The sequence below is a fragment of the Salmo salar genome, chromosome ssa13 (assembly GCF_905237065.1).
Source record: "Salmo salar chromosome ssa13, Ssal_v3.1, whole genome shotgun sequence".
Classification (NCBI taxonomy): Eukaryota; Metazoa; Chordata; class Actinopteri; order Salmoniformes; family Salmonidae; genus Salmo; species Salmo salar.
In genome coordinates this window covers 32,450,909-32,704,758 of record NC_059454.1, presented here as the reverse complement: position 1 = coordinate 32,704,758, position 253,850 = coordinate 32,450,909, and the positions used below count along the sequence as shown (strand labels likewise).

Sequence of the window (253,850 nt, the reverse complement as noted above, 5' to 3'; positions counted from 1 at the left end):
CGATTCAACCCGGGCCAGCGTAATAGATCTCCCTCAGTTACTGTATGTTGATGACTAACCTATGTTATGAGAAAATGTTATCTCTAATAAAATGTTCTTGTTCCCACGAGAAAGGCTTGACTGATATAAACAGTGTTGGAATGTGAAGCATCATCATACTGTACATGAGGGAAACTATGCTGCATGTAACTTAAAATAATACACAAAGGCAATAGAAATGCCGTAATCAACAAATCATGTTGGCTTAAGCTTTGGACATGCTGATCTACAGAAAAAATGTCATTTTTGGGATCCTTCAAGGATCTGAGATAATCTGTCATTGTCCTCAATCATATCCTATGTTTTGTATAAGATGATAACATATTTTACAACATTGTAGACCAATACAAACTGAACCAATAAAGCCAGGCAAAGGAAGGGAGAGCTTCAAGAGAAGAGAGATAATGTATAGTTAATTAGGAATACTAACCAATCCATGTTTGGCAGTGCATTGTTTATTTAGGGGAGAGACAGAACAGAATGCCCTTGTTTGGAATGGAGTGACCTAGGTTCAGAAACATAATCTTTTTGGAGAAAAAATTGCAACATTCTGAACCACTGAATTCCCACACTCATATCCTGTTCCATTAATAACTTAAACTCACTCACGCTATGCACGTTACCATGACTATAAGCATTTTCAGTTATATTTGAAAAGCTGTAAATTCAGCAGAAGGACACCAGTCACATTCAACAGCTGTATGTTTCAACAGGTCAGCTCTAGTACGATGATGATCTCACAAAACCGTTCCACGCACCTCGAAAAAGACGTTGGAGACACCATGGCACCAGACGGGTGGGCACCAATCGTGACCTGAACAACAGGGCCTGTCAGCCAATCATAATTGAAGAGCCTCGATGACCTTCCACACTTGCTACTGTGACTGCAAGCATTCCCGCGGCGCAGATGGAGACACACAGGCCTACGTCGGGTCTGTAGCCTACTGAGCAGCAGCAGAGATGTGTCTACCTGTCGATTAGGTTGCAGCAAGGTTTTCTTCCAAATCAAGCCTCTGGGATTGGTTATTAGTCTGTCGACCGCTCATGGAACTTGATGAATATGAAATGAAGAGCAACATAGACACGTTAAGGGCTGGTAAGAGTTTCACTCTAACATTTTGCTCACACAATTTTCTTCAGAATTGATCATGCATTCATTCAAAACGTTAGTCAGATCAATAAAAGCATATATCAGTGTAGGGTTTATATATACTGTACTAATGTGCTATTATAGGCCTAAATTACTCAAACCTATTGCAGGCTACTGGTCCAGAAAAGGTTTTGTATGTGGTTGTATTTTGTTTGGCAAAGTTTTTGTGAGAATGAAGATCAGTTGCAAGCAGGAGCTGTAGGATATAGCCTACTCAGGACAGAGTCTGCTGCTCAAACTTCAATGTTTACTGTTTGAGATTCGCACAGCGGTAAATAAAGGCATGTTTGCTTGTCACGTAAAGGAGTTACATTGAACACAAGGGGCCTTATTTAATTTTCTCAGGTTTAAAATTGACTCCTGTACAAACTGTCTACTCTACAAATCCCATGTCTCCTTTGTAAAAGGGTACAGAAATGGCCATCAATTCATTTTCTAGACACGTTCAGCATCACATCCATGTCTCAAGACTGAAGCATATTAATGATCATCACCTTTACATTGGCCTATAGAGGGCTATGGTACATAGAGTATTGTGTTAGTCCATCCCATGTGTCTTGGTCAGGTGGGATTTTAACTGGGAGAAATATGACTGTCACTGATGATGAAATGTTGAATAAATCATGATGACCATTGCCGCACACTTTTCATTATGCACTGTAAAAAAGTCTAGATGTTGCAACTAACTATTGTTAAGTAACTGGTTCCACTGCTTTTTTTTGTTTACTCAACTGTTTGGTCAAAGTGTTACCTTAATTTCATATTTTTAGTTGGCCCAAACTTAGCTCCAACATGAGAAAATGTAGGAAAAAATGCAGTCAATAAAAAATTCAACTACAAATTATTATTTTACACACAAAAAAAGGCGTTAGAACTAGTTACCTAATGCTTTTAACATACAATGTTTTCAATTAACATATTTCACAAACATGATTACATTGTGCATGCGTACAGTAATTAGTATTCAACATGTCCTCACCTGAGATTTGACCTCACAACCGCTTCGTTCACAGCATTCCAATCTTCCTGCTATGCCACTATTGCTACACTTTGTACATCAAAGTAAATCTCGTCTCTGTTAGAAGTGCACTCAAGAAAAACTATTTTATTGATCATAGTGATTAAGGAATAACATTAAAACAGAGTAATATGCCCCACCAACATAAGACAACTATACAGAAACCCCCCAAATTACTGAAAAAAGTCAATCAAATCAATGATGAGAGAATAGTCAGATGAACTGATAATTGATACAGACATGGTGGCATAGCAGGATGATTGGAATGCCATTACTAAAGAGGTTGTGAGTTCACATTTCAGGTTAGGACATGTTTAATAATGATTACTGTATAAATGAACAGACACAATTGAATTATGTTTGTCAGCGTGTGTCAAATATGTAAGTTGAGAAAATGTTAAAAGCGCTGTGTATATAACTAGTTCCACACCCTTTTTTTAGGTAAGATGCCAAAAATAATCATTTCTAGTTGACTGATCATATGAGACAAATTGAGCAAACACATCATTTTAAGTTGACAGAATTTTTGCCTACATTTTCTCATGTTGGAGCTGAGCTTGGGCCAACTAAAAACGTCCCTGGCTAAGGAAACAGTGCTGAGCAATTCCACAAAACTCTCCCATCATCCCACCCTCTGAGCTTACAGTAAATATGTTTCCTACATTTCTGATATCAAGCCAACTTGGCTGGATCAGTTGAAGAAGTTACATGCTAACTTTGAATGCTTGGATTCCATCTCTGGGAAATGACACGATAATGGAATTGTGCTCAGACTCAGATTTTTCACTTAAAATGTATGCCAAACAAAAAAGATTGATTTCAAAGTTAAACAAACCATCCAACTCTATGCACAAGGACTACTTTTAACAATTTACACAAAAACAAAAACATTTACTGGAAGAACTGTGCAGATGTAAAGTTTGGTTACAGAATGTCTGTAAAATCTCCCTCAGTTTTTGTGTGTCCACGTTTTCCAAAAACATAGTTAAATATCTGCTCCCAATGAAGATTCAACTATGTCTGCAGAAACAATGGAATGTGTCAGCTATTGATCTTTTGGTTATTGAACTACAGTAAGTGAAGTGGATTTACGGAATTGTAGTAACGGAAATTCATCATGGGTCCCTGATCTGTACTACACAGAAATGCCTAATTATGCATATGAATGTCATTCTCTTCATGGTGATGTATCCTAAATAGGTACACAAAGGTAGTAATATGCAATATGCCTTAATATCAAAAAAATATAGACTCTTAGCTTTTATTTGACACCCAATTTGACATGCTCCTATGAACTTAACATGTTGGTGCTCTACGTCAACGTCTATTCCACGTTGGTTTAACGTAATTTCATTGAAATGACAACCTTGATTCAACCAGTGTGTGCCCAGTGGGGACCCTCTGGCGGTGGTATTTAACACTATACTATTCACACCATTTGTTGGTCACCAGATAATTTGTAATCATTATTTACATAAATCATTTATAATTTAATCTCTTGCTATCCCCCACCAGAATACAGAGTAATACTAGGTCTTATATTCATCAGAAGCCCAGTAGAGGGAGCTACAATTTCCCTATAATCCATTACAACTAACACCAGAACTTTCCAGGTATGACAAAATTCGTGAGTTGCTTCACAAGCTCAGATGAAATATGATGATTCAATTCTTCCTTTCCATTTTCTTTCTATGTCTTACTTCTCTCCAGTGTTTCCCAATATCCCACTATACCACTTTCTCTGTTCCTTGCCAGCTGTTGCTGTCTGTATCTCTCCACTAGGACTGCCCCTGTGCAGCCGGTTATAAATAAGGACCCAAGGAGTGCATCCCAGCAGCAGAAAGACATTCAGCCGTTGTGTTGTTTAAGCAGCTGCACACTGTCAGTCCAATCGTTCTATTAGAGAAGGAGAAGAACAGCTAGGGGGGAGCTGGGGTGGAAAGGAGGAGGAGTGGAGGAGGTGGAGGGGCCAGTGTGAGTCAGGGAATAGACTTGTCCCTGGCAGGCTCCAGGAAGAACATGCTGGGAGAGCCAGACTGAATGTGTGAGGGGAAGAGACAACCAGTAGGCTTGGCAGTCTATATTATCCATGAAAAGGGTCATATTAGATTTAGTTTCAGGGTATGAGGTGGGTTGGGGTCAAAGTGATGGCTTATCACCAACAGATTCTCCAGTTAAAATGAGATTGGCTTGTCTATGGTGATTAATAGTAGAGAGGGCATCTTTAGAGATACTCTGGAGGACATGTATGAGTCAAAGACAAGGCTCCATGTGAATTAGCCTGAAGGACAGACACTGACGACTCAAGGTTACCCTGAGGTGAATTGTCCCCTAATGCAACATGGAGTCTTCATCCACCAGTAACCCCTGCTTAGATAAAGGGATGTTATATTAGGCATTTCAGCTGGATGTTGTGAGTGAAAATTGCCTAATGCCTCCCTTTCCCTCAGTACTGACCACATCTAAACTTTCTTGTAACTCACTATCGTTACATTCCTACTCATCAGTTTTGTAATTTATTGTCATCTAGAGATCTGTTGTGGTCTCTGAGTTTTTTTCCCCCGGCGGTTTACTCTTGATGCTTAAAAAAAAAAGAAAGTTCATGCACAGCTATGCGAGAACTTAAAAATGGGATGCAGCTGCTTTTAAGGCCAGACCGTTTGAAACAAATACAAACAGGAGGGTGATTTACGATGACAGGGTCAGGGTTCAGCCTAGGATCTCGGGTCAGAGGCTCACACAGCCTTTTAGATGAGTGCTAAAATAGACCTCTCCCACTGAGTCTATTTTTCTCACTCATCATATCTGTCATAGTGAAACAAGTGTTAATGTTAAAGTGCTTTGAGTTTCCTTATTAGGCCTCCATTGTAATTATTTAGCCACTGATTGCTTATTCAAGGCATTTTGTCTCCTATGTTAACTGCTTTATAGAATGATAATGAGGTGTTGGTTGCTTTAGATAAGTGTTTGGTTCTTACATGCCATTCATTCAATGGATTTTCAAGTCAAAAATAGTGAGGAGGTGCGAGGTCAGTTTGTTTCCATGTGACCAGCATTAACAACATTGCAACTGTAAACAGTCCATTCCACAGCCACTGAAGCTACTGTTGCAGAGACCTGCAGACTACTGACAGTGTTCTTTTTGTGGACTGTCTGTGACTGTTGACTCTACTTTTGCGTCACAGTGGAACTGTGGTCACCCGTGGGCTATCAGGTCAATGATACAAGGTCAACCAAGCCTTGGCCAACTAATGCATAAAGCCAGGGACAACTCCCCTGGCCATAACATGCTAACTCTGGTAAGTCCATATGCCAGAGATGTGGCATGACATTTTTCGTGTTGGCCAGGGGCCTAGCAGAGGATGATGTAGGGAGAGAGTTGTACAAGGACAGAGGACCATGCAGCAGTGTACTTTTCATCCTCACTTCCCCAGGGTTATGTGTTATAGTCAGAGCAATGCACTGCCCACCAGTACGAGCAACTAAGCAAAGAAGGCCAAGGGAAAGTGACTAACATGTGCTTATTACACACATATTACAGGCAACAGGAAAGCCTTGTGTAGATAGGACACATTGGCTGGTGACCGTCACAAGGTTGCTAGGTGAAATGCAACCATATGGGAGTATAATCATCACATGCTCATCCTCACTATAGATTAGGATGCTCTCTCTGAGGGTCAATTGACTTCATTGCCCCTTGGCCAGTCTGTGGGTTGTTTGATGGGATAATGGAGAATTACTATATGCTTTATGCCTGCAGGTACATTTAATAACGGCTCATTTCATTTTTGTGGAAGAATGGTTTACCAGGCCCTGGTAAGCACTTACATGTTGTCCACAAGGGAGAAGCTGTATCCTTTATTGAGTAGAAATGCTATCGTATGATAAGACCTGTGGAATGAACCTGCAAACTGGGAAGCATGTACTGCCCTACTAAGCAAAAAGGCAGTAACTGCTCATAGCGTGGAACTGAGAAAAATGGCTTTTATTTACCTTGGTTTCACAGTAACTTTATGCAGTTACTGCTAACATGACCCCAATTTTCTCTAAAACACAATACAATGGAGGCAGGATACTTGTCCACATGATTAAGCATGTATTTTATGTTGCAAAAATGACATTAACTCATTTTTGAACAAATGAGCAGTTACTGCCTTTTTGCATGGTAGGGCAGTGTAGATATATCCATCTCTTACATATACTGTAACCACATACACACATACGTCTTGTCCTTTGAATGTAATCTGTGTAGAGGAATGTGCTGGTTGGGGTCCTCTCTCCAATAGTCAGGGTTAGTATGAGCCTTCACTCTCCCCTCCCAGGTTTGCTTACTCAGCCAAACAGAACAGACATACTTTTCACTTTTTTAAGAAGTTACTCTCAGTGGCTGTGTGTTTTAAGGCTTTTCATCACACACCGCTGTCTCTTTGAACAGCTCCACCCCTCAGACCACAGTTAGGGCAAGGAAATGACCTGATATGTCTCCGTTTCTCTCCTATCTTCTCCTTTTCTCTCCTATCTTCTCTCTTCTCTTTTCTCCTTTTCTCTCCTCTCTTCTCTCTTCTCTTTTCTCCGTTTCTCTCCTATCTTCTATCTTCTCTTCTCTCCTTTTCTCTCCTATCTTCTCTCTTTTCTTTTCTCCTTTTCTCTCCTCTCTTCTCTCTTCTCTTTTCTCTCCTATCTTCTCTCTTCTCTTTTCTCCTTTTCTCTCCTATCTTCTCTCTTCTCTTTTCTCCTTTTCTCTCCTATCTTCTCTCTTCTCTTTTCTCCTTTTCTCTCCTATCTTCTCTCTTCTCCTCCCTAGTGTGGCTTCCTGTCTGAGGTTTTGGTACATATTGTGACTGACTGTGTAACGGATTGGCCTGATAATGCGCCTGGTAGTCTAAACAAGATCTATCCACACAACAAACATTCCAATTTAAGGCAGGGGAAAATGGTCCAGTTAGTGCACACTAAGAAGGGGCTGAGGGAGGGAACGTCTGTCAGGCTGTAGTTTTAGATGGTTATCTAGTTAATATGTTTCTTCAAAGAACTACTATTTATCTCTCAACACACTGCTATTAAGTACAGGATGTATGGGCATACATTTGAGATATCTGTCTCTGTGTGCTCTGCAAATAGAGATATCTAAGAGCTGGTCCATGGGAGAGTGTGTTTGCACACAGATCTTTATACCGAGATAGTAGGGTAGCTGGGAGGGCAACAGCGACTGTCCAAGTCCACATACTGTAGATGTCATGTATCATTTTGGTCTTTGTCTGGACCTGCAAGTGCTCATCACCAGTAAGGATCCCCAGTCCGTTAGCAGTGGATCAATTACAGCAAATTCCTCAGCAGCGTAACTCTTTCACTCTTAAATGTCTCATAGGCTATCAGACATAGAATGAAAGACAATCTTAGTGATGAAAATAGAATAGTTTCTACTGGTATCTATCTCTCACAGCTGTGATCAGAAATCCTGTTCAGATATTGTCCATTAGTTAATGTGCCAGGACTGGAGGGAAGCAAAAGTAATGAGGATATTAGTGGTCGATATTGCCACTCCTTTTTGCCATGTCTTCAATTTAGCCTACTAGAAAGTGTGTGCCCTCAGGCCGGAAGGGAAGCAAAAGTTATTCCACTACCTAAGAACAGTCTTTGCTCCAGAGTGGCGCAGTGGTCTAAGGCACTGCATCTCAGTGGTAGAGGTGTCACTACAGACGCTGGTTCGATTCCAGGCTGTATCACAACCGGCCAGTGATTGGGAGTCCCATAGGGCGGCACACAATTGGCCCTGCGTCGTTAGGGTTTGGCCGGGGTAGGCCGTCATTGTAAATACAAATTTGTTCTTAACTGACTTGCCTAGTTAAATAAATAAAATAAAAAATAATAGTAAAGCCCCCTTTACTGGCTCAAATAGCAGACCAATCAGCCTGTTACCAACCCTTAGTAAACTTTTGGAAAAAATTGTGTTTGACGAGATACAATGCTATTTTACAGTAAACAAATTGACAACAGACTTTCAGCACACTAAAAGGGAAGGACAATCAACAAGCACAGCACTTACACAAATTACTGATGATTGGCTGAGAGATATTGATGATGAAAAGATTGTGGAGGCAGTTTTTGACATTATTGATCATAGTCTGCTGCAGGAAAAACGTATGAGTTTTGGCTTTACACCCCCTGCTATGTTGTCGATAAAGAGTTGCCTGTCTAACAGAACACATAGGGTGTTCTTGGAAGCCTCTCCAACATCCAGGTAGAATCAGGAATTCCCCAGGGCAGCTGTTTAGGCCCCTTAATATTTTCAATCTTTACTAACGACATGCACTTGCTTGCGTAAAGCCAGTGTGTCTATGTATGCGGAGGACTCAACACTATACATGTCAGCTACTACAATGACAAAAATTACTGCAACACTTAACAAAGAGCTGCAGTTAGTTTCAGAATGGGTGGCAAGGAATAAGTTAGTCTAAAATATTTCAAAAATTAAAAGCATTGTATTTGGGACAAATCATTCACTAAACTCTAAACCTCAACTAAATCTTGTAATGAATAATGTGGAAATTGAGCAAGTTGAAGAGACTAAACTGCATGGAGCAACCGTGGATTGTAAACTGTCATGGTCAAAATATGTTGATACAACAGTAGCTAAAATGGGGAGAAGTCTGTCCTTAGTAAAGCGTTACTCTACTTTTTTTTAAACACTGTCAACAAGGCAGGTCCTACAGCCCCTAGTTTTGTCGCACCTGGACTACTGTTCAGTCGTGTGGTCAGGTGCCATAAAGAGGGACCTGACCATAAAGAGGGACCTGACCAAAGAGAACAAGGCAGCGCGGCTGGCCCTTAAATGTACATGGAGAGCTAACATTAATGATATGCATGTCAATCTCTCATGGCTCAAAGTGGAGGAGAGGGCCTCCCGAGTGGCACAGTGGTCTGTGTCACTAGAGATTCTGGGTTCGAGTCCAGGCTCTGTCACAACTGGCCGCGCCCGGGAGATCCATGGGGCGGCGCACAATTGGCCCAGCGTCGTCCAGTTTAGGGGAGGGTTTGGCCAGCAGGGATGTCCTTGTCCCATCACGCAATAGCGACTCCTGTGGCGGACTGGACACAGTCCACAGTCGCCAGGTGTATGGTGTTTTCTCCGACACACTGGCTTCCAGGTTAAGTGGGCATTGTGTCAAGAAGCAGTGCGGCTTGGTTGGGTTGTGTTTCGGAGGACGCACGGCTCTCGACCTTCGCCTCTCCCGAGTCCGTACGGGAGTTGCAGCGATGAGACAAGACTGTTATTACCAATTGGATACCATGAAATTGTGGAGAAAAAGAGGAGAGATTGACTTCATCACTACTTGTTTTTGTTAGAGGTGTTGACAAGCTGAATGCACCGAGGTGTCTGTTTAAACTACTAGCACACAGCTCAGACACTCCCGCAAGACATGCCACCAGAGGTCTTTTTACAATCCCCAAGTCCAGAACAGACCATGGGAGGTGCACAGTACTACATAGAGCCATGACTACATGGAACTCTATTCCACATCAGGTAACTGATGCAAGCAGTAGAATCCGATAAAAAAAAAAACAGATATAAAAACACCTTATGGAACAGCGGGGACTGCGAAGAGACACACAAACAGGTATAGACACATGCATACACACACGGGCGCTAGCACACGCACTCTACACGCACGTACAATGTAATATTGCTGTATAGTGGTATCATACATTTTTTGTTGTGGATATGTGGTGGTGTGACAGTGTTATATGATGTACTGTTTTATATTTTGTTTTATGTGTAATATAAGTGTCTTAATGTGTTTGGACCCCAGGAAGAGTATTTGCTGCCTTGGCAGAAGATAATGGGGATCCCTAATAAAATACAAATACAAATGTGAGGTCAAGTTATCTGGTCAGAATGGAATTACCGATATTGAAGAAACCACAGCTTGTCCTCCTGAATGAAATTCTCTGTATCTATATCCACCATCTTCACATTCTCTCTGCTCACAGTGCCATAATAACAAGCATATTTAGTTCATTTGCAGGACAAAAGAGGACAGGAATGTGGAATGGAAGCCAAAGGAATGGAAAAGTGGGAAAGGTGCATGTGTGAGAGAGAAAGAGGAAGAGAGAAGGGGATGGGGAGCGAGAAAGAAAGAGGGAGGGAGAGGTGAGATGGAAGTTGAGAGTAACCCCGAAGAAAAGTAAGAAAGAATCTTGAAGGGATTTCCTTCTGAGAGGGAAAACTTCTCCCCTCCCCTCTAACTCCCTCTCTCTCGTTCTCCCTCTCCCTTGCTCTTACATGATTGCATGAGTTGCTTGTGTCATGCTGCCCCCTCTCAAACTGTGGGCAGACAAACATAACACCAGAAGAGAGAAAGCAGACAGGGAGAGTTATTAGCAGCAGCAGAAGAACATTCGGGAGCTCCAAGATTTAAAAAAGATATATATATTTTATTCAAGTTTTCCTGTTTCTATAAGTATTGTCCTCTTCACTAAGCAATGAGAGACCATGTGGATACATTGGAGAATACTGTGGTCAGTTTGTCACCTTGTGAGACCCATCTGTCTAAGGATTATCCTCTTGACTGGACTCTGTACATCCCTGCTTAACTGGATAACCAACACACTGTAGGAAACATGGTACTGTAACTGCTGCTCAAAATGGCTTAATTTGACTGTATTTCATTCAATTTCATATGTGTGTAGTTTTTGTATTTTCTTTTTTGATAGGATTTTCATCATATTGGAAATCATTTAAAATATATATTTTTTAAATGGACATGCTTCAAATGTCTAAATTGGCCCCATAATCTCTGTCATTACAAACACACATGTAGGTCTTCCTGTTTGCACACCTAGCTAGCTACACAGCAAAATGCTTTGACTCAATGTGAGGGTTTCAGGTTACTGTGGATTCGCAATTTCCCAGTGATTTCACAAAACACTCACTGAATCTGTTGCCCTGCGTCTCCTCTTAGAGTCCAGCACATAGAATTGCACAAAGGATCCCTTTGGGAAAAAATAACTGAATTAATGTTTTGCTGTTTCAAGTGCTACTCAGGCTCTGGAGAGGGGATGGCTATATGTTTATATTCTTTATAGCTCAGGATGAGAGTACATTGGAGAGGTAGACTTAGGAACTGAAGTGACCATTATACCGGTATGTTTCCGTTGAATCACAACCTGAAAACAAGAGTTATTTCTTTAGCATTAAAAATGATGTACTGTCTTGCCTGGTTACCTCAGTAAGTTCTTAAACATTGAGGTCACTCATGGAACACTATACAATTCAAGCTCTCTATGTACTTGTTATCTCTGTGATCATGCGGGGGAGGGAAAACTGCCAGTTAGAATAAAACTATGTTCAGCTGTGACATAATTACAGGTAGGAGGATGAGTAAAGATGATGAAACTGATCCCCCACTTTTAATTAAATGTTTTTAAGCTCACTACTAATGCCAGACTACTGGTCTGCCACCAACTTCAAACCATTCTGCTAGACAAGGCATCATAATTAGTATTTGCATGCAATAAATGCCCCATTTGCTGAGCTTGTGAAACAACTAAATATAACGTCTGCTTCTCAGTGGCTCAGTGATGGTTGACAGTAGATCCACACAGATTAGGCCTGTGTTTATTTTCTCTCACTGTAATTTGGCATGTTCTCATGGAGGGCGTTAGCACGTTCTGATCTGAGGTGGTGAGTCAAGATGTTGAGATATTCTCTCAGAATAGATCTACTGGTGTGTAATTGAATGCCTGTCTGTAAATTCTGCTGTGTAATGCAGGATATTTGCCCTCAGCATTTTGTGGGTCCCCGGTCCATTTACGTCAGGGAACATGTATCATGACTTTGTTCAGGTGTTATCAAGGAGAGGTTATATTTCAATTCTGCCCTCTGTTTAATTACACTGGGTATACCAAACATTAGGAATTACATTCCTAATATTGAGTTGCACCCCAACCTCATTTTATCGTCAAAACAGCCTCAGTCAGGGCATGGACTCTACAAGGTGTCAAAAGCGTTCCACAGAGATGCTGGCCCGTGTTGACGCCAATGCTTCCCACATTTGTGTCAAGTTGGCAGGATGTCCTTTGGGTGGTGGACCATTCTTGATACACACGGGAAACTGTTAAACGGGAAAAAAGCAGCAGTGTTGCAGTTCTTGATACAAACCGGTGTGCCTGGCACCTAATAGCATATCCTGTTCACAGGCACTTAAATATTTTGTCTTGCACATTCACCCTCTGAATGGTACACATACACAATCCATACACAACTAATATTATTCTGTTTGTCCTGTGGGTATCATTGCCACTGTTCCACCCCTTGTGTTGCGCTGTCATGGTGTATTTGTTTATTTATTATATGCCAACTATAAGCCAAATGCCCAAAAAAGCCTTATTATTAATTAAATAATTATGAATAGATCCACCATTGAGCACAAAAACAACACTTGTTACAGAATATTTTACATAAAAATAACATCTGTCAGACAAACCATGCCTGACAACATGATCCAATAAGACAGAAAAATAGAAGAACATTTAAAGGTTGTGGACATTGTGAACTGCAGTCAAGGGTGTGTGAAAGACAAACCATGCCCCATGTCTCAATGGTCTCAAGGCTTAAAAGCCATCTTTAACCTGTCTCCTCCCCTTCATCTACACTGATTGAAGTGGATTTAACAAGTGACATCAATAAGGATTTATAGCTTTCACCTGGATTCACCTGTCTATGTCATGGAAAGGGCAGGTGTTCTTAATGTTTTGTATACTCACTGTACATAGCTTGCTTATCAGTTTAGTTCCATGATTATGGACACAAGCACCGTTTTTAAAGAGCCAATGTCAAAAAATACATTTATGGACATTTACCTGAACAGTTGAATTAGCATGTAAATGTGCAGCAGTCAGTCTCCTACACTCAGGGCAACCATTTATGGAACCCAAAAGGGACTAAACTGAGACAGATACTGATTAAGTATCTGTAGTGATACGACAGTGAGACCCTTCTATTAACTGGCCTGTAAATGAAAACAATGTTACAGTGACATTGATTTATTTAGATCACAGATATGAATCTCATTTCTGCAACACCACACTGGTACATTTACAGTAAGTAGTCTACATCTGGGCACAAAGCCCAGAAACCTCAGCTGATTGAGGTTACAAAGGAGAAAACTTGCTGGGTTTATCTTCACAGTTGGCTGTGTTAGTTTGCAGTTGGCTGTGTTAGTTTGCATTGTTTGCCATCTCTATAAGACTAAATGCTCACTATCACAGGGACTGTATAATGACCAACACTGTACTTTTCTTAATTATTCACATATTTTATTGAAGGAGTTGCCTTCTAAATACAACTACACTCTTAGAAAAAAGGGTTCCAAACGGGTTATTTGGCTGTCCTCGTAGGATAACCCTTCCCACTGGGCACATATGTCAATTCAACGTCTATTCCACATTGGTTAAATGTAATTTTATTGAAATGACGTGGAAACAACATTGATTCAACCATTGTGTGCTAAGTGAGTTTTTGGTTCCAGGTAGAACCCTTTTTGGTTCCAGGTACAACTCTTTTGGGTTCCATTTAGAACCTTCTGTGGAAAGGGTTTTACATGGAACCCAAAAGGGTTCTACCTGGAACCAAAGAGGGTTCTTCAAATGGTTGTCCTATGGGGACAGCCAAAGAACCGTTTTAGGTTCTAGATAGCACCTTTTTTTCTAAGAGTATACTGTGGCTTGATGTTGAAATCTCATCCTTTGGATGCATGGTAGGGACTTAGCTTCTCAACTGAACAGACTCATAGCATCTTGGTTGGTTACTGACAGGCAGCTCATCCCAACTAAACAATACACACTTTTGTCCTAATCTCCATTTTGGGGCATTCCTAAAAAGTCAGTATGTGTTTGTTGTTTAGTGGATGCCAGATCAAGATATAATTAAGGCTAACCAAAGCTGTCACACAGAACTAACACACCTAATAAAATGTTCAATAGAAACATGTGAAAAATGTACCAGACGTAGGATACGAAAGATTCACGGGATAGGATGCTACAACAACCCTCTATTGGTCCAGCTGCAAAAGGATGTCCAGTGTGCCATTCCTTTTAGGTATTTGTGATCTCTTAGATTCTGACTGTAATTGGCTAGTTTGGTAAACTGTGCCTGCCTGTCCTGGGGGACCACTGAGAATGATGTGTGTTGTTTGGACAGTCATCCTGGGGGTGGCTTACAGGTCAGTGTTATCTCCTGATGCCCAACAGAAAGCTGCCCCTCAGACATTACAAAGATAGTCTGGTCTAGGAGAGTCTAAACATTATCTCCACCCAATTTGTTGAACGTTAAAAATAAAAACTGACGCAAACACAGGAAATTGAGCTTTTGCCTATCTGAAGTTAAATTTGTGTCAGAAATTGCTCAGATGCTCTGCCAAATAACATTATCCATGAACGTATTACAGAGACATTTTGTATACAAGATAATTCATACTGAAATACTTTAGGATACTTAAAAGGCGTCTTGGCCACTGGCTTAGAAGGAGTTGTTTGGGTTGGCTGTTTAGTGAAGAGAAATGTTCAACTCTGAAATATAAGAATGTACTCTACCTCCACTGGGATATCCTAATGCAATAAACTGCAATTTGAAACGACCCATTTATTTTAGAAATGGGATGTGTATTTATTTAGTGCCCAGTGTTAGACCTACCTCAGCAGAATGTCAGCACTCAGTAGTAGACCGTTAGGCAGGCTTGCTGTTTATACCTTCGGGTGTTCTCTTGTTGCTCAGACATAACAGTTACAATGAATCATGGCAGTGCTAGCCCTGCTAATGCCACTTTCCCACATTGCAGACCCTCGGCTGCTCTTCTCTTTTTTAAAATTTCCAACGACCAATGAATGACCTGTCATGCTTTCCTTAGGGCTTGTTATCATGCCTTGATAAGTAACCTGCCCTGCAGTGCTATTTTAAGTGTGGAGATCAACTCATTCAACCATAGTATGACGTAACACAAGGGCTTTATTCAGAGGCCCGTAAAGGTGCTTGAAAAATGTTTTCAGGTCAGGTCAGCCACAGACCCGGTTTTCTATTGACCCAACATCAGGCCCTGCATCTCATACAGTTGAAGTCGGAAGTTTACACACACCTGAGCCAAATACATTTAAACTCAGTTTTTCACATTTCCTGACATTTAATCCTAGTAAAAATTCCCTGTCTTAGGCCAGTTAGGATCAATCAATCAATCAATTGTATTTATAAAGCCCTTCTTACATCAGCTGATGTCACAAAGTGCTGTACAGAAACACAGCCTAAAACCCCAAAGAGCATCACCACTTTATTTTAAGAATGTGAAATGCCAGAATAATAGTAGAAAATTATTTATTTCAGCTTTTATTTCTTTCATCACATTCCCAGTGGGTCAGACGTTTACATACACTCAATTAGTATTTGGTAGCATTGCCTATAAATGGCTTAACTTAGGTCAAACATTTCGGGTGGCCTTCCATAAGCTTCCCAAAATAAATTGGGTGAATTTTGTCCCATTCCTCCTGACAGAGCTAGTGTAACTGAGTCAGGTTTGTAGGCCTCCTTGCTCGCACATGCTTTTTCTGTTCTGTCCAAACATTTTCTATGGGAATGAGGTCAGGGCTTTGTGATGGCCACTCCAATATCTTGACTTTGTTGTCCTTAACCATTTTGCCACAACTTTAAAGGTATGCTTGGGGTCATTGTCCATTTGGAAGACCCATTTGCGACCAAGCTTTAACTTCCTGACTGATGTCTTGAGATGTTGCTTAAATATATCCACATAATTTTCCTACCTCATGATGCCATCTATTTTGTGAAGTGCACCAGTCCCTCCTGCAGCAAAGCACCCCCACAACATGATGCTGCCACCCCCGTGCTTCACGGTTGGGATGGTGTTCTTCGGCTTGCAAGCATCCTCATTTTTCCTCCAAACATAACGATGGTCATTATGGCCAATCAGTTCTATTTTTGTTTCATCAGACCAGAGGACATTTCTCCAAGAAGTGCAATCTTTGTCCCCATGTGCAGTTGCAAACCGTAGTCTGGCTTTTTTATGCCGATTTTGGAGCAGTGGCTTCTTCCTTGCTGAGCGGCCTTTCAGGTTATGTCGATATCGTTTTACTGTGGATATAGATACTTTTGTACCCTTTTCCTCCAGCATCTTCATAAGGTCCTTTGCTGTTGTTCTGGGATTGATTTACACTTTTCTCACCAAAGTACGTTAATCTCTAGGAGACAGAACGCATCTTGCGTGGTCCCATGGTGTTTATACTTGCGTACTATTGTTTGTACAGATGAACGTGGTACCTTCAGGCGTTTGGAAATGCTCCCAAGGATGAACCAGACTTGTGGAGGTCTAAAAAAAAAATCTGAGGTCTTGGCTGATTTCTTTTAATTTTCCCAAGATGTCAAGCAAAGAGGCACTGAGTTTGAAGGTAGGCCTTGAAATACAACCACAGGTACACCTCCAATTGACTCAAATGATGTCAATTAGCATATCAGAAGCTTCTAAAGCCGTGATATCATTTTCTGGAATTTTCCAAGCTGTTTAAAGGCACAGTCAACTTATGTAAACTTCTGACCAACTGGAATTGTGATGCAGTGAATTATAAGTGAAATAATATGTCTGTAAACAATTGTTGGAAAAATGACTTGTGTCATGCACACAGTTGAGGTCTTAACCGACTTGCCAAAACTATAGTTTGTTAACAAGAAATTTGTGGAGTGGTTGAAAAACGAGTTTTAATGACTCCAACCAAAGTGTATGTAAACTTCCAACTTCAACGGTATGAAAAATTCAGACTATGAAGAACAAAACACATCTTTCATAGAAACTCCCTAGATCATGTAGCAGGTGTTTCTATCTTCTTCAGGGGCAACAGAGCTTTTCCAAGACAATGATCCAACATTCATAAGATGAATATCCCAAGTGTTTCCCAGCTAAAGTACATCATCAATTGTAAATAATCATGAGCCCACCGCTGTTGGCTCATTGATGTGTACCCAAAGGGTGTGTGTCTAAGGCTCTGAGCTGTGGCCCAGTCATGCGAGAAGTGTAATGACCGTTGTCTTTGGAGAGATCAAGAGGGAGTGTCCATGTTATATGCAGAACTTGTCCCTAAAGCCTTTTCAGAGACTTGGGAGAGGCTTTTAGAGGAGGTCTAGTATCTTGTGTCAGACTTAGGGTTGCAAAGCTAATGGTACTTTACCAAAGTTACTGGAAAATCTTCAGTAATTTCGGTACTTAACAGAAGATCTATTGCAATCTATCGCAACTTTGGTAATTTATACTTGAATAACTTTTTTAAAGTATTAATATATACAGTAGTATACATTTTTTTATACCTGTGTCCATATTGTCCATGAGTTTCTAGTAGAAAGACCATATGGTTCTCTTCCAACTTTTTACTTTTTTCAAAACTTCCATCAGTTTGATGCCAAAACATTGACAACAAATACATACTGACATAGTAAAATAAATAAAGGTGTGTAAATAAATATATAAAGAGTATTTCATGCTAAAACCCTCATATTAAACACCAACGGTATTCACTAAGTTGATATTTAGGATAATATTTTACAGCTTTGTCAATTACATGTTTTAAATCATCGTAATTAGTTATTTCATATATTTTACATGTGATAAGGCCACGCAGAGGGCCAAAGATAATTACAGACACCTGTAAAAAAGGTCCGCTAGATGTTTTGTGATTACAAAAAATCCTTGAAAGATACCAAAATTCTGGTAGTTTACAGGTAAACTTTGAAGGTTTCCAGTAATATGTCCTGCCTTTGCAACCCTAGTCAGACTGTTACATAAAAGTGTACAAATCGAGCAGTCAGAGTACAGATTGGGTTGCTGGGTGCAGAGGTTAGTGAAAGGGTAGGTTTTTCTCCTGACCACCTGTCACGTCCTGACCAGCAGAGGGCGTAATTGTATTAGTTTTGGTCAGGACGTGGCAGAGTTTTGTGTTATGTGTTAGTTAATTGGGGTTGGACTCCCAATTGAAGGCAGGTGTGTTGAGTTGCCTTTGATTGGGAGTCCTATATAGTAGTGTGTGTTTTTCCTTGGGGTTGTGGGTATTTGTTTCTGTTCAGTGTGTTATGCTGTCAGTACTGTTTGGCTGTCGGTTGTTTCTTGTTTTGTAAATTGTATAGTGTTCGCTCTTTATTAAATGATGATGAACACTAACTCCGCTGCACCTTGGTCCATTCCTGAAGACAGCCCTCACACCACCATAGACTAGCAGATGTTCTAACTGAGAGCTGGATGGGAAGTAGTCTAGTTAGCCAGATGAGGTCTGAGGGGATTGGTCTGGTCACATCCTGATACGCCCAGACTTTCTCTCCACCTCCACACCACAGCTGGGATACATTGAGTTATGTGGAGTGATCTGTGGAATGATCACAGTGGTATTTCTCTATTCAAAACAAACTGAACAGAGATGCAAGCAGGCAACATATTTTCCCATTGAGGAAACAGATGTAGCCTATTGTTGATAACATCGCTTCATCTTTACATTTTGCATATTTATTGAAATGCCTACTCTTTGTGGAAATATAATTGAACAATCAAGAGGGTGGTGTCTAGTAACATTTGCCAGTCATTATATCCCTGCAATTATATTGAAACCAGGCTATGTAACTTGGCAAGGCATTGTAACCACATTGCACCAGAAACCATATAACAATGTTTTCTCCTACAGAGGCTATCTATTGAGATTAGAAACACGCACATGTACATTTACCTCCCACAGCCGACACATGGCCTTCACAAAGCTAAATTAAGCAGGGCCTAAAAGTGGGTGATGGGCCAGTCTGATGAGATCAGAGAGAATGTGAAACCATAAACCAGGCCTCTTTTCTAGTTGAGACCCCCGGTCTGTTTATGGATAATTGGTATCTGCCTATATGATTCTTAGGCTGCTTAATGTCTCCTGTGATACTGTAGCCACCCTGACATCCACAGCAACTTTGCCCTCGTGTTGTCAACATCTGTCTCTGGTGAACGGTTATTGGCTTGTGCTGTATGAAGGAAGAAAAAAAAGGTGGGGTCTGACATCTTATTGGAAAAATACTGAAGGATGCCAGGATCAAAGGATAGCAGACAATGGTGACTGTGTATTTTATGACCTTAAGGGATGCAGTGCTGCTTTTAGATGTTCAAATCAGCGATATATGACACCATAGCCATCAGAAAGTATTCACACCTGTCACAGTATCTAACAAAGGTGGCGCCCCTCCTCGGTCGGGCGGCACTCGGCGGTCGTCGTCGCCGGCCTATTAGCTGCCACCGATCGTTGTTTCTGTGTCTTTTGGTTTTGTCTGTCTATCTCGCACCTGTTTTGTGTTTGTCATTAGTGGGGGGTTATTTAGTGTGTATTTTCAGTTGGGGTTCTCGTGCGGGATTGTTTATTGTCCACTCAGGACAGTTGTGATTGTAAATTGTTATTGTCTATTATTATTGCCGGGCTGCGCCCCGTGCGCTTTTTTTTCCAGTGCGCTTATTTTGGGAAGGTGTTTTTCCCCTGGCAGACTTCGCCACGCGCCTGGTGCCCTACGGCTATTGCGTGTTACTAATATTATTAAAACACCGTTGCTCCGGCCCTCTGTCTCCTGCTCCTGATTCCACATCTCCACTGGTCCTAGACAGCCGTGACAACACCCCTTGACTTTTTCCACATTTTGTTATGTTACAGCCTGAATTTAAAATTGATTCAATTGAGATGATTTGTCACTGGCCTACACACAATACCCCATAATGTCAAAGTAGAATTGTGTTTTTACCCCATTTTTACAAATTAATAAAAAATGAAAAGCTGAAATGTGTTGAGTCTATAAGTATTCAAACTATTTGTTATGGCAAGCCTAAATAAGTTCACAAGTAAAAATGTGCTTAACACGTCACATAATAAATTGCATGGACTCACTCTGTGTGCAATAATAGTGTTTAACAGGATTTTTGAATGACTACCTGATTTCTGTACCACACACATACAATTATCTAAAGGTCCCTCAGTTGAGCAGAGAATTCCAAACACAGATTCAACCACAAAGACTAGGGAGGTCTTCCAATGCCTAGCAAAGAAGGGCACCTATTGGTAGATGGGTAAAAAAAGCAGACAAATCCCTTTGAGCACGGTGAAGTTATTAATTACACTTTAGATGGTGTATCAATGCACCCAGTCACTACAAAGACACAGGCGTCCTTCCTAACTCAGTTGTCAGAGAGGAAGGAAACCACTCAGAGATTTCACCATGAGGCCAATAGTGACTTTAAAACAGTTAAAACAGAGTTTAATGGCTGTGATATGAGAAAACTGAGGATGGATCAACAACATTGTAGTTACTCTACAATACTAACCTAATTGACATAGTGAAAAGAAGGAAGCCTGTACAGAATTTAATATTCCAAAACATCCATCCTGTTTGCAATAAGGCACTAAAGTAATACTGAAGAAAATGCGGCAAAGCAATTCAATTTTTGTCCATAATATAAAGTGCTATGTTTGGGGCAAATCCAATACAACACATTACTGCGTGCCACTCTCCATATTTTCAAGCATAGTGGTGACTGCATCATGTTATGGCATGCTTGGAATCATTAAGGAATGGGGAATTTTTCAGGATAAAAAAGAAACAGAATGGAGCTAAGTACAGGCAAAATCCTAGAGGAAAACCTGGTTCAGTCTGCTTTCCACCAGACATTGGCAGATGAATTCACATTTCAGCATGACAATAACCTAAAACACGATGCCAAATCTACACTGGAGTTGCTTACCAAGAAGACAGTGAATGTTCCTGAGTGGCCGAGTTACAGTTTTAACTTAAATCTACTGGAAAATCTATGACAAGACCTAAAAATGGTCTACAACCCATTTGACAGAGCTTGAAGATTTTTGAAAAGAATAATGGGCAAATGTTTCACAATCCAGGTGTGGAAAGAGACTCGCAGCTTTAATCGCTGCCAAAGGTGCGTCTACAAAGTATTGACCCAGGGGTGTGAATACTAAATGAGACATTGCAAAATTGTATGAAAACAGGTTTCCACTTTGTCATTATGGTGTATTGTGTGTAGATGGGTTAGAGAAAAAAATTAATGTAATCATTTTTTAATTCAGGCTGTAACACAACAAAATGTGGAATAAGTCAAGGGCTATGAATACTTTCTGAATGTACTGTATGTGGGAGAAAAAAAACTCCTGCCTGTATCTAATCTTTATCTTTAGCTTTTCCTGGTCATTTTCTTTGTTATTGTTGAATATTTACATTTTTGTTTGTGCTGACCTTTATTTGTGCTATCTCTTATGTTAATAGAACACTGAGTCTCTGGACAGGTCCATCCAGAACACTCTCTCAGCCCTCTTTCCCCCCTTTGAGGCCACAGCCCCCACCGTCCTGAGCCAGCTCTTCCAGGTAATAGAGGAACGTTTCCGTGGAGACGCCCTCCAGTGTCTACTGGACTTCCTCATCCCGGCCAAACACATCCTTGAGAGTGTTCAGCAGGCTGCCTGTGTGAGTCAACAACCTCAGAGCTATACTTATCAGCACAGATGCACAGCTATACAAAAAAATACATACCGTGACAGTTTACCATACACACCTACAGGCTCAAATAACGACCACCTATGCAAAACAAAGTTAGCTCAATTACAAAGTTTGCAACTGCCTTCAACTCCTCTCTGTCTTGTACTGCTAATTGAAAAGACAAATTAAATGGTAAAAAAATGTCTGTCATTTTCTCCCGTTAGGCCCAGTACTCTGATGTGGTGTTCTGCTGTGAGGGCTGGCCTCTGTGCCTGCATGAGAAAGTGGTGATTCAGCTGGCCCCGATCAACCCCCTATTTCTGTGCCCAGGGGACTTCTACTTGCAGGTTGCTCCCTTCTCTGAGCAGGCCGCCCGCATCGTGGTCCGGAGCCTGCTGGAGGACGGACAGGGTCAGGTGGTGGAGGTGGAGGTGGAGGAGACACCCATCCCTGAGACCTCCTACCCCTGCATCTTCTCTGAGGACTGGCTAGGGGAGCTCAACCAAGGCCGCCACGGTACTCCACTTAGCCACTGTGTCCTCTCCACAGACCAGGGCACGGTGAAGGTGCCATGGGCGCAGGTCACTCTCCCTGAGTTTGTGGATAAACCCAGAACTATGGCCTCATCATCTCTTTCCCCGGCTGCTGTTCAACAGGAGGTAGTGGCAGGGCCCAGGCCCTCATTGGTCCTGCCTCACCCTGCACCTGCGTACTCTGTGGAGACTAGGATCTCTCCTGCTAAACATGGCATTGCGGTGTCGCTGCGTCTGGTGGACAGTAATTGCTCCCGGCTGGTTAAGGTGGATCAGGATGGGCCTATGGCTAAGCCCATAGGCTGGGTGTCTCCCAACACATGGGACAGCCGCAGCAACAACACCTCTGAGGTTGAGGGGGAATACGTGGACTTGGTGGAGTTCACAAACAAGAAAGAAGCATTGCTCCTCAGTGGGGCCCACAGTCACAAACACCCCAGAGCGCTCATGTCTAGGCCTGTTCCACTTAACAGTCCTGGTGTCCCTCTGGCTCCAGCCCTGCCCCTGTCCTTGGCCCAAGCCCTGGCCCCCAACCAGCCCCTCAAGGAACCCTTACCCTGCGGCCGGACCATCCGGTCCTCCGAGGAGCCCCCCTGCACCCCTTGCATGAGGAGGAGAATGGGCCAGGTGTCCAAAGCACAGGAGCTCAGGTGCCGGTACAGGGAGTCTTACCATTCAGCACTTCAGAACCCTGTTACCTTTGAGAGAGACAATACACTGAATACACTGGCGGTTCTGGAGGAGGCTGGTCCATGTGAGGGGAGGCTGGGACTAGAGGGTAAAGAACTATGTCCTGGTGTCTCCCAGCAGTGCTGCCATCCAGACCCAGGACATCATGACCAGATTCCTCCTGTTAGCACTGTTACCTGTAGGGAGTCGGGAGAAAGTAACACTATATCCAGTGGAATTTTACAAGGCCTGAGTGACACTATAGAGAACAATGGGAGATGTCCCTCTTCTCTGTCGACTACTGTTGTGGACACATCAGAGAAGTGTGAAGTAGTGATACAAGGAAGAAAAATTAGGAGGGATATTGTCTCGTCTGCAGAGAAGATTCCCAGCTTACATGTAGTGCAATGTAAAAACGCCACAGCTTTTGGACTGGTTTCCCCAAAGATGAACAGGCGGAGACTGCCCAAAGGTAAGAGATCTACAGCATGAAATTTGTTTCTTATTCTGTAATATATAAAGGTGATTTTTTTTAAACACAATTGTTTAAAAAATAAATGGCGCTGGAGGAGATGGCTGCCGTTTTACGGGCTCTTAAGTGCTATTGTGTGTGTTTTTTCGCGTTATTTGTAACTTATTTTGTACATAATGTTGCTGCTACCGTCTCTTATGAATCAAAAGAGCTTCTGGAAATCAGAACAGTGATTACTCACATCGTACTGGATGAAGATTTTTTCTTTAAAACCTCTTAAGGATCCGCCCCTTTTTTTCAATTTTCACCTAAAATGACATACCCAAATCTAACTGCCTGTAGTTCAGGCCCTGAAGCAGGGATATGCATATCTTGGTACCATTTGAAAGGAAACACTTTGAAATTTGTGGAAATGTGAAAGGAATGTAGGAGAATATAACACAATAGATGTGCAAAAGAGCAGAAAAACAAAAACAAATATGGGGATGAGGTAGGTAGTTGGTTGGATGGATGGGCTATTTACAGATGGGCTGTGTACAGTGATTGGTAAGCTTGTAAGGATCATACGGCGAGTGGGTAATCTGCCTTTACCATCAGTCCTATTAGCCAATGTACAATGTTTGGATAACAAAATAGATGAGCTACGATCACGAATATCCTACCAACGGGACATTAGAAACTGTAATATCTTGTGTTTCACCGAGTCATGGCTGAACGACGAAATGGATGAAATACAGCTGCCAGGGTTTACGCAGCATCCGCAAGATAGACCAGCTGCCTCCTGTAAGTCAAGGGGTGGCAGCCTGTGTATATTTGTAAACAACAGCTGGTGCACGAAATCTAATACTAAGGAAGTCTCAAGGTTTTGCTCACCTGAGGTAGAGTATCTCATGACAAGCTGTAGACCACACTATTTACCGAGACAGTTTTCATCTATAATTTTCGTAGCTGTCTATTTACCACCACAAATCGATGCTGACACTGTCCACACTCAATGAGCTGTATAAGGCCATAAGCAAACAGGAAAACGCTCATTCAGAGGGGGCGCTCCTAGTGGCCGCAGACTTTAATGGGAAACTTAACCGTTTTACCTCATTTCTACCAGCATGTTAAATGTGCAACTAGAGGGAAAGAACTCTGGACCACCTTTACTCCACACAAAGAGACGCTTTCAAAGCTCTCCTTCACCCTCCATTTGGCAAATCTGACCACAATTCTATCCTCCTGATTCCTGCTTACAAGCAAAAACTAAAAGCTGGAAGCACCAATGACTCGGTCAATAAAGAAGTAGTCAGATGACGCAGATGCTAAGCTACAGGACTGTTTTGCTAGCACAGACTGGAATACGTTTCGGGATTCTTCCAATGGCATTGAGAAGTACACCACATCAGTCACTGGCTTCATCAATAAGTGCATCGATGACATCGTCCCCACAGTGACCGTACCTACCCCAACCAGAAGCCATGGATTACAGGCAACATCCGCTCTGAGTTAAAGGGTAGAGCTGCCGCTTTCAAGGAGTGGGACTCTAACCTGGACGATTATAACAAATCCCTCTACGCTCTCAGATGAACCATCAAACAGGCAAAGCATCAATACAGGACTAAGATTGAAATGTACTACACCGGCTTCAACACTCGTCGGATGTGACAGGGCTTGCAAACTATAACAGACTACAAAGGGAAGCACAGCTGCGAGCTGCCCATTGACACGAGCTTACCAGCCGAGCTAAATCACGTCTATGCTCGCTTCGAGGCAAGCAACACTGAAGCATGCATGAGAGCATCAGTTGTTCCAGATGACTGTGTGATCACGCTCTCCGTAGCCGATGTGAGTAAGGCTTTTAAACAGGTCACATTCACAAGGCCGCGGGATCAGACAGATTACAAGGACGTGTACTCCGAGCTTGCGCTGACCAACTGGCAAGTGTCTTCGCTGACATTTTCAACCTGTAGCACTCACGTCTGTAGTCATGAAGTGCTTTGAAATGCTTGTCATGGCTCATATCAACACCATTATCCCAGAAACCCTAAACCCACTGCAATTTGTATACCGCCCAAACAGATCCACAGATGATGCCAACTCTATTGCACTCCACACTGCCCTTTCCCACCTGGACAAAAGGAACACCTATGTGAGAATGCTATTCATTGACTACAGCTCAGCGTTCAACACCCTAGTGCCCTCAAAGCTAATCTCTTAACTACGGACCCTAGGATCCTGGACTTCCTGACAGGTCGCTCCTAGGTGGTAAGGGTAGGTAACAACACATTTGCCCTGCTGATCCTCAACATGGGGGCCCCTCAGGGGTGTGTGCTCAGTCCCCTCCTGTACTCTGTGTTCACCCATGACTGGCACGACTCCAACACCATCATTAAGTTTGCCGACGACACAACAGTGGTAGGCCTGATCACCGACAACGATGAGACAGCCTATAGGGAGGAGGTCAGAGACCTGGCCGTGAGGTGCCAGGAAAACAACCTCTCCCTCAACGTGATCAAGACACAAGAGATGATTGTGGACTATAGGAAAAGGAGGACCGAGCACGCCCCCATTCTCATTGACGGGGCTGTAATGGAGCAGGTTGAGAGATTCATGTTTCTTGGTGTCCATATCACCAACAAACTATCATGGTCCAAACACACCAAGACAGTCGTGAAGAGGACACGACAAAGCCTATTCCCCCTCAGGAGACTGAAAAGATTTGGCATGGGTCCTCAGATCCTCAAAAAGTTATACAGATTCACCATCGAGAACATCCTGACTGGTTGCATCACTGCCTGGTATGGCAACTGCTCGACCTCCGACTGCAAGGCACTACAGAGGGCAGTGCGAACGGCCCAGCACATCACTGGGGCCAAGCTTCCTGCCATCCAAGACCTCTATACCAGGCGGTGTCAGAGGAAGGCCCTAAAAATTGTGAAAGACTCCAGCCACTCTCGTCATAGACTGTTCTTACATTTACATTTACATTTAAGTCATTTAGCAGACGCTCTTATCCAGAGTGACTTACAAATTGGTGCATTCACCTTATGATATCCAGTGGAACAGTTCTCTCTGCTACCGCATGGCAAGCGGTATCGGAGCACCAAGTCTAGGTCCAAAAGGCTTCTTAACAGCTTCTACCCCCAAGCCATAAGACTCCTGAACAGCTAATCGAATGGCTACCCGGACTATTTGCATGGTCCCCCCCCCCCCACCCCCTCTTTTACGCTGCTGCTACTCTCTGGTTATTATCTATGCATAGTCACTTTAACTATACCTACATGTACATATTACCTCAATTATTTTTGACTCATCTATTTTTTACTGAACACTTATTTTTCTTAAAACTGCATTGTTGGTTAAGGGCTTGTAAGTAAGCATTTCACTGTAAGCTTTTCACCTGTTGTATACGGCGCATGTGACAAATCAAATTTGATTTGATTTATTACATCCCTCTGTACCATTCTTCCTCTCTAAAGATGTCTCCCAGGCTTGCCAACCCTCCATGTCTGTTAGAAACGGACAACAGACCACTCCACCGGCCCCTCTCCCTGAGACAACCCAGCAGCCCCCGGGTCACTATGCTGTGCCCAGGTCTAAGGTCCAGGCACCAGACTCAGCAGAACCTAACACTCACCCCCTCCAGATGGGAATAGCATGTCTTACTGGTATGGAACCCTTACATAGTTTGCCTTAGAGACAGAGATGGATGACATCTCTGTTCAGTGAAAGATCCTCATGTTCCCCTCTCCCATATTTAGGAGGCAGAGACAGGACAGGTCGGTTGGTGGTTGAGGTGTACGGAGACCAGGAAGGATGGAGATCTCCTTCAGTGTCTAGTCTAGAACTCTGCAAACTGCTGCTCTACCTCCACTCTGTAATCAGGTATATTGTGCATTGTGCATTGTGGTTCAGGCTACAGAGGTTTTTAACCTCAATGGGTTTTACCTGGTTAAAAAAAGGTTAAATAAAATATAAAATAAAAAATAATTCATTGTTTTCATCTTCATATTTTCTAGGAGAGAACTAAGAGAACTTGGACTGACACTAGTTATTGATGCTCGGCAGAATCCACCTCCATCACAGTTCAATAAGGCCTTGCTGATGCTTCAGGTATGAAAGCCTTGTCATCTTCCAGGTCATATTGGGATCTGCACTACACAAAATCACATCAAGAGGATAGCAACTGGCTAAAAATGATACTGAACTCAACTAAACTTTTCCCTCTGTTTATTATTTTCCTCACTCCCCTGACTTGTGCTCAGCTTTACCTGCAGGTCACAGGAGGTTGGTGGCACCTTAATTGGGGAGGACAGGCTCGTAGTAATGGCTGGAGCGGAATAGGTGGAATGGTATCAAATACATCAAACACATGGTTTGATGCCATTCCATTCCCTCTGTTCCACCCATTATTATGAGCCATCCTCCCTTCAGCAGCCTCCACTGCTGCAGGTATAGGCTAATGCATTTACTGATAACTATTTATTGCTGTGAGGTCTCATATTTTGAGTATGTTACAGGAGCAGATTCCCCATGCAGTACACAGTGTCCTTATCCTGGTGGAGAAAGAGGGCTGCCATCGCCCAGAGAAATGTCCTGGACAACAGGTCAGATCTGATCCAAGGGTTTCCTCTAATGATTTCCATCAAGCTTATCATTTCATGAACAGTTACTGTATTTATTCTGGGAGAATTGCTGTCTGATATCACTGACTGTCACTGACAGATTGATGTAGTGACATCACTGAAGGCGTTGCACAAGCTGGTGGAGGGGAGCCAGTTGACCTACGGCCTAGAGGGCACCCTGCCCTACAGCCACCAGGACTGGCTGCAGCTCCATCAGGTAAACGCCTAGAGGACACCCTGCCCTACAGCCACCAGGACTGGCTGCAGCTCCATCAGGTAAACCCCTAGTGGACACCCTGCCCTACATTCACCAGGACTGGCTGCAGCTCCATCAGTTAGACCCCTAGAGGGCACCCTGCCCTACAGCCACCAGGACTGGCTGCAGCTCCATCAGGTAAACGCCTAGAGGACACCCTGCCCTACAGCCACCAGGACTGGCTGCAGCTCCATCAGGTAAATGCCTAGAGGACACCCTGCCTTACAGCCACCAGGACTGGCTGCAGCTCCGTCAGGTAAACCCCTAGTGGACACCCTGCCCTACAGCCACCAGGACTGGCTGCAGCTCCGTCAGGTAAACCCCTAGACGACACCCTGCCCTACATTCACCAGGTCTGGCTGCAGCTCCATCAGTTAGACCCCTAGAGGGCACCCTGCCCTACATTCACAAGGACTGGTTGCAGCTCCATCATGTGGGACAGTTAGAGCAATAGACAGACACTAGAGAACTCTTGTTTGTTGTTGTGCTTTGATGTCTGATGAACAGTGCATTTGTCTTTCAGAAACTTCATCCCTTCATGTCAGATCTCCAGGAGGCTTCAGGTTTGCTACTGAAGGCCATCAGAAAACTAGAGGGAGGTTGTAAGATTGACAAAGTGCAGGTAATGAGTTTAACCTTGACTTTGACGACACTGTATTACTGAAAACATGTTGGATTGGACTGAGGTTCTTATTATGCTGAAACCCTTCTCTCCATGTGTGGCAGGATGTACAGAGGTGTATTCTAGAACAGAGAACGCTGATGAAGGATGTTCTGGAGGACAGCCGGTTGGTCGCTCTGCAAAGGGAGGGCGGAGCCATGCTGGCCAGGCTGAGGAGGGAGAGTGACCTCAGATACTCTCACTGTGAGGATTACAGGTATACTTAAAATATAGATATATTTTACCGTTATTTAACTGGGCAAGTCAGTTAAAACTAATTCTTATTTACAATGATGGCCTACCCCGGCCAAACCCGGATGACGCTGGGCCAATTGTGTGCCGCCCTATGGTACTCCCAAATACAGCCGGATGTGATACAGCCTGGATTCGAACCAGGGACTGCAGTGACACCTCCTGCACTGAGATGCAGTGCCTTAGAATGGTGTGCCACTCGGGAGACCACTACCTGTCACTGTTTAGTATGGCTGGGCCAATTGAGAGGCTCCTTCACAAAATTAATATCAATGTATTATTTCCTTGACCTCTGACCTCTCTGTACAGTGATGCTGTAGACTCTGTGACCTGTATGTACAACCATGTAGAGGAGCAAGCCCATATGCTGGTGCAAAGATCCAACATGTCCCTGGAGCACCTTGAATACCTGCTCCAAATCAGAGAAATGGAGGGCCACTTCTCTAAGGTACATTCAGAGGCTCCTCATATACATACTGTATACCCGTTATGTAAGGTTCATCCAGGGGCTGTTCTTGTAAGAACGATTGCATGATGATAACTAACTGACTATATGACTACGCCATGTTTTGGGGGTATAACATTTTTATAATCCTCCTCATGTAGATCAGGGAATGGTTTGATGCCGAAGGGGAACGGCAGTTGCTGGAGGCAGAATCTGTGGAGGACTCCAGAGAAAAGGTTGCACATACTCTCCAGAGTTTCAGAGCATTCCTCTCTGAAGCCAATGTAAGTTGGACTTTCTCCATTCATTCTCTCTCCACCACACCACGGCAAAGTGTTGACACTGTTTCATACTTGTTTCATTGGAATCTACTTGGACAAGGGGGAATGGAAGTGCCCATGAAAGTCATTTTTTGTTGTTTAATTTGTCTGTTACTATCTTTTAGGAGCAGAAGCACCAGGCTATGGTCCTGGTGAAAGAGGCAGCGAAGATCCAGGGCCCATCTCCATACCCTGAGACTGAGGTGTTCAGGACCATGGTGTGCACTTTCAAGTCTGGCCTGGCTGACTCCCTCTCACGGGCAGAGAGGTGCTCCAGTGAGCTGGAGACTATGGTCTCTGTGTGCAGCTTCTGTGAACAGGTTGGTGGGATGGGTTTTTCCACAATTGCTGTTTACATCTCATATACTGTATAGCATATCATATTGATGTTGTCATGTTGTAGGAATATAGGAAAAAGTAATGAAGCTTGAATGACTATCGCCTCTCAATGCCTCTTTCAGGTTTTTGAATAGGTATTCTGTCTCTTTCTTCCAGGCTACTGAACTGGCCAAAGACTGCAGACAATACCTGGGCCAGGAGCAGGTTGGCAGACACCCAGAGACGGATGATATCTCTACACTCCAGATGTACCAGGAGAGCTTTGTCCAGTTCTCCCCAGATCGCTTCCAGGAGGTGAAGGCCCAGGCGTGTGCTCTGAGGGGCTCCAGGGGCATGCGGGTGTGGAACGTAGCCTGGCTCAAGTGTCAGGAGGTTAGGCAGCAACTGGAGGAGAGACTACAGGATGTGGAGAGGGCCTTGTGGAACACAGGCTCCTGGTATGAACAACGTAGACATGGTGAGGATCAGGCCACAGCTCAGACAGTGACTCATCATGATAGAGCTCTGTTACTGCCCAGACCTGGTCCACCACACTGGTACAATCCCCCAACAGGCTCTATGGTGGAAAGGTATCATGGGAACTTGGAGAGCAGGAACAACTCTGTGACCTGCTGTAATATCAACTTCAAGCCTCAGAATAGCAGACCTTGTAAAGGGTCAAAGGCCACCACCGTGCAGGCCTCTCCCCGTATCAAATCCATTAGGAGAGCGGAGAGGGAGCCCAGCAGGAGAGAGGCTTGTCGAGGGAGGAGAAGAGAGGCCGCCACCCTTGCAGACTCACAGACGGTGGGCTGTGAGTGGTTCCCATGGAAACGTGGGGGCCTGGGCCGGTCCATGAGCGAGGACTCGTGTGCGACCACCATGTCCAGTCAGTCTGAGGCTCGGGTCCAGACACCGTCCTGCTCCCACGGGCAACCCTCCTGCCGGATCCTGCAGGCTGCTCAGAAGTTCCAGATCTCACGGCATGGCAGCTTCTGCTCAGCAGAGTCCTGTAGTGGCCAAGAGGGGGCAGAGAAGGCCTCTTCAAGGAATACTAGCTCATCAGTGAGAAGGTGTGAGGGAACAACATCTCTGGCAAGTCCAGAGGAGAACGCTGGCAGTGTTATGTGAGTTACTAATTGAGCAAGACCTTCACCTTAGAACGACTCAATGTATTTTTATCCTTCTGTGCTTTTTCTGTCTCTAAGCTTGCACTGAAGTGGCACAGGTACATTACAGACATGCATTATTTTTTCAGAGGACTGAACATGAGAGCTTGTGTTTGGCTGTGTTGTTGGTGTAACTTTATACAGTGAGGAGAACAAGTATTTGATACACTGCCGATTTTGCAGGTTTTCCTACTTACAGAGCATGTAGAGGTCTGTAATTTTTATCATAGGTACACTTCAACTGTGAGAGATGGAATCTAAAACAAATCCAGAAAATCACATTGTATGATTTTTAAGTAATTCATTTGCATTTTATTGCATGACATAAGTATTTGATACATCAGAAAAGCAGAACTTAATATTTGGTACAGAAACCTTTGTTTGCAATTACAGAGATCATACGTTTCCTGTAGTTCTTGACCAGGTTTGCACACACTGCAGCAGGGATTTTGGCCCACTCCTCCATACAGACCTTCTCCAGATCCTTCAGGTTTCGGGGCTGTCGCTGGGCAATACGGACTTTCAGCTCCCTCCAAAGATTTTCTATTGGGTTCAGGTCTGGAGACTGGCTAGGCCACTCCAGGACCTTGAGATGCTTCTTACAGAGCCACTCCTTAGTTGCCCTGGCTGTGTGTTTCGGATCATTGTCATGCTGGAAGACCCAGCCACGACCCATCTTCAATGCTCTTACTGAGTGAAGGAGGTTGTTGGCCAAGATCTCGCGATACATGGCCCCATCCATCCTCCCCTCAATACGGTGCAGTTGTCCTGTCCCCTTTGCAGAAAAGCATCCCCAAAGAATAATGTTTCCACCTCCATACTTCATGGTTGGGATGGTGTTCTTGGGGTTGTACTCATCCTTCTTCTTCCTCCAAACACGGCGAGAGGAGTTTAGACCAAAAAGCTCTGTTTTTGTCTCATCAGACCACATGACCTTCTCCCATTCCTCCTCTGGATCATCCAGATGGTCATTGGCAAACTTCAGACGGGCCTGGACATGCGCTGGCTTGAGCAGGGGGACCTTGCGTGCGTTGCAGGATTTTAATCCATGACGGCGTAGTGTGTTACTAATGGTTTTCTTTGAGACTGTGGTCCCAGCTCTCTTCAGGTCATTGACCAGGTCCTGCTGTGTAGTTCTGGGCTGATCCCTCACCTTCCTCATGATCATTGATGCCCCACGAGGTGAGATCTTGCATGGAGCACCAGACCGAGGGTGATTGACCGTCATCTTGAACTTCTTCCATTTTCTAATAATTGCGCCACCAGTTGTTGCCTTCTCACCAAGCTGCTTGCCTATTGTCCTGTAGCCCATCCCAGCCTTGTGCAGGTCTACAATTTTACCCCTGATGTCCTTACACAGCTCTCTGGTCTTGGCCATTGTGGAGAGGTTGGAGTCTGTTTGATTGAGTGTGTGGACAGGTGTCTTTTATACAGGTAAGGAGTTCAAACAGGTGCAGTTAATACAAGTAATGAGTGGAGAACAGGAGGGCTTCTTAAAGAAAAACAAACAGGTCTGTGAGAGCCGGAATTCTTAATGGTTGGTAGGTGATCAAATACTTATGTCATGCAATAAAATGCAAATGAATTACTTAAAAATCATACAATGTGATTTTCTGGATTTTTGTTGTAGATTCCGTCTCTCACAGTTGAAGTGTACCTATGATAAAAATTACAGACCTCTACATGCTTTGTAAGTAGGAAAACCTGCAAAATCGGCAGTGTATCAAATACTTGTTCTCCCCACTGTATCTCTGAAGGAAGCTGCAGAGGATCATGGAGGAGCTGCTGTTAACAGAGAGGGAGTATGTGCGTTCCCTGGGCTACATCCTGATGCATTACCTCCCCCTACTGGAGAGGACTGACGTGCCCCAGGACCTGCGGGGCAAACGTGGAGTGATATTTGGAAACCTGGAGAAGCTGTATGACTTCCACGGCCATTTCTTCCTCAGGGAGCTGGAGGCCTGTCAGACAGAACCCTTAGGAGTGGCTCGTTGCTTCCTAAGACACGTGAGTTACAGTTCACCTGCTCATGTCTCTTAATTCACATTTTCTACATGTTAAGCTTGAGTTCTATAACTCTGTTGATTTGTTGAATTTGCTACTGAAGTTGATACCTTGAATATTCCTGTTGTGACTGTAAACTCTCCCCCCTATATGCAGAGAGAAAGTTTAGGCCTTTATGCTCTCTACAGTAAGAACAAGCCTCAGTCAGATGCCTTAATCCTTCACCATCGCCATGACATCTTTAAGGTGAGGCACTCCCATCAATGCTCAATGTCAAAGATCAATGGTCAATTCCTATCAATGCTCTCTCCATCCCTCCTGTGACCAATTTTCTGTGCCATCTCCTCCCACTCCAGAGGAAGCAGCAGGAGCTGGGGGACCACATGGACCTGTCCTCCTACCTGCTGAGGCCCATCCAGAGGATCAGTAAGTACAGCCTGCTGCTGCAGGACATGCTGGGGGTATGTGGGCCTCAGAGAGACAGGGACAGGGAAGAGCTCCAGGCTGCAGCCGATGTGATCCGCTTCCAGATGCGTCATGGCAATGACCTCCTCACCATGGACGCCATCCAGGACTGTGACGTAAGTTTACCAACGAAATCATAACAATCTCCAAAATAATGTGTAACTTATGAACAGCTGTCTAAATGTGAGGGAAATGTGGGCGTATAAGGGGAAAATGATCGCCTATTACTGTATAAACAGTATCAAGGATTTTCAGGAAAAACATGGATGTCTTTTTCTCCATTCCTACCCCTCCAGGTGAACCTGAAGGAGCAGGGCCAGCTGATTCGCCAGGATGAGTTTATCGTGTTCTTCAGGAAGAAGAAGTGCTTCCGTCATATCTTCCTCTTCCAGGATCTCATTCTCTTCAGCAAAACCAAGAAGACAGACGTGGGCAATGATGTGTACATCTACAAACAGTCTTTCAAAGTGTGTATACAATATAAATAACTTTTTTACATGAACAACCGTAAAGGACCCCATTTTCAGAATAAATATTTTTTATTGTTTTCATTGTTCAACATAAATAATGCAATCTTACCGGCCTTTATGTTTGCGAAACAAAGACCAAATCATCCAGCCCTTATGTTGAAATTGCTAACAGAAATCAGTATTTATTTAGTCTTTCTTTCTTTAGTCTTTCTTTCACTTCTGTTTTTGTCTAGACGTCTGATATCGGGATGACACATAACTCTGGAGAGAGTGGTCTGTGTTTTGAGATCTGGATCCGTAGGAGGAAGTCCCAGGACACGTACACTCTGAAGGCTGACAGGGCAGAGGTGAAAAGGTCTTGGACCAGAGACCTGGAGCAGATTCTCTGGGAACAAGCTGCCTACAGCAGAGGTTAATCCTCCATTCTGTATATGCCCTGTCAATCGCTATTCATTGGCTTTTATCAACTGTCTACTTGAAATGGGATTTTTAAGTCATAGACTTTATTTGTTTGTTCCTCTAGCCGACCTCTGTCTGTAATTATTGATCTATGTTCTTTGGGGGGTGCAATTGTGAACAAATACATCTTACTGATGTTTTGGTAAAATGTGTTAGAGTGTGTTTGGTGTGTTGTAGACCTGCGGATGCAGGAGAGGGTGTTCAATGGGATGGGGAGGAAACCTTTCATGGACATCCAGCCTAGTGAGGCAGCAATCTGTGACAGGGCTGTCAACTGTGTCCTGGTAGGAAGAGGTACTGTATAAAGTCCACAGGCAAGTCCCAAGTCCCATACTCATGAACTAACAACACAATGCGTAATGTACTCACTGACTGAATTGTCTCTTTCCTTTGTCAGCCCCGGTGCCGTCTTGTCTACAAACAGATCTTGAATATCTCCGGCCCAACTCCATTGGTTCAGGCAGTAGTGCCTCTACCTCCTGCAGCCACTCATCTTCCTCCTCTGGACGAGGTTCTTTACCTCCGGTTGGTTACCCTGGCAACCAGACACAAGGTGGGGAGGCCAATCATATTGTTTATTCTTTCCCGGCGACTGTGACGGAAGAGGACCTCAGTAATCATCATAATCACCAGAAACAAAACCTTCATCTCAGTGAGTTTTCTTGTTCTTGGATGGTACATGATGACTACAGACTAAAACTAACAGACATACAGTACTTTACTCTTGATACAGTGGCTTGCGAAAGTATTCACCCACCTTGGAATTTTTCCTATTTTGTTGCCTTATAACCTGGAATTAAAATAGATTTTTTGGGGGGTTTGTATCATTTCATTTACACAACATGCCTACCACTTTGAAGATGCAAAATATTTTTTCTTGTACAACAAGAAATAACACAAAAAATGTGAAAACTTGAGAGTGCATAACTATTCACCCCTCCAAAGTCAATACTTTGTAGAGCCACCTTTTGCAGCAATTATAGTTGCAAGTCTCTTGGGGTATGTCTCTATAAGCTTGGCACATCTAGCCACTGGGATTTTTGCCCATTCTTCAAGGCAACACTACTCCAGCTCCTTCAAGTTGGATGGGTTATGCTGGTGTACAGCAATCTTTAAGTCATACCACATATTCTCAATTGGATTGAGGTCTGGGCTTTGACTAGGTCATTCCAATACATTTAAATGTTTCCCCTTAAACCACTCGAGTGCTGCTTTAGCAGTATGCTTAGGGTCATTGTCCTGCTGGAAGGTGAACCTCTGTCCCAGTCTCAAATCTCTGGAAGACTGAAACAGGTTTCCCTCAAGAATTTCCCTGTATTTAGCACAATCCATCATTCCTTCAATTCTGACCAGTTTCCAAGTCCCTGTCGATGAAAAACATCCCCACAGCATGATGCTGCTACCACCATGCTTCACTGTGGGGATGATGTTATCGGGGTGATGAGAAGTGTTGGGTTTGCGCCAGACATAGCATCTTCCTTGATGGCCAAAAAGCTCAATTTTAGTCTCATCAGACCAGAGTACCTTCTTCTATATGTTTGGGGAGTCTCCTACATGCCTTTTGGCGAACACCAAACATGTTTGCTTATTTTTTTTCTTTAAGCAATGGCTTTATCTTCTGTCCACTCTTCCGTAAAGCCCATCTCTGTGGAGTGTACGGCTAAAAGTGGTCCTATGTACAGATACTCCAATCTCCACTGTGGAGCTTTGCAGCTCTTTCAGGGTTATCTTTGGTCTCTTTGTTGCCTCTCTGATTAATGTCTTCCTTGCCTGGTCTGTTAGTTTTGGTGGGCGGCCCTCTCTTGGCAGGTTTGTTGTGGTGCCATATTCTTTCCATTTTTTAATAATGGATTTAATGATGCTCCGTGGGATGTTCAAAGTTTCAGATATTTTTTTTATAACCCAACCCTGATCTGTTCTTCTCCACAACTTTGTCCCTGACCTGTTTGGAAAGCTCCTTGGTCTTCATGGTGCCCGCTTGCTTGGTGGTGCTCCTTACTTAGTGGTGTTGCAGACCCTGGGGCTTTTCAGAACAGGTGTATATATACTGAAATCATGTGACAGATCATGTGACACTTAGATTGCACACAGGGGGAATTTATTTAACAAATGATGTGACTTCTGAAGGTAATTGGTTGCACCAGATCTTATTCAGGGGCTTCGTAGCAACTGGGATGAATACATATGCACGCACCACTTTTCCGTTTTTATTTTAATTATATTTTAATTTTTTAAGTAATTCATTTCATTTCACTTCATCAATTTGGACTATTTTGTGTATGTCCGTTACATGAAATCCAAATAAAAATCTATTTAAATTACAGGTTGTTATACAACAAAATAGGAAAAACACCAAGGGGATGAATACTTTTGCAAGGCACTATATGTGCAAGCATGTGTCAAACCTGAGTGATGCCATATCTACATACCTTTCTGTTGATATTCCAGTGGGCTGCACAGATTCGTCAGGTGAGAGTACCAGTGTGTTCATAAGCTTGGAACGCAGCTGCCTCTCTGCTATTGGTGGAGAGGTGGAGGACTCGTCATCTGTCACGTCCCAGAGTTCCCAGTCCCATGTCAGCCAGAGAACAGCAGCACCCAGCCTCAGAAAGAACAGCTCACCTGCTACCATCAGGAAGAAGCCCTCCATCTCTCCCAAACCACCAGTGCTGGCTGCTCCTCAGAGCCTACAAAAGGTGTGGTGAAATGATGTGATCAAGCCAGTAATTGGATCTAATTGTAAACCTTCATATAAATTACACTGCACATTTTCAAATGTATGAATTTAGTTACATTATGTATATTCCATCTCTATGAAGATCAAAGAAAACCGACGGCCAGTACTTTCTTCACAGGGCAAAGAAATGGTTGCTATAGGAAAATCAACAGAAGTTTAACCTGTGGATTCAACGGGTGAGTTGAAACCAAATACAGTACTTTTCATTGCCATATACGGGGCATAGCTGTGCAATGTAGTCATTTAACTTATTATGGGATTGATTTTCTTCCTGATAGTTTCATCCAGTCAGATTGATGGTGCAGCCTACTGAGAACGTCCTGTGGATCTCTGAGGAGTGATGATGGAGTGCTGTCAAGCTGACCATCCTGGCACGAAGAAGGTTCGAATTAAAAACGCTTTTGATAACAGATACAGTAGACCTCTAGTTGACAAGCACTGGAGAGAAAGTCACTTTTGTTTTTAAAGAGCTACCGTATCTGGAATAGTCTAGCTGAAATATCCTGAAAATGAACACCTGATGGACTGTGATTAAAGGGTGTCCACTCATCTGATAAAACTACTTGAACAACCTTTATCAGCTACTGCTTTAACTGAATGACTATGCGTTTGACATCATTGGCTCATAGAACTGACTTCCTTTTTTCTTGTAATATGATTGAAATCTCAGCTATGAATTTCAATGTTGCAAATTTCTTTGGAGCTGATCACATCCTTCCCATGTGATGTTGACTCTCTTGATTACCACATTTTTACACACATTTAACACTGTTTATAATAACAATGTAGACATTGTCAAACTCAAACAACTGGCGAAAGAAACAACAGTCTTGTCCCCATCAGTTTTCTCTGCAGGTTCAGGGCAACTTGTCAGTGGCATGCTTAGACATGATTTGCTGTCCAGACAGGTAAATAGATTTGGGATCAATTATCCAGGGTCAAAATAAGCCCACTGACAGGTGGGAAAGCAGAGAAGCAGCAATATACATAGGCCGGGATTCAATCCAAAAGGCGGATTTGGACAATGCACCATTTAAGGGAATTTCGGATTGAGCCAACATATGCAGCGTTTACCGTGAATGTGGTCTCTGTGAACACGGGAATATTGCTTTTCAAACATGCATTGCGGAGAAATTGCGATCAGATTAAACCCCGGCCTTAATCTATTTTTTCCATTTGGACAGAAAGCTCTGTGAATATAATCTCTGGAAAGTGCAAACACCACTAACTGGCAATTATGTGAGGGTCCGTCTGGCATCATCAGAAGCCACCAACTTCTGACTGACTATTATCCGGTTCAGTCAACATTTTATTTTACAATACTGTCATTATAAAATATGTACATTATTGACTTCTTTCTTTTCTTTTATTAGAAAAATGAATGAGCAACTTTGCTTCCTTTTTAAATGTTAATATGGTGTGACATTCTTTGAAACCACTGTTACCAATGTTAGTTTTGTTCATTGTCCACATTTCCCTTTTTCTTTCTTTTTTCTTTTTTTTTAATGTTTTTTTATATCCTGCTCAATGCAATGATTCTCACTGCAAAGCTATTTTTTATAGGATCAATGCCATTTTTTGTAGACAATTGAGGACTTTGCCTGTATTTCTCCAGCAGCTAGTTTGAACTGCAACTCACCCTTATGTTGTGCAATTAGAAGAAATGGGAACAACTTCGTTCACTGGAAAATGAAACTTGCCACCTCAAAAGGTCATAGGTCATGACTAAACCTTGTGACCTGACTGACCGAGCATAGTCCTTTTGGTCAGCACATAGCTATCGGTTAAACTGTCTGTATCAGATAATTAACAACACTGTTGTGTAGGCAAGTGATTCCCAACTCCGGTCCTCCAGTACCTCCAACTACAGACATTTTTTTAGCACACCTGATTTAGCTTGTCAACTAATGATCAGACCCTCAATGAGTTGAATCAGTTACTGTATGTTTGTCCGGGGCTACAACACAAATGTGTGCTGTTGGTGGTATTCCAGGACCAGAGTTGGGAACCAGTGGTGTAGGCTACCCTGCTGAACTGAACGCTCCTCTACCAGCTCCCCTCCACTGTCCTGAAAAGTCAAACATGGGTCAACTGCAATGTCAGTGCACATAACATGAGTATAAAAATGACGCATTGAGATATTATTTATTTAAATGTGGGTTGTCATTTAATTATAACCTCTGTCTATGATATTAATATATGTTACAAAAAACAATAATGACATAAAAGGTTTATGCAAAAATGTGTTTGTTGTTATTTTATCTGAAGATAAGTAGAAAACTATTGTAAAGTATTTATAGACCACCATGCAAGTGTCAGGTCTGTGTGAGTCATTGTTACATATAGCACGCTATACCATAGGCTGAATTTACAAACCTACAGTTTACAATTCCATCTTTATGTAATGCAAGCCACATTTAATAATTTGGGGGAAGGAACAACGTGACTATAACAGCTTTAAGGGGGATGTGGCCTGACAGACAACGTGGTCATGTTACACATGCTACAAATATCCCTGAGCTGACATTACAGCCATCATAAAGCATGCGTTCTAACGGCCCGACCAGGAACACCCGGCATTATCTAAAGTAATGGATCAAGGTAAAATAACAATGTTTCTTTAGTGTGTATCTATGTTGTATAGATAAATCAAAATGTACTGTGGTTCTTCAACGTCTTTGTCTGTGTTTTACTCATGGAAGCCCTCCAAGTTTGACAGGTTGGTGGACAGGTTGTTAAACAATTGAAATGACATATTTTGGCTAAGAAATACTATCAGCAGAAAATAAGCTTGACATTTGGGAACCTGTTGCTGATTAACATAGATGAATAAGTAATATAAGAGTTTGAAAGGGATACAAATCACTGCTTGTTAGTAATCCACATTTTTACCTGTTATACTATACATTATTACTTAGGAAAATGGTCTTGATGAGATTGAAATGTGTTTTTAATTGACTTATTTCACAGCCTTGGATATAGAGCGATGCGATTTGGAGAGTAGGATCAACAATACTACCCACCACACTGACCAGAATGGGCTTGACCGGCTGATAGTTAGAAGGGGCCTGCCCTTTACCATCACTTTGCACCTCAGATCTGGGAGTCAGTTCCAAGCAGGCGTCAGCACCTTCAGGCTCATAGTAGAGAATGGTACAGTACTGTGGACACAATACAAAGACCTCATTAGGATTGGAACATTCAGTATATTGTCAGCAAAGCTGTATGTATATGAATTTATATTCATGTATATGAATTTACATTTACAGTGGGGTCTGAAATTATTGACACCCTTGATAAAGACGAGCAAAAATGATATAATAAATCTTTCTAATATTTCAAGTTGCCCATTTTAATTTATAGGATTCATATTAAAATTAGCAATGGCCATCTCAGTCTCCGGACTCTCCGAACCCATTGAACACCTTTGGTTTGAATTGAAGAGGGCAGTCCATAAGAGCAGACGAAGGATATCAAGGATCTGGAAAGATTCTGTAATAAAGTCTTAAAGGATTCAGTTGATAAAGTCCTCAAACCTTCCCAATGTGTTCTCCAACTCATAAAACAATTTAGAAACAGGCTCAGTGCCATTATCCCCGCAAGGTGAGGTATTGAAAGGGATTGAAAACTAGGGTGTCAATAATTTTTACACCGACCTTTTTGAGAAAAAAAGTATTTATTGTTAAACAAAATCTCTTTCTCTCAGCAATTCTCTCAGCAGTCTTAGTATAAAATCATATAATTTCCCAATTTATTTTAGCATACAATACAGCTCAGTATTTGTATGATTTATTATATCATTTTTGCTCGTCTTTATCAAGGGTGTCAATCATTTCGGACCCCACTGTAAATGTAAATTCATATACATTAATGTAAATTCACATACATACAGTTTTGCTGACAAAATACTGAATTTTCAAGCAAGGATTCTCCAACTATCTGTCAAATCCTCTTTCTTGTGCTTTTTGAGGTGAAATGACACAAGTGTCAATAATTTCAGACCCTACTGAATGTCTACGGCATCGAGGGGAATCATCTCTTCGGTTTCTTATTTTCCTCAGTGTCTACAGGTGACTTGTCCTAAAGGCATAATTCTAATTTATGTCTTTCAACAGGGCCGTTACCTAAAGAGCAATCAGGCACCAAGTCTACCTTCAGCCTGACTGACTCCGCATCAAAGACAGCCTGGAGTGCGTCCACTACTAGTCCTCCTGGGAATGTAGTCTCTCTGTCTGTGTCCTCCCCTCCTGATGTCCCCATTGGACTGTACTCCTTGACCTTGGACCAGGGCCAGAAAGTCAAACTGGGGGAGTTTGTACTGCTGTTCAATCCCTGGTGTGCCAGTAAGTCAGAGTGTTTCTTTGCACTATCATTAGACCAGGGAGCTCTGTAACAGATCTCGTCTGTAATCTGCTTGTCTATTTTTCTTGGCTACAGAGGATGCAGTATACATGGAGGAAGAGAGAGATAGGCAGGAGTATGTGTTATCCCAGGCTGGTCTCATCTACAAAGGCACAACAAAACGAATCAAAGCTTCCCCATGGACATTTGGCCAGGTATGTTGTGGTGCTTCCACAGAATAATACATTATATAATGTACATGTAGCATGCATAATTGGAATCTGAATTAGTTGAACTATGTACAGTATGACAAGCCAGGATGAATGTATATTTATCCCTGTCTTCCGGTTCTCCCTCTGTAGTTTGAGCCTGGGATGCTGGACATCTGTCTGAAACTTCTGGATGAGAATCCTAAATACTCGTCAGATGCCGATGCAGACTGTTCTGGAAGGAGAAACCCAGTTTATGTGACTAGGGTGATCAGTGCCATGGTAAGTGTGAGCACTGAAGTACCAGGATATGGCTGTGCTCAGACTAAACATCAGGCACTATTGACTGCAATACATCAATATAAGAAAGTTATGATTTTATCCTTGTGTGTCAGATCAACAGTAATGATGACAAAGGTGTGCTAGTGGGGAACTGGTCAGGTGACTATGATGATGGCGTGAGACCCTCTCACTGGACAGACAGTGTTGCCATACTACATCAGTGGGCTGATAACTGCTGCCAGAGGGTTCGCTATGGCCAGTGTTGGGTGTTTGCTGCAGTAGCATGCACAGGTAAAAGAAAAATAACTTTGTTCAGTTCCATTGTTTATGGGATTTTTTCAATGGCGAAGCAACAAATTCAGTACCAGTCAAAAATAGGGCTATATTCTGTATACCACCACTACCTTGTCACAACACAACCGATTGGCTCAAATGCATTAACCTCTATGGGCTAGGCGGGACGAATTCGTCCCACCTACGTAACAGCCACTTGAAGCCTGTGGCGCGATTTTCAAAACCTTAAAAATCCTATTACTTCAATTTCTCAAACATATGACTATTTTACAGCTATTTAAAGACAAGACTCTCGTTAATCTAACCACACTGTCCGATTTCAAAAAGGCTTTCCAACGAAAGCAAAACATTAGATTATGTCAGCAGAGTACCAAGCCAGAAATAATCAGACACCCATTTTTCAAGCTAGCATATAATGTCACAAAAACCCAGAAGACAGCTAAATGCAGCACTCACCTTTGATGATCTTCATCAGATGACAACCCTAGGACATTATGTTATACAATACAGGCATGTTTTGTTCAATCAAGTTCATATTTATATCAAAAACCAGCTTTTTACATTAGCATGTGACGTTCAGAACTAGCATACCCCCCGCAAACTTCCGGGGAATTCGCTAACATTTTACTAAATTACTCACGATAAACGTTCACAAAAAGCATAACAATTATTTTAAGAATTACAGATACAGACCTCCTCTATGCACTCGATATGTCCGATTTTAAAATAGCTTTTTGGTGAAAGCACATTTTGCAATATTCTAAGTACATAGCCCAGGCATCACGGGCTAGCTATTTAGACACCCGGCAAGTTTAGCACTCACCATAATCATATTTACTATTATAAAAGTTTGATTACCTTTTGTTGTCTTCGTCAGAATGCACTCCCAGGACTGCTACTTCAATAACAAATGTTGGTTTGGTCCAAAATAATCCATCGTTATATCCGAATAGCGGCGTTTTGTTCGTGCGTTCCAGACACTATCCGAAATGGTAAAGAAGGGTCGCGTGCATGGCGCAATTCGTGACAAAAAAATTCTAAATATTCCATTACCGTACTTCGAAGCATGTCAACCGCTGTTTAAAATCAATTTTTACGCCATTTTTCTCGTAGAAAAGCGATAATATTCCGACAGGGAATCTCCTTTTCGGCAAACAGAGGAAAAAAGGCGGGGACGGTCGGGTCATGCGCCTAAGCCCAGAGTCCCTTGATCGGCCACTTGAGAAAGGCGATAATGTGTTTCAGCCTGGGGCTGGGATGACGACATTCAGGTTTTTCCCGGGCTCTGAGCGCCTATGGACGACGTAGGAAGTGTCACGTTAGAGCAGAGATCCTTAGTAAAAGATAGAGATGGAAAAGAAGTTCAAGAAATGGTCAGACAGGCCACTTCCTGTAAAGGAATCTCTCAGGTTTTGACCTGCCATTTGAGTTCTGTTATACTCACAGACACCATTCAAACAGTTTTAGAAACTTTAGGGTGTTTTCTATCCATATGTAATAAGTATATGCATATTCTAGTTACTGGGTAGGAGTGGTAACCAGATTAAATCGGGTATGTTTTTTATCCAGCCGTGTCAATACTGCCCCCTAGCCCTAACAGGTTTTAAGAAGGAAAGAAATTCCACAAATGAACTTTTAACAAGGCACACTTTTTAATTGAAATGCATTCCAGGTCAACTACCTCATGAAGTTGGTTGAGAGAATGCCAAGAGTGTGCAAAGCTGTCATCAAGGTAAAGGGTAGCTACTTTGAAGAATCTAAAATCTAAAATCTATTTTGATTTGTTTAACACTTTTTTGGTTACTACATAATTCCGTATGTGTTATTTCATAGTTTTGATGTCTTCACTATTATTCTACAATGTAGAAAATAGCAAAAATAAAGAAAAACCCTTGAATGAGTAGGTGTGTCCAAACTTTTGACTGGTACTGTACATAAAATAGTGAATGTATATATTTGTCTTGAAGCTGCAAGTACTAGAATACATATTTTGTCTGGTTATGAGGCAAGCCCTTTAACAAGATTATTTATAGTGCATGGCTTCAATGGAAACTGTCAGGACTGTAATCTGCAGCTACTTGTAATATCTTCAATGCCTTTCTTTAAGTGCCAAGTGATAGGAAGGTGCTGATGTGTGACTTCTTCTGTCCACAAGTTTCTCGTGCTCTGGGTATCCCGTGTCGAGTGGTTACTAACTTTGGATCCGCTCATGACACGAACAGCAACCTACTGATTGAGTTCCTGTATGATGAGGATGGAAATGATATATCTGATGATTCAGTATGGTGAGAATAATACTATAAGCGCTACTGAAACAAAAATGCTCTATATGATTGTGAAACAATGTTACAATGTACCTGTATTATACACTTTGTCTCAGGAACTTCCACGTGTGGGTAGATAATTGGATGGCTCGTCCTGATCTTGATGCAGGCTATGATGGCTGGCAAGCAAGTGACCCCACACCACAAGAAAAGAGTGAAGGTGATCCTGCAAATGTTAATGCACAAAAGTTATATTTCAAGTCAGACATCACTGTGTGTATGAAAATGCTTCATAGATTAAGCTAGTACTATTATCACGGCCAAAGCAAGTAATGAATTAATTCACACTCTAAGCACAGGCCTCTTAGGTGTCTTAGAATGCGATACTATCTGTGTGATATGCCTGTTACTAGGTATTAATCCACTCAGCTGGGAGTATCTAGGTCACTTGTTACACTATCTACATCAACTCATTTAATGTAAGGTGCAACCAGTTAAGATGCATGGTAGTCTGATGTAGGCCTATCTTCACAGATATCCAGAGACAATTGTTGAAAGGGAAACGTTTTATGATGTGTTACTTTGTCTGGCATGTACTCTCACAGCAATTTTCAATGCGCGGTAACATGATCACATTTTAAGTTTGAACTCAGTTGACAGCTTGTCAAGGAGGCAGTGCAGTACAACAACCCACTCCATGTCCTTGGTTATTCTATCTGACAGGAGTGTTCTGCTGTGGCCCTGTCCCTCTGAAAGCCATTAAAGAGGGGGAACTAAACCTGAAGTACGACGCCCCGTTTGTGTTTGCTGAGGTCAACGCTGACGTGGTTGAGTATGTGAAGCTGACCAATGGCAGGATGGTAAAGATGGGGGGATCGTCCATGGAGGTGGGGCACTTTATTAGCACCAAGGCTGTGGGCAGTGACGAGAGGCACGACATCACACACCTATACAAGCACCCTGAAGGTAGGCCACATGTCTGCAGGACACATAACATCAGACTAGTCTTTGTAAATCTGTGCTAGAGCTGCATTATAACTTCTGGTGGCTTTCAGGTTCTTTGCAAGAGAGAGAGGTCTATGAGAGAGCCAAGCATCACAATGAGCTCCAGCAGAAAGGACAGGAACCAGGCCTGAAGGTGAAGATCAAGGTGTCCCCTGACATGGACATTGGGGCGGATTTTGATGTGTTTGCAGTCATCGCAAACAACACAGAGGCTGACAAGACGTGTCGTGTTATGTTTTATGCCCGAATTGTGTCCTATGATGGCAAACCAGGTGCCAATTGTGGATTTATTGAAGACTTAACCATGGAGGTTCCCACTGGAAAAGGTCAGGTTTCATTCGTTTTACTTCGTGCCATCTACAGTATTAGCCAGAAACATGGAATGTATGTTTTCCTGACCCTGCTGTCTTCTGATCTGTAGAGAAGCGCCTTCCCTTAAGACTGGAGTATGTTGACTATGGTGACACCATAACGTCAGATAGGCTGATTCAATTGGTTCTTATTGTCATCGAATCAAGTCCCAGGGAATTCCACAAGGCAAAGAGGACCATTGTGCTGGAGAACCCAGATATAGCCATTAAGGTATTGGTTATTTTCTTTACCAATTCTTTGTAGAAATTGGGATGTTAAATCAAATCATTCAAAATGTTTCCTTTCCTCAGATAAAGTTGATTACTTTTAGTGTAATATTTACATTACCGTTCAAAAGTTTGGGGTCACTTAGAAATGTCCTTCTTTTTGAAAAAAAAGCAAAAAAAGTGTCAATTAAAATAACATCAAATTGATCAGAAATACAGTGTAGACATTGTTAATGTTGTAAATGACTATTGTAGCTGGAAACAGCAGATTTTTTATGGAATATCTACATAGGCGCAGAGGCCCATTATCAGCAACCATCACTCCTGTGTTTCAATGGCACGTTGTGTTACCTAATCCAAGTTTATAATTTTAAAAGGCTAATTGATCATTAGAAAAACCTTTCGCAATTATGTTAGCACAGCTGAAAACTGTTGTTCTAATTAAAGAAGCAATAAAACTGGCCATTAGACTAGCTGAGCATCTGAAGCATCAGCATTTGTGGGTTCAATTACAGGCTCAAAATGCCCAGGAACAAAGAACTATCTTCTGAAACTCATCAGTCTATTCTTGTTCTGAGAAATGAAGGCTATTCCATGCGAGAAATTGCCAAGAAACTGAAGATATCGTACAACGCTGTGTACTACTCCCTTCACAGAACAGCACACACTGGCTCTAACCAGAATAGAAAGAGGAGTGGGAGGCCCTGGTGCACAACTGAGCAAGAGGACAATTACATTAGAGTGTCTAGTTTGAGAAGCAGACGCCTCACAAGTCTTCAACTGGCAATTTCATTAAATAATACCAACAAAACACCAGTCTCAACGTCAACAGTGAAGAGGCGACTCCGGGATCCTGGCCTTCTAGGCTGAGTTGCGAAGAAAAAGCCATATCTCAGACTGGCCAATAAAAATAAAAGATTAAGATGGGCAAAAGAACGGACACTGGACAGAGGAACTATGCCTAGAAGGCCAGCATCTGTACGCCTATGTAGATATTCCATAAAAAAATCTGCCGTTTCCAGCTACATTAGTCATTTACAACATTAACAATGTCTACACTGTATTTCTGATCACTTTGATGTTATTTTAATGAACAAAAATGTGCTTTTCTTTCAAAAACAAGGACATTTCTAAGTGACCCCAAACTTTTGAACGGTAGTGTAGGTATTCAGAGAGGGTATAATCAGCATGTCTAACATGTTCTCCTGCAGCTCTTGGGAGAACCCAGAGTAAACCAGAAGCTGTCTGCACAAATCTCACTAGAGAACCCTCTACCAGAACCCCTGCAGAACTGCTTCTTCAGTGTGATGGGAGCCGGCCTCACAGATGGAAAAATCCTCATACAGAAGTATACAAACAGTGCTGACACACTGGATCTGTTCAATATTAGCTTGATAGCTTTTTTAACCACTAGTCAGCAAACAATCTCCAAATATGGAAGTACAGTACAGTTGTAGTACGCATGATTGTAAACTCACTTCAAGGTCACATATCCTTCTCACATTGAAAAATACTAGAGCTCCTCTCATATAGCCTACGAGTAAACTCGGCTCTCTGCCTACGTCACTGTATCCATTCCCTCTCATGACCTTCCTGTTCTCTCCATTCTCCCTGCAGTGTTGGAACGGTGGGTCCAAAACAAGAGGCCAAGTACACAGTGGAATTCTCACCTACTAGCATCGGGTCCAGGACCCTAACGGTAGACTTCGACAGTGACAAGCTGAGCAACATCAAGGGATACTTGAACATTGAGATAAAGGAATGAATAATATAACAGCCAATGACACTAATGCCATGATTTGTTTTTAAAAGAGATTTGCCACATTTCAATTGCACTGCCTTGCGGTATTTGATGACATTTGTACATTTGCATGCTGGAGCACTTAGATGAGCATTTGTAATTATTCACGAAATACAAATATTTGATTTGTTTCACAGAAATGTGAATGACCTTTTTACATCATTTGTAAATGCTGTGAAACTCCATTGTTTTACATCAGATAGCAACAAATCTGTCTGAACTGAATCAGAGACAAGTGTTGTGTAAAGCCACCTGTCGGAAGACACTGGTAAAAATATAAACAGACTCAGTGTATCAATGTCACATTATAAACCAGTCTGGACAGCTTTTTTTCCAATTGTTCAATTTTATTTGTATCCATGGATTTGTTTTATTACTGAAAAACTACCGCTTTAATACATCATCTGCAAAACATCATTAGTTGGGGCAGATGTCCTATTACATTCTGTAACATTGGCAAGCACTTATCTCCCAGGATCCATAATCCAAACTAAAGAGATCACAGAAATCAGATTGTCAACCATTGTCAACCATTGTAAAACTGAGTTAACGATTGACACCTGAGGAAGGAAGGACTGCAGCAGTGACAGAATTAACCATGAAGCAGTTCAGATTCTGCTACTCTGTCAAGTCTGAATAATTGGAGGCCAAGCATAGTCCTGAAAAGCATCAGTCTGCTAGTTAGTTTGACACTTGTACCAAGTGATGCAATCATCTGGGAAAGAGCAGAACTCATCAAAGACCATTTTATGGACACGTGTAAGTCAGTGTCTCCATCTGCCCCAAGTTTGCTCTAATAACTTCTATCAACCACATGTCTGAGGGCTAAAATATTTCACATTGGATTGAGAAAAACTACCGCATGGTTGTAATGGTATGGACTGACGATTGGTATGCATGACAATTCAAAACATGTTTGATGACAGACCTGAAAAGAAGGATACTGTTCGGTGTTGAGCTGGAATTATGGAAGATGAAAATAATGTCACAACCAAAATATAACCTACATAGAAAAACACCCCCCCCAACATTACAAAATCAACCAACTTTAAAGCCATTAAAATAAATGAGATGCATCTCTTCACAAAGATCTAGTGGGTGTGTGAGCCACCATCCCACCATACGAGCACAAAAACAACGCAGAAAAATGGGGATTGGCTGATGGCCAACACTTCTCTTCTTTCCAACGCAGAATCAGTTAGCTGGCGTTCGACTGGCATTCAGAATAAAAACAAACAGGAGATATTTGTCCAAGCTGGTGGAACGGAATCGTCAACAACCATTGTCTCTCCCACCAGGGATGTCCCCAAGCTTCCACTGTCCCTCTGAGTCTCTCCCTAGGGTTCAGTAGGTTCAACAGTGTGTGCCCTGGCAAGAGGTAGAGTGTGGCAGGGAGCTCAGTCGGTGGAGAACAGGTCTCCAGCAGAGGGTAGAGGGGCCAGACCTCCCGTCACATTGGGCAGCAGAGAGAGGTCAGGCAGGCTCTGGATGTGGGACTTGAGGTCCTTGCGCACCTGGGTGACCCGTGCCAGCTTCTGTTTGAACTCCTGCAATACAAAGAATGCTACTGATGTCAAATGGTACACAGTTCAGATGGGTTCACTGCATACTTCTTCTAAAGAAGCCAAGTAAATTACAAAGCTGCTGTAATTTGATAATGGGAACATAAATATTTCCACATTCTAATTGCTTGTTTGTAACAAGAGAAAAGTAAAACAGTGATTTAGATGGTTTAGACATGCCTCCAGTTTCTTCTCCCTCTCGGTGAGGGCTTCCTTCTGGCTACCGATGTACTCTGTCAGCATGCGCGCCAGCTGCCTCCTGTCCTCCAGCTCAGCAGCCAGACGTCCGTTATACTCAGCCAGCAGTAGACAGGCCTCGTCCACCGTCTTGGACAGTTTATCAGCTGCCTCCTTATCTATAGGGACAGGGTGAGTCAAGTCAAACAGGGTGGAATGTTGCCTTAAGGACAATATCGAAAACTATTTAATTCACCAAATTTAAGTTTGAAAAAAAATAATCCCTAGGCCTACAATACACATTGAGTTTGGAGATAGGCGGGGACAAAAGTTCACCTGTGCTCCAGATAGCATGAAGACTCCCTCAGGACTTACCAGTGATCTTCTCCAGCAGGGACACATCCTGCACCTCCTGTGGCAGAGAGGCGATCTTCTGGCGCACAGCAGCATCACCCGAGGCAGCATTCTCTAGGTCCTGCAGGGCTTTGACCAGCTCCTCCGTCTGAGGGGAGAATGGGGGAAGAAGTGAAGGGTGTGTGAATACCAAAACTCTGGGTATCAATCTCCAATTTTCAATCTGGAGAATGTTTCTAAAACACAATTCACAACCAAAGTACAAAAACGAGAATTTTCCAAATCATGAGTCCATTGGACATCTATGGATCACTGACACCTAGTGGAGAGTTGGGAGATAATTACAACTAGTGTGAAAAGCTGTCACATTGCAGTGTAATAAGCAAAGCACTAGTGAATGGGCTAAAGACATATGGCGTTGTGTTAGTTCTGTCTACCAGCTGTGGCCCTGAGATGTCTGAATCCTGTGGGGACATGTGGCCCCTGTAGTCATCATCTTCTTCCTCTTCTTCCAGCTCCTGGATTTTCTGATAGGTCCGTTTAGGGGCCTTCTTCTCTTCTGTAAGAAATACCACAGATTTATACAAAAACAACCAATTGGAAGTTGATGTTGCGTGGGAATTCTGACATCCAAATACACACATATACACACACACATATATATAGGAAACATGCTGTCACCAGTAAGTAATTTAGTAAAGCTGAACTGCTACATCAGTGATAACCTAGGGGACTGACTGTACCTGTGGGTTGGTGTTGGGGGCTGTTAGAGTCTTCGATGGCGAGCTTCAGCTGCTGGATGAACTCTACCTTGTAGAGGCTGCGCTCCTGCCAGATAGTGAGCAGCCTGTCCATGGGCCTTCTACAGCCATCATCAGCCTCTCTGAGGGAGAGAGAGAGAAAAAGAGTGATTCATCATGATATTCAACTCTCCCTAGCCAAGCAACTCAATAACTTATTTGATTCTCTTGGTTATGGTCTTGTTATACTGCTGTAGCAGTAGCAGTGTACTCCACTTACCAATGTTTAGAAGTAGGTTAATGTCTTACTGATGTAGCTAGGCCAACCCTCCAATGCAAACATGGTATACTAAAACATAGGCCTGCAGCACAAGTCTCTTTACGGTACATTTCAGTGCAAGAGAAAAGTTTAGCTCTGAAACTGTATCATCCCAGACCACATACCTTGCAACATGAGAGCAAGCATCAACAAGGACCGTCTCAAAGTCTTTGGCGAACTCTGGACCTTTCTTCTTGCTGTTTTGAATCACGTCATTGGCAAGATAAAGGAAAGTCAACTTCCTGCTGCTTTTTGCTGATAGACAAATACAGAAAGTAGACAAACTAAATAAGTGTTTGGCATACTTCAAGTGACATTAACGTTTCCGTGTGTAACTAGCTGTGGTAGACAATATTGTCGAGGTGGCAACATTCATAAGTTCTCTCACCTTTCTTCAGTTCTCTGTGCCATACTTTGACGATGAGCGACGAGTGTTTGCGATGATGAATGATCCACAGAGACAGCGTCTGAACGCTCTGCTGAGAGTTGCTGAGCTCCGAAAGCTTCTTCTCCAACGCAGACTCAGAAAATGATGACATGATGTGCCCAGAGGTCTCTCTTTGATATGCCTCACCCCACAACTGTTTCTTGGACGTTAACTAAGGAAACTAGCAATGTCATCAAAAACAAAGTTCCAGCCAGTTAGCCATGCAACCTGCTAATGTTATGCATGAAACACCCTAACGTTAACTACCCAAACGTCTGTTTGTCCATGCTTCTCGAGTCTTCCTTAATTTAACTACCTACAAAAACGTGTTAAATTATGCAATCGCCTTTACATTAATGAGTTCGCAATCTAGTAAACGTGTTTACCTCGCTATCTAACGTTAACGTTATAGTATCTATTTACAAATAGCCATCTAGAAAGTCCTAGCTAGATAGCGTTAGCCTAGCGAGTTAGCTAACCTATTCACTGGCTTTGTTTTCTCTCTAGCTACTCTAGGATACTAGTTGCAAGTTCATTACCAATACATCCATTCACAGTCTAGTAAACGTGCCGTTTCAATACACATACATGTCGCTATACCGTCACTCCGTCAGCCAGCTGTCTTTCTAAAAGTCTCTGGATCTCTTCAAAGATGGCCGCTTGACCTTTCACCCGACACAGTCACACGGTACAAAATCTGTTCAAAAAACGTTGCAGAGCAACTGATGAAATTAGATCATTACTTGAAATATTATAAAATTATTGTCACGTGTAGCTATATTAAACGACATACAATTGCATGCAAATTAGCTAGCTAAATCAACCGCTGTCGGTCAAGTATCATCCTGCTTAGCTGGGGGGGAAACGACAAAGATACAATCGTACCGTTTCCTTTAGCCAGTTTTGCAGGTAAAAAAATTGAAGTGCAGCGAAGTAAACTTTGACCCCAAAATATGTTTAAATATAATTAATTTACAAGTATTAACTGCACCAAAGCAAGCAAGCTAGCTAACAAGCATGGTAAACACAGCTTTGCGACGCAGGATAATGACGTAGCTACAGGGAAAAGTGACGCTTGTGTGACAGCCAGCTAGGACAGTCTTCATTCAGTTTCAGTGCTGTATCTCGAAAGGAATTCGTCTCAGATGTCCGTCACAAAATATTTACTAACAAAGGTAAGCTAATTTGAAGCTTACTTTGTTAGGTTACTCTTGCTTTGGCATTTAAGCATTCCATTAGATAGCTATCTTTCTGTCTATCTAACGTTAACGTTACCTTTAGCAAGGATGGCCAGGCAAAGTTCTGTTTTGGGGTGACTAGCAAAGGACCAAAGTTAGGCCTATAAGATGAACATTTAGGTAACTGAAAGATATACCTCTAAGCTATTATTCTGATAGTCAAAATAATTTTAATGCATTGAGCATGCCTACTGCTAAACAGCATCCCACTACTGCATCCCAAAACAGTTTATGATCAGATGACCAATATCATCATTCTCTCTTTCAGTGAGTGACATCTATCTTCAAAGAATGGACCATCAGATTGACGACCCAAAGCTTGCTTTTGCTTACCTCCGTCCAGCCTGTGTGCTCCTGACTCGTGAGCCCACGGTGGGCAATGTGGAAACCCTGAGCACACAGCTGAGGCATGTAAATCATGGAACTCTGCAGCAGCTGCAGGACTATGTCCTTTTTCCTCTCCGCTTCATCCTGAAAATCCCTGGCCCCACGCGGGATGGCTTGATCCAAGCTGTGGCCGAGGCCATGGGATATGTCCTGGAGAACACCTGTGTACGGAGCTGGGAGACGCTGAGGGACCTTCTCTCAGAGCTCTGCCTCTGCCTCTGCTCCCCCACGGACCCAGGGAAGCCAGCACCTACCTCAGAGGAGCTGAGAGCTGCAGTACTGAGGTGCCTGGACGCTCTGCTCCATGCAGCCTATGGTGACGTGGTCTTCAAGCTGTTTGAGCCCATCATGCTGCCTGGCCTTGGGGCTGCTATCTCCCTGCTGCTGGCACTGGGAGAGCAGGAGAAGTCCCGCACCGTGCAGGCTGCTGCTCTGAAATGCCTGCAGGCCCTGACCCTCCAGTGTGACTGTTCTATGGACCATGTGTTGGTGGGTCAGAAGGAGAGGCGTATCCTAGGCAGCACCATGGCTTCTTTCTTACCTGGGATCACCATCGCTGTGAGCCGTGTGATCACTGGCGATATGAGACATGGACATGCTGTCACAGTTAGGGCCATTAAGGTGTGGTTCAAGACAGTGGGATTGGTGATGGCTGACGACCAGCTTCAGAACACAGGGACTGGGGAGAGACAGCTGTGGGAACTGGGGAGAGTATGGGAGCTGGTAGTGCAGAGAACTCCGGACTGGGTGCGAAACACATCTGGGAGGCTGGCCTTACTTTTAAAAAAGATAATCTCCTGCACCTCAGCTCATCAGCACTGGAGAGTGAGGCTTGAGATGGTGAACTTCTCAGACCACCTCCTGGCCAACTGTAACTCCTCCCTGGGTGAGTGTGTGGGCCCCCTCCTGGAGGCTCTGGTGGGGGCTGTGAACGATGAGGAGCCCACTGTGAGGGAGAGGTGTGAGGCTGCCCTGAGGGAGGTGGCAGAGAGGCATCAGAGCTCAGATAGTAACAACCAAGCCTTTACTGACGTGCTGTCAGAGAACCTCCACTCCCTGGCCACCTCGCTGCCGCGCCTCATGAGGACGTCTGATGACCAGCGTAAGGTGTTTGTCCTCAATGTGTTCCTGGGCTACCTCAAAATCCTGGGCCCCAAGGTGATAGTGGTACTCAACTCGGCGGCCCACCTCCAGCGGGTGTCCAAGGCCCTGATGCAGGTGTTGGAGTTAGACGTGATGGACGTACGCATCGTGGAGGAGCGGAGCTCTGCCGTAACTGTGGAGACGGGGCCCAGACCACATGGGGCACATGCTCAGAGGAAGCACTTCCTCTACTTCACAGACGAAAGAATCTTCTCCCTGCTCAAGGAGATCTGCAGGGTGTTAGGTTACTATGGGAACGTCTATCTCCTAGTAGATCACTTCATGGATCTGTACAAGGAGTCGTCGGTCTACAGGAAGCAAGCTGCAATGGTGCTGAATGAGGTGATCACAGGGGCAGCAGGCATCGGTGTGGCAGGAGGCCAGGAGAGGCAGGGAGTGCCCAATCAGGAGGACCTGAAAGCAGTAGTAGAATCCATCATAGAGGAGTACATCTGCCTGAGCCACTGGCACCTGCCAACCCTTATTGGTGAGGAGTCAGACAAAGGGGAACAGGAGCAGCAAACTCAGTTTAGTCTCTTCTCCATATCTAATGAGGTTGAAGGGAAAGGGAATCCCCTCCAGTTGGTCCAAGCAGTCCACAAGAGCTCCACAATCCACGAGCTGAACAGCAACATCTGGCAGATCTGCATTCAATTGGAGGGGATAGGCTGCTTCGCCCAGGCCTTGGGGATGGACTTCCATCTCATTCTGATGACATCACTGTACCCGGTTCTGGAGAAGGCCGGGGATGAAACCCTGTTGATCAGCCAGGCAGCGCTGGATGCCATGTGGGACATCAGCCTGGCCTGTGGATACGCCTCCCTGAAGGAGCTGATCAATGAGAACTCAGATTACCTGCTGAACGACGTGTCTTTGAACCTCCAGAGGCTGGGCGTCCACCCCCACGCCCCCAGGGTCCTCACCGTCATGTTCAGTCACTCCGACCCCAGCCTGCTGCCTCTGGTGGGGGACATAGTCCAGGACGTGCTGCTGGCTCTGGACATGAGCTACGACGAGACGTCCCCTCTGTTCTGCACTGTGCTGCACTCACTTATGAAGGCTCTAGGTAAAGTTTCCACATCGACTTAAATGTTTTCCCTAGTTTATAACATTGTTATCACCATGTCATGGCATGCTTTTGAATTGGAGAACTCAGAGGAAATTGAAACGCAGGACACAAAATGACAACCTTTAGCTAACACAGCCTAAGTAACACAATTTTAATCATGTTGCTTTTCCACTACAGCGAGGTGGTTCCCCTCTAGTGTTGCGGGAACAAGTGACGCTTTGGGAACCAAGAAGGTGTGGCGTGAGCAGGACCAGCTGAATGTGCGGCAGTTTCTCCTGGACTACCACAAACAGAAGGAGCTGGCAGTGGGCATCGGGGCAGAGGAGGAGGGCACAGAGCACCCAGGTTAGTTAGGGCTCTCTCTCTGACTGCCACACTATTCCCCTGAAAACAACATTCTCACATTAATGATGCACAACATTAGCGCTGTGCTTGGTGAAGGTTCTCAACACTACTGTGCCGTGTCAGACCTGAATAAGTTTGACTCGTGCTGTTTTCCTCATAGCTGGGTCTGAGTCATTGCACTGCTTTTTAGGCATCGGGACGATTTTGTGTGGTGTGCTGCTGTGACAGTTAGCCATGTTTAAAAAATGTCAATTGAAAACTGTGCAGCAGAAATCAGAACCCATCAGTGTTATGAGTCACTGGGTTTCTAGCACTGAATTGAAACGTGTATTATTATCATTTTAATTCAGAGCTACCGCCAAGCATGGACTGTGAAGAGGATATGGATGGTCCTGATGTGAAAGTTGAGCTTCCAGCCCACATCACCATAGCTAAAGACGTCATGGAGCGCTGCATTCACCTGCTCTCAGACCCCAGCCTGAGACTCAGACTCAAGGTAGTCCTCTAGATTGTTTTGAATTCTAAGATGCGTAGCTTGAAAACTAAAGACCAGAGAGTTCAATAAAATACAAGCCTCTGCCACATGTTGCTGTCACGTGTGCTCACTATCGCCAATTCTGTGAGTCCTGACCCAGGTTTTTGGTTTGGTTTTTTGCAGGTCCTGGATGTGTTGGAGCTGTGTGTGTGTGTGCTAAGTCAGAAGGAGAATGAGCTACTGCCCATGGCCCACCGCTGCTGGCCTGCCCTGCTGCTCAGACTTACCGCTGATGACCCATTAGCTGTCCTCCGAGCCTTCAGGGTGTCTATTTCACTACTGCTCCCACCTTCACTCAGTTAAATAATAATAATTTCCTGTTTACATAATACATAGTTGATTACATAATTAGGAAAAAGTACACATGGGAATTAATTTGTCAGTCAGGTCCATAAGTATTTGGACAGTGACACAATTTGAATCATTTTGGCTCTGTACGCCACCACAATGGATTTGAAAGGAAACACCCAAGATGTGCTTTAAGTGTAGACTTTCATCTTTAATTTAAGGTTTTGTCAAAATTATTGTATGAACTGTGTAGGAATTACAGCCATTTTTATACATAGCACCCCCCCCAAACTAACATAATCATAAATTAAATTGTGAGCTTTAATATTTGGTTGCAAATCCTTTGCAGTCAATGACTGCCTGAAGTCTGGAACCCATAGACATCACCAGATGCTGGTTTCTTCCCTGGTGAAGCTCTGCCAGGCCTTTACTGCAGCTGTCTTCACTTCCTGCTTGTTCTTGGGGCGTTTTGCCTTCAGTTTCAGGTCAGGTGATTGACTTGGCCGTTGCAGAACATTCCACTTCTTCGTCTTAAAAAATGATTGCGTTGCTTTCGCAGTATGTTCGGGTCATTGTCAATCTGCACTGTGAAGTGCCGTCCAATGAGTTTTGTAGCATTTGGCTGAATCTGAGCAGATAAAATAGCCCTAAACATTTCAGAATTCATCCTGCTGCCTTTGTCACCGTGCTTCACAGATGAGGTGGTATGCTTCGGATCATGTGCAGTTCCTTCCCTTTTCCATTCTCTTCTCTTCCCATCATTCTGGTACAAGTTGATCTTTGTCTCATCTGTCCATAGGATGTTGTTCCTGAACTGTACAGGCTTTTTTAGATGTTTTTTGGCAAACTAATCTGGTCTTCCTGTTTTTGAGGCTTACCAATGGTTTACATTTTGTGGTAAACCCTCTGTATTTACTCTGGTGAAGTGTTATCTTGATTGTTGACTTTGACACAGATAGGCCTACCTCCTGGAGGGTGTCCTTGATCTGGCCAACTGTTGTGAAGGGGTTTTTCTTCACCAGGGAAAGAATTGTTTTCCGTGGTCTTCCGGGACTTTTGGTGTTCCTGAGCTCACCAGTGCGTTCTTTCTTTTTAAGAATGTCCCAAATAGTTGATTTGGCCACACCTAATGTTTTTGCTATCTCTCTGATGGATTTGTTTTGATTTGTCAGCCTAATGATGGCTTGCTTCACTGGCAGTGACAGCTCTTTGGACTTCATATTGAGGGTTAACAGCAACAGATTCCAAATGCCACTCTTGAAATCAACTCTAGGCCTTTTATCTGCTTCCTTTTTTTATTTAAACCAGACAAGTCAGTTAAGAACAAATTCTTATTTACAGTGACGGCCTACACCGGCCAAACCCAGACGACGCTGGGTCAATTGTGCGCCACCCTATGGGACTCCCAATCACGGCCGGTTGTGATACAGCCTGGAGTCGAACCAGGGTGTCTGTAGTGACGCCTCCAGCACTGAGATGCAGTGCCTTAGACCACTGCGCCACTCGGGAACCGCGAGTGTAAATGAACTAATGAGGGAAGAACACAGACCTGCTCATGGAACAGCTGAGAAGCCAATTGTCCAGTTACTTTTGGTCCCTTAAAAAGAGGGCGACCACATATAAAAAGTGCTGTAATTCCTACACCGTTCACCCGATTTGTAATACTCAAATTAAAGCTGAAAGTCTGCACTTTCAGCTCATATTCATTATTTAATTTCAACTCCAATATGCTGTGGTAGACAGCTAAAATAATTAGAACTTGGTCAATGTTCAAATATTTATGGACCTGACTGTATACATATGATTCACCTAGAACAGTTGGTATTTATAATGATGTATTTTCTCTTTAGGTTCTGTGCACATTGGGGGAAACCTGCAGAGATTTCCTGAGGAAGAGGGTGTCTAAAGAGGTGATCCCCAAGCTGACTGCCTGGCTGTCCAAACAGGCGCCAGTTAGTGCCAGGGCTGGCCCAGTCTACAGCCACACCCTGGCCTACAAGTTACAGCTGGCTGTGCTGCAGGGCCTGGGGGCTCTCTGCCTTCATCTGGACCTAGGTAGGCAGGCCACCAACACCCTCCCTTCTTTAGTCTAGGTGACACAGCTTTATTTTCATAATTCTTTAGGGAATGTTAAATCGGTAACGCTTTTTGGCCACTAGGTGTCACTATTGCACTGTTTTGGAATTACACTGGTGTATCTGTAGACTGCATTAAAAGGTGTATGTTCATGTACATTTCCCCAACCAAGCTCCCAAGGGAGACAGACATTGCTGCTGCCTTAGTCAAGGGATATCGAGACACACAAGGCAGGGCCAGCATGACACCCACCATTTGGATACACCTCACCTAGCTGAGCCGATTCATGGTCTTCTCTGTCCTTGGTCTGTGAAGACGCTACCTCCCTTTACATCAGCCCCAGAGGAATACAGCTGAGTCGGTTTAAGTTGAGACACAGAGAGACAGAGGCTGCAGCAGCAGAAATAGTCGAACACACTGGTAAACATCAGCTCCACCTCACCGCTGGGGCATCTCCAGAAAGGCAATTATTGGCCATAGAGAAATTCTCCCAATGTGATACGCTTTTAAGTTTATTTACCCCAATAGAGAAACACCTGGGCTGGCCTCTCCCTCAGTATTTATTTTCTGTGTTCACCTCTTGATTCCACAGAAAAGAGGGGGATAGGTATACTGGGTAAAATAATTCTGAAATAATCCCATTTATCTTTTCAAATATGCACCAATGTTTTCTGACACAACGAGCAGGCTGGTTTTTCACCCGTCTGGGTTGAATTGCCAAATAAGAAAAGCTTTAGCAAGAAGCGAGAAAGCTTATTTTGAAATGAGGTTTGAATGGCGGCCCAGTTAGGAGCTTAGGGAATACGTGTCTGGGGTCGGGGGAATGGGGAGGGGACTACTACAAAGTGATGGAGTTGCCATGGTTATGAAAGGTACTGAGAGTGGGGAGTGGATGTGTGAAATCCGGAGATGGAGGCAGGCTGCTGTGAAATTCCCAGGTCATTTGAGTTTTTTTTTTCCCTCAACACTATCTCTATTTCCTTTTTTCTTTTCCCATTTTTTTCTTTTCCTTCTGGTATATCTGAGTTGTATTTGCAGGGGACTCAGATATGGATGCTGTAACTGAATCCTGCCTGCCCTACCTCAGCTGCAGACAGCCACCCAAACTGCAAGAGGCCTGTCTGAGGTATATTTGTATTGCAATAATAAATCTAGCAGTACAATTAAAAACCCGTTTTTATCTGGTACCATCTCCTTATCATATCTGTATATTGTGATTTATCCCGTATAATTTATGACCTTATGTTTTAGAGTTAGCTTTCTATTATCATTTTATTCAGTTGAATGTGCTATCTCTATTCTGTGCAGTGTCTTCCTCCGCCTAATAGAAGTGGATCCTGATGCCTTCTGGTTGACTCTGAACGAGCTGTACTGTCCCTGCTCCTACAACCCGCCCCACCCTGACCTGAAACCTGTGGAGCTGAGTGGGATGGGCCTCCCGAGGAATGAATACACAGATAATGTCTTGAAACTCCTGGAGGACTTTGGCTTGCCTGAGGACACACAGCCAGCAGGGATCCATATCCAGTGAGCTGCACTGATGAACAGTACCCCAGTCATCCACCCGTCTGTCCCCAAGCAGAGAAAGGAACACTACACTGACGACAGCCTCAGGAGAGCATAGCTTGACCTAGTCTTCCCCGAACCTCTTTTTTTGCAGACTTCTTCCTCTATTTTAACAGTGACTTTGAAACACCAAAATGTTAAGTGCTGATTCTGTTCTGTTGTGTTCGGTAAGGGTGTACATATTCCAATGTGCTCCAAAGGGATGGACAAAAGACCAGTATTTTGAATGTAAAGAAAAAAAGAAGTAATTAATAGTCCTCTTTTTAATAAACAATTATATATTTTTTTTTTATTATAACAGAAATGTATTTTTCCTGACCTCTTTGTTGTAACTGCTTAGCCTTTCATCCAAGTAGCTGTAGCAATCTATGCCATAATTGAACTTTTCTACCGTAAGTAGAATTTCATTTGCCTGCAATCCCGTCTTTTTAAAAATGTAATTAAATTATTTTTTTTATTTCACCTTTATTTAACCAGGTAGGCCAGTTGAGAACAAGTTCTCATTTACAGCTGCGACCTGGCCAAGATAAAGCAAAGCAGTGCGACAAAAACAACAACACAGTTACACATGGGATAAAGAAAAGTACAGTCGTTAACACAATAGAAAAATCTATATACAGTGTGTGCAAATGGAGTAAATAGGCAATAAATAGGCAGTAGTAGCGAAGTAATTACAATTTAGCAAAAAAACACAAGTGATAGATGTGCAGATGATGATGTGCATGTAGAAATACTGGTGTGCAAAAAAAAGTTAATAAAAACAATATGGGGATGGGCTATTTACAGATGGGTTATGTACAACTGCAGCGATTGGTAAGCTGCTCAGGTAGCTGATGCTTAAAGTTAGTGAGGGAGATATAAGTCTCCAACTTCAGCGATTTTTGCAATTCGTTCCAGTCATTGGCAGCAGAGAACTGGAAGGAAAGGCGGCCAATGAAGTGTTGGCTTTGGGGATGACCAGTGAGATATACCTGCTGGAGCGCGTGCTATGGGTGGGTGTTGCTATGGTGACCAGTGAGCTGAGATAAGACGGAGCTTTACCTAGCAAACACTTATAGATGACCTGAGCCAGTGGGTTTGGCGATTAATATCTAGCGAGGTCAAGCCGACGAGAGCATACAGGTCGCAGTGGTGGGTGGTATATGGGGCTTTGGTGACAAAACGGATGGCACTGTGATAGACTGCATCCAGTTTGCTGAGTAGAGTGTTGGAGGCTATTTTGTAAATGACATCTCCGAAGTCGAGGATTGGTAGGATGGTCAGTTTTACGAGGGTATGTTTGGCAGCATGAGTGAAGGAGGCTTTGTTGAGAAATAGGAAGCTGATTCTAGATTTAATTTTGGAATGGAGATGCTTAATGTGAGTCTGGAAGGATAGTTTACAGTCTAGCCAGACATTTGTAGTTGTCCACATATTCTAAGTCAGAACCGTCCAGAGTAGTGATGCTAGTCGGGCGGGCGGGTGCGGGCAGCGATCGTTTGAAAAGCATGCATTTAGTTTTACTAGCGTTTAAGAGCAGTTAGAGGCCATGGAAGGAGTGTTGTATGGCATTGAAGCTCGTTTGGAGGTTTGTTAACACAGTGTCCAAAGAAGGGCCAGATGTATACAGAATGGTGTCGTCTGCGTAGAGGCGGATCAAGGAAACACCCGCAGAAAGAGCGACATCGTTGATGTATACAGAGAAAAGAGTCGGCCCTAGAATTGAGCCCTGTGGTACCCCCATAGAGACTGCCAGAGGTCCGGACAACAGGCCCACCGATTTGACACACTGAACTCTATCTAAGAAGTAGTTGGTGAACCTGGCGAGGCAGTCATTTGAGAAACCAAGGCTGTTGAGTATGCCAATAAGAATACTGTGATTGACAGAGTCGAAAGCCTTGGCCAGGTCGATGAAGACGGCTGCACAGTACTGTCTTTTATCGATGGCGGTTATGATATCGTTTAGTACCTTGAGCGTGGCTGAGGTGCACCCGTGACCAGCTCGGAAACCGGATTGCACAGCGGAGAAGGTACGGTGGGATTCGAAATGGTCAGTGATCTGTTTGTTAACTTGGCGTTCGAAGACTTTAGAATGGCAGGGCAGGATGGATATAGGTCTGTAACAGTTTGCGTCTAGAGTGTCACCCCCCTTGACAGTGATGCGGGGTGGTCGTTTGACCGCGGACCCATAACGAATGCAGGCAATGAGGCAGTGATCAATGAGATCCTGATTTGAAAACAGCAGAGGTGTATTTGGAGGGCAAGTTGGTCAGGATAATATCTATGAGGGTGCCCATGTTTGCGGATTTAGGGTTGTACCTTGTGGGTTCCTTGATAATTTGTATGAGATTGAGGGCATCTAGCTTAGATTGTAGGTCGTTCGGGGTGTTAAGCATATCCCAGTTTAGGTCACCTAACAGAACGACTTCAGCTTCACATCTTGGTTCCATTTTTCCTTTGATAACCAGAGGTCATGGTCATTCCACACAAACCTCCCGTTGATTCACACAAAACAGATCCGCTACTTGCTGCACAAACGCCTGATTGAAAGTCCTAGCGTGATTTTGATTACAACTTGAAGTCCACTGAGGGTTGAAGTGTAGGTTAGAGCCCTGGCTTGTTTGTCAGGTCTTGTTAAGACTGAGGGGTCTGGAAGCCTCTCCGTGACATAATGAATGTGCGTGCCGGGGAGACAGGAACAGGTTTGCCACATGTGCTTTGCGTTGGCGAGGGAGTGCTTTATCTCCACCATACTTTGCTATTTATCCAGCTGCCAACGCTGACAATAGCGCCATTACTCATCAGCCATGGAGGCCCTGCCTGGCAGCCCATACAGACACAGCCAGGGACGGGATGAAGCGATTTCCCTACAACCAGTCTTGATAATTTCATGCAGCAAGGGTTCATATTCTGTTAATCATCAAATCATCTGACAGTCTGATTAGGCAGGTACTGTTTGGCACACCTTAGAGTAATGCAGTTCAGAGATTACATACTGTAAGACTCAATTTGTTGATTACTCAGGATGCATGGGTGTGAGGAAGGAGACTGGCAAGAGGAAATTTATGACTGCCTTATGAGTTGACTGTGATGGAGTATTCTGGCTTTGAATAATAATGTCTCTACAATGGCAGCATACAAATCAGTGTGTGTTAGCATATAAATAATTGCAAGGTCAGATGCTGACTTTTCATGATGAATGTAATACAAACATATTTTCCATCATCAACGTCTCAAGCCCATACATACTAGAGGTCCTAAATAATGAAGTTACTCTGAAGGCAGTTTGCATTCAAGTCACAATAAATAGGTAAATAAGTTCATGTACAATTTATTTAATTTGATAAAGGCATACATTTAGTGCGAGACCAACAACCTAGAAGAAATTCTAAAATATACATTTTTATAATGATTTCTTACAAAACATTAAAGCAAAGTTAAGAGCTAGAAACAGTTCCTTTATCCATATCTTTCACAATGCCACATTCAGTCTGTAGGGTAAGCACAAAACACCATAAACAGGTTTTATTTGATAAACATTGGTTTAGCTCTGGTTGACTGGAAATCATACTTAAGAGGAAATTCTTCCACAAACAAAGCAGCTTTAGTGACCAAATTATATTTCTCCATGAAGTTACCCATAGAGAGACAGCAAATGAACTGCTCAGAAAAATAAACAAATGTTCTCTATCTTACTTTGGCTAGATCAAATGCAACATAGAAACGAAGAGTAACTTAAGATATTAACAAACCAAAATGAATTAACAAAGCAACAAGTTAACTGTCCAACTTAAAACTATTTCCTCATGGATGGTTGAAAAACATTCTAAGAAAACATGATGAACATGCACTCACATTGTCATTTTATACAGTAATCTATAGAGTGTGGACCATCTAGAGTAGGGGTGTCAAACATACAGCCCGGATCCGGCCCGCAAGGTGGTCCAGTCCGGCCTGCGGTGGTTTTAAAGATCTTACTTTTTTTGGGGGGGGGGGACAAACTCAATATACTTTAAAATGACTAAAACCAAATCAAACTGTGTAGAAATTATAATGGATCTACATTCATACAGTTTCTTGACTGGGTCCAGCTCGCTGATAACCACAGAAATAAAAGCTAGAGAGTCAGGGAGCGTTGTAAATTCCCAAAACTATGGATAGAGGTCTGTTTTTAGCTAATTTTGACGGCGAGGAAATATAACCAATTTTCAGTGCTGCCCTCTGGACCTCGTTGAAAATGGAATGCGGTCCCCGGGGAAAAATGACTTTGACACCCCTGATCTAGAGGGTTGTGATATAGAAAGAGGGGGCTGGGACTGGGAGTGGAGCTGAGGTGTTTTTGGTGGGACATTGTTGTGTTAGGGCAGTGTAAGGGGAGATGAGAGAGGCCAAGGTATAGGACTAGGGTGGCACCAGAGTCCATTTGGTGTGTGCATGTTGGGCAGGGGTATGCAGCAGGGGAAGCGGTGTGTACAGAGACTTTAGTTTAATCATGTATGTTACAGCTGGGGTGGTTGAATCAAAAGTCTCTACACACTGTGGTCCTCCAGGACTTGACTTGCCCATCTGGGGTGTAGGACAAGGTTGGAGCTTGGAGCTGAGGCCCGGAGCAGGTTAGGGAGGTTATGGGTGAGCTGTGAGGCCTAGAGGACAGCTGTCAGTGCAGTCAGTAGCGCTGTCATCCTCAACAGACCTCTTCCTCAGCTCCCTGCCAGTGCCTGTTGGTTTGTGGTGGCTGTGGTGGGCTGCTGGCGAGTGCTTGCCATGCTCCGGCTGGTGGCCGCTGCCTGCCAGAACCTTGGTGTCCTTGGTTTGGAAGTTGGCCCCGTGGTGGCGCAGTGCCGGGTTATGGTTGCTCTCTGGCTCCACCTGCAGATAGGCCCTCACCTTGTGGTGGCGGGCATTGCTATCAGTGTCGCTGAAGTCAATCACGCGGCACTCGTACGTGCCCTCGTCAGACGGCTTCACGTTGGACAGACGCAACTTGTGGGAGATGTTGCTCCCAGCAACCTTTACCACCTGCAATAGACAAAGAAAATATATTGGTCTATTATTTCCAAGAGTGAAATGATACATTTGGATTACTGACAGGAAATTACATTTACATTTTAGTAATTTAGCAGACACTCTTATCCAGAGCAACTTACAGTAGTGAATGCATACATTTCATACATTTTTTCTTTATTTTTATTTTTTTATATTTTTTTGTACTGGCCCCCTGTGGGAATCGAACCCACCACCCTGGCGTTGCACACACCATGCTTTACCAACTGAGCCACAGGGAAGGCCAATATGCTCACTTCAACCCTAATTTGCCAGCCAGATACATTTCTCCTTCCACTCTGAAGATTCTAAGTGTCTATATCTGTTGTTAATAATTTTCCTAGAAAACAAACATCCTTGTGCATCCCCACCACTTCCCCCTCTGTCCCTGCATCGTGTGTGTGTGTGTGTGTGTGTGTGTGAGAGAGAGAGAGAGAGAGAGACAGCCAAGCTGTCTGATCCGAATGAGGCTGGCAGCCGGCTCTGTAATGAGATGCTAGCTGCGTTGCCACAGATGCACCACAGTACACACTTACAGAGCAGATGCCCCTCCTCCTCCCCAAGCCCTGTACTGCTGGCAGCCCCACCGAGCCCAGTCAGGAGCACAGCCACCCGGCCACTGCACTAAACAAAGCCGCCTGGTAACCAAACAGATTGAGTGGGGATGTGAGGAGGCACACACACAAATTACATGTACACACACAGTCAGACCTTCGTTCCCATGTTGCAGAGAGATCTGTTCCATTTGTTCGCTAAAACAAATGAGGAGTTGCTCTGGGCCTGCATACATACAGAACATGCCTTTACTTGTTAAGGGTCTAATAGTTCAGTGGCTTATAAAACCTGTAGAAAATATATTTTTTGTGTCAGATCTTAGATAACACGAAGTGATCACATACTGTGGGAAAGTCAATGGTTGTGACACACCAGGTTATAAATACAGTTTTCTATATATCAGCTTCCTCCCACACAGGTAGTGTAGCCAAGGCTGATGATTAGTCTGTGGTTGTGTATCTCTGTTATCAGCCCAGAGTCCTCTAAGCTCAGAGAGAAAATCACACAATCACATTCAGCCTTGAGAATAAAACCAATAAAACTGACCAAAATAATTTTGGTGGAGTATAGTTAGTAGGTCTGCATGGTTTAGTATAATCTCAGCATCTTTGATTTTACATCAATAGAATATGAAAATGATCTGGTTGATGCCATCAGCTGTATTTGTGGGGAAACATGAAAGGCTAATATCCATCCATGTCTGCTGGAACCAATGACTCTGGGCTGGAACCCTCCGTACCGTTTTACCGGCTGAGCGACTCCGTACCGTTTTACCGGCTGAGCGACTCCGTACCGTTTTACCGGCTGAGCGACTCCGTACCGTTTTACCGGCTGAGCGACTCCGTACCGTTTTACCAGCTGAGCGACTCCGTACCGGTTTACCGGCTGAGCGACTCCGTACCGTTTTACCGGCTGAGCGACTCCGTACCGTTTTACCGGCTGAGTGATGGCCCAGTGGTGTCCTCCTTTACACCACAGCTGTTGGTTTCATTATGGCTAGTCAGCAGCAGCTAGCCAGCCAACAGGGACATTAACCAGTGAGGAAACCTCAGATCAGAGATAGGCTTCATCTTCTCCTGGAGACAAGAGAGTAGAGGGACACGCACAGCAAGCTGAAGAACCGCTATGCGAGCACAGAACTAGCTGTTAACAAATCATTACCCTCAGCCAGGCTGGTGGCATAAAGGCACTACCAGGGCGGATGAGCTATCAAAAGTTCTACTGACTCCCCAATCATTCTCCAGCAAGGAGCACACAGTCTCTCCTTTTTTAATCCTTGTGTTGTCTTAAGGGTAAAAAATGACCTGCCACTATGTTTAACAGCAGAGAAACCCCCCTAAATTATATATTTTTCAACTTGAAATGTGACGACTTTTCCTAGAGTGACCCCAACATTAGAAAAAGTGAAACATTGCCTTTGTTCATATTTCCATGAAAGCTGTACTTCACCAGGGTACAAGATTGTCTTAGGGTCATTTTTGACCCGGCAGTTATAAAATTATTTACACACCACAAAAACCAGAAAGACACACACACACACGCACACGCACACACGTACGCATGCACGCAGGCACACACACACAAAAAATGATAAATTTAGATTGTGTGTGCTACTGATTGAACTCAGCCAGCAGCTCCTGAAGAGGAAGATCACTATGGTTGGTACAGTTAGAAAGAACAAGCCTGAGCTCCCCCCTGCACTCCTCGCAACAAGGGGGAGAGAGGCCTTCTCATCAAAGTTTGCCTTCACCCCCACCACCCCTCAAGTTTCTTACCTCCCAAAGAGGAACAAGAATGTGGTCCTCCTGAGCACACTGCACAAAACCTCTGAGATCAGTGATCATGAGGACAGGAAGCCAGCCATCATCCTGGACTACAACCACAACAAAGGAGGCGTGGACAACCTGGACAAGGTGATTGGAACTTACAGCTGCAGGAGTATGACTGCCTGCTGGCCCCTGGTCATCTTCCATAACATCATTGATGTGTCCTCATACAATGCCTTCGTGATATGGAACAACATCAACCCTACCTGGATGCCTGATAAGCGGAACAAGAGGAGGGTGTTCCTGGAGCAGCTGGGAAAGGCACTTGTAACCCCACACATTCAAAGAAGGAAGTGCCTCTCCCGCAGAACAGCCTCGGCAGTGCTTGTGAAAGCTGTACAGGGGGCTGAATCTTGTCCTGATCCACATGAGGCTGCAGCTGGGGCAGGCAAGAGGAGACAATGCCAATTCTGCCCCCAAAGAAGCACTGTAAAACAAATACTATGTGCTACACATGTGAGAAATACATCTGCAAAGTCCATGCACACACACTTGCATACTGTCCTACATGTGCTAATTAGAGTTGATTGATTTATGTTCTTCACGTTTTTGTTACGTATCTATTATCTTATTTTATTCTTATTTATTGTTGTTGTTTATACACCTTGTGGGTGGGGGCAATGGTTCAAAAAATGGGAGAAGACTAGTATTTTGTAGTTGAATTCCTCATTGTACAATATAAGAATATATCACTATGTTGCCAAAAAATGTCAAGACTGTTATTGTTTCCCTTCAATAAAATGCATTCCAAACTACTTTCTGCACATTTCTGCTACTTTCTTAGGCTATACAAGTGCTATCTCTTGCTAAAAAATGTATGTTTACACCTATACAGTACCTTTAGCAATAATAATAATAATAATAATAATAAACCTCTACTTTAGTAAAGAAAACAATTATGACAGGTGTGTTGTAATACAAATGAGTGGTGTCACAGATTAAATGCAGTCTTTCTGCATTGTGAAGAGGGAAAACCCAGATATTCACAAAGTTTGTGATGAATGACAGGTTGTTTCTTCATGCAAAATAGATTTGGGGTTTAAAATTAAATTAAGCTGCTTTATTTTAGGGGTTTAGTGAAGGCGGGTCATTGTTTACCCTTAGGACAAGGGGAGTATACAGAATGTTAAGACTACACAAGGGTTAAATTAAGACATCAGAGCGCACTGCAGTCGTGAAGTTGGGCGCAGTCATGCTTTAATGAGAGAAGACAAGAAGACATCACACCATCTTACTGCAGCCTCAGTCTTTCTATAGAACTGAAACACATAACTGTAGCAGAAGTAAGTGAAGAGTTTATTTCCAAAACGCTATAAATACATTTTTAGAAATCTTGGTAAATGAGCTTTTATTGTTTATAGGACTTATGAAAGAGATTGGTGTGTTTTTTCTCTCACAATCTAATCATGGCATTGGGTTTGTTCACTATATAATCATCCATGATTTACCAAATTATATTTTGAAAGGAAGCAACATTTTTTAAGCACGTTTTCTTTTCAGTCTCTTCCATCTCCACTGAATGATGTTAGCTGTAAGGATTTCTTTCCTGATAATAATAATCTAAAATTAAGAAATATACAGAAAGTCCCGTCTGAAGGCCAATTTACAGAGGAGGAATTTCTTGAGGCAATTAAATTCTTTCAGTGTGTAAAAACACCAGGGCTTGACAGTATACCAGTAGAGGTATATCAGACCTTTTTTGATGAACTCAAAGATCCATTATTAGCATGTTTTAACTACTTCTATAAAAATGGTAGACTATCAGGTCTACCATTTTATCAGGCAAGAATGTCTGATTTCAATACTACTGAAACAGGACCCACAAGGTATGTATAAAGATCAAGTCCATTTAAAAAACTGGAGACCTCTTACACCACAATGTTGTGATGCCAAAATCCTGGCGAAATGCATAGCACATAGAATTAAAAAGGTTTTACCAGATATTTCTTACATGGACGATATATTGGAGATAATATACGAAAATATCTTGAAACAATAGAACATTACGAAACATCATAGATACCAGGCCTGGTCTGCATAGCAGATTTTGAAAATGATTTTGATAAAGTACGACTAGAAATTATATATAAATGCCTGGACTATTTTAATTTTGGTGAATCTCTTATACAATGGGTTAAAGTAATGTCCAGGCATCTGCTATGCAGACCAGGCCTGGTATCTATGATGTTTCATAATGTTCTTTTGCCAGACTACGGTTTGCAACTGCACATGGGGACAAAGATCGTACTTTTTGGAGAAATGTCCTCTGGTCTGATGAAACAAAAATAGAACTTTGGCCATCGTTATGTTTGGAGGAAAAGGGGGGACGCTTGCAAGTCGAAGAACACCATCCCAACCATGAAGCACGGGGGTGGCAGCATCATGTTGTGGGGGTGCTTTGCTGCAGGTGCACTTCACAAAATAGATGGCATCATGAGGAAGGAATATTATGTGGATATATTGCGGCAACATCTCAAGACATCAGTCAGGAAGTTAAAGCTTGGTCGCAAATGGGTCTTTCAAATGGACAATGACCCCAAGCATTCTTCCAAAGTTGTGGCAAAATGGCTTAAGGACAACAAAGTCAAGGTGTTGGAGAGGCCATCACAAAGCCCTGACCTCAATCCTATAGAACATTTGTGGGCAGAACTGAAAAAGCATGTGCGAGCAAGGAGGCCTACAAACCTGACTCAGTTACACCAGCTCTGTCAGGAGGAATGGGCCAAAATTCACCCAACTTATTGTGGGAAGCTTGTGGAAGGCTACCCGAAACGTTTGACCCAAGTTTAAAGGCAATGCTACCAAATACTAATTGAGTGTATGTAAACTTCTGACCCACTGGGAATGTGATGAAAGAAATAAAAGCTGAAATAAATCATTCTGTCTATTCTCTGACTTTTCACATTCTTAAAATAAAGTGGTGATCCTAACTGACCTAAGACAGGGAATATTTAATTAATTGAAAATGAAATTCTGTTTAAAGTATCGCCCTTTCTTAAACAAGCCATACAAAGCTGGTTACAATTTACATTTTATCCTCCAGAAAAGAGAACACATATTACAACAAATATTATGGTTAAACTCAAATATACTGATTGATAAAAAAAACATTGTTTATGGAAGAAAATGTAATTTTTTTAATATTATATTTATTAACGATAATATGGTTAGGAATGCTGGAGTTATGTCACATATGCAACTATCAAAAATATACGGGAATGTTTGCTCAATCCAAAATTACAACCAACTGATTGAAACATTACCGCAAAAATGGAGGAGGCAAGTGGAAGAGGGAGAATGTAGGAAACTTGCTTGTCTGCCATATATTAAATATAAAAATGGTCTGAAAAGGATTGGCATAAATAGAAAAATATACAATTTTTATTTGAGGACAAAAATGTTAGCAGCTGTGCCATACAGGTTGCAAAATAGATTTTAGATGTACCGATTCCATGGCACATGGTATATGAACTGATACAAAAACAACAGTTTATTCAACAATTTAACAGAATGCTATATATATACGGGGCATACAACAATCTCAGCTCTGCAGATTTTGCTGCAAAGAGATATAATCATTCAGGGGCGCAACTTTCACTGCGCACTGGGGGAACATTCTGAAATTGCATTTTTGTCCCCTCAGTTGTATAATTGCAATGTGATACAAAACGTGGCACCTGTGTGCTTTAGGACCATGTGGACGCCTCAGAGCGGTCGGGTAGGCTGTTTTCTGGTTTTGGCCGGCTGGATTTAGGACCACATGCGGACAGGTTGTGTGAAGGCAAAGCTTCTGAAAGGCTGATGAATAGGACCAGCACGGGAGAGTTGATCAGAGGCCGCTGCGGTCTGTGTTGCGTTTTTTTCTCCGAGTTGTTTCAACAGAAGTACATTTGATGATGTACCATTGAACCATTAGCTAGAGCTAGCCAAAAGTTGGCTAACGTTATCTAACTAGCTAGCTCACTAACTATAGCTATTATTTTTGCCTCAATCACACTAGACCTGAATCAAACGATGAAACAGCGGAAAAACGATTGAAATTATATTCTGACGTTTTTTCAGAATAATGTGAGTTTTATTAGTCAGTACAGCAATGTAATGTTAATCATTTGTCAGTTTCCCTAGCTAATTCCCTACATTTTACACTGACATGGTATTAACAGCTCTACAGGCTTCACTGTCATGGCGCACAATCAGTACACAACACTATGCTCAACATGTCTTAATTATTATTTATTTTTTTCACCTTTATTTAACCAGGTAGGCCAGTTGAGAACAAGTTCTCATTTTCAACTGCGATCTGGCAAAGATAAGGCAAAGCAGTGCAACAAAAAACAACAACACAGAGTTTACGTGTGGGATAAACAAAAGTACAGTCAATAACACAATAGAAAAATCTATATACAGTGTGTGCAAATGGAGTAAGGAGGTAAGGCAATAAATAGGCCACAGTCGCAAAGTAATTACAATCTAGCAAATTAACACTGGAGTGATAGATGTGCAGGTGATGATATGCAAGTAAAAATACTGGTGTGCAAAAGAGCAAACAAAAGTAAATAAAAACAATATGGGGATGAGATAGGTAGATGGATGGGCTATTTATAGATGGGCTGTGTGTAAGGGCTGTCGTCGCAAGAAAACCAAGATGCAGCGGAGGTTGTGGATTCATTATGAATATTTAATAAAATGAACCACTATAAACAAAACATAAAACAGCAACGATAGCAAACAGTCCTGTCTGGTCAAAAACGAACGAGACAGAAAACAATCACCCACAAAACCCAAAGGAAAAATAGGCTACTTATGTGTGACTCCCAATCAGCAACAACGAACTTCAGCTGTGCCTGATTGGGAGCCACACACGGCCCAAAACAAAGAAATACAAAAACATAGTAAAATGAACATAGAACGCCCACCCAATGTAACACCCTGGCCTAACCAAAAATAAAGAACAAAAACCCCTCTCTATGGCCAGGGCATTACACTGTGTACAGCTGCAGCGATCAGTAAGCTGCTCAGATAGCTGATGCTTGAAGTTAGTGAGGGAGATATAAGTCTCCAACTTCAGTGATTTTGCAATTCGTTCCAGTCATTGGCAGCAGAGAACTGGAGGGAAAGGCGGCCAAAGAGGTGATGGCTTTGGGGAAGACCAGTGAGATATACCTGCTGGAATGCATGCTACAGGTGGGTGTTGCTATGGTGACCAGTGAGCTGAGATTTTGTAAATGACATTGCCGAAGTCGAGGATTGGTAGGATAGTCAGTTTTAGGGTATGTTTGGCAGCGTGAGTGAAGGAGGCTTTATTGCGAAATAGAAAGCCGATTCTAGATTTAATTTTGAATTGGAGATGCTTAATATGAGCCTGGAAGGAGAGTTTACAGTCTAGCCAGACACCTAGGTATGTGTAGTTGTCCACATATTCTAAGTCAGAACCGTCCAGAGTAGGGATGCTAGTCGGGCGGGTGAGTGCGGGCAGCGATCGGTTGAAGAGCAGTTGGAGGCCATGGAAGGAGAGTTGTATGGCATTGAAGCTCGTTTGGAGGTTTGTTAACACAGTGTCCAAAGAAGGGCCAGATGTATACAGAATGGTGTCGTCTGTGTAGAGGTGGATCAAGGAATCACCCACAGCAAGAGCGACATCGTTGATATATACAGAGAAAACAGTAGGTCCGAGAATTGAACCCTGTGGTAACCCCATAGAGACTGCCAGAGGTCCAGACAACAGGCCCTCCGATTTGACACACTGAACTCTATCTGAGAAGTTGTTGGTGAACCAGGCGAGGCAGTCATTTGAGAAACCAAGCCTGTTGATTCTTCCGATAAGAATACTGTGATTGACAGAGTCGAAAGCCTTGGCCAGGTCGATGAATACGGCTGCACAGTACTGTCTTTTATCGATGGCGGTTATGATATAATTTAGTACCTTGAGTGTGGCTGAGGTGCATTTGTGACCAGCTCGGAAACCGGATTGCACAGCAGAGAAGTTACAGTGGGATTCGAAATGGACAGTGATTTGTTTATTAACTTGGCTTTCGAAGACTTTAGAAAGGGCAGGGCAGGATGGATATAGGTCTGTAACAGTTTGGGTCTAGAGTGTCACCCCCTTTTGAAGAGGGGGATGACCGCGGCAGCTTTCCAATCTTTATGAATCTTGGACGATATGAAAGAGAGGTTGAACAGACTAGTAATAGGGGTTGCAACAATGGCGGCCGATCATTTTAGAAAGAGAGGGTCCAGATTGTCTAGCCCAGCTGATTTGTACGGTTCCAGGTTTTGCAGCTCTTTCAGAACATCAGCTATCTGGATTTGGGTGAAGGAAAAGCTGGGGAGGCTTAGGCAAGTAGCTGCGGGAGGTACGGAGCTGTTGGCCGGGGTTGGGGTAGCCAGGAGTAAAGCATGGCCAGCCGTAGAGAAATGTGATTATCGTGAATTTATCGGTGGTGACAGTGTTTCCTAGCCTCAGTGCAGTGGGCAGCTGGGAGGAGGTGCTCTTATTCTCCATGGACTTTACAGTGTCCCAAAACTTTTTGGAGTTAGAGATACAGGATGCAAATTTCTGTTTGACAAAGCTAGCCTTTGCTTTCCTAACTGACTGTGTGTATTGGTTCCTGACTTCCCTGAAGAGTTGCATATTGCGGGGGCTATTCGATGCTAATGCAGTACGCCACAGGATGTTTTTGTGCTGGTCGAGGGCAGTCAGGTCTGGAGTGAACCAAGGGCTATATCTGTTCTTAGTTCTACATTTTTTTAAAGGGGCATGCTTATTTAAGATGGTGAGGACTTTTAAAGAACAACCAGGCATCCTCTACTGACGGGATGAGGTCAATATCCTTCCAGGATACCCGGGCCAGGTTGATTAGAAAGGCCTGCCCGTAGAAGTGTTTAGGGAGCGTTTGACAGTGATGAGGGGTGGTCGTTTGACTGCGGACCCATAACGGATGCAGGCAATGAGGCAGTGATCGCTGAGATCCTGATTGAAAACAGCAGAGGTGTATTTGGAGGGCAAGTTGGTCAGGATAATATCTATGAGGGTGCCCATGTTTACAGATTTAGGGTTGTACCTGGTGGGTACCTTGTTAATTTGTGTGAGATTGAGGGCATCTAGCTTAGATTGTAGGACGGCTGGGGTGTTAAGCATATCCCAGTTTAGGTCACCTAACAGAATGAAATCTGAAGATTGATGGGGGGCAATCAATTCATATATGGTGACCAGGGCACAGCTGGGGGCTGAGGGGGGTCTATAACAGGCGGCAACATTGAGAGACTTACTTCTGGAGAGATTAATTAAAAAAAATTGAAGCTCGAACTATTTGGGAATAGACCTGGAAAGTATGACAGAACTTTGCAGGCTATCTCTGCAGTAGATTGCAACTCCTCCCCCTTTGGCAGTTCTATCTTGACAGAAAATGTTGTAGTTGGGGATGGAAATTTCAGAATTTTTGGTGGCCTTCCTAAGCCAGGATTCAGACATGGCAAGGACATCAGGGTTGGCTGAGTGTGCTAAAGCAGTGAGTAAAACAAACTTAGGGAGGAGGCTTCTGATGTTAACATGCATGAAACCAAGGCTTTTACAGTTACAGAAGTCAACAAATGAGAGCGCCTGGGGACACACAGGGACTGGCTTAACCTCTACATCACCCGAGGAACAGAGGAGGAGTAGGATGAGGGTACGGCTAAAGGCTAGCAAAACTGGTCGTCTAGTATGTTGGGAACAGAGAATAAAAGGAGCAGATTTCCGGGCATGGTAGGATAGATTCAGGGCATAATGTACAGACATGGGTATGGTAGGATGTGAGTACAGTGCAGGTAAACCTAGCCACTGAGCGACGATAAGAGAGGTTTCATCTCTGGAGGCACTAGTTATGCTAGGTGAGGTCGCCGCATGTGTGGGAGGTGGGACAAAAGAGCTGTCTAAGGCATGTTGAGCGGGACTAGGGGCTCCGCAGTAAAATAAAACAATGATAACTACCCTAAACAGCAGTATACAAGGCATATTGACAGAGAGAGACATAAAGCGAGGCATTAAGCAATCACAGGTGTTGATTGGGAGAGCTAGTTAAGACAACAACGGATAAGACAACAACAGCTAATCAGCTAAGACAACAACAACAACAGGTAAAATGGTGATGAATGGGCAGAGAGGGTCAGTTAACTACACACAGGGCCTGAGTTCGAGGCTGGGGCCGACAGATAAACAAAATAAATAAAATGGAGTACCGTGATTAATGAACAGTCCAGCAGGCATCAGCTATGTAGCCAAGTGATCATAGGGTCCAGTGAATAGCAATTGATGAAACAGGGAAGCCGCTAGGTAGTCGTTACTACGCTAGCCGGGAGATGCGCCTGGCTCGAGGCTAACTGGTGCTAGCTTCGGGAAAAGGGCTTAACCGACATCCGGCAAAGGCCGGTTGAGGGCACATCGGACAGAATTACGTTGGCAGACCAGTCGTGATGGATCGGCGGGGCTCCGTGTCGACAAAGGGTCCAGGCCAAATTGGCAAAAGAGGTATTGTAGCTGGAGTAATTTAATTTGCTAGCCGAGAGATGCACCTGGCCCGAGGCTAACTGGTGCTAGCTTCGGGACAAGAGCGTTAGCCACCATAGCCACTCCGGTGTGCCCGGTGCAAAGGTCCAGAGCTTACAGCAGGAATCTGGTGATGTAGTGTCGTCTAGTCGTGTTGGTGAAGAGTCCGGGAGGCATCAGCTGGGTAGCCGAGTGATCATAGGGTCCACTGAGCAGGCTGGGAGATGGGCTTGGCTCAAGGCTAGCTTCGGGGCTGGGCCACTCTGTAGCAGCTAGCAAGCTGCGATGATCCGGAGTAATGGTCCAGAGCTTACGGCAGGAATCCGGTGATGTAGTGGAGAAAAGCAGTCCAATATGCTCAGGGTTGATATCGGGCTGTGCAGACTGGCAGGTATTATCCAGGCTAAAAGCGTCTGGTTTCTGAGCTAAAGGTAAAGGCTGCTAGCAGTGGCTAGCAATTACTAAATAGCTAGTAGCTAATTAGCTGGTTAGCTGCTGATGGCTAGCTGCTGATGGAGGTTCTAGCTATAAGGTCTAAAAATAGCAGATCCGGATCACATTGGGTGAGGCGCGTTGCCGGAAGGTATATTTAATTTAAAAATGGAAAAAGAGATTGAAATATATACAAAAAAATACGAAAAAAATGTAAAACTTACACGGGACAACAACAAACACATCCGCACTGCTACGCCATCTTGGAATTGCAGGATCAGATGGTGACAGGTGTTCCAGCAGGGTCAGACAGCCAGGGAAGACCAGTCTACAGAGCTCAGGTGAATTTTGCACTATATTATAACAACCAGTGAAAGGATACAATGTTCCACCTTGAGTTGATGGGTAGGCTACAGTCTGGGATCTGGGAGTGATGGTCATTTCAATTATTGAACCATTGATTCTATTCTTGGATAATACTAATGTATAAATGTACACCAAGGTAATTCTTTGTCATGCCTCATCTGAGCAGGATCAGATGATGACAGGGGTCTCAGCAGGGTCAGATGGTGACAGGGGTCTCAGCAGGATCAGATGGTAACAGGGGTCTCAGCAGGGTCAGGCAGCCAGGGGAGACCAGTCTGTGACGGAGCTGTGGTGAACTTTTGCAGATACAACCCTTTATTCTTTCTGTGCAGCAAACACTGGACAAGGAAGAAGCTTCAAAGATTGAAACTATTTTAAGGCAGTCTGACAAACCTCTAAAGTTGATTTCCAAACTGTATCAAGGGTTGATGGAGGCTTTTCCCGATGACACAAAACATGTAACACAAAAATATGAGGAAGACCTGCGAGACGCTATTGATGATGATGAATGGATACAGATATGTTAGAATGCCCAGTCATGTTCATATAATCTCAGACATAAATTACTGCAGTTTAAGACCATCCATAGAACGTACTATATATGCCAGTTAAACTGAATATCATGCACACAGAAATGTAATTCCTCTGCTGGAGGTGTAAAACACAAAAGGGGACATATTTGCATATGTTATGGTCTTGTGAAGGCTGGCTGAATTCTGGCAAAGAGTATGTTATATTATCTCAGCATTCTCTCCATTTTTGTTTCCTTGGAAATGTTGATACTGAAGACTGTTATCAGAAGAAACTGTGTAACTTAGCATTTATAGCGGCTAAGAAATGCTTTGCCATTAATTGGAAGGTTGGTTATCCTCCCACAATGTCACAATGGATGGCAAAAATGTCAAGTTAAGTATCACTAGACTTGATTCATTACAAGATTAAAGGTATACTGTGGAACTTTCATAAGGTCTGTATTCTTGAAAAAAAGCTGACATTCAGCTTCCACAGCCCCCAATAAATGTCAATACTTATTGCATTGTTTCTTTGGTAATGAGGCCTCTATTGGACACTAGATTGCCAACAACACAAATACAAAAGTGCAAAAGAGAAGCCAGACAGGCAGGAAATATAACATATAATGCAGCAAGCAAAGACTCACACTTATTTTGGTAGCATCCTTTGACATCTCATCCTGGGGTACAACCTGTAGGAAAGAGATTTCAAAGAATAAGAAACTTTGGAAATACTTGTATTTCTTTATTTTATTCCCCACTGCCTTACATCGATGATGAGTCCACTTACAGGTAATTTAACCAAAGAGCAGAACATAGATAATGGGCCTAATAATGCCTACTTTACAGGTAATTGCATCCAAAATGTACAGCTGTACTCAAAATTCCGTACGGTATGTGGAGATTTTTTATTTATTTATTTCACCTTTATTTTTCCAGGTAGGCTAGTTGAGAACAAGTTCTCATTTGCAACTGCGACCTGGCCAAGATAAAGTGTAGCAATTCGACACATACAACAACACAGAGTTACACATGGAATAAACAAAACATACAGTCAATAATACAGTAGAACAAAAGAAAACAAAAAGTCTATATACAGTGAGTGCAAATGAGGTAAGTTAAGACAATAAATAGGCCATGGTGACGAAGTAATTACAATATAGCAATTAAATACTGGAATGATAGAGGTGCAGAAGATGAATGTGCAAGTAGAGATACTGGGGTGCAAAGGAGCGGGATAAATAAATAAATACAGTATGGGGATGATGTAGGTAGATAGATGGGCTATATACAGATGGGCTATGTACAGGTGCAGTGATCTGTGAGCTACTCTGACAGCTGGTGCTTAAAGCTAGTGAGGGAGATATGAGTCTCCAGCTTCAGAGATTTTTGCAGTTCGTTCCAGTCATTGGCAGCAGAGAACTGGAAGGAAAGACGACTAAAGGAGGAATTGGCGGTGACCAGTGAGATATACCTGCAGGAGCGCGTGTTACGGGTGGGTGCTGCTATCGTGACCAGTGAGCTGAGATAAGGCGGTGCTTTACCTAACAGAGACTTGTAGATAACCTGTAACCAGTGGGTTTGGCGACGAGTATGAAGCGAGGGCCAACCAACGAGAGCGTACAGGTCGCAATGGTGGGTAGTGTATGGGGCTTTGGTGACAAAACGGATGGCACTGTGATAGACTGCATCCAGTTTGTTGAGTAGAGTGTTGGAGGCTATTTTATAGATGACATCACTGAAGTCAAGGATTGGTAGGGTGGTCAGTTTTACGAGGGTGTGTTTGGCACCATGAGTGAAGGATGCTTTGTTGCGATATAGGAAGCCTATTCTAGATGTAATTTTGGATTGAAGATGCTTAATGTGAGCCTGGAAAGAGAGTTTACAGTCTAACCAGACACCCAGGTATTTGTTGTTGTCCACGTATTCTAAGTCAGAGCCGTCCAGAGTAGTGATGCTGGACGGGCGAACAGGTGCGGGTAGTGATCGATTGAAGAGCATGCATTTAGTTTTACCTGCGTTTAAGAGCAGTTGGAGGCCACGGAAGGAGAGTTGTATGGCATTGAAGCTCGTCTGGAGGTTAGTTAACACAGTGTCCAAAGAGGGGCCAGAAGTATACAGAATGGTGTCGTCTGCATAGAGGTGGATCAGAGAATCACCAGCAGCAAGAGCAACATCATTGATGTATACAGAGAAGAGAGTCGGCCTGAGAATTGAACCCTGTGGCACCCCCATAGAGACTGCCAGAGGTCCGGACAACAGGCCCTCCGATTTGACACACTAAACTCTATCAGAGAAGTAGTTGGTAAACCAGGCGGGGCAATCATTTGAGAAACCAAGGCTGTCGAGTCTGCCAATAAGAATGTGGTGATTGACAGAGTCGAAAGCCTTGGCCCGGTCGATGATGACGGCTGCACAGTAATGTCTCTTATCGATGGCGGTTATGATGTCGTTTAGTACCTTGAGCGTGGCTGAGGTGCACCCATAACCAGCTCTGAAATCAGATTGCATAGCGGAGAAGGTACAGTGGGATTCGAAATGGTCGGTAATCTGTTTGTTAACTTGGCTTTCGAAGACCTTAGAAAGACAGGGTAGGATAGATATTGGTCTGTAGCAGTTTGGGTCTAGAGTGTCACCCCCTTTGAAGAGGGGGATGACCGCGGCAACTTTCCAATCTTTGGGAATCTCAGACGATACGAAAGAGAGGTTAAACAGGCTAGTAATAGGGGTTGCAACAATTTAGGCAGATAATTTTAGAAAGAGAGGGTCCAGATTGTCTAGCCTGGCTGATTTGTAGGGGTCCAGATTTTGCAGCTCTTTCAGGACATCAGCTATCTGGATTTGGGTGAAGGAGAAATGGTGGGGGCTTTGGCGGGTTGCTGTGGAGGGTGCCGGGCAGTTGACCGGGGTAGGGGTAGCCAGGTGGAAAGCATGGCCAGCTGTAGAGAAATGCTTATTGAAATTCACAATTATAGTGGATTTATCGGTGGTAACAGTGTTTCCTAGCCTCAGAGCAGTGGGCAGCTGGGAGGAGGTGCTCTTATTCTCCATGGACTTTACAGTGTCCCAGAACTTTTTTGAGTTAGTACTACAGGATGCAAATTTGTGTTTGAAAAAGCTAGCCTTAGCTTTTCTAACTGCCTGTGTATATTTGTTCCTAATTCACCACAATAGAGATTCACCACTCTATTAAGAGGAATAGATTGAGAGGTGAAACCTGGGTCGGGGCATTTTGAGAAGGAATAGTTTCACCATATTAAGACGAGAGTTCAGTTCATGTAATAGGATTGAACTTAAAATGAGGGACAGACATAAATGAATCACTAAACAATAAATAATAATAATCTCCAGAAATGACTTTGTTAAAGCAACAAAATAACTAGGGCTTTACAATGGGGGTGACATTTTTTTGAAATGTTGGGGTTTAGTGGGGTAAAATATACCTAGAAGACACAGAGGGACATGTCAAAATGCTGAATTTAGCACTTCAGCAAGTTTTTATTCATATAAAAACATTTGATTTATTGAATTCTCCATGTAGTCTATATTAAACGGCAACATATTAAATATAACAGTCTTTTAAAATTCCATATTGGTGCACAATTTCTACTTAAAATATCAAAGGGACGCAAAGGGCACTCTTTTCGTGGAACCACCCACCTGTGTTTCCCCCAAGGCACCAATCTCCACAATCTTAGTATTCCCCACAATTGTAATATGAATTCGAAAAACTAAAAAAATATGCTATACATTTCAACCTGTGCCTATATTATCATGTAGGCATGATTCATCAAGAAAATGAGGGTTCACTACAGCACAGCCTGTACAGTATTCTAGGTCAGTAGCACCACCTGCCCTACGCTCCAGCAATGGGATGGAAGCATGGTGTAACACAGCCAGTCCTCAGGGACACTTCATGAATAATGAATCAGAGTGAGAGGAAGTTTCTTTACATTTCTCCCTTTTCCAATTAAAAAGTGTCGGAAAACACAGCAGGAGGACTGGAAAACATTCTGTGTGTCCTCATGGAAAACCTGCTCTGCTTTACCCAGCTCAGGTGCATTTTCCCATGAGATGGTTCCTCACCCTCCTCTTCTGTTCCTGTGCCTCTGGGGCACCTGGGGAACCTGCTGCTATTTCTACCTACTGCAGTGATTAATGTGTGGTTTATTACCTTGCTGCTCACCTCACTCAGTTTATTCCTGTGTACTTTATTAGTTGGTACTGATTCTGACTTGTATAGCTGTGCCTCGATGGCAAACTCTAAGGATTGGGATTTAGTCAGGAGTTTGTGCACTGTATTCTAATGCTATGCTTGCTATTTCCATTTCTGTTTGCAATGTGGGAGAATAAGAAGACTTTGTTCCATCTTCTGCCTCAAACCTTTGATCACTGATCACAGAACACCTCACCAACAACATTCTGTCAGCAGTGACAGAGTGAGCAGTCTAGCTACCTGATTGGAGGTCCAGGGCTGTTTCTCTGTCCAGTCTCTGTGGTTCCTGATATACCACCACTGGATCTCAAGGGAGTAGGAGGGGCCTGCCCCCCGGAAGGAGCATGCCATCTCCACGTCCTGGCCACTCTGTGCTGTGATGTCATGGGGGACCTCTGTGAACACAGCTGTATGGAGAAAAAAGCAAAGTTAACAGTTGGCTTTAAAAACGATGACTCAGTCCTCTCTGAAGACAATACGGGTGGTGTTTGCTCTTACTGCAATTGATTTACAGTGATGATAATACACTGTGATTGTAAATGGTCTCTAATAGAATATTGAGTTAACCCTAGTAATAGTGTGCATAAATCGTTATTTAAAAAAAAATAACACAACACAATCTAGAAATACTTATTTTCTAAGCAACTATGAGGAATACAATCATAAATCCTCATTTACCAGTTGAAACATTTCCATTTTGATGAGTATCATTTGTTGGCCTGATGTAATAAGGAGCATCCAGACACTGCACTTGATTCATTTATGAATTAGCTTTTTCCTATTATTGATAAACATGCACCTGTTAAGAAACTGACTGTTAGAACTGTTAAGGCTCCATGGATTGATGAGGCATTGAAAAACTGTGTGGTTGAAAGACATGGGGCAAAAGGAGTGGCTAATAAGTCTGGCTGCACATCTGACTGGCTGACTTACTACAAATTAAGAAATTATGTGACTGAACTCAACAAAAATAAGAATAATCTGTATTATGAAGCCAATATCAATTATATAAAGAATGATGGAAAAAAGCTTTTGAGTACTTTAAATGAGATTATGGGCAGAAAGACAAATTATTTAATCGAATCAGCTGGCTTAGTCATCACAAAACCATGTGATGTTGCCAATTATTTTAATGCTTACTTCATTTGCAAAGTGGGCAAACAACAAACCTCAGCTGAATCTGGTAATAAATGATGTGGCTGTTGAACAAATTGAGGAGACTAAATTATTTGGCGCTACCTTAGATTGTAAACTGTCAAGGTCAAAACATATAGATTCAATGGTTGTAAAGATGGGGAGAGGTCTGTCCACACTCTAAACAGCAAGTCCTGCAGACTCTAGTTTTTTCTCTCTAGTTTTCCCGTTATGTGGTCAAGTGCTGCAAAGAAAGACCTCGTTAAGCTGCAGCTGGCCCAGAACAGAGCGGCATGCCTTGCTCTTCATTGTAATCAGAGGGCTGATATAAATACTATGCATGACAGTCTGTCTTGGCTAAGAGCTGAGGAGAGACTGACTGCATCACTTCTTCTTTTTATAAGAAACATTAATGTGTTGAAAATTCTAAATTGTTTGCATAGTGAACTTACACACAGCTTTTCACAAGTCCCCAAATACAGAACAAATTCAAGACAGTGTACAGTATTATATAGAGCCATTATTGCATGGAACTCCCTTCCATTTCATTTTGCTCAAATGAACAGCAAACCGGGTTTCAAAAACAGATAAAGCAACAACTCACAATACAATGCCTCTCCCCTATTTGACCTAGATATTTTGTGTGTATGTATTGATAAGTAGGCTACGTGTGCCATTATTAAATGTATGCAGTTCTGTCCTTGAGCTGTTCTTGTCTATGAATGTCATGTTTCATGTTTTGTGTGGGCCCCAGGAAGAGTAGTTTCTGCTTTAGCAGCAGCTAATGGGGATCCTAATAAAATACCTAAAATACCAATCATTGTGCTCACCTGGCTTGCTCTTTAGTTAGCCTACTTATACAAAGTTTGTAATATTTTGTTTTATTAATGTACCACTCTGCTTGTTTACTAAAGAAGGCATTACTGCTAAAACAGCTCCCCTGTTTTTGTTTTTCAGTTAAAATATGTACTGAAGGTTTGAGCTACAACAGACAGCTTGACAGATTTTCTAAAGTAGTTCTGATGAGCAATGTCACAACTGGAGAGTGAAGCCTTGCTGAAGAGCTGGCAAACTAAAGAGGATTGGGTGTATCTCTCTCCAGCATAAAACCACACTCAATAGGTTATGCAAAACTAGTGTTTACTAAACCAACACTCACAAACTAGATGTGAATGTGTTCACAAACACATAGTGTGAATATGCAGTTTAACAAAAATGTATCAAGTTTAGCCTGTCATAATGTAAGCTGGCATTGAATGTTTACTCTTGTCCAAACATGGATATCAGTAACCTAGAGTGAGGGAAAAATGTATTTGATCCCCTGCTGATTTTGTACGTTTGCCCACTGACAAAGAAATGATCAGTCTATAATTTTAATGGTAGGTTTATTTGAACAGTGAGAGACAGAATAACAACAAAAATATCCAGAAAAACGCATGTCAAAAATGTTATAAAATGATTTGCATTTTAATGAGAGAAATACGTTTTTGACCCCTCTGCAAAACATGACTTAGTACTTGGTGGCAAAACCCTTGTTGGCAATCACAGAGGTCAGACGTTTCTTGTAGTTGGCCACCAGGTTTTCACACATCTCAGGAGGGATTTTGTCCCACTCCTCTTTGCAGATCTTCCCCAAGTCATTAAGGTCCCCAAGCCTTCAGCTTCCTCCACAGATTTTCTATGGGATTTAGGTCTGGAGACTGGCTAGGCCACTCCAGGACCTTAATGTGCTTCTTCTTGAGCCACTCCTTTGTTGCCTTGGCCGTGTGTTTTGGGTCATTGTCATGCTGGAATACCCATCCACGACCCATTTTCAATGCCCTGGCTGAGGGAAGGAGGTTCTCATCCAAGATTTGACGGAACATGGCCCCATCCATCGTCCCTTTGATGCGGTGAAGTTGTCCTGTCCCCTTAGCAGAAAAACACCCCCAAAGCATAATGTTTCCACCTCCATGTTTGACGGTGGGGATGGTGTTCTTGGGGTCATAGGCAGCATTCCTCCTCCTCCAAAAACGGCGAGTTGAGTTAATGCCAAAGAGCTCCATTTTGGTCTCATCTGACCACAACACTTTAACCCAGTTGTCCTTTGAATCATTCAGATGTTCATTGGCAAACTTCAGACGGACATGTATATGTGCTTTCTTGAGTAGGGGGACCTTGCGGGCACTGCAGGATTTCAGTCCTTCATGGCGTAGTGTGTTACCAATTGTTTTCTTGGTGACTATGGTCCCAGCTGCCTTGAGATCATTGACAAGATCCTCCTGTGTAGTTCTGGGCTGATTCCTCACCGTTCTCATGATCATTGCAACTCCACGAGGTGAGATCTTGCATGGAGCCCCAGGCCGAGGGAGATTGACAGTTCTTTTGTGTTTCTTCCATTTGCGAATAATCACACCAACTGTTGTCACCTTCTCACCAAGCTGCTTGGCGATGGTCTTGTAGCCCATTCCAGCCTTGTGTAGGTCTACAATCTTGTCCCTGACATCCTTGGAGAGCTCTTTGGTCTTGGCCAGGGTGGAGAGATTGGAATCTGATTGATTGATAGCTTCTGTGGACAGGTGTCTTTTATACAGGTAACAAGCTGAGATTAGGAGCACTCCCTTTAAGAGTGTGCTCCTAATCTCAGCTCGTTACCTGTATAAAAGACACCTGGGAGCCAGAAATCTTTCTGATTAAGAGGGGGTCAAATACTTATTTCCCTCATTAAAATGCAAATCAATTTATAACATTTTTGACATGTGTTTTTCTGAATTTTTTGTTGTTGTTATTCTGTCTCTCACTGTTCAAATAAACCTCCCATTAAAATTATAGACTGATAATTTCTTTGTCAGTTGGCAAACGTACAAAATCAGCAGGGGATCAAATACTTTTTTCCCTCACTGTATGTCTAAATAGTTTAGCACATTCTGAGGTTAGAATATCTTAATTTTCCCACTTTATTCACATGGAAGCAGAGCTAGAGTTGGGCTTCATCCCAGACACCTGCCTGGGTGGGAGGAGAGCAAGGAAGCTGCCTGGGCTGAGCTGGATCCTCTCCATGTATAACACAGGCTGAAATCCCTCACATGGGTAAACTAGCCTCAGTAGAATGAAGACATCAGCTCTTCTGATCCCAGCACATCCGTTTATTAACTGGGCCCAAATCCTCTTAAACGCTCCCTTAAACACATTTTTAATTTGCTTCTAATCCCGTTCATGGCGACGGAAGCTCACAGGGAGCAACCACACGTCCCCACGGGTGTATTGGTGGTGCTCACACCGATGAAGTCTGTCTAAATCTGGTGAGAAGTGTCTTTCTTCAGATTCACAACGAAGTCAGCATGGCAAACCATTGCAGGTTAACCTCCAAGATGTTCTTCCCAAAAAAATACAGGTGATATCACCAAAACCAAACATTTTAGATCAGGGATGTCAAACTCATTCCACGGAGGGCTGAGTGTCTGCAGGTTTTTGGTTTTCCTTTCAATTAAGACCTAGACAACCAGGTGAGGGGAGTTTCTTACTAATTAGTGACTTGAATTAATCAATCAAGGACAAGGGAGGAGCGAAAACCGGCAGTCACTCGGCCTTCTGTGAAATGAGTTTGACACATGTTTTAGATAATTTAAAAAAGTGTGTCTTTCCTGCAATTCCTGACTACTTATTCTTAAAGCAAATATCATTTATATACATTAGAAAACCACTGGGATTTGACGGATCAGAATTGGTGCTTACCAGAAAACACTACCCATAAAAACGTCATCAACCTTGAGAAAATCAACTGGCTGGAGAATGAGAGAGAGAGTGAACAGCATTGTGTGAGCTACAGAGAGAGAGAGAGGTGGCCATGGTGCTGAAAGTCTAGTGCTGCTGCCAGCTTATTACTAGCTCCCAGGTGGTAGGCTTATTCAATCTCCACTAGAATACCGGAGAACATAGAAACAATAAACTAATTCCGTTTCTTCCTAAAATTTCGATCTATCTTTCTTTTTATTCCACCGCTCTCAGGCCTGAGTTTAATAGCCTCTGTAAATCTCTGGGCCAACTGTGCATACTGAGAAAGCAATGTCTCCCGCTCCAAGCCCCAAGTCATATCTCCTTGTAAATCGATCAAATCCCTTTGAATTTAATTTGCCAGACACAAAACACACTTTGTATTGATTCACCTTTATGGTAGGAAGTGGAGCCTACAGCTTTCTTGTATTCAAAGCAGTGATGTAAACTGTCATTAAATGGATAGGCTCTCTGTGTTCTTTTTTGACGTTGATCATGTTTATTTTTGATTTAGTACAGACGTAGGATCTTAAAATAATCCTGCAGCAACAGGAAATGTGAATTATTATGTGAATTATAATTAATGCCCGTTTTTGTAGGATTCATTCATTTTCCATAAGGGAAACTTCCAGAATCTTTTTAAACCTCAAATACACTACAAGTTTTACATTTCCTGCATTGCTGGAAAGTTCTCCTGCAACAGGTTGATCAAATGAAGATCCTACATCTGTATGAATCGTGCCAAGTGGGTTTAGAGGAAATATATGTGGGAATGATTGACAATACAACAGTCTGTGGATATTTATCTTATTAATGCCTACATGACAATATTGACTTACAAACAATGCTAATTCAAAGATGGCCTGTGTAATCACTAGCACCCTGTCTGCACATCTTAATTAGAGGCCTCAAAGGACTTTGGAAGTTGGATATGAAATGTCTGGAGGAATCATAATCTTCACAATAACACAATAGTGTAAATAGACTTAGACAATCACTACAATCAATGCTGACAAAACTGCAACAGAAAGACAGACATGACAGATGAACAAAGGCCCACCCACAATGCAGAGAAATGGATAAGAAAGAAGGAACCTTTGAGGCTCTGGAAAGCCTGGGAGGGCTCTTGTCATCATCTTCCTTTGAAATGTGGAGTTAGTTAATGAAACCCTGATAAAAGCTAGCTGGAGGTGCTTCTTCATGCTATTGTGTTAATCCAGACTACCTTAAAACTTCAGATTATTTTGTAAGATATACTGTAGCTAATGACAGATAAAAATAGAGATTCACCACATATCCTCACTGCATGAGACCTTTTCTTGAATCTCATTGATTTCTTTGTGGAATCTTGAATAAATGGCCAAAAGGAAGGGTGGATTGCAGCCCACACTGTACTGTAAACAGAGAGATGGAGATATATTTGATTGTACAGTATAAAAATGACTGACTGTGGCTGGGATGGGAAATAAACCATATCATATATTCTCTTGAGATCATATGAGCGAGGCAAGCAGTCTGGTAACTTGCTTATTGGAATCTACAGCAGCAGCTTATACTCAGGAGGAGAAATTCCGCTCAAGCCTCCAAATAAAACATTATTCCAAGTTGCAGTCTGATAGTCACACTGCACAGCACAGACAACATCAAGCCATTACACAACATAAACATCATTTGCATTCTCCTTCTCTGATCCATATTCTGGGCTGGAAGTTGCTGTACCGCAATGACTCATCTAGAGTTCCACTCTCACCCCCATGAAATTACACTGCAACAGTCTTCCCCTCTCTCTCGCAGTTTTTAAATATCTCATAACACCGCAACCACAGGAGTCCACCTCTGAATATAAATGCTTCTGTTCTGTAATGTTGAGTTTGAAAGCCTTGAAATCATCCTGCACTAATTTTGGTGGTTAGACACTGTGGTGGGAAAAGTACCCAATTATCATACTTGAGTAAAATTAAAGATACCGTAATAGAAAATGACTCAAGTAAAAGTGAAAGTCACCCAGAAAAATACTACCTAAGTAAAAGTCTAAAAGTATTTGGTTTTAAATATACTTAAATACCGAAAGTAAATGTAATTGCAAAAATATACTTAAGTATCAAAAGTAAAAGTATAAATCATTACACATTCCTTAAAACAAGCAAATCAGAAGGCACAATGTTTTATTTACAGATAGCCAGGGGCAGGCACACTATAACACGCAGACATCATTTACAAATTAAGCATTTCTGTTTAGTGAGCCCTCCAGGTCAGAAGCCCTCCAGGTCAGAAGCAGTAGAGATGACCATGGATGTTCTCTTGATAAGTGTGTGAATTGGACCATTTTCCTGTCCTGTGAAGCATTCAAAATGTAACGAGTACTTTTGGGTGTCAAGGAAAATTATGGAGAATAAAGTACATTATTTTCTTTAGAAATGTAGTGAAGTAAAAGTAAAAGTAGTCAAAAATATAAATAGTAAAGTAAAGTACAGATAATCCCCCAAAAAAGTATTTTTACTTAAGTACTTTACACCACTGGTTAGACAACAGTAGACAAAGGTTGGTAGTTCCCCCTCTTACAATGTAGCTAGCTCTGGGGAACAGCAGTAATCACTGGGAATGAAAGCAGGAACACAAGAAAGAGAGAGAGAAACAGAAAGAGAGAGAAAAGAGAGAGAGAGATAGAAAGAGAGAGAGATAAATAGAGAGTGTGTGAGAGAGAGAGAGAGAGAGAGAGAGAGAGAGAGAGAGAGAGAGAGAGAGAGAAAAAATAAATAAAGCAGTATATCAACAGCTCAAACAATCACTCCAGAAACAAAGGGCTAAGCACAATGGAGCCACACTGGCTTCGAATAACCAACTCCTGCATCAAGAATACTGATGCCAAAACTTCAGCACTGTCTTCCATTTAATCCACCACTACCATTCACAGCCTTGCCTTGGGCATCTCTCCAACTTGATCTCACTAGAGCTCATTTTGTGCAATCCCTGCTGTTTTGGCTCAAAATCAAAGTTCAAAGAATATCCCCTGCCACAGAAAAGAATGTAAAAAGTGACTGAAGTTTCAGCTAAGTTTATCAGAGGTTCTCTAGACAGAGCTCATCGGTTCATATTGTAATGGTAAATAACATTGGGCAATGGACTCAGGACAATGGTGATGCGTATTAGTGATCTCTGTTATGTGTGGTCAATAAATTCCATGCGGTAGCATCCATATAGCTCTTGTTCCAGCCATCATCCACAGGGCTGAGGATTTCAAAATGTTTCATCACTAACAGTGTTAGCTCCATGTAAAGCCCCCCCTTGCAGCCCAAAACCCCAGCTCTCAAAACCATTATGATCCATGCTGGGGGTCTGCCTCTGTCGCTTAGAGCTCCTGCTGCTGTGAGATGATGTATGAGGATATTGTTCCATACAGCACAGCATGTCTGGTATCTGTAAGGCAATCTAGTGATATGAATCATGTTATCATCAGCCTCCTCTTAAGATGTCAGTGGTATGCAGTACAGGGGGAGCTCTAATGAACTACACATCTCTACTGATCTGGAGGCAGATACTCAAGGATTGTACATGGCACTTTTGAAAATAGAATGCAGATGCGGGAAGAGAGGGTGAATAGAGGGAAGGGAAGGTGAGTGGGATGCCAGAGCGTTCACAAAGGGAGAGAGAGACGGAGAGAGAAACACACCAGGGGTGAAGATGGTGTCAGTAGAGAGAGAGAGAGAGGAGAACGAGAGAAGAGAGAAGAAAAGAAAAGGGATAGTCATTTGAAGAGGAACTAAGAGGAACTCGAGATAGTGGAGAATAGTGACATTTAAAAAGAAGACATCTTAAGGGCCCTGGGAATGGAAATACATTTACAAAGAACACAGAATGCACTCTACGCACAAAGTAGTGTATTTATTTTATAGCCTCGTCTTGATTCTTTTAACAAGAAATATCTATTCAAATTTCAGTATCTATAAACACATATGTAGTCACTGCAGCTTTAAACCCCTGGATGAAAAATAGCATGAAAACAAGTTATGAGAGTGATGTGCAATGATGCGCTCTCCTTCCCTAGATGATAGCTGGCCTAGCAGATTCATTAACCTCTGCAGTTGCCCCCACAGACCCAGGCCTTTGATTCCTCACTTATCACTGGCAGGCCAGCCAGCTCCATCCACTCCACTGAAATAATTGCCTCTTCTTACGATGCTCGCTTAATATACTGTAAATAGCAGCGGTCATGTTTCAAAGACACCTATAAGCTTCTTGAAGACACAGTATACAGACAGTGGCTAACTATCCAAAGGTCATCTGGCTGTTGGTTTGTTTATGCTGTGATGTAACGCATATAGCCCATTTTGAAATTAGTCTTTAGTGAACGTCTTTTGCTTTCGTTCTTATGAAGTGAAATTCTCTGTAGATATTTCTGTTGGTAATGAATAGTCTACATGGTTAGGCCTAGTAATTTTCCAGGAAAAGGGTATTGTAAATATTTTGGAGAACAGTGGAAGCTGAGGTAACTGAAATTAAAATATGATTAGCCCTCGTTTGAGTCGATCAATTTTTCCATTAGCAATTTCGACACAAGACAGAGTTCGGATTTATGCAGCTGATTACAAAAAGTCAATAAAGTGACAATCTGAAAAACAGCTGTCAAACATTATCATACATGAACCTTGTGAAGCCTCTGTTCTCAGGACAAAGCTGAAGTCATTGGTGATTTAGGCCTACAGTATATAACACCACAATAAAAGATGTGTAATGTATTTTACAGAGCTTAATAAAGCAGGAATTTGGGTCACAACCAGTAGTTACTATAACAAGCATAAAAGCTCTAAATGATTATGGCCTGGGAGGTTTAACATGATCTAGTGGAAATGCCAAGGCTTTATAATCCAGTCACCTGTATGCTACTTCCAACACATCTAACAGTCAAAATAGCATCATTCAGAATGATCACACAATAATTCCATGACATTGTTCACTTCAGCGATTTACAGAAGGGTGTTTATTGGTTATTGTTGTGCATACAAAGCATTTTTCTTGTTACAGCATTTGGGAGAAATTGGTAAGAATATCATCATTATCTAAATGTCTTAAAAACCAACACTGCAAAAACTCTCCAGTGGGAGAATGTGTTAAACACTCAGTCACTGTTTCATAGAATTTCTGGCTGAGCTAAAAGGTCAGAAAAATATTCAACTAGGTTAAACACTGTACCAAATGAGTGATATTACTGTCGTACAAAAAAGAAAGGTCACATGACAGACAAACACTGAGCCCCATGCTGAGCTGCCTGCATAACAATACACAAGCAGTATCCTGTGAGACAGGGGGCCTTTGAGTCCATTGACGTATGCAACTTGTGTCTCCTCCGTGGCACTGTTTCCACTGTGTTTCATCCGTCACGAAGGAGAGCGATTTAAATAGCCTCCCCCACAACAATCAATGAATTCAGAGGCAAATACCTCACCTCAGAGATGGGACCATCAATAATCACAACAGTACTTCCTAGGGAAAGCATACAGTAGCTATCCAGAAGCTCTATCTGGACTCAGTAAACATGGATTCAAAATGCAGTTATAACAATACAGCCACACACAATAGCCTACACAGCCAGTTAAAGGTGTGAAATCCACTGAAACCCTTTGAACCTTCAAGTAAAAAAAAGAAAGGAACATAGAAAACAAAAAGGAGCATATTTTTGCCTGTCCTCTTTAAATCTCCCCAGCCAGCTAGCTAGCCAGCAGCCATCCAAGCCAGCTCTCTGGGGCCAGATACAAATGGTGTGATGCAGCGCTACGAGAGATATCAGCGTTTGGTATCTAATCTTCTCGCCCTCCTAATGCACCCAGGAGTCTCTCTCTCCAGCAGCTCAGACTGAGAGGAGAGCTCAGAAAGCCAGCCAGGGCCAGGATAGGAGAGCAGGAGAGGAGAGGAGCTGGATGTCTGCCCGACAGTGCTACTGAAATTCACCTCCACTTAAATCGGCTTCTCCTCCTCAGGCGTTCCTAAGGAGAAGCTCATGGGGCAACCTGACACCGAAAATAAGAAATAAACAGGGCCTTTTTGGAGAACATGTAGTCAGGGATTTAACAAAAAGCCATGCTGTCTTTTTTTCATCTCCCTTCACTTGTGGTGACTTTGATGAATGATGTAACTCACTGCTTATGTTTAGCGCTCATCTGAAATAAAGGGAATCTGACAGAAGCAAGCTGGCCGGCCCACTGCGGACTGCAAGTCGGAAGTCCTGTATAGACAGGAAAGACTTGGAACATTCTGTGTAATCTAATACAATAGCAAAAGGTGATTTGCTGTTTCCAAAAGGTAAACACAAGATCGGGAGCGATTTTGTCAAATTGTTACATGTTTGCAACCTGATAATTAACATGATTTATCAATAAAAATTAAAAGTGCACTGAAAACCTGGATTCTTACTTTATCCATTGCAGAGTTGTTCTTATTACTCTGTCCTAGCTTACCATGAACTCCATATTTGTCACGGTTGTCGTAGGAGGGAGCGGACCAAAGTGCAGCGTGTGTGTCGTTCCACATTTTATTTTCACTGTGAAACTATGCAATACATAATAAATAAACTGAATAACAAAACAACAAACCGTGACACAGAGGTGAAACATACACTAACTCAAAGACAATCTCCCACAAACCCAGGTGGGAAAAACACCTACTTAAGAATGATCTCCAATTAGAGACAACGGTGACCAGCTGCCTCTAATTGGAGATCATCCCAAACAAAACCCTAGAACATGAGAACATAGAAAGACTAAACTAGAAAAAAAACCTGTCACACCCTGACCTACTCTACCATTGAAAATAACAGCTTTCTATGGTCAGGACGTGACAATATTTGATGAACTAGCCTATTTAATGGCTGCTACACAGGAGGCTGGCTCAAAATAATCACTGGAATAGAGTGAATGGAGTGGTATCAAAATATTAAGGGGTATTAAATACCATTCTATTCATTCCGTTCCAGCCATTATGAGCCCGTCCTCCCCAATTAAGGTGCCACCAGCCACCTATGGCTGAATACCAGTCAATATCCTTCACATAAGAACAGAAAACCAGATAAATATAATATGCCCGTCCCACTTTCTCATACCACCCATTTCATCCATTTAAAATATAACACTTCTGAGAACTCTGAGACTTTCTCTTTTTCATTGAAAAGTACAGAACACCGGCTTTCAACAGTCTCTCTCAATGCCACATCAGTGGAGCCTTTGACAGCATGACTGTAGAGAGAGAGCAGCAATGACTTTGACGTGCCATATTAAAAAGAAAAACAGCCATGAAAAGTGTCACATTTGATAGGCCGCAACACATCAACCGTCTGCAGAAAAGTCCCCAGATAGGGTAACAACACCCTAAAAAAAAAGAAAAACATAAGCTCATTTCTTTGGCCGCTAATCAAAAGTGGCTCTGTGAATACGATGTCCTGATAATACTTTATCTGCAGTAGAATGTATCATCTCTTGTAGCTAAATGTATTGTCCTTCTAAATGTTATCCTCCAGGCCGTCAACTGAAGTGATGACTTCAATCACATCTAACTGGGGACAAAAGCTTGCTCTTAACTATCCATCACTGTAACCAACACTACTAATACATCAGTGTACTCAGATGGCTTAATGTCATGGTATTGCATAATTGTGTATATGATAGCCAGATGACGATCTAATTAGCAACATCTCTTTTTGCTATATTTGTGAACATATCATTGTAATAGGCCCGCCGTCCTTGGCCAAAGCACCAATCTAACAGCAAAGTAACTGGATAGAGACAGAACCATTGCTGAAGGGAGCATTAGCTCTGAGCAGGAGGTGTGTGCAGTCAAGCAATACAAAACCACAGAAAAATGTAATTTACCATTCTATATTACTGATAGGTGCAAGCTATCCAGCCCACTAGCCTTTTGAAATACCAAGTTGCCCTTAAAATATTACTGGCAGAAATTAGAGGGACGGGTAAAAGACAGAAACATTGAATATGAAAGACAGACAGGAGCTCTGCATTGCTGGCAGGCAGCAGCAAAGATGCTAATGGTTGGGTTGTAAACAATCCTGTGAATAACATGCAACACGCGTGCAGATATCAATTCCCTGTTGTCAAATTGCCTTTCGTACTAAATTTCTCTCAGTTATTCCAACCTTTCTACACTTGCTTATTGTGTAAAACACAACCTTGTAGATCATTAAAACCAAGAAAATACCATGGAACACACTATAAATACAAAGAGAAACAGAGTGAGTCTCCTGTGTATTACCATCACCCCCTCTGGCTGAGCCAGCCCATTCCCAGAATGAGATGATTGAACAGTGCTGCTGGGTCTCCATTCACCCACTGTGTGTGAACCAGCCGCTCCACAGCAGCATAATTAGGGCTGGTCACTGGCGAGAAAGAGAAACGGTATAATGGATGTCCCTGTCTCAACATGGCCCCAGGCCAGCCTTCTAATTGAGCCAGGCCTCTGATATGGTGGAAGGGATCATGATGGCTAGTTAACGTTGTATTTCCACACTGATAACATTGTTTTTCAACACACTGTGTAGGCTACCAGATTGCAGTATTATTCAAACTAGCCCACATGCGTTCAGTAGCAACATACTGTAAGCCTATTGAAAAGCAGTAACATAAATATGTTTTTACTGGTGTGACCAAAATCCATCTCATGTTTACAAAATAATCAAATTAATCTGCCTGATTACAACAACAAAAAAGTATAATCATAACTGGTAAACAAAGTTGTTTTTCTCCAAGCCCTTGAATGTTGTCTAATGCTGATAATGGGAGTAATAATTTGTTGGTGCCCATGTGACACTGATGTCAATCCATATTAGTCATCAAGGTTGAACAAAGTAGTTGCCGTGGTGAAGTTTCTAACTCAGTGCATATGTCTGTTATTAACTGATCACTTCAGACCTAATACTGACAAAAAGTATAATACCTGTTTTCAAGGACAAGCCACATGTAAAGAAAAAACATAAATAGAAAAGGTTTTATTCTTTTTAACATGTGGCCTGTCCTTAAAAACAAAGATGTATTATACTTCAAACATTTACTCAAGCTGCTGTCTTCATTGGTTCGTTTCGGGACACCCATGGGAGCATGCAAGCTATTTGGAGAAGCAAATCTCAGTTCGACTCCACTAAAGCAAATCAACATGACTCCACTACTCACGCTGACTGCCAACATATGAGCCCTGCCAAGTCCTCTCCAGGAGGTCTGCGATAGCCACCACAGCAGTCATGTGTCTAATGTGAGATAAGCTTGCTCACTCTTCCAACCAGAGCCCAGAAGGATCCCTCCATCCAGTCGTCTTATGATCAAGGCTGGAGGAAATATAGAGGAAATATGGTTTGTTCTCTGTGGGGAGAGCCAGGGAGAATTGGTGACTCCCAGAGACACTGGCATGAAAGGGACAGAGACTGTGACTCTGTATTGCCAGTCAAAAGGCACATCTATTCGTCTCCAAAGTGCTCTGGGGATATGTTTGGCCAGAGACATAAGGACATAAAAGGGAAATGACAAGGAAAAGACTGGTTCACTTTGAGGCGCTTATACTCCACAAGAGCCATCAGAACTGAATACACAGAGAGAAAACACATTGCATGACTGCTGGCTGAACCTACAGTTTGTAATGGGCTGCGTTTGTAGAGAGAGGAAAAGGAAATGGAGAGAAAGAGAGAGTGAGAAATGGTAAGGAGGTTGTATCAGGAGGCCTGATAGGAAGAGGCCTGTATCTGAAGCCTAGTGGTTAAGAGCATGGGCCAGTAAACAAAAGGTTGCTGGTTCGAATCTCTGAGCCTACTAAATGAAACATCTGTTGATGTGCTCTTGAGCAGGGCACTTAACCCTAAACGCTCCTGTAAGTTGCTCTGTATAAGAGTGTCTGCTAAATGACAAAAAATCTAATGTAAATGGTACTTTATGCTACTGGAACCTTTTGGTCAACAGGGCTTCCCTGAATTACCCACTGCTAGAAGAAATGTCAGTATATAGAACCAAAAATAGTTAAATGGTTCGCTTCATATATGGCCCTCAAAAAGCTTCTATACAACTGCAAAGCATATTTTTTGTGTAGTGTAGTTACAGGCTCATCTAAACATCTAACATATATTACACCCACTCAACAATAGTATGGGCCGCTATATAACAAACAGCCACCTAACGTCCATGTCCTCTCTCTGCTCTCTGCTCTCTGCTCTAGGCCTACAGTCAGTCCTGCTTCAGCCTTAGCAGTTTCTGTTGACTATTCATTATGCCAGGCTCACGCTGAGCAGGAGAGGCTGACAGGCTGGTCTCTGGCCTGCTCTCAGTGGTGGGAGCCTGGCTGGGCTGGGCTGGCAGCAGCTTCTCTCCCTACCATGCACAGCCAGGAGGAATCATCTTGGGACAGATGTCCCTCTGGTGGGAAGGGTACTAAGGCCTTAACCAGACTAGGTTACCCTGAGACCAGGCAAGATAAGCTGCTCTGAATGGCACACTTCCTCTCCACTCCCTATTTTATGAAAAGGACATTTGAAAAATTTGCCTTGATGTCATATGTTATTCAATAACCTATCGGTTAAATCATATTACCGGTATATTCATAATCTGTACACTGTTGGCTCTCAGTGTCTCAGTCTCTATGTGGGAGTTGCAGGATGTGGTTGTTTTCTCTCCTCTTTAGCACTTAATTGATTAATTAATGTCATTTGATTGGCTAGATACAGTGCATTCGTAAAGTTTTCAGACCCCTTGACTTTTTCCAAACTTTGTTTCGTTATAGCCTTGTTCTAAAATGGAATAAATTGTTTTTTTCCCTCATCAATCTACACACAATAGCCCATAATGACAAAGCAAAAACAGGTTTTTAAGAAATGTTTGCAAATGTATAAAATAAAAATGAAATATCTCATTTACATAAGTATTCAGACCCTTTACTCAGTACTTTGTTGAAGCACCTTTGGCAGGGATTACAGCCTAGTGTCCTCTTGGGTATGACGCTATAAGCTTGGTACATCTGTATTTGGGGAGTTTCTCCCATTCTTCTCTGCAGATCATCTCAAGCTCTGTCAGGTTGGATGGGGAGCGTCGCTGCACAGCTATTTTAAGGTCTCTTCAGAGATGTTCAATCGGGTTCAAGTCCGGCTCTGGCTGGGCCACTCAAGGACATTCAGACTTGTCCCGAAGCCACTCCTGTGTTGTCTTGGCTGTGTGCTTAGGGTTGTTGTCCTGTTGGAAGGTGAACCTTCGCTTCAGTCTGAGGTCCTGAGCAATCTGGAGCAGGTTTTCATCAAGATTTCTCTGTACTTTCCCTCGATCCTGACTAGTCTCCCAGTCCCTGCCACTGAAAAACATCCCCACAGCATGATGCTGCCACCACCATGCTTCACCGTAGGTTTCCTCCAGACATGACACTTGGCATTCAGGCCAAAGAGTTCAATCTTTATTTCATCAGAACAGATAATCTTGTTTCTCATGGTCTGAGAATCCTTTAGGTGCTTTTTGGCAAACTCCATGCTAGCTGTCATGTGCCTTTTACTGAGGAGTGGCTTCTGTCTGGCCACTCTACCATAAAGGCCTGATTTGCTGAGTGCTGCAGAGATTGTTGTCCTACTGGAAGCTTCTTCCATCTCCACAGAGGAACTCTGGAGCTCCCACCGGGTTCTTGGTCTCCTCCCTGAGCAAGGCCCTTCTCCAGCCGATTGCTCAGATTGGCCGGGCGGTGGTTCCAAACTTCTTGCATTTAAGAATAATGGAGGCCATTGTGTTCTTGGGTACCTTCAACGCTGCAGAAATGTTATGGTACCCTTCCCCAGATCTGTGCCTCGACACAATCCTGTCTCGGAGCTCTATGGACTATTCCTTCATCCTCATGGCTTGGTTTTTGCTCTGACATGCACTGTCAACTTTGTGACCTGATAGACAGGTGTGTGCCTTTCCAATCAATTGAATTTGCCACAGGTGGATTCCAATCAAGTTGTAGAAACATCTCAAGGATGATTAATGGAAACAGGATGTACCTGAGTTCAATTTTGAGTCTCATATCAAAGGGTCTGAATACTTATGTAAATAAGGTATTTCTGTTTTTATTAGCAAAAATGTCTAAAAAAAAAAGTTTTTCGCTTTGTCATTATGGGCTATTGTGTGTAGATTGATGAGAATTTTTTTTATTTAATCCATTTTAGAATAAGGCTGTAACGTAACAAAATGTGGAAAACGTGAAGGGCTCTGAATACTTTCTGAACGCACTGTAAAAATCCCTCTGCATAACAGTTGGTGATGCAGACTGCAGCATTCAGAAAATCTGTAGTGAATTACAAATAATGGATCATGTCAACTGACACAATGACTGCAGGGACATTATATTATAATATTTTGCCCACCTTGTAGCCTTTCAGGGCCAGTTTACCTGCTCTATGCTATCCCTGTTGCCACTAATTTAGGTCAGAAGCAGTGGGAGATTCATGCATCTGTAGAGGTGATGGCAAGCGGTGGATGGACAGTCGGCTGTCTGTAACAGTGTGACCTGCATGTAAGCCTGGTCTGTCTGGTTCCAGCCCACTGGCAAGAGGTTTACCCACACACCCTGGAGGAGCAGGTAATGAGGTTTCACACCCTGATACAAATGTAAGCTTTATTTCTGCACATTCATTTTGGACACCAAGGTGCTTCCCATTTTCAAACTGGTTTACTCTGATAGTTTTATCAGGGCAACATATTCCCCGTCTTAAGCTTTTCCATGGTGGACTAACGAGCCCTGGTGAGGCCATGTTCCTCTGCAGTTTTCCTCCTCTGCTTTTCCTTAGATTAAAAGTTAATGAGTCATCAGAGAGATCTCACTTCCGTCACTGATCACACAACCCAACATCACACTCTACTTCACACAACCCAACCACAGAAATGATACCATGCATGTTATCATACCAATATCTGCTAGTAATACCAGTGGGCATAATAGTGATGGTAGAAATAGTGCTGGCAGAAGTAAGAATCTGGTGTTACACTTTGTTCCGGGGTATCATCAGTATCTTGCTCAAGGGCATGGAGGCACTTAGCCTCACACGCAATCTACTCTTCTCGACAGTCCATTTTTCTACCCATGCCAAACTTCTGCCCACACATCTGCTGAGCTGACAACCAAGCAGCTGGAATCTCAAACAGATGATGATGAACCCAGACAATACATGTTTATCTGAATGATGCAACTAACTGTAAAATAGACTGCAGGAAGCCTGAGAGAATGTTGGTGCATCATAAGAGAGGATGTGTCTCTAGTAGAGATGTTTTAGTCCTCCAGTTAGTAACAGAATGTTGACCATTGTAGCCTATTATTGGACTACCCACTGCTTAAATGGCACTTGTTATCCACTAAATTCTGAAAAAGATGAGTATTGTGTCAGAATATAGGCTTGATGTATTCAATTACCACCTGCAGTGGTTCTTTCAACAGTTAATTTTCAGAAGCTGATCATTACATTGTTGTAACTATACAATTATGAGGCCAAAATCAAAGCAACCCAGCTGACATAGCTTAGTTGAAACAAATAGATGGCTTCCACACACATTTCATTTTCAATAACAATGTCATTCAGCAATATGGAGAGTTGCACCAACACGAGGTATTTTCATCATAATATTTCTGCCCCCACTATTGTCCTGCTATGACGTAAATAGGATTGTCAATGTGCTAAGTATTAACTTTTATTTCACAGAAAACGGTATCTACAGATTTGTACATAAACAAATAAAAAAAGTTAAATAACTGTGCATATAGAACATGAATTAGCTGCAGGGCTTGACTACCGGTAATATATTAATCCCTCATCCTTCTACCTCAGGTGTTCCCTTTATAAAGAAAAACACCTTTGCATCAGTTGCCTCCACCCTGATCGTAGGCTACTCTCCCTCTATACCCGCAGTATCTTCGTGATGTTTACTGTCAATTGTTCCTTTCCGCATGTTGCACACTAATATCTTTAGAATTGAACCAAATAAAACATTAGGACAGAAACGTACCGTTCCCGGAGATGTGGTTCTCTACCTCTGCACGTCCAGCTTGCCTTGTGGAGGCACTAAGTTGGATGTAGAGTCCCATGTAATGTAAAGTCCCTACTATTACCCCAAAGGCTCCCATCTCTTTTGTTTGAGATTCCGTATTCTTTGCCTCTCTCTCACATTAGGTGTACTAAGTTTACAAGATAAAATCCAGCCAACGTGTTGTATAGATAGACCCCGATTTGAAACAAAAGCGCAGATCGCAGATATGCAGCGGTTTGATGGTACTGCGACCCTCTAGTGCAAGTCGCTGATACCTCGCTTCAGCTCGGTCGGCTCTGGATGCGGCGGAGGGAGATTTCTCCTTACACAGAAAGGGGAGTGAGTGCCTTGCAATGGGGAATATCAATTAGGCGGAATGATCTGAGCGAGTTATTTATTCATTAAACTTTTACAAGATGGTCCTTCTTAAAGCTGTAGGACCATCCATCTTTGACAAACTATATCTATCTGTCTGCATTTATAGCTTTCAAAAACCAAAACAAATTAAGACAACTGATGCAACACATAAATGAACATGTTCAATTAACCCTGGCAGGATATCAACAGGTGGAGAATTTATGAATGTCTTTGCCTACATCAGTCACATGTTGCTAATCACGATTCCAATAACTGGAGTTTTCTTTATTGGCTAAGTGTCCAAAAAAAATTGCTATCACTGGTGCAACTAGGCTTTGGGTGTCAATCAATTTTGGAAGTCTGCATGCTGTTTGGTTTGGCGCTGATATGATCAACCTAAAGCCATTAGATAGAGTGACATAAACATCTGATCACCACTTCAGCTATAATCACACATTCGATGCGCCTGTAAAAGTCATGCATAGTTAATGTATTCATCTCCACCTGACAGTTAAGATAGAATTTGAGAAAGAGGTATATTGAGGACAATTCATAGCTTTGGGGGGAAATATTTTCCTGATCGTAAAGCCTAACATAGGCTATTGTCTCCGGTTTGGTCGTAAAAGCACACAGACGCATCACAGCCATTTCAGGGACCAAGGACACAGCACTGCACAGCTAGCACAATCAGCCCCATGGACAGTGCCAAACTGACAGGATGCGCTCTTCGCCCTGGATGCACAGTTGCACACAGCACATAGTGGACAGACTGTGGGATATACAGTGGACAGGCTGTGGGATATACAGTGGACAGACTGTGGGATATACAGTGGACAGGCTGTGGGATATACAGTGGACAGACTGTGGGATATACAGTGGACAGACTGTGGGATATACAGTGGACAGACTGTGGGATATACAGTGGACAGACTGTAGGATATACAGTGGACAGACTGTGGGATATACAGTGGACAGACTGTGGGATATACAGTGGACAGACTGTAGGATATACAGTGGACAGACTGTGGGATATAGAGTGCCTTAAGAAAGTATTAATACCCCTCAACTTATTCCACATTTTGTTGTGTTACAGCCCGAATTCAAAATTGATTAAAAATAATGTTTTCCCTCAGCCATCTACACACAATACCCCATAATTACAAAGTGGAAACATGCTTTTTGGATTATTTTCCAAATTGCTTGATAATTAAATACAGAAATATCTCATGTACATAAGTATTCACACCCCTGAGTCAATACTTTGTAGAAGCACCTTTGGCAGCGATTACAGCTGTTTTCCACACCTGTATTGTTCAAAATTTGCCCATTATTCTTTTCAGAATTCTTCAAGCTTTGTCAAATTGGTTGTTGGTCATTGCTAGACAACCATTTTCAGGTCTTGCCATAGATTTTCAAGTAGATTTAAGTCAAACTGTAACTTGGCCACTCAGGAACATTCACTGTCTTCCTGGTAAGCAACTCCAGTGTAGATTTGGCCTTGTGTTTTAGGTTATTGTCCTGCTGAAAGGTGAATTCATCTCCCAGTGTCTGGTGGAAAGCAGACTGAAGCAGGTTTTCCTCTAGGATTTTGCCTGTACTTAGCTCCATTCTGTTTCTTTTTTTATCCTGAAAAACTCCCTATTCCTTAAATGATTACAAGCATAACATGATGCAGCCACCACAATGCCTGAAAATATGGAGAGAGGTACTCAGTAATGTGTTGTATTGGATTTGTCCCAAACATTAGACTTTGTATTCAGGAGAAAAAGCTTATTGCATTGCCACATATTTTGACGTATTAATTTAGTGCCTTGTTGGAAACGGGATGCATGTTTTGGAATATTTTAATTCTGTTCAGGCTTCCTTTAGCGTTGTTTAAGTTTGTTGAATTTTTTTTTGTGTTGTTTAAGTTTTCTATCACAGCCATTAAACTCTAACTGTTTTAAATCACCATTGGCTTCATGGTGAAATCCCTGAGTGGTTTCCTTCCTCTCCGGCAACTGAGTTAGGAAGGACGCCTGTATCTTTATAGTGACTGGATGTATTGATACGGCATCCAAAGTGTAATTAATAACTTCACCATGCTCAAATGGATATTCAATGTCTGTTTTATTTGTTACCCCTCTACCAATAGGTGCTCTTCTTTGCGAGGCAATGGAAAACCTCCCTGGTCTTTGTGGTTGAATCTGTGTTTGAAATTCACTGCTCGACTAAGGTACCTTACAGATAATTGTATGTGTGGGGTACAGAGATGAGGTAGTCATTCAAAAATATTGTTAACCACTATTACTTCACATAGGACTTGTTAAGCACATTTTTACTCTGAACTTATTTAGGCTTGCCTAAACAAAATGATTGAATACTTGACTCAAGACATGTCAGCTTCTATTTTTTTATTACATTTGTAAAATTGTCCAAAAACATAATTCCACTTTGACATTATGGGGTATGGTGTGTAGGCCAGTGACCCAAAAATATATTCAGGGAGTAACGCAACAAAATGTGGAAAAAGTCAAGGGGTGTGAATACTTCCTGAAGGCACTGTAGCACAATCCATTGGGAACGGAATTTGGATGAGGACTTTTATCATAATCACCACAATTATCTTCTTCATAGCATTAATAACCACATAATTAATAATTCACTCTGTTGCAGCCACACATGTACTCTCATATTTATTAACTTAAATGTCTTGTGTTTAGAGATGGATACATGTGATAAGTTACATCTATTTTGTTTTATGAGCTGTTCAAGGAAAACAGGCTAGAACAAACATTTTCAGAATTGAAGAACACTGCTAAAGGAATCCAATTAGGAAGATCATGTGGCTAATAATGGACATTCACAGTGACCACTGCATGAGATATATCATTACAACCTTCATGGTAAAGGAGCTAAGGGCCTGATATTAAATCTTCCACCAGAAACACATTTTTCAATAACATTGAAATTGCAGTTTGTCTTCCCACTTACATCATGTACACTGCAAGGAACCAGGGAGAAGAATCACAGCACACGGTGTTCAATTCAATCACTTGGAAAAGACAATTATTCTACTTCCTCTCAGCTGTGAAATTGCTGTACAACCACTGTTAACATGGTGGTGTCATAATCACTGATAAGAGATGCGTGGGGTACCTTCCTGCCAATACAATATGCAAATGACAATTCTCTCGTTATAAGCGATATTAGAGCGCAGCTTGCAGAGCAGCTGTTACGCTGTTGGAGAACGGCCTCCTTTGCCTCATCCCTGCCGCGACGACGCCACTGCAACGTGAGACATGAGTGATTGGCATGGCAAGATTGCTCCCACATGTTCTAGGATAAGCATTGCTATGGTGATGATGTCATTGAGCCTCTGCTCGAGCCTGGGCCGGTGGCTCGCACTCATTTGCATGTTAAGTTTGATGCTGTGGCAGAGCATCAATAAAAATGCACTCCCTCATGACACCCTTGAAGGCATATGGTCTCTTCTAATGCATCACACATACAAACACAAAAAAATGCAGGATTCATTGAAATTACTTTACGATTCTAGTTACCAAGGAGATCACCATCCGCGGGGACACACATTCCGAACGCTCACCTCCCCACAATTCCCAACCAACTCCGGTACTCCAGTTCTCTATTCATTTGAATGTGTTGACAGTTGGAGAAATTGCTTGAGCTGCGCTGAGAATTCGAAAAGTATGAAAGCCAACGGTCCAATATTCTAGAACACTGCAAGTTTTGGACTATGATAAACTGTTTAGATTGAACGTCTGCGAGCAATATGAAGCATTCCATTTCTAAAACAACTGAATATTAAATTATGTCAACATCTGCAGTGAGCAAAGTGGCAACAGGGCCATGAGGCATAAACATAAACAAGAGTAAACAAAGGTATGGCACAGAAAGCTGCACTATTTAAAGTTCCAAGGCATCTGATTTGATCTCAATATCAAATGATTTCTGGTATACAACTAAGTACCTTACTGTGATTGTTTTCAATTAAAATGGTCAAAAATAAGTAAAAATAGCTTCTTAGCTTAATGCAATTTCGCAAACAAGAATTTTGATAGGACTGGGAGTGGTCTGAGAGGGGTCTAATGGGAGGGATGTGTAACCTGTAAAGAACTGTTATCCCTTACAAAAAAAATGTTTTTTTTCCCCCAACAAACTTCCTGCCAGTTTGTGGCAAATTTGATGCAAACTAAATAGTATACCACATAATGTTCCCAGAAGTTTGCAAATGCTTGTCACTAGTGGTGAAACTGAGGCAAACCTTTGGCAACAATGATATTTATTGCCACTAGCGGCAAACAGTTCACCAGAGGTTAGTGGCCAACAGTTCACAATGCAGATAGCCCGGTTAGCCAATGTGCGGGGACACTGGTTGGTCTGGCCAATTGAGGTAGTATGTACATGAATGTATAGTTAAAGTGACTATGCATATACGATAAACAGAGAGTAGCAGCAGCGTAAAAGAGGGGGGGGCACACAATGCAATAGTCCGGGTAGCCATTTGATTACCTGTTCAGGAGTCTTATGGCTTGGGGGTAAAAACTGTTGAGAAGCCTTTTTGTCCTAGACTTGGCACTCCGGTACCGCTTCCCATGTGGTAGCAGAGAGAACAGTCTATGAATGCGGTGGCTGGGGTGTTTGACCATTTTTAGGGCCTTCCTCTGACACCGCCTGGTGTAGAAGTCCTGGATGGCAGGCAGCTTAGCCCCAGCGATGTACTGGGCCGTGCGCACTACCCTCTGTAGTGCCTTGCGGTCGGAGGCCGAGCAATTGCCGTACCAGGCAGTGATGCAACCAGTCAGGATGCTCTCGATGTTGCAGCTATAGAACCTTTTGAGGATCTCAGGACCCATGCCAAATCTTTTTAGTTTCCTGAGGGGGAATAGGCTTTGTCATGCCCTCTTCACAACTGTCTTGGTGTGTTTGGACCATTCTAGTTTCTTGGTGATGTGGACACCAAGGAACTTGAAGCTCTCAACCTGCTCCACCACAACCCCGTCGATGAGGATGGGGGCGTGCTCGGTCCTCCTTTTCCTGTAGTCCACAATCATCTCCTTAGTCTTGGTTATGTTGAGGGATAGGTTGTTATCCTGGCACCACCCGGCCAGGTCTCTGACCTCCTCCCTGTAGGCTGTCTCATCATTGTCGGTAATCAGGCCTACCACTGTAGTGTCGTCTGCAAACTTAATGGTGTTGGAGTCGTGCCTGGCCATGCAGTCGTGGGTGAACAGGGAGTACAGGAGGGGACTGAGCACGCACCCCTGGGGGGCTCCAGTGTTGAGGATCAGCGTGGCAGATGTGTTGCTACCTACCCTCACCACCTGGGGGCGGCACGTCAGGAAGTCCAGGATTCAGTTGCAGAGGGAGGTGTTTAGTCCCAGGATCCTTGGCATAGTATTGAGCTTAGAGGGTACTATGGTGTTGAACGCTGAGCTTTGGTCAATGAATAGCATTCTCACATAGGTGTTCCTTTTGTCCAGGTGGGACAGGGCAATGTGGAGTGCAATAGAGATTGCATAATCTGTGGATCTGTTTGGGAGGTATGCAAATTGGAGTGGGTCTAGGGTTTCTGGGATAATGGTGTTCATGTGAGCCCTTACCAGCCTTTCAAAACACTTCATTGCTACGGACGTGAGTGCTTTGGGTCTGTAGTCATTTAGGCAGGTTGCCTTCGTGTTCTTGGGCACAGGGATTATGGTGGTCTGCTTGAAACATGTTGGTATTACAGACACAATCAGGGACATGTTGAAAATGTCAGTGAAGACACCTGCCAGTTGGTCAGCACATGCCCGGAGCACACGTCCTCGTAATCCGTCTGGCCCCAAAGCCTTGTGAATGTTGACCTGTTTAAAGGTCTTTCTCACGTCGGCTACGGAGAGCGTGATCACACAGTTGTCCGGAACAGCTGATGCTCTCATACATGCCTCAGTGTTGCTTGCCTCGAAGCGAGCATAGAAGTGATTTAGCTCGTCTGGTAGGCTCGTGTCACTGGGAAGCTTGCGGCTATCCTTCCCTTTGTAGTCTAATAGTTTACAAGCCCTGCCACATAAGACGAGCGTCGGAGCCGGTGTAGTACGATTCAATCTTAGCCCTGTATTGATGCTTTGCCTGTTTGATGGTTCATCAGAGGGCATAGTGGGATTTCTTACAAGCTTCCAGGTTAGAGTCCCGCACCTTGAAGGCGGCAGCTCTACCCTTTAGCTCAGTGCGAGTGTTGCCTGTAATCCATGGCTTCTGGTTGGGCTATGTACGTACATTCACTGTAGGGACGACATCCTCGATGCACTTATTGATAAAGCCAGTGACTGATGTGTACTCCTCAATGTCATCGGAAGAATCCCGGAACATGTTCCTGTCTGTGATAGCAAAACAGTCCTGTAGTTTAGCATCTGCTTCATCTGACCACTTTTTTAAAGACCGAGTCACTGGTGCTTCCCGCTTTAATTTTTGCTTGTAAGCAGGAATCAGGAGGATAGAATTCTGGTCGGATTTACCAAATGGAGGTCAAGGGAGAGCTTTGTACGCGTCTCTGTGTGTGGAGTACAGGTGATCTATAATTTTTTTCTCTCTTGTTGCACATTTAACATGTTGATAGAAAATAGGCAGAACTGATTTAAGTTTCCCTGCATTAAAGTCTCCGGCCACCAGGAGCGCCGCCTCTGGGTGAGCGGTTTCCTGTTTGCTTATTTCCTTATACAGCTGACTGAGTGCGGTCTTCGTGCCAGCATCCATCTGTGGTGGTAAATAAACAGCCACGAAAAGTATAGCTGATAACTCTCTAGGCAAGTAGTGTGGTCTGCAATTTATCACAAGATACTCTACTTCAGGCGAGAAAAATCTAGAGACTTCCTTAGATTTTGCGCACCAGCTGTTTACAAATATGCACAGACCGCCCCCCCCTCGTCTTACCGGAGTGTGCTGTTCTATCTTGCTGGTGCAGCGTATATCCCACTAGCTGAATATCCATGTCATCATTCAGCCACGATTCCGTGAAAGATAAGATATTACAGATTGAATCTCATCTAATTTATTGTCCAATGATTGCACGTTGGCGAGTAATATTGACGGTAACGGCAGCTTTCCTACTCGTCTTCTGCGGATCCGAACCTGGCACCCCGCTCTGTGTCCTCTGTACCTGCGTCTCTTCCTCTTGCAAATAACTGGGATGTTGGCCTTGTCGGGTGTTCGGAGAATGTCCTGCTGTTGAAGAAAAAAATCTTAGTCTAATCCGAGGTGAGTGATCGCTGTCCTGATATCCAGAAGCTCTTTTCTGCCGTAAGATACGGTTGCAGAAACATTATGTACAAAATAAGTTACAAATAACGCGAAAAAAACACATAATAGCACAATTGGTTGGGCGCCCGTAAAACTGCTGCCATTTCTTCCGGCGCCATTTAAAAAAAATCTGTGGCAATGGTTTACCAGAAGTTGACAACACAAGGATTCTCACTAACTCATGAATAAACCAGAGCGCACATCACAGAATCTGCTTACCAAGCACATTTCAGTTTCTACTAAGAGCTGCGAATAAGGCCTACCCGCCCCATTCCATTGGGATTGCCGAGGAAGTCATATGAACAGACATGGTGCAGTATGATACCAGCACCTTTGTCACCCTGGGAATCCCAGGCATCAGACCACATTACCACTATCTGTAGGGTGTCACGCTGTGATTTCACAACCCAACTGCGGCAGTCCTTCTGTGTAGAGGCATACTGTATATTCAGACATCCTCCCATTAAATATGTATGCTTGAGATATAAATACCATTCTAGTCTTACCAGATGATGACAAAAGGCCTGAGAGTAGTTGTCTATGCTTCTTTTAGGTTGTGCGTCATGCCCTTGGCCTACACGGTCTTCCCTCAACCTCTCTTACTGCTAACACAACCCTGCCAACAGCAACAAAGTGGGAAATAATTAAACATAATTCACCTGCACAGAAAACAATGTGACAGGAATTTATTTAATTACTTAAGCATTTCTATCTCAAAAGAAGGATGGAAATGAGGTGTAAATGGGGATTTTAAAAAAATCACAAAAACAATCTTATCCAGATGGGATTTTATTACAAAATACACAAATCAAACAACACAAACATGTGAGTCTGAAAGAGTTGCAGCTTAAGATTGCACATCTTTGTTATTATATTTTGAGTCACTATAGTCCAGCACACAGAGAGAGCAGTCAATACAGCTTCGTTGCACCTGCTGGACACTGGTATCTTCTGTCTGAGTGTGTGGAGACCCTCTGTCCTGGTCAGGTACTCCTCCCAGGGATTGGTTAGGTTTAGAAGTTCTCCAGCAGGTCCATAATCCTCTTCTGCTCACTCTCTTTGAACTCCTCACTCTTCCCGTCCCCAATGTTTTCAGCATACTCTGAAAAAGACAAATCCCCAAGTTTAGTCTGGCTGACTATGAGCTCTTCACACAGTCTTCTTTTGAATCAAACCACTCCATGGGCATGGTTCCTGTAATCCACACAAATCAAAGGAATGGGAATTGAAACCTAGGAGGATGTTCCTGAATGACAATGACATAACCGCTCTTTTCCTCTCTCTCACGCCCACACAAGAAAACATGCATGAACACACAGTTTTCCCATACGCGTGTTAAATAACCCATGGCTTAGTGCCGAGGCCAGAATACAAAAAAGGAGATATATATAGAAAAGGCTGCAGTCTGTAACCTAAAAATCTAGGATATAGATTTTTCTAAAACTGAATCTCCAACCCTATGTTCTAGCCTGTAGATCCAGTGTTGCGCTCTAGCAGTGCAGTACGTTTATTCCTACATCCCCTGACTTACACCTCGTCTCTCAAGGGTACATACTTCAGCCTATATTCCCTGCCAACTCACACTAGACTCTTCTTTAACTGAGGCAAACTCGCTGTGGAACGCCAGGCAGTCACACAGGTGTAGCCTCTGAAAGCAGCAGTCTATTTGTGAGTCTAATGTGGAGGAGAGTGTGCTGTCAGAAGCCCAGCGCAGGTAGCCCCTCTTGCAGGATTACCAGTAAAGCCTGTGGACCCTTGAGAGAGGAGATCAAAAACAAAGTTTCTCTTTTAAATGCCAGAGAATAAAAGAGTTTCTGACAATGGCCTGAGGCAAGGGGAAAAACATGCCTTCAATAGACTGCTGGGGTGAATCATAAGGAGTTCACACAGAGGATTCATCTCCTCCTGAGATTCAGTAACCATGACCAGAAATTTAAGAGACTCACACACTTTCTAACACAGAGCGGCGCTCTGAATCTCATATTCATGATGACTGATAGTAAAACTATACACAGTGGTATGAAGCAGTAACAAAAAACAAGACTCCAAATATTTTCTTGAAGTCCTACATCATACCCTGCTCATTCAGCCCGAATGTGTGTGAGCCAGCAGGGTTCCACAAATGACCCACACAATCCCAATATCCCCTAGAATTATCCTCAAGAAGACAGGCCCACTCTCCAAAATCATGGGCTGGCATTCTAAGGCGCTCTTCCTGTCACTGTGGCGACCAGGCTGAGGGGAATATGGCGTGACAAACGCTGCTACCATTTGCTGGGTCACCGAATAGGGCTTCCTGCTCGATCGCAAATGTTGCACTTAATTTTCGAGCCAGTCTCACTGTCGACAAGTAGGTTAATCATTAAGGATCTCAGCCTGCAAACTTACAGAATGGAGAAACCTTTGAAATGAACCGCTCCTGACACTTCAGCTGTCAACTCTGATGTGTCACCGATGAGGCTATGAGCTGAAGATAACAGGGAGTGCAGACTGCTGCAGTGCTTGTCAAGACACTCCGAAGAACTTCAATGCTTCATTTCTCCCAAGAATAACACCTTCAATCTGTAGGTTGTAGTCTTATGCAAGACTTCAAAACCTCAGACTGCACCGGTTGGGAGGGTATGGCAGTCCCACACACACACAGGATCATTATGCTTCTGGATGGCATCGTCCACCACACGTGACTTCACGGGTTGGGCCCTTTTACTGAGCAGCTGTCAATCGGAGCTAATTTAGAAAGCTACATTACATTCTTAATTCCCCAACACAGTTTCATTGATACCTTGGTTCCACAGAACCTCCCACTCTGAGCTGAGGGTCAAGAGGCCACATCTGGTGGGAGCCCGTCAGACAATAAGGTCATTTCCCCTGGCCTGACCAGACCGCTGAGGCTGCTGGAGTGTAGAGGCCTGGACAGACAACCTATATCATCTGGAGCAGACCGAATGTAATATACCTAGTGTATCATTCAACAGAAGTAATAACAATCTAGTATCACAATTTATTCTCAAGCTCCATATTATCCATAGAACGGGTGTGAGATAATAGGCAGCAATAAAAAAAATCCCTAGATTTGGTCATCTCAAACCCATCAGCGGTCCACTCTAGACAGCCTTCACTTTCATTCTAAAAGATCGGGGTCAAGTTCAGAGCCATTGACATCCTCTCTGAATGTATTTAACCTGTTCATGCTGCCAAAGCCATGTCCAATGCAGGAGTCAGCCTTTTAAAATGGGGGAGATCAGGGATGAGCTTCCCACTAATTGGCACCCACACAGTGTCAGCCTCACACAGACACAGACGACACAGACGAGGGTAGCTGAGCATGAATGTAAAGTAAGTAGTAACTGTTGGCTTTCGAGGGAGACAGGGGACATGGGGCTAGTGCTGCACATCAACATGAGACTCACTAGCATGTCCAAGCTGTGACATGATGGATGTCTCTATTTACATCACTACATGTCATCAGGGCTGAGAGCCATACCGTCCACAGCTTCCTGGTCTTAGTTGACAATGACAGAGGTTAATAAATAACTCAAAATACAAATCACATGAATATATAAACTAAAAACCAAATAGTACAAATGTATTTATGCCTTTTAGGTAAAGAAGGAAAGGGTGAGGCTGGTAAATAGGCTAGGTGTTGTATGGCTTCGGAGTAGATCCATGTCAGTGCTAGTCTCTCTGCGTCGAGCAGGGTATGGCGTGGACCCTCACCTCTCATGATGTGCCGCACCACTTTGACAGAGCCTCCCCTCAGGTTCAGGATCTGATGCACCCTCTGCTGCAGCTGAGAGGAAAAAGGACAAAGGGTCATGACTGAATCACTGATAATGCTAGCATACTGTACACTTTGCCTCTTTGTGACATTGTACAGTTACTATATCACTCAGAAGTTAAGCTAAAAAAAAGATAGTGTGTTGACACCTTCAAATTACTGGATTCAGCTATTTCAACCACACCTGTTGCTGACAGGTGTTTAAAAATCGAGCACACAGACATGCAATCTCCATAAACAAACATTTGCACATCCTATGACGTTGTACCATCATAGGATACCACCTTTGCAACAAGTCAGTTCCTTCAAATTTCTGCCCTGGTCAACTAAGTGCTGTTATTGTGAAGTGGAAATGTCTAGGGTCAACAACGGCTCAGCCATGAAGCGGTAGGCCACACAACGGGCCGCTGAAGCGTGTAGCTCGCAAAAATTGTCTGTCCTCGGTTGCAACACTTACTACAGTTTTCCAAACTGCCTCTGGAAGCAACGTCAGCACAAGAACTGTTCGGCGGGAGCTTCATGAAATGGGTTTCCATGGCAGAGCAGCCGCACACAAGCATAAAAATCGCCAAACGCAATGCCAAGCGCCGGCTGGAGTGATGTAAAGCTCGCCGTCATTGGACTCAGGAGCAATGGAAACAAGTTCTCTGGAGTGATTAATCACACTTCTTCATCTGGCAGTACGACGGACGAATCTGGGTTTGGCAGATGCCAGGAGAAAGCTACCTGCCCGAATGCATAGCGCCAACTGTAAAGTTTGGTGGAGGAGGAAAAATGTTCTGGGGCTGTTCATGGATCGGGCTAGGCCCCTTTGTTCCAGTGAAGGGAAATCTTAACGCTACAGCATACAACATTGTAGATGATTCTGTTTCAGCATTACAATGCCCCTGTGCACAAAGCGAGGTCCATACAGAAATGGTTTGCTGAGATCGGTGTGGAATAACTTCACTGGCCTGCACAGTCCTGACCTCAACCCCATCAAACACCTTTGGGATGAATTGGAAGGCCGACTGCGAACCAGGCATAATCGCCTAACATCGGTGCCCGACCTTACTAATGCTCTGCTGAATAGAAGCAAGTCCCCGCAGCAACGTTCCAACATCTAGTGGAAAGCCTTCCCAGAAGAGTGGAGGCTGTTATAGCAGCAAAGGGGGACCAACTCCATATTATTGCCCATGGTTTTGGAATGAGATGTTTGACGAGCAGGTGTCCACACACTTTTGGTTGTGCAGTGTACCTACAAGGTACCAAATACAAGTAGCTGAATCTTCATATATATACTGTACATACAGTAGGTATTTTTCATATTTAATGTAAATCAGCCCATGGCCCTACCTGGGATATCCCTGAGTTGCTGATCTCCACCATGATATAACAGAGCAACTGGAGGACAAACAGCCCAGCATCCAGCCTCCGTAGGTAGAACTCATCCTCCATCACATCATCCAGAATCTCACCACGTTTAACCATGTCCTGTGACACACATGGATAAAAACAGAATTTAAAAAAAGAATATTCAAGTGTTATTTGTCAACCTTTCCAAATCCAATCTCTTTATTGATCAAGTCAACACACATATCAATTGATTTAAGAGTTAAGTGGCCAGGGGGTCTGCTCTGCTGCCTGCATGCACAGCTGCATAGTTATCAATCTTAACAAAGCTGTCCATATGCCAATAACGTATGGCTGTCAAAACACAACGGCCACATTAATCATCATGAGCCATGCAACCGGACCAAGAAGAAGGGGCTTCTAGCATGTGGTGCCTAACTCCTAACCATGACGACTTGACACCTGAGAAGAACTGCAACAGAACTCTGATGTGCATGTTAGCTCTCACCCCAGGTGGAGAACATGACAGTTGGCATTCTTTACTGGATATAATTGCACCAATAGACATCAGCCTCCCCCTCAGGACTAAATCTATTTTCAAGGGATATTCTGGCATCAGAGAGGGAGGCATATTGCTGGCATGCACACAGCAGCAGTCAGTGTGCTCTAGTAGTCATACACAAGGGCATCCAACAGGAATATTAATCCGTGCTCTATATATGAGCAAACAAACAAGATCCTTTAAAAAGAGGTTTGTGATGAAAACAAACTGCTCTTCAAATGTGGATCCAGAGGGCAGTACCGTGTGCTTGACATTCAGATTCAAATACTGACGCCTGTCAGTTGACTTTAATTTGAAAGCATTACAACATTGAAGGGCTCAATTTCTTTAAATAAATCATATCAAGACACATTCAAGCTAGGCTAATTTATGACGTTAAAATATCTTTAGTATGCTTCTATCAAAGACTATTTTGGGACTTGTAAGCATTTTCAACTCTAGCCTATTTAGATGTAAAACAATAGACCTACCCATGATTGAAAACAATGTTTAAAAAGACATCTGGGGATATAGCTGGTGCAGCTTTCAGAACAAAACTCCTGCCTGTTCTGAGACGGTCCTCTCATATAGGCTACTGCATCAGACCAAGTGGATAAACTGTCTGTATATGCTAATGTATAGCGAACCCTAGGGACAAAGGGACTGGCAAACATACCAGCTAGTCTGTCCTCATTACTCTGAAAATAATTGGAGTGGAGAAAAACTTTTTCAAAGGAAACCTGGACGACTTAATCAAGGAATGAGGCCTGACAACCAACCACCAAGGAGAAAGTAATGAGGACCGATTTTCAGTCTCTTCTCCATTCCACATCCTGGTCCAGTACAGGTGTTAATATGACAACAGCAAAATGGAACAAATGCTGGCTCCATGCTTTTCCTCTGGTGGAATGCAAAGAATTAAAGTTACTTCTTTGTCAGCACTTTCCCTGAGCTTACTGTAGCCCTCCGTACGCCAGAGGGCTTACCGAATCAGTTTACTTGTGTGGTGTAAGAGTAGGTGATACAATTTGAACAGGGAGAGATGCTGATTTTCACTTTTGATAGTTGCACAGATTAACATTTGGCTTTTCAGAACTCAAATGGCATTTCTCTATTTTGATCCTAACCTAGGTAATAGAATCCCAGAAATACAGGCAACCACCTACACACACACACACACAAACGTACACACTTTAAGCCATCACAAGGATCAATAAGACTCCAGTGGTTGGCTGGGAGATGATGCTACGCAATAGGCCCTTTCAGGCCTGATCCCTACCCAGCTCCCATCAATCCCACAGCCCTCCTACACATAGAGGCTGAGGTAATGGATGTCTGAGCAATAGCTCCATTCTCTTAATGAGGCTGGAGCAGGTAAGGGGAGGAAGACAGGAAGCAGGGAGAGAGAGGAGCAAAAATAACCAACGCATTGAAACCAACCACCAACACTTACAATTGGAAGAAAGGTAAACTACATGACCAAAAGTATGTGAACACCTGACATCAGACATGTCATTCCAAAATCATGGGCATTAATATGGAGTTGGTCCCCCCTTTGCTGCTATAACAGCCTCCAATCTTCTGGGAAGGCTTTTCACTAGATGTTGTAACATTGCTGCAGGAACTTGCTTCCATTCAGCCACAAGAGCGTTAGTGAGGTCGGTCACTGATGTTGGGCGATTAGGCCTGGCTCGCAGTCGGCATTCCAATTTATCCCAAAAGGTGTTCAATGGGGTTGAGATCAGGGCTCTGTGCAAGTTCTTCCACACCGATCACAGCAAACCATTTCTGTATGGACCAAACTTTGTTCACGGGGGCATGGTCATGCTGAAACAGAAAAGGGCCTTCCCCAAACTGTTGCCACAAAGTTGGAAGAACAGAATAATCTAGAATGTAATTTGGGGCTGACCCCAATTAGTCAACTGGTGGATTGTTTGGTCGTTAGGCTGTTGTTCGACCGAGATTATTTCAGTCAAGCAGTAACAAATAGATAGCACAGGAGGTCGGTGGCACCTTAACTGAGGAGAACAGGCTCGTTCTAATGACTGGAACCAAATGTTTAACAATGCGAAGGGCTCTGTACAGCTCCGCATTGACATGATTGGTTGATGGTAGGTGAGGGCGGAACATCCTGTAGAAATAACAAACTCACTTCCTTGACAACAGATCTGCACTGCTTCGCAAAGCATGAATGCCCTGACTTCTGCTGAGGCCATATCACCGTAAATGCTGCATGGCCATGGATTGACCATGTGCCCAGATGCACTTCTCTCTCCTGAACGCGCACACTCCCGCCAATTTGCACACATTCATTGTATGAATTGTTTGCGTTTGATTGTTGGTGTATATCAATTTCCCATTACCTATATCACCAGTAGTACATATACTGTTATAAATTATAAGAATTAATCTACAATGTTTGTTACTTTGGTTACGGTAATTTCTGTTAATGCATTCAATATTATTATTCCAGTCTTCCCGTTATCATTGTCGGACTGGACAGGTTGTGCACTCTGCAAACAACATATGCTACATTTGTGAGAAACAAGTTTTGATTTATTTCATTCGATTTATGAGTTTTGTCAATTTAGTCATTGTCTTTTATTTGGAGAACTTCTGTCAATGTTGAGTAAGGGAATGCAGGCATATAAATGTGCCCATTTGGGGATCTGATACTATTTCTGGTTGGCTTAATGACCTGTGGAGCTTCTCAAAGCAATGTTGTTTATTTCACCTCAAACAGCAAACAAATGAAGGTGGTTTTTTACATCTATTGACAATTACAATAGTTCCTCAATGTATTTGAAAAATCTTTCCAACTCTCTCCCTTGGATAACCACTCAACGTGAAAGGGAAAATGTCATGCTCTGATGAAGTGGAAACGTCATAAAATATTACCTGATTACTTCATATCAGTGCTTGACTTGGACTGAAATAGTTGCCGGTACTCATTTTGGTTGCCAGTACCGTTTATATTTTAGGGGCAGGAGCTCCATAATATTTTTTGAGCTAATATGCTAAGAGGAAGAGGATTTCAAGCAGTAGAACATTTGAGGTGCTGGGACTCAGCTCCAGTGAGCTCCTGCCCAAGTCAAGCACTGCTTCTTATCCCTTGTGCAAAGCCTACAGCTGTGTCTGTCCCGAGCTCACTGGCATGGGAAACTGAGGGCCCAGAATATACAACGCTGCAAGTTCGCTATCACAAGCATTGGGCTGGACCCACATATGTTATTAACAGTTGATAAAATGTTTCAAGTTCATTGAAGACAGGCCATGTGTAGCCAATGTGATGTACAGGATATTTCATTTTTGAAATCAGGATATTTTCTACCTGCAGACTGCAATGTTTTTATTTCCTGGCTTTATGTATGCTATTTTTACATAGTTGGCAACGGCAAAATAAGTTAGTTTTTAGGTTTGTATTATTTTCAATTAGATTTGGGTAGTATTTTCATTAACCACATGACAATGCTTCAGACATGAAAACACTATTATAATTGAAACTTTCACAAAAACGTGCATATGAAAACCTTAAAAGGCATGCAGATCGGTAGAAATGGTAAGATAAATTGGCATTCCACATGAGAAAGGTCTCCGCCGACTCCTTTAGCCAATTACCGGCTACTTCAGGAGAGTAATGGCAGAACCTGTGAAAGCCAGCAGGAGTGGGAGGAGAACAGTTGGGTCAGATTTTTTCTTCTTATCTATAACTCTGGCGCCCTCGAGGCATTTGTCTAATTTCATCAAACCGTAAACTTAAAGCATCAGACAAGCTCAATGCATATAGTTGATTTTATTTAAAAAAAACACAGGTTGTGTCTATATGGAAAAATATACACGTCATTTTTTTTGGACCAATCGATTGGTCAAAAGAAAAGACAAATTTTGGTCGACCAACATTGATTTTTGTTTTTTTGCTGGAGTCAACCCTAATGTATGCTGTAGCGATAAGATGTCCCTTCACCGGAACTCAGGAACCTCGCCCGAACCATGAAAAACAGCCCCAGACCATTATTTCTCCTCCACCAAACTTTACAGTTGGCACTATGCAGTCGGGCAGGTAGCGTTTTCATGGCATCCACCAAACCCAGATTTGTCCGTTGGACTGACAGATGGTGAAGCGCGATTCATCACTCCAGAGAACGCTTTTCCACTGCTCCAGAGTCCGGCGAGCTTTACACCACTCCAGCCGACGCTTGAAATTGCGCATGGTAATCTTAGGCTTGAGTGCAGCTGCTCGGCCATGGAAACGCATTTCATGAAGCTCCCGACGAACAGTTCTTGTGCAGACGTTGCTTCCAGAGGCCGTTTGGAACTCGGTAGTGACTGTTGCAACCGAGGACAGATGATTTTTTTACACACTACGCGCTTAAGCACTTGGTGGTACCATTCTGTGACCATGTGTGGCCTACCACTTTGCGGCTGAGCCGTTGTTGCTCCTAGACGTTTCCACTTCACAATAACAACACTTACAGTTGACCGGGGCAGCTCTAGCAGGGCAGAAACTTGAACTGACTTGTTGGAAAGGTGGCATCCTATGACGGTGCCAGGTTGAAAGTCACTTAGCTCTTCAGTACGGGCTATTCTACTGCCAATGTTTGTCTAAGGAGATTGCATGGCTGTGTACTCAATTTTATAAAACTGTCAGCAACGGCTGTGGGTGAAATAGCCGAATCCACTAATTTGAAGGGATGTCCACATACTTTTGTATATATAGTGCATGCTAGGCTATAGACAAGGTTGGGAAAGGCAAGAGAAAGGCTCATTTCTGGACGCTTTGAAATACTTTCTCCTTTGAAATCCTTTCAACATTGATGCATCCAGTGACAGTGCCTTGCAAAAGTATTCATTCCCCTTGCGTTTTTCCTATTTTGTTGCATTACAACCTGTAATTTAAATTGATTTTTATTTGGATTTCATGTAATGGACAGACACAAAATTTGGTGAAGTGAGAAAAAAAAATCACTTATTTCTAAAAAAAAAAAAAAACTGAAAAGTGGTGCGTGCATATGCATGTCACCCCCTTTTCTATGAAGCCTCTAAATAAGATCTGGTGCAACCAATTACCTTCAGAAGTCACATAGTTAAATAAAGTCCACCTGTGTGCAATCTAAGTGTCATGATCTCAGTACATACATACATAACATTACATTACATTACATACATACATACATACATACATACATACATAGCTGTTCTGAAAGGCCCCAGAGCCCGTAATACCACTAAGCAAGGGGCACCATGAAGACCCAAGGAGCTCTCCAAACAAATCTGGGACAAAGTTGTGGAGAAGTACAGATCAGGGTTGGGTTATAAAAAAAGATCTGAAACTTTGAACATCCCATTACATCCATTATTAAAAAATGGAAAGAATATGGCACCACAACAAACCTGCCAAGAGAGGGCCACCCACCAAAACTCACAGACCAGGCAAGGAGGGCATTAATCAGAGAGGCAACAAAGAGAACAAAGATAACCCTGAAGGAGCTGCAAAGCTCCACAGCGGAGATTGGAGTATCTGTCCATAGGACCACTTTTAGCCGTACACTCCACAGAGATGGGCTATACAGAAGAGTGGCCAGAAAAAACATTGCTTAAAGAAAATAATAAGCAAACACATTTGGTGTTCGCCAAAAGGCATGTGGGTGACTCCCCAAACATATGGAAGAAGGTACTCTGGTCAGATGAGAATAAAATTGAGCTTTTTGGCCATCAAGGAAAACGCTATGTATGGCGCAAACCCAACACATCTCATCACCCCGAGAACATCCCTACAGTGAAGCATGGTGGTGGCAGCATCATGCTGTGGGGATGTTTTTCATTGGCAGGGACTTGGAAACTGGTCAGAATTGAAGGATGGCGCTAAATACAGGGACATTCTTGAGGGAAATCGGTTTCAGTCTTCCAGAGATTTGAAACTGGGACGGAGGTTCACCTTCCAGCAGGACAATGACCCTAAGCATACTGCTAAAGCAACACGAGTGGTTTAATGGGAAACATTTAGATGTTTTGAAATGGCCTAGTCAAAGCCCAGACCTCAATCCAATTGAGAATCTGTGGTATGACTTAAAGATTGCTGTACAAAAGTGGAACCCATCCAACTTGAAGGAGCTGGAGCAGTTTTGCCTTGAAGAAGGGGCAAAAATCCCAGTGGGTAGATGTGCCAAGCTTATAGAGATATACCCCAAGAGACTTGCAGCTGTGATTGCTGCAAAAGGTGGCTCTACAAAGTATTGACTTTGGGGGGGGTGAATAGTTATGCACACTCAAGTTCTGTTTTTTTGTCTTATTTCTTGTTTGTTTCACAATAAAAAATATTTTACATCTTCAAAGTGGTAGGCATGTTTAAATCAAATGATACAAACCCCCAAAACAATCTATTTTAATTCTAGGCTGTATTGGAACAAAATAGGAAAAATGCCAAGGGGGTGAATACTTTCGCAAGTCACTGTATGAATGCTGTTTGCGTGCAGAATGTGCAGCCCTGTATGTCTATAGCATGACCACTAGGATAGTGTGGCTACTAGAGGAGCTGCAGGTAGTTGGACTACTCCTCGTTCCCTGCCTGCAGTCAGCAGAGACCTGACTAACCTGACAGGGGCTACAGCAGTAATTACTTGTCGGCGCTAATCAATTTCACAGCAACTTAGCACCGTCTTCTCTCTGATATCATCTCTCTGCCTCGGCCTGCCTCGAAAGCAGAAATGAGAGAGAGGGCGGGGAGGGAGAGAGAGTGGGTGGGTGGGTGGACGAGGGGGCAGATGTGGGGACTAATTCCCAGTGCCTTAACACAACCTTTAAATAGAAGATGAGATTAGTTTAATCATATGCAAACAACTGAGATTTCCATGTTCTCAGTACTGCACTGAGGAATTTTGCCATATTGTGGTCGGTCTCAGACATGTTTTACTTTAATCAATTTCCAAGAGCATCATTATTATCACCAAGAAAGAGGGATGAGGGAGGGGAAATAAGCAGCTTATTAAATTCAGGTCCGGAGGACTCCTCTGATGACGAGAAGTATTCTCCTGTGGAGTAGAAAAGCAAAACATTTTGCTTACCCTAAAAAAAGAACACCTGAACGAGAGTGGACTAATAAAAACAGAACTGCTGACGGCAGCCAGTTGTACAAAGGAAGTGGAAGGGGCACAGGACACAGCAGGAAATGGAATCTTTATAGATAAAAGACATGAGAGAAGATCCCAGCCAGGACTGAAATAAGATACTTAAAGTATTAGTTACCTACGTTTCTTCAATCTGTAACGAAACTAAATACATTCTCATTTTGAACAATGTACTAGGGCTATCCATGTGCATCAAGATAGTGAAGACAGAAAATGTGTTCGTTGGGTGTCACTTGGTCATACTTGCACTCAAAAGTAATGGAGAATGTCAAGCCGTGTCAAGCTGTCACCCTTTAATTTACAATTTCAAATCAATGGGGGTCAAATAAAATAATTTCTCATCAGATATGAATCTTAAAGCTATCTCCCTCTTAAAACTCTACCTTCTCCTGTCCTCTCTCTCCTGCTGGAGAAGATAATTATCTTATCTGACTCTTTCCATCTGGCTGAGGGAGCACAGCACAGTCTGGGCCTCACACATTCTCTGGGATCACAGGGTATCAGACTCAAACACTGCCTTGCTTACCTGTGGCTGATCGGATCTCATTGGGCATCTCTGCCTGTAACAATGGAGGGGGATTCCAGCCACAAAAAGCAAGCAGACATAACCCTCACACAGCAACATATTCTGAGTGGGTCCACGCAGCAGAAGCTGGGGAGTTTAACATAGATAATGACATTATATTTGGGCATTGGATTTAAATCAAGGATTCCAGCCTCTCTCCAAGCTATCCCCAAGTCCTGAAGTTGTGAAAATTACAAGTCTATCTAAAATGACTCTTCTTATCTGGACACTTATCTGCCTTTGTTTCAGAATTGTCAGTCGAGGTTAGAATGCAGGCTGTTGGTAGCGGAGGGGGGTAGGGGTAGGACCCTTACGTGTTTCTCTCCTTCAATCCTCTTGTCAGCCAGCTGAACAGCTTCCAGGTACTTAAAATGCAGCTCCATCAGTCTATCAACCTGTAGGACAGAGGGAGAAGACATCAGACACCATTACAAGGAACTATGCATACAAAATCCCCAGGTAGGGAGAAAATAGAATTCAGACAGTCAGAGGCAGGCATGTAGTATGTCTACGACCGTGTCTGTAGAACCACTCAGGTAGACTGTTGTCTCGATCACTGGTGGTGAGGTTAATAACTCTTCCCACCACAGTATCAATATTTCAGTCAATAACAGTGACCAATCACAGGCTGATCAACACAAGCTCACACCTGTACCAGGGGGCTTCTATTCTAGAACTTAACATGCAAAACCCGAACAATGGGGCACATTTTTCCTTATGCACTTTTATGAAATATTGCAGATTTTTTTTTTATATCTGCACAGTGGTGGATCTGTGAAGATCTCACCTTCTCACAGTCGTTCTCTGTGAACTTGCTGAGGAGCCTCGTCCTCTGCTGGGCTTTCAGGTTCCGCAGGCAGGAAGCTATGATGGAACACACGTGTTCTGCAAAGAGAAAATAACAATATCAGTTCCACTGTGGCTTCATCAAGGTAGCTCAGCTTCATGAGGGGTTTGAAGTAGCCTAGTGTTATTGCTAATCTTATACTGTACGTAAAAATACTATGCATTTTCAGAATTCATAGGAGCAACAGACTATTGTAAAACTGATTATATTCCAAGATCAGGTTACAGTGTGGCAGTGGCAGGAATTGAAAAATATAATGATTAGGACTGATGATAATTTGCTATTAGTATGCAGAGATAAGCATGGAAAATCTTAGCAGGGAAAAAATACAAAGTAATGAAATTTAAAAATCAATTTTCATTAAAGGCTGGCTGTAATGCTCCACAACCGTTATGCTTGTCATTGAATATAATTTTCTGATGATAAAAGCCCTTATGTAGAGGGTGTGTGGCCATTTAATGAGCCTGGGCTCCAAAACCTCTGGTTAATTGACAAAATTAGTAAAAGGCAATTGGTCCTACGAGTGCTATTGTTAACCTAATAACCAAAACACACACTTCACAGAACATTTACTCTACCCCAGTGACACACCAATTTTGTTCCAGCTTACACCTGCATCTGACATTTAGACCTAAATCTGACAAAATAATATACTTGTGAATCAGCCATACACAAAATACTAAAACAAAAGACGGAAAAGTAACAGTTACATGCTGATATGAAACTGTAATTTGACAATTAATAAGAGGTCAATTTCTAAGTTCAATTTATCCTGGAAGTTGCTAAGCAACAAGCACAAGACTTGATTCTATTTTGGTTTAAGACTCATCTTCAGGAAGGTGCTCAATACTGCTCTCCAATATGCCACTTATCAACACATTTTGTAAGAGAGATAAATGCCATACAATGCAAGCCCACAACTCTATTCACTAGTTTTATAATTAACTGTTTGTGTTTATTATGATCGGTTTTACCATCTTAAGCTAATGTCAACAAGTGGACTGTCTACACAATGAGGGGAATACAACTTCCGGGGACATTAGTTTGTCAACATAAGCCGAGTGGTGATTGTTGTCAGCACCTTGACACCACCGTGGGATGTTATTGATCGCTACTGGGCACTCTACACAAACAGGTGCACAAGATCGATGCTGATTAAGACATACCCTTGTCATCCAGTGAGGGGGTGTCGTTAGACTACTGATGGCATGGGAGTTGCTGTCACTTCTCAAGCTTTAGGAGCTACACCATACTGATCAGAAATCTTCATCTTTTTTTAATGAAAATGAACAGCCAAATAACTGAGCAAGGCAAGTATTCAGGACCAAAGAAATACATTTCAATGGAAAAATATCACCCACCCTCTTATTATAAACTCATATTTTGGCAATCACAGTGATAGGCCTATTTTCCCCACTAAATACTGTACAATAAGAGGGACATCAAATTCAGGAAGTAAACAAACAGAGCAGCAGCATGTTCATCAAACAGCACCACAGAAAGGAAGTGCTGTCTCAGCTCTCCCCATCTCCAGAGGACCAGTGTCACATGGGCACAGTGGGGGTGTGGTGGCTGGGTGGGTAAATTAGGACATCATTAAAGCTAGTATAAGAAGTGCCTCTGGTGAAGGACTGGGACCACTGCTAAGACTCCCTGGGCTGAGCTGCAGAAGAAGTACTAGTCTGCAGTCGGTGGCAGTTCAACTCAAAGTCTGAGTGTGTTACAGTACCACTTGGACTGTGTCTTAAATGCCACCCTATTCCTTACATAGTTCAATACTTTTAACAAAAGCCATGGGCCCTGGTCATAAGTAGTGCACTATATAAGGTATAGGTTTCCATTTCAGATGCAGCCCTGGCCTTTACCCTAGGCCAGACCTACTCCTCTCTGTTATCAGGATAGGAGGATGAGGTCTGTGAATGAGTGTCTTCACTATGGCACACTACAGAGCCCCTCAATGAGAAAAGCCATTAGCCACAGGACCATGGTCGCAGTGTGACATTCCAAAGCCTGATTATTACACCCCAAGTGATAGAAGGCTTCAGCTTGAACACCTAGCAGTAATAACAGCTCCATTAAATGTATGTAACTTATATTATGAATTTCTGCTGATAAATAGCCTATTGCAGGTTTTAGGCCTACTTACGGCATGTAATCCTATTGTAAACTGTTTGATTTTGAAAGGTTACAGTAAATTGCACAAAGCAAAACCTTGCCACCCGTCAGGCCACTTTCTGTACCCACACTTGGATGGTTCCACGTGGTTGGTGCAACTTGAGGGGTTGTTCGTCTAAATGCTTTCAAAGAGGGTCTTCATTATTTGAAAAAATTATAAATATGGTCCGTAAGATAACATAACTGGAGTCGAAATAAAAGGAATGGGTGAACGTGCTTAATTTTTTAAATACAGTATGGTTGATTAACTGTATTGTTAATGATTTATCCAACTCTCTCCGTATCACGATTCTATAAAACATCCGGCAGACCAATGTAATTTCAGTGAAGAACTTGTGGGGTGGACACAAAACTTTTTTTTTTTTTTACCGCTACCAGTTAACTTCAGATGAGTCCCATGATGGTTTGGACGCTACAGAAGTTGGCACATCAGACGCGTCAACGGAGAACACCATCGTATTCGTGAGAGTCTCATCTTTCCAGAGTGGTCATATTAGTTTGTAGTCCAAACTGTTGGGTTGGAACAGACATTTTCATGAGAAGAACGATTTCAGGATGTCTCATGGTTGACAAACACCGCTGTAGCTTGGCCACTTTCCACCATAGATGTTGAAGGACGACAGAGATCTCAATCCACCGCATCTGCCCATGTTAGACTGACAGATATTGATGGGGATATTTGTATTTATTATTGGCCTCCCGAGTGGCGCAGTTGTCTAAGGCACTGCATCTCAGTGTAAGAGATGTAACTACCCCCAAAAAACAAAATCAAATCAAAGTTAATTTGTCACGTGCGCCGAATAAAACAGGTACACCTTACAGTGAAACGCTTACTTACAGGCTTTAACCAATAGCGCAAAAAAGGTATTAGGTGAACAATAGGTAAGTAAAGAAATAAAACAACAGTAAAAAGACAGGCTATATACAGAGGCTACATACAGACACCGGTTAGTCAGGCTGATTGAGGTAGTATGTACACGTGTATATATATATATATATATATATATATATATATATATATATATATATATATATATACACATACATACATATATACACATATATATATACATTTACGCTACTGCTACAGAGAGTAGCAGTAGCGTAAAAGAGGGGTTGGCGGGTGGTGGGACAATGCAGATAGTCCGGTTAGCCAATGTGCGGGAGCACTGGTTGGTCGGCCCAATTGAGGTAGTATGTACATGAATGTATAGCTAAAGTGACTATGCATATGATAAACAGAGCGTAGCATCAGCGTAAAAGAGGGGTTGTCTGGGGGCACACAATGCAAATAGTCCGGGTAGCCATTTGATTACTTGTTCAGGAGTCTTATAGCTTGGGGGAAAAAACGGTTGAGAAGTCTTTTTGTCCTAGACTTGGCACTCCGGTACCGCTTGCCATGCGGTAGCAGAGAGAACAGTCTATGACTGGGGTGGCTGGGGTGTTTGACCATTTTTAGGGCCTTCCTCTGACACCGCCTGGTGTAGAGGTCCTGGATGGCAGGCAGCTTAGCCCCAGTGATATACTGGGCCGTACGCACTACCCTCTGCAGTGCCTTGCGGTCAGAGGCCGAGCAATTGCCGTACCAGGCAGTGATGCAACCAGTCAGGATGCTCTAGATGTTGCAGCTGTAGAACCTTTTGAGGATCTCAGGACCCATGCCAAATCTTTTTAGTTTCCTGAGGGGGAATAGGCTTTGTCGTGCCCTCTTCACGACTGTCTTGGTGTGTTTGGACAATTCTACTTTGTTGATGTGGACACCAAGGAACTTGAAGCTCTCAACCTGCTCCACTACAGCCCTGTCAATGAGAATGGGGGCGTGCTCGGTCCTCTTTTTCCTGTAGTCCACAATCATCTCCTTAGTCTTGGTTACATTGAGGGATAGGTTTTCATTCTGGCACCATCTGGTCAGGTCTCTGACCTCCTCCCTATAGGCTCTTGTCGTTGTCGGTGATCAGGCCTACCACTGTTGTGTCGTCTGCAAACTTAAATGATGGTGTTGGAGTCGTGCCTGGCCATGCAGTCGTGGGTGAACAGGAAGTACAGGAGGGGACTGAGCACGCACCCCAAATGTCAGTTAATCGCCAAGCTCTAGTTAATGGACTCATGCAACTAAACTAAAACACAATGGTATATCAAATACAGGCACGCTGTGTTCCAGAATTACACATAATAACAACGGTTTAACCCCATTCGCTCAATAAAGGTAGGCCACATTAAGGCCAACTGTTCATTAGACGTGACCTAGAAAAATGATGCAGATCCTCCCGTTTGAATACAACATCTATTAGCCTTATCAAAAGGCATATCACAACAACACATAGCATACTATAGACTGCAATGTTGGTCTCAGGTCTCCCAATTGATAGAGGTGCAGCATGATTGCTACTGCTGCTGGTTTGTCATAGGCTGACCACACAGCAAGCTAGCTAAATAGGACAAATTAGCTGGCAAGTGTAAGCTAACTAGCTAAATTGCCATGAATGTTTAATGTTTTTTGACCTGTTCCCAAAGTATGTAATTGGTTCAAAGTTTGTGTTGATATTTTAACCTGTGTGTCGTGATCGCGTTTGGTGTGGGGGGACAAAATACATTTATACACGATCATGCGCGCAGCCGGTTTGTGTTTCGTGTCAAGAGAGTTGCTCAATGCAGCAGTGTGCTTGACCAGCTCTAACTGCCTCTCCTCCTTGGTGAATGATGAGAGGAAATGCACGTTGAACTCATCATCAACTTAAAAAAAGACATGCTACACCGCCACCCCACTCCCTCTACCCCCATGCCAATCCATAGTGCCCCAACTTCCATAAATCAGCAGCAGGAGAGAACACAATGCTTTCCATATCACAGCCCCTGCAGCAGAGTGGGGGACAAGTGAAAAACATTAATGAGGAAATAATACCAATCTCTGGGAGAGCTAGCGTAGCGTCGGCTGTGAACAGTCTCAGTATAGCGTGGTGATCAGATTCATGGGTGAGAAGCTCCACGTACCAGAGACTTTCTGTTCCAGTCCAAGAGAACCAGAACAAGGTGACGTAATTTGACAAAGAAATGGTCCACGTTACCATGATTATTATTACCATGATCAACACCTATTGAAAATATAATCTACAAAGAAAAGCTGCTACACGTCAACCTGGATCAGCCATTACAGTTAGAATCTGTAGCGGTGATATTGCCACGTCCGTTTATGATATTACAACAAGGGTGTCGGACATCATTGCACTCGCGATTTAACAGCAGAGTATGTACTACATTTTATTTGTGTTACCTTAATGCTGGAGCTCCTCTGTCGTTTAATAAAAAATGTTAAACAATAACAAATGCGCCTGGGGCGGCCAGCGGCGATTTTTCACCTAGTGCAGATCTCAGCTTTAAGTTAACATGCAAATAGCAAAAGAGGGCCACGCTGCAATTGAGCTCAGAGGAGCAGTAGAGGTTAAGGGTGACAGGTCCTGACAGCTCGCCGCTGGGGAGAGATTGAACCAGAACCAGCCGTGCCCTGAGAAAAGCAATCAACCCTTAAGAGTAGACCACAGGCACCTCTGCAAAGTACAGGCTCTCATCTATACTGTCTGAGGATCCCACTATACCTGACTAGAATAGTCCAGGGGAAGAAATCACTGACATGGTTGGGCTGTACGTCATAAGTTATTTTGATTGTCGACATCCATGTGATGCCTTCACTATGGCTCCTATCACTGCTGGGTATCAGCAACAATAAAATGGATTGACCAAGTTTCAAATCAGGATTGAGACTACTGGTAGATTAAAACCAGTGTGATATTGTGCACTGATCACAATAATTGTTAACTAGACCTATCACCTAAAACAAAGTGATCTCCTAAAAACACATCTACTACACCTATTCTTCTAATGTCATTTCAGTATGACATGAAAACGGGAATAATAGAGACATTAAAGAAACACTCCAAGGCATTAGCTCAACATCCAAGGAAAACAAAAACAGACTATAAAGGGCTGCGGTCAAAACTATTGTGCTGCTGGATGTAAATGAGCTGTTTACTTCTGTTCTACCACACTGTGTGCATCATTAGCTTGCTAAATATAGTCTGCCACCGTCTGTACATCTAGAATCTCATTCAATCTATGCACAACATTAGGACATGGAAATGAATACACATCTAAAAAGGTAGGCTATTGGCTATCTGCAATATTTTCTTATAACATCTTCTCTTGATTATCTTATGTATGCAAATGTTGTCTGACAATTCTTAGCCATTGAGCCTCAGTATAATTTCAGAGGCGATTTCATGGGGATCAATCTCTCTGTATATGATAGAGAGAAAGCGCTTTGGAGAGTGCTTTGCCTCTTAATTACTTACTCTCATTTGTAGCCGCTGATAATTAATTAATCTATGAATGCATTGTGTTATTCTTGAGAACCAATTTTCCCATCCGTTTTTCAATTACAGCAAAGGAGGAGCCACTCTCGGTCTAATTACTGTCACATGCTATATGACACATCCTATGGTCATGTGGAAATCATATGCCCTCAAAACAATAGCAATTTAATAAGCATTCTAAAATGTCACTGCTAAATTATGAAAAAGCGGCGACTTTCAAAATGTTGCAAGTGCTAAATAGTGCTTACACTACTTTATAATTGGTTGTCACTCAAAATAATAAATAAAACACAAATGATGTAAGGACACATCTTAGTCCATAAATTACGCTATGCATTAGGGACACGCCTAGGCATGTGAAAAGGGTTATTATAGTCCAAGGGTACGTTACTAGCGGTAGTCCACTGTTCTATAGCCTAGATGTCCTCCTGCCTCAGCATACAATTACTCTAAGCATTAAAAGCGGGACACAGCAGTGTAACCATACTTCATGGCTGGCTGGCTTGGCTGTGACTAGTGGGAGGTTCATCAGTGGGAGCACCAGGGGGATAAGCTTTAGCAGGCCCTGTTATCTCGGGCTATTCTGCAGGTCTCAGGTTAATTCATTCTGTCCCCAGATGAAGGGGACAGACAAAGGAAGCCAATTTGTTCACCTTGGGTGGGCTGTCAGGACATATGAAATATAATTAGAGAGAGAGATGTTTTCCTGTTGGTTGACCAACTCATCAAAAGGGGGAGAGTGGCTGATAAGCACTGATAAGCATCTTATTTCACAACGCAAGTGTGGTTTCTGAGAATAAAATCAAACAAATGAACCAAAGCTATATTGATAACAAATCGACAGACTAAAAAGCCATGAAACAAACCTGATTCGATCTCCTGCCATGGTAAATTGTGTTTTGGGTACTCAGTGGGACAGTTGTAAGCTTTTGCAGATTTTGCTGAGGAAATATCTACTGTAATGTAACTTCAGACAAACAATCATTTATTGTTTCCAATGGAAATTTGGAGTGTATATAGAAATTAGTAAACCTTCATGTTCTTTGTCTACTCTCCCAGCTTTCTTCATCTTTTTAGGGGTCTTCATGAACAGGGGGAAAATGGTCCTCAGGCCCAGGATGTCCACAAACTTGTGGCAGTTATCAGAACCCTCTGGGCCAATCATGCCGTGGTCTAAGACCTTCAGAGCGCTGGTCCGAGACATTTTCTTTTCCCTGGGAAGTGTACAAAAAAAAAAAAAAACATTTCAGAAGGGCACAACAGCTAGCTCACAGCATGTTCATGATGGTCTTTTGCCAGGCACACAGACTTAGTGACCTAGCAACATGGAGTCCCTCTCCCCTATCTAAATCTATTGGCAGTCCTTTAAAGATAACGTTGTGTTATGAGGAGTTTCTGCAGCTTATGAGGTAGTACATTTTTTTGACAAAGTTAAACCGTTTTAAGAATGCAGAGGCAATTATAAAGATGCCTTCAACCGTGTTCCTAAGCTCATATTGCAAACCCCTTGATAAAGCATAACCTCTACAAAAATAGAGAAAAGTATTGAAGCAGAGGTGCAGAACTTATGATTCTGTGAATCTCAAGGGAAGTGAAAAGAGAGAGTTACACGTTCCTCCCTAGATAACCCATTCTGAAAGCTTTCTCCTGCGGATGATATAAAAGTGAGTTTTGCATTGCAATAATTATACTGAACAAAAATATGAATGCAACATGTAAAGTGTTGGTCCCATGTTTCATGAACTGAAATAAATGATCACAGAAATGTTCCATATGCACAAAAAGCTTCTCTTTTTTTTTACATCCCCGTTAGTGACCATTTCTCCTTTGCCAAGATAATCCATCCACCTGACAGGTGTGGCATATCAAGACTATTATTAAACAGCATGATCATTACACAGGTGCACCCTGTGCTGGGGACATAAAACGCCACTGTAAAATGTACAGTTCTGTCACACAATGCCACAGATGTCAAGTTTTGAAGGAGCATGCAATTGGCATCCTGACTGCAAGAATGTCCACCAGAGCTGTTGACAGAGAATTGAATGTTCATTTCTCTACCATAAGCCGCCTCCAGTACATCCAACCGGCCTCACAACTGTAGAACATGTGCAAGCAGTTTGCTGATGTTAATGTTGCAATTTGAATGCTGTGACAAAATCATGAGGCACATGTTTATTAAGGTATCTGTGACCAACAGATGCACATCTGTACTCCCAGTCATGTGAAATCCATAAATCCATGTTCCGCTTATACTTTTGTTCAGTATAGATGTCGATTTTTGTCTAAATCTGTCTGTCTGCCAGGCGTTGGCATGATGATAAGAGCTTGGGCATGGAGGGTTTCATAAATGCGTGTAACGTCTATTTATTGCTCTTTAAGGTCAATGTCGTGGTGCTTCAGCGCCGTGTCGACTGATTGACTGGACTGGCAGCTGAGCAGAGTCAGAGACGTGCTTTGTGTAAAAAGACACTCAACCCTGTCAATGTACATACAGTGCATTCGGAAAGTATTCAGACCCTTTCACTTATCCCACATTTTGTTACGTTACAGCCTTACTCTAAAATGGATTAAATACACATTTTTCCTCAATCTACACACAATACCCAATTATGACAAAGCGAAAACTAGTTTAGAAATTGTTGCAAATGTTTTCAAAATAAACATAAATACCATATTTACAGAAGTATTCAGACCCTTTGCTATGAGACTGGAAATTGAGCTCAGGTACATCCTGTTTCCATTAATCATCCTTGAGATGTTTCTACAACTTGATTGAGTCAATTGATTGAACATTATTTGGAAAGGCACACACCTGTCTATATAAGGTCCCACAGATGACAGTCCACGTCAGAGCAAAAACCATGCCATGAGGTTGAAAGAATTGTCTGTGGAGCTCCGAGACAGGATTGTGTCGAGGCACAGATCAAGTTTGAACTCTTTGGCCTGAATTCCAAGTGTCACATCAGGAGTAAACCTGGCACCATCCCTACAGTGAAGCATGGTGGTGGCAGCATCATGCTGTGGTGATGTTTTTCAGAGGCAGGGACTGGGAGACTAGTCAGGATCGAGGGAAAGATGAACAGAGCAAAGTACAGAGTGATCCTTGATGAAAACCTGCTCCAGAGTGCTCAGGACCATGGAAGGTGAACCTTCGCCCTAGTCTAACAGGACAACGACCCTAAGCACACAGCCAAGACAATGCAGGAGTAGCTTTGGGACAAGTCTCTGAATGTCATTGAGTGGCCCAGCCAGAGCCCGGACTTGAACCCAGTCGAACATCTCTGGAGAGACCTGAAAATAGCTGAGCAGTGACGCTCCCTATCCAACCTGACAGAGCTTGAGAGGATCTGCAGAGAAGGATGGGAGAAACTCCCCAAATAAAGGTGTGCCAAGCTTGTAGTGTCATACCCAAGAAGACTCATGGCTTTACTTTCAACAAAGTTAAGGGTCTGAATACTTGTGTAAATGTGATAGTCATTTATTTTTAATACATTAGCAATAATTTCTAAAAACCTGTTTTCACTTTGTCATTATGGGGTATTGTGTGTAGATTGAGGAAAAACATTTATTTAATCCGTTTTAGAATAAGGCTGTAACGTAACAAATTGTGGAAAAAGTGAAGAGGTCTGAATTCTTTCTGAATGCACTGTAAATCCCTACTTGGATATCAGATCACCAGTGACCAGTGTGAATTGAAAGGAGGGTTTAAAAAAAGGCCTAGAGACAAGCACCTCCTTTGAGGAGGTACTTAGATGGTTTGTTTCAACCAACAGCTTAGGACATTCAATTACTGAAATATTCAAAACGGAGCTGTGTGTGGAGGCGTTCAACATCAAGGTCTTTACCTAAGCATGAGGTTCATGAGCTGCAGACCCTCTCCCCTGAGAAAGCGGTCCCGATTGGCAGCCAGCATCAGACAGGAGCACAGGGCATCAAACAGGTTCTCCATCATCTCCTGCTCCTCTGCCGTGGCTGGGTTGTGGCGCTTGAACACCTGAAGTAGAATGACACCCACAGTTCATCACCAGGGTTGGGTAGGTTACTTTCTAAATGTAATCCGTTAGTTATTAGTTACCTGTCCAACACTTATCAGTAACGTAACACTTTGATTACCCAAACTGAGTAATGTAATCTGATTACTTAGTTAATTTTAGATGACTTCCCCTTAAGAGGCATTAGGAGAAGACAAAATTTTTAATTACCAATTGAAAAACATCTATTGTAGGATAAATAGATGTTAGGGGTTTACACAGCTGGCCATAAATGGATGTTGCATTTTACTTTATAGGTTGGTTAGGTACTAATCCATTGCTTTCTACAACAGACAATAATAGTAATAATACGATTATGCTCTCTCTTTACATTACAAACCAAAGTCTGTCAGATTTCTAGTCATTCCAACTAATATAATATCCCTTGATCTTCAAAAACAGGACTTGGAAATATGAGCATAAGCCAAAAACGAAGGATTTATTAGCCTATGCTGTTGTTTATGATTTTGTTGTCATGCAGGATTGGGCTCATTGTTTTGAGTTGAAAAATAAATGCTGCTCTCATGGAATGGCATGCTTTTGAGCACTACCGAAAAGTCCCTTTTGCATGTGAGAAATTAATGACATATGCTGCATTTGCTATAGGCCTATTGTTTACGCTTTTGTTGGAGACACTTTGATATCATGATAATTTGCAGCTGTCAATCAAAAGTGTGTGAGTTTGAGCATATGTCCATTAGGCTTATAGAATATTTTTTTGGAATCAGCACAAATTTGATTGAGCAACAAAAGCCCCACTCGTGGTCTTCTTAACTTTAACTTGTCTTTGACTGTATGGAGCACAATACCACGGAGGAGTTTATAAGGGAGGAACTCTGATTTGAATGTCATTGAGCAAACAGAAAGTTGAACAAGTTGAATTTGAAAGTAATCATCTAGTTTTCAAAAATATCTGTAATTTTATTACAATATCTATGCCGGTAATGGATTACATGTAATCCATTACTCCCCAACCTTGTCTATCACCAGGGAATTGACATGGCCAGAAATTACTTTGAACTGTGATGCTGGTAAATTCAGTATAAATGCAATAAATGATGTACTGGTTTGGCTCATTGGCAGACTTTAATCAGTGTAACTGTAATTCATTTTTGGCTGTGTATGATAAACCTCACAAAGACAGAACAGTATTCAACCAAATGCATTTTGGGTGCAGTGCCCTCGGAACTAAGGACACACTGAAACCTTTCAACCGGCATCGCCAACAAAGTGGAGAGAATTACGAAGCAAAGCAGAAAATCTGTCTAGCATCAAGTTACACTTCAAAATCGTATTCATTTGCATTAGACAGCATTATACTGGAGACCTTGAATATCTCAAATATTATAATACTTTGCCAAAAGAATCCAGCACATAAGGCTAATATAACTGAGGTTGTGTTCATGTGAGGATGAAGTGGGTATGGATAGATCACTACTGTAACGAACACACCATTTTTATGAGCTGCTGAAACTTAAACAGTGTGATGTAAGGTGTGTGTGCGAGAGAGAAACGATGATGAATCAGAGAGAGAGAAGGAGCAGGAGGAGCAGTAGAAAATGTGAACAGACAGGTTGGTAAAATCCCTAGGAGTCTTACAGAGAGCTGCTGCAGTAAAACGTCAATCCCATCCAGCTCCCCCAAGAGCTCCCTGGTGCCTGGAGGTAGGTTGGTAGGTGTAGAGAGAGCGTGAGAGAAAGAGAAACGTAAAATATTGTGGACATAAACATTGACAAACATAGTTAGAGCGGGACGGTGGGAGAAGGTGAATCGATCGAGGCAGCACAACCAACCCAGGCAGCTAAACTCACTCAGAGGGGGAGACCGAGAAGAAAATTAGATAGGACAGAATATCAATGTGGCCCAGTGAATTATTGTTCTGGACAGAGTGCCTGACTGTCATCCAGCAGCACTACAAGGCCTTCTGAACCTAGCCACTCAGAAACTAACAAAAGTGTACTTTAACCGGTCATGTTACTCTACTATTTTGGTCCACAGACAGAGTAAACATGCCAACCACCTCTGCGTCTATGTTTATTCGACAATAACACATTTGACTAGAGCAGTTTTCATCACTTTGTACAGCAAGTAGAGGAGAAAGGGCTGTAAATTTACTGTCATTGTTTTGAAGCAAGATAGCCAAGATTTCACTGCAGTACAGCTTGTTAGCATCGAATGGAATCTTTGCCTGAAAGAGAGAAAGGGTGGGGGTGATGAATGCCAAAATCAGTGACAGCATGAGCAATTGAAAGCCTATATACTGTACTGTAGGTACAGGTCTAGAACAGACATTTTCAATGAGACATATCGAACCAGCCTGCAAAAACCTCTACATAAAGCATCAATAAACCATGGATTGTGTCATTTTCAGTCATATCCTCACCTTTATTCTCTTTAGCAACCACTGCATGAGTCCTTGCTGAGCTGCTTCTGTGCACAGGCCAGGCCTGAACTCTGCCATGTTCTCAATGATGGCTGATGGAGAGTGATGGGAGAGAAGAGAGGTGAATGAGACTTTCAGATTATGACAGCACCTGGCTGAGAAGTATAGAGGTCTCAGATTCCTGTGCTAATATTTGCATTATAAAGCCGTCTGAGACACCTTATATCTCAATCAGCCAGGAGAAGGTCGGCAAAACCCCAGAGGAGGAGAGAGAGAGAAGTAAAGATGGGGGGAGGGGGGCAGAGAGACGACAGAAGGACAAGGAGAGGGAGCGATAGAGGCCTGCTGGAGAAGAGGGAAGCCTTTATCACTAATTCCAGCTGAGCAGACAGCAGACACCATCCTGGAGGACATGAGCCTCTGAACCCCAACCATGAAGCAGACAAAAGGCTTAATCAAGCCTGGAGAGCTGCCTTGATAAGAAGCCATCAAAACACTAGGAGCACTGAGCCCAAATGTAATGATTAAATAATCGGAACATTACATTTACATTTAAGTCATTTAGCAGACGCTCTTATCCAGAGCGACTTACATGTTTGGAACATGTTTCTTCTATGTGAATAGAGTGGAGGGCATCCCACTGATTCACAAACCGTTAGGACATGATATGACAAACAGATTTTCAGACTATGGGCTACAACTGCTCCACACCAGCATTTACAAACATTCAAATAATCCCCATATTTTGTCCAATCATTCTGCAGTGGGACTTACCTAACGTGTTGTAGACTCCATCTGCCTCCTCCTTCACCTGCTCATCCAGCCTCTCCATGTTCTGCACCAGAAGGGCCACAACCTGTCCCTCCAGCTACAGTTAGAGAAGAAGACAGGCTGTTTCATCACAGCATTATGGAATACTGTGTGGTGAGTGACAACAATAAAGGCTCATGCCTAATTTCCATTGCTAACTTATAAGTCACATAAGACCAGAGTGATTTGACCTTTGCCTCCGTGGTCTTTCTAAATGTCAGCCGACATTATGATGGGGTACTCAACCTTTTCCAGAAAACCGCCAATAACCTTGCTGCTGTCAAAGTGAGTGCAAAGGGATGGCTAAGGCTTCCGCATGCTTCGTTTGGAAACGAACGAGTGTGCTCGCATACGCCCATAAAAGACCTTAGCTTGAAAGACCAGGCAAAAGTAATGTTTGTCCATCTTGAGAGGCCGTAGCCAGTATACACTTCCTTAAAATAGTCCGAATTAATCTAAGACAACTCAAGAAATCTGTCATTAATTTTGCAGTTTTTGCAGAGATCTTAGTCGCGCAATTTTACATTAAGATGTTCGGTGCAGTATTTCGAGTGAAAAAATATGCATGAAAACGAGTCATCCATCGTTGAATGACAAACACTTTATTGAAGGATCCCTACCACTGACTGACGAAGGGGCGTAGACTTCAGCTCCGAACTTTGGCTCGCCTCAAGATTTTTCTTTGGAACGAACAGCCGAAAAAACCCTTGCCAAAGACCAGAACTAACACAAACGTCCCAAAATGTTGTTATAATATATGCACAAGCTGTTTTGGATGGGAAGCATGCGGACGCCTTAAGACAGACCATTTTCACTAAGGCAATGGACATTAGCTGGGATTGAATCTGCTTTTTATCTATTGAGTTTATCACCATCAATATGGTTGTAGGGGGGATGAGAAATAACACAAAATGGCAGCTAGCCATGACTTGATTGTATACAAACAAAATGGACTCACCAAAGAGTCTATGAGTACTTCCGCGCCCTCCTCACTTTCATGAAGTGTGTCGATGTCCGTCAGCTCTTGTAACAAATCAACCACTGCAATGGCGATATGTAGGAGAGGCTAAGGATTTTTACAGTGGGTATTAATATGTTGGATTTTTTCAAGGTTTAGTTTTGAATAATTAGTAGCCTTATTCAAGGTAAAATGCATAGAATAGCATTTGTCAATGGTTTAACAAGTGCAGGTAAATTAACTGAATTTAACAGTGAATGATGCCCAGTAAGCCATCTCTGAAGGAAAGGATATCTGTGTTATCGTGGCTGAGTAAGCCCAGCAGGGAATGGACAGCATTGAGCTCCACCAAGAGGTGGTAGAGATCAGGCATGGTGGCGATGACATGCATCTCCTGGATGATGTCGTTCAGATCCAGCTCTGTTTCCATGAACCTGAGCAGAGGCATAATAAAGTATGTCAGAAATGGAAAATAAGTCCAGACTTGTTGAATGCAATGTCATGTAATTAAAGACGGGACCTTTTTAAGACAAAAGCATGAATACTTCATGTATAACTAGGGCTGGCACGATTACCGTATAAACGTGAAACCGACGGTTATGGATGAAGACCGTCATGAAAATAACCATCATAACTGTTTTAACAAAAGAGTCTTCGGTGCCTAGGCAACACCCCCCCTCCCTGCAGTCTGGGTTGAAGATGACTAAGGGTGCGTTTGTAAATTCACTCTGGAGTGTGAGTGCGCTCACAGTGCACTCTGGGGGTTCGTATATTCAGAGCGTTGTCAGATTATCTGTGTGTAAATTCAGTGTATTACGCTCTTGGATTGTTCAGAGCGCACACTGGACGCTCTGGCCTAGGGGGGAAAGTATGCAAGCATTCTGACCTAACGGCAGTCAAGCACCCAAGTTAACTGGCTAAAGATGGCTAGCTACTGCCAGACACAAATGAGAGTACACCTCACTGACTATTTTACTCGCCCTAGTAGAGCTGGTTGGACTGTTGTCCTGTTATCTAGAGCGTTGGGGATTGTAACTGTGCTGCTAGCAACAATTTATTTAAGTTTTTTTGTCTGACGTTTACTGATACCTGTCAAATTCAATTGGTGTTGTGCGTTCGTAAATTCAGCAGTTATTCTGCACTCTGTCACACAAGAGAGTGCTCTGAAATCGGAGTAGATAGCCAAAGCAAATTTACAAACACACCCAAAGGTTAAGACAAGAGGATTCTAATATCGCTCAGCAAGGAAGAAGCCACTGCTCCAAAACCACCATAAAAAGCCAGACCACGGTTTGCAATTGCACATGGACAAAGATCGTACTTTTTGGAGAAATGTCCTCTGGTCTGATGAAACAAAAATAGAACTGTTTGGCCATAATGACCATAGTTATATTTGGAGGAAAAAGGGGGAGGCTTGGAAGCTGAAGAACACCATCCCAACCGTGAAGCACGGTTGTGGCGGCATCATGTTAGCATCATCTTGTGGAATGTGCTTTGCTGCTGGAGGGACTGGTGCACTTCACTAAATAGATGGCATCATGAGGTAGGAAAATTATGTGGATATATTGAAGCAACATCTCAAGACATCAGTCAAGGAAGTTAAAGTTTGGTCGCAAATGGGTCTTCCAAATGGACAATGACCCCAAGCATACTTCCAAAGTTGTGGCAAAATGGCTTAAGGACAACAAAGTCAAGGTATTGGAGTGGCCATCACAAAGCCCTGACCTCAAACCTATAGAAAATTTGTGGGCAGAACTGAAAAAGCGTGTGCGAGCAAGGAGGCCTACAAACCTGACTCAGTTACACCAACTCAGTCAGGAGGAACGGGCCAAAACTCAGTCAATTTATTGTGGGAAGCTTGTGGAAGGCTATGCGAAATGTTCGACCCAAGTTAAACAATTTAAAAGGCAATAAACTCAATTAGTATTTGGTAGCATGTAAACTTGTGACCCACTGGGAATGTGACGAAAGAAATTAAAGCTGAAATAAATCACTCCACTATTATTCTGACTTTTCACATTCTTGGTAGGGTCCCATGTACTATTGTTTGTACAGTTGAACGTGGTACCTTCAGGCAATTAGAAATTGCTCCCAAGGAAGAACGAGACTTGTGGATGTCTACAATTTATTTTTAGCATTTTTTTTAGCATCTTCACAAGGTCCTTTGCTGTTGTTCTGGGATTGATTTGCACTTTTCGCACCAAAGTACATTCATCTCTAGGAGACAGAACGCATCTCCTTCCTGAGCGGTATGACAGCTGCGTGGTCCCATGGTGTTTATACTTGCGTACTATTGTTTGTACAGATGAATGTGGTACCTTCAAGTGTTTGGAAATTGCTCCCAAAAATGAACCAGACTTGTGGAGGTCTACAATTTCGGCAGTCGGCAGATTTCTTTAGATTTTCCCATGATGTCAAGCAAGAGGCACCGAGTTTGAAGGTAGGCCTTGAAATACATCGACAGGTACACCTCCAATTGACTCAAATGATGTCAATTAGCCTATCAGAAGCTTCTAAAGCCAGGACATCCTTTTCTGGAATTTTCCAAGCAGTTTAAAGGCACAGTCAACTTAGTGTATCTAAACTTCTGACCCACTGGAATTGTGATACAGTCAATTATAAGTGAAATAATCTGTCTAAACAATTGTTGGAAAAACAACTTGTGATGCACAAATAGATGTCCTAAACAACTTGCCAAAACTATAGTTTGTTAACAAGAAATGTGTATAGTGGTTGAAAAACGAGTTTTAAATGACTCCGACTGTGTGTGCGCACACACAACCAGTCAAACGTTAGGACACATTCCAGGGTTTTTCTTTATTCATATTATTTTCTACATTGTAGAATAATAGTGAAGACATCAAAACTATGAAATAACACATGGAATCATGTAGTAATCCCAATTGGGTTGAGGTCGGGTGATTGTGGAGGCCAGGTCATCTGGTGCAGCACTCCATCACTCCCCTTCTTGGTCAAATAGCCCTTACACAGCCTGGAGGTGTGTTGGGTCATTGTCCTGTTGAAAAACAAATGATAGTCCCACTAAGCCCAAACCAGATGGGATGGCGTATCGCTGCAGAATGCTGGTTAAGTGTGCCTTGAATTGTAAATAAATCACAGACAGGGTCAACAGCAAAGCACCCCCACACATCCTCCATGATTCACGGTGGGAACCACACATGCAGAGATCATCCGTTCACCTACTCTGCATCTCAAAGAATTTGGAGTCATCAGACGAAAGGACAGATTTCCACCTGTCTAATCTCCATTGCTCGTGTTTCATAGCCCAAGCAAGTCTCTTCTTATTGGAGTCCTTTAGTAGTGGTTTCTTTGCAGCAATTCGACCATGAAGGCCTGATTCACGCAGTCTCCTCTGAACAGTTGATGTTGAGATGTGTCAGTTACTTGAACTCTGTGAAGCATTTATTTGGGTTGCAATCTGAGGTGCAGTTAACTCTGAAGAACTTGTCATCTGCAGTAGAGGTAACTCTGGGTCTTCCTTTCCTGTGGCGGTCCTCATGAGAGCCAGTTTCATCATAGCCCTTGATGGTTTTTGCAACTGCCCATGAAGAAACTTTCAAAGTTCTTGAAATTTTCTGGATTAAATGAACTTCATCTCTTAAAGTCATTTCTCTTTGCTTATTTGAGCTGTTCTTGCCATAATATGGACTTGTTATTTGACCAAATAGGGCTCTCTTCTTCCTACCTTGTCACAACACTACTGATTGGCTCAAACACATTAAGGAAAGAAAATCAAATCTACTTTTAACAAGGCACACCTGTTAATTGAAATGCATTCCAGGTGACTACCTCATGAAGCTGGTTGAGAGAATGCCAAGAGTGTGCAAAGCTGTCATCAAGGCAACGGGTGACTACTTTGAAGAATCTCAAATATAAAGTCATCCTAAGTTCCATGGCCGTCACAGCCTTACGTATAAATGTCCCTCATTAACTCACCTCCCCGGGGTGTCCGGGAACTTTATCCTCAGCTCTTGGTTTTTGTAAGACCTTTTTTCAAAGGTCAGGATCATTTTCTTCACCGAACTCTCATCCACTGGTTCACCCTGAAAACAGAGTGCCCTTTTGTGAAAAGTGTAACCAAGACAACAAAAAAGTATTCCCCCATAAGCAAACATGAAAACTCATCCAGAGGCGGCACTCCTAGTGGCAGGGGACTTTAATGCAGGGAAACTTAAATCCGTTTTACCTCATTTCTACCAGCATGTTAAATGTGCAACCAGAGGGGGAAAAAAAACTCTAGACCACCTTTACTCATCATACAGAGACGCGTACAAAGCTCTCCCTCGCCCTCCATTTGGCAAATCTGACCATAATTCTATCCTCCCGATTCCTGCTTTCAAGCAAAAATGAAAGCAGGAAGCACCAGTGACTTGATCAATAAAAGTGGTCAGATGAAGCAGATGCTAAGCTACAGGACCGTTTTGCTAGCACAGACTGGAACATGTTCCGGGATTTTTCCGATGGCATTGAGGAGTACACATCAGTCATTGGCTTCATCAATAAGTGCATCGATGACGTCGTCCCCACAGTGACTGTACGTACATACCCAACCAGAAGCCATGGATTACAGGCAACATCTACACTGAGCTAAAAGCTAGAGCTGCTGCTTTCAAGGTGCGGGACTCTAACCCGGAAGCTTATAAGAAATCCCACTATGCCCTCCAACGAACCATCAAACAGGCAAGCATCAATACAGGACCAAGATCAAATGTGGCTGGGCTTGCAAGCTATTACAGACTACAAAGGGACGCACAGGCAAGAGCTGCCCAGTGACACGAGCATACCAGACGGGCTAAACAACTTCTACGCTCACTTCGAGGCAAATTACACTGAAACATGCATGAGAGCACCAGCTGTTCCGGAAGACTGTGATCACGCTCTCCGAAGCCGATGTGAGTGAGACCTTTAAACAGGCTCAACATTCACAAGGCCAGACGGATTTCCAGGACGTGTACTGCAAGCATGCGCTGACCAACTAGCAAGTGTCTTCACTGACATTTTCAACCTCTCCCTGCCCGAGTCTGTAAAACCAAACATGTTTTAAGCAGACTACCATAGTCCCTGTGCCCAAGAACACTAAGGTATCCTGCCTAAACAACTACCAACCCGTAGCACTCACATCTGTAGCCATGGAGTGCTTTGAAAGGCTGGTCATGGCTCACAACACCATTATCCCAGAAACACTAAACCCACTCCAATTTGCAAATGCCCTATGTGAGCGCCATTCATTGACTACAGCTCAGCAGTCAACACCATAGTGCCCTCAAAGCTCATCAATAAGCTAAGGACCCTGGGACTAAACACCTCTCTCTGCAACTAGATCCTGGACTTCTTGACGGGCCGCCCCAGGTGGTAAGGGTAGGTAACAACACACCCGCCACGCTGATCCTCAACACAGGGGCCCTTCAGGGGTGCGTGCTTAGTCCCGTCCAGTACTCCCTGTTCACTCGTGATGGCACGGCCAGGCACGACTTCAACACCATCATTAAGTTTGCCGATGACACAACAGTGGTAGGCCTGATCACCGACAACGACGAGACAGCCTATAGGGAGGTGGTCAGAGACCTGGCCGTGTGGTGCCAGGATAACAACCTCTCCCTCAACGTGATCAAGACAAAGGAGATGATTGTGGACTACAGGAAAAGGAAGACCGAGCACGCCCCCATTCTCATCGACAGGTCTGCAGTCGCGCAAGTTGAGAGCTTCAAGTTCCTTGGTGTCCACATCACCAACAAACTAACATGGTCCAAAGACACCAAGACAGTCATGAAGAGGGTACGACAAAACCTATTCCCCCTCAGGAGACTGAAAAGATTTGGCATGGATCCTCAGAAGGTTCTATAGCTGCACCATCGAGAGCATTCTGACTGGTTGCATCACTGCCTGGTATGGCAACTACTCGGCCTCCGACCGCAAGGCACTACAGAGGGTAGTGTGTACGGCCCAGTACATCACTGGGGCCAAGCTTCCTGCCATCCAGGACCTCTACACCAGGCGGTGTCAGAGGAAGGCCCTAAAAATTGTCAAAGACTCCATCCACCCTAGTCAGACTGTTCTCTCTGCTACCGCACGGCACCGGAGCGCCAAGTCTAGGTCCAAGAGGCTTCTAAACAGCTTCTACCCCCAAGCCATAAGACTCCTGAACATCTAATCAAGTGGCTACCCAGACTATTTGCATTGCTGCCCCCTCTTTTACACCATTGTTACTCTGTTATTATCTATGCATAGTAACTTTAATAACTCTACCTACATGTACATATTACCTCAATTACCTCCACTAACTGGTGCCCCCGCACATTGACTCATTACCAGTACCCCCTGTACATAGTCTCGCTATTGTTATTTTACTGCTGCTCTTTAATTACTTGTTCCTCTTATTTCTTATTCTTATTTTTTAAACTCCATTGTTGGTTAAGGGCTTGTAAGTAAGCATTTTACTGTAAGGTCTACACCTGTTGTATTCGGCGCATATGACTAATGCAATTTGATTTGATTGATTTTATGTCAGTAAAACTTTGCCCACCTCTTGGTCATCTGCGTCCTCATCATCATCCATGAGTTTCTCCAGTATTCTCTTCCTGTCACCACTCGAGTCCTCACCATCATCTCTCTCCAGGCATCTGGCCAGTTCTCTGCCAACCTTCTTGCTTCTGTGGTCATCATCATCATCATCATCATCATCCCGCAGACGCTTTGCCCCCCTGTCAGGCTACAATGAAGATCACACCATCAACACCATGTTGAGCAGGTACATCAAAACAGGGATGTCAAGTCATAAGGCTTTGCAATGTATCCAAGCAAACAGTTAATAATGGAGCAAATGCATTCATCTTTACATGCAATAGCACTTGATTTTCTGATACACCCTATGGCCAAAAGTATGTGGACAAATTCAAATGTGTGTATTCCACACCCATTGCTGACAGGTGTATAAAATTGACCACACAGCCATGCAATCTCCATAGAAAACATTGGCCTTACTGAAGAGCTCAGTGACTTTCAATGTGGTACCGTCATTGGATGCCACCTTTCAAACAACGGCTCTGCCGAGAAGTGGTCAGCCACACAAGCTCACAGAACAGAACTGCCGAATTCTAAAGCACGTAAAAATAGTCTGTCCTCGGTTGCAACACTCACTACCGCGTTCCAAACTGCCTCTGGAAGCAACGTCAGCACAAGAACTGTATGTCGGGAGCGTCACAAAATGGGTTTCCGTGGCCGTTCAGCTGCACACAAGCCGAAGATCACCACGTGCAATGCCAAGCGTCAGCAGGAGTGGTTTAAAGCTCACCGCCATTGGACTCTGGAGCAGTGGAAATGAGTTCTCTGGCGTGATGAATCGCGCTTCACCATCTGGCAGTCCGACGGACGAATCTGGGTTTGGCGGATGCCAGGAGAACACTACAGTGCCTTGCAAAAGTATTCACCCCTTGGCGGTTTTTCTATTTTGTTGCATTACAACCTGTAATTTAAATGGATTTTTATTTGGATTTCATGTAATGGATAGACACAAAATAGTCCAAATTGAAATGAAAAAATAAATACAAAAATGCTAAGGGGGGGTGAATACTTTCACAAGCCACTGTACCTGCCCCAATGCATAGTGCCAACTGTAAAGTTTTGGTGGAGGAGGAATAATGGTCTGGGGCTGCTTGTTCATAATTCAGGCCCCTTAGTTCCAGTGAAGGGAAATCTTAACGCTACGGCACGCAATGACATTTTAGACGATTCTGTGCTTCCAACTTTGTGGCAACAGTTTGGGGAAGGCCCTTTCCTGTTTCAGCATGACAATGCCCCTGTGCACAAAGCGAGGTACATACAGAAATGGATTGTTGAGATCAGTGTGGAAGAATTTGACTGGCATGCGCAGAGCCCTGACCTCAACCCTATACAACACCTTTGGGATGAATTGGAAAGCCGACAGCAAGCCAGGCCTAATCGCCCAACATCAGTGCCCGACCTCTCTAATGATCTTGTGGCTGAATGGAAGCAAGTTCCTGCAGCAATGTTCCACCATCTAGTGGAAAGCCTTCCCAGAAGAGTGGAGGCTGTTATAGCAGGAAAGGGGGGACCAACTCCATATTAATGCCCATTATTTTGAAATGGGATGTTCGACGAGCAGGTGTCCACATACTGTTGGCCATGTAGTGTGCTAAAGAAATTACATTCCACGAAAGAAACATTACTTTAGCTAACAAGGCTGAGCCACAGATAGAAAAAAGAGCAAATATCTTCAGCTGAGCTAGGCAAGCGTTTGTATCACAAGGTAGCTAGCTTAGCTAGATACTGTAGTTAGTTAGCTACAGTAACTTGTTAACTTTATGTGCTAACGTTAGTTAGGCTAACTTGACATCAGTTAGCCAACTCTTTAAATTTGTCACAACATTAACTAGCTAAGGGAACTTGGTTTATTCGCTAATTACAAATCATTTTAGCCAGTTAGCTACCGTTGCAGGGCTAGAGTCAAAGACGCTGTTTACAGCACCCTTATTTTGCTAGCTAACTAACGTTACCGGTAAGTTAGCTAGCTGGGATATAAGGATATGTCTAACCAGCTAATTACCTGATAATTCAGTAGCTCGCCTACGTCCATGACGAAATATTAAGTTTCGGGCAAACGTTACAGTTATCAACAATGAATAGTGGCTATGTCAGCCTCGCAATGTCCCGCTACAAACTTAAAACAGCAACTGTTACCGTAAAGCACTTCGTTGTCGTAATATTCTGAAGAGGAGCCTTGCTTTGGGGAACTGTGATGGGGACTTGACATTCCAAAGGCCTTAGCTGTAGGTCCCCATAAATTAAGAGGCAACACGTTTTCCTGTTTACTTTACAAGTTGCACAGATACTATAGAGTGACGTTGAATTTACATTTATTGTTATACGATAATTATGCAGGTGGTAACTTTTACAGGACTTCTTTATTTTATTTTCAGGATTTGTTTCCTGAACCATATCTGCAGTTTGCAGCATTGTAATTACATAATCATAATACTGTTATTAATTAAACAATTATTACAGAGCAACTATGGCATGATGCAACACACGCACACACACAGTCACACACAAATACACATACACACTCTATACAGCCTTGAAAGTCCTCTAACAGAAAGTCTGTAAAAAAAAAAAGAAGAGAGAAATAAAGATTCAGCGCAAGGCTGCATGTGAGACAAGCAGAAAACCACTTTTTCAATCTGCATCATTCGGGATTTATGAGTGTTGTCTGGCAGGGGCCTCCATGTTGTCACCCTTCACTGTGACCAGCGATCTGTGACAGTAGTGCAATAGCAACAACATCCAAACAGGAGGCCATTGTAAACCAGTCAAGCTTGCGATGCTAGCAACACAAGGGAAAAGAGAGGAGACGGGCAGTAAAATTCTAAGTTCGAAAACACAAGCACTTTGGCAAGGCAAAATACTCACACTTCATGACACTGTTACAATTGATGGAAAATATGGTTGTTCTTACCAATCCAGTGAAGATGACCCTACTGTATAAAAGCCAAGCAGGGTGTTGATAAACAGGTGTTGATAAACAAAGAAGGATAAAAGTGTTAGTGGCTATTGTCAAAGGTCAGCAGTGTCTCCAAAACCTCCTGCTATGTAGGTAATTAAATGTTGCTGGAGGTGACATCTCTCATAACCTTGGCAGCCGTGACTGATGAGCAGTGTGTGGTAATGCTAAATGTAATGTAGGCTTTTTCCATTTCAAGGAGTCCACAATTGTTATTTTAATGTTCTCCATGTTCTCTATATTACTTTGTCCTGTCTGGGTGTTTTGCTTGGTTGAAACTTTCCTGCAAAGACATAAGAGAACATTGTTACTGTTATTATGAAGACAAAGTTGGAGAAAGAACCCATGATTAATGGTACTGCATTACAAACCAGGCCCAAGGCACTTGGGCCTGGAAACCATTGGAACATCTATTAAACCTGTAAAATTAATGTTTGGCTCAAAATAATTATCCAGAGACTTAATTACCAACGATTTTTATGGCCCTCTGGTTGTTGTAGTTTTTCTATTACCTCCCTCCTAAAGCAATAAAACAAGGCCAGCTGTGGTGCTATTAAAAACTCTCTATCCTCCTCCAGACTTAGAACTTGATTAACTGCAGTCAAAACCTTGTTTAATCTTTAATACACAGATACAATATCAACTATTGTTTTAAAGACGTTAACCTGTTCCTTAACACAAAGATGGTCAAGGAAACCGTATGGGAAAGCCTATAACTGAGCTTTATTATATTAAAGGTATACTCAGTGAAAATGAAATTGCCACAAGCAGCACCGCAGATATTGAGATGAGCAAGATGCAAGACTTCACTCTCGCACAGTCACACATCTGTGCATGTGCATGGGTTCGCTTCACACTGTTACAGCGTGGGAGCCACAGGACAAAACAGAGGAGAAGTTGAGCCTCGCGTTTCAATGCTCTTAGTTGATATGGAAATTGACCCACTATGCAATTTACTTTCTGCATCTACGTCATATCTCTGAGTCTTCCTTTAATCAACATAAGATGTGGTTACTGGTTACAGTTTCCTCTACTTTGTCCTTGTTGCATTCAAATCAACATGCAGGAGCATATTCCTAATAGTGGCTTTGACAACAATGTTAATCAACAACCATCTGCAAGGGGATCCCCTGACAGAAGGAAAGCCTTATCAGAACGTGATGTCTGCCTCAAAATGTGTTCATATTCAGCTCCTCTGCACAACAAAGACATGACGCACATTGGATGTGAATACAAGTACTAGTAGAGGAGGCTGGTGAAGGAAGGACATTTCATAAAAATGAATGGAATGAAGTGAATGGAATGTTATCAAACAGATGGAAACCAGGTGTTTGATGTGTTTGAGACCATTCCATTAATTCTGTTCCAGACAATATTTGCCTGTCCTCCTCATTTAAAGTGCCACCAGCCACCACTGCAAGTATTATATAGGAATATGTAAACTTAAGGTTAAAAAAAAATGACCTTGTCAGTACCATTAGGGATGCATGCCTGAGAAGTCAATGAAAGGCGGGTACTGTAAAACATAAAACAGAAGATGTCACAGATGACAGGTTTCCTCATGTCTGTCCAGCTGCAGTGCAGTCATCATGTGAGCAATGACTTTCAAGGACCATTTACCCCAAAGTTTTTTTAAATCAATCAACTCTTGTTTCCTCCTGCTGAACCCCAAAGCCACCATGAATCTCCCCTTAAATTAAATTAACTTGTACCATGAACCCTGAAGATGCTGGGCTTTTCACACAGTGTCTGCTCACTGTGTTAATGACGTCTCTTCCCCCCAATGTATTTGGGCTGTGCCGCTGGATCCTTTCCATTGAATTCCATCCGTTTCCTTTCATTCGGAGCAATATAATTTCACACAAGCTGTGAGAGCTGATTACGCTAATCTGCAGAGGTCGCCAGTGATTGCATCGCAGCAGAGCAGCTACGCTGAGTGTGCCGGGCTCCACACTGTGACTTCATTATTTAACATCAGGGGGATATGGTGGCCTGACTTTGTGAAATACAAAGCATTGTTTGAACTATGAGTCAGATGGTGCAATCAAATGAATTGCATAATTCCTTCTGAGATATTTCCACCACACACGTTTCCCTCCCCAAAACAATTGGTGTTCATAAGTGTTGTACCTAGTTAAATAAAGGTTAAAACATTTTTAATTTTTTATAATAAATGTGGGCCTATACAAGTGTAGAATCTTAATTTGATAACTTTCCTGCAATGCATTTGAGGTTTAAAAAGGCTTCTGAAATTAGTAATTTCCACATTAAAATTTCAGACTTTATTTTTTCCTTACGAAAAATGTATCAGCCCCTACATACAGTGCCTTGCAAAGTATTCACCCGCCTTGGCGCTTTTTATATTTTGTTGCATTACAACCTGTAATTTAAATAGATTTTTATTTGGATTTCATGTATTGGATAGACACAAACTAGTCCTAATTGGTGAAGTGAAAAAAAAAATACACTTGTTTCAAAGAATTCTAAAAAATAAAAAACAGAAAAGTGGTGAGTACATATGTATTCACCCCCTTTGCTATGAAGCCCCTAAATAAGATCTGGTGCAACCAATTACCTTCAGAAGTTACATAATTTGTTAAATAAAGTCCAAATGAATAGTTATGCAAGCTCAAGTTTTCAGTTGTTTTGTCTTATTTCTTGTTTGTTTCACAATAAAAAATATTTTGCATCTTCAAAGTGGTAGGCATGTTGTGTAAATCAAATGATCATTAATATTTTTTTTAATCTATTTTAATTCCAGGTTGTAAGGCAACAAAACAGAAAAAATGCCAACGGGGGTGAATACTTTTGCAAGCCACTGTAAATGTCCATTAGTTATAATTCACATAATAATTGACATTTCCTGTAGATGCAGGATTATTTTCCTGGTGTAGCAAACTGGCTCAAATTAAGATCCTATATCTGTACCTGTTAGTTTGTGACAGTATTCAGGGTGTGTCAATCGAGAGATCAAGGGGTCTTAAAACATAGGGGGAAAAGTGTATCAATGATACAGAATCAATAAATACAGACAAGACTAGAATCTGGCCTTGTGCTAAAATATGTTTGCCAGCTATACTGTAAACATACAGAGGTTGGATATTTAAGTGAGGTGTATAGGGTTGGGGGGTTTGCCTTAATAGAACAATCTTAATCTGGAGCCTATGTTGAATGTAGGAATCTCCTTATCATCTCAGTGGTTGCAAAAAGTCTGAAATAATTCTACATTGAAAGCAAATCAGTCTCAGCAAATTTGAATAAGTGAAACTTCCTGTCCATTCAAATTTGTTTTGATGAACATGGATGAATCGGAAGTGACAGATGCATGCTTGTTTGGTGCTTTCTAGATAAGGATAGACAAGCTTTTATTGTCACCACACAACATTTTTTTGCGATCCAGAGCAGGTTAGGAGCTGCAGGATTCCTGTGTCTAACACAGCAGTGTTGGCTGGCTTGCGGTAACACAGGGGAAAGCTAATGAATTTTATCTTGGAACGAATATGTTCACTGCGATGCTACGGAGGCCTGTGCTTTGGTTGATCACTAAAGGACCAGGTGCAGTGCTTGGGGCAGCCAACGTGCACACACACACACACACACACACACACACACACACACACACACACACACACACACACACACACACACACACACACACACACACACACACACACACACACACACACACACACACACACACACACACACTCACATACTCACTCACATACTCACTCACATACAGGCACCTAAAGACATATACAGGATACAAAAATTGTGTGTACAAAACATCTCAGAACCTCTTGCATGAAGTTACATTCACACACACACTTCAGTTTTGTGGTAATTTCAGGCACAAGTGATGCTTATAAATCACATTTTCATAGTCTTCAATATTCTCTATGAATAATTCAGACAACTCCTGATGAATCCAAAGCATTCAGGGACTGAGCGGCAGACATGAGAGGACGTCTGTATCCATTAGTGCCTCTCAGAACCAGAACTTGCATACCTCACCATAAATTTTGATAGAGGGATACGTACTGTAACATGTTTTGAAAAAGCTTAAAGGTAGAGCAGCACCACAGATATTGAGATAAGCGAGATGCAAGACGTTTGACTCACATATTCACATACAGTATCTGCGCATGTGCACGGGTTCCCTTCATGCTGTTCACAGCATGGTAACCAGGCCACCAAAACAGCGGAGAAGTTGAGCCTCACACTTCTACGCTCTTAGTGGTTGTGGAAATTGACCCACTATACTGTTTAGCCTACTTTCTGCCATGTCATTATAGAGGTAAGGTACCATCTATTGAAAATACCTATGATAGCCCTGAATACCTTATGTATTTCAAATAATTACTCCATACATTTTCCGTGACTTCCAAAAGTACTAGTTAAATTTTGAATGCCCTGCAGGACAGAAAAATGTGCCAATTCACACACTTATCAAGAGAACATACCTGGTCATCCCTACTGCCTCTGATCTGGCGGACTCACTTTATCACAAATGCTTTGTTTGTGAATTATGTCTGAGTGTTGGAGTGTGCCCCTGGCTATCCGTAAAATAATAAAACAAGAAAATCGTGCCGTCTGGTTTGCTTAATATAAGGAATGTGAAATTATTTATACTTTTACTGTCACGTCCTGGCCAGTATAAGGGTTAATTGTCATTGTAGTTTGGTCAGGACGTGGCAGAGGGTATTCGTTTTATGTGGTTCGGAGTGGTGTGTTTGTTGAAGGGGCATTTGATTTAAGTATTCCGGGGTTTTTGGGCACTGTTTGATTTTCATGTATTCTATGTTTAGTCTAGTGTGTCTGTTTCTATGTTTGGTTAATTGGGGTTGGGACTCTCAGTTGAAGGCAGGTGTTGTCTATTTGCCTTTGATTGAGAGTCCCATATATTAGGGTGTGTTTGTCATTTGTGGGAGATTGTTCTGTGTTTAGCCTTACCAGACTGTTTTGTTGATCGGTCGTTCTTTTGTTATTTTTGTGTTCATTTTGAATTTATTAAAATGTCAAGATGAGCATACACATACCTGCTGCGTTTTGGTCTCATCACTACGACAACTGTGACATTTATTTTTTATTTTGATACTTACATTTACTTTTGATACTAAAGTATATTTAAAATCAAATACTTTTAGACTTTTACTCAAGTAGTATTTTACTGGGTGACTTTCCCTTTTACTTGAGTCATTTTCTATTAAGGTATCTTTAGTTTTAATCAAGTATGATATTTGGGACTTTTTACACCACTGATTTTATCTTACATTAGTCTCTCATGACAGCCTTAATGGAGTCAAGTATAGCTGATTTGGTTGTGGATGCAAAAAATATATATACTGAACAAAAATATAAACGCAACATGCAACAATTTCAAAGATTTTACTACGTTACAGTTCATATAAAGAAATCATTCAATTGAAATTTGTATTTATTTATTTTATTTCACCTTTATTTAACCAGGTAGGCAAGTTGAGAACAAGTTCTCATTTACAATTGCGACCTGGCCAAGATAAAGCAAAGCAGTTCGACAACATACAAAAACACAAGAGTTACACATGGAGTAAAACAACATACAATCAATGATGCAGTAGAAAAAAAAAAGACTATATACAATGTGAGCAAATGATGTGAGATAAGGGAGGTAAAGGCCAAAAAAATGCCATGGTGGCAAAGTAAATAAAGTATAGCAAGAAAAACACTGGAATGGTAGATTTGTAGTTTGAAGAAAGTTCAGAGATAAAATATAAATAATATGGTGCAAAGGAGCAAAATAAATAAAATAAATAAATACAGTAGGGGAAGAGGTAGTAGTTTGGGCTAAATTATAGATGGGCTATGTACAGGTGCAGTGATCTGTGAGCTGCTCTGACAGCTGGTGCTTAAAGCTAGTGAGGGAGATAAGTGTTTCCAGTTTCAGAGATTTTTGTAGTTCGTTCCAGTCATTGGCAGCAGAGAACTGGAAGGAGAGACGATCAAAGGAGGAGTTGGCTTTAGGGGTGACCAGAGAGATATACCTGCTGGAGCGCGTGCTACAGGTGGGTGCTGCTATGGTGACCAGTGAGCGGAGATAAGGGGGGACTTTACCTAGCAGGGTCTTGTAGATGACCTGGAGCCAATGTGTTTGGCGACGATTATGAAGCGAAGGCCAGCCAACGAGAGCGTACAGGTCGCAGTGGTGGGTAGTATATGGGGCTTTGGTGACAAAACGGATGGCACTGTGATAGACTGCATCCAGCTTGTTGAGTAGGGTATTGGAAGCTATTTTGTAAATGACATCGCCGAAGTCGAGGATTGGTAGGATGGTCAGTTTTACGAGGGTATGTTTGGCAGCATGAGTGAAGGATGCTTTGTTGCGAAATAGGAAGCCAATTCGAGATTTCACTTTGGATTGGAGATGATTGATGTGAGTCTGGAAGGAGAGTTTACAGTCTAACCAGACACCTAGGTATTTGTAGTTGTCCACAAATTCTAAGTTAGAACCGTCCAGAGAAGTGATGCTGGACAGGCGGGCAGGTGCAGGCAGCGATCGGTTGAAGAGCATGCATTTAGTTTTACTTGTGTTTAGGAGCAGTTGGAGACCACGGAAGGAGAGTTGAATGGCATTGAAGCTCGTCTGGAGGGTTGTTAACACAGTGTCCAAAGAAGGGCCAGAAGTGTACAGAATGGTGTCGTCTGCGTAGAGGGGGATCAGAGATTCACCAGCAGCAAGAGCGACATCATTTATGTATACAGAGAAAAGAGTTGGCCCAAGAATTGAACCCTGTGGTACCCCCATAGAGACTGCCAGAGGTCCAGACAGTAGGCCCTCCGATTTGACACACTGAACTCTGTCAGAGAAGTAGTTGGTGAACCAGGCGACGCAATCGTTTGAGAAACCAAGGCTTCTGAGTCTGCCGATGAGGATGTGGTGATTAACAGAGTCAAAAGCTTTGACCAGGTCAATGAATACGGCAGCACAGTATTGTTTCTTATCGATGGCGGTTACGATGTCGTTTAGGACCTTGAGCGTGGCTGAGGTGCACCCATGACCAGCTCTGAAACCAGATTGCATAGCGGAGAGGGTGCGGTGGGATTCGAAATGGTCGGTAATCTGTTTGTTGACTTGGCTTTCGAAGACCTTAGAAAGGCAGGGTAGGATGGATATAGGTCTGTAGCAATTTGGGTCAAGAGTGTCACCTCCTTTGAAGAGGGGGATGACAGCAGCTGCTTTCCAATCTATGGGAATCTCAGACGACACGAAAGAGAGGTTGAACAGGCTAGTAATAGGGGTTGCAATAATTTCGGCAGATAATTTTAGAAAGAAAGGGTCCAGATTGTCAAGCCCAATAAGCCCAATGAAATAAGTTCATTAGGCCCTAATCTATGTATTTCCTATGACTGGGAATACAGATATGCATCTTTTAGTCACATATACCTTAAATAAAAGGTAGGGGCATGGATCAGTATCTGGTGGGACCACCATTTGCCTCATGCAGCGCGACACATATCCTTTACATAGAGTTGACCAGGCTGTGGATTGTGGCCTGTGGAATGTTGTCCTACTCCTCTTCAATGGCTGTGTGAAGTAGCTGGGCGGGAACTGGAAGATGCTGTTCTACACGTCGATCCAGAGAATTCCAAACACGCTCAATCAATGACATGTCTGGTGAGAATGCAGGCCGTAGAAGAACTTGGACATTTTCAGCTTCCAGGAATTGTGTACAGATCCTTGCAACATGGGGCCATATATTGGGCTCCCGAGTGGCACGGTGGTCTAAGGTCCTCCATCTCAGTGCAAAAGGTGTCACTACAGTCCCTGGTTCGAATCCAGACTGTGTCACATCCGGCCGTGATTGGGAGTCCCGGGTCTGGCCACGGTACGCCGTCATTGTAAATAAGAATTTGTTCTTAAATGACTTGCCTAGTTAAGTAAATAAAAGGTTACATATTATGGTGGCGAACTAATGGCACGACAATGGGCCTCAGGATCTTGCCACGGTATCTCTATGCATCAGCGGAGACTGCTGAGAGGGGGGACAGCTCATAATAATGGCTGGAACGGAGTGAATAGAATGGCATCAAACCATATGTTTGATGTATTTGATACCATTCCACTGATTCCGCTCCAGTCATTACCACGAGCCCGTTCTCCCCAATTAATGTGCCACCAGCCTCCTGTGCTGTGCATTCAAATTGCAATAGAGAAAATGCAATTGTGTTCGTTGTCTGTAGCTTATGCCTGCCCATAGCATAATCCCACTGCCACCAATCTGTTTACAACCTTGATATCAGCAAACCTCTCAACCACACAACGCCATACACGTGGTCTGCGGTTCTCAGGCCGGTTGAACGTACTGCCAAATTCTCTAAAACAAATTTGTGTAATATGCCTGTGTGTAGCTGGTGTAGAGGAGTCAGGCGCAGGACAGCAGATATGAGTAATAAACGTAATTTATTCAAGGAATCAATAATACAACGCAATAATCTAGCCCACAATAACGGACCGTATTACATACAAACAATCACTGACAAACAAACATGGGGGAACAGAAGGGTTAAATAATCTGGGGGAAGCTGTAACCTGTAGCATATCTCGTTCAGTCTCCTCAGGACTTTGAATGGCCCCACAAACTGCTGGCCCAGCTTCTGGCAGGGCAGGCGGAGGGCAGGTTTCGGGTCGAGAGCCAGACCCTATCCCCCGGTGCGAACACTGGGGCCTCACTGCGGTGGCGGTCGGCGCTCGCCTTCTGCCGCTTCGCGGCCGGTTGCAGGTGCACATGAGCGGCGTCCCAGGTCTCCTCCAAGCGCTTAAACCATTCGTCCACCGCAGGAGCCTCGATCTGGCTCTGATGCTAAGGTGCCAGAACCGACTGATACCCCAGTACGCACTGGAAGGGGGAGAGGTTAGTGGAGGAGTGGCGGAGTGGGTTTTGGGCCATCTCTGCCCAGGGGATGAACGCCGCTCACTCCCCCGGCAGGTCCTGGCAATATGACCGCAGAAACCTACCCACATCCTGGTTTACTCTCTCAACCTGCCCGTTACTCTCGGGGTGAAAACCTGAGGTGAGGCTGACCGAGACCCCCAGATGTTCCATGAACGCCCTCCTGGACGTGAACTGGGGACCCCAATCAGAGACTATGTCCTCAGGCACCCCGTAGTGCCGGAAGACGTGAGTGAACAGGGCCTCCGCAGTCTGTAGGGTCGTAGCGAGACCGGGCAAAGGGATGAGACGGCAGGACTTAGAAAACCGATCCACAACGACCATGATCATGGTGTTGCCCTGTGAGGGAGGAAGATCCGTGAGGAAGTCCACCGACAGGTGCGACCACAGCCGTTGTGGAACGGGTAGGGGTTGTAACTTCCCTATGAGCAGGTGCCTGGGAGCCTTGCACTGGGCGCACACCGAGCAGAAGGAAACATAAACCCTCACAAGCCGCCGTCTCCTCCTGTGACAGAGGATACACGTGACTCCTGGGAAGTGCTGCGTCTACCAGGAGATTTAATAAGATTATTTCTTTCTTTCAGATCTAGGATGTGTTGTTTAAGTGTTCCCTTTATTTTTTTGAGCAGTATATTTTTGTTCAGTTTATATAAAAAATGTTTTTACTGTTACATACACTGGATAGGTGCAGTGAAATGTGTTGTTTTACAGGGTCAGGCAGAGTAGCACAGCTCCTCTGGAGCAAATTAGGGTTAAGTGCCTTGTTCAAGGGCACATAGACAGATTTGTCAGCTTCTCGACTCGGGTATTCAAACCAGCGACCTTTCTGTTCCTGACCCAATGCTCTAACTACTTGACTACCTGCCACCCTATTAATCTAACAGTAAATGATTGTGTTGAGACTGAAAGCACTCCCTTATATAGTAAGTAAGCTAATTCAACAGATGTGAGAGGTCAGGGGCGAACACAGTGCTAACAGCTGCAGGGCCCAGGGAGCAGGTTTGAGGTGGATGGCAGGCCTGGATACATGGGAATCACACGGGAGCAGAGCTGAGAAAGTCAGGTGTGAGACCTTGATAAGAGCCAGAATTACATTTTAATTAAAAGTAACACTAATGGAGGCAGATAACACAAAAAGGTCAAAAAGTCACTTAAAAGTTAAGATTTTATGGCATTTTTAAAGCATCACCGGCGTTATAAATGAAATAACATGAATCTTTGGCGAATCTAAACAAAGTCAGCAAGGTGTCCTCTTTGTTGACGTGAGCCTTGAGGTGACCTCCCCTCCTCTGAGAGCACGATCCAGGCAGCTTGAAATCAAATGTTGACAGAGAATTGCAAACCCTATCAGAATGCTGAAGTGAGGGCCATGGTGACCAGACCACTGTGGTTTACTGCCTCCCGTCATGGGGCTTTGAAGAGTGCATGACCTTCATGTAAATTAACCCACATCTCATTAGCTCTCCACAGGCGTATGGAGGGAGGAAGAGCAGGTGTAGGTGGACATATTAGGACATACAGTACCAGTCAAAGGTTTGGACACAACTACTCATTTAATTATTTTTCTTTATTTTTTACATTGTAGAATAATAGTGAAGACATCACAACTATGAATGAACACATATGGAATCAAAATATATTTTATTTTTTCGATTCTTCAAAGTAGCCACCCTTTGCTTTGATGACAGCTTTGCATACTCTTGGCATTCTCTCAACCAGCATCAACTGGAACGCTTTTCCATCAGTTTTGAAGGAGTTCCCACATATGCTGAGCACTTGTTGGCTGCTTTTCCTTCACTCTGCGGTCCAACTCATCCCAAACCATCTCAAGTGGGTTGAGGTCGGGTGATTGTGGAGGCCAGGTCATCTGCTACAGCACTCCATCACTCTCCTTACTGGTCAAATAGCGCTTACACAGCCTGGAGGTGTGTTGGGTCATCGTGCTGTTGAAAAACAAATATTAGTCCCACAAAGCGCAAACCAGATGGGATGGCGTATTGCTGCAGAATGCTGTGGTAGCCATGCTGGTTAAGTGTGCCTTGAATTCTAAATAAATCAAATCAAATCAAATTTGATTGGTTACATACACATGGTTAGCAGATGTTATTGCGAGTGTAGTGAAATGCTTATGCTTCTAGATCCGACAGTGCAGCAGTATCTAACAGGTAATATCTAACAATTCCACAACAAAACCTAATATCTAACAAATTTCACAAAACCTAATACACACAATCTAGTAAAGGAATGGGATAAGAATATATAAATATAAAATATATGGATGTGCAGTGACAGAGTGGCTAAGATGCAATAGATAGTATAGAATAGATAGTGTAGGATACAGTATATACATATGAGATAAGTAACGCGAGATATGTAAACATTATTAAATTGGCATTATTAAAGTGACTAGTGTTCCATTTATTAAAGTGTCCAATGATATCAAGTCTGTAGGTAGGCAGCCGCCTCTTTGTGCTAGTGATGGCTGTTTAACTATCTGATGGCCTTGACATAGAAACTGTTTTTCAATCTCTCTGTCCCAGCTTTGATGCACTTGTACTGACCTCGCCTTCTGGATGGAAGCAGGGTGAACAGGCAGTGGCACGGGTGGTTATTGTCCTTGATGGTCTTTTTTGCCTTCCTGTGACATCGGGTGTTGTAGGTGTCCTGGAGGGCAGGTAGTTTGCCCCCGGTGATGTGTTGTGCAGACTGCACCACCCTCTGAAGAGCCTTGCGGTTTTGGGCAGTGCAGTTGCCGTACCAGGCGGTGATACAGCCCGACAGGATGCTCTCGATTGTGCACCTATAAAAGTTAGTAAGGGTTTTCGGTGACAAGCCACATTTTTTCAGCCTCCTTAGGTTGAAGAGGCGCTGTTGCGCCTTCTTCACCACACTGTCTGTGTGCGTGGACCATTTCAGTTTGTCGGTGATATGTACGCCGAGGAACTTGAAGCTTTCCACCTTCTCCACTGCTGTCCCGTCGATGTGGATAGGGGGGTGCTCCCTTTGCTATTTCCTGAAGTCCACCATCATCTCATTTGTTTTGCTGACATTGAGTGAGAGGTTATTTTCCTGACACCACATTCCGAGGGCCCTCACCACCTCCCTGTAGGCTGTCTCATCGTTGTTGGTAATCAAGCCTACCTATATTGTGACGTCTGCAAACTTGATGATTAAGTTGGAGGCGTGCATGGCCACGCAGTCGTGGGTGAACAGGGAGTACAGGAGGGGGCTGAGAACGCAACCTTGTGGGGCCCTAGTGTTGAGGATCAGCGGAGTGGAGATGTTGTTTTCTACCCTCACCACCTGGGAGTGGCCCGTCAGGAAGTCCAGGACCCAGTTGTACAGGGCGGGGCCGAGACCCAGGGACTCAAGCTTAATGATTAGTTTGGAGGGTACTATGGTGTTGAATGCTGAGCTGTAGTCAATGAACAGCATTCTTACATAGGTATTCCTCTTGTCCAGATGGGATAGGGCAGTGTGCAGTGTGATGGCGATTGCATCGTGTGGGGTCCTATTGGGGCGGTAAGCAAATTGAAGTGGGTCTAGGGTGACCGGTAGGGTGGAGGTGATATGATCCTTGACTAGTCTCTCAAAGCACTTCATGATGACAGAAGTGAGTGCTACGGGGCGATAGTCATTTAGTTCAGTTACCTTGGCTTTATTGGGAACAGGAACAATGGTGGCAATCTTGAAGCACATGGGGACAGCAGACTGGGATAAGGATTGATTGAATATGTCTGTAAACACAGCCGCCAGCTGGTCTGCGCATGCTCTGAGGATGCGGCTAGGGATGCCGTCTGGGCTGGCAGCCTTGCAAGGGTTAACACGTTTAAATGTTTTACTCACGTTGGCCACGGAGAAGGAGAACCCACAGTCTTTGGTAGCGGGCCGCGTCGGTGGCACTATATTGTCCTCAAAGTGTGCAAAGAAGTTGTTTAATTTGTCTGGAAGCAAGATGTCGATGTCCACGACAGGCCTGGTGTTCTTTTTGTAATCCGTGATTGTCTGTAGACTCTGCCACATACATCTCGTGTTTGAGCCGTTGCATTGTGACTCCACTTTGTCTCTATACTGACACTTTGCTTGTTTGATTGCTTTACGGAGGGAATAACTACACTGTTTGTATTCGGCCATATTCCCAGTTGCCTTGCCATGATTAAATGCGGTGGTACGTCCTTTCAGTTTTGCGCGAATGCTGTAATCAATCCACAGTTTCTGGTTAGGGAAAGCTTTAATAGTCACAGTGGGTACAACATCTCCTATACATTTCCTTAAAAACTCGCTCACAGAGTCAGCATATACGTCAATGTTATTCTCTGAGGCTACCCGGAACATATCCCAGTCCATGTGATCGAAGCAATCTTGAAGCGTGGAATCCGATTGGTCGGACCAGCATTGGATAGACCTAAGCACGGCGCTTCCTGTTTTAGTTTCTACCTATAGTAGGGGAGCAACAAGATGGAGTCATGGTCAGATTTGCCAAAAGGAGGGCGGGGTAGGGCCTTGTTTGCATCACGGAAGTTAGAGTAGCAATGGTCGAGCGTGTTGCTCACTCATGCACTGCAATCGATATGCTGATAGAAATTAGGTACCCTTGTTCTCAAATTAGCTTTGTTAAATCCCCAGCTACAATACATGTAGCCTCAGGATATATGGTTTCCAATTTGCATAAAGTCCAGTGAAGTTCCTTGATGGCTGTCTTGGTATCCGATTGCGGGAGGATATACACGGCTGTGACGATAGGAGAGTTCTCTTGGGAGATAATATGGTCAACATTTGATTGTGAAGAATTCTAGGTAAGGTGAACAAAAGGACTTGAGTTCTTGTATATTGTTACAATTACACAATGAGTCGTTAATCATGAAACATACACCCCCACCCTCCTTCTTACCGGAGAGATGTTTATTCCTGTCGGCACGATGCACTGACAATTCCGTTGGCTGTACTGACACTGACAGCATGTCCCAAGCTCGTCATGTTTCTGTGAAACAGAGTATGTTACAATCCTGGATATCTCTTTGGAAAGCAACTCTTGCCCTGATTTTGCCAGCTTTGTTAACTAGGGACTAGACATTAGCGAGTAATATACTCGGGAGCGGTGGGTGGTGTGCACGCATCCGAAGCCTCACTAGAAGACCACTCCGGCACCCTCTCCTCCGGCGGCATTGTTTTGGGTTGGCCTCTGGAATCAGTTCAAATGCCCTGGGAGGTGCAGACAAAGGATCCGCTTTGGGAAAGTTGTATCCCTGGTCGTAATGCTGGTTGTGCTGGTAAGTTGGCGTCTCTCTGATATCCAATAGTTCTTCCCAGCTGTATGTAATAACACTTAAGGTTTTCTGGGCTGACAATGTAAGAAATAAGACATTAAAAAAACAAAATACTGCACAGTTTCCTAAGGACTAGAAGCAAAGCTTCCATCTCTTATTTCCCTCATTAAAATGCAAATCAATTTATAACATTTTTGACATGCGTTTTTCTTGATTTTTTTGTTGTTATTCTGTCTCTCACTGTTCAAATAAACCTACCATTAAAATTATAGACTGATCATTTCTTTGTCAGTGGACAAACGTACAAAATCAGCAGGGGATCAAATACTTTTTTCCCTCACTGTACAAGGAGTACCGGTACCGTGTCAATGTGCTGGGTGTATGAGATAGTTGAGGTAATTGAGGTAATATGTACATGTATGTATTGGTAAAAGTGACTACGCGATCGGATAGATAATAAACAGGGTAGCAGCGTATGTGAAGAGAGTGAAGGAGTGTAAAACTGTGTGTGTGTGTGTGTGTGTGTGTGTGTGTGTGTGTGTGTGTGTGTGGTGTCAATATGCATGTATGTGTGTTTTGTGTGTGTGTGTGTGTGTGTGTGTGTGTGTGTGTGTGTGTGTGTGTGTGTGTGTGGTGTCAATATGCATGTATGTGTGTTTTGTGTGTGTGTGTGTGTGTGTGTGTGTGTGTGTGTGTGTGTGTGTTGGAGTGTCAGTGTAGTATGTGTGAGTGTGCAGGTAGAGTCCAGTTAAGAGAGAGAGTCAGTGCAAATAAAAAGAGGGTCAATGCAATAATCAGGGTGGCCATTTGATTAACTGTTCTACGGGGCAAGTCATTTACACAGGTTACCTTGGCGTTCTTGGGCACAGGGACTGGTGGTCTGCTTGAAAATGTACTGCAGGTATTTCAGACTGGGTCAGGGAGAGGTTGAACATGTCAGTGAAGACACTTGCCAGCTGGTCAGCGCATGCTCTGAGTACGTGTCCTGGTAATCCCTCTATTACATGGGTTGTTGCTGTTCGGACTACAGCGTCTCTGACTCTTCATTCAGGTATGACTATATTATGTCCTCTATGGGTCGGGAATTGGAATATTAAATTGTATCTGTATTATAAATGCTGCCTGCATTTTCAGCCTTAGACATTTTAAAATACCAAAATTTGTTTACCAACTGAAATGACTGAGCAATTGCCTTGCAATACTGATGAAGTAAGGAGATTGGAAATTGGAAGGTTAATGAGATTTTCATAAAGTGTCCGTCTAGTGGTTTGAGCCAAGATTAAATTGACACACTATGATTAAAATTAATTGACCTGTGAAATGACTGTGTCCCTCAACAGTCAGGATTGATGAATATGGGGGGGGAATAGAGATGGTGCGAGGATAAAGCAGAGACATGGCGGTTGGCTGAAAAGCTTTCAACTCCTCACCAATCACCTAATGGGAGTGAGAAAGCAAGTGCATCAAGGGCACAGGAGGGACATAGATGCTCCCATGCATCATGGAACAACCCAAGACATTACAGTTACCAACTGTGAATAGGTATGGAGGTCCCTGACATGGCATGGCTAGGATGACCCTAGTGGTTGAAGCTAGCAAAAAGTAAAGAATCCTAAAATCGGACCTCTTCAAAGGGACTCGAGACATCAAGTACAAGTATCCAGGCTGTATCACATCCGGCCGTGATTGGGAGTCCCATAGAGCGGCGCACAATTGTCCCAGCATCATCCGGGTTTGGCCGGGGTAGGCCGCCATTGTAAATAAGAATTTGTTCTTCACTGACTTGCCTAGTTAAGTCCCTTGTTCCACAATGTGACAAGGGACTGTAGAGGACATAGGAAGAAATCCAACAATTTCTCAAAAAAGTCCTGAAAAAAGTCCCACTGTAAAACAGTCAGAAAATGGTTGTGATAGACAAACAACACGGCAGAACGGTCAGAGCTGGGGACAGACTAGCATTGTCATAAAGGACAACAACAAAATAATACTTTTTAAACATAACAAGGAATGTGACAGCAGGAACTATAGGCCAGTAAGTGGGACATTATGGAATGGATTGCATTACAGCTGGAGTTTTATGCTTGAAATGGCTTTACTGCATGTCGAGGATTGTCATGGTGTGGTGGATGGTAAGGACTGACAAGAGGTCAATGTTTGTTTGATCCCATTCTCTCTCTCTCTCTCTCTCTCTCTCTCTCTCTCTCTCTCTCTCTCTCTCTCTCCCTCTCTCCCTCTCTCCCTCTCATTAATTTATTCAACCAGATGTGCCAAAGCAACATTTACCCTGTGGACAAGAAGTTGTAGCGACAAGCTACAGGATATTATTCACATCCAGACAATTATTATTTGTACGGTGCAACCTTTGCCACTACGACTTGTTATTATGCATATCACTTTTTTTCCCCAGTTGGTGGTGACATTGCATAAAGTGAAACGTAGCATGAAAATATAATTAATATGCAAATCAGTCATGAAAATGACTGCTGTAGACATGCAGTATCGTCTCTGTCACATACCATCCTTTGGTTTGGTTGAAATTCAAATCCCCAGTTGGGATACTGGTGTGACTGTGCACCTCAGACAAATCTTCAAAGGGAATACTATTCATATCAACAGGTAAAAAAAAAAAAATACAGAGTTACATTTTTTATAAATTAGTGAAAACGATGAAAATGAAAATCATGCATAATATTCTACCAGGCACAAAAAAGTTGAGCCAACATTGTTCCAATGTTATTCCTCCATTTCTGAATGCATCACATTGGGTCAAGGTTTTCATTTAATTAAAAAAGTTATCAACACAAAGTACAGTGTTCTAACATCAATTTCACTATAGGTTTAATGCATGAATCTCCAAAATGATTTGACATAAAATGGAAACCAGAGCAAGGGTAGATGATGATCAGTTGTTGGCCATGTACTGTGTACTATATTTACACATAACAGGAACCTTGCTGTGGTCACTGGTCTCTTCAGTTCAGTGGGGCTCTAGCTCCATGCAGCACTCCAATGCAACAAGGCAAAAGGCTGGGTTGTTGTTGCTATAGTAACATCTGCACAGACCAAAAGTCAGACAGAAACCATTTTCCATCCAGTTTTTATGCGAGTAAAGTCAAAATCATGACAGCTGAAATGAAAGTTTTGGTGCAATTTTAAATTCGGACATAATTTGTTTGTTCGACATGGTGGGTCCTTTATCTGTTTGTAAAATTAATTATAAGAGAAATGTGTTGGAAATGCCTTTATGTGCATATATTGATATAATAACCACTAAGTAAACTTGGATTCATGGATGATATGGTGTGTGGTCCTCCAACTACGACTCGGGAAAGCATGGAGTTTATTAGGCTACAGATAAAATAAGTTATGATGAACTTCACAGGGTGGTGAAAGTGCACGGTGATGAGCTTGATGCTCCTTTCCAATAAATAGCGAGGGTCTCATTCTGGTGACATCATGATCGATGATTGACTGCTGTTTGACAAATACAAATATTCTCCCTCTTATCCATAATAATCTCATCATGTAGGCTAGCCTACATCTGCGAGCTGTTGGCTAGAGCACACCCACAGAATTCAGTTCAACATCTAGTTTTGATTTACATTTGGTTGAGTTGTCAACTAACGTGAATTAAATATGAAATCAATCAAAAATGTCACCCTGTCATTGGATTTACATTAAAAGTTGAGTGAAAAAAGGCAAAATTCCCTTACACTGATGACTTTTTGCAAATCTAATCAGTTTTCTATGTTGTTCCAACATCATCACATTACATTTTTAGTTGAAATGACATGGAATCAACTTTGATTCAACAAGTTTTTGCCCAGTGGGATGTGCCAAGACCAGAGTAGGCACATTTGCTATTTAAAGCAACAGTTTTTGTGACAAACTATTGGTCTAGTTGAAAATGCGTTGGAAACACATTGAACTTTAGCTTTGTATTCGGTACATGAAAACATGAACGAAAAAGTATATGTTGTGTGCACTACATCATAACACACTGTTTTTTTTTATCCGCAACATGTCAGTTTGGTGGAAACACACCACTGATTGGAAAATGTGCATATTTTCTTTATGCAGATTTTTTAATGGTCGCATAATAAATTGTCGCCAATTGGAAACCTAGCTACTGATACTGTAAGGGGTGCGTAACTGGTGGCAGTGAAGTCAGACGTAGGAAAGCAGAACTAGGAAATAACCGGAGCAGTTTAATTCCCCAAAAAAACAACGGCATAAAGACATAAGGAACATGGGTACAAAACCCGACGAGCACCAGAAACCATGTGCACAAGCACTTACAACAAACAATCCCACACAAAGACATGGGGGGAAACAAAGGGTTAAATATACAACAAGTAATTGAGGGGATTGAAACCAGGTGTGAGGAAAACAAGACAAAACCAATGGAAAATGAAAAGTGGATCGATGATGGCTAGAAGACCGGCAACGCCGAGCGCCGCCCGAACAAGGAGAGGACCCGACTTTGGTGGAAGTCGTGACAGATACAGAGATATGTTTTGCATGTTAGCTTTCTTCTTCTGATTCTAAAGTGACAAAATTGACCACAATTTAATGCAAATGCAATGGAAAATCACATCAAACACTTATCATCAAAACAGTATCATGCTTTTAAAACATTGTTTTATCTTATTGTGATTGATCAATTTGAAGAAAGAAGTTCAAGAAAAGGTTGAAACTGAGTGGAAAACATGATCGTTGTGGATGTTTTGTCAATGCCAAACACAATGAGTGTGGGTAATTACACTGGGCCCTGTGTTCATTCAAAGCATTTAAGACATTGCATGTAGAACACACAAACGCATATTACAGCTTATACAGACACATAGGCCTATATATGAGCCCAAGCCCGAAAACAACTGAATTAAAATAATGATTGTGCAGTTATACAATACATAGCCTAATAGCCTGCTGCATATTACACAAATCATTTATCATTGAAGGATTCAGGGAATGTCTTACTGACACCATCATATATGGAGTGAAGAAATGATTTTCTACTTCAGTGCTTTTCGATTCGAGAAATGTGCGCTGCTTTAAAAATGATATCAGATAAATCATTCAGTATTGGTTGAAGTCTGGAGAGCTATATCATATCAAATCAAGTCAAATTGTATTAGTCACATGCCACGAATACAACAGCCCCTAACCAACAATGCAGTTAAAAGAAATACGGATAAGAATAAGAAATAAAAGTAACAAGTGATTAAAGAGCAGCAGTAAAATAACAATAGTGAGACTATATACAGGGGGGTACCGGTACAGAGTCAATGTGCGGGGGCACCGGTTAGTTGAGGTAATATGTACATGTAGGTAGAGTTATATTCCTACCTATGTCAGTATGATTTAAACAGGGATTAAATGTGCTCATTTTGCTTCATCTTACTTTATAGGCCTGTCTATTGTTTTTATGGTGTTGCTATAAACCTTGGTTAAAAATGTCATTCAATATCATTTTCAGTTTGTATAGTTTTATAGCACTACACTGTACTTAATTCAGGCAGCATACCGTTTTAAATGTATACTGAACAACAATATAAATGCAACATGCAACCATTTCAAAGATCTTACTGAGTTACAGTTCATATAAGGAAATCAGCTAAACAAAATAAATTCATTAGGCCCTAATCAATGGATTTCACAAGACTGGGAATACAGATATGCTGGTCACAGATACCTTTAAAAAAAGGGCCTCACAATAGGCGTCAAGATCTCTTCAAGGTATTTCTGTGCATTGAAATTTCCATTGATTAAAATGAAAATGTGTTCATTGTCCGTAGCTTATGCCTGTCCATACCCTAACCCCACTGCCACCATGAGGCACTCTGTTCACAACGTTGACATCAGCAAACCGCTTGCCGACACAACGCCATACACGTGGTCTGCGGTTGGGAAGCCAGTTGGATGTACTGCCAAATTCTCTTAAAACAACGTAGATTATGGTAAAGAAATTAAGATTCAATTCTCTGGTAACAGCTCTGGTGGACATTCCTAGATTCTGCATGCCAATTGCACACCCCCTCAAAACTTGAGTCATCTGTGGCATTGTGTTGTGTGACAAAACTGCACATTTTAGACAGGCCTTTTATTGTCCCCAGCACAAGGTGCACATGTGTAATGATCATTCTGTTTAATCATCTTCTTGATATGCCACACCTGTCAGATGGATTATCTTACTAACAGGCATGTAAACAAATTTGTGCACAACATTTGAGAGAAATAAGCTTTTTGTGCGTATGGAACATTTCTGGGATCTTTTATTTCAGCTCATGAAACATGGGACCACCACTATACATGTTGAGTTTATATTTTTGTTCAGTGTGGTATCAACAAACAAAAAAGTATTAACTGTACATCAGTAGATCATAATCCCTTCCCAAGGAAGTACATTACATGACCAAAAGTATGTGGACACCTGCTCTTTGAACATCTCATTCCAAAATCACGGGCATTATTATGGAGTTGGTCCCCCCTTTGCTGCTATAATAGCCTCCACTCTTCTGGGAAGGCTTTCCACTAGATATTGGAACATTGCTGCGGTACCTTGCTTCCATTTAGCCACAAGAGCATTAGTGAGGACGAGCGTTGATGTTGGTCGATGAAGCCTGGCTCGCAGACGGCATTCCAATTCATCCCAAAGGTGTTCGATGGGGTTGAGGTCAGGGCTCTGCGCAGGCCAATCAAGTTCTTCCACATTGATCTCAACAAACCATTTCTGTATGGACCTCGCTTTGTGCATAGGGGCATTGTCACTTTGTTGCCACGAAGTTGGAAGCACAGAATTTTCTAGAATGTCTTGTATGCTGTAGAGTTAATATTTCCTTCAGTGGAACTAAGGGGCCTAGCCGAACCATGAAAAACAGCCTCAGACCATTATTATTTTTCCACCAAACTTTACAGTTGGCACTATGCATTGGGGCAGGTAGCGTTCTCCTGGCATCCGCCAAACCCAGATTCGTCCGTCGGACTGCCAGTTGGCGAAACATGATTAATCACTCCAGAGAACGCGTTTCCACTGCTCCAGAGTCCAATGGCGGCAAGCTTTACACCACTCCAGCCAACGCTTGGCATTGTGCATGGTGATCTTAGGCTTGCATGCAGCTGCTCGGCCATGGAAACCCATTTATGAACACTTCTTGTGCTGACGTTGCTTCCAGAGTAGTGATGGGTTGTTCGCGAACGAGTCGGCTCTTGTAGGTGAACGTTGGGAGCCGGCTCGCATATCAGAAGAGCCGAATCTATTTATAAAAATATAAAAAAATTATGATTTCAATAAACAAAAGATTTAAATGAATAGAATTAACTAATTCAAAGAACAAAAAAAATAATAAAATAATGTAGGTCTAAATGCTCAAGCGCGCACACATTCGTTGACTGTCTGCTCAGACTAACAGCCTCACTTGTTGTTCCTGTCAATCAGACACGCAGTGTCAACCAATGAACCAAATATGGGTGAGGGAGGGCTGAGCCAACTCACTCACAGTGACACACTTAGCAACTGAGGAGAGAGAGGAAGGACAGCTGTGAAAACAACAGCTGGAAAATGAGTCGGAAGCACAGTAGCATTTGGATGCATTTTAATAATGTAGACAATGTTAGATCACAGTGTAGAATTTGCCAAAACAAAATGTCATATAAAGCCGGTTCTACGCACAACCTACACCAGCAGATGCGAACTGTGCATCCAACTGTGAAGCTAGCTTCGAGAAACTAGCGTGCCTGCTAGAGAAACTGGTTGTGAATTGTTACATTTATATGCACTTTGTTTATATACATTAAAAAAAGTTATACTTTAAATGCACATGTGTAATAGCATCCTTCTTTTTTACATTAATTTCCATTTGTGGGATGTTGCAGTTTTGCAAATTGTTATTTATTTTTCTTTGATATGGTGCAATATTCTATTATGCTGTTCAGATTGTATTAGTTTTGAATGGTTAGATTTAAATGCACTTTGTTTATATACATTAAAAAGTTATACTTTAAATGCAAATGTTTAATAGCATTCTTTTTCATAACAAACCAAATACATTGTGGTTAAGGTAGAGTATGATTTCATTTAATAATTTAATTAGAATTGTTTTAACACCAATCATAGTCAAACTATTGCAAACTGTTTGACTTGAAAAAATACAAAACATATTTTTTAAAGAGTCGTTTGGGAACCGAGCAGAAATTTGACGAACTGACTTGTTGGAAAGATGGTGTCCTATGACGTTGGCACATTGAAAGTCACTGAGCTCTTCAGTGAGGCCATTCTACTGCCAATGTTTGTCTATGGATATTGCATGGCTGTGTGCTTGATTTTATACACCTGTCAGCAACGGGTGTGGCTGAAATAGCCGAATACACTAATTTGAAGGGGTGTCCACATACTTTTGTATATATAGCGTATCTCTTTCATCCAGGTGACCTTTAAATTAAGTCACTTGTACATGGAAGATGAGGTTGCTATGGTCACTAAATTGAATTACACTTTATGCACCCATTTGCGTTGTCCTTTCACTTTCTCCCTGCTGGTATTGTCACCGGCACAATACAAATTCCACCTCAAAACACCAGCAGTGAAGAAATCATATTGCCCTCTGCAGGAAAGCCTTATTGGATGAGCATACAGTATGAACAGAGATACCAAGGTACGGTAGTCATGCACTAGTGGATGACTGGAAGCATTCAGGAGTAGTTCAGCAGACATTTTTTGAGAAGATGATTTGCAACACAACATGACACATTTATCCCCAGTGGCATTGGCGATGTACCTGAATATGTGAAATTGTTAGTGTCCTGTCCTCACAATGCCAAAATGATAATAGGGGAACCTTGTGTCAGACAAAACCCTTCAAAGAACACCAGCACTCACTGTAAGATTCTTAGTCAGTGCGATTCACAGAAAATTATAAACAACAACCACAATGGCAGGGCATGAGCTGAAAATGGGTTTAGTGGATTGGACCAGCAGCATAAAGTCCCATATAAAACGTACCCCCCTTTGCAGAGGTATCTGCTGGGTAGCCTAACTCCTCTGAGTGTGTACATAGTGGCAGCTTTGCAGGAGGAGAGGGGAATGATGGGAACACAGGGCCCAGTGTAATTACCCACACTCTACTATTGGACATGTGTTACACTGATAAGCCCTCTGTTCATTTATCTCTCTTAAAAATCAGTTGGCCTTCAGAAAGTTGGCTTGAGGGCTTGGCATGGACAAGATGCCTGGATTGGCATCACACTGAGCACAAACTGGTCTTTCATTCCATGGATCCCCTCTTATTCTTTCTTCCTCTCTTTCTGTTTCCATTCAGCGTTTCCATAGTTAAGTAATATGACTGCTGATTTCAAGGTCATCTGCAGCAACCGCTAGAGTTATCCTATTGCCTAGGGAAATGCTGTATATTTCTAGCTCACTGCAGCTAGGCCAACATACAAGTATATGTGTTGTCATTAGGTATTCAGATAATGTAATTTGTCTGACAGAAAAGCGCGAGTTGGAAGAACAGAGAGAGTCAAGCTAAATGAAAGAGCTTTGTTGTGGATGTTTCTGGGCCTTCTAAGCTCTGTAGCTAAATTTCAAATGCATACTAATCTCTGCCATTATGAATTCCATGTGAAATGTTGATGAACACAAAACAATTCTCAAAAGTACCTCAGCTTGAGAATCAATGCAGAAAGGGATAGAGGGATAGAGAGATGGCCAGCCTCCCAACAAGGCAGTCAAAGTCCATTCTCCTTAGAGCTATGGCAAACAATTACTTTGGTTCCACTTACTCTTGACACGTTCCCTAAATGTGATAAATTGCAGTAGTGGGTGGAAATAACGTTCTAAACTTCATTAGATACATTTTGTTTTGTTTCCCCCAAACTTTAAAACATAATGAATTGATTCCAAGTTCTCTCTGCTCTTAATCACTGTACTTTTTGGATGCTTTTAAATTAAAGATGTGGCTGAGGGTGCATTGATTTATTTCCCGTAAGATTCTAAGCAGAATGAGCCAACCCACACCTCTCTCTCTTTCTCTAACTCTTTCTATCTCTCTCTAACACACACGCATGCAAGCATGCACACAAGCACACACACACACACCCTTGTGTTTTTTCTTTCAATAGATGCATATAACATACTAACACCTGAAAAACAGTGTAACGATTTCAGGCAGATTACTATAGAAAGGGGTTTCTTTCAGAGCTGCAGTGCACTGCGTGTTGAGTGTGACGTACTGACTAAAGTGATTCTGACAGTAGCGAAGCACATGGCAAAAGCATGAAAAGTGAAAGTGTTGATGCCTCATTGTTCATGCACAGTGGAAAACACTGCTCCTGCTCATTCACATGCATGAGCTTATCTGCCTTTGTTGAGACAGCAGCCCACAAGGATTCTCCTGAAATCAATTTACCAAGCCTGGGCCAAGGCGCTGATCAACAATTTAGAGACCATCGATTTAAGGGCTGCAGGGACTGGTTAACTGGTATATTAGGAGTCTTCGTGCTAGGCCGGTTCAATACCCCATATAGAGAAGGTATAGATTATCAACATCTCCAGATGCCGAGCAAGAGAAGAAAAGGAGCATCAAATATCTCCCGGGGGTATTTTAATCAGGGTTTGTTAGTGAATGCTGATTGCTATTGCACAACAAAAATGCCTCTATGAACAATTGTGTGATGAATTTTGACCTTCTGCTTATCAAACCAATATGACGGAGATATCCCTTTTCAAACCGAGAGCTACTTCATTCCCTGCATGGCTTTGACTCTTTGCTTTGACTCTCTTGCTTTCCTCTCTGCCTGTGTGAGGGAGGGTTGCCATGCAACAGCCTTATAAAACAGAGATCATGCAGTAACGCTACCTGGCATTAATCAGCATACTCACTGAGCCATAAATCATCATCAGCCATGCATTACAGCGCCTTGAGACAGCCCTTCTTTACACCTACCTGAGAGACTATTAGACCTAAGCCCATTGGCTATGCATGCAGGCCCTTTGCTTAGCTGCACACTCTCAGGGAAAAGTGTGAATCAAAAACAACACATAGATTCTGAATTGAATAGTCAATGTGCTTGGAGGTCATGTGGAGCACAATACTATATAGATGTAGGATCTACATTTGAACCAGTTTGCTACAGCAGGAATATAATCCTGCAGCAACAGGAAATGTGAATTATTCATGTAGATTATAATTAATGGACATTTTTTGTAGGGTTGTTAAAAAATTTTGTAAGGGAAAATAAAGTCTGACATTTCTAAGTGTAAATTACAAACTTCAGAAGCCTTTTTAAACCTTAAATACACTACAGGTTTACATTTCCTGCATTGCAGGAAAGTTCTCCTGCAACAAGGTGATCAAATGAAGATCCTACATTGGTAGCAGCCACGCTTATCTCTTTACCCTGATCGGCTAATTCACCAACCTGACCACTTTTCCCTGTCTCTCCCCTGCCTCCTCTTTGTGTAATATTGATCATTCGTGGCCCCATTGGTTCTTAAGTAAGGGTTTGTGGAGGCACAGGTGACTGTAAACCTTATCTGAATCCCACAGCTGTGTCCCCATCGCCAGCTGGATCATCTGTCGACAGGAATTTAGTTGGGGGTGTTTAAAATTAGATTTAACATCTATCATTTCCCTGGGCTGAATGGGTTTGTGTCAGCGCATGGCAGGGGCAATCCTTCACCGGGCGTCCGTCTGTCCCGGCTCAATAGCCCATCAGTCAAGCCTGCGAGAGCAGCAAGGTGACAGAAAGGGCCAGCTGTGAGAGGAGGGGCACGGGAGATAAAATATCACCACGGGACAAACCACAAACAATTTGAGAAATAAAACACAAAAGATGCCTCTGGACAAGTGAAGCAAATGTCAAAGATATCAAACGATTCCCTTTAGAACTCTCAGGAGAATCCACAGAAAGGATCCTGACAGGTGTCTGTGGTCAATGGCTAGGTTGAAGATGGCAGGTTAGGACAAGTTGCTAACTAGTATAGCTGGTCCCAGAGCCATATCTGGTCCCAGAGCCATATCTGGACTTGTTGTTGCATGGAGTTATGGGAATTAGAATTAGAATCATCTTGTCTTAACCTTTGTCATCTTCAACCTAGGTCAATGAGAAACAGGAAGGGAGATAAAGGATGTTATATGTCTGTTCTACAAGGCCTCAGCCCTCAGCCAAGAGATACATCACAGTAAAGGTAAAGCTTGTCTTAACCCTAATCCCAAGGGATCATTTTTCTTATCAAGCCACCTCTCCTGGTCCAGTTAAAAGGCAGATCCCACCGCTTCCTATTCTTAAAGTCATCAGAATAGTAATCAACTTTGAATAGGATGGTTTTGTAAATCAGTGAGTTAACCATGCGTCTGTGTATGATCACAGATAGTATATAATAAATATTAAAAGCCATGACTTTTCCCTGAAAGGTACATTTATTGATACAATGGGGAAACAAGCAGAATTCAATATTTTAAATTCAAGAAAATCTGAACTACCGGTAAGATCTAGTCACTTCCTGTAAATCCTTCTAGCAGGTTCCACATGTTATGACCGCTTTGTCTTTGCTCCCCTCTCTCTCTCTCTGCTGTACTCACAGAGGTGATAGATAAGAGAAGACTAGCGAGTATTTGAACAGTTGAAACTACTGCAGTATATAGAGGTCTGACAGTATGTCAAAGCTGAGAAATGGATTATACAGAACTTGTAACTTAAATTAAATGTATGAATCTAGCAGCAGATCTCTTCAGAATATCATTATGAAAAAGGTTGCAGTGGTCTTTTGGTCCATCAGAAATATATATATTTTTTATATCAATAGATGATTACTGTATATTATGTGCTATTTTTTAACAATTATGTATTTCAATGGCCTCAGAAAATTGATTCACTTGTGCATGTAACTAATTTAATGTTGGCCTATACTGTATTTGTTAAATTGAATCTATCATAATCTGTCAACAAACACTATGTAACCAACATTAAGTTCCCTCTGCAGTGGATAGTGAGGACATCTCTCCAGTTTACACAATATGATCTAGCGTTATTTCACTCTCGTTGTTGCATATTCTTGATTTACAATCTGTGTATGTGCTTGTGTATCTGTGTGTGTGTAAGTGTGTGTGTGTTTGCCTGTATGTGTGAGTGCCAGCCTGTCTCTGGCTGTACATGCATCTCCTACAGCATCTGTGAGCTAGGTTTTTCCAATCCGTTGCTATGGAACATACATAGGATCAGCCTATTTTAACCTCAAGCAGCTTATTGGCTTTGTCTTGAGAGATGTGGCAGATCTGGCAGGTTGTTGACATGGAGCTCAACATGCAGAATGAGTCCATGCCTCAGTTCTACTGAAGCCATGGGCTTTGTTCGAATCACCTGTGAGAATATAGTGATTTTCTTGAGCATACATTCTGCAGGGGTTGGCACTTCAAAATGCCTTTTACACTACTAATGAGTTCATACGCATGTGGTCCTGGACTAAAACATTGCCAATAGATGTGATTAATGCATGATCGTTTAATGGCTAATTGCAGCTAATAAGTAGTCATTAGATCTTAGTTATAAGGCCATCTATTGTCAGAGAGTGTGAACATTAATCACCATGGTCAATAGATTAACTAGAAACTTCAATATCTATAAAACATTTCACGAAGGTACAATCACCTTCGGAACAGCTTGAGTTATTGAACTCAAGTAATTATGATCCCCTTGAAATGTCACCATGGCTATGGAGTCAAATGTTTATCTTTTTCCCCATATTTTGACCTCATCTATGTAACTTGTCCAGAAAATGATAGCATGAGGTCCCCTTTGTGATAACCTACTGTGAGACCAGTTAGGATAGGAAAACATGGATACATCTGTTTTTCTGTCAGTACAGTACCTGGATGTGTCACTCTCCACACAGGGCAACAATGTCACTGGTAGCTAACCGCTCCCTCATTACTATGGTAAAACTTACATGAAAGGCAGACGGATGACCGACATACTCACGTTCAATTTTGCCTATATTTTGATTTGACACAAACATGCGCAGACGAACACACACACCAGCACTATCCATCTTCATATGTTCCTGACAAGCAGTTTACCTTTGGATCCATGTCAACAGCGTACAAGCAGAGTTGGCAAACGATGACCTTATGTTCTACAACAGAGACAGGGATGATTGATGACCTCAGCATGTGAGCAATACCTGTAACATGCTCTGTAAAATCCAACAAGCCATCCATCTACATCTACATTATTCCAAAAGCCTCCCACTAAGTTGCCAGACATGCTTTGCACTTTAATATTTTACTCCAGTACTTTGTGTGGTTCTTTATTACTTGGTGAATGAACCAAATCGTACATTTCATTTGGTTGTAACATTTCAGTGGTTAGAGTGGACAGTATGTTGATTGAAACTGTTAAACCTCTATAGTGGTATTACACAACCTGAAACACTTGGGATGATCATGCTGATTTAAGCTGATTTACCCCCATTTCATGGCTTTCAGCAACAGTTACTACTGCTCCCAGCTGATGTTTGAAAGCCTGAGGTCCACACATATAAAATTGTTTTCACTGTGATATACTCCCTGCAGTTTGAGCTTGTGCTGCATAGGGAATGGGCAGGAATTGATGATGATATTTTATGTCCATTGATTTCAGAAGAGAGATTTATATAAAGTATAATGTCTATTGATAACAATGGATTGTTAGCCAGGGTTATGGGCTGGGCTGGTCCCACTCTCACTCCAGTAAAAACAAACTATTACTCTAGAGGGCCTAAATCAATGTCTCATTCATTCTCCTTTTGGTATTATTCTGCTGCAAACAAATAAGAAAGTAAATTCAAAGATGGCAGAAAGCGCTCCATACTTTGACTTTTGTTTTAGTCTGTCAACTCAGAAATGAATGACATTCTAAAAAAAAAAACGACATCCAAAGCAAAAGCAACTTTATGGATGTACATCTACAACTATTTCACACAACAGCAAAATAACCTTTGAATATTGTAGACAAGTCTACTTGTGACAATCCACCAAATTCCCGGGGTGTTGAAAGACAGCAGTGAAGTAAGTGTACACAGAAGCATTGTGGTCCAAAGATGCTTAATCCACTGCAGCTACTGACTACAAGGAGTCTTAAAAGGGACGAATTGTGAGAGACAGACAAATGTGTGTGTTGGTGTTACTTGGGCTGTTGTAATGAACTAGGACGTGATTTGGATTGGGCGTTTACACTATAAGACTATACATTAGTATGCAAACAAAAGAAGATAATGTAATATACTTGCCTAGTTAAATAAAGGTTCAATAAAAAATAGACAATGAAAATATGTGAAGTAGATATATCTAATGTGAATACTCCCATGGGCAAAACCCATGGTGTCTGTTGGATGAATAGTAGGAATCAAAAACAATCAGGGAAAATCTGGAGTAGAATGGGTAATGCCAACAGTGATTTCCAGCTCAAAGAGGAATTGATATAGAATAATTCAACTATCCTCCAGGCGGCTAGCTGGAATGAAGAGAAACTCCACTCTCTCTGTGAATTGGTTATTAAGACCAAACAGCATGGAGGCATCAACAGGCTGGACAACACAGAGGAATATTAATGGAACACAAAAGTGGAACATCAAACTTCCAATATCATATCTGACACAGTAGACAGAGCAAATATCAGCTATTCCCCTTCTGAAGCAGAGGAAAACAACTCTCAGAAAGAGAGAACAAAACAAAAACATATAAATCACCAAAGGGAAGTAAATGAATCCAAATAAAGTATATCATTTTTCTAATTTACATAACCTCTGAAATGAACTTTTTCTTCTCTCTTCTTTGTGTATGGCACGTTCATTCTCTCTGCTAGTAACTCCTGGCAGAACATTCAACGTTACATTTCCTCTTCTGGCTGCTATCAGGGCATTTAGCTTGAAATTAAAGGGAATGAATTCTGAGTCCAAAATAAATGTGCTCCTCTGATGAGGTTGGAGTTCGTCCAAGCCACTGAGATAAAATGCTTTTACACTTATTTCCCCATCTCCTGCTTATTATTGTTCAAGATTCATGACTCATTCTCTGCGGAAAGGGAACTGTGCCAAAAGGAGCTTACTGGAGGAAATCCGACTTTTACAATTGGCTATAGTCACAAAATCACATTTTATTTCCAGCTTTCACACATTTCCATTTTTTTATAGTAGTATAGCTCAGTCCCTAATTCTCCAAGTAATCTTTGTCCATTGAAAATACAGATCTACAGTAGTAGCATACATCCAGTAAATTGTTTCTTTCGGTGATATCCTATGACGTTCTATAATGATAAAGACTATCCATTCCTGCCGTTTCAGTGTAGCTCACCTCAACAGAAGAAATCGCATCTGTTTGCTAACTCTGTCATCATCTACAGTAAACTACAACACATTTGGTGACATGTACAGTATATTCTGACTGTCACGTTCTGACCCGTATGAGGGTTATTTTGTTAGTGTAGGCTGGTCAGGACGTGGCAGAGGGTATTTGGTTTATGTGGTTCGGGGTATGTGTATTATGTAGAGGGTAGTTGATTTATGTATTCCGGGGTTTTTTGGTCACTGCTCTGTTAGTCTATGTTCTTTCTAGTTAGTCTGTTTCTATGTTTAGTTAATTGGGGTGTGGACTCTCAATTGAAGGCAGGTGTTGTCTAGTTGCCTTTGATTGAGAGTCATATATTAGGGTGTGTTTGTAAGTTGTGGGAGGTTGTCACTTGAACTGCTGTCGTTTGCCTTCAAGTCTGTATTCGTCGGCCATCGTTTTGTTTTGTTTGTATAAGTGTTTTCATTAAAGTTAATTATGAGCACTCAACCCACTGCGCCTTGGTCAATTCCTGACGACCGTCATTACAGAACCTCCCACCAAATCCGGACCAAGCAGCGAAGGAAGGAGCAACAGGGGGACTTAGTGGAGCAAAGGGAATTTGAGTTGGACCAACGGGAGAAATGGACATGGGAACAGATTATGACCGGAGAGGGCCCATGGAAAAAATGGAGCGAAGACCGGGAACGCTACAGGGGAACACGACTGGCTATTAAGCCGGAGAGGTAGCCCCAATAATTTTTTGGGGGGTGGCACACGGGTAGTTTGGCAGGGCCAGGATTGAGCCGCAAGCCAAATCCCCGTGCTTATTGGGGGCAGCCTAGTATTAGTCAGGTCCCGTGCGTTGGAGTGAGGTGCACGGCGTTGAGGCCTAGTATTCACAGGCCGGTGTGCGCAGTACCTGCGCCCCGCATTTGTCAGGGGAAAGCGGGCATCCAGCCAGGAATGGTGGAGCCAGTAATGCGCTCGAGACCGCCAGTGCGCCTTCACGGTCCAATATATCCTGTTCCCCCTCCACGCACTAGCCCTAAGGTGTGTGTTTCAAAGCTGGCATATCAAGTACCAGCACCACGCACCAGGCTTCCAGTGCGTCAACCCAGTCCAGTACGTCCTGTTCCCGCTCCACGCACTAGCCCTAAGGTGTGTGTTTCCAGGCTGGCATATCAAGTACCAGCACCACGCACCAGGCTTCCAGTGTGTCAGCCCAGTCCAACCCGTCCTGTTCCCGCTCCACGCACTAGCCCTAAGGTGTGTGTTTCCAGGCTGGCATATCCAGTACCAGCACCACGCACCAGGCTTCCAGTGCGTCAGCCCAGTCCAACCCTTCCTGTTCCCGCTCCACGCACTAGCCCTAAGGTGTGTGTTTCCAGGCTGGCATATCCAGTACCAGTACCAGCACCACGCACCAGGCTTCCAGTGCGTCAGCCCAGTCCAACCCGTCCTGTTCCCGCTCCACGCACTAGCCCTAAGGTGTGTGTTTCCAGGCTGGCATATCCAGTACCAGCACCACGCACCAGGCTTCCAGTGCGTCAGCCCAGTCCAGTACGTCCTGTTCCCGCTCCACGCATTAGCCCTAAGGTGTGTGTTTCCAGGCTGGCATATCCAGTACCAGCACCACGCACCAGGCTTCCAGTGCATCAGCCCAGTCCAACCCGTCCTGTTCCCGCTCCACGCACTAGCCCTAAGGTGTGTGTTTCCAGTCTGGCATATCCAGTACCAGCACCACGCATCAGGCTTCCAGTGCGTCAGCCCAGTCCAGTACGTCCTGTTCCCGCTCCACGCACTAGCCCTAAGGTGTGTGTTTCCAGGCTGGCATATCCAGTACCAGCACCACGCACCAGGCTTCCAGTGCGTCAGCGCAGTCCAGTACGTCCTGTTCCCGCTCCACGCACTAGCCCTAAGGTGCGTGTCTCCAGTATGGTACCTCCATTACCAGCACCACGCACCAGGCTTCAGTGCGTCAGCCCAGTCCAGCACGTCCTGTCCATGTTCCTCGTACTAGCCATGTGGTGCGTGTCCTTAGTCTGGCACGTCCTAAGCCAGCCCCACGCATCAGGCCTTACGGCAACAGTGCCTCGTCCAGAACTTCCGGCAACAGTGCCTCGTCCAGAGCTTCCGGCGACAGTGCCCTGGAGAGAGACGGCCCACTGTTCGGAACCAGGTGAGACGGCCCACTGTTCAGAGCCGAGTGAGTCTGGCTACAGTCCAGAACTTCCGGCGACGGTGCCTCGTCCAGAACTTCCGGCGACGGTGCCTCGTCCAGAACTTCCGGCGACGGTGCCTCGTCCAGAACTTCTGGCGACGGTGCCTCGTCCAGAACTTCCGGCGACGGTGCCTCGTCCAGAACTTCCGGCGACGGTGCCTCGTCCAGAACTTCCGGCGACGGTGCCTCGTCCAGAACTTCCGGCGACGGTGCCCCGGAGAGAGACGGCCCACTGTTCAGAGCTGAGTGAGTCTAGCTACAGTCCAGAACCAAGTGAGTCTGTCTACAGTCCAGAGCTCCTAGAGTCGTCCTACAGTCCAGAGCTCCTAGAGTCGTCCTACAGTCCAGAGCTCCTAGAGTCGTCCTACAGTCCAGAGCTTCTAGAGTCGTCCTACAGTCCAGGGGTGAGCCAGGGGTGGAGTGGGGTCTGCGTCCGGCTCCTGAGCCACCTCCTGAGGGGGGAGTATTGGGCCACCCTCCCTTCCCTCCCATGTACTTTTGGGGATCTATTAGTGTTTTGGGGGTTATTTGTTGTTGGGTTTTTTTGTGTGTGAGGTGCATCCGGGGTCTGCACCTTTGGGGGGGGGGGGGGGGTAATGTCACGTTCTGACCCGTATGAGGGTTATTTTGTTAGTGTAGGCTGGTCAGGACGTGGCAGAGGGTATTTGGTTTATGTGGTTCGGGGTATGTGTATTATGTAGAGGGTAGTTGATTTATGTATTCCGGGGTTTTTTGGTCACTGCTCTGTTAGTCTATGTTCTTTCTAGTTAGTCTGTTTCTATGTTTAGTTAATTGGGGTGTGGACTCTCAATTGAAGGCAGATGTTGTCTAGTTGCCTTTGATTGAGAGTCCTATATATTAGGGTGTGTTTGTTTGTAAGTTGTGGGAGGTTGTCACTTGAACTGCTGTCGTTTGCCTTCAAGTCTGTATTCGTCGTCCATCGTTTTGTTTTGTTTGTATAAGTGTTTTCATTAAAGTTAATTATGAGCACTCAACCCGCTGCGCCTTGGTCCATTCCTGACGACCGTCGTTACACTGACAATGATATAGATTTACCTCTAGAAGAGGCAGATAGTCTTGCCAAGGCTCAGTGCAGTCAAAAATGAGATTTTACTGTGTTTTAAATATATTTCCACACTATGAGGTTGGAATAACACTGTGAAATTGTGAAAATGATGATAATGCCCTTTTAGTGTAAAAGCTGTTTAAAAAGACTGCGTGAAATTTTGGTGGGGGGGGGGAGTTTTGTCCTTCCATGGTGACATCACCATGTGGTAAATTAGTTAATAGGCCAATAAGAAAGTAAGTTCCAAACCTCTCTGCCAATAACAGTTAATATTCAGTTTTCCCCTCCCCACTCAGACCACTCCCAGACAGTCATAGCAAAATTCTTGCTTGAGAAATTGCTCTTTGCTAAAAAGCTATTTTTGTTTCTTAAAAAAAAACATTTTAATAAAACCAATCACAATTCAATACTAAATTGTTAACCAAAAATGATTTGTTATTGAGATTCAAAAAAAAGGGCTGCATCGAACCTTTAAATACTCATTCAACTTTCCAGACGAGCTGTCGCTGTGCAAATGGATGTCATAACCCCAGGGGTACGGGACTGATATACTGTAAACACTCATCAGGCACTGTTTGGCTCACCTGTATAGTCTCTTTGTGATTCATAATCTATATATATATTAAAAGAGCCGGGGAATTAATTACACGGCATGGCATGCTGCTCCATTTGTACAGGTGCTGCTTATCCTAAAGCTCCCCGATATTCTACTCTTGTAAAATGTATTACACTGTACTTACTTCTGTAGGAAACAGTGTGGTATTATTAGAATATTAATGAAATGTAGGGAACTTCATATAGAAAGGCTCGATCAAATGCTCAATAGCCTACATGAGCCAAGATTGTCGATTTTCAAAAAATTGATTTCTTAAACTGATTTCAACTCCTGAAAAGATCATGCTTGTATTTTAACTAATGATTAGCTACCCATATTAGTTTTGATTAAATTGTTCATTTCTGGATGCACTTATGCCTTGTGTATGTATCCTGTTTTGTCTTCATCATACAAAATGGTCTCAACTCACAGCCCACTTACTGTAATTAATAGGGGTTGATCATGGTCGGTTGGCCAAGTTCTGTGTTAGCTCTCGTTCTGCCAACCCTGCCATATTCATCATCCGCTGGTCTAATTGACTGATTAAACCCTAACAAGCATGCTGACTCACAAATGGCTAACTTGCATGACACAGATGGGAAAGATTCAAGTTTTATATTTCTCTACTTCTCCTTACAGTTCTAACAAGGCGGTAGCAGGTATGCTGGCTGCAATATTGGATTGGATCACGTGACATACTGTATGTCTTCGCACGTGCTGCTATTCTACGGCATGGAGCATGACAGTGTGGAATGACATGACCCTCTAACATGTCCTGCTGTGGCTCTACAGAGAAGTAATAGCTTTAACATGTTGTTATTCAGGGCAGGACTAGGTGGGCTAGACAGAGGTCAATAACAGTTTGTGGCAAGTATTGATTTCGCCGTAAACATGGTGACATTTCATTTCAGGGGTATCATATTTTTCTGATACAGGCACTAAAACTCCAGATGCAATTCATGTCAATGCAGGTGACCATCCCAATCCTTTCCTCTTACAAAGAAACACAGAGACCTGGGCAAATTCATCAATTAATTGTTCCTTTGGTATTTTCAGGAAACCAGTGAGAACAATTGCATTTGTTGCCTGGCTCTCCATCCTGCCTCTGATGTACAGAATGTGGTAATAAAATACCCATTTCCACAGAGGTCCCCCCAGACCAGCCACCACAGCTCTTCAGGTGTAGTTATGGGGGCCACAAAAACCCTGCAGTAGCACTACAATCCAACTTCACCAGATACCAGAGATTCAAGAAGAGAATGTGGTTAGTCAACAACAGTAGCCTTTAAAACAGAAATAATGTAACGCGCCATTTAGAGGCTTTGGAGAGTGGAACGACAACTATAGGATAGTTAATAAGAGCAGACAGAGGTAGCACAGAAGCAGCTATGTACAACGCGTCTTTATTCTCTTGAAGCACCCACCATCTCCATCAGTTCACATGACAGACAGGAATTTATAGACACAGGTCAGGCATTACTGATGAACATCTGATTCTCATTGTTACAATAGCATACTGAATAAATACAAAAACAAGGTCCAAGAGAGATAAACTAAAAACTCACTGCAGGAACAATAGCCCACCTCTGCCCAGCAGACTGCACCATGGACACAGTAAACATGCTCAATAAAACAAAGCAAGTACAACAGAACACAGATCTCTTCTAGGCCCAGCTACTTCTCATTCAATCTGCACCTATTAGAACAGCCCCCAGCAAATCCACTCACATTACCTAGCCTGGCCTGGAGCCCAAACTGTTTGTCTAGGGGTAATTGCAATGACCAGAGGCGACCCTCTTTTGGCTTATGAAAGAATGCAGGTTTAGTAGGTATCGGTAGCAATGGAAATATCCTCACTCACCTCTCCAGCGCATGCAGAGACCATAATGAAAAACACAGAGATCAGTGGTGTGAGAAGAAACAACGCAAAGGCAATGATACAATTGCACAGCTAAATAAATGGATTGTTTCACCAATGCGTGGCGCCTTTGGCACATTAGGCAATGTTAGTAATGAGCTATTGAAGCTGTGACCTCGGGAGCAAACCCATTAATGGGTGAAGATGGATGGGTCACTAGTAGATTAATTATCAGTCATCAAAATCTGATTAATCCCAGATCTCTTACTCATGGCTGTTAGAGGACTATTATTACCACCCATGCAATAGCTTGAATAATTTCTCCCTGACTTCCCCATTATATGTCCATATTTGCAATAGGTAACACATCATTTGGCAGTGAACCTCTGCAAAGGCTTCAATAAAACTGTTTTTGGAAAGATAAGGCATACTTCAATCATACACTAGGCGACAGAATAATGAAAAGTGAAGAGATATAGCACTCTTTTTTTATCCCAAACTATGAAACTTAGCACCCTCTCTGCTTGTCCATTAGAGTTGTTGGACGGACATTTGACTTTGCAGCTGCGTCATTGTTCATTTTAATAAAAGAAATGATCTATTTGCTCTCTCACATTGTTTCCCCCCACTCCTCTGTGAAGTTCAACAACTTTACCTCTAGCCTACACAGTACCTCTTAAATCAAATTTGGTGTGACGCTCTTAAAAGCGGCAGAGGGAGGGAGAGAGAAGCCGTTAATAATTTATGATAGCCTCAGCTTTTTAAAGCACCGGAGCGGTCCTGCTCCCCAGACATTTAATTTGTCTGAAAATCAGCAACTGTGCAGTCTGATTATTGCTCGTGTCTGCCAATGTGACTGCATGTAAAAGCCTTCCACGGCACCAAAAGAGAGTTTGCAAGGACGTTCTATATTTCAGTCAAACAATATGTAGGTAAGTATTGTTTTAATAGTCATCTTCTGATCCACCAGCCCCTTACTCACCATTTGGGTTCCCCTGAGGTTGTATTTAAAAAGCTACATCTCAGGATCTTCATGTGTGATCTAGGTGTTACAGCTTGATGTTGACCAAAGAAGGCCCAGTAGTGTTTATTTTTATCAAGACACTCTCAGCACTGGTCAAATATCACGAGAAATAACTGAGGCAGATTAAATTAACTTTAGCAAAAATCATGCTTATTGTGTTCTATGATACAGCAGAACATTTGTCAAAGCAATGGCAGCATTCAAAGAACCACAAACATCATAACTTGTCATATTCACACAGAAGGGATACAAGGCAAACACACACAGCTACAAGGGGGTGACATGAATTTAGAGGAACTTCAATGCTTCCATCTAGTGATGACTCAAGATCATAACAGGTAGGCCTATTTCACAATAGGTGAGAGTGGGGTAAGTTGAGCCATTTTTACATTCAGCATCACTCTGTACAGGGAAATATATTATTATTTCCAAGATATCTACATATATTTCAGGATGTTGTGTATCCCTGGAAATAATCAGAATTAATGTAAACATTACAGTTTTGAAAATATTGCTTGTCCAAAGAAAGTGGCATCTTGGCACAATTTACACCTGGTATGGGGTAAGTTGGGCCACGGGACAGGGTAAATTAAGCCACTGTCACAGTATCCACAGAAGGTGGCGCCCCTCCCCGGTCGGGCGGTGCTCGGCGGTCGTCGTCGCCGGCCTACTAGCTGCCACCGATCTATGTTTCTGTCTTGTTTGGTTTTGTCTGTCTAGGTCTGCACCTGTTCCTTGTTTGTAATTAGTGTGGGGGAATTTAGTTTGTCGTTTTTGTTCAGGTATTCGTGCGGGATTGTTTTGTGTCTTTACGAAGGGCTGTTCGTATTTACGCTGCCTGTTAGTTCAGCGTTTTGGTGGAGCTGTCTATTTATTATTGCCGGGTTGCGCCCAGTTCGCTTTATTGTTTTGGAGCTGTGCTCCTGTCGGGTGTTTAGGCGCACCCAGTATTACGACTGCCTATTTTTCCATACGGTGTTAATAAACATCTGTGTTTTTGGACCTCCGTCTCCTGCCCTTGACTCTGACCCTTCCTGCTACACTGATAGCCGTGACAGCCACCTACAAATTTATGTACTGAATAAAATATTAGCACTACCTTTTAAAACCATGTCTATCTTTATTTCCCAAACACAATTCAACACCATCGCGTTTTGTCTTTAATCATTTTAAGCATAATTTAACACAGGCTTAACTCATAACAAACACTTTTACAAAAATAATATATATACTTTTAACAAAGGCCAGGCCCTGTTCTTACCTCATATGCCAGCCATAATTCTTTGCATTACGCCTGGGAAGAAAACAATTCAATTTGCTCAACTTGCCATTGGCTCAAATTACGACATGGCCATTGAATCAACTTACCCCAAGGCAAACATTTGAACTATATTAGCCCGCACACCTGAAAGGAAGCGCTTTCATGCTAGGTTTAGGACCTCATATTGAAGCTTATTGAGACCCCAAATGATGTACAGAACAATCTTAAAATAATCTACTTTGGTTTATTACAGGGGCTGAGTCACTGGCTTACTGGTGTTCTTCCATGCCGTCCCTGGGAGGGGTGCGTCACTTGAGTGGGTTGAGTCACTGACGTGGTCTTCCTGTCTGGGTTGGCGCGCCCCCCCCCCCGGGTTGTGCCGTGGCGGAGATCTTTGTGGGCTATACTCGGCCTTGTCTCGGGATGGTAAGTTGGTGGTTGGTGGTTGGAGATATCCCTCCAGTGGTGTGGGGGCTGTGCTTTGGCAAAGTGGGTGGGGTTATATCCTACCTGTTTGGCCCTGTCCGGGGGTTTCATCGGATGGGGCTACAGTGTCTCCTGACCCCTCCTGCCTCAGCCTTTAGTATTTATGCTGCAGTAGTTTATGTGTCGGGGGCTAGGGTCAGTCTGTCACATCTGGAGTATTTCTCTTGTCTTTTCCGGTGTCCTGTGTGAATTTAAATATGCTCTCTCTAATTCTCTCTTTCTTTCTTTCTCTCTCTCGGAGGACCTGAGCCCTAGCACCATGCCTCAGGACTACCTGGCTTGATGACTCCTTGCTGTCCCCAGTTCACCTGGCCGTGCTGCTGCTCCAGTTCCAACTGTTCTGCCTGCGGCTATGGAACCCTGACCTGTTCACCGGACGTGCTACCTGTCCCAGACCTGCTGTTTACAACTCTCTAGAGACAGCAGGAGCGGTAGAGATACTCTCAAAGATCGGCTATGAAAAAGCCAACTGACACTTACTCGTGTTAGTGACTTGTTGCACCCTCGACAACTACTATGATTATTATTATTTGACCATGCTGGTCATTTATGAACATTTGAACATCTTGGCCATGTGCTGTTATAATCTCCACCCGGCACAGCCAGAAGAGGACTGGCCACCCCTCATAGCCTGGTTCCTCTCTAGGTTTCTTCCTAGGTTTTGGCCTTTCTAGGGAGTTTTTCCTAGCCACCGTGCTTCTACACCTGCATTGCTTGCTGTTTGGGGTTTTAGGCTGGGTTTCTGTATAGCACTTTGAGATATCAGCCGATGTAAGAAGGGCTATATAAATAAATTTGATTTGAGTTTAGATACAAGCATCATGAAACCTCTTAACACAATAAAATATTTTGACTTGGTGAAAAGCAGTTTTATTCCATGGTTCTTCCTTCACAGACTTCATGTACTGATGACCTCTACCTAAATATTTGATCATATTATTAATTTTGTGTATGGTTTCCTAGAAACAAGAGTGGCTCAACATAGCCCACTCTCCCCTACACACAACCCAAGTCCTCTATAAGCTGATCTGTATCCCTGGTCCTTATAGGCTTGTTGAAGAGCACTGTCAAAATGTCCAATACACTCACCACCTACAAGAGCATGCCAGTGAGTTCCTCCTGCTGGAGAGCTGAATTTACAGTGCCTTCAAAAACTATTCACACCACTTCACTTTTTTCCTCGTTTTGTGATGTTACAGCCTGAATTTAAAATTGATTAAATTGAGATTGGCCTACACACGATACCCCATAATGTCAAAGTTAAATGATGTTTTTCATTAAAAGTGTCTTGAGTCAATAAGTATTCAACCCCTTTGTTATGGTAAGCCTAAATAAGTTCAGGAGTAAAAATTTGCTTAACAAGTCACATAAAAAGTTGCATGGACTCACTTTGCGTACAATAATAGTGTCTGACATGATTTTTGAATGACTACCTCATCTCTGTACCCCCACTCGTACAATTATCTGTAAGGTCCCTCAGCTGAGCAATGAATTCAAACACAGATTCAACCACAAAGCAGGGAGGTTTTACAATACCTCGCAAAGAAGGGCACCGATTGGTAGATGGGTAAAACAAAAAAGCAGACACCCTTTGAGCATGATGAAGTTATTACTTATACTTTGGACACACCCAGACACTACAAAGATACCGGGGTCCTTCCTAACTCAGTTGCCAGAGAGGAAGGAAACCTCTCAGGGATTTCACCATGAAGCCAATAGTGACTTAAAAACAGTTACAGAGTTATTAAATGGCTGTGATAGAAAACTGAGGATGAATCAACAACATTGTAGTTACTACACAATACTAACCTAACTGACAGAGTGAAAATAAGAAAGCCTGTGCAGAAAATATTCCAAAACATGCATCCTGTCTGCAACAAGGCACTAAAGTAATACTGCACAAAATGCGGCAAAGCAATTAACCTTGTCCTGAATACAAAAAGTGTTATGTTTGGGGCAAATCCAATACAACACATTACTGAGTACCACTCTCCATATTTTCATACATAGTGGTTGCTGCTTCATGTTTTGGGTATGCCTGTAATCGTTAAGGACTGGTGAGTTTTTCAGGATAAAAAATAAACGGAATGGAGCTAAGTGTAACAGTGTAGGTTCTGTCCAGAAAACCTAGTTCAGTCTACTTTCCACTAGACTCTGGAAGATAAATTCACCTTTCAGCAGGACAATAACCTAAAACACGAGGCCAAATATACACTGGAGTTGCTTACCAAGAAGACAGTGAATGTTCCTGAGTGGCCGAGATGCTGACCTTCTAGGCAGAGCTCCTCTGTGCAGTGTCTGTGTTCTTTTGCCCATCTTAATCTTTTCTTTTTATTGGCCAGTCTGAGATATGGCTTTTTCTTTGCAACTCTGCCTAGAAGGCCAGCATCCCGGAGTCGCCTCTTCACTGTTGAGACTGGTGTTTTGCGAGTACTATTTAATGAAGCTGCCAGTTGAGGACTTGTGAGGCGTCTGTTTCTCAAACTAGACACTCTAATGTACTTGCCCTCTTGCTCAGTTGTGCACCGGGGCCTCCCACTCCTCTTTCTATTCTGGTTAGAGCCAGTTTGCACTGTTCTGTGAAGGGAGTAGTACACAGCATTGTACGAGATCTTCAGTTTCTTGGCAATTTCTTGCATGGAATAGCCTTCATTTCTCAGAACAAGAATAGACTGATGAGTTTCAGAAGAAAGTACTTTGTTTCTGGCCATTTTGAGCCTGTAATCGAACCCACAAATGCTGATGCTCCAGATACTCAACTAGTCTAAAGGCCAGTTTTATTACTTCTTTAATCAGAACAGTTTTCAGTTGTGCTAACATAATTGCAAAAGGGTTTTCTAATGATCAGTTAGCCTTTTAAAAGGATACATTTGGATTAGCTAACACAATGTGCCATTGGAACACAGGAGTGATGGTTGCTGATAATGGGCCTCTGTACGCATATGTAGATATTCCATAGAAAATCAGCCGTTTCCAGCTACAATAGTCATTTACAACATTAACAATGTCTACACTGTATTTCTGATCAATTTAATGTTATTTAATGGACAAAAAATGTGCTTTTCTTTCAAAAACAAGGATATTTCTAAGTGACCCCAAACCTTTGAACGGTAGTGTATATATTGGTTGTGTAAACATTTTTGCAGATATTATAGCATGTGCAGCAAAATGCTCCTGTTTCTAGCTTAAGCTACAACTGTGCAGTAATACCTAACAATACAAAAAGAAATTAAGAAATAGAACGAGCATTTTAATATTAATTTACCAAAGGCAGAGAAATACAAAAAGTGAGCTTTATGCAAAAACAGAGACTTTCTGGAAGCTTCTGATGGCTGTGGGACTGTTGTTGTAAGCCAGGCTTGCCTGCAACAGTTTGGTGCCGGTTGTGATGGGGGTGAAAGAAACCTTTTTCTCAATGGTCTGTCCTGGCTGCAGGAGGTACACCCTACGAGGAACAAAATAGTATTAGAGAATAGCTGGAGTAAAGAATGACAAGGAATGACTGGATGAAATTAATCCAGGATGTCACGATAAGAGCTTTGAACTCCCCTATTCCTTCTACTGTTGCTAAGACCCTATAGAGAGGTAAACTGACAACTTCACGACAACTTCACGAAAACGATGTGTGCGCTTCCATATGGCAGAAGTCAGCGTGTTCTGGTTAGCCAGATTTCTAGCAAGAATGACTAGAAACTGTCATGTGGAGAATCGTAAATGGCTCGTTTCATCTTGTTTTTGATAACATGTCTTGTTTTGAGGTGTTTTGACTGATTTCATGTCAATGCAAATATGGCAAAAAAAAATCACTAGCTAGCTAACCAACATCTGTAACGATGTATTTGAGAGAGGTGCTCATTGTGCAAATGTATTTATGTTTTCAATAAACATTGGAGGCGAAATATAGCTTACATGTTCTCAACAATCTACCCCAACCCCATCAGTTTTTCCCCCATAGTTTAGCACACATCGATTATGTTGCTAAACAACCTCCCTGTCTAAGACAGGCATTACAACCTGTGTGACCTTTTTAGTGAGAGGTCAGATCTCATGATGCAACCAGTTACATTCCATTCCATGAAACTGTCAATCAAGAAGAGCATACCTGGTGACATAGCAAGACCACATTCTTACACTACTTCCTCAAGCCACAAGAACAACAGGTTTTTCATTGTCATTCAAACAAAGAAAGTGTTAAATGTGTTCCAAATAGCTCAGACAGAGCTTATTTGTTTTTATCTGAATAGTTCAGAATATAATCAGTCTTTTGGTCTTCCGGTGGCGATCACTTACTTTGTCTGGTCTTTGCCCTCCATCAAGCCTGAGCCTTCCACTGTCAGCACAGCACTGCTCAAGGGCATAGCGAAACCATTAGTGAAAGAAACCAGGGCACTGTGCTCCTTCTTTTGCTGAATGTTATCCCCTCCAATGACCTGTGGAATAAAAGCACTTCAGGAACCCTGGGAGGTACGTCAAAGCCAGAGTTATCACAATAAAGACTAACCATCAGATCCTCCTCTCCACCCTCTCCGAGTTGGGCATCTCCGGCGCGGCCCACGCTTGGATTGCGTCCTACCTGACAGGTCGCTCCTACCAGGTGGCGTGGCGAGAATCTGTCTCCGCACCATGCGCTCTCACCACTGGTGTCCCCCAGGGCTCTGTTCTAGGCCCTCTCCTATTCTCGCTATACACCAAGTCACTTGGCTCTGTCATATCCTCACATGGTCTCTCCTATCATTGCTATGCAGACGACACACAATTAATCTTCTCCTTTCCCCCTTCTGATAACCAGGCGGCGAATCGCATCTCTGCATGTCTGTCAGACATATCAGTGTGGATGACGGATCACCAGCTCAAGCTGAACCTCGGCAAGACGGAGCTGCTCTTCCTCCCGGGGAAGGACTGACCGTTCCATGATCTCGCCATCACGGTTGACAACTCCCTTGTGTCCTCCTCCCAGAGTGCTAAGAACCTTGGCGTGATCCTGGACAACACCCTGTCGTTCTCCACTAACATCAAGGCGGTGACCCGATCCTGTAGGTTCATGCTCTACAACATTCGCAGAGTACGACCCTGCCTCACACAGGAAGCGGCGCAGGTCCTAATCCAGGGACTTGTCATCTCCCGTCTGGATTACTGCAACTCGCTGTTGGCTGGGCTCCCTGCCTGTGCCATTAAACCCCTACAACTCATCCAGAACGCCGCAGCCCGTCTGGTGTTCAACCTTCCCAAGTTCTCTCACGTCACCCCGCTCCTCCGCTCTCTCCACTGGCTTCCAGTTGAAGCTCGCATCCGCTACAAGATAAAGTAATCCTTCTAACCCCCCCCTTAAAAGATTTAGATGCACTATTGTAAAGTGGTTGTTCCACTGGATATCATAAGGTGAATGCACCATTTTGTAAGTCTGCTAAATGACTTAAATGTAATGTAAATGTAGATAAGTTGTTAGAGAGCAACCTGTACCTCTATAGAGATCTGTGGGGCGGTGATGTTGAACTCTTCTGACGCTAGGACTCGCTCTTTGGTCCGTTCATCCTTTATGACCACCGCCACATTCAGCAAGCCCTCACCAACAAGCATGTTCTCATACTCAGAGTATGGGATCTGGTGATGAACTGACAGAACTAGAAGAAGCACAGTAACAATGTAATCACAGTGTCGAGCATATAGGGTGTCTAAATTGAAACAGATTATGAAATATTTATCTTGGAGAAGGGACAAGGGAGATGTTGTGACTCATTACCTGCACATGGTGCAATATGAAGCTGCTTATCTGCCTCCCAAAATGTGCCTTGTGGGCTACCGTTGTATTCTTTGGTTTGAGCATTGACATGTTCTTTCAGAACCTTGGGGACGTTCGCCCTGTTTGTGACTGTGATGAAGAAGCAAATGTTCTCCCCCATCGTTGGCACTTTCTCAATCTTCAGGGAAACCTCCAAACTCTGAACTGTTGCTACGGATAGAGAAAAGGCCAGGTGTGATAAGATAGAGACTACTCTGAACTGCTACGGATAGAGAAAAGGCCAGGTGTGATAAGATAGAGACTACTCTGAACTGTTGCTACGGATAGAGAAAAGGCCAGGTGTGATAAGATAGAGACTACTCTGAACTGCTACGGATAGAGAAAAGGCCAGGTGTGATAAGATAGAGACTACTCTGAACTGTTGCTACGGATAGAGAAAAGGCCAGGTGTGATAAGATAGAGACTACTCTGAACTGCTACGGATAGAGAAAAGGCCAGGTGTGATAAGATAGAGACTACTCTGAACTGTTGCTACGGATAGAGAAAAGGCCAGGTGTGATAAGATAGAGACTACTCTGAACTGCTACGGATAGAGAAAAGGCCAGGTGTGATAAGATAGAGACTACTCTGAACTGCTACGGATAGAGAAAAGGCCAGGTGTGATAAGATAGAGACTACTCTGAACTGCTACGGATAGAGAAAAGGCCAGGTGTGATAAGATAGAGACTACTCTGAACTGCTACGGATAGAGAAAAGGCCAGGTGTGATAAGATAGAGACTACTCTGAACTGCTACGGATAGAGAAAAGGCCAGGTGTGATAAGATAGAGACTACTCTGAACTGCTACGGATAGAGAAAAGGCCAGGTGTGATAAGATAGAGACTACTCTGAACTGCTACGGATAGAGAAAAGGCCAGGTGTGATAAGATAGAGACTACTCTGAACTGCTACGGATAGAGAAAAGGCCAGGTGTGATAAGATAGAGACTACTCTGAACTGCTACGGATAGAGAAAAGGCCAGGTGTGATAAGATAGAGACTACTCTGAACTGCTACGGATAGAGAAAAGGCCAGGTGTGATAAGATAGAGACTACTCTGAACTGTTGCTACGGATAGAGAAAAGGCCAGGTGTGATAAGATAGAGACTACTCTGAACTGCTACGGATAGAGAAAAGGCCAGGTGTGATAAGATAGAGACTACTCTGAACTGTTGCTACGGATAGAGAAAAGGCCAGGTGTGATAAGATAGAGACTACTCTGAACTGCTACGGATAGAGAAAAGGCCAGGTGTGATAAGATAGAGACTACTCTGAACTGCTACGGATAGAGAAAAGGCCAGGTGTGATAAGATAGAGACTACTCTGAACTGCTACGGATAGAGAAAAGGCCAGGTGTGATAAGATAGAGACTACTCTGAACTGCTACGGATAGAGAAAAGGCCAGGTGTGATAAGATAGAGACTACTCTGAACTGCTACGGATAGAGAAAAGGCCAGGTGTGATAAGATAGAGACTACTCTGAACTGCTACGGATAGAGAAAAGGCCAGGTGTGATAAGATAGAGACTACTCTGAACTGCTACGGATAGAGAAAAGGCCAGGTGTGATAAGATAGAGACTACTCTGAACTGCTACGGATAGAGAAAAGGCCAGGTGTGATAAGATAGAGACTACTCTGAACTGTTGCTACGGATAGAGAAAAGGCCAGGTGTGATAAGATAGAGACTACTCTGAACTGCTACGGATAGAGAAAAGGCCAGGTGTGATAAGATAGAGACTACTCTGAACTGTTGCTACGGATAGAGAAAAGGCCAGGTGTGATAAGATAGAGACTACTCTGAACTGCTACGGATAGAGAAAAGGCCAGGTGTGATAAGATAGAGACTACTCTGAACTGCTACGGATAGAGAAAAGGCCAGGTGTGATAAGATAGAGACTACTCTGAACTGCTACGGATAGAGAAAAGGCCAGGTGTGATAAGATAGAGACTACTCTGAACTGCTACGGATAGAGAAAAGGCCAGGTGTGATAAGATAGAGACTACTCTGAACTGCTACGGATAGAGAAAAGGCCAGGTGTGATAAGATAGAGACTACTCTGAACTGCTACGGATAGAGAAAAGGCCAGGTGTGATAAGATAGAGACTACTCTGAACTGCTACGGATAGAGAAAAGGCCAGGTGTGATAAGATAGAGACTACTCTGAACTGCTACGGATAGAGAAAAGGCCAGGTGTGATAAGATAGAGACTACTCTGAACTGCTACGGATAGAGAAAAGGCCAGGTGTGATAAGATAGAGACTACTCTGAACTGCTACGGATAGAGAAAAGGCCAGGTGTGATAAGATAGAGACTACTCTGAACTGTTGCTACGGATAGAGAAAAGGCCAGGTGTGATAAGATAGAGACTACTCTGAACTGCTACGGATAGAGAAAAGGCCAGGTGTGATAAGATAGAGACTACTCTGAACTGCTACGGATAGAGAAAAGGCCAGGTGTGATAAGATAGAGACTACTCTGAACTGCTACGGATAGAGAAAAGGCCAGGTGTGATAAGATAGAGACTACTCTGAACTGCTACGGATAGAGAAAAGGCCAGGTGTGATAAGATAGAGACTACTCTGAACTGCTACGGATAGAGAAAAGGCCAGGTGTGATAAGATAGAGACTACTCTGAACTGCTACGGATAGAGAAAAGGCCAGGTGTGATAAGATAGAGACTACTCTGAACTGCTACGGATAGAGAAAAGGCCAGGTGTGATAAGATAGAGACTACTCTGAACTGCTACGGATAGAGAAAAGGCCAGGTATGATAAGAAACATCAACAACAAAAAATGTCATACATAACAATTTGTTTTTTTTAAGATTATGGAAAAACTAAAACCAACCTCTTTCACATGTTGCATGGGTACCTGAAAAAAAGACAAGTCTGTCAGACATTTGCATCTTGACAGCAGAATAACGTTTCTATAGTTGTGTGTGATTTCATGATGTTAGCGCAGTCTTACTTTCATTACACTTGTAAGCACAGGTGAGGCTCTGGGGTCCATCAGAGCCCACGTTCTTAGTGAGGATGTGAGATCCGACCCTCTGTGTGTCCACACTCCTCCCCAACACTAGCCCATCCCTCACTATCACCGTGACAACGTCCGCATTGACCGACGCATATATGAATGGAGCGTCGTACAAGGCATCATAACGTTTCTTTCTGATGCCTTTCACTGGACACGGACCACAGCAGAATATTCCTGTAAAGTGTTGCAGATGTTATCATTCTATTCACTTAAAGGCATGTCAGAACAATTGGCGGATCTGATCAATAGGCAAACATTTGACGATCAGATATTTCAGAGAATAGAATGAGGTATTTGACCTCCACTTTTCTCCTGGGGAGTTGGATCCAATACCTGCCACCCATCAAACCCTGGGCCCAGGTCTGGTCGTGACATCCAGCATTCAACCCACACATGGAAGTTCCTGGAAATAGACACAGAAATCTATTTATTTATTTAGGACATAAACGATTGCACAAAATACTATCAATTGTTATGAAACCATCTTAGATGACTGAGAGAAAACAAAGTGTTGTTTGTTGCAGATCAAAACATATGACATGTAGAGATATTGAACACCAACCATATGCTGTCCTTGGACATGCTGATTTTTTCCCCGGTATTGGTGTAATATTCCTCGATGACCAGGCTTCCATTGGTGTCATGGGCGGAGTTAAAGATTGTGACAACTCTTGAAGGGATCCCCAAAACTCTCATAACTGAAAAAAGAAAAAAAGCACAGAAAGACAACTCAAGACAATGATATTTACTGTTGTATATTGCTACTGGAACGACCTCTAATGGTGAATAATTTTAAAATGGATAGTCAAATGTCAGTTACCTGTACACATGACTGAGGCAAAGACCCAGCACTGGCCGTACCGTACAGGGCTGAAATTGGATCGGCCCCAGAGCTTTAAGATGTCTGCGCTGCCCGTCCATTGCGTCGGGTTAAATCCATATTTAAAGTTTCCTGACCAGTTCCCCTTCAAGACACCTCGATCATCTTCACAATTGACCTGGTTATAAACAGTTATAAACACAGACACTAAACAAAAAAAATAGGAGGGCATCACACAAAGTCATTGTGAGTGTGTGTGTCATAGATAGAGGGTGGTGTGGTGAGAACACACTCAGGTATTTTGAACATAACTGACTAGTATCTGCGGATATTTGAGGTCTTGTAACTATCAAAGTGCATAAGAGTTTACACACCATGGCACACACAACTCTGCTGATGTAGACAGGGTCTGCACGGAGGAGGTAATCTCCCTGCTTGTCTTTGCTGTGCTGTGGGCTGACCTGGAGGATGTTAAGGCAAATCTCCAGTATCCCCTGTTCATACTACACACAGGAGGAAGAGGAGATGGTGGGGATCAGGTTACTACTGTAGGTTCCTCAAGGAGACACAATGATTAACAATAAATGAAGGTTGGTTTTCTTTGCAGCTACTTACCTGGCCAAATGACCATGGTCTTGATATGACATTGTGAGGAGTGCCCATGTACAAAATTCCAAAGTCATTTTTAACGTACTCATTTCTCTGGTCTTCAAAAGGGATGTACACTGCATCATCTGAAAAATACAAAATCCCAGTCAATGATGATAACAGTAGTGGTCATCATCATCATCATCACCACCACCACGACCACATGAACCTACACTGAAGCCAGGGGTTGCACAGCAGGACAAAGCTTCCTATGGCGATGCTGCGTTGCCCATCAAGACACACAATGTGGACTTGGAGGTCGTAGAGTCCCACAGGAGCCTTAGCAGGGGAGCAGACGTGGACAGTAACCGACTGAGAATGCCTCTCCCCTGGGTGGATATGGGCACTCCACCGAGAAATAGACTCATCCTTCGACAACATGACAGGGATTTCAACAGACAGCCCACCTATACAGCAGAACAGTCAGAAAAGGTGAGAAATAGCCACAGGCAATAACTGACAGAAAAAATATTTTCATCATATGTCCTGAACAGGTTTTAACAGAGAGGCGATAACAAATAACTGCTAGGAAAAGCGTAAAGAGTTCACATCAAATATTGGCCTGTAGCCTACCTAGCAGGGCAGTAAAGATGAGTGTCTCCATCTGTGGGTTGAACACTCTTCCATGTAACAGCATGGTGACTTTGAAAGGCCTCCCGCGCCGTACCACCAGGTGCCTGGAGCTCAGGCCCAGTGTCTGGTGGGCCGTGTGGTTGTCATGGACCTCCAGATTGACATGCTTCAGCCTCAGATCTGCTCCGGGGAATAAACAGAGTGACACCAAGAAGATGAGGGACGCAGACAAACAGTTTCTCTTATCAAACAGCATAGACATGTACACTCTGCAAGAAAACACACCGCTGGAGGGCAATGTGAGAGGGGTATGCACTGTATATTTGCAAGTGGAACAGAGTGTCCGTGTTTGTGGGAGAAAGATTATAGGCCACACTACACTGCACTTTTGATAGCTATTCCAACTTAAGACATCTTGTGACAAATGTCACATACTTCTCTGAAAACCTTTAGCTGCCTATAATTATAAAGGCCATTTAATGAATAACCTTCAGGCCTGTCGGAAATGTTTCTGGTATAGTTCATTTATTAGCATCTCTCAATAAGAAGAGATAGTGATGTTACCTCAAATAACAGCTGATACCTCCTTAAACAAATATTATTATTATGTGTTTTTTTAAACAGTTGCTCAATCATACTGTTGCTGAATGGCTATGACAACATTGTATGACAGGAATGCAGTACAGCCCAATCTAACAAGGAATTGTGTGTATCTGTCTGTGCTGTGTGCAATCGGAATCAATGGACAGTAGTGTTGCTCCTACAATATGCCAATGCCAGCCCAATTTCCTTGTAACAATTACATTTAATTGCTATCTCATGGATTTGTTATTTGTATATTGCCAAATGCTAATACGTGAAATAAAAACAATGGCATAACAATGACATAAAGAAAATATATTACTAAATATTCAAAAGCATGGTTCCCTTATTGAACAGGATTTAACAGACTCAAAAGTGAATTAAACAAAAAGCATGGATTTATGAGGATACATTTGATAAAGCACACCACACTATCAATATATGCATTTATTTATCTACTTTAAACTAAAGTTTCTGAACATATGAGAAAGACAAGTAGTATAGGTGCACAGCAGGAAAATCAAAGGCAGAGTGTATTCAAGGTTTAAAGTAACTGTCCAGTGAAAATCTCACTTTTAAAAGTTAATGGTCTGTTAACTCATACCTAAATAATGCTGTTGACTCGTCCTATACTCGTATTTGTGGCCAAAGCATAAATGGGAGAGAAAAAAACCCTTTAAAAAACCCACTTCAAACTTGTATCTCAAAGAGAACGTTTAAAAAATGCTTGCTATTTCCTCATAGAGTATGATGTCATTCTCCTGAGGAGGATGAGCTGGCCAATCAGCAGCCGACTTGCATTTTTAATGACTGGTATGCGTCCACACCATTCTGTTGGGGTACGCCTACACCAATCCAACACAGAAAAGCTGCTTTTTGACATACTTATTTAGCATTTTTTGAAAGGAAATCTATTTCACTTATATTGTAAGTAATAGGTAATATTTCATAGACATTTGGAAACACTGGACAGTTAGTTTATAAACGCTTCAACATTTTGTAATTTCCACTTAAAAATGTCAGACTTGATTTGCCCTAATGAAAAATGTATCCTCGACAAAAATGTTAATGAATTATAATCCACATTTCCTGTTGCTGCAGGATTATTTTCCTGTTGTGAGAAACTGGTCAAATTAAGACAGTATATCTGTTAGTAAAAAAACAAACAGACCTGTTTGCTGCTGGTGTGTGTATCGCATGGTGAGCATGTCTTAATTCCCCTAGTTGTTTGAAAGTTCCAGGGACAGACTGCTCCTCCTAGAGTGAGAACCGGTCTGTGATGAGAGAGAACTATGTGCCGAGACACTGTAGGCAAATGAGACATGACCTGCTACAATCTTGGGAGGGGACAATGGCAGGGGACCAACATAGCATAGCATAAGTTAACAGGTACTGCACATCCCCTCATATGGATAAACATTATCTTTATCAACTCTTAGAGACATTGTTCCACTAGAAAATTAACAAATAACAGTCAACCGATGTTTGATTCATTGCCTTGTGTGTTACTGATGTACATTTATGACAAGCCATGTAGGAATGCTTGGGATGTAGTCTTATCAGTACCTCTGCTTCGCCTCACTGAACTTCAGTCATATTTTACTTTACATACCTATTCTTAGCAGAACTTGCTTTTAACACATTTTGTAGGGTCAAATCAAAATGTTTTTATTCTTTAAAAAACAAAAGTTGAGGCAAAGTACATGTTTGAAACCATTTGTTAGATTGGTACAAGTAATTATTTTTACCACGGAATTTATGGCAAAAATGTTCATGTTCTAACATTGTTATAAAACAAAGCGCAGAACAATGTGATTTTGACTGCAGCATCAGTTTCCTTGTTTCCCTTACGCGTTGTTAGCACAGTGGCTGAATTGTCAAGAACAGTAGCCTGACGGCCCACCCAAATAGTAGTAATCCACAACTTGCAGTTAAGAAATTCAAATCTAACACTTTCATAAACGCCTCAATTTTACACACAGCATAACACCTGAATTCAATCCATACACCAGACATCCTGATTGTTTTGTTTTTTTATAAGGCACTACATGAGTCTTGCAGAAAAGAGTTGTGACGAGGTTCATGATAATGACAAAATAAACAAAACATCTCACATTAAAAAATAATTATTAGTTCAGCTGCCATTTCAAGAGAATCGAATTGAAGGCTGAGACAGTCCGACCATTAATGTGTGTGCCCCTTGTAATTAGCTTATGGAAGGGTTTTTAATAGGCACCCACAGGTCAGAGAAATAAATAACCCCATGAGGGGAAATAAAACAATCTTGGGAATATAAACAGAGTACACCAAACATTAGGAACACCTTCCCAATTTTGCTTTAACCTAGATTCACCTATGTCACGGAAAGAGCAGGTGCTCTTAATGTTTTGTGCACTCAGTGTATATCCTGCCATTACCATTTGCCAACATACTGCATGACTTTTTAAAATGCATCTGAAACACAACTCTTACTGTAAAAGTCTGACTGTTCCTTACACCTGAGACTATGGCTAAAATGTCTAATATAACAAATTCATTATTAGCTTAACATGCTAATATTCCAGCTGATAATCACATCCATATCCCACAAATACACCTGCACAAACCACTTGGGGGGGGGAAGCTGTACAAAAACATGATTTGTATATAAATAAATTAAATAGCCAACTAAAACTAAATTATTTTGCTAGGCAACTTAAGTGCTAGTACGGTCTGTGCTGTACAATTCTGTATTTTAACCACTTGGGTATGCTTCTTTGTTCTGAGATGGTATGGGGTGTTCCCATAGAAACAGAACCTCATTCTAGTTCTTTGGGTTTTCCTTTCCACCACATTGTCAGAACTCCAGTGGGGTCAGGTCGCCAAAGTCACAGTCAAACAGTTCGCTGATGCCCTCGTGCTCCTCTAGACCAAAGTGGTAGTCCTGGCTCTGTGGAGGGGACAGGTTGATGAAGCCATCCAGTGGGTTCCCAAAGCACTCCCCACCGAGGAAGTCAGAGGACGGCAGGGGTGAAAGGTCAAAGTCCGGCAGCACTCCCAGGTTGGGGAACGGGTCGCCTTCCAGGAATGCTTCTGAAAGACAGAAATAAAGGGAATGCACTTTTAGTAGCCATTGGGGAATGTTAATGGATTTCTTGGAGAAATCTCAGACATTCCTGAATCTCAGGGTGACAGTGTGACACTAGTGAGAGGAGCTTACCCGCTTCACGACATAATGGCAGAGGGGAGGAGTTCTGTTGGGACGCAGCTGTTGATGTAATTTCCTGTGTGGTGCTGCACTGTGGTTGTTCTGCATGCTGGGGCATTGTCTGGTCTGTGGCTTTAGAGGGGCTGATGCCTGTCACTGGGCTGCAGACACCAGAACTGTCCTCTGGACACAGGAAGACGTCGATGGGACCCCGAGTGCTCTTCAGGGAGACCTGATAGCCCTGCCAGAAGACGACAAAAGAATAACAGAAGACAAATCAACATTTGTGGTTGAAGTTTAAACCACATTAACTGGAATACAGTATTTGGTCCAGAAAAAGAGGGTTGAGCAAGTGTCCATTGTTATTTTACCCTCCCACATACCTCACTGGGCTCTGAGACTTGCATCTGGGTCTCTGGAGGGGCTCTGATTACCATCACCAGCTGGTCAGGAGAGTCAAAAGACTTCCGCAGATCCTGGCACATCACATAACCCAGCGTGCCATTATGTTAAAGAAAAACACTGCCCTATAATGCATATTCAAACACATACAGTAAAAAAAACAAGACAAAAGGATATTCCTTGTTCTGGGTATCCTCAGTGAGGAGTCTCAGCTGAAGGTTACACTTGGTAATGAGCTCATCCAGTTTCTCCTCCGCCTGTGTGAAGTCAGACACCTCTTTCTGTAGTTCCTGGTAACGGGAAACAGACGCTCCATCAATGCGGTTCCCCCTGTGACAAACAGAATGACCTCATAGTTAGGATAATTGAAAAAAGTTTTTCTAATACAAATATCCTGTGGAATCATTGATGTATGCATTGACTCATATCTGTAGAGGCCAGCACAATAAGGATTGTAAGCCAGAAAGGCCAGAACACATATTGTCATACTGCATGTACAGTACAAGAGTTCAGACTTACAGCCATTGTATGTTGTTCTTTGATTTCTTGGAGATGAGCTGGATACCCTCCAGGACATTGGTGATGTCATAGATGCGCCTCTTCTGCACTTCCAGGACCTGCGAGGCCCAGTTGAGGTCCACCACCCCATCGGGAGACTGGGCTAGAAGGTCCAAGAAGCGCTTGGTGGTCAGGTTCAGAGACGTGTCATAGCGAGACTTCTCTGTCGAAAGCTTTGGAACTGACAAAGAAAGGGAGACAGGAATGAAAATACTTGTATGTATATTACCTTTGGCCAAAATTATAAGTTACAACTGAATTAACATTAATAGTTATATTTATTTAAATTGTGAATGTAAAACAGGGGGTCTTGTACCTCTAGGAGGTGCTGGTGTGGATGTTGGGGCTCTCCCAAGAGAAGGGGGGCGAGAGGTGCTCACATATTGGTGATCACTGTCCAAGTCCAGCTTCCTCTTCACCTGAAGCACAATTTATTAAGGGGGGGGGGGGACAAGGTAAAAAGTTAGTATGGATGCATTCAGATAATTATTTCTCAGACACACTTTCTGTAGTCAGCGTACAGGGATAACCTCATTCTAGTCACACTCCGGCCAACACCCATATCAAAATGGTCAGTTAACTACCGGTGGTCGTCCCAAAGTTGGCCGTCGCTGGTCCTGGGCCACATCTGCAGGGCCTTGGGGGGTGGCGAACAGAAGAATCTCTCCAGTGTTGCTGGGGACTGCAGAGTTGAAGCCCACATTGCTGGGAGTGGAGATGATGACTATTTGGTGGTCCTCTGAGAGGCCAATACTCCCAGCATTCAGAAGAGACTCAAAGTCTACCAATAGATCCTCCGACGTCTGACCTGACAGGAGCGTCTCTGACATCGCACACACAACTGGGGTGCTCTAGTCCCCTAGATCGTGTTGGGGCAGAATTCAAGTCCAATGGCTTGGTATGGTAGTATTAGCACCTTTTGACATATGTCATCTCTAATGTATGTGCATAAGTGTAAACGTATTGAAAGAGTTGGCTTTCAAATACTGAGGTTAAACATATCTAATATTAACAGTATCTTGCTGACAATCAAGCTTCCACAAAGCTGACTCATTCGAAAATGTATTGTCAAATATAGGGCGTGATTCCTACTAATTAGCCAGCTATAAAATAACGTTGAGAGAGTGTTTGAGGTTCCTGGCAGCTTCAGTCTAATATACAGTAGTTAGTCTGAAACCATACAATACAGCAACACTTATGGTATATTGATAGTTGAAAAAAGTGTAATGAACAAGCACCAACGTTAGCTAGCGTGCTAACTCGCTGCGAAGTTTTTCTAACTAACGTTAGGTATTTTCATCTTTCCAATGAGTGCGGCGAGGCCACATCTAGCAACTCCTTCCCTTTGTCCATTGTTGTTAGCTAACTAGTTATTTACTGTAGCTAACGTTGATGTTTGGAGCAAGTTGTAAACATAATGATAATAATTTGCTTACTGTGTTGCTAGCGAACAGAGTTAATTGAAAACTGTATCCAACGACCTAGAAAAGTTGAGCGAGTTAGTTAACTAGCTGGCTTGCTAGTATTGTTAGCCAAGAAATTGGGTTGTGTTCGCTTCAGGGTTAACTTTGAACACAACTCAGTTTCATACGAAACTCACAAGCAAAACATCAGCTACAACAAGTCAACAATCCAAATAGTTATTACTCTTCCTAACAAAACTGCACTAGCCAGAACGTCTAGTTTCCCTTGGAAGAATAAATAACCGGATTTATATAATGCGTTCTTTCAAATTACAAAATTTGGGCAAGTTAGCATGCTAGCGAGACACAGTACTAGCAAACTCAGTTCTTCACCCACTCGTTTTGGTCAACACACCCAGGAAGCAATACCGCAAAACTGAAATAATGACACATATTCACACAAAAAAAATCTACATATCCGATAAACGAATCATAAGGATCGTTTCAATGAACACCTTGACTATAATCCATGCACAAAATGTATCATCTGAGCCCCAAATCAACTATGATATTTTGTGCTATTATCCCAGCTGATCAGAACAAGAGTTGAGGTTTACCCGCCAAATCCTTTAGCCGCGAAATTGGCATGTGCATGAATATCACGATTTCAATTGGCTGAGTGAATGCGCTCCGCTAAAGTCAGAATATCCTAGACTTGTCATTGGTTCCATGAAGTGCCACTCTGTGTGATACGACGCTTTTCGTTGTTTTGAATGGGAAAATATGTTTTTGGCAGATAAAATGTGAGAAAGTGTATATTGGACTATATCCTAACTCATTTGATTCACTTTATTCTTTGGTAACTATTTTGTGATGCAAATCAAGAGGGGTGCAGGAGTTACCGCCGAGTTACCATAGCCATTGACATCTGACTTGGGATCAGCTTGTCCTACCCAAATCCCAAAGTAAAAAGACAAGACAAATTCTGTTGGAACTGGTCCTGAACCAGCTGTTGGGAATCCGCCCACCTAACTTTGTTGGACACGCAGTCGTATTAATTGAGCGCCTACACACAGAAGAACTACAAGATGGCGCAGGCTATATTTGAAGTCCTGGAAGGTATCAATACATTTGATCATATTCACACCTTTATTTTAGCAACATGCTAGTGGGTTTTAAGACAACGTTTCTAGCAACAGTGCGGTTACTTTATGTTATCTAGGAGGTGAAGTTACGTAATTGTGGTATGATAAAGCCTTTATAATCGATGCCAGACAGCTAGCTAGTTATTATTTCGTTGAGCGAATTTTTATAATCTTGCATACATTCTTTAGATTTGCTTGTGGTAATACATTGCTTTTCCCTTGGTTTGGTAATTCGTTGAGAATAAACAACTGCCACTTGAGCTAGCGAGCATTTACCACCACCAGAAAATGGCAGGAATCGGCAGTCTTGTAGTCGGAAAGAGCAGTGGCGCACCAGTCCTATCACGCATTTTGATTTGTTCATGTCGTACTATGATATATATACCCCATGATTTGCACCGTTCTGACCCCCAGTTATATTATTCTGTTCCAGGGATGGACAACCAGACAGTCCTGGCTGTCCAGTCTCTGTTGGATGGCCAGGGAGGTGTCCCTGACCCAAACAGTCAGAACGTCTCAGGCTCATCTACCATTCAGTCAATGGGTGTGCGCTTCTCTCCACTTCCCCTTTATCCTCTTGATCAGTGCATGACTGCATTGTGTTGATCATAGAGAGGAACTACTTTAACACACATCAAACATGCATTCTGCATCTCCATTTATTGCCATTGAAATACTTGAGTGTTGATATATCCCCAATTGTTCTCTACAGACGACGAAGACGTTTTTCTTTGTGGGAAGTGCAAGAAACAGTTCAATTCATTGCATGCCTTCATGACCCACAAGAGAGAGCATTGCCAGTCCAATGCCCCCTCCCTGTCTACAGTATCACTGGCATCTAGTAATGCCTACACCCGTGTGCCCTCCATTAGCTCTGTGCCACAGACCCCCGCCAACAGACAGGTGGGTACTTATGTTTGTTATTGTTAGCTGAGATGTTTATTACTTAGTCTCTTCCCAAAGTGGAGTACCATGAGTGAGAAACTAGTTACTTATCTCCTGTACTTAGCTACTGTATGGGCCAGTGCGTAGTACCATCACATCCTCTCTAGAACAATAATTTGCTTGCATTGTAAATGCTGGCTAATGCAGTCTTCCTTTTTTCTTTGTTTTGCCATCCACATCAGGTATCCACATACATTACAGTGCCTCCATCTCCTCTTACTCACACACTTGTCCAAGGCAATGTTTTAGTGAGTGATGATGTTCTGATGTCTGCCATCTCCGCCTTCACGTCCATTGACCAACCCATGGCAGCTTTGCAGCCCCCTATTCAGGTAAGTGGTGTTCATATAATTAAGATTCTTCTGGCTGTATTCACTATATACAGTTGAAGTCTGAAGTTTACATACACCTTAGCCAAATACATTTAAACTCAGTTTTTCACAATTCCTGACATTTAATCCTAGTAAAAATTCCCTGTCTTAGGTCAGTTAAAATCACCACTTTATTTTAAGAATGTGAAATGTCAGAATAATAGTAGAGTGTTTTATTTCAGCTTTTATTTCTTTCATCACATTCCCAGTGGGTCAGAAGTTTACATACACTCAATTAGTATTTGGTAGCATTGCCTTTAAATTGTTTAACTTGGGTCAAACGTTTTGGGTAGCCATCCACTAGCTTCCCACAATAAGTTGGGTGAATTTTGGCCCATTCAGAGCTGGTGTAACTGAGTCAGCTTTGTAGGCCTCCTTGCTCACACACGCTTTTTCAGTTCTACCCACAAATGTTCTATGGGATTGAGGTCAGGGCTTTGTGATGGCCACTCCAATACCTTGACTTTGTTGTCCTTAAGCCATTTTGCCACAACTTTGGAAGTATGCTTGGGGTCATTGTCCATTTGGAAGACCCATTTGCGACCAAGCTTTAACTTCCTGACTGATGTCTTGATGTTGCTTCAATATATCCACATCATTGCCACCCCCGTGCTTCACGGTTGAGATGATGTTCTTCGGCTTGCAAGCCTCCCCCTTTTTCCTCCAAACATAACAATGGTCATTATGGCCAAACAGTTCTATTTTTGTTTCATCAGACTAGAGGACATTTCTCCAAAAAGTATGATCTTTGTCCCCATGTGCAGTTGCAATCCGTTGTCTGGCTTTTTTATGGCGGTTTTGAATCAGTGGTTTCTTCCTTGCTGAGCGGCCTTTCAGGTTACGTCAATATAGGACTCGTTTTACTGTGGACGTCTATAATATTTTTTCCGAGGTCTTGGCTGATTTCTTTTGATTTTCCCATGATGTCAAGCAGAGAGGCACTGAGTTTGAAGGTCGGCCTTGAAATACATCCACAGGTACACCTCCAATTGACTCAAATGATGTCAATTAGCCTATCAGAATCTTCTAAAGCCATGACATCCTTTTCTGGAATTTTCCAAGCTGTTTAAAGGCACAGTCAACTTAGTGTATGTAAACTTCTGACCACTGGAATTGTGAAACAGTGAATTATTATAAGTGAAATAATCTGTCTGTAAAAAATTGTTGGAAAAATTGCTTGTGTCATGCACAAAGTAGATGTCCTAACCGACTTGCCAAAACTATAGTTTGTTAACAAGAAATTTGAGGAGTGGTTGAAAAATGAGTTTTAATGACTCCAACCTAAGTGTATGTAAACTTCTGACTTCAACTGTAAATCTAGTTTACTTTCCCTTCTCAGAGTAACCTGAGTATGCACACAGGTGCATCCTACCTCCAGCACCATCAGCAGTCCTCCCACTCTCTCCCACCTGGACAGTCTCAGCCTCTGTCCTCCCAGGTGCTGTCCAGTATCAGCAACTCAGTGGTCCAGGTCTACAGCACAATGCCTCAAATGTCTGTGAGTGGTAGTGCAGAGATTCACACCCTGGGCTTGCAGCCGTTCCAATCTGTACAGGTGAGCTTTTACTAATGCAATCTGTACTTTGCACAGAATGAGGAGGATGACAGACTTGTTTATTTCCATGTCTGTACTCTGCAGTGTTTGGGCAACATCCTAAAGATGTTGGACCATTAGTTCAAGTGTTATACATGGCCAGGTTGCAGTTGTAAATGAGAACTTGTTCTCAACAGGCCTACCTGGTTAAATAAAGGTGAAATAATAAAATAAAATGTATTATTTATGCCCCACAGGTCCCCAGTCAGTGTGTGGAGAGCCAGTCATTCAACACTCCTCCAGTATACAGTCCTGGGAAGCAAGGCACCAAGACCAAAACCTGCAGCATCAATGCAAACCTAACTGAGCTTGAAGAGTTTGACAAGGTGATCATTCCTAAACAACCCAGAAATGGCAAGAAAGGCCAGGATGGAGCAGCAGGTATGATTTTGAGAAACAAATGTCAATATACATATAGGTCTATATCCTAAGAAATTATTCTTTATATTACATGTTTCTCATTATTGGCTAAATAAAATGTTGTCCGTTCTATGCGTTGGCTTTTCAGCAGAACAAATGAAAGGAAAGTCCCAGAAGCTGAAGTGCAATTTCTGTGACAAAGTCTTCTCCAAAAACTTTGATCTCCAGCAACATATCAGAAGGTGAGTTTCACAAATCGAGTTCACCAAACAGAAAAGCACTATCCATATGCATTGAATCTACCCAGGATAAGAATATCACGTTTTATATTATAGTCTTGGATGTCTCCACAGTCATACAGGGGAGAAGCCTTTCCAGTGCATTGTATGCGGCCGGGCCTTTGCCCAGAAGTCTAATGTGAAAAAGCACATGCAGACACACAAAGTGTGGCCTTCGGGAGTGGCCAATTCAGTGTCCAGGCTGCCCATCACAGTCAAGGTGGTACCACTGTGTGCAGAGGAGGTCATGGAGCAACAGGAAGAACAGGAGGAACAACAACAACAGAATGAAGAGGAGGAGCAGCCAGGTAATCATCTCACTGTCTAATCATGATCATTTCTCTATAGGCCACTAAGACCTTTTAAGGATGACATTGTGCCAATAAGTAATGATTACCAAAATCCAAAGTCAATGAAATATGTAATCTATAAGGGCTTAAGTATGTATTATAAATGTAGATTGTGTACTGAATGTGTGTCCAGAAGCCCCAGGTGAGCCTGAGGAGAGAGACTGTGACTCCCAGACTGATGTGGACAGCTTGGGAGATGGTGACTGCAAGCAGAAAGGCCAGCAGGCCCAGACCAAGCAGATTATCCTGATCGACAGCTCCTACCAGTGCCAGTTCTGTGCCGGCAAGTTCAGCACCTACTTCCAGCTCAAATCTCACATGACCCAGCACAAGGGGGAGCAGGTGAGTCCACATGGCCAGAGGGAAGGATCTACCGGGAACAATAATGAAGCATTCATGCACAAGCCTTATTATGCACAGGGGCAATCAGTGCTAATATTATTTGGCAAACTTTTTTTGTCCTCCGATGCACAGTTATTCAAATATGAATCTCTCCATATCCCAGTCTGCTGTCCCCACTTGCTTCAAAATATTCACCATTGTTGCTGTACCAAAGAAAGCGAAGGTAACTGAACTAAATGACTATCGCCCCGTAGCACTCACTTCTGTCATCATGAGGTGCTTTGAGATGCTACTTGACCATATCACCACCTTACCTGACACCCTAGAGCATATCGCCCCAACGTATCCACGGCCGATGCAATCGCCATTGCGCTGCCCTATCCCACCCGGACAAGATAAATACTTATGTAAGAATGCTGTTAATCGACTAAAGCTCAGCCTTCAACACCATAGTGCTCATCACTAAGCTCAGGGCCATGGGTCTGAACCACTCCCTGTGCAACTAGATCCTGGACTTCCTGACGGGCTGATCCCAAGTGGTGAAGGTAGGCAACAACTCCTCCACCACGCTGATCCTCAACACGGGAGCCCCACTGGGTGTGCTTAGCCCCTTCTACTCCCTGTTCACCCATGACTGCGTGGCCACGCACGTCTCCAACTCAATCATCAAGTTTGCTGAGAACACAATAGTGGTAGGCCTGATTACCAACAACGATGAGACAGCCTACAGGGAGGTGGTGAGAGCCCTGGTGGAGTGGTGCAAGGAAAATAACCTCTCCCTCAATGTCAACAAAACGAAGGAGCTGATCGTGGACTACAGGAGACAGCAGAGAGAGCACGCCCCATTCCACATCGACGGGCCGCAGTGGAGAGGGTCAAAAGCTTCAGGTTCCTTGGCGTGCTGACAACCTGAAATGGTCCCTTCACACAGACAGCATAGTGAAGAATGTACAACACTGCCTCTTCAACCTCAGGAGGCTGAAGAAATTCAGGCTTGGCCCCTAAGACCCTTACAAACTTCTACAGATGCGTCTTTGAAGCTATCTTGTTGGGCTGTATCACCGCCTGGTACAGAAATTGCACCGTCCTCAACCGCAGGGCTCTCCAGAGGGTGGTGCGGTCAGCTTAATGCATCATTGAGGGCACACTGCCTGCCCTCCAGGACATCTACAGCACCGGTGTCACAGGAAGGCCAAGAAGATCATCAAGGACCTCAGCCACCCGAGCCACGGCCTGTTCACCCCACTACCATCTAGAAGGTGGAGACATTACAGGTGCATCAAAGCTGGGCCCAAGAGACTGAGAAAGGTTCTATCTCCAGGCCATCAGACTGCTAAAGAGTCACCACATGCTGGCCTCCACCCAGTATCCGGTACTCAGTGCTGCACCTTAAAAACTGCTGCCCAATGTACATAGTCATGAACACTGGTGACTTTTTAATAATGTTTACATACTGTATTGTAGTCATGGCTCATCCTATAACTTATTTTAAAACATTTCTGGATTGTGTATTATTTTTTTTTTTAATTGCTAGGTATTACTGCACTGTTGGAGCTTGAAACCGGCAATAACATCTGCAGATCTGTGTACGCTACCAGTAAACTTTGATTTGTGTCAGATGTCTTAGAAGTTCTGTTCTCACCACTCATCCTTCTAATGTTCCTTCCCGCTGTGTTTCAGGTATATAAGTGTGTGGTGAAGACCTGTTCCCAGACGTTCCAGAAGCTGGATCTGTTCCTGGAGCACATCCGGACGCACCAGGAGCAGCTCACCTACCGCTGCCACCTGTGTGGCAAGGTGTTCCCCTCGCTGTTTGAGCTGGGGGTGCACCAGTACTCCCACTGCTTCTGTCCCCAGCAGAACCCACGCAAGGAGACTACTTTCTATAGGTCAGCTTCACCATCTCCACTCTTTTAATTAGGCCATCCTAATGCTTACAAAGTTCAGTCAGTGGGTTTGTTTAAAACATTTTTATTTTCAGTGTGATCACAACTTCTCTCTGTGTTTTATGACCTTTTAGTTTGACCCCATGGTGAGTGATTTCACAAGTGTTTCTATCACACTCAGGTGCATGAAATGCCAAAGCCGGTACGCCACACAAGAGGCCTTGGAGCAGCATTTATTAACTGCCTCCCATAACTTCCCCTGCCCACATTGCCAAAAGGTATGGTCTAGAAAAAATTGTCATTCACTGCTAGGTTAGCATCTACTTTCCATGCAGTTAGACTCTAAAGAATGCTTTTCATTTTGTCAGGTTTTTCCTTGTGAGAGGTATTTCCGACGACACCTGCCCACACATGGTATCGGAGGGAGGTTCAAATGTCAGATATGTAAAAAGTTCTTCAAAACCGAGCACTACCTCAAACTGCACACTCGTATCCACTCAGGTGAGGCATGCAGACACATTAGGCCATGATGTAGATAACTTTCACTCGATTCTCTCTGCTGTGCTTATGGCAACACTGTCATTTCATTGCAGGAGAAAAGCCATACAAATGTTCAGTTTGTGAGGCCATGTTCAACAGGAAGGACAAGGTGAAGAGGCACATGCTCATTCATGAGCCCTTTAAGAAATACAAATGTCCATTTAGGTAAGTGAGACTTCTGTTCCAACAGGTCATAAGTGAGGCTATTTGGAAAGCTGAGCCACAAAGGATTCCAACACAAGCTGGGGATAACTTTGACGTCAATGTAACTAAGCTCTGCTTTATTTATTGGTGTATTCAAAGCATTGTTTTGTTCTTTCAGGACACATGTTGGCTGCACTAAAGAGTTTAACAGACCAGACAAGCTGAAGGCACACATATTGTCTCATTCTGGTGAGTGTTTCCTGTCTGTTGTTGTAAATGATTAATAGTCACAGCTGTAGACATAAACCTTGTTGCAGGTCTTGACAGCCATTTTAAAGTTAGGGTTCAAAACAATAGAGCCATACCCTTTTCTGTCATCCCAAGGTATTAAGCCCTATAAATGTGGGTACTGCCAGAAAGCTTTCAGCAGACGAGCCCACATGCTGGAGCACCAACGCTCGCACACAGACAACTATCGTTTCCGCTGTGCCACCTGCAACAAGGGCTTCACGCGACAGAAGTACTACAGAGACCACAAGTGCCCCGTGGCTGCAGCGGAGAAGGACGGGGCGGAGAAGAGAGTGAAGAGGCAGGGACACAGGGAGGGGAACCAGGAGTCGGAACATAGCAGGGAAGAGGTGGATGAAAGGGAGGAAGAAGAGAGGATTGTGGACCCTCAGGCAGTGGAGGATCAGTTGGAGGGAGGAGAGGCAGAGCAGGAGGAACACTTTGGAGACTGCTGAGTGACACTGGCTGTTTCCAGCAGAGCACCCATGTTTAGAGACAATGGATTGTGGCCTGAGTTACATTCAAGCCAAATCTTGATATTGTCCTGAGACTACCTCTGCATGTGGAAGGGATTTGAATCTCACCATATCCCTCCAATTAAAGTGTTTATGTTTTATATTAAAACATTGAAGCTTGGCACTTTTTCCTGTTAATGATTGTTATTCAGAACAGTGAGTTGCCTCATCCGTGACCAGACAACAGGTGATAATGTTTTCATCCTTATGAAAGCACTTTCAGTTTAAAAGGTATTTTTTCACCTGCCACATGTACAGTCAATCCATTGTGGACATTCCTGACTATCCTAGGTACTGATTCTATTTTGTGAAACATTTTATGTAATGTATGAATCTTAAGGCATGCACTTGATGTTTATTGAATAAATTAAGCTGCATCTATTCAAAATGGATAGCCATGACTTTAAGCAGTTTCACTCTACATGATTGGGACATTGTTTTCATTTGACACATCCAAAGGAAACCCGTCTTAAACTTAAATGTACATAAATCAAAACAGCATTTCACCATAAACCCCTTTTTATAAAAGGAAATTCATTTGTTATTAACAATTTACAACATGGTTTCATATACAGGGATAGCAGTTACGTTGCATAAGGATACATCTGGAGACAAAAATAAAAAGGAGCTGGCTTTTTATTTACACATTTACTTCCCTGGGATTTCCATTCATAATCTTCCAGGGAAAAAAAGATGTATTCCATTGCTTTTGCCACAGCCAGAAAAACATCTCCCATTAATATAAAAATCGATAAATTCGTATGCTAAAAATCTCCCAGACTATTAAAAGCTACATGTATATCTAGTCTCCAATGTGGTTAAATCTCATATCACCGAAGACAAACATTTCACACTTCTCATTCCCCAGAATACTTAAAAATAAAATAATCATTTGATCATGTCACAATGCCCTATAAAACTAGGGCCATAGTAGATCCATGTACTCTTGTACCATAAATATAGGGGCCAATATTGTCCCTTGCAATATTTTATTGATTCACAGATAAATGCTAAGGAGCTTTGAACAGAAGGACTGTTCTATTTTGAAGCATGTGCAGTGCAACTTCTGGATCTGGCCATTGCCTGATCAGAGGTCTTCATTTTCCTCAAAGTCAGCGTTAGGATTGTCAGAAATAGTGGTGGGTCAATCAAAAGATGATGGGACCGATGCTTTGATATCCCTGTCCCATATATAATGTTATTGAGGGTGGGTTTCCAGCGTTCATGCATGATGTGGGGGACATTCTGAGAGAAGGGAGCAGCTTACTGTTGTGGATCGATACCCTCAAATATTCTTCCAGTATTTCAGAGCAAGTTTTCTCCCTTCAACAGCACGCAGTGTTTCCCCTAGGATTTGTTTCAGCAGAGGTGGCAGAGTTTGCAGGGGGGTGGTGGTGGTGAATGGAGTCTTCCTGGGGCTTACACCTATACAGCCACATCATTTTTAATTTTTTTTTAAATGCAGGAGGTAGCGTCGGTGCGCCACTGCTAAATGCATATAGGGGAAACACTGGCAAGCACACACAAAAACACGCTGGTCTTCAAGAGGCTCCCTGACAAATGAAGACCACACTCTCTATCTATTGATCCGTTGCTGGATCACTCCTGCCCAAAGCCCTCAGTCTCTTCAATCGCAAACATCAATTTCTCCTTCAGCTGCTCATAGCTTTTGTAAGGAGGCAGATCCAATCGATTGAAGCTAGAGAAGGGGAAAATAGAGGCAGGTTAGATATCTGTCGAGTGAAGCCTTTACTCTGTTCTAACCTTGACTCTTCCATACAGTACTCACCAGGTGTGACTTCTGGGTAGCCAGTTCTCCTTTCCCACCTTCTCGATGCAGAACTTCTGAGGGCCATTGCTCCCTACAAAAACAAATATGTAAGTCACTAACCCATCTACTTAGAAGTAAAAATAGCAAAATGTTATATTTCATGAACTTTTACCCTTACAGGTTAAATTCCTTACCCAATAGGTCAGCAAAGCCTCCGACAGGAAGGCGGCAGGTGCCTGTAACGAACTGGAGGAGCCTCATCCGCTTCTCATTGTCCATCTCTTTGATGAGCTGGAAGGCAAGTCCAAGAGAGTACAGTATGTTCATAGATGTTCTTTGTTGCATGAATGTAATGATACTGAGGAGATGTGGCACTTGACTGTAGCTCTGGTGAGGAGAGATTTGTAACACTGACCTGCCAGAACCAGAGGACCTGCTTGCTGCTGCGTGCATAGTGTCTGTAGATGGTGTTCCTCTGCCAGTCTGCCAGGTCGATCTCCTGCATCCCACACAGCATGACCTGCAGGAAGTTGACAAGTAACAATTGGCTCACTGGTACATGTGAGTTGGAACAACAGCTGTCATCTTTACCAGAGTGAACCTGGTGTAAATAAGTAGGCCAAACTAAGACTAGTACCTCAAGTTCTTTGGCATCAAAGTACTGCAGGTACTGCTGTGGGAGGACCTCGTTGAAGCCCTCAAAGAAGGCCTGGGTCTGCTCCTCCACACCTCTGGACAACCTCCACTCTGCTACAAGCCTGGGAGAGAAACACAGACCATCAAGGCACCACACACCAGGAGGGGAGGGGGGGGCAATATGCTGAGACAGACCTGATATACTCCTCCTTGTTCTCCTCAGTGACCAGGACCTCTCCTCCGTCCGGCTTGAGCTCATGAGTGGTGATTTCACCCAGAATCTCTTTGTCCACAGAGAAGTACATCTCCAGGCCACACTCCTCAATGTCGTTCTCCCTGAAGTGCACAACAGATGACAAAGACACGTATCAGTGACCCAAAATGGAAAACTAATGTTATCAAGAAAAATGGGGCCATGAAATGAAGTGTTCATTACAGCCACCAAAACATTAAACAAACAATATTTATTTTTAGTACAGCTTCCTCAGAAGACTCACTTAATCCAGATGAGAGAATTGTAGAATTCTGGGTCAATGGACTCTAGATCTTTCAGTGCCCATGGCTTGTTCAGCATGCGCTTGTAGAACGGTAGCGAAAAGCCTGTGTCAATGAACTTCCCATGGAAAAGAGCCTGCGAAAAGAGATCAGGAGGTTAACATTTAAAAATACAGAACTGCATCAGCAGATCTTTGCATTCGCAAATGTCACATTGCAGTTGAAAAACAGTGACTAAAAATAATCACCATGGCGATGAAGCGTCCGATGAATTTGAAGTACTTGAGGTGATCAGGGTTGATGTTGGAGGCAGGGTTGATCTGTAAGCAGTAGTTGTCCTTCCCAGCATACTCAAACAGGCAATACATGGGGTTCAGCACCTCGTGAGACAGCAGGAAGAACCACTCCCTACAAAGAGAGAAATATATATTTCATAACACAAAACCTCTCTGCAAGGATCTAGTTAACACCACACTTCATAACTGGGTCAAATATCAACTTGAAGACAAACAAACACTTATCTATGATGTTTTAAAAGGTAATTCAAGTAGCTGAACCTTAGACCAGGGGGCACAGAAGGTTCCTTCACCACTACAATAACTTCGGTGGCGTCTCCTCAGAGGACCATTTCATAAAAAAAGTGAAACAAAGATGCACTATGCAGAAATCGCTCCGCCATTTTCTGGTTGCTAAAATTCTAAAAAAAGTTGACTTAATTTCAGTTTGTGTGACAAAACAAGTATAGTGTAGAGCTTTCAAACTCAACTCTGGACCACGAAGCCATTTCCACTGCGTTTTTTCATTGTTCCTCTCTAATCAGGGACTAATTTAGACCTGGGATACCAGGTGTGTGCAATTAATGATCACATGAACAGAAATACAGCAGCTCCGGACCTCGTAGGGTAAGAGTTGAGTACCCCTGGTGTAGAGAATAATTAAACAGCTGTGAAATATCTTTTCGCATAACAAAAAATGTTGTATTTTCAGCTGTTTGAAGCTGGTGTACAAAACCGAAAGTAAGACGCAAAAACAAACCTTCAAAACGGGAAGCATAGAAATAGCACACAGAACAGATCTACTGCTTCTTAGACATGTTTTCAATGAGAATTACAGATCTATAACTAACTTCTGTGAATTTTGTCAGGTTGCCCAACAAGTTACATATTGCAGCTTTAAAAAGTAATTTTTTAGATAAAAAAGATACTAAATATATTCATGTCACCACATAACTGATTAAAACACAGTTCTGCAATGGTCTACAGTAGCCTCAACAGCAGTAGGGTAGCACCATGGTTTAGCCAGTGCTACCCCTGGGTACATTGACTTCAATACAAAACCTAAGAGGCTCATGGTTCTCACCCCCGTCTATAGACTTACACAGTAATTATGACGACTTCCGGAGGACATCCCCCAACCTATCAGAGCTCTTGCAGCATGAACTGACATGTCCATCGAATCAAAGGATCAGAGAATTAATCTAGTACTGAAAGCATAAGCTACAGCTAGCTAGCACTGAAGTGCATAACATGTGAAAAAAAAAAAGAGAATAGTGGAACAGTTTTGAACAAATTCATTTCTTAAAAAGTTAACAGCAGAGAGAATTTGTAGTGTTAGATTTTTAGTTGCACTTTCAGTTACGCTAGCTAATGCAGCTAATTTTGCCTACTCAACAACCTGACTCAAACAGAAAGGAATGATATTCATGTTAGCTAGCTGGCTACGGCTATCCAACACTTCCAATTCAAGGTAAGCTTTCGGTTTTATACTGTAAATGTGCAAAACTGCTTGCTGTATGAACACTACTGCGTGATAGTAAACCCACAATCCAAGTGTACAAACACATTAGCTACTAGAACTATGTTGACAGCAAATACGGTGACATCGATGTAGGTTGTGTGTAACGGTTATTGTATGAAGGTTTGGCTTGGAGAGTTCTTTTTTTGCCTGGTCACAGACAGCTATTGTGTTGTGCACTGAAGTCCACAAGCGAAGGGAAAATGTTTTAATGGCTGCTATGAAAGGGAACTGTGGGTGCGGGTGATCAGGGGTGTATTCATTCCGCCAATTCTGTTTCAAAACATTTCTTAAAGAAGCAAATGGAACAAAAAGTGGATGGACTAGGGCTGTTACGGTGACCGTATTACCGCCACACCAGCGGTCACGAGTCATGACGGCAGTCATATTCCACGTGACTTATAAGTCACGTTAATTAGGCTTCTCCAAGCTCTGATGGTCATTAGTATCCAACCAAACTTGCTAACTGCCTGGTACTCAGCACTCTATTGTCTCTCTAATCAATCTGACATCAATGAAAATGTTTCAAAAATATAATCAAACACATGAGAGCCTATGAGCTCATGTTGCGCAACATCTTAGGCTATGCATTTGCGTGAGAATTGTGATGGCCTCTTAAAAAGAGGAAGATCCCATCAGCTCTCTATAGTCTAGGCCTACTATATTTATTTCTCAACTTTCCTAATATTAAGCACATTGCTTCTCTTTACAACAGGAGTATAGCCCACCTGGCAGGCATGCAAATGAACCCTGCCCGTTTCGAGACAGATGCATGATAATGATCCATTCTAAATTAAAACAAATTTCACACATATACTAAATAATATATGTAAAGACAAGACTAAACAAGAATAGTCTGATGGGTGACAATATTAGCCTATCACTTGTTAATTATATTATCATTTGTGAATGATGCCCAGCTTGTTTTGCAGTAAGGAAAGAAACAGCGCAAACCTTTTCAAAATCATAGTCGCACACCTCATGTAGCCTAGCCCATTGGCTTATATGTTTTGATAAGGTTTGTATCACAACAAGTGGCCAAATAACTTCTTAAAATGAAGCACATTAATTCGCTTTACAATGGGTGTAGAGCCTAACTGGCATACACAGTTTGTGAGTTTCAAGATTAGAGAAGATAATTTCCCCCATAAAAATGCACTTTTATATTAAAAGCATTACATGCATAATTGCATTTGCGGTCACTTTTGAGAATGGTGTTTTCCCGCTAACTGATTGTATTTTAGAACAGTCACACCTATAGCCTACTGCCATGTGCGCATTGCTGTGCTTATAATGTGAAGAAATAACCTAATAGTTTATCGACATTTTAAGCTAAACATTCTGATTGATTGTGTCTGCCTCATTGCTTGAAAAAGTTTTTGGGATGCTAATGGTTGTATTAATTTCGGAACTATCGCATCCCACAACTGTCCCAGACTATGTTTGGAATATTTATTTCTCACACAGAATAGGTCAACTTTCGTGCTATAGGGGACAGTAGACTGACATAGGCTAGTGCTTCTGCTGTTCGTTAGGCCTACTCATCTTGTTGAACAGGTCTTCCAATAACTTCAATATGCGCCTCGGAATTGGATAAGGACGTACGCAGTTGCCTCCCCGATGTGTCCATCTTCACTTGTAGCCTGTGAGAAAGACCCGACCACGTGACGGCATTGGCTAATAAGAATTGAGCGACAGTATCTGAGAGAGCCATATGAGTGAGAGGTGCTTCGGCGCACGCAGTCGGGAGAAAGGAATTAGAATATATTCAGCCCAAGGGCACAACAGCCACAAAAGGCATGGATTTTTTTTAGGGGACACTACAGCCACACAAAGCAGATGCCGCCGTGAAACTCGAGGCATTATTAAGTAACTCTAAATTAAGCATATAGGAGGACCCGTTTCTTTGTTAACCGCTCAACACAGAATAGCCGCATGTGTACACTCCCTCAAATCGTTTAGAGGAATAAAATAGAAAGGATATTTTCTCCATGTTCAATTGTATTCTTCAAACTATAAAATAATGCCACAGAATTCTAAGAAAACCTTGTCTGCTAAATGAACTAGTGAAACCCACAGCCATATGGCATAGCCAGATCAGGGCCTAACATAAGGACAACTCAAGAGTCTGCTTTTCTGTTCCTCTGAAATAGACTACATTTTCTTCATATGTTTCTTTAGACCCTTCCAAAATAAATAATGGATTTATTGTGATTGTGTAGTAGGCTATATAACATGGATTCATTTGACTTTTAAAATGTAGATAGTTTGTAGTCTGCATCAGTGTGTGGAAGCCAGAAGATAAATATGTTTGTTAAGTAACGGTCGATTACCATGAGACCAGCAGTTATTTGCTTGGCAATCACCGTCACCATGATTACTCCAGTTTGTCTCTCTACCTGTGCACTGTCATTGTAAACTTGAATTCGTAGGTTATAGCAACGTCATGATGGGTATAAGGAAAATCTAGTATCATGTAGTAGCCTAAGCCTATCACTGTTACATTGAACTGGGTGAATGGAATATGAATGAGACAGTCATCCAATATGCTGTAATAGAAATAAGGCCATGCTCATAAAAAAATTAAAAAAGTCCTAACCTAATCTTAAACGACACGGAACGCCACTGAATGACTTATTATTTATTGGGGTGCAATAACTGCATGGGAGCACTTGAAAAGAGTACATTATAACTTTACCTTGCCACCCCTCCATAATCAAGACCTTCTTCCCCAGGGAATATGATCCATAGTCTCCTGCGGAGGTCCTGTGCATTGAAGCTCATTATCTACAATGGAAAGTGAAATTAATATAGACAACATAGGTCAGTGTCAACATGCTCATTTGGGAGGATGTTTACTCACTTGTTGGAACGAGTCCTCAAACAGGGTTTTGCGGGTGACAGTGATCTTGATGTGCTGAGGCATTGACAATTGCTGGACAAGAAGAAGAGGAAATCATAAGTGATTTTGAAGCATGTGATCGATCCCCCCCCCAAACGCGTCAACAAAAATAGCGGGTCATCATTTTCATTTAATTATGTTACTGTGCGTTGGAATTCATGTTGTTCTGTTGACCATATAAACAATGTCACCGTTTAACCACTCAAACTCAGAAGGCATGAGACCTACCTGGCACCAGAATCTGAAATACTGGACTTTGGCTTTAAAGTCTCGAACGTAAGTTATCTGGGGCCCATTTTCACTGTTGGAGAGAGAGAGAGAGAAGGAAAAGGCACATTCAGTCACGCATCATGGACCAAATACTGAATCAACTTTGTCAGATTACATGGCTTTTACTATAGTGTATTAGAACTACACAAGAATGTCAAACCATAGACCCCAGACAGTCAGAAAATGTTGTTTTCACTACTCTGTGCAGACTAAACTGATCATGATAAATGTTTAAGCCAAAGCAGGCTACAGGTGAGACGTCTGAAACAGCATTCCTGTGAAAGGCACCAAACAGGTTATTCCTGTTAGTTGGGGAATAGAGCACAGCCAGAGCATAGTCACTGTTAAACAGAGAGCAGTCATGTTGACAGTACACCAATATCGTCACTCAGGTGTGGCTCAGAATACTGAAAGATACACAGACAGTATATTATCTGTTCAGCCCATATTAGTCACCCTAATTTGACGTTTTGGGTACAGAAAGAAAGCGTTATTATTAGCAACAGTTCCATCACTGGAGTCAAACTAGTGCCTATGAAACAGACCCGTGTTTGCTACATAGAGCCTGGTTTTAGTCTAAAATGATGTTTAGTCAGAGAGGTAGTCTGATAAGTGACTGTAAAGTTGGGACGTACAGTGAGGATTTTCCAGTGCGAGGGTCGATGTACGTAGTGGCTCTCCTGTTGTGGTCCACAAAGTATGGGATGCCGTCGACTGTAAACCTCATCTCCCAGCCCTCTGGAAGAGGCTTCTCATTCAGCAGCCTGAGGGAGAGGGAGTGTCAACATAATACAGGGACATACAGTAGGATACAGATCTACACAATTCCAGTGTATGGGCATGTGGAGAGTACTAGATCCAGGGGCCGCGCTAATCTTACCCTGTTCTAGATGTTACAGGCTAGCACCCACTGATGTTAAAAGTAGCTGTTAGGATACATCTGTACTAAGAGTAGTACAGATTAACTTCTCACCCCTGAGTGCGAGGGTCCTCCCACTGTGTAGTCCGTGTGGTGTGTTGAACAAAGTACACTCTCCCGTTGCTGTCAGTTCTTTTCTCTGAGAATGTAAATGGGATGAAACAGAACAGTAAAATCATCAATTCATTCAAAAGTCTAAAAAACAGATTCATCTGTGACCTTTTCATGTGAGATGTGAGGTAGTGAGTGAGATCTTACCCCATCCATGTGGAAGCGGGCCCAGGGGATCAAACTGCTTATTCTCAGTGGCTGGAACCTGGTCCTGGAGCTTCAGTGCACAAGATAAAGATAATAATTACCAAACAAAGTTAAAAATCAACTGATAAAGAGTGGTTAAATATCCCCAACTGAAAAAAGACAAACTGTTTACAGCCCAAGATGTAAAACAGAGTTAAGAGAAGCAAAAAAAAAAAAAAAAAAAATCAAATAAAGATGATTATATTGTCACATACACCAGATAAGTGCAGTGAACCTTTCCGGTTACTGGCCAAACTCTCTAACCGCTAGGTTAACTGCATGGACCATCTTAGAGAGAAGCTGATAAGGCTGACACCCAAATACTATAAAAGATTGTGTGGGCACTACACTAAGGCCCAATTAAGTACATTTCAGAGTTATAATATAATTTTCCTACAACAGCTCTGTATGGCTTGCCAGCTAGCTAAATAAAGCGAGGGGTGAGGTAAACTGTCCCTCTAGTTCCTTTGTTCCAAATAGACTTCCTGTAATTACCCAATCCATTTGAAGGCATTATCATTTCACACAGTGCAAATAGCAGCTGACTGAGGTAGTTAGCACAATGACTGGAAGTCTATGGATACCCATAGACTTCGTCATTGCAATAATGCTAGTCAGCATTGGCTTGCGAAACTCTCTTACTTCCTTCATACTGGACACACTGGACATAAAAATTGTATCCACGAGTTCATCTGACTCTGGGGAATTAAAGGGCCTCATTGCCAAAATCTCAAAGTATCCCATTAAACTCATCACCTGTTGAGTGTTTCACACCGGTTCAGTACTGTTATTGTAGGAGCTGAGCACTTGGTTTGACCAGTCAGAGTTCCCACTTACCCCATTCACTCCAAATATGAAGCGCTGGTTGAACTGCTGCATGGCACCCTGTAGCTGGTTGCGTTGGTGCTGCCACTGTTCATAGTTCCGCACCGTCTCCATAGTGGGCCGTTGCCATGTGGTAGTTCTGGTGATGTGGTCTACAAAGTAGACCCTGCCCATGGGGTCCACTCGCCGCTCCCACCTACATACAGGGCAAAGAGGAACAGGGGAGACTATATAAAGAGCTTTGGCATTTAGTATCCTCTAGTAACAACACACTATTCTCTGCTTGTCTTGTGAACTGGTGTAAATACGTGGATTGGAAAAAGACACAGGATATGTAAGGGGGGAGTTACCCAGAAGGTAGAGGCTCAGGCCGCTCCCATGCCGTTCTCTTTTCCACATGATCTACGAAATACAGCCTTCCGTTCTGATCCACCCTCTGCTCCCATCTTCACAGGTACATGTGATTCAAAGAAAATTAAAACATTTACAACATCAGTCAGCCAACTACAAAATTTAAAAAATTAAAGTCAAGGCAGGTAGGGTAGAGTTAAATTATAAAAATTATGAGACTATGTAACCCTGGAGCAATAACAATAGATCATTGCAGTCATGACAACAGCCAAAGCCACATTCTAATCTCTTGAGTTTAACAAAGCATAACAGTAAGATGATCCTGAGGGTGGAGTTGTATTGACACCACAAACTGATTAACAGTGTGTTTCTGCCTACCAGATCACCATGGACGGTTTGACCCTTACCCAGGTGGCAATGGGCCTGCGGCGACAGCGGGGGCTCTGGGGGGGCCTGGGGTTACACTGTCTGCTTGGCTGGCTGCTATTGCTTGGCTCTGGTCGTGTGTAGGGGGTGGAGCGTTGGGGTCTGGTACTGCAGGTGCAGTTGTACTGACTGGGGTCTCTGAGCTGGGGCCATCGCTTTCTTCAGTTGGAATGGATCCATTAGAGGATGCTGCTGTGAACCAGTGAATGAGAAAAGAAAATTGAGTGAGTTTGAGAAAACAAAACCACCTAGTCATTTTCCGCCATTATCTGACAAACACTTTAATTGTGGACTTATAAAGCAAAATATTATACCAATAAATCCCCAGGAGCATTGCTGTTGGTCTTAAGATGGGTTATGAGTTTGACCGCCTCACCTGGAGAGGAGGTTGGTCTGCGCGGGGTGGGTGGAGGGGGTCGGGAGGGCCTGGGGGGGCGTAGAGGATTACCCCTGGAGCCCCCTGCTGACAGAGCGGGAGACCCTTTGCAAGACCCTGTGCCATTCACTGTGACCGCACAACCATTTGGGGAAGCTCTGTGCTCCAAACCATCCACTGAAGGAGAGCTGTCTCTACTCCGCCTGCCACAATATCAACTATTAACTTTGGAGCACTGACAAGACAGTGTCCATATACAAATATAAGCAAGAGTATCATTACCACAGTAACCATGAATAATATGCTTACTTCACATCATCCCCGTTCTGTTGCGATTCTCCATTCGATGTACCTGAGATCCAGAAACACAGAGTTGGGAACTGGATGTACTGAGGGGAAGCTGGAGCTTATTTTCTGGGCAGGATGGGAAAACCATAGCTCTCCTTACAAATCAATACAGATAACACTGTGGATAACATCACACAGAGCAGACTCACTTTGGGTGTTAGCCTCGGCAGCAGAGGCAAACATCTCTGGGTCCACTTGCATGCCATCCAGACAGACAGACAGGTCCCCCACGACATCAGTCTGGTCTCTGTCTGCACTCAGCTGCAGCGTCTGCACCACCTCAGAGACTGGGGGGGAAAAAACATGGAACAAAAGCATTGGTTATGTAACAAAAGCCCTCATTCCACTCAGCTCCTCGCCTGTCAAAAGCAGTTATCAGCCCTTTGAATCATCCTTATCTGCCACTTTACACCAGGACTCGAACGAGTTTGGGACATGAGGGACAGTACTGCATGGATAGTACACCACAAAGACTATGACCAATGTTTCTCTTTGTCATCACCTTCAACAAACTAGTGGATGGAAACAGTAATGAGAGAGAATCCCCGTAAAAGGCAAGAAGACCAACCAATCAAAATAGAGGAGTTCTGTTAGCAAATATACAGCCATAAGAAACAGAGTAATTATCCTACTTCAAACCAAAGTTATTATTTAGCAGCTCGCTAAGAAGGACTTGCGCCCCCCCCCCCTTAGCCGACGTGAGTAAAACATTTAAACGTGTTAACCCTCGCAAGGCTGCTGACCCAGACGGCATCCCTAGCCACATCCTCAAGAGTATGTGCAGACCAGCTGGCTGGTGTGTTTACGGACATATTCAATCGCTCCCTATCCCAGTCTGTTGTCCCCACTTGCTTCAAGATGTTCACCATTGTTCCTGTAACCAAGAGAGCAAAGGAAACTGAACTAAATGACTATCACCCCACAGCATTCACTTCTGTCATCATGAAGTGCTTTCGAGAGACTAGTCAAAGACCATATCATCTCTACCTTACCTGCCACCCTAGACCCACTTCAGTTTGCTTACTGCCGCAATATGTCCACAGACGACCCAATCGCCGCCACACTGCCCTATCCCATCTGGACAAAAGGAATATCTAAAGAATGCTGTTCATTGACTACAGCTCAGCATTCAACACCATAGTACCCTCCAAGCTCATTATCAAGCTGGAGGCCCTGGGTCTCAACCCCGCCCTGTGCAATTGGGTCTTGGACTTTGACGGGCCACCCCCAGGTGGTGAATGTAGGAAACAACATCTCCACTTCGCTGACCCTCAACACTGGGGTCCCACAAGGGTGCGTGCTCAGCTCTCTCCTGTGCTTCCTGTTCACCCACGACTGCGTGGCCATGCACGCCTCCAACTCAATCATCAAGTTTGCAGACAACAACAGTAGTGGGCTTGATTACCAATAACGACGAGACGGCCTACAGGGAGGAGGTGAGGGCCCTCGGAGTGTGGTGTCAGGAAAATAACCTCACACTCAACGTCAACAAAACAAAGGAGATGATCGTGGACTTCAGTAAACAGCAGAGGGAGCACCCCCCTATCCACATCGAAGGGATAGCATTGGAGAAGGTGGAAAGTTTTAAGTTCCTTGGCATACACATCACAGACAAACTGAAATGGTCCACCCACATCCAGAAGGCCAGGTCAGTACAAGTGCATCAAAGCTGGGACCAAGAGACTGAAAAACAGCTTCTATCTCAAGACCATCAGACTGCTAAACAGCAATCACTAACTCAGAGCCTGCTGCCTACATTGAGACCAATCAATGGCCACTTTAATAAATGGATCACTAATCACTTTAAACAAAGCCACTTTAAATAATGGCACTTAATGCTTACATATCTTACATTACTCAGATCACATGTATATACTGTATTTTATACCATCTATTGCACCTTGCCTATGTCGCTCGGCCACCGCTCATTCATATAGTTAGTTATATGTACATATTCTCTTTCACCCCTTTAGATGTGTGTGTATTAGGTAGTTGTTGGGGAATTGTTAGATTACTTGTTAGATATTACTGCACTGTCAGAACTAGAAGCACAAGCATTTTGCTACACTCGCATTAACATCTGCTAACCATGTGTATGTGACCAATAACATTTGATTTGAAAATTGGCAGTGGACTGAATTTACTCTTTATGAAGGGAAAGTGATGCCTGTGCTGTGTGTGAGAGATAACTAGCACACAGACACAGTACAGGCCTTCATCACATAGCCAAGCAAGGTATGCATAACATGATACAAGGAAGGAACTCACTTTTCATGTCGTTGGCTTTGAGTGTTTCGCTGACCTCCAGAGTTGCCATGCCTAACAATATGTCCGACTTCAAGGTCTGGTGACTCCATACTCGGAAGATTAGCTTGCTAAAAGGAGTGACAATTCTATTGACAAGATGAAAGACAGACAATGACTATGAGTTAATTCACTGTAAATATAGAAGATATTGTAGGTGAGGCAATATATGAAAGTGTCTAAGATGATCGTCTATGATGAACATCTAATGTTATTTTTCTAAATTTCTTGTATTTTTTGTTGCCTTAAAGCACTTTGAAATTCTTTATGTAATGAATAGCGCTATAAAGGCTGAATATATTACTATTATGATTATTATTTCATTTGAAGAAATGTTTCAACAGTGTTAGCAGGGAGACTAGAAGCAAGTGTCCATGCCTACTATAACAGCTGCTAGTTAAATCCTGAATGCTTGCAGGAAAATACAGTTGGGGAAGCCCATCAGCTTACTACACCATAGTATGACTGCTCTGAACACACCACACCAAGACATACTGAAACAGGAGAGTGGCCCACTCTAAATTAAGAAGGGCCAGTAGAGTAAGAGTCCAGAGCTATATAATGAAGGGATTGATTGTGTGGATGTGTTGGCACTTGGCACTACTACAGGTAACTGCCAAAATAATGGAAACACTTTAGTAAATGAGGAACACAAAGTATATTGAAAGCAGGTGCTTCCACACAGGTGTGGTTCCTGAGTTAATTAAGCAATGAACGTCCCATCATGCTTAGGGTCATGTATAAAAATGCTGGACAGGCCATTATTTTGGCAACCATTGCTACGTCCCCAGGAGGTGACATCCACAGGGCACGAGTGGTCACTGAATGGTTTGATGAGAATGAAAATAATGCAAACCATATGCTATGGCCGTCTCAGTCACCAGATCTTAACCCAATTGAACACTAACGGGAGATTCTGGAGCGGTGCCCGAGACAGCGTTTTCCACCACCACCAACAAAACACCAAATGATGGAATTTCTCGTGAAAGAATGGTGTGGCATTCCTCCAATAGAGTTCCAGACACTTGTAGAAGTTATGTCAAGGTGCATTGAAGCTGTTCTGGCTCGTGGTGCCCAACATCCTATTAAGACACTATGTTGGTGTTTCCTTTATATTGGCAGTTACCTGTATATCATGAGTGGATCTTCAGTAAACCCTGTACACTTGCGTAAAGAATTTGTACTCAAATTAAGAGGAAGGTTCCTTGTTCTCAACACTGACTGTCACCAAGAACACAACGACAACTTACACTGTGAGCGGCTGCTTCCATTTGGGACTGTGGGTGTTGTTGCATTTCTCTGTCTTTTTGGACTGTCCATCAACGGCCACTTCAACATATGGACTGGGGCCAAACCAATTCTTCCTGTTTTCTTTCAGTTTTGCTGACAGCACTGAGGGGATGTAAAAAGTGTTGTCAATTAGGGCAGAGCTAGAAGTTAGACTGTCTGGTAGGAGTTAGTTTGATAGTACTTCGGGTCAATTCTGTTTTTATGAGGGTAGACAAAATAAACAGTCCACACCCTTAAAAACATAATTTACTATGGACTAAAACCTTATACTACAATACAAAACATGGCTATGCAACGGACTTTAATACAAAAAAAAAAAGGGAAATATAAAATCAGACACTATACGTGCATCCTAATTCTCCAAATGTCACCTTTTAATTTCCATTCTGAAGAAATCCAAAATATGACACGAATAGACTACGTATTATGAAAATTACAGAGATCATGAACAAACCCATAATTTGCAGTTGTGCCTTCATGGGGTAGCCATTCCCAGGGCCTGGTTTAGCAATGCTGGAGGCCATGACATAGGGCTGGCTACCTGCAACAAACACACATTCAGTAAACCATTCAGTCAATGGCCCAAAGCACATTCTGTACAATTCCAAAATAACTTCTACTTCTAGAAATTATATTTTTATTCAATGCATTGTGACAAATGCTTTACAATGTTATAGACAGAGGACTATCTTTACAGGCGTAATGGAACAAGAACATAAAATATCATGGTCAGCATTACATAAGTTAACCACCCAGCGACTAAAACATATTGACCTCTTTTGAATGGTAATAAAATGATATTGCTATAAAGCACAAAAGATTATTCTGGTACCAGGCATTATCCGACTAGTCCTCGCTACAAGATCAGAGTCTGGGTGTCCAACTTATCCAGCTGAGTTAAGAAAAAATTAAAATGGATGAATAAATAATTAATATACAAAACAGTAACTAGATGTGTGATTGATACTATGATTCCTAACAACAAATAACTCTGCAGTCTGGGTTTACTTACACCTATTGACATCTACAGAGAATTCGAGCAGTATTCAGACCACGTCCCCTTTTCCAAAAAAATTTACGTTACAGCCTTATTCTAAAATGTTTTTTCCCCCTCAATCTACACACAATACCCAATAATGACAAAGTGAAAACATTTTTTTTTTTAAATGTTCGCAAATGTATTAAAAATAAAAAACAGAAACATCTTATTTACATAAGTATTCAGACCCTTTGCTATGAAACTAGAAATTGAGCTCAGGTGCATCCCGCTTCCACTGATCATCTTTGAGGTGTTTCTACAACTTGATTAGAGTCCACAAAAAATGTAAAAATGTCTGCAGCATTGAAGGTCCATTGTCTGCAGCATTGAAGGTCCCCAAGAACAACGTGTTCTCCATCAATTTTAAATGGAAGTTTTTAACCACCAAGACTCTTCCTAGAGCTGGCCCCCAACAAAACTGAGCAATCGGGGGAGAAGGGCCTTGGTCATGGAGGTGACCAAGAACCTGATGGTCACTGACAGAGCTCCAGAATTCCTCTGTGAAAATGGGAAAACCTTCCAGATGGACAACCATCTTATGCAGCACATCCCCAAATCAGGCCTTTATGGTAGAGTGGCCAGAGGGAAGCCACTCCTCAGTAAAAGGTACATGACAGCCCACTTGGAGTTGGCAAAAGTCACCTAAAGGACTCTCAGACCATGAGAAACAAGATTCTCTGGTCTGATGAAACAGAGATTGAACCCTGACCTGAATTCCAAGCATCACGTCTGGAGAATACCTGGCACCATCTCTACGGTGAAGCATGGTGGTGGCAGCATCATGCTGTGGTGATGTTTTTCAGCGCCAGGGACTGGGAGACTAGACAGGATCGAGGGAAAGATGAACAGAGCAAAGTACAGAGAGATCCTTGATGAAAACCTGCTCCAGAGCACTCAGGACCTCAGACTGGGGCGAAGGTTCACCTTCCAACAGGACAACGACCCTAAGCACACAGCCAAGACAACACAGGAGTGGCTTCAGGACAAGTCTCTGAACGTTCTTGAGTGGCCCAGCCAGAGCCTGGACTTGAAAACAATCGAACATCTCTGGAGAGACCTGAAAACAGCTGTACAACGATACTCCCCATCCAACCTGACAGAGCTTGAGAGGATCTGCAGAGAAGAATAGGAGAAACTCCCCAAATACTGGTGTGTCAGGCTTGTAGTGTCACACCCAAGAAGACTCAAGGATGTAATCACTGCCAAAGGTGCTTCAACAAAGTACCGAGTACAGAATTCTCAAATGTCTAAAAAACTGTTTTTGCTTTGTCATTATAGGGTATTGTGTGTATATTGATTAGAGGTCGACCGATTATGATTTTTCAACACGATACCGATTATTGGAGGGACAAAAAAAGCAGATACCGATTAATTGGGCGATTTTTAAATATATATTTGTAATAATGACAATTACAACAATACTGAATGAACACTTATTTTAACTTAATATAATACGTCAATAAAATCAATTTAGTCTCAAATAAATAATGAAACATGTTCAATTTGGTTCAAATAATGCAAAAACAAAGTGTTGGACAAGAAAGTAAAAGTGTAATATGTGCCATGTAAAAAAGCTAACGTTTAAGTTCCTTGCTCAGAACATATGAAAGCCGGGGGTTCCTTTTAACATGAGTGTTCAATATTCCCAGGTAAGAAGTTTTAGGTTGTAGTTATTATAGGACTCTCTCTCTATATACCATTTGTATTTCATATACCTTTGACTATTGGATGTTCTAATAGGTACTTTAGTTGTGCCAGCATAATCTCAGGAGTTGATAGGCTTGAAGTCATAAACAGCGCAATGCTTGAAGCACAGCGAAGAGATGCTGGCAAACTCAGGAAAGTGCTGTTTGAATAAATGCGTACGAGCCTGCTGCTGCCTACCACCGCTCAGTCAGAATGCTCTACCAAATCATAGACTTAATTATAATATAATAACACACAGAAATACGAGCCGTAGGTAATTAATATGGTCAAATCCGGAAACTATCATTTCGAAAACAAAACGTTTACTCTTTCAGTGAAATACGGAACCGTTCCGTATTTTATCTAACGGGTGGCATCCCTAAGTGTAAATATTGCTGTTACATTGCACAACCTTCAATGTTATGTCATAATTATGTAAAATTCTGGCAAATTAATTACGGTCTTAGTTAGGAAGAAATGGTCTTCACACAGTTCGCAACGAGCCAGGCGGCCCAAACTGCTGCATATAGCCTGACTCTGCTTGCACAGAATGCAAGAGAAGTGACACAATTTCCCTAGTTAAAAGAAATTCATGTTAGCAGGCAATACTAACTAAATATGCAGGTTTAAAAATATATACTTGTGTATTGATTTTAAGAATGGCATGTGTGTTTATGGTTAGGTACACATTGGTGCGACGACAGTGCTTTTTTCGCGAATGGGCTTGTTAAAAATCACCCGTTTGGCAAAGTAGGCTTTGATTCAATGATAAATGAACAGGCACCGCATCGATTATATGCAACGCAGGACAAGCTAGATAAACTAGTAATATCATCAACCATGTGTAGTTAACTAGTGATTATGTTAAGATATAAAAAACAATCTAAGGTAAGATTAATGCTAGCTAGCACCTTACCTTGGCTCCTTGCTGCACTCGCATAACAGGTAGTCAGCCTGCCACGCAGTCTCCTCGTGGAGTGCAATGTAATCGGCCATAATCAGTGTCCAAAAATGCTGATTATCGATTGTTATGAAAACTTGAAATCAGCCCTAATTAATCGGCCATTCCGATTAATCGGTCGACCTCTAATATTGATGAGGGAAAAAACTATTGAATCCATTTTAGAATAAGTATGTAACATAACCAAATGTCAAAAAAGTCAAGGGGTCTGAATATTTTCTGAATGCACTGTATTGCTCTCTGGAAAATGCCACGAGAGAATATTAAACATGTGAAAATAGCACCAGGAAGCATAGCCTAGTCTTCTTTTCTGGTTTGTGGTTACTTCACTGTGCATAATGTATGTTTCCCCGCCTACCTCCCCTGTGCAAATGAGAGAAAGAGCTCCGGATAAACTTTCACTTTGACTGTACCCAGAGTTAATAATTTATCAGTACTGATTCTGTGGATTACAGAGAAAGGATCTGTGTGTTACTCACAGTGATGGACTGCTTTGCAAGCCAGCTAAATGACTCACAACAAGTCAGGAGCTCATCAGTTGAGACAAGGAAGAAAGATTCACCATCAGCCAATGACTGCGTTTCTGTGAAAGTGTCAGATATTCCATAAACTAATCAAAAGTGAATAACATATGCTATTACACTTACACCACAGAACTGACACAAATCTACTGATATACCCACAGGCAAGTTTCACTTTTAAAAACATGGAATGGTTACAGAGGAACATTAAAAAAGGAAGGGCTCTGAATCTGAAGAATATAACTTATAAATGCTCTATGAACTTAATACTACTGTCTTACCCATCATAACCAACAGTGCATTTGTGCGAGATTAACTACATTTACCCAGCCCCACCAATCAGCTCACAAAACAAAGTGGAAAGGTCAGGCTGGTGAAATGACAGAGTATGCAGTTATTTACACAAATGTGACCAGATGACCGCAAGAGATACCCAACTGCATCTTACTCAACAACAATATTAGGGCTGGACAGCATAAACACAGATAATGATGGCTGAAATGTGTTTTCCATCGTTAGGATTTGACGTTATCGTCAGGCGCATGACATTGGCAAAAGGCTTAGTGACGACCTGTTTGATTGACAAGGAAGGAGGCTAACGTTAACTTAGCTAGCTGAGTAGCTAGCTCTGTCTCAAAATTAGTGAAATGACAACCTTGAAACTCCAAAATCTGATAGCTAACTAAATGTTATTTACATATGCTGCATTCAACTCCGGGATGCAGAGTTTGTATTCAATATTTTTGAAACTGTGTTGTTGTTTACGTGTTAAATGTCATCTGGCAACTGATCGCAAAAAAGAAAAAAAAGCTAGCTAGCTCGTGTCATGGCTGGCTAGCCCATTGGAAGAGTGAGTTTGCAAAATATTGTGGTTGAGGACTTTCCACCTCGGTCCTTTCGCTTACCCGAATCCAAGGGCAGAAGAAGTTCAAGACGTGACGTTCCAGGCAACTTTCCCCAATATCCCTATCTGTTTTGGGTTATTTTGCGGTTTCACTTCAAGAAAGAAACTTCCACCATCTTCGTAATCGTCTCACGTGACCAAAACCATATCTATTGGAGGACGTAAATACCAGCGAGAAATGAATAGAAACGTACAACGCTCCACCCGGAAAGACTGTCGACCAATCGCGTTCACGGTGGCATGCAGCGTCACGCGGTTGCTACGATAATCGTCAGGCAATCCCTTCTTAAAAGTCAGGGTATGAGTCGAGAAACCTGCCTATTTTCCTCGACAGTACGTAATGTCACGACTTCAAAGCTATACGATATTACAGAGAACAAGTTTATTATCTCACATTTGGGAAAACATTTGTAATGTTGTACATGTTGTTCACGTTATTCATACTGATGTTGGGTTTTTCAACTAGCACCCAATTGACTCCCATTCACTTCTTGAAGGACTGCTCTCCTTGTTCTATAATCACCCAGAATGCACCTCGCGTCCCAATGACAACGCGTGGGCAACACAATGAGCGTCATGTCGCATTCATGTGTCAGTCGGAACTGGAAAATGTGGATATGTCCGACTCCGACTTCCTAACTGCTTGTAATTAGTTATCCACGTGCCGCGTTAAACAAATCAGAAAGTCTGAAATGTTCGAGTTTCATAGTACCAACTACTATATGAACGTGGCATTTATACGATTCCAATGGAGTTCCCATCGCCTCAAAAAAAAAAAAAGGTTTTTTATTAACAACAAATCAATACAGAAAGTACATGGGGGAACACGAGTATATAAAACATTATATACAAAGGACAATTGGGCTAGGGGGTACAATTTCACATTACACAAGGACCTTAAGGGACATACATACACTTATAATTCTAACAGCTTTTTTGTTAGTAGAGTATTTCATTGTCTTAAAATATAGTTACATTTCTTTTTGTAAGGTAAGAAAATGTGGTGTTTTGTTTGTAAATGTGCATTTGTGAATATGAAATTTGGCCAAAAGATTAAATTAATTACATAGAAATAAGTTGAAACACATTTATTGTAGATAAAGCATCCAAGCAGTACATCTCTCCAAAATAGTGTAAAATTTTCATAAATGTGTTCAATTATACATCTACTAATGTCTTGCCACAGTTTCCTTACATGAATACAATGCCAAAAAAACAAAAGATACAATTTGAGTTTGTTTTTCTTATACTTCCTCCTGTAGTCGTTGGCAGGATAATATCTATGAATAATTTTAAAGGAATCTTCCTTAATTTTGTTAACAAGTAGGTATGTGTGTGGGAACATCCAAACTTTTTCCCAACAGATATTATCAATAAAACCGTTCCAATAGGGCATGACATAAGGTATAGATACAACATCCTTCTGAAACAAGGTTCGTATCGCTCTGTTGTTGATATTATTTCGGAACCAATATTCTAAAAACAAAGAAGTATTTTTATACAATATATCCCGATTATTCCATCTATAATATCTGTGTGGAGAAACATTATGCTTATAAATTAAGGACCATGACAAGAAAACCTGCTGATGAAAAGCAGAAAGTTTCACTGGAACTTTGTCAATATTATAATTGCAAACCAACATGAAGTTAAGGCCACCAAAAGTAGAGAAGACATGATGAGGAAAAAAAATCCACATAGAAGTGGGTCTTCTTAGGAATTGTTTTATCCAATTGATCTTAAAAGTATTATTTAAGGTAGTAAAGTCCAGACAATTCAGCCCACCATTCCCATAAGTGTTCATTATAACAGTTTTCCTAATGTAATGGGTACGGTTTCTCCACAGAAAGTTGAAAAGCATCTGGTCTATCTCCTTGCTTATTGTACTGTCAAGATATAAAGATAGAGCGCCATATGTTAGTCTAGAGATACCTTCAGCCTTGGTTATTAGGACTCTTCCTTTTAAAGATAAGTCCCTCTGTAGCCATTGATTTAGCTTCTTCTGGGTTTTCTTAATAAGAGGGTTAAAATTTAGTAAGCCTCTAGACTTCTGATCCTTTGTAATGGTTATGCCTAAATATGTAAGTTCTTCATTTACTGGAATATCATAATATGAAGGTGTCACACAATCTTTAACATTTATTAATGTTAAGATATAGACCATACGCTTTGTAAGGATTGTCTCACATTGATTGATATGGGAATTTGGTTAGCATCTTTCAGAAAAAGTGTAGTATCGTCAGCCAGCTGGCTTATAATAATTTCTTTACCAGCTATGGAAATACCTTGTACAGGACTATTATTTAAAGAATTTCTAAGAAGTTGGGTGATTAATAAAAACAGGTACGGAGAGATAGGACAACCTTGCCTAATTCCTCTCTTTAACTTAAATCTAGGTGACGTGCCTTATTTCAATTTGATAGAGCTGTTACCATTTGTATAGAGAGTCTTAATAGCCTTACAGAAAAAATCCCCAAAGCCAAGCCTCTCAAGGGAGTGGAAGAGGAACTGATGCTCTACCGTGTCAAATGCCTTATAAAAATCTAAAAATAATATGAAGCTATCCTCGGTTATTAGGTCTGAGTAGTCACGTATGTCTAATACAAGTCTGACATTGTTAGAAATATGTCTGTTCCTCATAAAGCCTGGACGGTGTGTTACAGATACAGGTATCCTGTGTATGTATCCTGTGTGTGTATTTCTTTTCTCTCCTTCTCCCCTCACAGGTGGCAATCATCATTTCCCAATCAGTCATCAGTCAGTCGCGAATCAGAAGACACCTGCTCCTTTTCCATTACCCTATCACATCCCTTTCCCTTGGTTTAAAAAGCCAGTCAGTTGTTTTCTCTGAAACTCAATCTCTCTGAATCGCGCTCCCTCTGTAAAGCTATAGCTCTCTTTTGTTTTTGAACCTACATGTCACTTTGTCCGGTATCCTGTGAGTATTGTATTGTTGTGGTGTTTGTTTGATGGTGGGAAAAGGGGATACCAAGACAAGTTGCCCATGGGCATACACTACCCATAGGAATACTTTGTCTAAGTACCCTAGTTAGAACTGGGTGGACCACCCACTGTATTTTTGGTTGGTTAGCTGGCGGTTGTTGAAACAGGTAGACTAGCTTAAGGGTGTTTTTGGATTTGTTTCTTTCCTTGGGTCCAGCTCAGCCCCTTTTCCCACACCCCCCTTTACCGTGTGTTTAAAAATAAACCCTGATAGTTTGATGGTAGATTTTAAGTTGTCTTTTTTTTTCGTTTTTTTTTTCTCACTGTTCCTTTTCACTATTATAATATGCATGAGTTATGTTACGGGTCTCGTTTCCATCCCCCCCTAGACTGCAGGGCCAAAGGAATTCGTAACACTGTTTCATCAATGATTGCATCCAGGACCTCTTTAATTCTTTTTGCAAGTAGTAAGGCTAATATCTTAGTCATTATTATGAAGACAAATTGGATGCCAGTTATCAATGAGTAGAACTTATTTTTTAGGCTTAGATATCAGTGTTATTAACCCCTGATTCATTGTAGGAGGGAGAACATTGTTTTTAATACTGTCTAAAAATACTTGAAATAGGAAGGGAGCTACTTGTTCAGAAAATAATTTGTAAAGTTCTGATGTAATTCCAACACCTGGTGATTTATTGTTCTTTAGATGTTTGATAGACTCATCTCTTCAACTTTGATGGGTTCATCACACTGTTTAGATTCTATATCACTGATGGAGAACATTATTCAGCGAGTCATAAAAACATCTGGATTCCTGACAGTACGTAGAGCTATACAATTTTCTGTAAAAATTGCTAGAGTATTTAGCGACTAATTTTTGGTCATCTGTAATGACACCAATGTGTAACTTATGGATAGTGTTATTTTTAGAGTGAAATTTCTCAAGTCTAAAGAAATGGGATGAATTCTGTTCTCCCTCAATCCATTTTTTTCCTAGATCTAATAAAGGCTCCTTCTGCTTTTAATCTATATATTATCCAGTTTATTTTGTAACTCAATTAGTTCCGTCTTCTCCTCCCCTGAGAGGCCGTCTGGGGACCTCTGAGAAAGGGAAGCTATCTTAATGATACCTTTTCCTCCTCAGCTCTTCTGGTCTTAGCAAGATTACTACCATATGTTCTAAAGTATTTGGACACCTCAAATTTAAAGGGCTCCCAGTTCTTGCAATAAGATTTTTATTCACAAGCCCTTTCCCGAAAGTGTGAAAGCAGATCTTTAACCTCAAACTTAGCTATATCATTATTTAATAATGAGCTATTTAGCTTCCAGTAGGATGCTCTACCAAGGTTAGTATCAGGGGTAAATATTTTGATATGAATGTAAATGGCCTTATGGTCTGAGGGGTAGTACAAATATTTGTAGTAGCACACTCTATCAATACATTTGGATATCAGCCAAAAATCTATTCTAGATTGTCTGGAACCTGTTTTGTTACTCCAAGTGAACGATCTTTCGGCCGGAAACCTCTCTCCGTAAATAAGTAAAATCTAACTTTTCCATAAGTATTAAACTCAAATTCTGATTGGTTGGCCTACCTGGGGGCCATCTATCAGTTGAATTATCTATACTAATGTTAAAATCCCCTCCTAATAATGACAAATTTTGATAACCAATGAAGTTGTTTCTCTACAGATTCAAGCAACTCATCATTCTCATGTTTGGTGTTGTACCTGTAGAAGTTTACAGTAATGAGCGTAATGTCATTGGAACTGATCACGAGACAAATAGTGACCAAAGGGGTCACATTCTGAGTGTAGAACATTGCCACGAAAGGTATTTTTCATTGTAGAGACACCAGCAGAGCGTTCAGATCCATGGGAAAGCCAAATCCCATGGCTCTATCCCCTCAGTCCTCAAATTAAGTGGACAGTTCTGATGTTTCATGACGTCTGACGAGTATACACTTGCAGGGCAAGGGGCGAGGGAGCAGTGATGCCAACTTAACAATTTTGTTGCTAGATTTAGAGTACCCTGGCAACTGTTTTTTCAAACGGCACCTAGCAACAAATTTAGCTACTTAAAAATGTATTTGAACTTTTAGCAACTTTTTGAAAAGTGACTCAAATGCTAAAATGCATGCATTTTCCCTCTAAATGACTAAATTATTTTCTGTCAGTCACAACACATGTGCCTGGCTGCACAAGTGCATTGTGAGTGACGTCAGCAGCAGGCACTCAGCTCGTGCACAGGCAGCAGGCCAGCAGCAAATTGCAAATCATTGTTGTCTGACTGCAGCAGTAGTATGCGTTCGAGACAAACCCAATGAATATAGTTGGTCACAAATGTTTGGTCTTGAACAGAACTTACATCAATCATGTCTCAATCAAAATTGTACAGAAAAGAGTCTGTTCCTGATTTTAAAGGGTGGCTGAAGACAGTAATTGAGGATGATTGTCAGGCATACTGTGCGTACTGCAAATCAGACATGCAAAGCATATAAATAAAAACCTCAACGCAGTCTACATTACCACAGTTGGTAAAAAAGTGGATAACTGCAGAAGCGCAGAAGCTACTATGGCAATGGCCGCTGCAGAGCATTGTTCGCTGCAAGCATGCGACCATTTAGGTATGGCTTGCAAAGCTGCCTTTTCAGATTCTGTGGCAGCCACAAACTTCCAAATGCACCGCACAAAGTGCACAGAAATGATTAGGGGATGTCAGTGTTTTAATACCTGGGTGTGGTGATTCGGTATTTCAGTACAAAAAAAAATAACAGTTTTTGTCCACATTTTTTGGGCTGGTTGAATTGGAGGGGGGCGATGCCAGATCAATAGCAAAGGCGGTAGTTGAATGAGTTGAGTTTCTTGAAGTGTAACTTTAAAAAATAGTATCTTCAGGGTATTGGCACTGATTTAGTCATTTAGCAGACGCTCTTATCCAGAGCGACTTACAGTAGTGAATGCATACATTTCATACATTTTTTTTCTGTGCTGGCCCCCCGTGGGAATCGAACCCACAACCCTGGTGTTGCAAACACCATGCTCTACCAACTGAGCTACAGGGAAGGCTATGATAATGCGTCTGTGATGACTGGGGTGGACATGATTTTAAAGAAAGAATGTGCATTGCCCAATTTGGTACTCATCCGCTGTGTGCCATTCTTTACAATTGGCTGTCTGTGCAGCATCCAAAGAAACCATCCCTAGGAGTGTTGAGTACTTAATCAGGGAAACCTACAACTGGTTTTCAATTTCCCCAAAACGGCACAAGGTGTACAAAGCAATGTATGCCACCATTAATTGTGTCCAGAAACCCCTGCAGATCAAAGTGTGTGCCACACGTTGGCTATCGATTGAGCCTGCGGTAACTCGTATATTGAGCCAGTGGGAAGAACTGAAACTCCACTTTGAGTTGACCAAGGCCAGTGAGTGTTGCTACATGGCGGATGTGCTCCACGCCATGTACATGGACGAGACCAACTATGTCTACCTGACATTCTTGAAATCGATACTGTCCGATGTACAAGTTGCAGTGAAGTCATTTGAGGGAGAGCAAACAGTTCCTGTCAAGCTTTTGGACCATCTGGTACACCTCTTAACATCAATTTGCAGCAGAGTAGTCAACCCTATGGCAAAATTGATGTTCTGAAGGATGCCATTGATGGACATCTCAGTCCATCACCATACCTTCGGTACCTTTTCGCGAGCACGGTGTACCAACTCAGTCTTGTGCCAGAGGACAAAAAGGTAATTCGGAGACGGTGCATCAACTACATTGTTGCTTGCAGCTCCTTGCTTAAAGCAACAAAGGCTCCCAGACAACCTTGAAGCCTTGCGAAACATGGCCTTGTTCAGTGTTAAGGAAATACTAAAGCACAATAAAGGCACCACTGAAATTATTAAAGTAACTGAGCTACTGGGATACCAGCCCCAAACAATTGATAAAATTGTTTCCCAATGGAGAAACATCCATCTGTTTAGGTGGGACTCCTGAAAATACAGTCGAGTTTTGGAGTGAAGTCAATAACTACACGGACTCGTCCGGGTCAAATCCATTTGAAGAACTGTGCAAAGCTGCACTCGCTGCCCTCTCCTTGCCACACTCAAATGCGGAGGTTGAACGGCTGTTCAGTCAAATGAGTGTGGTCAAGTCAAAGTTAAGAAATAGAATGTCACTGCACACTCAACTCCAAACTCCTGGTGTGGTACGGACTGAAGCTGGCTGGTGATACCTGTTACCAGCATAAACTACCAAGTGAAGTTGTGCAGCAGTTTGGCACCACAGCAGCTGGTGGCAGTGTGTAGTGCAGTGTGCGAAAACAGTGGCAATATCTGGAGGAAACCATTGAGCAGCACAACAACCTGGGGAGAGATGCCTAGCGCATACATCATTATTTGGGTTAAGTTGCTTGTTCAATAAGATAGCATATATACCTTGTTATTAGCCAGTACCTGTAATTGTTGATCAGTTAGGTAGCATGTTAACTACCAAAACGCTGCTTAAAACTATAATTGTTCAGAATGTGTAGGTTTCCTAGTTAAAAAGAAAATAAATCAAATGTAATTGTTCAATAATTTAATGTGTTGTGTTTAAAAATGTGATCATATAAAATGTGTTGTGTTTATATTACTTTTACAAATAAAAATATGATAATATACAAACAAATCTAAACTAACAAATGTCAAATCATAGAGCTGGCCAGTCAATTTGAGAAACGTTATTGCGTGTTCTACGTAATGACACCACAACGTCATTCAGAAACTTTTAGCAACCAATCGACCTGCCTCGAGCAACTTCCCCAGAAAATTAGTTGGCAACACTGAGGGAGGAAGGAATGATTTTTAAATGGACCGCCCTTGCCCGGAAATTCGTCGTTCATCCCGAGATGATTGTGTTTTCAGCCACCGGTAGCTTGTGGGTGCTTTATATGGCCTACAGTCAATTATGATTGCATGTCTACTTATATTAACTATATAATTATTAATATACACCTACTGTATGGTAGCTAGCAATTTAATTAGCTAACTAACGTTTGCCCGTCTAGCTACTTCTGAAGAAGGAAAAAATTGTATTTCTACAATTTTCCAAAAGCTAACCAAACAAAAGCATCATTACTTTTATGAGAAGTGTTTGTGCATAAGTAGCACAATTTCTAATTTACTTACATTCGTATTTACTTACAAGTGTAAGTAAACACGAATGTATGTTGACTCCATTTTGACGTTGAGTTTTTACGTTTTGCCGGACTTTTCTTAGCGGATGAACAATCATCGCAGGCCCCGAGGTGAACATAATTGTACACTCGCTAACTCCATTAAACGGGGGCTGAAGGGTAGAGGTCGACCGATTTATGATTTTTCAACGCCAATACCGATTATTGGAGGACCAAAAAAAGCCGCTGCCGATTAATCTGACTTTAAAAAATATATATATTTTATTTGTAATAATGACAATTACAACAATTACTGAATGAACATTTATTTTAACTTAATATAATACATACATTTAGCCTCAAATAAATAATGAAACATGTTCAATTTGGTTTAAATAATGCAAAAACAAAGTGTTGGAGAAGAAAGTAAAAGTGCAATATGTGCCATGTAAGAAAGCTAACGTTTAAGTTCCTTGCTCAGAACATGAGAACATATGAAAGCTGGTGGTTCCTTTTAACATGAGTCTTCAATATTCCCAGGTAAGATGTTTTAGGTTGTAGTTATTATAGGACTATTTCTCTATACGATTTGTATTTCATATACCTTTGACTATTGGATGTTCTTATAGGCACTATAGTATTGCCAGTGTAACAGTATAGCTTCCGTCCCTCTCCTCGCTCCTACCTGGGCTCGAACCAGGAACACATCGACAACAGCCACCCTCAAAGCAGCGTTACCCATGCAGAGCAAGGGTAACAACTACTCCAAGTCTCAGAGCGAGTGACGTTTGAAACGCTATTAGCGCGCACCCGGCTAACTAGCTAGCCATTTCACATCGGTTACACCAGCCTAATCTTGGGAGTTGATAGGCTTGAAGTCATAAACAGCGCAGTGCATTGCGAAGGGCTTCTGGCAAAACGCACGAAAGTGCGTATTTTGAATGAATGCTTACGAGCTTGCTGCTGCCTACCACCGCTCAGTCAGACTGCTCTATTAAATCAGACTTAATTATAACACACAGAAACACCAGCCGTAGGTCATTAATATGGTCGAATCTGGAAACTATCATCTCGAAAACAAAACGTTATTCCTGTTACATTGCACAACCTTCAGTGTTATGTCATAACGTAAAATTCTGGCAAATTAGTTCGCAACGAGCCAGGCGGCCCAAACTGCTGCATATACCCTGACTCTGTTTGCAAGAGAAGTGACACATTTTCCCTAGTTAAAAGAAATTCATGTTAGCAGGAAATATTAACTAAATATGCAGGTTTAGAAATATATACTTGTGTATTGATTTTAAGAAAGGCATTGATGTTTATGGTTGGAGCAACGTGTACCTAAGCGATTATATGCAACGCAGGACAGGCTAGATAAACTAGTAATATCATCAACCATGTGTAGTTAACTAGTGATTATGATTGATTGTTTTTTATAAGTTTAATGCTAGCTAGCAACTTACCTTGGCTTCTATCTGCATTCGCGTAACCTCGTGGAGTGCAATGTAAAGCAGGTGGTTAGCGCGTTGGACTAGTTAACCGTAAGGTTACAAGATTGAATCCCCGAGCTGACAAGGTAAAAATCTGTCTTTCTGCCCCTTAACAAGGCAGTTAACCCACCGTTCCTAGGCCATCATTGAAAATAAGAATGTGTTCTTAACTGACTTGCCACGTTAAATTCGGTCAAATCGGCATCCAAAAATACCGATTTTCCGATTGTTATGAAAACTTGAAATCGGCCATTCCGATTAATCGGTCGACCTCTACTGAAGGGCTTACGTTGCAAACTTCCCTTGCTTGGCTAATCATTTGGACCGATGACAAATAAGGCCGCGGGGCTACCCCCAATGGCTGAGGGTTTAGGGCCGAGGGCTTTCTACTTTGAAACGCAACCCTAGCAAGAATAAGGCCGTCATCGCGGCCATTTTCTTTCAAAATAAAAGGTCCCAAATTGAAGATGCTGGAAAATAATACAAACGGTCAATTTTTATTTTGTCTAACAATATGAAGAAAGGAGTAAAGTGAATAGCATTTATAGCACAAATAATATCATAGCGTTGACATTATTGTTGACAGCATTAAAAGTAATGATTACTAGATGCAGCGGGTACGTGAATGCTCATCTTTATTTTATGACGTACACTATACAAAAAACGAACGACGGCTAAACAGTAACGCAGGCTAAACATAGCAGTGCACAAACAACCTCCCACAATTCCCATAACAAACACACCCCTATACATAGGACCTTCAATCAGAGGCAACGAGGAACAGCTGCCTCCAATTGAAGGCTCAATAAACTAAACATAGAAATAGATTAGACTGAACAAGAAATACACTAACATAAACCAAAACCCCGGAATACTCTAAACAAACACCCCTCTACATAAAACAAATACCCCCTGCCACGTCCTGACCAAACTATAATAACCAATAACCCCTTTACTGGTCAGGACGTGACAATAACAAAGTATTATTTATGATGCTACAATTAATAGTAATAACAATATTAATAATATTATAATTATAATAATCAACTTTAGAAAACACTTGAATCCCATTGTTAATTATCCCATTTCTATTGCACAATGTTCAGTACGTTTTTCATATGGACATACTGCACCATAATACACAATTTCCTGTACATTGTGTCACCGTAAAAGTGGTGTCCATTATACTCAGGAGCGCTTCTAGTTTCAAAATCTACAGAGCGGACCTTATAGTGTGGCCCATCAGAACCAATTGGATTTAATTTCATATTGGACATGCATATTGCACCGTACAAAACTCTGTACATTGTCTCACAGTTAAAGAGGAGTCCATTCTATCAGGACTCAGGAGCACTTCTTGTTTACACCCAGAGGAGCACCGCTGCTCATTTGGCGGACCTTATAGTATGGCCCATCAGATTAAATCCAATCGGTTTTCATATTGGACATGCATATTGCACAGTATATACTTTCCTGTACGTTGTGTCGCTGTAAAAAGGGGGTCCATTCTACTCAGGAGCACTTCAGCTTTCCAAATCCAGAGTTTACACACCCAGCAGTGTCGCTGCTCATTTTGCGGCCATATTTCACATCGGACATGCATATTGCACCATACACAATTTTCTGTATATTATGTTGCAGTTAAAGGGGGTCCATTCTACTCAGGAGCACCTGTAGTTTCCAAATCCACAAGAGTTTACACCCCAAAGGTTGTCATTGCTATTATTGTTGTCCTTTAAGAGTTGGAAATCAGCTTACATCCAGATATTTACATTTTAGATAGCTCAGTTTTATTTATACACATACATGTGCCACAATGTAACACTTTGGCAGTTTGCAATAAAACTGAATTGCAGTGCAGCTTACACAGTGGTGTAAAGTACTTAAATGAAAATACATTGAAGTACTACTTAAGTCATTTTTGGGGGTATCTGTACTTTACTATTTATGTTTTTGAGAACTTTTACTTCACTACCATAAAGAAAATAATAATTAATGCACGTTCAAGAGAAAATCCCTGGTTGTCCCTACTGCCTCTGATCTGGCGGACTGACTAAACACAAATGCTTCGTTTGTAAATGATGTTGGAGTGTGCCCCTGGCTATCTGTAAATAAAAAAACAAGAAAATTGTGCCATCTGTTTGCTTAATATAGGGAATTTGAAATGACTATATTTGAACATTTACTTTTGATACTTAAGTATATTTGAAACCAAATACTTTTACTCAAGTAGTATTTTACTGGGTGACTTTCACTTTACTTGAGTAATTTTCTATTAAGGTATCGTTACTTTTACTCAAGTATGACATTTGGGTACTTTTTCCACCACTGAGCTTACATAAGATAAATAAGAAAATGAACATGGTTAAAAGAGAAACGTATTCAAGAAAACGTTTCACTTTGAACAGCTACCCCATCTAGTGTCTGTTTAAAAGCCTGACTAACGATGGATATGGCCTTTTTGTAGTGTTCAGTGTTACACTGAGAATAACAAGCATTAGGACCACTTTCCTAATATTGAGTTATAACCCCCCCCCTTTTGCCCTCAGAACTGCCTCAATTCGTCGGGGCATGGACTCTACAAGGTGTCGAAAGCGTTCCTCAGGGATGCTGACCCATTTTAAATCCAATGGTTCCCACAGTTGTGTCAAGTTGGCTGGATGTCCTTTGAGGGGTGGACCATTCTTGATACACACAGGAAACTGTTGAGCGTGAAAAACCCAGCACCATTGCGGTAAAACCAGTGCGCCTGGCACTTACTACTATACCCCGTTCAAAGGCACTTGCATTTTTTGTCTTGCCCATTCATCCACTGAATAGCACACATACACACTCCATTGTCTAAAGGCTTAAACATTTTTTTTAACCTGTCTCCTCCCCTTTATCTACACTGACTGAAGTGGATTTAACAAGTGACATCAATAAAGGATCATAGATTCAGCTGGATTCACCTAGTCAGTCCATGTCAAGGAAAGAGCAGGTGTCCTTAATGCTTTGTATGCTCAGTGTACATATTGCACTGTACGCAATTCCTGCTATTATAGTGGCCCTTCATCTGTGGAAAAGTAATAAACTGGTAATCAATGCATAGAGCTTCAATGAGTTGCTGATGAAGATGAATGCAAAATGTAGGTAAGTTATAACACATGGAAACAGAAATAACATCAACGCTAGTTTTTATTAGATGCTACTTTGAAATACCTATTTTCCAGAGGGAAGTTAAAAAACAGAAACCCATTTAAGCCAAAGTTGGAGAAACTAAAATAACGTCCCAGATCGTTTTTAAGACAATCGAGCAAGTTCCTGGAAATACACGTCATTAACAATAACTTAACTCTTTACACTGAAATGTGATTTAGAATACCTATAAAAAGTGACTTGCATGTATAAAAAAAAAAAAAAACATTTAACAGCCAAACCTACAATAATAAAATGTAGGAACTAGAACTTATTAATCAGGGCCGGTCCAGCGTGCTCTTAAGGACCCACAGGGTATGTAAGCCCTGTTCTACCACATGTTTCTACTAATAAACTGATTAGTAGAATCAGGTGTGGTAGAACGGGGCTTGAACATGAAGCCATCCTGATATAATTGATAATTAATAAATCTGCATACCAACATGGTCTCTTTTTTTTGTTTTCTTGAGTAAGGCAGCTCCAAAATGCAGGTGTTTCAGCCTAGCTTAGTGCTTTCTGTGGTGATGGGGCAAGCCAGCAGGAAATATTGGCTCAGTGTTCAGTCACTCATGGGGACACTACGTCACCACCAAGTCTAAGGGTAGAGCTAGTGTAACGGTTGTCGTCGGGAATGGAGGACCAAAACGCAGCAGGAATGTGGATGGTGATCTTATTTATTTTAAAATCAAGTGAACACCAAAATAACAAAAACGAAGCACTCACGAACAACAAAACAGTCTTGTCATGCTCACACAGGCAAAACAAGAAACAATCTCCCACAAACACTTAACCAAACACATACCCATATATAGGACTCTCAATCAGAGGCAACTAGAAAACACCTGCCTCCAATTGAGTCCCCCAATAAACTAGACATAGAAATACAAAAGACTAGAGACCACATAGAAATACAAACATAGAACATTACCCAGAAATAATAAATCAAACGCCCTACTAAATAAACCACCACCCCGAACCACATAAAACAAATACCCTCTGCCACGTCCTGACCAAACTACCATAACAAATAACCCTTATACTGGTCAGGACGTGACAGCTAGACAATTCAAGCCCCTTGGATGCTGCCATAGAGTTACATTATAAGTGCCCATCCAAGAAGACTCAAGGTCATTGGCCACAGATAAAAGGACATCAAATCACATATCTACAGTAGCTTTGATTGGACTGATGTCAACATCATACTTTCAAAATCTTAGATAGCAGTCATCATCATGAAATGAGTCGACAATCTACTGTCGACAATCATATGAAGAGAAATTATAGATAAAACGTATTGGTGCTCATCGGCCATTGGACATAAACATTACACAACAAGTTGGAAATCGCAAATTCAACAATGAGTGGATTGGAAGAAATCAGTGGCTAGCAATCATTAGCCTGCTATACAGGGGAATGTCTGTGTGGTCCCAAGTCTAAGATTAAGGGTCTCTTTTCCTAGTTTAAAATTATAAACATTCAACATAGGCCATGCTGTCAATTAAGCATTATTTGTGCCGCGCTCAAAACGACTTAACTCGGAACTGCAAAATCGGACTTTGTTGAGTTCAAGACAACTGGGAACTCGGGGAAAAACGAGCTACGTCTGGGAAAATATGTTTTGAACTTTCATCCAACTCGGAATTGTAAATCCTGAACTTGGGCCTCTTTCTAGAGCTACGACATGAAGATCACTGATGTCATTATGAACAAATAGTTATATTGACTTCATCCTTCCTAGCTCGCTCATTAATGTCTTAATCAAAATGTACGGATTTCCTCTTATCTGCTTTTTGTCCCCTTATGCCATAGTTTGTACATCTCAATTGTCAGTAGAAACCACATTTGTTTAAGCTAGTCAGCCATATCAGCTATGTTTTTTAAAAGGAAGTAAATGAGGCTGAATGAACTGTTTCGCTGCCAGACAAGGCTCTGCTGATAGCCAGGTGTAGCAGTGGTAAGGTGTTGGGACTGCTGTTGGGATGCTGCTGTTGGGACAGCTTTATGTAGACCCAAACAGTTTGTGGGCACTATTTGTCACCTTTATAGTAAAATTAATGTATTGTTTAGTGTAGTGGCTTTGCAGGCGTACGTCCCACTTTTTTTTTTTTTTGCCCCATCAAGATTTACATGCTAAAATCGACACTGCATATGGCAACTCTGCAGGTGTAGCAGTTTTAAGAGGTGCATTTAAAGGGAAGGTCATCAGTAGTAAGACTCACCACTCTGGACCTTGGTTAATTTTAACAGTGAATTTGAACAGTGAAATGTTTTTATTAGGGAATATCTTTGCACCCAACAACAAACAAAACAATGTGATATTATTTCAAGAATTTGAAGAAGAGATTAATAGAGTTAAAGGTGTATTTCAGGATATCAAATTATCTTAGGTGGAGATTTTAATTCTGTATCTCAAATCAAATCAAATTGTATTTGTCACATGCACCGAATACAACAGGTGTAGACCTTACAGTGAAATGCATACTTACAAGCCCTTAACCAACAATGCAGTTTTAAGAAAAAAAAAGTGTTAAGTAAAAAATTGAAAATAAAAGTAACAAATAATTAAACAGCAGCAGTAAAATAACAATAGCGAGGCTATATACAGGGGGTACCGGTACAGAGTCAATGTGCGGGGGCAACGGTTAGTCGAGGTAATTGAGGTAATATGTACAGTAGGTAGCGTAAAAGTGACTATGCATAGATAATAAACAGAGAGTAGCAGCAGCGTAAAAAAGGGGTCGGATTCCCAAAGATTGGAAAGTTGCCGCGAGCATCCCCCTCTTCAAAGGGGGAGACACTCTAGACCCAAACTGCTACAGACCTATATCTATCCTACCCTGCCTTTCTAAGGTCTTTGAAAGCCAAGTTAACAAACAGATTACTGACCATTTTGAATCCCACCGTACCTTCTCCGCTATGCAATCTGGTTTCCGAGTTGGTCATGGGTGCACCTCAGTCACGCTCAAGGTCCTAAACGATATCATAAGCGCCATCGATAAGAGACATTACTGTGCAGCCGTATTCATCGACCTGGCCAAGGCTTTCGACTCTGTCAATCACCACATTCTTATCGGCAGACTCAACAGCCTTGGTTTCTCAAATGACTGCCTCGCCTGTTGTCCGGACCTCTGGCAGTCTCTATGGCGGTACCACAGGGTTCAATTCTCGGGCCGACTCTTCTCTGTATACATCAATGATGTAGCTCTTGCTGCTGGTGATGCTCTGATCCACCTCTACGCAGACAACACCATTCTGTATACTTCTGGCCCTTCTTTGGACACTGTGTTAACTAACCTCCAGACAAGCTTCAATGCCATACAGCTCTCCTTCCGTGGCCTCCAACTGCTTTTAAATGCAAGTAAATCTAAATGCATGCTCTTCAACCGATCGCTGCCCGCACATGCCCGCCCGTCCAGCATCACTACTCTGACTTAGAATATGTGGACAACTACAAATACCTAGGTGTCTGGTTAGACTGTAAACTCTCCTTCCAGACTCATATTAAGCTTCTCCAATCCAAAATTAAATCTAGAATCGGCTTCCTATTTCGCTCATGCCGCCAAACATACCCTTGTAAAACTGACCATTCTACCGATCCTCGACTTCGGCGATGTCATTTACAAAATAGCCTCCAACACTACTCAACAAATTGGATGCAGTCTATCACAGTGCCATCCGTTTTGTCATCAAAGCCCCATATACTACCCACCACTGCGACCTGTACGCTCTCGTTGGCTGGCCCTCGCTTCATACTCGTCGTCACACCCACTGGCTCCAGGTCAGATTTGATATTAGACGCGGGATTAAACAAAGATGTCCAATTTCCCCTTTTTATTTCTATTGGTCAGACAAATTATGGCACTTCATATCAATAAGGATAGTTATAGGGGTATTCAGGGGGTATTCAGGCGGTATTAAGGGTATTCAGATACAAGATAAAGAGATACAATTTCACAATTGGCTGACGACACCACCATTTTTTTGAAAGATCATAATGAAGTCAGGAAGGCTACTGGGTGTATTAATGCCTTCTCACATGTATCTGGTTTGTCTCGGAATATTAGGAAATGTGAATTATTTGAAAAAGATGTGACAAAAAACTCAGTATGTAATATCCCTGCAAAGAATTTGATCACATATCTTGGTATTAAAGTTAGCAAAGATCAGAAAGAAAGGGCCAACTTAAATTGTTCTCCTATTGTACAGAAAATTGGAAAGAGATTTCACTCCTGGTTATTAAGAGATCTTTCTTTATCTGGATGTTTACCTTTGTCAAAATCTGAAGGTCTGTCCAGATTAGTTTATACCTCCCTTGCCTTGGATGTTTCTCTGTCAGTAACTAAAATGGTTGATACTAAATTATTTCAATTCATATGTAGGAATAAACCTAATTATTTAAGAAAAGCGGTTTTTAAGTGATGATTTTATTTATTAAGGGAAAAAAGCTATCCGAACCTTCATGGCTGTCACGTCCTGACCATAGAAGCTTTTATTTTCTATGATAGAGTAGGTCAGGGCGTGACGGGGTTTTATGTAGTTTAAATTTTCTATGTTGTTATGATCTAGTTTCTGTCTTTCTATGTAGTTTTTTTTGGGATGATCTCCAATTAGAGGCAGCTGGTCATCGTTGTCTCTAATTGGGGATCATATTTAAGTAGATGTTTTTCCCACCTGGGTTTGTGGGAGATTATTTTGAGTTTGTGTATGTTGCACCTCTTCGTCACGATTTGTTGTTTTTGTTTATTGTATGTCTTGCATAGTTTCACAGTTAAATAAAGATGTGGAACGATACACACGCTGCGCTTTGGTCCGCTCCTTCATATGACAATCGTGACAGAATCTCCCACCACCAGAGGACCAAGCAGCGTGGTCAGCAGGAATGGACCTGGGAGGAAATATTGGATGGGAAAGGACCCTGGAGGCAGGAAGGGGAGTATTTCCGTCCGAAGGAGGAGATAGAGGCAGCGAGAGCAGAACGGCGACGATACGAGGAACTGTACCAACAACGGAAGCCCGAGAGGCACGGGGAGTTTGGTGGAGTCAGGTTTGGGACCTGAGCCAACTCCTCGTGCTTACCGTGGAGAGCCGAGGGGTGAACCAGAGCTAGTCAGGGAGACGAGTGAGGAACTCGAAACAAGATTCTGGAGAGAGGTGTTGGCATTGAGAGCGCTGCAGAGCGGGCGCGCTGAGGAGCGTGACACCAGTCCGGTGTCATATGCACCAGTTTCACGCATCTGGCCTTCAGTGCGCCTCCCCAGTCTGGTACGTCCTGTGTCTCCTCCACGCACTCGCTTTAAGGAGTGCGTGACCAGACATGCAACGTGTTATGCAGTGATGCGCACCGTATCTCCAGTGCGTCTCCACAGCCCAGTGCGTCCTGTCCCAGCGCCCCGCCATTGCCGGCCTAAAGTGAGCATTCAGCCAGGACGGGTTGTGCCAGCTCTACGCTTCAGACCTCCAGTGCGCCTCCACAGTCCAGTATATCCTGTGCTTCCTCCTTGCACTCTTCCTGAAGTGCGTGTCACCAGTCTGGGGCCACCTGTCCCGGCTCCACGCACTAGGCTTCCAGTGAGTCTCTCCAGTCCGGTGTGTCCTGTTCCTGCTCTCTGCACTCACCCTGAGGTGCGTGTTACCAGTCTGGCGCCACCTGTGCCAGCCCCACGCATCAGGCCTCCAGTGCGCCTGCCCAGTCCGGTGTGTCCTGTTCCTGCTCTCCGCACTTGCCCTGAGGAGCGTGTTACCAGTCTGGCGCCACCTGTGCCAGCCCCACGCATCAGGCCTCCAGTGTGCATTCCCAGTCCAGAGCTTCCGGCGACGGCCGACAGCCCGGAACCTCCTGAGACGGCCCACGGCCCGGAGCCTCCAGAGACGGCCCACGGCCCGGAGCCTCCAGAGACGGCCCACGGCCCGGAGCCTCCAGAGACGGCCCACGGCCCGGAGCCTCCAGAGACGGCCCACGGCCCGGAGCCTCCAGAGACGGCCCACGGCCCGGAGCCTCCAGAGACGGCCCACGTTTTTTTTGTGTTTTTTTTCTTCAGGTTTTGCGTTTGGAGTCCGCACCTTGGGGGGGGGGGGGGGTGTACTGTCACGTCCTGACCATAGAAGCTTATATTTTCTATGGTAGAGTAGGTCAGGGCGTGATGGGTTTTGTCTAGTTTAAAATTTTCTATGTTATTATGTTCCAATTTACTGTTATTCTATGTTGTTTTTTGTGGATGATCTCCAATTAGAGGCAGCTGGTTATCATTGTCTCTAATTGGGGATCATATTTAAGTAGATGTTTTTCCCACCTGGGTTTGTGGGATGTGCAATAAAATGCAAATGAATTACTTAAAAATCATACAATGTGATTTTCTGGATTTTTGTTTTAGATTTCCGTCTCTCACAGTTGAAGTGTACCCATGATAAAAATTACAGACCTCTACATGCTTTGTAAGTAGGAAACACTGCCGATTTTGCAGGTTATCAGATACTTGTTCTCCCCACGTGTGTGTGTGTGTGTGTGTGTATACACACACACACACACACACACACACACACACACATATATATACATACATACATACATACATATATACACATATATATACACACACACATATATACACATACATATATATATACACATGCATATGTATGTATGTATGTGTATATATATATATATATGTGTATGTATACGTATGTGTATATATACGTATGTGTATATATATATATACATGTATGTGTGTATATATATATGTATGTGTATATATATATACATATACACATACGTATACATATACATATATATATATATATATATATATATATATATATATATATATATATATATATATATATACATATATATATACACATGTGTGTATATATATGTGTGTATGTATATATATGTATGTGTATATATATGTATATATATATGTATATATAAGTGAAACAGTTCTCTAAAGACACAGGAGACAATAATACAAGAAACAACACTTCTGTAGCTTGTCAACTATGTGTCTGTCTATCCCTGTTCTCTCCTCTCTGCACAGGCCATACAAACGCTTCACACCGCGTGGCCGCTGCCACTCTAACCTGGTGGTCCCAGCGCGCACGACCCACGTGGAGTTCCAGGTCTCCGGCAGCCTCTGGAACTGCCGGTCTGCAGCCAACAAGGCTGAGTTCATCTCAGCCTATGCTACCCTCCAGTCCCTAGACTTCCTGGCGCTGACGGAAACATGGATTACCACAGATAACACTGCTACTCCTACTGCTCTCTCTTCGTCTGCCCACGTGTTCTCGCATACCCCTAGAGCATCGAGCCAGCGGGGTGGTGGCACTGGAATCCTCATCTCTCCCAAGTGGACATTCTCTCTTTCTCCCCTGACCCATCTGTCTATCTCCTCATTTGAATTCCATGCTGTCACAGTTACCAGCCCTTTCAAGCTTAACATCCTTATCATTTATCGCCCTCCAGGTTCCCTTGGAGAGTTCATCAATGAGCTTGACGCCTTGATAAGTTCCTTTCCTGAGGATGGCTCACCTCTCACAGTTCTGGGTGACTTTAACCTCCCCACGTCTACCTTTGACTCATTCCTCTCTGCCTCCTTCTTTCCACTCCTCTCCTCTTTTGACCTCACCCTCTCACCTTCCCCCCCTACTCACAAGGCAGGCAATACGCTTGACCTCATCTTTACTAGATGCTGTTCTTCCACTAATCTCATTGCAACTCCCCTCCAAATCTCCGACCACTACCTTGTATCCTTTTCCCTCTTGCTCTCATCCAACACTTCTCACTCTGCCCCTACTCGGATGGTATTGCGCCGTCCCAACCTTCGCTCTCTCTCTCCCGCTACTCTCTCCTCTTCCATCCTATCATCTCTTCCCTCTGCTCAAACCTTCTCCAACCTATCTCCTGATTCTGCCTCCTCAACCCTCCTCTCCTCCCTTTCTGCATCCTTTGATTTTCTCTGTCCCCTATCCTCCAGGCCGGCTCGGTCCTCCCCTCCTGCTCCGTGGCTCGACGACTCACTACGAGCTCACAGAACAAGGCTCCGGGCAGCCGAGCGGAAATGGAGGAAAACTCGCCTCCCTGCGGACCTGGCATCCTTTCACTCACTCCTCTCTACATTCTCCTCTTCTGTCTCTGCTGCTAAAGCCACTTTCTACCACTCTAAATTCCAAGCATCTGCCTCTAACCCTAGGAAGCTCTTTGCTACCTTCTCCTCCCTCCTGAATCCTCCTCCCCCTCCTCCCTCTCTGCGGATGACTTCGTCAACCATTTTGAAAAGAAGGTTGATGATATCCAATCCTCGTTTGCTAAGTCAAACGACACCGCTGGTCCTGCTCACACTGCCCTACCCTGTGCTTTGACCTCTTTCTCCCCTCTCTCTCCAGATGAAATCTCGCGTCTTGTGACGGCCGGCCGCCCAACAACCTGCCCACTTGACCCTATCCCCTCCTCTCTTCTCCAGACCATTTCCGGAGACCTTCTCCCCTTCCTCACCTCGCTCATCAACTCATCCTTGACCGCTGGCTACGTCCCTTCCGTCTTCAAGAGAGCGAGAGTTGCACCCCTTCTGAAAAAACCTACACTCGATCCCTCCGATGTCAACAACTACAGACCAGTATCCCTTCTTTCTTTTCTCTCCAAAACTCTTGAACGTGCCGTCCTTGGCCAGCTCTCCTGCTATCTCTCTCAGAATGACCTTCTTGATCCTAATCAGTCAGGTTTCAAGACTGGGCATTCAACTGAGACTGCTCTTCTCTGTGTCACGGAGGCTCTCCGCACTGCTAAAGCTAACTCTCTCTCCTCTGCTCTCATCCTTCTAGACATATCTGCTGCCTTTGATACTGTGAACCATCAGATCCTCCTCTCCACCCTCTCCGAGTTGGGCATCTCCGGCGCGGCCCACGCTTGGATTGCGTCCTACCTGACAGGTTGCTCCTACCAGGTGGCGTGGCGAGAATCTGTCTCCGCACCATGCGCTCTCACCACTGGTGTCCCCCAGGGCTCTGTTCTAGGCCCTCTCCTATTCTCGCTATACACCAAGTCACTTGGCTCTGTCATATCCTCACATGGTCTCTCCTATCATTGCTATGCAGACGACACACAATTAATCTTCTCCTTTCCCCCTTCTGATAACCAGGCGGCGAATCGCATCTCTGCATGTCTGTCAGACATATCAGTGTGGATGACGGATC

At 42.6% G+C, this 253,850-nt stretch overlaps 10 protein-coding genes across 17 annotated transcripts; 4 read left to right on the top strand and 6 right to left on the bottom strand.

The window, feature by feature from the left end:
- Window positions 1-10,528: 10,528 nt before the first annotated feature.
- LOC106566904 (pleckstrin homology domain-containing family G member 4B) lies at window positions 10,529-39,832 on the top strand. Of its 2 annotated transcripts, none has more exons than XM_014135476.2 (24): window positions 10,529-10,832; window positions 21,541-21,738; window positions 21,975-23,424; window positions 26,889-27,077; window positions 27,171-27,294; window positions 27,429-27,522; window positions 27,930-28,016; window positions 28,135-28,251; window positions 28,814-28,912; window positions 29,017-29,168; window positions 29,513-29,651; window positions 29,810-29,932; window positions 30,094-30,288; window positions 30,464-31,413; window positions 33,213-33,462; window positions 33,616-33,705; window positions 33,816-34,040; window positions 34,221-34,391; window positions 34,628-34,805; window positions 35,031-35,147; window positions 35,251-35,505; window positions 37,302-37,549; window positions 37,673-37,766; window positions 37,869-39,832. In XM_014135476.2, exons 1-23 carry the CDS (start codon window positions 10,830-10,832, stop codon window positions 37,748-37,750), a joined length of 5,532 nt encoding a protein of 1,843 aa, XP_013990951.1. In that variant the 5' UTR covers window positions 10,529-10,829; the 3' UTR covers window positions 37,751-37,766; window positions 37,869-39,832. The 2 variants fall into 2 exon arrangements, with proteins under 2 accessions (XP_013990951.1, XP_013990952.1); XM_014135477.2 differs by having other exon boundaries at window positions 10,530-10,832; window positions 37,709-37,766.
- Window positions 39,833-40,075: 243 nt separating this feature from the next.
- On the top strand, window positions 40,076-48,672 carry tgm2a (transglutaminase 2, C polypeptide A). The gene is made up of 13 exons (XM_014135480.2): window positions 40,076-40,191; window positions 40,561-40,743; window positions 41,706-41,933; window positions 42,028-42,146; window positions 42,294-42,422; window positions 42,536-42,713; window positions 44,872-45,001; window positions 45,097-45,200; window positions 45,704-45,946; window positions 46,036-46,311; window positions 46,407-46,567; window positions 47,775-47,911; window positions 48,181-48,672. Exons 1-13 carry the CDS (start codon window positions 40,182-40,184, stop codon window positions 48,326-48,328), a joined length of 2,046 nt encoding a protein of 681 aa, XP_013990955.1. The 5' UTR covers window positions 40,076-40,181; the 3' UTR covers window positions 48,329-48,672.
- A 2,335-nt stretch (window positions 48,673-51,007) lies between these two features.
- ct077 (CT077 protein) lies at window positions 51,008-52,132 on the bottom strand. Its single transcript, NM_001141455.2, is given in 1 exon segment — window positions 51,008-52,132. A coding segment is annotated over 1 exon segment (204 nt). The 5' UTR covers window positions 52,056-52,132; the 3' UTR covers window positions 51,008-51,851.
- Window positions 52,133-52,860: 728 nt separating this feature from the next.
- On the top strand, window positions 52,861-60,890 carry tti1 (TELO2 interacting protein 1). The gene is made up of 8 exons (XM_014135479.2): window positions 52,861-53,118; window positions 53,450-55,777; window positions 55,958-56,125; window positions 56,476-56,621; window positions 56,784-56,924; window positions 58,799-59,003; window positions 60,063-60,150; window positions 60,333-60,890. The coding sequence occupies exons 2-8, from the start codon at window positions 53,473-53,475 to the stop codon at window positions 60,553-60,555; spliced, it is 3,276 nt and encodes a 1,091-aa protein (XP_013990954.2). The 5' UTR covers window positions 52,861-53,118; window positions 53,450-53,472; the 3' UTR covers window positions 60,556-60,890.
- Window positions 60,891-63,884: 2,994 nt separating this feature from the next.
- Window positions 63,885-101,271, bottom strand: LOC106566903 (V-set and transmembrane domain-containing protein 2-like protein). The gene is made up of 4 exons (XM_014135475.2): window positions 100,925-101,271; window positions 82,284-82,450; window positions 78,475-78,519; window positions 63,885-65,588 (listed from the first exon to the last, which is right to left on the bottom strand). The coding sequence occupies exons 1-4, from the start codon at window positions 101,040-101,042 to the stop codon at window positions 65,193-65,195; spliced, it is 726 nt and encodes a 241-aa protein (XP_013990950.1). The 5' UTR covers window positions 101,043-101,271; the 3' UTR covers window positions 63,885-65,192.
- Window positions 101,272-109,353: 8,082 nt separating this feature from the next.
- LOC106566902 (beta-catenin-like protein 1) lies at window positions 109,354-146,251 on the bottom strand. 2 transcript variants are annotated; one of them, XM_014135473.2, is made up of 16 exons: window positions 146,079-146,251; window positions 144,039-144,224; window positions 141,452-141,558; window positions 137,789-137,928; window positions 137,495-137,592; window positions 136,501-136,594; window positions 135,727-135,818; window positions 135,459-135,531; window positions 134,943-135,001; window positions 133,158-133,306; window positions 130,342-130,523; window positions 122,708-122,805; window positions 122,235-122,315; window positions 113,694-113,831; window positions 112,298-112,370; window positions 109,354-109,682 (listed from the first exon to the last, which is right to left on the bottom strand). In XM_014135473.2, the coding sequence occupies exons 1-16, from the start codon at window positions 146,106-146,108 to the stop codon at window positions 109,594-109,596; spliced, it is 1,689 nt and encodes a 562-aa protein (XP_013990948.1). In that variant the 5' UTR covers window positions 146,109-146,251; the 3' UTR covers window positions 109,354-109,593. The 2 variants fall into 2 exon arrangements, with proteins under 2 accessions (XP_013990948.1, XP_013990949.1); XM_014135474.2 differs by lacking the exon at window positions 113,694-113,831.
- A 42,811-nt stretch (window positions 146,252-189,062) lies between these two features.
- Window positions 189,063-198,919, bottom strand: LOC106566900 (protein-glutamine gamma-glutamyltransferase 5). The gene is made up of 14 exons (XM_014135471.2): window positions 198,651-198,919; window positions 196,898-197,077; window positions 196,498-196,731; window positions 196,292-196,410; window positions 196,051-196,179; window positions 195,677-195,854; window positions 195,419-195,554; window positions 195,156-195,259; window positions 194,791-195,030; window positions 194,671-194,694; window positions 191,785-191,994; window positions 191,505-191,665; window positions 190,335-190,474; window positions 189,063-189,489 (listed from the first exon to the last, which is right to left on the bottom strand). Exons 1-14 carry the CDS (start codon window positions 198,685-198,687, stop codon window positions 189,339-189,341), a joined length of 2,043 nt encoding a protein of 680 aa, XP_013990946.1. The 5' UTR covers window positions 198,688-198,919; the 3' UTR covers window positions 189,063-189,338.
- Window positions 198,920-199,126: 207 nt separating this feature from the next.
- On the bottom strand, window positions 199,127-203,672 carry e2f1 (E2F transcription factor 1). The gene is made up of 7 exons (XM_014135472.2): window positions 202,211-203,672; window positions 201,943-202,045; window positions 201,588-201,807; window positions 201,246-201,398; window positions 201,050-201,164; window positions 200,679-200,907; window positions 199,127-200,551 (listed from the first exon to the last, which is right to left on the bottom strand). Exons 1-7 carry the CDS (start codon window positions 202,454-202,456, stop codon window positions 200,316-200,318), a joined length of 1,302 nt encoding a protein of 433 aa, XP_013990947.1. The 5' UTR covers window positions 202,457-203,672; the 3' UTR covers window positions 199,127-200,315.
- A 372-nt stretch (window positions 203,673-204,044) lies between these two features.
- Window positions 204,045-212,208, top strand: znf341 (zinc finger protein 341). Of its 2 annotated transcripts, none has more exons than XM_014135470.2 (15): window positions 204,045-204,148; window positions 204,608-204,718; window positions 204,887-205,077; window positions 205,302-205,451; window positions 206,830-207,045; window positions 207,282-207,465; window positions 207,596-207,686; window positions 207,798-208,030; window positions 208,206-208,414; window positions 210,095-210,303; window positions 210,482-210,578; window positions 210,669-210,801; window positions 210,894-211,005; window positions 211,163-211,233; window positions 211,369-212,208. In XM_014135470.2, the coding sequence occupies exons 1-15, from the start codon at window positions 204,118-204,120 to the stop codon at window positions 211,725-211,727; spliced, it is 2,397 nt and encodes a 798-aa protein (XP_013990945.1). In that variant the 5' UTR covers window positions 204,045-204,117; the 3' UTR covers window positions 211,728-212,208. The 2 variants fall into 2 exon arrangements, with proteins under 2 accessions (XP_013990945.1, XP_013990944.1); XM_014135469.2 differs by having other exon boundaries at window positions 207,593-207,686.
- Window positions 212,123-232,080, bottom strand: LOC106566898 (E3 ubiquitin-protein ligase Itchy). Of its 5 annotated transcripts, none has more exons than XM_014135463.2 (25): window positions 231,904-232,080; window positions 230,957-231,060; window positions 227,246-227,332; window positions 226,752-226,893; window positions 225,466-225,590; window positions 223,347-223,484; window positions 223,159-223,201; window positions 222,850-223,052; window positions 222,455-222,665; window positions 222,047-222,142; window positions 221,709-221,892; window positions 220,833-220,902; window positions 220,629-220,713; window positions 220,291-220,419; window positions 219,614-219,686; window positions 219,347-219,418; window positions 219,182-219,270; window positions 214,938-215,097; window positions 214,692-214,825; window positions 214,390-214,530; window positions 214,196-214,316; window positions 213,974-214,078; window positions 213,753-213,849; window positions 213,577-213,649; window positions 212,123-213,486 (listed from the first exon to the last, which is right to left on the bottom strand). In XM_014135463.2, exons 3-25 carry the CDS (start codon window positions 227,313-227,315, stop codon window positions 213,387-213,389), a joined length of 2,661 nt encoding a protein of 886 aa, XP_013990938.1. In that variant the 5' UTR covers window positions 227,316-227,332; window positions 230,957-231,060; window positions 231,904-232,080; the 3' UTR covers window positions 212,123-213,386. The 5 variants fall into 5 exon arrangements, with proteins under 5 accessions (XP_013990938.1, XP_013990943.1, XP_013990939.1 ...); XM_014135468.2 differs by having other exon boundaries at window positions 222,455-222,662; XM_014135464.2 differs by having other exon boundaries at window positions 227,246-227,328; window positions 231,904-232,065.
- Window positions 232,081-253,850: the final 21,770 nt, after the last annotated feature.

Bases quoted from the DNA above. Each gene is read 5' to 3' on its own strand.
- LOC106566904 (XM_014135476.2), top strand. The intron at 28,913-29,016 runs GTAATGAGTTTA...CATGTGTGGCAG, and splicing joins GTAAGATTGACAAAGTGCAG to GATGTACAGAGGTGTATTCT. The intron at 37,550-37,672 runs GTGTGGTGAAAT...ATCTCTATGAAG, and splicing joins CTCCTCAGAGCCTACAAAAG to ATCAAAGAAAACCGACGGCC.
- tgm2a (XM_014135480.2), top strand. The intron at 45,201-45,703 runs GTGATCCTGCAA...TCTATCTGACAG, and splicing joins ACCACAAGAAAAGAGTGAAG to GAGTGTTCTGCTGTGGCCCT. The intron at 46,312-46,406 runs GTCAGGTTTCAT...TCTGATCTGTAG, and splicing joins GGAGGTTCCCACTGGAAAAG to AGAAGCGCCTTCCCTTAAGA.
- tti1 (XM_014135479.2), top strand. From the start codon at position 53,473: ATGGACCATCAGATTGACGACCCAAAGCTTGCTTTTGCTTACCTCCGT. The intron at 56,126-56,475 runs GTTAGTTAGGGC...ATTTTAATTCAG, and splicing joins GGAGGGCACAGAGCACCCAG to AGCTACCGCCAAGCATGGAC. The intron at 59,004-60,062 runs GTAGGCAGGCCA...TTGTATTTGCAG, and splicing joins CTGCCTTCATCTGGACCTAG to GGGACTCAGATATGGATGCT.
- LOC106566903 (XM_014135475.2), bottom strand. From the start codon at position 101,042: ATGGGAGCCTTTGGGGTAATAGTAGGGACTTTACATTACATGGGACTC. The intron at 82,451-100,924 runs GTACGTTTCTGT...TTCTCCATACAG, and splicing joins GAACCACATCTCCGGGAACG to CTGTGTTCACAGAGGTCCCC. The intron at 78,520-82,283 runs GTAGCTAGACTG...TCTTTCCTACAG, and splicing joins AGCCCTGGACCTCCAATCAG to GTTGTACCCCAGGATGAGAT.
- LOC106566902 (XM_014135473.2), bottom strand. From the start codon at position 146,108: ATGGACGTAGGCGAGCTACTGAATTATCAG. The intron at 137,929-141,451 runs GTGAGTTAATGA...GCCTCTGCTCAG, and splicing joins TTCCCGGACACCCCGGGGAG to GTTCATGGAAACAGAGCTGG. The intron at 122,316-122,707 runs GTGAGATCTTCA...TCTGTCCTACAG, and splicing joins CAGAGAACGACTGTGAGAAG to GTTGATAGACTGATGGAGCT.
- LOC106566900 (XM_014135471.2), bottom strand. From the start codon at position 198,687: ATGCTCACCATGCGATACACACACCAGCAGCAAACAG. The intron at 191,666-191,784 runs GTAATGAGTCAC...TGCTTCTTCTAG, and splicing joins TCATATTGCACCATGTGCAG to TTCTGTCAGTTCATCACCAG. The intron at 189,490-190,334 runs GTAAGTGATCGC...TGTTCCTCGTAG, and splicing joins GAGGGCAAAGACCAGACAAA to GGTGTACCTCCTGCAGCCAG.
- e2f1 (XM_014135472.2), bottom strand. From the start codon at position 202,456: ATGTCAGAGACGCTCCTGTCAGGTCAGACGTCGGAGGATCTATTGGTA. The intron at 202,046-202,210 runs GTAGTTAACTGA...ATTGTGCTTCAG, and splicing joins CAACTTTGGGACGACCACCG to GTGAAGAGGAAGCTGGACTT. The intron at 200,552-200,678 runs GTAAGCTCCTCT...TCTGTCTTTCAG, and splicing joins GCCATTATGTCGTGAAGCGG to AAGCATTCCTGGAAGGCGAC.
- znf341 (XM_014135469.2), top strand. From the start codon at position 204,118: ATGGCGCAGGCTATATTTGAAGTCCTGGAAG. The intron at 208,031-208,205 runs GTAATCATCTCA...ATGTGTGTCCAG, and splicing joins TGAAGAGGAGGAGCAGCCAG to AAGCCCCAGGTGAGCCTGAG. The intron at 210,304-210,481 runs GTCAGCTTCACC...TATCACACTCAG, and splicing joins AAGGAGACTACTTTCTATAG to GTGCATGAAATGCCAAAGCC.
- LOC106566898 (XM_014135463.2), bottom strand. From the start codon at position 227,315: ATGGCCTCCAGCATTGCTAAACCAGGCCCTGGGAATGGCTACCCCATG. The intron at 222,666-222,849 runs GTGAGGCGGTCA...ACTGGTTCACAG, and splicing joins CAGACCAACCTCCTCTCCAG to CAGCATCCTCTAATGGATCC. The intron at 213,650-213,752 runs GTAAGGAATTTA...TTGTTTTTGTAG, and splicing joins AGGCTTTGCTGACCTATTGG to GGAGCAATGGCCCTCAGAAG.